Source organism: Perognathus longimembris, chromosome 17 (genome assembly GCF_023159225.1).
Source record: "Perognathus longimembris pacificus isolate PPM17 chromosome 17, ASM2315922v1, whole genome shotgun sequence".
Taxonomy (NCBI): Eukaryota; Metazoa; Chordata; class Mammalia; order Rodentia; family Heteromyidae; genus Perognathus; species Perognathus longimembris.
This window is the reverse complement of record NC_063177.1, coordinates 6560117-6830497: the sequence shown is the minus strand read 5'-3', so window position 1 is coordinate 6830497 and position 270381 is coordinate 6560117. Positions and strand designations below refer to the sequence as shown.

The 270381-nt window shown below is 47.5% G+C and overlaps 11 protein-coding genes across 15 annotated transcripts in view; 8 read left to right on the top strand and 3 right to left on the bottom strand.

Moving 5' to 3' along the window:
• The window catches only part of Sat2 (spermidine/spermine N1-acetyltransferase family member 2), a 1808-nt gene extending 664 nt beyond the window's left edge, over nucleotides 1-1144 (bottom strand). Inside the window, exons 1-6 of one of the 2 annotated variants that reach the window (XM_048366486.1) lie at nucleotides 973-1144; nucleotides 846-941; nucleotides 679-730; nucleotides 477-557; nucleotides 290-391; nucleotides 110-151 (exon numbers count right to left, since the gene is read on the bottom strand). In XM_048366486.1, coding sequence (XP_048222443.1) covers nucleotides 111-151; nucleotides 290-391; nucleotides 477-557; nucleotides 679-730; nucleotides 846-911 — 342 coding nt within the window. In that variant the 5' untranslated portion in view covers nucleotides 912-941; nucleotides 973-1144 and the 3' untranslated portion in view covers nucleotide 110. The other variant, XM_048366487.1, reaches the window with a different exon arrangement.
• Nucleotides 1145-3073: 1929 nt separating this feature from the next.
• Nucleotides 3074-8688, top strand: Shbg (sex hormone binding globulin). The gene is made up of 8 exons (XM_048366485.1): nucleotides 3074-3231; nucleotides 3392-3483; nucleotides 3876-4065; nucleotides 4938-5099; nucleotides 5287-5446; nucleotides 5551-5687; nucleotides 6272-6479; nucleotides 8453-8688. Exons 1-8 carry the CDS (start codon nucleotides 3118-3120, stop codon nucleotides 8599-8601), a joined length of 1212 nt encoding a protein of 403 aa, XP_048222442.1. The 5' UTR covers nucleotides 3074-3117; the 3' UTR covers nucleotides 8602-8688.
• Nucleotides 8689-25626: 16938 nt separating this feature from the next.
• Nucleotides 25627-31960, top strand: Atp1b2 (ATPase Na+/K+ transporting subunit beta 2). Its single transcript, XM_048366538.1, has 7 exons — nucleotides 25627-26314; nucleotides 28239-28367; nucleotides 28667-28771; nucleotides 28881-29086; nucleotides 29289-29345; nucleotides 30079-30177; nucleotides 30284-31960. The coding sequence occupies exons 1-7, from the start codon at nucleotides 26203-26205 to the stop codon at nucleotides 30446-30448; spliced, it is 873 nt and encodes a 290-aa protein (XP_048222495.1). The 5' UTR covers nucleotides 25627-26202; the 3' UTR covers nucleotides 30449-31960.
• A 7912-nt stretch (nucleotides 31961-39872) lies between these two features.
• On the bottom strand, nucleotides 39873-51626 carry Tp53 (tumor protein p53). The gene is made up of 11 exons (XM_048366174.1): nucleotides 51389-51626; nucleotides 46943-47046; nucleotides 46784-46805; nucleotides 46436-46696; nucleotides 44989-45172; nucleotides 44795-44907; nucleotides 44148-44257; nucleotides 43691-43833; nucleotides 43532-43608; nucleotides 41985-42091; nucleotides 39873-40777 (listed from the first exon to the last, which is right to left on the bottom strand). The coding sequence occupies exons 4-11, from the start codon at nucleotides 46673-46675 to the stop codon at nucleotides 40696-40698; spliced, it is 1056 nt and encodes a 351-aa protein (XP_048222131.1). The 5' UTR covers nucleotides 46676-46696; nucleotides 46784-46805; nucleotides 46943-47046; nucleotides 51389-51626; the 3' UTR covers nucleotides 39873-40695.
• A 1485-nt stretch (nucleotides 51627-53111) lies between these two features.
• Nucleotides 53112-72867, top strand: Wrap53 (WD repeat containing antisense to TP53). 2 transcript variants are annotated; one of them, XM_048365894.1, is made up of 10 exons: nucleotides 53112-53734; nucleotides 53851-53949; nucleotides 55366-55477; nucleotides 68879-68967; nucleotides 69428-69518; nucleotides 69622-69754; nucleotides 70616-70824; nucleotides 70985-71088; nucleotides 71232-71357; nucleotides 71465-72866. In XM_048365894.1, exons 1-10 carry the CDS (start codon nucleotides 53319-53321, stop codon nucleotides 71706-71708), a joined length of 1623 nt encoding a protein of 540 aa, XP_048221851.1. In that variant the 5' UTR covers nucleotides 53112-53318; the 3' UTR covers nucleotides 71709-72866. The 2 variants fall into 2 exon arrangements, with proteins under 2 accessions (XP_048221851.1, XP_048221852.1); XM_048365895.1 differs by lacking the exon at nucleotides 68879-68967 and having other exon boundaries at nucleotides 69396-69518; nucleotides 71465-72867.
• A 358-nt stretch (nucleotides 72868-73225) lies between these two features.
• Efnb3 (ephrin B3) lies at nucleotides 73226-79393 on the top strand. Its single transcript, XM_048365896.1, has 5 exons — nucleotides 73226-73856; nucleotides 76018-76310; nucleotides 76485-76577; nucleotides 76689-76793; nucleotides 77215-79393. Exons 1-5 carry the CDS (start codon nucleotides 73735-73737, stop codon nucleotides 77622-77624), a joined length of 1023 nt encoding a protein of 340 aa, XP_048221853.1. The 5' UTR covers nucleotides 73226-73734; the 3' UTR covers nucleotides 77625-79393.
• A 7491-nt stretch (nucleotides 79394-86884) lies between these two features.
• On the top strand, nucleotides 86885-215349 carry Dnah2 (dynein axonemal heavy chain 2). Of its 3 annotated transcripts, XM_048365884.1 has the most exons (88): nucleotides 86885-87003; nucleotides 90010-90189; nucleotides 96552-96604; nucleotides 99931-100101; nucleotides 111477-111705; nucleotides 115431-115541; nucleotides 115672-115910; nucleotides 117211-117402; nucleotides 118315-118472; nucleotides 119121-119208; nucleotides 119547-119752; nucleotides 120413-120542; nucleotides 120861-121043; nucleotides 122197-122411; nucleotides 134593-134739; nucleotides 136374-136530; nucleotides 136831-137070; nucleotides 137549-137737; nucleotides 138152-138299; nucleotides 139336-139528; nucleotides 142386-142586; nucleotides 142683-142839; nucleotides 144378-144552; nucleotides 145251-145414; nucleotides 146974-147135; nucleotides 147239-147342; nucleotides 150292-150448; nucleotides 150570-150652; nucleotides 150772-150952; nucleotides 151594-151732; nucleotides 152806-153023; nucleotides 153838-153939; nucleotides 154248-154373; nucleotides 154838-154948; nucleotides 155208-155396; nucleotides 156145-156248; nucleotides 156347-156536; nucleotides 157751-157931; nucleotides 159834-159961; nucleotides 160474-160626; nucleotides 160885-161010; nucleotides 163066-163284; nucleotides 164007-164124; nucleotides 164328-164464; nucleotides 165179-165316; nucleotides 165628-165786; nucleotides 168586-168738; nucleotides 168929-169020; nucleotides 169272-169470; nucleotides 169609-169833; nucleotides 170486-170590; nucleotides 172676-172864; nucleotides 173561-173646; nucleotides 173783-173913; nucleotides 174066-174215; nucleotides 174396-174563; nucleotides 175086-175246; nucleotides 175749-175888; nucleotides 179250-179382; nucleotides 179475-179614; nucleotides 181525-181735; nucleotides 181937-182053; nucleotides 182229-182370; nucleotides 184039-184208; nucleotides 184381-184497; nucleotides 192921-193085; nucleotides 193620-193745; nucleotides 194140-194288; nucleotides 194363-194429; nucleotides 194571-194721; nucleotides 194969-195117; nucleotides 195557-195690; nucleotides 195820-195964; nucleotides 196094-196293; nucleotides 198400-198526; nucleotides 202237-202423; nucleotides 202827-202975; nucleotides 203097-203280; nucleotides 203479-203669; nucleotides 210491-210682; nucleotides 210839-211023; nucleotides 211238-211466; nucleotides 211546-211697; nucleotides 211801-211915; nucleotides 214111-214287; nucleotides 214386-214460; nucleotides 214602-214752; nucleotides 214887-215349. In XM_048365884.1, exons 2-88 carry the CDS (start codon nucleotides 90024-90026, stop codon nucleotides 215039-215041), a joined length of 13521 nt encoding a protein of 4506 aa, XP_048221841.1. In that variant the 5' UTR covers nucleotides 86885-87003; nucleotides 90010-90023; the 3' UTR covers nucleotides 215042-215349. The 3 variants fall into 3 exon arrangements, with proteins under 3 accessions (XP_048221841.1, XP_048221842.1, XP_048221843.1); XM_048365885.1 differs by lacking the exons at nucleotides 86885-87003; nucleotides 90010-90189; nucleotides 96552-96604; nucleotides 111477-111705 and having other exon boundaries at nucleotides 99975-100101; XM_048365886.1 differs by lacking the exons at nucleotides 86885-87003; nucleotides 90010-90189; nucleotides 96552-96604; ... (6 more) ...; nucleotides 119121-119208; nucleotides 120413-120542 and having other exon boundaries at nucleotides 119658-119752.
• A 1258-nt stretch (nucleotides 215350-216607) lies between these two features.
• Nucleotides 216608-236924, top strand: Kdm6b (lysine demethylase 6B). Its single transcript, XM_048365889.1, has 25 exons — nucleotides 216608-218972; nucleotides 222655-222768; nucleotides 227529-227648; nucleotides 227924-228068; nucleotides 228162-228300; nucleotides 228490-228588; nucleotides 228688-228907; nucleotides 228998-229090; nucleotides 229172-229333; nucleotides 229419-229598; nucleotides 230597-230959; nucleotides 231036-231357; nucleotides 231403-233251; nucleotides 233334-233460; nucleotides 233590-233695; nucleotides 234424-234629; nucleotides 234727-234791; nucleotides 234876-234950; nucleotides 235040-235188; nucleotides 235311-235425; nucleotides 235518-235705; nucleotides 235811-235952; nucleotides 236261-236387; nucleotides 236483-236653; nucleotides 236750-236924. The coding sequence occupies exons 5-25, from the start codon at nucleotides 228167-228169 to the stop codon at nucleotides 236771-236773; spliced, it is 4917 nt and encodes a 1638-aa protein (XP_048221846.1). The 5' UTR covers nucleotides 216608-218972; nucleotides 222655-222768; nucleotides 227529-227648; nucleotides 227924-228068; nucleotides 228162-228166; the 3' UTR covers nucleotides 236774-236924.
• A 141-nt stretch (nucleotides 236925-237065) lies between these two features.
• Nucleotides 237066-239190, top strand: Tmem88 (transmembrane protein 88). The gene is made up of 2 exons (XM_048365892.1): nucleotides 237066-238437; nucleotides 238577-239190. Exons 1-2 carry the CDS (start codon nucleotides 238228-238230, stop codon nucleotides 238844-238846), a joined length of 480 nt encoding a protein of 159 aa, XP_048221849.1. The 5' UTR covers nucleotides 237066-238227; the 3' UTR covers nucleotides 238847-239190.
• Nucleotides 239191-239735: 545 nt separating this feature from the next.
• On the bottom strand, nucleotides 239736-240767 carry Naa38 (N-alpha-acetyltransferase 38, NatC auxiliary subunit). The gene is made up of 3 exons (XM_048365893.1): nucleotides 240441-240767; nucleotides 240067-240250; nucleotides 239736-239902 (listed from the first exon to the last, which is right to left on the bottom strand). The coding sequence occupies exons 1-3, from the start codon at nucleotides 240519-240521 to the stop codon at nucleotides 239790-239792; spliced, it is 378 nt and encodes a 125-aa protein (XP_048221850.1). The 5' UTR covers nucleotides 240522-240767; the 3' UTR covers nucleotides 239736-239789.
• A 24-nt stretch (nucleotides 240768-240791) lies between these two features.
• Nucleotides 240792-245099, top strand: LOC125365676 (cytochrome b5 domain-containing protein 1). The gene is made up of 4 exons (XM_048365891.1): nucleotides 240792-241291; nucleotides 241408-241484; nucleotides 241615-241833; nucleotides 242631-245099. Exons 1-4 carry the CDS (start codon nucleotides 241132-241134, stop codon nucleotides 242859-242861), a joined length of 687 nt encoding a protein of 228 aa, XP_048221848.1. The 5' UTR covers nucleotides 240792-241131; the 3' UTR covers nucleotides 242862-245099.
• The last annotated feature ends 25282 nt before the right edge of the window (nucleotides 245100-270381 follow it).

The window sequence follows — 270381 nt, the reverse complement described above, 5'->3', positions numbered from 1 at the left end:
GGTGCTGGGCAAGAAAAGGTTTGCTTACTCCTTCATTCACCCCTAAGGGGTTCTCCATATATTCTTATTTTTACAGAGCCTACTTTGTAGCTCCCACCTTGCTCCTTACCTCAGCCACTTTTTTTTATTATTTTGGTACCAATCTCTTGACCTGTTATGGGGAAAAAAAACAAAAAGAAATACTATTTGAAGGAAATCAAAAGAGGTCATAGGCTGATACGGGGGAAGGGGCTGGTGGTGGGTCTGTGGGCTGCTATGTCCACCCCAGCCTCTTCCCCCTGCCTTGTACCCCGATATTCTGGCATCACATAAACGTCTTCCAGATAAATGTTTCTTCCTGTCCATGTGCTGTAGATAAAGTAGTAAAGCCCATAACCCACCACACGGGGCCCTGAAAAAGAAACAAAGATAGGAGTAAGGCCACTGGGAATGAGGGTATAGGGATACCCCGCGGCTGCCCGAAGAGGTGCCCTTACCCTGTAAATCCCCAGGCGCTACAATCTCTGCCACCAGACAGTGATAGAAAGGATTCTCTCCAAAGCCATCTGCTCTCAGGGCTGCAGATCAGAGGCGTGACAAAAGCTCAGAGGAGAGCTGAGTGCAAGCCCAGGCCGGAGCTGCTGCCCAGGGAGCCGTCCCTCACTAGGTTCCCAGCCCCCATCAGGTTCCGAGCCCCACCTTCTTCGCTGATCTTCACCTGACCCGAGAGTTTCTCGTATTCGGCCAGTTCCTACAGCGTGGGTGGGCAGAGGCAAGGTTAGGCAGGAGCCCCCTCCCCGCTCCGGGGGCAGGGCCCGGGGCCCCCCACGTCCCCTCCCTGCCCTGGCCCCTTCTGGAACCATCACCCGAATCATAGTCAGGATATCTCCACAGTCGCCCTCCTCGGCCTCTCGGATCCGCAAGGAAGCCATCACGACTCCCCAAGTCAGGACCGAGGAAAGCAACCCCCACACTGTCCTGCAGGGCGGAGCAAAGGGCCGACAAATCAGGCTCCTAACAAGCTGGGAGGCAAGTGTAGAAAAGGTGCTACAGGTTCCCAGTTCCAAGCCGGCTGGACCGAGCTGGACGCGGGGCTCGGTCAAGGGGTCCTCACCCTTAGGGGAGCCTCGAAATTCCTCCCCAGCAGCGCACGCGCTCCAGCCAATCAGCTTGCAGAGCAGCCCCGCCCCCTGAAGCGCGGCCCCGCCCCCTGAAGCGCGGCCCCGCCCCCTGAAGCGCGGCCCCGCCCCCTGAAGCGCGGCCCCGCCCCCTGAAGCGCGGCCTGGTGATTGGGCCCAGCTCAGCCAAAGTTTTCTGTCCCCGCCTCCTCTGCTGGCTGTTAACCCCGGGCTCAAAAGTCACTTCCTGCTTTTTATTTTTTTAAATTTTGGCGGTCGTGGGGCTTGAACTCAGGGCTTGGGCGCTGTCCCTGAGCTCTTAAGCTCAAGGCAAGCACCCTACCACTTGGAGCCACTGCGGTTTTCTGGAGGTTAATTGGAGATCAAAAGTCTCACAGACTTTCCTGCCCAGGCTGGCTTTGAACTGCGATCTTCAGATCTCAGACTCCTGAATAGCTAGGGCGACAGGCGTGAGCCACAGGCACCTGGCTCACCTCCTGCTTCTTTACTTGCAGTATACTCTCTGCTTTAGCGTTCTTTTCCTTCATGCACCCATTCAAGGCAGCCCAGACCCTTGGGTGAGCCTCAGGACCTTAGCTGTATGTTTCGTACAGCACTCTGTTGGCGCTTGAACTCAGGGCCTAGAGTCTGTCCCTTGCTTTTTAGCTCAAAGCTAACACTCTCATCACTTGAGCCACACCACCACTATGGCTTTCTGTTTTTGGTGGTAAATTGTAGATTAGGGTTTCACAGACTTTGCTGCCAGGAGCTGGCTTCGAACCTACATCCTCACATCTCAGCCTTCTAAGTAGCTAAGATTAGAGTATGAGCCACTGGTGCCCGGCTAAAGGTGCATGCACTTTATGACTAAGCTAAGCCCTATGGTTACTGCTGTTCAGTGGTTCAACATGTTTCTACTTTTGAGAACATTTGTATTTTAAAATGGGTCAGGGAAAGGTACATTTCTCCTGGTTGAGTGTTAGGCCCCACTATAAATGGATAAGGAACATAACTGAGAATAGGAACAGATCCCTACTTTTTCTTTCTTTCTTTTCTTTTTTTTTTCCCCCTTTGAGACTGTGTTTTGGGGGAGCATCTGTCTTGCTATGCAGCCCAGGCTGACCTTGATCTTCCTGTGTTGACTTCTGGAATGCTGGGATTATAGGCAGATCTCTTCTTGAAGTATCCACTAAATCACACATAGAGACAATGCCCTTTTGTGAGGTAAGAGTCAGAAGCCCTGGGAAAACCGAGAGAGGAGTTCAGGTCAGATGCCATACTGGGCACTGTGCCCACTTCATCACAGTGAGCCCTCATTCACAGCAATCTCATAAAGAACAGATTCATCTTTTTTATTATCTTTTTTTGCCAATCCTGGGGCTTGAACTCAGGGCCTGGGCACTGTCCCTGAGCTTTTTTGCTCAAGGCTAACACTCTACCACTTGAGCCACAGTGCCACTTCCAGCCTTTTCTGTGTATGTGGTACTGAAGAAATGAAGGGCTTCATGCATGGTAGGCAAGCACTCTGCCACTAAGCTACACCCCCAACCCAAGAACAGGTTCTTTTCCTCATTTGACAGAGGACACTGAAGCCCAAAGGTGCAGTGACTTGTTCAAGGTCACTGTAAGCGCTTTGGATTCCATGTCTCCTTTCTAGCCCTAATGGAGGATGCTACTTGAGCAGGACGGGACTGTTTCCAGACCTCAACTCTGCCAAGGCAGCCCTCCCATGTGGGCAGAATGCTTGGAGGAGCCAGGCTAGGATCTACTGAAAGAGAGAAGATGAAATGGTCTCTTCTAGCTTAACAGTTTCTCAGCTGTTTGAGGGAAGGTAATGGAGGAACTCTGTCCCTCATTCCATTTGCTTTCAGAGGGACCACAGGGTCAGTGTCCCTGTCTCCCGCCCCCCTACTTTCCCCCGGAACAACCTTTAACCTTCCAACACCCATGCGCAAGGCTGCCTACCCCCACACATTCTTCTCCAGAGTTGTCTAAGCCTCAGCGTGGACTGCAGCTGACTATGGAGAACAGAAGCCCACTGGCCACCTTGCATCTGCTGCTGCTCCTGCTGCTGCCGCTGCTGCCACCTTGTACTCACCAGGAACAGGCCCTAGGATTTGTTCTCCCCACCCAGGTGCAAAAGGGGGATGGGTTCTCTGTCCACATATGTCTAAATGAGCTGCATTTTGGCTCAGTCCTCTCCCATTCTCTTCTCTTCTAGCTATGTAGCATGGCCTTTCTCTCTGTCTCTGACATGTCCATCAGCGACCTTATTTATTTTCTCTTTCTAACAGAGTGCTCAGAATCCTCCTGCTAGACATCTCAGCAATGGCCCAGGACAAAAGCCAGTTGCCGTTATGACATTTGACCTCACCAAGATCACTAAGTATGAGATTCACCTATCTTCTTGACCCAGATCTCCAGCCTACCTTGTCCCCATCGGCTCTTTCCTTCTCCCTATCTCTCTCTGTCCTTGCTCCTTGAGCCCTAACACCTCTAACTCTCAAAGTACACCGCTTTTTCTTTTCTTTTCTTTTCTGCTAGTCCTGGGCCTTGAACTCAGTGCCGGGGCACTGTCCCTGAGCTTCTTTTGCTCAAGGCTAGCACTGTACCACTTGAGCCGCAGCACCACTTATGGATTTTTCTGTGTATGTGGTACTAAGGAATTGAATCCAGAGCTTCATTCATGCTAGGCAAGCATTCTACTACTAATCCACATTCCCAGCCCCCAAAGTACACCTCTTATCTATAGTCTTTCTTTCCTCTGTATCCTTCCAGACCCTCCTCTTCCTTTGAGTTTCGAACATGGGATCCAGAAGGAGTGATTTTTTATGGGGACACCAACAGTGAGGATGACTGGTTCGTGCTGGGGCTTCGAGATGGCAGGCCTGAGATCCAGCTGCACAATGTCTGGGCCCAGCTGACGGTGGGGATTGGACTTCAGCTGAATGATGGGAGATGGCACCAGGTAAGTGAGCTTGGCTCCCATGGGGGGTGTCTTCAGCGGGTCTGAGAAAGGAGAGCAAATTATGGGCCTTTCTTTTGCCATTGTCATCTCATCTCAGTGACAAAACCCCCATGAAGTAGCTATTCTTTTTTTTCTTTTTCTTTTCCATTTGTACTATGGCTTGAACTCAGGGCCTGGACACCGTCCCTTAGTTTTTTTCCTCCCATAGCTAGTGCTCTACCACCTTAGCCACAGCTCCACTTCTGGCTTTTTGGTGGCTATTTATATCTAAGAGTCTCACAGACTTTCCTGCCTAGGCTGGCTTTGAACCACAATCCTCAGATCCCAGCCTCCTGAGCAGCTAGAAGTATGGGCATAAACCACTAGCACCTGGCTTATGCAACTATTTTTTATTTTTTATGGTCCTGGGCCTTGAGCTCAGTGCCTGAGCACTGTCCCTGAGCCTCTCTGTGCTCAAGGCTGGCACTCTATCACTTGAGTCATAGTGCCACTTCCAGCTTTTTCTATGTATGTGGTGCTGAGGAATCGAAACCAGGGCTTCATGTATAGAGGCAAGCATTTTACCACTAGGCCATATTCCCAGCCCACCTGTTCTGTTTATGTGGTACTGAGGAATTAGACTCAGGGCTTCATGCATGCTAGGCAAGCACTCTACCAAGAAGCCACATTCCCAGCCTATGCAGCCATTCTTCACTCTGTTTTGTTTTTTTCATATGGGAATCCTGAGGCTCAGTCAGTATATGAGTGACAAGGCCTAAGTGAGCCACGGATGCTAGCTATGTCTTAAAGTGTATGTTCTTCCAACGATACTAGGCTGCATTCCAGGACTGGGCTCAGAGGTCTCTGATCTTTCTGTTTCTCACCTCCTGCAGGTGGAAGTGAAGATCGACGGGGACTCCCTGCTGCTGTGGGTGGATGGGGAGGAGAAGCTGAGCCTGAGACAGGTCTCCGGGCCTCTGACCAACAAACCTCAGCCCATCATGAGAATTGCTTTGGGGGGGCTGCTCTTCCCCACATCCAAGCTTCGGTTGCCGGTAACTATACCACAGGGGCAGGAACTGAGACCAAGCAGGGGAATCTAAGTCCAGATTTTAGGGAGCGGGATGGGAGTTGTATGAAGGAAGTCAAATGATTGTATCTCAAAGGACAGTATACTGGAGCTGGGGTTCAGATGTCCTGATTCTGACAATGTATCCTTCTTCCTTCCTTCCACTCCTCTAGCTGGTCCCTGCCCTGGATGGCTGTGTACGCCATGACACTTGGCTGGGCATGGTAGCCCAGTCCTTAGTGTCTGTCCCTACTAGCCTAACAAACTGTGATGTGGAATTGCAACCTGGGCTGTTCTTCCCTCCAGGGACTCATGCAGAATTCTCTCTCCAAGGTAGACTTAGAGTCTCTTTCCACTTCCATAGCCAACTCTGCTTTCCTCTGTCTCCCTCCAATACTAGGGCCTTCTCTCCATGAAACCCCAGTCTTTCTCTACAGACATTCCTCAGCCTTATGAAGACCCCTGGACCTTCTCTCTGGACCTGGGATTTAAGCTGGCAGAAGGCTCAGGCCACCTCCTTGCTCTTGCAGCTCCAGAGAACTCTTCTTGGCTTAGTCTTCAGCTCCAAGATCAAGTAAAGGGAGGGAGTGGGGCATTGTGTGTATTCAGCAGATCCATGAAATCAAAGGGCATGCCAACATTTTACTATAGAAAGACTAATGAGGGGCTGGGAACACGGCCTAGTGGTAGAGTGCTTGCCTTGTGTGCATGAAGTCCTGGGTTTGATTCCTTAGTACCACATAGACAGAAAAAGCTGGAAGTGGCACTGTGGCTCAAGTGGTCGAGTGCTCGCTTTGAGCAAAAAGAAGCCAGGGACAGTGCTCAGGCCCTGAGTTCAAGCCCCAGGACTGGAAAGAAAGAAAGAAAGAAAGAAAGAAAGAAAGAAAGAAAGAAAGAAAGAAAGAGAGAGACAGGAAGGAAGACTAATGAGTGGTATTCAAATTGAGGCAGGAGGTCAAGGTCCTGTCTTAAAGCTGCCCACAGCAAGCAAATAGATTTTATGAAATTGCATAGAAGGGTATTGTTTCATGGAAGGTAAAATTAGGAAAATTGGGTAGAGGTGTGGGCTGTGAGACAGAATCAAGGCAGCTAGGAGTGGGGCCCTAAGCTCATTGTTTCCTCCTCTCTCCTGTCTTTCTCTTTCTCTACCCACTGCAGAAGGTGGTGCTGTCTTCCTGGGCAGGGCCTGGGTTGGCTCTGCCTCTGGTCTTGGGAATCCCACTTCAGCTGAAGCTGAATGTTTCCAGAGTGGTTCTGAGCCAGGGATCGAAATCAGAGGTCCTCTCCCTGCCTCCTTTGGAATTTGGCCTCTTCCCTAACCTCTGGGCCCAGCCTCAAGGTCGTCTCTTTCTGGGGGCTTTACCAGGTAAAAGAATGTGGTTTAGTGTTGTGTTGAAGGAGGGAACACATTTTGAGAGTAAGGCAACCTCTAGGAGAGAAGAAAAGGCGATGGTGACGGGATATAGTACTATAGGCAGACAGCTGATATGGTGTTTGCCTAGCATGTGCAAAGCCTTGGTTTTTTGTTTTTTTAAAGTACTGCTAGGCATACAGGAGCAATTCAAGAGGCTGAGATCTGAGGATCAAGGTTCAAAGTTCATGAAACATTTTTTTAAATTGTCCTGGGGCTTGAATTCAGGGCCTGGATGATGTCCCTGAGCTTCTTTTGCTCAAGGCTAGCACTCTACCACTTGAGCCACAGTGCCACTTCTGGCTTTTTGTGTTTATGTGGTACTGAGGAATCGAACTCAGGGCTTCATGTATGCTAGGCAAGCACTCTGCCACTAAGCCACATTCCCAGCCTCTTAGTGCCCAAGGCTAGCGCTCTGCCACTTGAGCCACAGCACCACTTCTGGCATTTTCTGAGTAGTTTATTAGAGATAAGAGTCCATGGCCTTTCCTGCCTGGGAAAGCCACTGGCCCCAGCTCCATGAAACTCTTATCTCTAGTCAACCACCAAAAAGCCCAAAGTAAAACTGGGTGCTGGGGGCTCATACCTGTAATCTTATCTACTCAGGAGGCTGAGATTTGAGGATGATGGTTCAAAGTCAGCCTGAGCAAGAAAGTCTATGAGGGCTGGGAATATGGCCTAGTGGCAAGAGTGCTTGCCTCTTATACATGAAGCCCTAGGTTCAATTCCTCACTACCACATATGTAGAAAACGGCCAGAAGTGGTACTGTGGCTCAAGTGGCAGAGTGCTAGCCTTGAGCAAAAAGAAGCCAAGGACAGTGCTGAGGCCAAGTTCATGGCCCAGGACTGTCCAGAGAGAGAGAGAGAGAGAGAGAGAGAGAGAGAGAGAGAGAGAGAGAGAGAGAGAGAGAGAGAGATAAGTTAATTGGAGATAAATAAGAGTCTCATACTTTCTTTTTTTTCTAATTTTTTTAATTTTAATTTTATTTTTTGGCCAGTCCTGGGCCATGAACTCAGTGCCTGAGCACTGTCCCTGGCTTCTTTTTGCTCAAGGCTAGCACTCTGCCACTTGAGCCACAGTGCCACTTCTGGCCATTTTCTATATATGTGGTGCTAAGGAATTGAACCTAGGGCTTCATGTATACACGGCAGGCACTCTTGCCACTAGGCTATATTCCCAGCCCTATTTATCTCTTATTTATCTCTAATTAACCAGAAAATCAGAAGTAGAGCTGTGGCTCAAAGAGCTAGAATACTAGCCTTGAGCAAGAAACCTCAGAGACAGCTCCCAAGTCCTGAGTTTAAGCCCCCAAACTGGCACATGCACACACACACACACACACACACACACACACACACACAATAATGTAAGATGCCAGCGGTATCTAGGAGAGAAAGAAAGGCCACAGGAAGAGAGGAGATATAGGACCATAGGCAGGCATGGATCAAGTGGTAATGTTTGTCTAGCATGTGCAAGCCCCTGTTTAAAAAGAACTACTGCCAGGTGCCAGTGGCTCATGCCTTTAATGTTAGTTTCTCAGGAGGCTGAGATCTGGACAGGAAAGTTCATGAAACTCTTTCCTCCAATTAACTAGTAAAAAGCTCAAAATGGAGGTGTGATCCAGGAGATAGAGTACCAGCCTGGAGTGAAAAAGCCAAGTGAGAACATGAGGTCCTGAGTTCAAGCCCCAGTGCTGGCACAAAAACAAAAAGTACTACAGACTATGAAAAGGAGAAAAATAGGGAAGATATATAGCTTAGGGATTCAGATTAGTGGTAGAGCAGTTGTCTAGCATGCTTGAGATCCCTAGCACTGCAGAAAAACAGCATCGGGTGAGGGGTTGGAGAAATTCAGGCTAGAGAATGAAAGTTTCTGGATCCAAGTCACTCTAATGCTCTAATGCCATCCCTCTGCTATGTCCCTCTAGGAGAAAACTCTTCTGCCTCCTTTTGCTTGGATGGCCTTTGGGCACAAGGACAGAGACTGGACATAGACCGGGCTCTGAGCAGAAGCCAGGACATCTGGGCTCACAGCTGCCCCCAGAGCCCAGGCAATGGCTCTGACACCTCCCATTAAACCCCCTTTCACTCATCTATTCAACAAATATTTACTGTGCACTGGCCATGGGCCAGGCAGTGTGTCAAACATTGAGATGTATTAAAGAGCAAAACAACCCTTGTGTCTACTTTCTTGGTGTTCACAAATTCCAATTATTCACAAAGGTGGATAATTGAAAATCACTATGAGAGGGGCTGGGGATATGGCCTAGTGGCAAGAGTACCTGCCTCGTATACATGAGGCCCTGGGTTCGATTCCCCAGCACCACATATACAGAAAACGGCCAGAAGTGGCGCTGTGGCTCAAGTGGCAGAGTGCTAGCCTTGAGCAAAAAGAAGCCAGGGACAGTGCTCAGGCCCTGAGTCCAAGGCCCAGGACTGGCCAAAAAAAAAAAAAAGAAAATCACTATGAGAAAGCAGTCAGAAAATTCTGAAAGGCCCAGGGTTGGTGACTCCCACCGGTAATCCTAGCTACTCAGGAAGCTAAGATCTGAGGACTGTGGTTCAAAGACAGCCCAAGCAAAAAAGTCTGTGAGAATCTTATCTCCAATTAACCACTCGAAAAGTGGAAGTGGAGCCATGGTTCAAAATGGTAGAGCATTAGCCTTGAGCACAAAAGCTCAATGACAGCCCTGAGTTCAAGTCCCATCACTGACAGAAAAGAAAAGAAAGTTATGAAAATGTGCTGTGTGCCAGTGGCTCATTCCTGTAATCCTAGCTACTCAGGAGGCTGAGATTTGAGGATCCCAGACCAGGCCAGGCAGGAGAGTCCACAAGATTCTTTTTTTTTTTTTTTGCCAGTCCTGAGGCTTGGACTCAGGGCCTGAGCACTGTCCCTGGCTTCCTTTTGCTCAAGGCTAGCACTCTGCCACTTGAGCCACAGTGCCACTTCTGGCCATTTTCTGTATATGTGGTGCTGAGGAATTGAACCCAGGGCTTCATGTATATGCGGCAAGCACTCTTACCACTAGGCCATATCCCCAGCCTGAGTCCACAAGATTCTTATCTTCAATTAACCAGCAAAAAGCTGAAAGTGAAGTTGTGGCTCAAGTGGTAGAACACCAGCCTTGAGTGAAAAAGCTCAGGGACAGCACCCAGTCCCCGAGTTCAAGCCCCAGTACCAGCACCAAAAAAAAAAAAAAAAAAAAGTTAAAATGTGGAGAGTAGGAGGTTGGGGTCCAAAGATGGCCTCCCTGAGGCTGTAGTAACTTAAACTGAGTCACAGCAAGAGAAAACACACACACACACACACACACACACACACACACACACACACACACACACACACACACACAGAGTTATGGGGTGCTTTCTGGAAGCCAGGAACCCCTCTTCTTTTCCAGCATCTACTCTAGCTTCCTGACTTTCATGTTAGAATGGAATTTTGTTGTCTGTCATACTGGTCGTTAGTATGGCCATTGCTACTCTGAAAAGGAGCAGCAGGGGGCGTGAGAGGGTCACAGAGAGACTGGGCAGGGGTTCTGGGAAGAGGTGGATGCAGGGAAAAAGAAAAAGGGTAGAGACTGTTGGGGAGGGGGAATGGGGGGTGAGTATAGTGCAAGGGTGGAGTGCTTGCCTAGCATGTGTGAGGGCCTTGAGCTCCATCCCCAGCACTAAAAATGAAAAAAAGGAAAGGAAAGAAAAAGGGAGGGGCTGAGGGAGAGAGTGGCCTCATCTCACCTCTGTCCTTGTTGCATTCCCAGACAAATTGGTCTCTACTCCATTAAACAAGAACTGGCTTGTGCTGGTCCCATTTGGGAAGAATAGGCATATTCAGGAAGAGCTCTGCTTTCAGAAAACATGGTGACCCACCCTTTAGCTGTCAAAGCTCTGGAGAATCCTGGTGCCCCTCACCCTCTTTGTGGAGCCCTCATGCATAAGCCCCATGTCCCCAGCTCCCAGCTCCTGGCCTTCAGCTGTCCCTGCCTGCCAGGGAGTGGGGAAGCCTCTGGGCTGAGGTCCCTAGCTCTCAAGCCCCAACCCTCTCCAAAACTTAACCCATCCCCAACTATCTCCCAACTCCATGGGAATCCCAGTGTCTCAACCTCCTAGTTATTTTCTTCTTCTCCCCCCGCCCCCACCACTTCCTTTTCTTCCTCCTTCTTCTCCCTCCTTGTTTGTACTGGGAATTGAATCTAGGGCCTCATGAAAATTCTCTTAACTCTTAAATGACATCTCTTAGCCATTTTGGTGTGTGTGTGTGTGTGTGTGTGTGTGTGTGTGTGTGTGTGTGCATGTGGATCCTGAGGCTTGAACTCAGGGCCTGAGCACTGTCCCTGAACTTCCTTTTGCTCAAGGCTAGCACTCCATCACTTGAGCCAGAGTTCCACTTCCAACTTTTTGAGTGCTTAATTGAAGATAAGAGTGTCACAAGCTTTCCTGTCCTGGCTGGCTTTGAATCTTCATCCTCACATCTAAGACTCCTGAACAGCTAGGATCCCAGGCCTGAGCTACCAACTCCCAGCTTTTGGTGTTTTTATATTATTTCTGAGTCAAAGTTTCAGGAACCTCTCTTCAGCTGCTCTTGATCTCTCACTTCTATTTCCATCTTCTCAGTAACTAGGATTACAGACTTGCACCACCACTTCCAGGCTACCTCTCAAGTTATTTTCTTTCTTTGTTTGTTTTTGTTTTGTTTGTTTGTTTTTCTGGTCCTGGGACTTGAACTCTGGGCCTGGGCTCTGTCCCTGAGCTTCTTTTGCTCAAGTCCAGCACTCTACCACTTGAGCCACAGCACAACGTCTGGCTCTTTTGAGTAGTTTATTGGTGATAATAGTCTCCTGCCCAGGCTACCTTTGAACTAGTATCCTAGATAGCCTCCTGAGTAGCTAGGATTACAGGCATGAGGCCCTGGTGCCTGGCTTTTTTTTTTTTTCCTTCCTTCTTTCCTTCCTTCCTTCCTTCCTTTCTTCCTCTCTCTCTCTCTCTCTCTCACTCTTTCTCTCTTTCTTTCTTTTTTGTTTTTTTAGGGCTTGAACTCAGGGCCTAGGCACTGTCCCTGAGGTTCTTTTGCTCAAGGCTTGCACTCTACCACTTAAGCCATAGCACCACTTTCAGCTTTTTGCATTTATGTGGTATTGAAGAATCAAATCCAGGGCTTTATGCATGCTAGGCACTAAGCCACATTCCCATCACACATACCCCCCACCCCCATTTTGTTTTTCGTGTGCCAGTACTGGGGCTTAAACTCAAGGCCCAATTCTCTCCCTTCAGCTGTCTTGATCACAGCTGGCACTCTACTATCTGAACCATACCTCCAGTCTGGCTTTTTGATGGTTAATTGGAGATAGAGCCTTGCATACCTACCTTTGAACCATGATTCTTAGATCTCAGTTTCCTGAGTAGCTATGATTACAGGCATGAGCCACCAGTGCCCAGATTTAACTGTCAGTATTTTACAAGGATCAGACCACTAGTTATCCAGGCAATAGGTATCATTCATTGGGTCTACTGTTACCTTCTATAGGGTCATCCACGACTTAAATGACCTTAATTGCAAAGAGGCCTTTGGGGTGAAAGAAACAAATTCCAAACCTGGCCTTGTACACCTCCTAATATTGACCCCGTAGACACTCTTGGCATCTCCAGTTGCTTCTACCCAGCCACCAGGGTTTGTGGGAGAGGCCTCAAGCTTGACCAAGGAGTCCAAACTCAACTCTGGTCCCTGTTGATGTCAACCTAGGCTACTTAAGTATGTTCATTCAACTGTCATTTATGAAGCACTACTGTTGAGCACTGGGGATGCATTGATGAACAGGACACACACAGTACCTGCTGTTATACATCTTACAATATGGAGGGAGAGGAAGCATACCATAAGGAAAATAAATATGCACCATTACTTTAGATAGTAGTTGGAGTTACAAAGGGAATAAAATCCTGTAGTATAAAAAGAGGAGGGGGCTGGGAATGTGGCTTAGTGGTAGAGTGCTTGCCTAGCATGCATGGAGCCCTGGGTTCTATTCTGGAAGTGGCGCTGTTGCTCAAGAGGTAGAGTGCTAGCCTTGAGCAAAAGAAACTCAGGGACAGAGCCCAGGCCCAGAGTTCAAGCCCCAGGACTGGCAAAAAAAGAAGAAGGAGGAGGAGGAAGAAGAGGAGGAAGAGGAGGAGACAAGGTGCTGATGGCTCACAACTATAAACCTAGCTACTCAGGAGGCTGAGATCTGAGGATCCCAGTTTGAAGCCAGCTAAGACAGATAAATCTGAGAGACTCTTATCTCCACATACATGAAGCCTCACATACATGAAGCCTTGGGTTCAATTCCTCAGAACCACACATATAGAAAAAAGCCAGAACTGGTGCTGTGGCTCCAGTGGTAGACTGCTAGCATTGAGAAAAAAAATAAGCCAGGGACAGTGATCAGGCCCTGAGTTCAAGCCCCAAGACTGGCAAAAAAAAAAACTGGACATGGAAGTTGTGGCTCAAATGTAGCTCCATCCACTTCCTCCTTGAGCACAAAAATGAAGCAAGAGTTCAAGGTCTTGGAGGTGGAGATGAGAGAGGATGAGAAGGACATTAGCCTGGAGGTCAGGTAATGGGGAAAGGCCTCTCTGGGGTAATGTCACTTGAGCAGATACCTAAATGATGGAAAGAAGCCATGTTGTGTGAGCGAGTCACAGGAAGTTAATGAGCCCAAATACACCTGGGCTCTCGCATGGGGTTGTTCTGAGTGGCAGCTTCCTGGTTTTGTGTCCCTAGAATCTCTCAGGGGTTGGTTTTTCTCTCTTCTCTCTACCCTGCCCTCTCTAGGACATTGTGCCCCAACCTTTCTTTCTCCAGCTTGCCCTAGATTCCACAATTCCTGATTACCATCCAGGGCTGTCTACACCCTTTCATTAAGACTGACTTGTCTCTGGTATAGACTTTGCCAATCCCCTACCAAGGGCACTGACAATGCCTGTCCAACATCCCCTGCCTTCCCCTACACCCCCCATAAAAACTTTACAGAGCTTGGCAGCACACCCTGCAGCCCCCAGGCCTGGCCTGCTCCTTCCCTCCCTCCTTCCCTCTAGTCTTCATGCCCCTGTCCTTACTCTCTTTCTTTCAACTAACATTTATTGGGTGTTGACAGTCTGCCAAGCACTGTGCTATCACAGAGACTCTAAGAATGAATGAGATTTGGTATTAGCCCTGGAGAATGGGGAGTCTTGAGAGACAGACATGTACAAAAGTTTTCATAGGGGTTGGAGGCATGGCTCAGTTGGTATAGAATGGTAGCCAATGAGCAAAACATCAGATACTGAATTTGAGTCCAGGGTTTGGACCTAAAAAAAGAAATAAAGAAAAAGAAGGGCTTTAATAGAGATAGCTATGAAATACTAAGGACTTGGTTGTTCTGCCAAGAATCATCAAGATGATTTATTAGATGTGTCAAGTTGAACCAATCCTTTTAATTCTCAGTTTTCCCATCTACAAAATAGGGACATTATTCTGCTCATAGGGTTGCTGTGAAGATTTAATGGGAGATTTCATTTCCAAAATAACCAAGAAAAAAGCCAGTCTGGAGGCGTGACTCAAGTGGTAGAGACAGCTGAGCATGCAAGCAGAACAAGCTTGATGCTCTGAGTTCAAGCCCCAGTGCCAGCAAAAAGGGTAATAAAGGTCTGCAAATGGATGGTAATGGTGGTTGCATACATATGAATATCCGTGATGACACTGAACCTTATTTTATTTTTTGTGTTGGTACTGGAGCTTGAACTCAGGACCCAGGTATGGCACCTTAGCTTTTTTGCTCAAGGCTGAATGAAGCTCTACCTCTTGAGCCAGAATTCCACTTTTGGTGGGTAATTTGAGATTTGAATCTCATGGGATTTCCTGCTTAAGCTAGCTTTGAACTGTTAGCCAAAGATTTTAGCCTCTTGAGTAGCTGGAATTACAGGCATGAGCTACTGGCTCCCAACTTTGTTCTACCTACCTACCTACCTATCCATCCATTCATCCATCCATGTATGTATATGTATGTATTATGGGACTGGGGATATGGCCTAGTGGCAAGAGTGCCTGCCTCATATACATGAGGCCCTGGGTTCCATTCCCCAGCACGACATATACAGAAAATGGCCAGAAGTGGTGCTGTGGCTCAAGTGGCAGAGTGCTAGCCTTGAGCAAAAAGAAGCCAGGGACAGTGCTCAGGCCCTGAGTCCAAGGCTTAGGACTAGCAAAAAAAAAAAAAAAAAGTATGTATTATGTATCTGTCTGTCTGTCTATCTGTCCGTCTATCCATCTATCTATCTCTCTATCTGTGCCAGTCCTGGGGCTTAAACTCAGGGCCTGGGCACTGTCCCTGAGCTTCTTTTGCTCAAGGCCAGTGCTCTACCATTTGAGCCACAGCGCCACTTCCAGCTCTGTTTATGTGGTACTGAGGAATCGAACCCAGAGCTTCATGCATGCTAGGCAAGCACTCTACTGCTAAGTCACATTCCCAGCCCCTTTTGTACTTTTTAATATTTTTTTTGGCCAGTCCAGGGCCTTGAAGTCAGGGCCTGAGCATTGTCACTGGCTTCTTTTTGCTCGAGGCTAGCACTATGCCACTTGAGCCACAGTGCCACTTCTGGCCATTTTCTATATATGTGGTGCTGAGGAATCAAACCCAGGGCTTCATGTGTACGAGGCAAGCACTCTTTCCACTAGGCCATATACCTAGCCTTGTTGTACTTATTTTTGTTTTTTGATTTTTTTTTTCAGTCCTAGGGCTTGAACTCAGGGCCTTCCTGGGCACTGTCCCTGAGGGGTTTTTTGCTCAAGGCTAGCACTCTACCACTTGTGCTACAACACCACTTCTGGCTTTTTCTCTTTATGTGGTACTGAGGAATCAAACCCAGAGCTTCACACATGCTAGGCAAGTATTCTACCACTAAGTCACATTCCCAACCCATTTTAATTGTTTTTAAAATATAATTTTATTGTTATTATTAAGGTATTGTACAGAGGAGTTGCCATTTCACAATTCAGATAATGCATACATTTTTCTTTTGGACAATGTCACCCCTTCCTTTACTTTCCCTGTTTCCTTCCCATCTCTGCCCAGAAGTTATATAGTTCATTTTTCCATATAGTATACGCTGAATACCATGATTGCAATGGTTCACCCTTTCTCCCTTTCTATGCCTCCCTTTGCCCCCTCTAAGAAGCAGAAAAAGAAAAACCACACACAAACACCGCTACCAACAACAACTTTATTTTTTAGCCAGTACTGGGGCTTGAGTTCAGGGCATTGTGTTCTTGCTTATATTTTCACTCAAGGCTGGTGCTCTACCACTTGAGCCATACTTCTACTTCTGCCACTGAGCTTACCAACAGTGAAGATGTTTTTTATGTTGCCTGCATTTTATAACTCAGATAAACAGAGTGCCTGCCTAGCATGCATGAGGCCCCAGATTCAATTGTTAGCACCAAAAAACAAAACAGAAAAAACAAACATGTTCCAGCACTGATGGTGCCCAAACTCTCAGCAGGACCCACAAAGAGTTTCATTATGCAGTCGAAAGACTGTCTTCCTCTTCCTCTGTCTCCTCCTCCCCCTTCCCTCCTGCTTTTCCTATTATTATTATTATTATTATTATTATTATTATTATTATTATTATTGCAGTGCTGATGCACTGGTATCCTTCTGGATCTCCCTTTCTTAGCTTATTTCCCCTTAAACTTGGATGAGACCTTTGGTTCAAGATTTCTTCCTACCCACCCATTCCCTCCTAAGCTTCAGAAAACACAAGGAAGGGAGTGACAGATATTGTACCCTTAGTCCATAATCCCTCCACAGTGCACCAAAGACATTCCCACTTTCTGTTCCAAATGAGCCTGGGGTACAGGGTAGAGGCTGAGCCAAGAAGCTGGAGGCTACCCCTAGGTGGTGTTTACCCAGCTGGGTGTGAGAGGGTCTCCTGGCTCCAGATGGAGGTTGGACCATTTCAGGGCTTCTCTCCTGCTGCTGCAGAGTAAACTGCTTCCCTGGGGTTTCCTGCAGAAGGAGCTAGCCCCTGTTAAAGTCTAATTCAGCAACCAAGCCTTACACTTGATATCTCTGTACGGGCTGCTTAGCTATGGAGACTGTATAAGTTGGAAGACAAAGGCATGCTTGCAAAAAGCTTAGAGTCTAGGACTAGGGATCAACTGGGTAAAGTGCTTGGCTCACATAAAGAAGACCTTAGATTTGATCCTCAGCCCTGCAGAAACAAAACAAACAAGCAAAAAACAAACAGATGACAGTTGAAAAGATAAAACATATAAAACAAATTTTTTTGTGTATGTGCACATACTGGGGCTTGAACTCAGTGTCTGGGCACTATCTTTTAGGTTTTTCGTTCAAGGATCACACTATTACTTTTGCCACAGCTCCGCTTTCAGCTTTTTGGTGGTTAACTGGAGATTCTCTCCAGTCTCAGCTGGCTTTGAACTGCAATCCTCAGATTTCAGCCACCTGCATAGCTAGGAATACAGGGGTGAGCCACTGGCCACTAGCCCCTTTTCTTTTATTCTCTTTTTCTTCTTTTTGGCAGTACTGAGGTTTGACCCCAGGGCCTCAGGCTTACTAGGCAGTTGCTCTACTGCTGAGCCATGCTTTCAGCCTTGCTTTGGTGCTGGTCCTGGGGGTTAAACTCAGGCCTGGGCTCTGTCCCTGAGCTTTTGTTGCTCAAGGGTAGCTCTCTACCACTTGAACCACAGCTCCACTTCTGTTTTTGGGTGGTTTTTTTATTTGTAGTTTATTGGAGATAAGAGTCACATGGACTTTCCTACCTGGGCTGGCTTTGAACAAAGATTCTTATTTTTTTTTTTGCCAGTTGGGGCTTTTGGACTCAGGGCCTGAGCACTGTCCCTGGCTTCTTTTTGCTCAAAGTTAGCACTCTGCCACTTGACCCACAGCGCAACTTCTGGCCATTTTCTGTATATCTTGTGCTGGGGAATTGAACCCAGGGCTTCATGTATGGGAGGCAAGCATTCTTGCCACTAGGCCACATCCCCAGCCCTGAACAACGATTCTTAGATCTCAGCCTCCTAAGTTGCTAGGATTACAGGCGTGAGCTATCAGCACCCAGCTTCAGTCCTTTTTTGTGCTGAATTTTTTTTTTTTTTGGCCAGTCCTGGGCCTTGGACTCAGGGCCTGAGCACTGTCCCTGGCTTCCTCCTGCTCAAGGCTAGCACTCTGCCACCTGAGCCACAGCGCCCCTTCTGGCCGTTTTCCATATATGTGGTGCTGGGGCATCGAACCAAGAGCTTCATGTGTAGGAGGCAAGCACTCTTGCCACTAGGTCATATTCCCAGCCTGTGCTGAATATTTTTGATATCGGCTTTGACTTTCTGCTCAGGTGCATGTCTAGACCTTAATCCTCTTATTTTAGGCTTACTCATCCTAGCAGGAATGATGCGCACACCCCACACCCAGCTATTGGTTGAGAAGGGGATCTTATATACAAGGCTGGTCTCAAACCATGACCTTCCAATCTTAGTCTCTTAAGTAGCTAGGTACCAGAATAAGTTCCTAACCCAATTGCTCAAGAGAAAAACTTGATGACAGCCTATATTCCTCTCTTCGTCTTATTCCTATTTTTCACTCTAGTCTACTTCTGAAATAGATCCTGATTCCACTCTTGTCTCCTCCTGCTACTCTGCTATCCTGATCAAGCCAGCCACATTTTTGGACTGCTTGTTGCAAAGGCCTCTTAAATGTTCTCATTTCCCAAGGTCCCAGCTTCCTACTATTGGTGGTAACAGGTACATGTTACCATGCCCAGCTGTTTCTGTTGAGATGGAAATCTCATGAATATGTTTTTTTCCCCCCCCCTGGTTGGCCTGGAACTTTAATCCTCCTGATCTCAGCTTCCTGAGTAGTTAGATGAACAGATGTACGTCACCTCACCAAGATACGGGTTTTATTTTTTATTTTATTTATTTTTACCAGTCCTGGGACTTGAATTCAGGGCCTGGGCACTGTCCCTGAGCTTCTTTTGCTCAAGGCTAGAAACTCTACCACTTGAGCCACAGCGCCTCTTCTGGCTTTTTCTGTGTGTGTGGTGCTGAGGAATTGAGCCCAGGGCTTCATGTATGCTAGACAAGCACTCTACCCCTGGGCCACATTTCCAAGTCCTTGGTTTTATTTTTGAGCCTAGGGTGGCCTTGCATTTGTAATCCTCCTGCCTCAGCCTCCCAAATGCCAAGTGCTAAGGTTGTAGTCACACACCATCACACTTTATTTCTTTTCTTTCCTTCCTACTTTTCCCTCCTTCCTTCCCTCCCTCCCTCCTTTCATTTTATTTATGTATTTATGTATGTATGTATTTATTTATTTATTTGGCCAGTCCTGGGCCTTGGACTCAGGGCCGAGCACTGTCCCTGGCTTCTTTTTGCTCAAGGCTAGCACTCTGACACTTGAGCCACAGCGCCACTTCTGGCCATTTTCTGTATATGTCGTGCTGGGGAATTGAACCCAGGGCTTCATGTATACGAGACAAGCACTTTTGCCACTAGGCCAGTTAGGATCATACTATTTTGCCCAGGCTTATCAAACTTCTGGGCTCAAATGATCCTCTTGCCTCATCTCCAGTGGGATTTCAGGTACATGTCATCACACCTAATTACTTCCATTAAATGTAGTCATTTCATCAGCTTAAAACCTTAGAATTACTTCTATTATATTTAGATTAAATTTTAACACTCAGCTGGATATGATGGCACAGACCTGTGATCCCAGCATGGGGAATATGGAAGCAATAGAATCACAAGTTTTGATTCCAGCCTAGGCCATGTAATGAGACTCTGTCTCATCATGTTGAATGAGATTGCTCAGCTTTTTCACTCATGGCTGATACTCTACCACTTGAGCCATGCCTCTAGTTCCACCTTTTTGCTGGCTAACTAGAGATAATAATCCCTCAGATTTGTTTTCCTGGGCTGGTCTTGAACATGGACCCTCAGAATTCAGCCTCTTGAGTAGCTAGTAGTATAGGTGTGAGTCATTGGTGACTGGCCTAATAAAAAATACTTGAAGAAAAATTCAGACTGGTCTGAGAATGTGGATTAGTAATAGTGTGCTTACCTAGCATGCATGAAACCCTGGGTTTGATTCCTTAGTACCACATAAACAGAAAAAGCTAAAAGTGGTAGAGTGCTAGCCTTGAGCAAAAGAAGCTCAGGGACAGTGTCCAGGCCCTGAGTTCAAACTCCAGGACTGACAAAAATAACTAACTAAATAAATAAATGAAAAGGGAAGAAGGTCTGGGAATGTGGCTTAGTGGTAGAGTGCTTGCCTGACATGCATGAAGCCCTGGGTTTGGTTCCTCAGTACCACATAAACAGTAAAAGCCATAAGTGGTGCTGAGGCTCAAGTGGTAGAGTGCTAGCCTTGAGCAAAAGAAGCTCAGGAACAGTACCCAGGTAGGCCTTGAGTTCAAGGCCCAGGAATAGCAAGAAAAAAAAAAAGAAGAAAAAAGAAAAATTCAGATTGCTCCTTTTGGTCTGAAAGAAACTGTAGAGTTGGACTCCTGCCTAGCCCTTCTTTTTCTTTTCTTTTCTTTTTTTCTGGTTGTTAGGTTTTGAACTCAAGATCTGGACACTGTTCCTGAACTCCCCACCCCACTGCACCCCCACCACTTTCTGGTGGTTAATTAGAGAGAGTTTCACTGACTTTCCTGCCTAGGCTGACTTCCAACCACAATAATCAGATCTCAGCCTCTTGAGTAGCTAGGATTACAGGCCTGAGCCACCAGTTCAAAGACCTTCTTTCATCTGTGAGTCCCACTCTTCCAGGGACATTCTTCCCCATTGGTCCCCATAGTTCCTTTTGATCATTTAGGTTACCTTCTGGGCTGGGAATGTGGCTTAGTGGTAGAGTGCTTGCCTAGCATGCATGAAGTCCTAGGTTCGATTCCTCAGCATCACATAAACAGAAAAAGCCGGAATGGCTCTGTGGCTCAAGTGGCAGAGTGCTAGCCCTGTGCAAAAGGAAGCCAGGGACAGTGCTCAGGCCTTGAGTTCAAGCCCCAGGACTGGCAAAAAATAAAATTAAAATAAAAAAGTTACCTTCTAATCCTAGCAACTTAGAAGGTGTGTGATTCAAAGCCAGCCCAGGCAGAAAAATACTCAAGGCTCTTATTTCTAAAATAGCTGGCAAAAATTTGGGCTAGAATGGTAGCTCAAGTAGTACAGCTCTACTTGCAAATTCAAGGCCTTGAGTTCAATCCTCCATACTGCCTAAAACTAACAAACCAAACCAAACAAAGAAACAACCACAGTTGGGCACTGGTAGCTCACACCTATAGTCCCAGCTACTCAGGAGACTGAAGCTCTGAGGATCTCAGTTCAAAACCAGCCTGGACAGAAAAGTCTGTCTCTTATTTCCAGTTAATCAACAAAAAGCCAGAAGTAAAGCTTTAGTGGAGCACCAGACTTGAATGAAAAAGCCAGGTGAAGCTAGGAGCTAGTGGCTCATGCCTAGAACCCTAGGTACTCAGGAAGCTGAGATCTGAGGATCACAGTGCAAAGCCAGCCTAGGCAGGAAAACTCATGAAACTCTTATCTCCAATTAACCGCCAAAAGCTGGAAGTGAAGCTGTGGCTCAAGTGGTATAGCCCTAGCCTTGAGCAAAAAAAAGCTCAAGGACAGCACCCAGTTCCTGAGTTTAAGTCCTAGGACATATATATCTCTCCATGAGTAAGTGTGGTGCTCTGAGTTCAAGCCCTATACGCACGCGCGCGCGCGCACACACACACACACACCCCACCCCCAAAACAAAACCAAAAATCTGCAAAATTATTTTCTTGGGGATAGCTCAAGTGATAGAGTACCTGCCTAACAAGTACAAGGCCCTGAGTTCAAACCACCAATACTGTAAAAAATAACAATAACAACATCCTTGGGGTGGGGATGTAGCTCAGTAGTAAAGTGCTTACCTAGTGAGAGCCATGGATTCAATCCCCAGCACCAAAAATATTCAACTCCTCACCAGATATGGTGATGTACAACTGTAATACCAGCTCTTGGGAGGCTGAGGTAGGAAGATGGAGCATTTGAGCCTAGACTGAACAATTTATGGAGACACTGTCTCCCTCCCTGCCTCAATTCTCTTGCTCCATATGTATATACACACATATATGCATATGTATATACATATGTGTGTGTGTGTGTGTGTGTGTGTGTGTGCAGCCATTAGTGGCTTACACCTGTAGTCCTAGCTACTGAAAAGGATGAAACATGAGGATCTTAATTTGAAAATAGTCTGGAGAGACAAAAGCAAGAGCCTCGGGCTGGGGATATAGCCTAGTGGCAAGAGTGCCTGCCTCATATACACGAGGCCCTAGGTTCGATTCCCCAGCACCACATATACAGAAAACGGCCAGAAGCGGCGCTGTGGCTCAAGTGGCAGAGTGCTAGCCTTGAGCGGGAAGAAGCCAGGGACAGTGCTCAGGCCCTGAGTCCAAGGCCCAGGACTGGCCAAAAAAATTAAATAAATAAATAAATACAACAAAAGCAAGAGCCTCTAATCTCCAACTAACCAGCAGAAAGCTAGAGCTCTTGGTGTGGCTCAAGTAGTAAAATGGCAGCTGTGAGAAGGCAAGTTCCTGAGTACTGGCACTGAAACTAAAGAAAAAGGGGATGGGTGAAAGCTCAGTACCAACCATGCCTGAGACCTGGAATTGAATACTCTATATTTCAAGTTATCTCCTTAGTAAGGTCATCTCTGACTAACCAGATATTCTCCAGTACATCACCACATTTTATTACAGTGCATAAAATAACTTATATTACTTGTTTATGTTTGTTCTCTGCTGGAATGAGACCCCGGGAGCACAGGAACCAGAATAGTGCCTGCTCTAGGCAAATGTTCATTAGATATGCATCAATAGGCTGGGTGCAGGTGGCTCACACCCGTAATCCTATCTACTTAGGCTGAGATCTGAGGGTCGAGGTTCAAAGCAGGAAAGTCTGAGAGACTCTTATCTCCAGTTAACCACCAGAAAACCTTTAGTGGTGCTGTTACTCAAAATAGTAGAGCACTAGCCTTGAGCTGAAGAGCTCAGGGACCACGCCTAGGCCCAGAGTTCAAGACCCACCACTGACTGAAAAAAAAAAAAAAGATATCCATTGATGGATGGAGGTTGAAGCTGGCCTCTGAAGGGTGGGAAATCTTCTGGGATGATGGAAAGAAATGGAGAGAGCATGAAGTCAGGGTGGGCTGGGAATGTGGCTAAGTGGTAGAATGCTGAAGCTCTGGCTGGGTTCAATTCCCCAGTACCACATAAACAGAAAAAGCCAGAAGTGGCGCTGTGGCTCAAGTAGTAGAGCGCTAGCCTTGAGCAAAAGAAGAGTGCCTAGGCCCTGGATTCAAGCCCCAGGACTGGCAAAAGGGAAAGTGAGGTTAGGGATATGTACCATGCATCTCAGGCATGTTGGCTCAGCTCCAGCAGAGAACTTGTTGGTTGGGGACACAAGCAACTTGCTGGTTGGGTATAGATTGTGAAGTATTGTACAGGATGTACTGAAGAATCAGGATTCCATGCTACTAGGTAACAGAGAAAGTTCAAGGCCTGGCCTTGGGCTGAGGCATGGCCTAATTAAAGATGTATTTTGAGAAAATGAATCCAGAGTTTACTGCAGAATAGAAGAAAGCAGGCCCGGATGCATAGTGTGCACTTCCTAGTTCAAAATGAAAAATTGTAGCTCCTTCCTCATAGGAAGACAGTATCATTAAATTCAGTAAAACACAAAATATTTTCCTTAGTCCCCTCAGTTCTCCTCTTGTGATGTTTTCTTTTTCTTTATTATTTGATGTTTAGATTGTGGTTACTGTTGTTGTTTTCGTTACTGAGGCTTGAACCCAGGACCTCTGAAATGCGAGGCAAGTGCTCTACCACTTGACTCATGCCTCTAGATTTAAAAATTAACATTTCCAAGAAGGGATGGAGGGAAAGAGAATAATGGTAGACGCATAATATTGAAACATATGGTACCTATGTAGAAAGATGACCTAAGGAAACATACTGAAATGTATTGGACAATAGGCAGTAAGGAGAAAGGGAAAAGAACAAGAAGTGGGGTTAATCTCACTAAATTGTAATAGATGCACATGTGAATTACCATAGTGAACCCCTTTGGTGCAATTAATATATATTAAAAATGGGAAAAAGAAAGAAATGATTGGAAAGTAATACAGACTATGTTGGAGGCATGAATGAGTGTGAATATGATTGAAGTAATTTATATGCAAGCATGAAAATAGAGCAATAAGACCTGTTGAAATTATTTTAGAAAGGGGAGAAGGGATGAGTTTGATAGGGTATATTGTATGGAGAATGGAAACATCACAATGGAACTGTCCCTTGAATATATACAGTATATCTTGATCAAACTCAGCCCCTCAAATACTCACCTTTCTCCTCCTCCTTTTCTTCTTTTTGTAGGTAATTTGAATTCAAGGCCTCTTGCTTGGCTTGCTTGCTTGGCACTCCACTACACCAGCTATTACTGTAGCCTGGCTTTGGGCGGTAATTTAGAGATGGAGTCTTAGACATTTTCTACCTGGGCTGGCTTTGAACTGCAGTCCTCAGATCTCAGCCTTCTGAGTAGATGGGATTTACAGGAATGAGCCACTGGAGTCCAGCTTCATCTTTATATAGATTATCTTTTTATATATGTATATTTACGTAGCTTTATATATAATAAATATCTTGAAACCAAAATAAATAAAAACATTTTTCTATCTTCAGTAAGGAAGGCAGGAAAATTTTGATTGTGGGGTCAAGGCCAGCTAGGTTTACTTAGGGAGATCATTGTGTGTGTGTGTGTGTGTGTGTGTGCGCGCGCGCGTGCAGCCAGTAGGACTTGAACTCCCAGCCTGGGCACTTCCCTGAGCTTTTTTGCTCAAGGTTAGCACTCTACCACTTTAAGCCACAATGCTACTTCTAGCTTTCTAGTGGTTAATTGGAGATAGGAGGAGCCACACTTACTTTCCTGCCCCTGGCTTCAAACTATGATCCTCAGATCTCAGCTTCCTTAGTATCTAGGATTACAGGCGTGATCCACTAGTGCCCAGCAGGGAGATCATCTTTAAAAGAAAGAAAGACAAAAGCAAGAATTTCAGGGCAGAAGAATCTCTTCTTGGGCTAGGAATGTGGCTTAGTGGTAGGATGCTTGCCTAGCATGCAGGCAGCCCTGAGTTCCATTCCTCAGAACCACATAAACAGAAAAGGCCAAAAGTGGTGCTGCGGTTCAAGTGGTAGAGTGCTAGCCTTGAGCAAAAAAGAAACTCAGGGACAGTGCTCAGACCCTGAGTTCAAGCCCCAGGACTGGCCAACACACACACACACACACACACACACACACTAGGGCTCGGGTCTTAGGATAATGCTGGGGGTTGGGAATGCGGTACGGGGAGAGTTTGCAGGGCGATGTTTAGGAAAGATGGGAAGATTTCTGTGCTGAGAGAACCAGGTGAGATGGACGCGGGCTGCAGGACTGGAGACCCTGTGCTTCCTGTAGTGGCTCTGAACATCTGTGTAACTTCCATCTCAACTGGCTCAGCATCCTGGGGCTCTTTTTTTTTTTTTGTCTCTAGCTCTTTCTGCTCCTTTCCTATTCTGCCGTTTGTACCAGAGCGGCTCTCTCAGCATCTCTGTCTTACTCTCTTACTAACCTCTTCCCGGGGTCCCCATCGTTCACTGTGTATGTATCATCTTCCCTTTTAGTCTCTGACTCTTAGAGGGGGAAATATTTTATCTTTTCCTCCCAGACACGCCCTCTGTCCCCTCCCCCACCGTCTCCAGTCCAGTACCTGGGGTGGGGGTAGGGAAGAGACGGCCGGGTTCCGGAGAGGCGGTGGCGGGGCTAATCGTCAGGATTCATTTGCATATGCATAAGATCGCCGGGCCCGGGAGGCGGGGCCTCTGGGGTGTGGCGGGGCTAATCGCTAGGCTTATTTGCATATGCATGAGGTTGCCTGGGCCGGCGCCCGGGGGGTGGGGCCTCTGGGGTGGGAACGGGGCGGGCACCCGAGAGTCTCGAGTATAAAGACCGCGCGCGGTGCCCGCGGGCCCTGCACTGCCGAGGAGCGGAGCCTCCGCCTGGGGACCCCTGCTCCCTACTGACCCTCCACGGCGCGTCCCCGCCCCAGCCCCCCGTGGCTGGGCTGCCGGTGGTCCGGTGGTCTCTGCTGGGCGAAGGAGCTCTGAGCAGCCACCTGCCGCGTTCCACAGCCTTTTTGCATCTCGGATTTCGGGACTGCTCCTTTCCCCCCCCCCTTTTCCCTGCTGCTTTGCACCCCGCTTTTTTTCTGCATTTGGCTCGCGTTTTGCAGTCATCTATTTTTGCGCCCCTTTTTGTTTTGCTTCTAGTCCGTTTGTGAGGTGAAGCTGCGTCCGCACCCCTTCCCCCTTATCCCCTGCTCTGACCACCTCCCCCTTTTCATCGCACTTGGGGGGGCTAGCATTGGCGCGCGCACCTCCAGTCGCACCGCCAGCACCCCGCAGCGCGTGGCCGTGTACCCCGGAATTCGCATACGGAGCGGGGTCCCCCTAGCTCCCGCTGCCCTCGCTCTCCGCGCGTTCGGGTACGCGGAGGGCTTCAGCGCGCAGCGCCGCCGCTTCCCCGCAGCCCCCCGCCTCGCCCCAGGATTCGGCCCGCGCCGCCAAGATGGTCATCCAGAAAGAGAAGAAGAGCTGCGGGCAGGTGGTTGAGGAGTGGAAGGAGTTCGTGTGGAACCCGAGGACGCACCAGTTCATGGGCCGCACCGGGACCAGCTGGGGTACGCGGGTTGGCGCGGGAAAGGCGGTGGGGAGGCTGCCTGGTGGTGCCGGGGGGGGTGGGGCGCAGGGTCCCGATGCAGGGGCCCCATCTCCTGCCGAGTCCCTGGCGTCCGGGCCCCTCCCCTGTCGGGCTTTGGGCTGGGAGGGGGCCGAATCGCTGGTCTAATCTCCAGGCTGGCCGCTGCGGAGGCGGAGAAAGTAGGTCACTGCCGCCTTCCCGCCCCCCGCGGAGCCCCCTCGGGCGGGGGGTCTCGGGCTCCGCGAGCGTCCGCGCCAAGGAGCTCCCGCTCCGCCTCTGGGCCTGTCCACTCCGCACTATCACCCCCTCCACCTCTGGAAAGGGCAACCGCCCTCCCTCCGGCTCCCACTAGCCAGCCAGCCGGGTCTATTTTTAGTTCGCGCCCACCCCCTGGACCCTGGGAACATTCATGAGAGGGCGGGTCCGAGGAAGGGGTCTGGGGGGGGGGGGGCTTCACAGAGGAAGTTGTTTGTCTGTATTCCACCATGGGGGGTTTGGAGCCTCCCGTGGCTGCTTTGTGGGTGGGGGCTGCTGGGGAAGGGTGTCACGGAGGTTTCCAGGCCGGGTGTTCTGATCAGATGTTGGCGAGGAGAGAGGAGTGGTCACTGTGGTGAGACGATACATCATCAGGCCGGGTGTGTCTTGGGACTCTGATGGCTTGGGGAACCTTCCCACCCTTATCATGGCGGGTGTAGAGAGACCTGTATGTGGCTGGGATCTGGTGACAGGGTGCAGGTGAGATGAGAGGTAGATTTCTTCCAAATAAGATTGTCACACTGGGGAGATGAAGCACTGGGGACACTGTGACACAACCGACAAGTTATCTGCACCAACCGGATGCAGATATCCTTCTAGGGACCCGTGAAGGGGGTCTAATGCAGTCCTTGTTCTCAGGGTCCTAGAAGCAGAAGCCCATCCTCTGCCTGATGAGGGATCTGAATGCTTGGAAGTCTGAGACATCATGGAAAAGTGTCCTGTGTCTACTAGTACTAGGGCTTGAACTCAGGGACTAGGTGCTCTCCCGTTTTTGCTCAAGGCTGGTGCTCTACTACTTGAACCACAGCTCTACTTCTGGCTTTTTAGTGATTAGTTGGAGATAAGAGTCTCATGAACTTTCCTGTCTGGGCTGGCTTGCACTGTGATCCTCAGAGCTCAGTCTCCTAAGTAGCTGGGACTACAAGCATGAGCCATGGGTGCCTGGCTAGAAAGTGTCTTCTGAGGTGGAAGGACTGACAGGCCAGGGTGTTGGGAAGGGAGGGTCCTTACTAGAAGCTGAGAGGCTGAATGGTGAGAGGGTGTGGAGAAAAGGCTGCAGGGAATTCTACCTTTGTTCCAGGCCTCTCAGGGTCCTGCATAGGAGTTGAGAACATGATGACCCTTGATGTTCTGACATCTGTCTGGGAGACTTCACAGCTAGTTTATAGTGCTAAGCCCCTCATTTTAGGAACTACCTTCAAGGTTTGGCTTCTTGCGGGGCACTAGAGAGTTCATATCTTGCCATTTGAGTATGAGGGTCCAGACTGCAGGGTGGTGAGATGGCTTTAAGCATGAGCACTGATGGAGGGCTCACAGATGTTGTGCTCTTTCAGGACCATGCATGGTTGAGAAGTTGGAAATGTAATTAGAGGCACGATGACAGTGGCCTATTCTTGGGGTTGTCCCAGCAACAAGAGTTTAGGTCTCTTGTGGCTTCACTGTGCCCTAGGAGTAGGAGGAGGCTGGGAGGCTGGGCTAGAAGCTGGACACGTGTGTTTGCAGCTTGTTTCCTTTGGCTCCCAGGGGAAGGTGCTGAGACATCCTGTAGCTGTGTGGCCTTACCCCAGTACAGAACTTTTGAGAGAGAAAGAGAGGTAAGCTCATGACAAGAGACTTAGAACTTGCTGACTGTGTTTCCTCCTCCATAGCCTTCATCCTCCTCTTCTACCTCGTCTTCTATGGCTTCCTCACAGCCATGTTTACCCTCACCATGTGGGTGATGCTGCAGACCGTCTCTGATCATACTCCCAAGTACCAGGACCGACTGGCCACCCCAGGTAAGTGATAAGGTTCCCCCTCCTTGCCACCGTACCTACCTTTGTGTCCCCCAGCCTTCAAAGGAACTCAGTTCTTTTCAGTTTGTTCTTAGATCTTTCTTCCCATGTCCTGAGAGCTGTGTGATCTAGGAAAATGGCAGATATGATGGAGATCACCGCTATAAAGCTGATCTCAGATCTTCACCCCATCCCTTACCTTGGTGTTCCCATAGCCATTTTTTCCCCCTCTATGCCTGGTCCTTTGTCTTAATAATTTTATTTACTTAAGCCCTTCCCACTCCTGCCCATGTCGGCTATAGGCCTGATGATTCGCCCTAAGACGGAGAACCTTGATGTCATTGTTAATGTCAGTGACACAGAAAGCTGGGATCAGCATGTTCAGAAGCTCAACAAGTTTTTGGAGCGTGAGTATTGGGGCTGGCTATATGTTAGTCCAGGACCTTGGGAAGCGGTGGACTGAGACCCCTGGAAATGGAACATCAGGCCCGTGACTCTCTCCCTCCCACTCCTTAGCTTACAACGACTCCATCCAAGCCCAAAAGAATGATGTCTGCCGCCCTGGGCGTTATTATGAACAGCCAGATAACGGGGTCCTCAACTATCCGAAACGTGCCTGCCAATTCAACCGGACCCAGCTGGGCAACTGCTCCGGCATCGGGGACCCCACTCACTATGGTTACAGCACTGGGCAGCCCTGTGTCTTCATCAAGATGAACCGGGTACCCATGACCTTGGTCCTCAGGGAAAGTGGAGGAGGGAGCTGGGGCCACCATCTGTTAACTATGTGTTCTTTCGCTGGGGTTAATGGCCATTAGAGAGATTTTTTTGGTTGTTTGAGAAGCTCAGCTCTGCAGTTGCAAGACTAGATGTCCATGATGGGACTTCTTTCCCAGCTCTCACATCCCTTCTTCCTCACTTCAGGTTATCAACTTCTATGCAGGAGCAAACCAGAGCATGAATGTTACCTGTGTTGGGAAGGTGAGTTTATAGGTCTTACCTACCTGCCCACATGTTTGTCTTTCATGTGATTTATCCATCTCTCCCTCTCTTTTTTGCTCCTAGAGGCCCCAACACTATAGGGACAAGGGGGTAAGAATGGGCTCTAATGTAGCTTGAATTCCACGGGGCTTCCAGCCCTCTAGCTTTTCTCTAGGATACAGAAGCCTGCTCTCCTGGAGAATAGACCCACCCAAAGCCCTGGCTTCTCCCCTTACATCTTCTACTCCTCCTGTGTCCCCTGATTCTCCACGTCACCTGCTCCCCCTCCCATCTCACCCTAGTACTCTTCAATCCCCTTTAGACATCTGGTAGCTGTTTGGTTAGTACCATCTACCATGAAGTTGTCTGCAAAACCCTACTTCCCACTCTGACCCCTAGAAATGTGCTGTCCTCCCCACTCACCCTCTTCCTCCTTCCTACGGAGCTCTTACTGTTTATCTATTCTCTCTTGGCTCTGCTCCAGAGACCGATTCCCAAGGATGGGGTAAGCACTTGGGGAGCTAGTAGAGTAAAAGGATTGTACTGTGATACTAGCATCCTTCAGAACTCCCTATCTTATGGAAGACATGCATATCTGCACACACATGCACACTACAGCTGAAGAGATTCCTATCACATTTGAGATTAGAATGGTTTGAGGGGTGAAGGAAGCACCTGAGTTCCTGGCTTGTCTAACATGCTCACTTTTCTATCTTCCTGCCCCCCTCCACAGCGAGATGAAGATGCTGAGAATCTCGGCCACTTTGTTATGTTCCCTGCTAATGGCAACATTGACCTCATGTACTTCCCTTACTACGGCAAGAAGTTCCACGTAAGTCCCACGGGAGGGGGATGATGGCTTCCTAGGAGCACAGTGGGCTTCTTGGGAAGGAGGTTGAGCTGCCCTTGGCCTAGATCCCTGCCCTCTTCTGGCCCAGGTGAACTACACACAGCCCCTGGTGGCTGTGAAGTTCCTGAATGTGACCCCCAACGTGGAGGTGAACGTGGAATGTCGCATAAATGCTGCCAACATTGCCACAGATGATGAGCGAGACAAGTTCGCCGGTCGTGTGGCCTTCAAACTCCGAATCAACAAAACCTGAGGCCCCTTCCTCCCACCCCCACCACTCTCCTGTGGATGCTTCTGGAATGTCCCTGACCCTGCCTGATCCTTCCCTCACCTGCCCTAAAGGTATTTTTTATAACAGAGCTATGACTTGTCTGCCTCACACTCTTCTCCTTGACTTCTCAACCCAGCCTGATGTGCACTGTGATCCCTGACTGCACCCATTTTCTGCCAGCTTCTCCCAGCCTTCTCCCAGCCAGAGACAGAAATGGGCAACCAAGATGGCCACAGAGGAGGGAATCTTTATAGTTCTGGTTGGTTTAGCTGCGAGAGGAATCTTTTTACATCTCCTCCCTGCACTTCTGCCAATCTTCTGAGACCTATAGAGAATGCCCACTTAGACACACACACACACACACACACACATACACACACACACACACACACACACACACACACACACACACACACACACGGTACCCACATTTGATTCCCTTCTCCCATCCCCAAGCTCCAGCCATTGTTTCTTTCTGTTATCCTTTCTCCTTTTTCCATCTCTACAGTCACTGTCTTGGTGACTTTGGCTTTTCTGGGTCCACCATCAGGGCTGTTCCCTATTCTCTCCTCTGAAAGGCAGCCATTTGTCATGTCACTGAGTACAAGATGGCTCTGTTGGTCTTTTCCCTCTTTCTTGGCACATCCTGCTTCTCCCCCTATGGTGACTCCATCAACTGGGAAATGAAGGATTAGAAGAGAAGTGTTGATTCTTCCAGAGAATTCTCTAGTGCCCCACATTCCAATTCCTTCCTGGTTCCTTCTGTCATCTGAATAGTCACTACTCTGAGAGGTGGGTTTGACTTTAGGTTGAATATGTACTTTGTTTGTCCAATGACTCCCTTCCCCCCACTTGCCTTCCGAGAATATCCTTCAAGTTCCACTTCCCAGGGAGCTCTGGGGGAGGGGCAGCCATCTTGGCTCCATCCCCAGTGGCCACCTTGGAAACGTCAGCTGGCTGGGGGACTAGTCCACCTCCTTCTCCTGAGCCCACATCGGTCCCCACCCTCCTCTCTCTGGCTTCTAGCAAGTTACTGACTGATCACTAACTCCTTCCCTTTCCTCTGCATGCCAGCCTGAATATTTCAAATCCCTTCCTCAGTCTAGCTTCTGAATTTCTTTGCTCCACTCCTTCAGACCCTTTTGCCTTTAAAAATAAATAAAATAATGCCCATAGAATGTCAAATGAGGGGCCTCCTGCTGTGAGTACTGTTTGGTTATAGAGGCATTTTTAACTCTTTTCCTCCACTTGTCTAACCATCCCCCTTTTCAATGCTGCAGCCTCCACACCCCACCCACGATGGACCCTCCCCTTTTTCCTCTCACTGGATCTGTGTCTCTTCCCTTTGGGCCCCCAGGTTTTCCTATACCCTCTTCTCTCCAGTGATCTCTTTCTCTACAGTTATTTAATGCCTGTGTCAGATCTACTGTAAAAAGAGGATAAAGTACAATAAAATGAGAGCAATTATATATATAAATATATATCATACACAGAGCCCTGTGTGCTAGTTGTTCCTTTCCGAGGATTTGGAAGAACCATGGGAAGTGAGTGTGGATTTGGGTGAATCCTGGGTTATCCAGGTTGGGGTGGGGGGGGTCTGTCCCTCAGTACCTACCTCTTCCTTCCAGTCCACGTATCCATCCTCTTCACCTCAACTGATTGAACATGCACTATCTTGAGATCACTCAGTACAGGAGAAGCAAGAAGCCACTGGGCGCTGTTGGCTTATACCTGTAACTCTAGATGCTCAGGGGCTGAGATCTGAGGATCAAGGTTCGAAGGCCACCCAGTCAGGAAAGTCTGTGAGATTCTTATCTCCAGTTATCTAGCAAAGAGTCCAGAAGTGAAGCTGTGGCACAATTGGTAGAGAGCTAGCTTTGAGTGAAAAAGCTAAGGGACAGCGCTTAGAACCTGAGTTGAAGCCTTAGCACTGGCACAAAAGAGGGAGCGAGGGAGAGGCATGGGGCCACTTACAAAGTGTTTGCGGTGTGCATTCCAGGCACCATGAGGACATTTATGAGAGAGGCATAATTCTGCTGGAGCTCCCCACTTTTAACAGGATGAACAAAGAACACAGGGGAAACTCATAAAGATAGGCGTCATGGAAGGAGAAGCTGGTGATGACAGAGTTCAGAGGCGTCATGGAAGGAGAAACTGGTGATGACAGAGTTCAGAACGGCTACACTTTCTTTTTTTGTTTGTTTTTTGCCAGTCCTGGGGCTTGAACTCAGGGCCTGAGCACTATCCCTGGCTTCTTTTTGCTCAGGGCTAGCACTCTGCCACTTGAGCCACAGCACCTTTTTCTATATATGTGGTGCTAAGGAATAGAACCCAGGGCTTCAGGTATGCTCAGAGGCAAGTGCTCTACCACTAGGCCATATTCCAGCCCCAGAATGGCTATACTTTCTATCAGAGGCTTCAGAAAAAGTAAGTCAGGCTGGGCTGTGGTGGCTCACACCTGTAATCCTAGCTACTTAGGAGGAAGCCAGCAAGAAATTCTGTGAGACTCTTTCCAATTAATCACCAAAAAGCTGGAAGTGGAGCTGTAGCTCAAGTGGTAGAGCACTAGCCTTGAGCAGAAAAGCACAGGGACAGTGCTCAAGGCCTGGGTTCAAGCCCCAGCACCAGCAGCCAATAAATAAATAAATAAATAAAGTTGTGTAGGGGACAGATCAGAGTTGAGTTTTAAAGGACAACAGAATGGTTTAAGAGAACATCTTCAAATGCTGACAGACAGGTTAGAAAAGTTATTCTAAAGCAATATTTTAAAAAACTGGGTATGTTAGTACATTCCTATAATCCCAACACGGGCTGGGAATATGGCCTAGTGGTAAAGTGCTCGCCTCATATACATGAAGTCTTGGGTTCAATTCCTCAGCATCACATAGAAAAAGCCGAAAAGGGTGCTGTGGCTCAAATGGTAGAGTGCTAGCCTTGAGCAAAAAGAAGCCAGGGACAGTGCTCAGGCCTTGAGTGCAAGGCCCAGGACTGGCAAAAAACAAACAAACTCAAAAACCCAAAAAACAAACAAACCAAAAACTATAATGCAGGCTGGGAATATGGCCTAGTGGCAAGAAAGCTTGCCTTATATACATGAAGCCCTGGGTTCGATTCCCCAGCACCACATATGTAGAAAACAGCCAGAAGTGGCGCTGTGGCTCAAGTGGTAGAGTGCTAGCCTTGAGCAAAAAGAAACCAGGGACAGTGCTCAGGCCCTGAGTCCAAGGCTCAGGACTGGCAATAAAACAAAAACAAACAAAACTATAACGCCAATACCTGCCAAGGCCGGAGAATCTGTGTTCAAGACCAAGCTGGATACAAGTGGAAGCTATGACTAAAAAGAAAAACATCAGATTTCAAAACAAGGAAACTGTAGGATCCTAATTTATGCAAAATACACAAGTATAGAAAATAAGGATGGGTGGATGTATATGTTTTTTGTGGCATGTGGGAGGGATGTGTTGATGGCTAATTTTTATTTGCTTTGGGGGAGTTAATTTTTGCTTTCTGTTTCTATCATGAGATAAGCTTATTATGTTCTTTGAAAAATAACTTACATATGCATATACAACTTTATAATAAGTTCCTAATAGGTGCATGCACACATACATCATCTTATAAATAAGGAAAGATGCTTGGCTTGGCGGATATTATACCAAAATTGGATCATACTGCACATGTTTGTGCATATTATTTTTTTTCACTTAAAATAACTTCCATGTGTCTTTTTCACTTGGTAGAAAGCTAATTCTTTTATTTCCTCTTTTTTTTTGTGTGTGTGCCTGTACTGGGGCTTGAACTCAGATCCTATGTGCAGTCCTTTAGCTTCTGCTGAAGGCTAGCACTCCTCCACTTTAAGCCACAGCTCCACTTCTGGTTTTCTGGTGGTTAATTGGAGATAAGAGTCTCATGCACTTTCCTGTTTGGGCTGACTTCAAACTGATCCTTAGCTCTCATTCAGCCTCTTGAGTAGCTAGGATTATAATCAGAGCCACTGGTACCCAGCTTGCTTATACAGTTTTAATGGTGGCATAATACTTTGTTTTCCTATTTTCACAAGGGCTTGGTACTTCTTTGTGAATTTGTTGGAACACATTGACAATTTCAGCATCATCTTTCTGAATAGCAGAACTTTCCTCAGCGATTGTTTCCCTCTTGACTTTTGCCACTAAACAGATTTATTTCCTCCCTCCTTCCCTTCCCTTCTTCCTTGTTTAGAAAGACAAAGCCTCTGTAACTTAGGCTTGTCTTGAACTTTGAGTCTTCTTGCTTCTACCTACCTAGTGCTGGGCTTAAAAGTATGTATCACCATGCTAGCAGTTTTTCCTTTCCTTTTTTAGAGTTGAGAATTCAATCTAGATCCTCAAACATGCGAGGCAAGCACTCTACCACTAAGCTATACCTGCAGTTTCAGTTTGTGATTTTCTTTTACCTTTCTTTCTCTTATTTTGTCAATCCTGGAACTCAGAGCTTGGATGCTATCCCTGAGCTTATTTGCTCAAGGTTAGTGCCCTACCACTTTGAGCCACAGCCCTTATGATTTTTGGTGGTTAGTTGGAGATACGAGTCTCACAGATTTATCTTCCCTGGCTGGCTTCAAACTGATCCTCAGATCTCAGCCTCCTCAGTAGCTAGGATTACAGGTGTGAACCTGTAGGTGTGCCCAGCTCATTTCCAGCTTTTTGCTTTGTGCGTATGTGTGTGTGTGTGTGTGTGTGAATTGGAGTTCTGCTTTTATATCTTATTTTCTTTTGCAGTTGTGCAAGATTCATTAATTAAATAAAAAACTTGTTTTAAAGCTGGGCACTGGTGGCTCACACCTACAATCCTAAGACTACTCAGAAGTGTGAGATTTTAAGCCAGCCAGGTAGGAAAGTTCATGAGACTCTTATCTTCAATTAACCACCAAAAAGCCAGAAATAGAGCTGTGGCTCAAGTGGTAGATCACTAGCCTTGAGAAAAAACAAAAACCAAAAACTAAGGGACAGTGCCGATGCCCTGAGTTCAAGCCCTAGGGCTAGCACAAAATAAACCAACAAAAACCCTATGATTTATTCCAATTGACTCACTGCCAACGTCGGCCTTATGATGTTTCCATATGCTTATGGTTACTTCTAGATTTGTTTCTTGCTTTGATTTGTCTATTGCAGGCCATAATGATCTGGTCCAGGAGTTTCTGATGTTTGATATCTGGCAAGCAAATACAAGCCTTGTCCATTTCCTTTTTCAAAACCCAGGGCTCTGCACATGCTAGATGATCTTCTTCCTCCTCCCCCTCCCCCTCCCCCTCCCCCTCCTCCTCTTCTTTTTCTTCTTTGTCTTTGTCTTCGTCGTCGTCTTCGTCTTCTTCGTCTTCTTCTTTTTTTGGTGCTAGTCCTGGGACTTGAACTTAGGGCCTAGGTGTTGTCTCTGAGTTTCTTTTGCTTAAGGTTAACACTCTACTGCATGAGCCGCAGCTCCACTAATGGCTTTTTTGGTGGATAATTGAAGGTAAGTCTCATAGACTTTCCTGCCTGGGCTGGCTTTGAACCTCAATCTTCAGATCCCAGCCTCCTGAGTAGCTAGGATTACAGGTGTGAGCCACCAGTGCCCAGCACCAGCCTCCATTCTTGAAAACAATGACAAGAAACAAAAAACAAGAAATAGCTATTCTTGGTCATTTATGACTTTGGCTAAGAGTATAGCCCAGTGGTAACTATTTTGGCTAGGAGTATAGCTCAGTGGTAAAGTGCATCCTTAGTATTTCTGAAGCCCTGGGTTTAATCCCCAGCATTCCACCTTACTTCCTCAAGGGGAAAAAAAAATTGTGCTGGTTCTGGGGCTTGAACTTAAGCCTGAATGCTCTTGCTTGGTTTTTCTACTCAAGATTCTACCACTTGAGCCACATTTCCATTTCTAGATTGCTGGTGAGTTGGAGATGAGAGCCTCATGGACTTTCCTGCCTTGGTTGATTATATATAGACAGTGAACCACTGGTGCCTAGTTTGGTTTTTGTTTGGCCATCCCTGGGGCTTGAATTTAGGCCCTGCCTGAGCACTGTCCCTGGCTTCTTTTTGCTCAAGGCTAGCACTCTACCTCTTGAGCCCCAGCACTACTTCTGACTTTTTCTGTTTGTGTGGTGCTGAGGAATCGAACCCAGGGCTTTGTGCATGCTAGGCGATCACTCTACCACTAAGCCACATTCCCAGCCCAGTGTTTTTGTTTTTTCTAAATCAGTGATTTTTCTCAGTCCTCTTGAATTTACTAAAACTGATGTTAGTTGCCACTCTGTATAGTTTTTATTTTAATTGAGTGTTTACTTAGGATAATGGTGACTTATTGGTATTCCATTACTAGTATAGTTACTGATTTAATTAAACTTCCCTCTTTTTTTTCTTAAAGGAATGGCTGCTGAAATTTAATCATTCCTTCCAGTATTTGTTGATAGGATCATATGATTTTCTCCTTTAATTTGTTAATATAATGAATAATGTTGATAGATTCTGCTATTAAACCAACTCTGTGCTCCTGGAAGAAACAGGAGCATAATTTATTAGCATATGTTCTTTTTTAAAAGATCCAGCAATGTATTTTGATATTCTAAAGATTTTATATCTCTATTTAAAATCAATTTATGGATTTAAAATATTGTCTTAAAGTAGCTATACAAAGGAATTTCTATTCAACAAATCAGTTTCTAAGTACAATGCAACTTTAGTCTCATGTCTTCCACCATTCCCTATCTCTCCCAATCCTATCCATACCCTCAAGTTACGTGAGTCCATTCTTGCATGTGTACACTGAATGTAATAACTGTATTTGCCTTCCCTTCCTCTCTCCATTCATCTTCTCACCTCCCCCTTACCCTTACCACACGTGTTCCAGCTTCCTGGTATTCATTTTGTTAGATGGTAAGTTGGTTGTTCAGAGGAGTTACACCATTAGAATCTCCCCCTGAGAGTTTCTAGATTACAATACAAGGCTTTAATATTAATGAAGCCAGCATCATTTTTTTGGCACCGAGGCTGGAACTCAAAGTCTCATATGTAGTAGGTTTGAACTTTACTGCTGAGCTGTCCATCTCAGCTCTCAGTATGATTTTATTATTTCATTTATTTGACATGAAAAGTTTTAAGTTGCAAGCCTGGATTACAGCCATGAAGAAATTTGGGGAATCTGATTCCAGCCTATTGTGGGATAGGGCTGAACAGAAGGCCCATCTGCCACAGATGACCAGTGCCTGGGAAAGCACCTGTGAATTCAGCTGACTACATGGGTGAAGTTGACTGAACAGAGCGAAAGAAGCCAGTAAGGTGGACCTGAGATGTTAGCAATTGATGGAAGGTCACACAGCTCACAGTAGAGTGGGCCCTCAAACCCAAGCCTTGATAGTCTGTCCAGTGACCTATCTACTCACAAAGGGATCAATGGTATGAGAAGGGATGTTTTCTGCAGTACAGCAGTAAAATAGCTAAGGAAATAGTCTAAGGAAATGGTGAAGGGAAAGGGGTGCTGGACCATAGTTCAAAAGGCACATTTTCAGCGAGACATCATGGTATATGATTGTAACTCTTGCATTTGGGAAGCTGAGATAGGAACACATTTGAGTCAAAAACAGCTTTTCTAGAAGTGGAGTTGTGGCTCAAGTGTTAGAGCACTCATCTTGAGTGAAAAAGCCAAGAGAGGGCACACAGCTCTGAGTTCAAGCCCCAGTACTGGCACACACAAAAGGTATGGGTGGCTCGCTCCTGTAATACCAACTACTCAGGAGGCTGAGATCTGAGGATCATAGTTCAAAGCCAGATCAGTCAGGAAAGTCCATGAGGCTCTTATCTTCAAGCTATGGCTCAAGTGGTAGCTCAAGTGCACTAGCCTTGAGCTAAAAAATATCAGGGACAGTGCCCAGGCCCTGAGTTCAAGCCTGAGGATGGATGCACACACATAAACACACACAGACACAGCAGGAAGGACAGCATAGCACCCAGGCCTTGAGTTCAAGCCCCAGGTATACATATACATCCCGAGTTCAAGCCTGAGGACTGGTGCATGCACATATGCACACACACACAAATCCAGCTTTTCATTTAGAATTTTGCAAGTGGTAATAGTCTTTTATGCCCACAATGCTAGTTACTTAAGAAGCTGAGATCTGAAGATCATGTTTCAAAGACAGCCTGGGCAGGAAAGTCCATGAAACTCTTATCTCCAATTAAATACTGAAAAAAACAAAAGTAGATGGGCTGGGAATGTGGCTTAGTGCATAAAGCCCTGGGTTTGATTCCTCAGCACCACATGTATAGAAAAAGCCAGAAGTGGCACTGTGGCTCAAGTGGCAGAGTGCTGGCCTTGAGCAAAAAGAAGCCAGGGACAGTGCTCAGGCCCTGAGTTCAAGCCCCAGGACTGGCAAAACAAACAATTAAGGGTCTGAGAAAGGTGGACAGAAGTCTCCTGGGAGAGCATTTGGTTATTCCTAATTGGCAAGAAAAATGTGGTTCTGAGTGCAAGGGTGGGGGTAGAGCTTTCTTGGCTTTCTGGGGTATGGAGGACAAGGGTAAGGGTCTCCTGCCACTTTTAAGCCTAGTTGGCAGGCTGAGGTCCCAAAGTTCCTGTGGATCTTAGTACTCCTGTCTCCCCCACAAGGGAGACAAGGCTAAGGCACATGTCCAGTGACAGGCCTTCCCTCCTGGCACTCGCTCAGGCGACAGCAGGCAATGGGAAGAGCCTGGCTCCAGCCCCCCTCCCTGGGAGCTGGCAGCACTGAGTAATAGGGTACGCAGGGGATGCTGGGCTCCCCAACCCCAAGTCTCCTTCCTATCCCAAGAAGTCCTTTCAAAGGTTTTTTCCCCCCTTTCCTTTTCTGGCAGTGTAAGCTTCAATTCATTCAACCTGGCATGAAGCCCAGGATGTGGGGATGCTGGGAAGGCCCCAACCCTTACCTTAGCTGCCCCCAGTTTCCTGGGACCCCAGCTGACAGGCCTGTCTTCATCCAGTAGTAGCACCCACCCCCTTCCCCTTGGGAGCTAGGTACCCAGCCCCTTAGCTGTGGAGCAGATGGCCACCTGAGAGAGGCTCAGGCTTGCTAAATCAGACATTTAAATCTCATAATCCTTGGAGAGAGGCTGCCCAGGGGACAGCAGCCCAACCCTAGAACAAGGGCAGGCAAGAACAGTGTGCCAGCCCTGGTGGGAGGGAGGAGGGACAGTTGGTTCCTGAGTTATGAATGGAGTCACCCCTCTCCCTTGTTGTCATGCAGTCCACAAACTGACCCAGTCCCCAAAGCCTTTGTGATTCTTCTGGATCGCGGGGAGCTGTCTGCTGGGGCCCCCACCCCCCTGCCCCCTTACTTATAGATTCAGGTGGCTTCCTCCCAACTTCACCTCCTGATTCATCCCTGCACCTGGGAAACCAGCAAGCCCGGGACAGCATCCATCCCTCAAAACGCACAGGTGGTAACCAAATTTTATTGTAAAATAAGAAACAAATATATAAAAAGGGAATATAAAAAGGGAGAAGGGGTGGGGGGATCACAAATGCAGATGTGCCTTGCAAGATGCAAAAGAAATTGACCCTGAGCATGTGGGTGGGTGGGGATTAAAATGGGTCTTGGATCCAGCAGACCCCACAGGAGCCCAAGATGGAATTCTCCAGCATGTGATATGGGGTGACATTTTCTGTTGTCAAAGTTCAACAGGAGACTGAGCAGCATTTGGCAGGGCTGGTGAAATCTTGGCAACGTCTTTCTCTTAAAAGTAGTTGCCTAGTCTTGGAAATTACCAGCCCATCCTTGAACTAGCACCTCTGAGGGGCCAAGCCCCAGTTACCAAGTGAAGGTAACTGGAGGTTCAAGGCCAGTCACATATTTTATGAATCCTCACAACAAAACCATGTGAGGTAGGCACGATGATCCATGTTTCATAGAAGGAGAAATTAAACTAACTTCAGTCAGCTCCTTTGTTAGTTCTATTGGAGAACTGGGCTACTGGTACCCTAACCCTTACATGCAAACATGTTCTTCTCTCTCAAATATTCCTCACAGCTAAAACCTTAAAAGCTAAGCTGGTGTATCCTAGCTCCCACTGCCAGCCCCCAGACACAAGTGCAGCGGGGTGCCAAGTCATGGCGAATGGCAGAGTTCTCAGTTCTGGGTATTTCTGAGGCACACCGATGCCAAGCAGGGAGGCAAGCACCTGAGTCCCAGGGAAGGCGAACAGGGGTAAGGGGCGGTTTCTGGGGTGAGGAGGCAGAGGATGTCAATCTGAGTCAGGCCCCTCTCTCTTGCATATCAGGTTTTTATGACGGGAGGTCGACTGCCCCTTCTTGGATTTTGGGTAGCTGTAGGGGAGACACAAAGAAGAAGACATGATGTGCTAGGAGTGAAACTGAGTCCTTCTCCTTGGTCAAGGCCTGGAAGGTTCTAAAGCTGCAACAAAGGGAATGTAAGTTAAGGTGGTTACGACCACCTGCAGATGGTGTTCACAGGACATGTGCAGTATCTGTGTGCATCACTTGATCTTTCCAATTTATTTATTTGCTTTTTTTTGGTTGTTGTGCTAGTACTGGGGCTTGAACTCAGGTCCTTGAGCTCTTACTTGGCTTTTTCGCTCAAGGCTGGTGTTCTACCACTTGAACTATACTTCTACTTCTGGGTTTTTGCTGGTTAATTGGAGATGAGAATCTCATGGACTTTTGTGCCTGGGCTAGCTTTGAACTGTAATCCTCACATCTCAGCTTCCTGAGTAGCTAGGATTACAAATGTGAGCCAGAGAGCCCTGATTCTTTCTTACTCCTTTTTTGTTTTGGTTTGTTGATTGATTGGTTGTGGGGCTTGATCTCTGGGCTTGAGTGCTGTCTCTGAGTTCTTCTGCTCAAGGCTAGCACTCTACCACTTTGAGTCACAGAGTCACTTCCCATTTTCTGGTGGTTAATTAGAGATAAGAGTTTCATGGAGGGCTGGAAATGTGGCCTAGTGGTAGAGTGTTTGTCTAGCATGCATGAAAGCCCTGGGCTCGATTCCTCAGCACCACATATACAGAAAAAGCTGGCAGTGGAGCTGTGGCAGCCCCGAGTTCAAGCCCCAGGATTGGCAATAAATAAATAAATAAATAAATAAATAAATAAATAAATAAAACAAAACAGAATAGAAGAGTTTCATGGACTTTCCTGCTTGGGCTGATTTTGAACCATGATCCTCAGATCTCAGCCTCTTGAGTAGCTAGGACTACAGGTGTGAGCAACCAGAGCCCTGATTCTTTCTTACTCCTTTCTATAAAATGAAGAAACTTGAGTCTCAGAGGAGTAATAAGGTCACACAGGACCCGTTAATACTTGGCAGGGCTGAGTAGCTTCAAATTCCAAAGTATCTACTCATCTCCAGGTTTGGGGATCTCAAGGCAGGGAAGTGGTTGTGAGATATGATTAGCAGAAGACTTAAGAACACTGAGTAGGGCTACCACCCAAAAGCATAGAAGGAAGGATTAGAAGAAGGGTTTCCATCCCAGGAAGGCAGGGGCAAGGCCGGAATCAGGCCCAGGTTACTCACCTAGAGTGAGCCTTGTTCTCCTCTGGTTCCTTTTCAGCCCGAGTATCTTGGAATTCAAAGGCCTCATTTATCATTCTGAGCATCTCATAGCGCTCACGCCCACGGATCTACAGCAAGCGTAGAGGGGGACAGAAGTATTGGGCAAAGTCACAAAGCCACTTTCATGCTCTCTTAAACAATTTTCTTCTCAAAAAAGTTGTTTAAGTAGGTGGATGGATGTTTCCAATTTAGTGACTTACGGATTGTCTGGCTTTACAATGGTTGTGAAGGCAATAGCAGAAAGCATGCATACATCGAATGTGGATCTTTTCCAGCTAGTGGTATGTGGTGACACTCTTGATGCTGGGCAGTGGCAGTGAGCTGCAGCCACACAACCACGAGGGGAACAAATGACATCCTACAGGGTACCATGCTGCTAATTGGGCTAGCTGTGTTCAGTAGATTAGATAGATCAAATCTATTAATTATTTTTGTGATGCTAGGAATCAAACTCAGGGCTTGGTGCATGTGAGGCAAGCCACTCTACCACTGAGCTACACCTCTAGCCCTTTTAATAAATAACTTTTTTTGGGGGGAGGGCAGGGAGTTAATTGGTTCTAGGGCTTGAACTGGGGGCATGGGCACTGTCCGTGAGCGTTTTTTTTTTTTTTTTTTTTTTTGCCCAAGGCTAATGCTCTACCACTTGAGACACACTTCTTGCTTTTTAGGAGTTAATTTGAGATAAAAGAGTCTCATGGACTTTCTTGTCTGGCTTTGAACGATGATCCTCAGATCTCAACCTCCTAAGTAGCTAGGATCACAGGTGTGAGCCACCAGCGCGCAGTTACACTTAAAAAAAAAAAAGTGCTGGGGCTTGAACTCAGGGCCTGAATCTCTTCTTTAGCTCTTTTACTCAAGGCTGGCGCTCTATCACTTGAGCCACATTTCCACTTCTAGCTTTTCTGCTCATCTGATTTGTGTGTCTGGACTGACTTTGAACTAGGATCCTCAGATCTCAGCCTCCTAAGAAGTAGTTGTACAGGTGTAAACCATCAACACCCAGCCCAAAATACACTTTCAACTTAGGATTTTCACTGAGATGTAAGCATCTTAAGTGGAGGAGCACCTGCATTCTGATATAGACTGATGTTCTTTTTTTCCTAGGGCTTGAACTTAGGGCCTGGGCACTGTCCCTGAGCTTCTTTTGCTCAAGGCTAGCACATTACCACTTGAGCCACAGTGGCACTTCCAGCCTTTCTGCTTATATGGTACTGAGGAATAGAACCCAGAGCTTCATGCATGGTAGGCAAGCACTCAACCACTAAGCCACACTGCCAGCCAGACTGATGTTCTTAAGCAAAATCATGAGCCATTGTTTCTTGAGGCATCAAGGCCTACTGATGGCTAATTCCAAAGGACATAGCATTGAATGTTAGACTTAAACTTTCAACCTGGTATTATGAACAGAGACATGAATTGAGGAAAAAAAAGTGGATATATCTTTTCTTCCCTTTTCCCATTCTACTTAGCAAATTTGCAAGAGACTATATGTGTCCCAAGTTTGGTACCTTAAGGGTGAAATATTCACCATCCAGTGATTTCTTCTTTGGCTGGGGAGAGGAGGAGCTAGTGTTGGTGGGCAGTACTGAGGAAGGAAAAGCAAGAAAGGTGAATTTGGGGCTGAATGGCACCTCCTTGTCCTTCCTCCTCTCCATTTACCAGCTTACCTCGCTTAGTGCTCCCAGTTGGAAGTGGAGGCTCAGAACAAGGCTCTGCTTTTCTGCGGAAATTTTCCTCCTCTGTGCGCCTGTCTCTTCCAGGACAGGCACAGATGCGCACCTCAAAGCTGTTCCGTCCCAGCACATTGCCACTACCCCGGATGAGGAGAGGAAATGGAGTTGGTGAGGAAGTTGGCCCTACCTGCCCTGTTCTATATAACCAGGGTCTACCTGCTTCTCACAGCCCTAGTTCTGTCTGGGGTCTAAATTCCAGCCCCAGAGACAAAGGAGAAGCCACAGTTAAGAGAACTCTCAAGCCAGAAAGGAAACAGCAGAGGAGATTCCACTTACCAGGGCGAGGTGAGCTAAGGAGGGGTGGTGGTGTGGTTAGGGTAGGGCCTGGGGAAAAGGGTCAGGCAGAGGCTGAGGAGTATGCGAGTGTGAGGGGTGGCACATAGCTCCCTACCTGGAATCTTCCAGTGTGATAATGGTAAGGATGGGCCGCCGGTTCATGCCCCCCATGCAGGAGCTGTTACACATGTAGTTGTAGTGGATAGTGGTGCAGTCAGAGCCAACCTGAGGGAAGACACAGGCCCCAGATGAAGCCTCTGGAAGCTTTAGTTTCTTTCCTTTTCTTTTTTTGGTTGGTCATGGGGGCTTGAATTCAGGGCCTGGGTGCTGTCCCTGAGCTTTTTCACTCAAGGCTAGTGCTCTAGCACTTTGAGCCACAGTGCTACTTCTAGTTTTCTGGTGGTTAATTAGAGTTAAGAGTCTCATGGACTTTCCTGCCCAACCTAGCTTCAAGCTGTGATCCTCAGACCTTAGCCTCCTGAGTAGCTAGGATTATAGGCGTGTAACACTGGCATCTGGCAGCTTTAGTTTCTGTAACTGTGGAGTGGAGCTAATCCACCATGTGCCCTGTATACTCCGCAGATTGTGGGGTGACGAGGAAGATGTAGGTGGGCCCTGGGATCCACCCCCAGTGTGCTTGTACACATGTGCGCACAAACACAAATACACACGGAACCAAACCCTTCACCTCCCACCTGGATGGCCATTGACAACCCCCCCTAGCAACCCTCTCTGTCCAGAGACCCAGGTATGCAATCAGACCTCAGGTGGTTCATAAGGCACCACTACACTGTGTCGGAACGTGTGGCTGTCAACCAGGTACTCGGCACACAAATTGCCTTCCACTCGGATAAGGTGCTGAGGAGGCGCTGGACCTACAAGCATCAATGACAGGTTAAGGGGCTGGGATATCTGGGGCAGCGGGCTCTGTCCCACCTGCCATCCCGAAGACTTACTATCATTATCAGAACAGCGCTCATGATGTGGGCAGCGCCTTACAACCTCTGTCATGTGTTGTGACTTCTTATAGATGGCCATGGCACGGACACGTGTTCCAGGAGGAGGGGTTGCGTCCACCCAGAGCTGCACTGGGCAGGTCTTGGCCAGCTGGCAGAAAAGCTTGTTGAGGGTCGGGGAGTACTGTGGGGGTTGGAAGGAGAGAGAATTGAAGGTCAGGGAAGCAGTTGACAAAAGAAGCAAGGAAAAGATAATGGGAGGGGAAAGTCAAGTGTCAGCAGCTCACATCTATAATCCTAGTTGCTCAGGAGGCCGAGATCAGAGGATCATTGTTTGAAGCCAGCCAGGGCAGGAAAGTCTATGAGATTCTCTTTTATCTCCAATTAACTACCAAAAATGGCACTAGCCTAGAACAAAGAAGCTCGGGGATAGAACCCAGACCCTGAGTTTAAACCCCAGGACTGGCAAAAAACAAAGAAAAAAAAATGGGAGGGGAGTTTTCCAATGAACAAAATTGCTGCTTGAGCACCTACTGGTACCAGGTACTGCACAGCAGCACATTGGGGGGGGGGGGGGGTGCGGATAGTGGCTATAAGTGATGGGGTTGGGCCCACATGCCAGAAGCTTTCTGTTTGTTTGAGACAGGGTCTTACTACATTATGTAGCCCAGCCCAGCCTGCACCTCACTGCGTAAGAAAGGCTGGGCTCAAACATAGTCCTCCTGCCTCTTCCTCTCAAATGTTGGCATTACATGTGGGCTTACCACCATAGTAGGCTATTTCTTTTTTTTTTTTTCTTCTTTTTTTTTTGAGATGAGGTCCCTACTATTGTCCAGGCTGGCCAGAAACTCCTAGACTCAAGTAGTCCTCCTGACTGGGTCTCTGGAATGCAAGTATGCGCCACCGAACCTGTCTTCAGCTTTTTCTCAAAGGCCAAGAAACAAGTATGAACCAGGCATTGGTAGCTCAGGCTTGTAATCCCAGCTACTGAGGAGGCTGAGATCAGAGCATCATGGTTCAAAGTCAACAGAAAAAATTCATGAGACTCTTACCTTTACTTAACTAGCAAAAAGCATAAGCAGAGGAGTGGCTCAAGTAGTAGAGTGCCAGCCTTGAGCTGAAAAGCCAAGTGAGAGTCTGAGGCTCTGAGTTAAAGCCCTAATACCAGACCCCCCCAAAAAAAAAGTGGGGGGTGGGGGAAGTTCTATCTCTAGTGGATGAAAGATGTTCAAAGGAAGCGAAGGATACAAGGGTTAATGTCTAAAGTTAGATGGAAAATTCAGTTTCAAGACAGAGGTAAAAGTCCACAAACAAAATGGGTAAGATGTAAATAAAAGGACAAGCCAAAGGATGGTGAAGAATCCCCAAGTTCTGGTCAGAAAGACCCAGGGGGAAATGGCCAGGCATGGAAAGGTCACCCAAAAGCCAGTTCCTCAGGGCGACTAACCGTGCATGTGACAGACTTGGCTGTGCCTGACTGCAGGAAGCCTAAGCGGAAGCCATAGTCGCCATGATAGGTTTTCTGGGAAGGGACAGAGGATGACAGGGGCCACGAGGTGGCTGGAGTGGGGGCTGCAAGTGCAGGGGCCACTGGGGCCAAGGCCTCGGGGACAGGGTCTGCAGATGTTTGCACAGCTTCCTCCTGATCTTCTAGCCACATTGCAACGTCTTCTGAGAAATCATTCATGGGAGGGGAGGGCGAGGCGGTCTGTGGATGGGAAGAAACAGTATTTAAGGCTGGCTTCCCAAGCTACCAAGCCACCACGTCCCTGGTCTCTTCCTGCCCAATTCTTACCAGAACTCTGTGTTCAGGAAGACTGAAAAAGAAGAGCATACAGTCAGTGTTACTGGTTTTTGCTTCTCATAGGCCTTAACTAACTGACAGGGGGCTGGGCCTGTCCTGCCAGGGAGGAGAGCTGACAGAAAGCTTGCCCTGGCCATGAGATCTACTCACAGTTTTCATAAATCTGAAAACGTCTCCTGACTCAGAGGGAGATCGATGTTGAGATCTGATGACAGCTCTTCCATGATAGTACCCAAGAAGGCAGTAGAGTTGCTCTGAGGAGAGAAGAGAGGGCTGAGTGAAACACATTGGGCACTGGATTGGTGAGCCTGGGACCCAACCTGTGGATCTGTGACAGATGGGAGGGACACAGCCACTTCTTGGGAGCAGGAAACTGAACAGCTCTTCCACTTTCAGGAGGGCAGCCCTGACTAACTTTCCAGCCACATACTTCTTTGAGGAAAAGATAACCACAAAATCCACTGGACACTGTCTTTCACCACATTCATGCAAGTTCACCTTCTAGGGAACACTGGTCAGTGATAGTGTGTGTGTGGTTTGTCCAGAGGTGGTGGCCCAAAGTGTCAACCCCACTCGGAGGGAGACAGCTCGCCTGTAATACTAGCTACTGAGCAGGATGAGATTTGAGGATCTCAGTTCTTGAGCTGTGGCTCAAGTTGTAGGGAAAACGCACAGGGACAGTGTCCAGGCCCTGAGTTCAAGCCCCAGGACCAGCATACACACACAAAAGAACAAAGTCACTTCTAACAACCCTTTTCAAAGTAAGACATCTCAGGACTGAGAATGTTGCTTAGTGGTAGAGTGCTTGCCTAGCATGCATGAAGCCCTAGTTTCGATTCCTCAGTACCACAGAAACAGAAAAAGTTGGAAGTGGCTCCAGTGGCAGAGTGCTAGCCTTGAGCAACAAAGAAGATCAGGGACAGTGACCAGGCCCAGAGTTCAAGCCCCAGAACTGGCAGAGAGAGAGACAGAGAGGGAGGTTTCCAATTAATCACCAAAAAAGCCGGGTGGAGCTGTGGCTCAAATGGTAGAGCACTAGCCTTAAGCACCAAAGCTCAAAAACAAAGACAAACAAAAAACCTCTATGACAGGTACTTCAAGAACACCAGAAAGCCAAGATACAAATATGTCAAGCTGAATAAAAGTTTAAGAAAACGTGTGTGGGAGGCAATACAGTAGCTGGAACTCCAAGAAGGAACATAACAATGGCTGCAGTAGTAGGCCCTCCAGGCCCACTGCTTTTAGTGGCTTATCTCATTTAATCCTCTAAGAAAGCCCATGAAGGTAAGTATAGTATTAGCAGTGAGTAACTGAAAGTTAAATGAATTTCAGTCATTTATCTAGGCTCTTAACATTTCTTGGAGGTGAACTTGGTTGACTCAAACTACTCCCAACGGAGGGCATGTGACAGAGTCTCTGAATTCAAGTCCCAATAGTGTATAGAGGATACACCACCACCAAGCCACAGTAACATAAACAACAAAACTACACCCAATCACTAAATACATGCTCTTAAGGGTTCACTGAATCCCCACTGAGAGAAAATCTTTTGGGATTGGGAATGTAGCTTAGTGGTAGAGTGTATGAGGTCATAGATCACCACCAAATCTTTTGGATAAAAGCTATTTAATCAAAGGAAAATTTCTGATTCTAGAGTGTAACAAAGCAGTGTCTGGTAAAACTTAAGAGGAATCACTAAAATCCATTGGTCAACACTTCAAAATTGTTTAGAAAAAATATTGGGTGAAAAACTTAATTTAAAAGTTTGGTGCCAGTGGCTCAACCTTGTAAGCCTAGCCATCTAAGAACTTGATATCCAGAGGGTAGTAGCTTGAAGCTAGCCTAGGCACAAGAGTTCCTAAGATTCTATCTCCAATTAAGCAACCAAAAGCCAGGCTGGCTGTGTTGGTAGATCTAGCTAACTCAGGAGGCTGAGATCTGAGGATCGTGGTTTGAAGCTAGCCTGGGCAGGAAAGTCTATGAGTCTATGAAAGTGTGTGTGTGTGTCAACACCCACACCAGGCCAGAAGTGTGAGCAAGCATATGGAGTAAGAGTAAGGCCATACCAAAAACTTCTGGAGGCAAAATTTATATATCGAAACTACAAATCTCTTGACAAATTTTGAAACAGACAAAGATACCTGGTTGATCCTTCCAGTAAAGGAGAAACAAAAAGATGAATTCCCTATATTGTGTTCTGTTCTGCAGTTCTATAGTTTTCTCTTTAGGTCTACTATCCATCACCAATTAATCCTTGAATTATGTGAGGTAGTGATCAAAGTTAATTCCCTCAGCCTGGGCAGGAAAGTCTGTGAGAGTCTTGTCTCCAATTAACCACCAAAAAACCCTAAGAGGAGCTGTGGCTTACGTGGTAGAACACTAGCCTTGAGGACTAAAACTCAGGGACAGCGCCCAGGCCATGAGTTCAAGTTCCAGGACTGACACAATTTTTTTTGGCCCATCCTGGGCTTGAACTCAGGGCTTAGGTGCTCTCCCTGATCTTGTTTGTGTTCAGGCTAGCTCTAGCACTTGGGCCACAGTGTTGCTTTGGGCTTTTTCTGAGGTAAAGAGTCGCACCCAGGGACTTTTCTGCCCTGGATGGCTTTGAACTTTGATCCTCAGATCTCAGCCTCCTCAGTAGCTAGGATTACAGGTAGCGCCTGGCCACATTTTTTTTTTTTTTGCCAGTCCTGGGGCTTGGACTCAGGGCCTGAGCACTGTCCCTGGTTTCTTTTTGCTCAAGGCTAGCACTCTACCACTTGAGCCACAGTGCCCCTTCTGGCTTTTCCTATACATGTGGTGCTGAGGAACTGAACCCAGGCTTCATGCATAGGAGGAGAGCACTCTACCCCATCCTTTCACATCTGGAAGAGGCTGAGGTTTTGACACTTGAATCCAGACAAGAGAATACATGGGCCAGTTACCTAGGAGAATTTATGTGCATATCAAGACAACCCTTGCTCATTGTGCACCTCTGGGCTTCCACAGCCCTTTGTGTAGTTCTAAATAAACATGCATTATTTATCCCTCCTTGGGAGTTTTATACTGTTTCGGTGTGGTCATGTAATAAAATTACGTGCAGCTATGTAATAAAACGCCAACGTTTCACCAGATGATCTATCGTTCATTTCGTTGATGAAAACTCAAAGGGCTAAGAGGAGACTTAAAAGTTCCCGACAGTGCTGTGTGTGGATAAAAACATTTAGAAAAAACCAAAAATAGGATGCACTTAGTGTGGGGTGCGACAAGTGCGGAAAGAAATGAGGAGGAAGAAGCAGGAGAGCCCGGTCCTAGGCGGGGCTCAGCCACCTCCCACTGGAAAGAACTGGTCTGGACTGGAGGGCCGCGCCGCGCCCCGCCGGGCACCCGTCCCCAAGGCCCGCCTCTTCCGCTTGCAGGACGTTCCGTCTACGTCCAGAAGGGGAATGGCTTAGCCCAAACCAGACACGAGGCAAACTATCTTCTAGAAACAAACAAACGGCATATGCCGTTGCACTCTTGATTTTGAGTTTGGTTCTCGAACGAGCCCATGTTCAAATTCACCAGCGCTTTGCCCCCCTCTCTCCCCTTTTCTCCCCCCCCCTCGACACACTCAATGGTAGCGTCCGCAAACAAGCCAGCAGACCGGGGGTGGGGGCGGGGTGGAGCACACCACTTCGAGGGGGAGGGATCGATGTTTGTATCAAAACATCGCTTCCTTGGCAAAAGCAACACTTCAAGTAGTCCAGAAAAGGAAACGGAAGAGGATAATAGCGCCCGCCACCCTCCGCCACGCAAGCAAGAGGAGCCAGGTTGAAATCGGTTTTCTGCCTTTTTGTACTCCCCTTCACTCGGGTGGATGTTGAGCTGCTCCAACAAAAGGAAACCGGAAACGCTACAGCAAGCGGCAGAAATGTAAATGTGCAGCCAAACAATAACAGGGCTGCCGGGGCTCCCGGATCCAGGCGGCACCGCGGGGTCTCGCGGGCAAACCTCTAGTTGAGCACTTCACACTAGTTTAGGTTGATAGTCTTTAGTTGGATTTTTTCCATCGAGTGGAGCTGGGAACCGGTTGGGAGGATCACTCCGGACAGGACAAAGGTCCGGAAGTCGTGGGACCTTAGTAGCAAGGGTTTTCCAGATCGCCCCCAATTATTTCGAAATGGAACCCGGGGTTTCACTGGGATCCCATGGCTCTAAAATCTCGACTCAGGAATTCCACAAGTCTTAGACTCCAGGCCTTTGTGCATGTTATTATAGGGGCTTCCGCCACCTAACACTAGGTAGACCGTGATTGTGATTGTGATCGTGTGCGTGCGTGCGTGTGTGTGCGAAATCCCTTAGGCCGGGTCAAGGTTCCCAAAAGCCCCAGTGCCTTGCCCGAGCGCTCAGTTATTAATCTGCCTTGTTCTAACCTCCCTACCACCGATACCCGAGCCTCCTAACATTGCGTTCTTATATATTTAACCCGCCAGCCACGCTTCCATTCCCCTCTGCACACACCCCACCGAAACTCGCTACGCCCCGGCTGCTCCACTCGAAACCCCAGAATTCTCCCGAGCTGCAAATCGAGAGTCCATGACTCAGACAGGACATCAGGCACAGTCAAGAGCTTACCTGGTCCTCAGGGGAGCTTGTCACCTTCCTAGGAAGCATGGCCCGAACCCGGATGCCAGGGCCCCCCAGAGCCCAGCAGCTACCTTGTATCCACAATGGTGCCTACAGACTTTTGAGGAGCTCAAAACTTTTAGCGCCAGTCTGAGCACATGGGAGGGGAAAGTCCCAATCCCAGCAACCCCCGCGAGGTTCCTGGCACAAAGCTGGAAAGTCGCCATGACAAGTAAGGGCAAGTCATTCGCCGCGGGCGGGGGCGAAAGGAATGGAGTTGGGGGAGGAGTTAGGATTATTGTTCTGGGGTGAGAAAGCCATCACTGTGAGCCAAAGCGGCGAGGGCAGAATTGGTGGAAACCATTTTGGAAGTCTTCTATTGAGAAGTATAATGGACGGGAGAAAGAAGGCTGCTGTGTTGATTCACCTTGGAATAAATTGCTCTTTCAGATATAGTTGCATAGTTTATTTTTTTTAGGTCCGAGACCCGGACTGAACTAGGCACCTGACACTTTCGCTACTGGCTAGCGCCTTATCAACTGAGCCACGCTCCCAACCCCCGTAGTTGCTTTTTGTCGATCGTGGGGCTTGAACTGCTAGCGCCTTATCAACTGAGCCACGCTCCCAACCCCCGTAGTTGCTTTTTGTCGATCGTGGGGCTTGAACTCTGGGTCTGGGCACTGTCCCTGAGCTCTTCAGCTCAAGGTTAGCACTCTGCTACTTTAAGCCACAGCACCACTTCCGGTTTTCTGGTGGTTAATTGGAGGTAAGAGTCTCACAGGACTTTCCTGCCTGGGCTGGCTTTGAACCGTGATCCTCAGACCTCAGCCTCCTGAGTAGCTAGGATTACAGGGGTGAGCCCCCAACCCCCATAGGTTTTCATCAGCGAACATGTTACCTTTTTGTTGTTGGTCATGTAACTTGAACTCAGGGCTCGGGCGCTGTCTCAGAGCTTTTCTTCTCTTGCCAAGGGTAGCGCTCTACCACATTGAGCCACAACTCTGCTTCCAGTTTTGTGGTGGTAAATTGGAGATGAGTCTCAGACTTTCCTGCCGGGGCTAGCTTTGAACCTCAGATCTCAGCCTCTTGAGCGAGCCACAAAGCACCCTAAAATGTCACCTTTCCTAAAGTCTAATATCTCCATCTAACTTGTTCCCGTAGGCGGCCCTTTATGTAATGATGCCTTGTTTAACTTTCTGCATAGTTTTTATTATCTGAGATTTGTTCTTTGCTTTCAGTGCACTGCAATGAAAACCCTATGCGTGTAGGGAACGTGTAAACTAAGTTTATTCATTGTCCTATTCCCCTATGCCTCAGCAATGATTAGTAAGAAATAAGAACTCGATAGAAAATGCTTATTCAATGAATCAAGAAAAAAGTCTGAGGAAGTGCGAAATCTGCACAAATCAAGCACCCTCTGCAGGAGAGGGAGAGTAGGTGCTTTAAGAATTACGGCAGAAGGGAAGGGGCGTGGCTCCAGTGGATTCCATCCCCAGTACTGAAAAATAAAATTACTTCGGAAGACTGTAGAGAGCGCTAGGGCGCCCTTCTCGCTAAGGCAGAGCGTTCGGACTACAACTCCCAGAGATCCTGTGAAGCCTGAGACTCATTTGGGAACTGACGTTCTCGTTCCTTCCTGCCCCGCCCCTCGGTGGGTTGCCCGTTAAGCCGATCCGGGATGGGGAAATCCAATCGGAAGATGACCCTAATTCTCGCGAGAGCAAGCGGAGCGTCGCTGCCCTAGGCGCTAAGCTTGGAGCGCGGTGCTTTCGGGATTCAGCTCTCCTCTCGGGGATCTTCTGCCTCCTCCCGGAAGAGGGGAGAAGGCGCAGGTGGGTCTCTGGTTCTGGGTCCCGATCCCTAGGAACTTTGAAACCTGCCTGGCGGGGGAAGAGGGCTGCTAGGCCGAGGCCTGTGTTTGCTGCGCTTCTTCTGCGGCATGAAGACGTCTGAGGAGCAACTCTTGGTTCCGGGCAGCCTCCCTTCAGACCCGTGTCCGGCGCCTCTCCCTCCCCAGGCATCCCTGAGGGATAAAAACACAGACCCCGAACGGACGCCACCTCCACCGCCACCGCCACCGCCACCGGATGGAGAGGAACAGCCTGAGCCGTCCACACATCCCGTGGCTGCCTTGGCCGAGCCTCAGGAGCTGCGAGAGGAGGACGCGGCTCCTCCCTCCACTCCCCCGCTCGCGGAGTTTGGTACCCTTCAAGTGTCGAGCAGTCGAATCGAGAAGCAGGAACTTTCTGAACATGCAAGCCTTCCTGAAGAAGAAACGGACGGGCTAGAGTTGGAAACTGAAGAAGCCATGGAAGTTGTGGCTGAGGAACCCACTCCAGACGATGAGGGAGACACGTAAGTGGCAAGTGGACTCGAATTTGAGAGTGGAAGTGTAACACAGACCTGATGCACCTAAGCCCATTTCCCCTTTGCTCTGGAGACCCAGGCATATTCCTTCATCTTCCTTCCAGCATTTGGAACTACAGCTTCTGCCAGCCACCTCGGTTTCTTAGTGGTTCCTGGTCTGAGTTCAGTGCCCAACCTGAGAACTTCTTGAAAGGATGTAAGTGGTAAGTAAGAACAATGGGGCGGGGAGTTTCACCTTAAACCGCCACAGAGGTCTGGCCAACTTTGGCGAGGCACGCCCGAAATCAATCCCAGTACTTAGGAACCTGAGGCCGGAGGATAGGAAGTTCAAGGGTCAGCCTTGGCCACATTATGAGATCCTCTTCCCCAAAAGGAAAACAACTTCCATGCCCCTTATCTGGAGAAGTAATCATCAGAGGTGGACAAAGGAATAAGAATTTCCATAAAGACTATGGTTAAGGGATTTTTCACTTCAGTACTGAGAACTGAACATAGATAGGGTCTCAACCATGCTAGATAAGGGCCAACCACTGAGCTACAGCCTCAGCCATTGTGTTCATGCCTCTCTCTCTCTCTGTCTCTTTCTCTCTCTGTGTGTGTGTGTGTGTGTGTGTACATGGGGGATTGAACTCAATACCTCATGTTCTTGCTTAGCTTTTTCTACCCAAGGCCGGCACTCCACCAGTTGAGCCAAATTTCCACTCTAGGCTTTTGCTGGTTAACTGAAGACTCTCAGATTTGTCTATCCAGACTGGTTTGTAACTGGGATCTTCAGGTCTTAGCTTCCAGAGTAGCTAGGATTAAAGGCATGAGCCACCAGTGCCCAGCTTTTTTACTTTATTTTTTAAAAAATTAATTTATTGTCAAAATGATGTACAGAGTTGTTGCAGTTCCATACGTAAGGCAGTGTGTACATTTCTTATCCAACTTGTTACCTCCTTCCTCATTTTTCACCCTACCTGCCCCCCCTTTCCCATTTCCCTCACCCACATGAGTTGTACAGTTGCACTTTATTTATTTTTGGTGTCAGTCCTGAGGCTTGAATTCAGAGTTTGGGCACTGTTCCTGAGCTTCTTTTGCTGAAGGCTAATGCTCTACCACTTGAGTCACAACTCCACTTGTGGCTTTTTGGTAGTTTATTGGACATAAGAGTCTTACAGACTTTCCTGCTTTATCTGGCTTTGAACCATGATCCTCAGATCTCAGCCTCCTAAGTAGGATAACAGATGTGAGCCACCAGCACCCAACTTTATTCCCCCCCCCTTTATTGTCAAAGTGAAGTACAGAGGGGTTACAGTTTCATATGTAAGGCAGTGAGTATATTTCTTGTTCAACTTGTTACCTCCTCCCTCATTTTTCCTGTGCCTCCCCCTCCCCCTTTCCCTCTCCAGGGTCTGGCTAAGTTGTTCAGGCTGGCCTTGAACTTTTGATTCTCCTGCCTCAGCTTCCCAAGTTGAAGGAGTTACAGGCATGCAGCACTGCGCTGGGTATTAGCTTGTTTTATAAGACTTTGTGTCTTCCCTCAAGAACTTAGGAGTGGGCCTCCCACAGAGACAGTCCTTGCCTACATTTGGAAGACAGAAGTCTATATATTTTCTAGTTCTTTGCTGTTTTTCTAGGGCTCCTGATGGTTCCTGCATCTTGACCAGTAGTGCTGATAACGTCCTACGGATTTACAACCTGCCTCCAGAGCTGTACCATGAGGAGAAACAGGTGGAATATGCAGAAATGGTAAGCGTGGGAGCTAACTCTGTCTCTTTGTCTCACATTGTGCATTTAAGTGTTTTGAGTAGATGGAGAGAATATCGTACACAGATTTTCTTTACCAACAGTACTGTTCTTTACTGTGAATTTCTACATGTAGTATTTTCTGCATTGGATTCTGAACTTTTAAAAAAGATGCCTTCCTTTTCTTTAGTCAGAAATGTGTTCTCTGTAGGAAACAAATTGTTGTTTATTTGTTTTTCTTCTTCTTCTTCTTCTTCTTTTTGCCAGTTCTGGGGTTTTGGTCTCAGGGCCTAAGCACTGTCCCTGCCTTCGTTTTGCTCAAATCTACCACTCTACTTCTTGTGCCACAGCGCCACTTCCGGCTTTTTCTGTTTATGTGGTGCTGGGAAATCGAACCCAGGGCTTCATGCATGATAGGCAAGCACTCTACTGCTAAGCCACATTCCCAGCCCCAAACTGTTGTTTCTTGTGGCAGTATTTATAGGTATTTATTGAGTGACTGCCAACATGACAGTCACTATGGTTAGTGCTAGGATGATAAATGAACAAGCGGGCTGGGAAGGTGGCTTAGCATGCATGAGGCCATGGGTTTGATTCCTCAGTACCACATACACAGAAAAAGCCAGAAGTGGCGCCGTGGCTCAAGTGGAAGAGTGCTAACCTTGAGCAAAAGAAGCTCAGGGACAGTGCGCTCAGACCCCGAGTTCAAGCCCCAGAACTGGCAAAAAAAAAAAAAAAAAAGAAAGAAAGAAAGAAAAAGGAACAAGCTGGGCTCTGGTGGCTTGTGCCTATAATTCTAGCTACTCAGGAGGCAGAGATCTGAGGATTTCAGTTCAGATCAGCCTGGGCAGAAAAGTCTGATAGACTCCATTTTCACAATGGTCCAGGAAAGGCCAGGTGGCTCACGTGTGTAGTCCTAGCTACTTAGGAGGCTGAGATTTGAGGATCCCAGTAGGAATCCAGAGCAGGCAGGAAAGTTGATAAGACTTTTTTTTTTTTTTCTTAAATCCTTATTAAGCAGAAGGGTTATGGTTACATAAATTAGGCAAAGAGTACATTTCATTTTGGACAAAGAGAACTTTTTCCCTTCCCTTCCTGTCTCCCAGTTTTTCCTTCTCATCCTACCCACAAGCTGTATAGTTGGAGACCCTTATTTCTAATGAAACATCCCCAAACTGAAAATGGAGCAATGGCTCAAGGTAGTAGAGTGCTAGTCTTGAGCAAAAAAAGCTCAGGGACAGCGCTCCAGGCCTCGAGTTTGAGCCCAACAACCAGCCCCCTCCCTCTAAAATAAAAAAGCCCAGCAAGCCTGGTTCTAGTGCCTCACACCTGTAATCCTAGCTACACAGGAAGCTGAGATCTTAGAATCATGGTTCGAAGCCAGCTTAGGCAGCAAAGTTCATGAGACTCTCATCTCCAATAAAGTACTCAGAAAAAAGCTGGAAGTGGTGCTGTGGCTCAAGTAGTAGAGCGCCAGCATTGAGCCTGAGAAGCTCAGGGACAGTGAGTGCCCAGGTTCTGAGTTCAAGCCCTAGGACCGGAACAAAAACAAAAACAAAAACAAAAAAACAACCAACAGAAAGCATGGCTGGAGGTATAGCTCAAGTGGTAGACCTTAGCAACCATTTTCCAAACAACAGTATTCTCAATAAATAAATAAAAAATTTAATGCTCTGAAGGAAAGAAACAGGATGATAAGAGACTAATTTAGAAGATCTCATTTTAAATAGAGAAGGAACCTCTGAAAAGGGGACCTTTGTAATGGATCATTCACATGGAAAGAGCCTTCTAGGAAGAGGCAATGGCATTACAAAGTTCCATATCTAGGATAATTTTGTATACAGTGATCCCTCACCTATCATGGGAGTTACATTCCAGAGACCCCTGTGATAGGTGAAAATCTGCAAAGTAGCAGTAAGTGAACTGCGATACTCTGCTATCTATTTTTTTTTTGGGGGGGGGTTCTCTGCAATGTAACTCCTGCAATAGATGAGGGATCACTACATTTAAAAAAAACAAACATGTGATACAGTGAAGCCACAATAAGTGAACCACAGTATAGCGAGGGATGACTGTATTTGCAGGACAGCAGGAATGCCATTGTGGAAGAAGATGGGGTAAGGATGGAGAAGTGACGCACAGCCACATCATGTGGAGTTAAGAAGCCATGGGAAAGAGGAGTTAATTGATGGTGGAGCAAGAGTGAAATCAGGGAGTCATGTTAGGAAGCATCAATCACAGGCCAGGAGAAAGATAATGGTGAGTTACATGAGGTGATTTGGGGAGAGACTGAGAAATGTAGATGGATTTGAAGCATATATATATATTTTTTTTTTATTAAAATTTTTTTTTTGCCAGTACTAGGAGCTGGACTCAGGCTCTGAGCACTCTCCCTGGCTTCATTTTGCTCAAGGCTAGCACTCTACTACTTGAGCCACAGCGTTCACTTCTGACTTTTTCTGTGTATGTGGTGCTGAGGAAACGAACCCAGGGCTTCATGCATGCTAGGCAAGCACTCTACCACTAGGCCACATTCCCAGTCCCAGAAGTATATTTTTTATAACTTGGAAATCCACTGCATGTAGAAGTGCAGGGACAGGAGTAATCAAGAGTGATGTTTAGGGCTGGAGATATGGCCTAGTGGCAAGAGCGCTTGCCTCGTATACATGAGGCCCTGGGTTCAATTCCCCAGCACCACATATACAGAAAATGGCCAGAAGTGGCGCTGTGGCTCAAGTGGCAGAGTGCTAGCCTTGAGCAAAAAGAAGCCAGGGACAGTGCTCAGGCCCTGAGTCCAAGCCCCAGGACTGGCCAAAAAAAAAAGAGTGATGTTTAGATGTTTGCATCTGGATAGTTGGGAAAAGAGTTTATACACAGGAAGAAACAGGTATAGGGCTGGGAATATGGCCTAGTGGCAAGAGTGCTTGCCTCACATACATGAAGCCCTGAGTTCGATTCCCCAGCACCACATATATAGAAAACGGGCAGAAGTGGCGCTGTGGCTCAAGTGGCAGAGTGCTAGCCTTGAGCAAAAAGAAGCCAGGGACAGTGCTCAGGTCCTGAGTCCAAGCCCAGGACTGGCAAAAAAAAAAAAAAAAAAAAAGAGAAACAGGTATAAACAGCTGGGTTGAGAATACATATGAGAAGAATTAGAGCTATAGATGACATGGCATGTTTTGAGGATGGATTCAGATTCAATAGAGGGTATAGATGGAGGAAGAGAAGGCACATGCAGGTCCTTGAGTTCACCAGCATCTAGGGTTAGGGTACAAGAGAAGTAACATTTGAATGCTGTCGAGACATGGAGTAAGGTGTGGGGGGTACTTAGAGAATGACCCAAAGGGTGACTTGGAGAAGAGCACTTTCAGAGGAACAGTAGAGGCAGATGCCATTAGAATGGGTAGAAGAAAATGTGGACAATTCATCTGAGGAGTTTTGCTGTGAAAGGAACTCAAGAACTGTGGCCAGAGGAAGTTTGGAGCCAAAGAAGAGTTGAATAGGTGCTTTTATGATGTCAGAAATAACCCGGCAGAGGGAGGAATTGATCCTTGTCTTAGTGTGTCTATTTTTTGTTGCCATCACAGACTATGTGAGGCAAAGTAATTCATAAAGAAGAGATTTATTTCTCAGTTCCAGAGACTGGAAAGTTCAAGACCAAGGGGCTGTATTTTACTGAGATGTGGCATAATCTGACAGAAGACCTCACATGGCAAGAGCATACCAACCTGGTATGTTCCCTTTTTTCTCCCTTGTGTGGAGGGGTGGGTGGAGGAGGGGAGTGTGTGGAGTTTGAACTCAGGGCCTTGTGCTCTTGCTTAGTAGCATTTTTGCTCAAAGCTGGTGCTCTTCTACCTGAACCACACTTCTACTTCTAGCTTTTGTTTCTTTTGCTGGTCTTGGGGCTTGAACTCATGTCCTGGGTGCTGTCCCTGAGCTTCTCAGGCTCAAGGCTAGTGCTCTGCCACTTGAGCCACAGCATCACTTCTGGCTCTTTCTGAATAGTTTATTGGAGATAAGAGTCTCACTGACTTTTCTTCCCCAGCTGGCTTTGAACTGTGATCCTCAGATCTCAGCCTCCTGAGTAGCTAGGGGTACAGGTGTAAGCCTTTGGTGCCCAGCTGGATTTTTTTTTTAAGGAGCTTATATAATAGGTGGTGCTAGGGATTGAACATAGGGCTTCTCCCATATTAGGCAAGGATTCTATTAATGAGAAAAAAGTCCCAATTATAGCTGAATTCTCATTGATCAAAGCTTGAACTCAGGGCCTGGTCACTGTCCCTGAGTTCCTTTTGCTCAAAGCTAGCACTTTACCACTTTGAGCCACAGTGCCACTTCTTTTAAGCTCAGGCTGGCATCAAATCGATCCCTCGGTCTCTGTCTCTCAAGTAGCTTAAGATTATACGCTTTAGTTTCTTGTATTAGAATATAAGCTTTACAAGGATGGGAAATTTTGTCTTATTTTATTCCTCCTTTGTCCTTAGTACCTAAAACAAATTCTGTTCCACTGAATGTGCTTAACAAAAACACTGAGCTAACTGGGCATGGAGGTAATACATGTGGTTCCACCTGAGAAAGCTTGAGCTACTAAGGATTGCTTGAGCCCAGGACTTTGAGGTTAGCCTAGGCAATACCCCCAAACATCACAAACACAAAAACAGCTGAAGGTGTACTTCAACAGTAGAATGGTTGTCTAGAATGGATCAGGATCAGAGTTCAATCCTTACCTCTCACCCCCCCAAAAACAAAAAAGCAATAATCAAATTGCTAAGAGAACAAATAGATTCATCTTCCATTCAACACCTGGGCTTATCTTACATATTTACTTCACATTTTCTTCTGTCGGCTTCTGCCATCTCATGCACAGTTTAGCCCTGGGCTGTCATCAACAAGACAACCCATCTCAATTTAGCTTCCAGTTACCATCTACAATCCATCTAGTTCACTTGCTCTGTTGCTTCTACCACTATAATTATTCAGCTTCATCAAAAACACATTTATAAGCCAGGTGCCAGGGGCTCAGGGCTGTCATCCTAGCTACTCAAGAGACTGAGATCTAGAGGATTTCAGTTTAAGACCAGTCTGGGCAGAAAAGTTCAGTAAAAAGGCAGTTTAGAGGTGTTACAGTGCTGAAGTGGTACAATGCAGCTGAGCAGTGTGAAGCCCTGAGTCCAAGTCCCAGTCCTGCCCCAAAAAAGAAAGAAAAATAAACTTTCCCTCCTCGCAAACCCCAACCTGACCATCCTCCTATGTGTGCATGCAACTAATGCCAAGACTACGGTTTTTACTGAACATGAACATCTGCCATCCATTGTGTAAGTACTTTTTTTTTTGCCTTGTCCTGGAGCTTGAACTCATGGCCTGACCACTGTCCCTGGCTTCTTTTTGCTCATAGCACTCTACCTCTTGAGCCACAGCACCACTTCTGGCTTTTTCTGTTTATGTGGTGCTGAGGAATCGAACACAGGGCTTCATGCATGCTAGGTAAGCACTCTACTGCTAAGCCACATTCCCAGCCCCCTGTTTAAGTACTTTTTACATTATTAATTCTTTTCATTGTCACAGCAATGCTATTACTGTCATCTTACAAACAAGAAAAAGTATTGATGCTGGACTTGCCAGGAAAGATGTATGAGCATACTAACTAGTCTGACAAAGTGGCTCAAGTGGTAGAGTGCCTGCCTAGCAACTAGTATGAGGACCTGAGTTCAAACCCCAGTACTGCCAAAAAGAATGGAGAAGGAGAAGAGAGGGAAGGGAGAGAGACAGAAAGATAGATAGAAGAAAGAAAAAGAGCAAAGTAAAAAACAAAACAGATTTGACAGATATCTCCAGGAAGAGGACTGGGAGTAAGTTCCAATTTTAAGAAGGATGGTAGAGGAAGACCTCACATTAAGGTGATATGTGAAAGAAATGAGGGATTGAACCGAAGTGACAGCTGGGAGAAGACTGCTGAGAGGACAGCAGGTTCACTGGTCCTGTGGAAGTGGACGCCACCAGGATTGGTAACAGGAAAATCTATAGGGAGCAAGATGGATACCAGGCAGGAAATTGTCAGGGAATGAAGAGGGTGACTTAAGGGGGTAGCTATGCTGATACCAAGAACTGCTAGGGGGCTGCGGTCTGAGGAAGTAACATTTGGAAATGATAATGAAGAGCAAGTGTTTACAGAGGAAGGAGTGAGTAAAATTAAAGCCTGAGTGGGTCACAGGGAATCAGGACCAGAAAAGTCCAGAGTGTGAATGGAGCATTCTGAGAAGGAGGGGGTTTTAGATATTTAAGTTTCAGAGGTCCCAAATTAAGGATTTGGGAAGCTGGGAAGAGTTGAGGTGTTATGGCAGATTGAAGATGTGTAGAGTAGTATATAGGTCAAGATGAATTGGGGACCTCTGAGTGGTAGAGTTATGAAGTTTTGTTTTGCTTTTGGCCAGTTCTGGAATTTGAACTCAGGACCTCAGGACCTTGCCTTTTTTTTTTTTATCACACAGGCTTGAACTCAGGGCCTGGGCTCTTTCCCTGAGCTCTTTTGCTCAAGGCTAGCGCTCTACACTTGAGCCACAGCACCACTTCTCATTTTCTGGTGGTTAATTGGAGATGAGAGTCTCATGGACTTTCCTGTCTGGGCTGGCTTTGAACCATGATCTTCAGATCTCAGCCTCCTGAGTAGCTAGCATTACAAGCATGAGCTACAGGCCCCTGGTTGTCCATGAGCTCTTTTGTGCTAGGCTAGCACTCTACCACTTTGAGCCACAGCACCACTTCCAGTTTTTGAGTGGTTAGATAAGTCAGATGAGGACTTTTCTGCCCCAGATGGCTTTGAACTACTATCCTCAGATCTCAGCCACCTGAGTAGCTAGGATTACTGGTAAGAGCCACCAGCACCTGGCCTTTACTTGATCAATCTTCCTTTCTATCTCTCTCTCTTTTTTTTTTTGGCCAGTCCTGGGGCTTGGACTCAGGGCCTAAGCACTGTCCCTAGCTTCTTTTTTTTGCTCAAGGCTAGCACTCTGCCACTTGAGCCACAGTGCCACTTCTGGCCGTTTTCTGTATATGTAGTGCTGGGGAATTGAACCCAGGGCCTCATGTATGCGAGGCAGGCACTCTTGCCACTAGGCCATATCCCAAGCCCCCTTCCTCCTTTCCTTTCCCTTTCCCTTTCCCTTTCCCTTTCCCTTTCCCTTTCTTCCTTCCTTCCTTCCTTCCTTCCTTCCTTCCTTCCTTCCTTCCTCCCTCCCTCCCTTCCTTCCTTCCTCCTTCTCTCTCCCCCCCCGCCCCCCCCAGTCTTGGGGCTTGAACTCAGGGCCTAGACACTATCCCTGAGCTCTTTTTGCTCAAGAGTAGAACTCCGCCACTTGAGCCATGGTTCTACTTCCAGATATTTTTGCTCGTTAATTGGAGATAAGAATCTCATGGACTTTCCTTCCTAGGATGGTTTCAAATCTCTATCCTCAGATCTCAGTCACCTGAATAACTAGAACTATAGATGTGAGCCACCTGCGCCCATCATTGGCTTTCTTACTTCTGACTGTCACTCTACCATTTGAGCCGTGGTTTCAGTTCAGCTTTTGGCTGGTTAATGGGAGATGGTGTCTCCCAACATTTTTGTCCAGGCTAGCTTGAAATCATTCTGCTCCAGGTTGCAGCCTCCTCAGTAGCTAGGGTTACAGATGTGAGCCACAGGTGCCTGGCTGAGTTGTGAATCTTTTTTTTTTGGCCAGTCCTGGGCCTTGGACTCAGGGCCTGAGCACTGTCCCTGGCTTCTTCCCGCTCAAGGCTAGCACTCTGCCACTTGAGCCACAGCGCCGCTTCTGGCCGTTTTTTCTGTATATGTGGTGCTGGGGAGTCGAACCTAGGGCCTCGTGTATCCGAGGCAGGCACTCTTGCCACTAGGCTATATCCCCAGCCCTGAGTTGTGAATCTTGATGACTTCCCAAAAGAAAGGTGCCAGCTGGGAATATGGCCTAGTGGTAGAGTGCTTGCCTAGCATATATGAAGCCCTCGGTTCTCCTCCACACCACATATATAGAAAAAGCCAGAAGGGACACTGTGGCTCAAGTGGTAGAGTGCTAGCCTTGAGCACAAAGAAGCCAGGGACAGTGCTCAGGCCCTGAGTTCAAGCCCCAGGACTGGCAAAAAAAAAAAGGTGCCTCTTGTGAGTGTTGTGGTCCTAAACACTTACTGAACATTCATTTCTTAGACTGGAGACTGCACATGTATGAGTTCTGAGGGAAGGCATATCGCGCTTGAATCCCTGGCTCCTGAACAGAAGCTGGTGGTATCTCAGTGTTAGGGACCCTGGTGCAGCGATCCTGAGAGAAGACAGAAACAGGTCATTTTCCATAGGAACAGGTAGAACAGACTTTGGAAATGGGGGAAGATAATAAATATTTTGGAAAAACTATAGTGTTAATAAAGGAAGGTACCATTACCTACCACCACACTCCAGAGTTAAGTCCTTGAATTTTTTTTTTATTCTTTCCAAAGCTCTGTCCAAGTACTGATGCTTTTTATGTGCTTGTAATCCTATAGGTGATATTTTTGTCTCCTGCTTTTTTGCCTTTGAACAATTATATCCTAAATGTTTTTCATGGTCATCTAGTCTTCATAGTTGTTGGGTTTAATGATGCATGATATTGCGTTGAGTGCTTTTGATAGTTTTTTTCTTTTTAACCTTTTCTCCCATTTGGATATTTGAATGTTTCCAGGATTGTTAATATAAATTATTCTTTAGACAGCAGAAGTGGTGGTATATGCCTGGAATCCTAGCCCTTTGGAGGCTGAGACAGGGGGTTTAAGGGTTTGCTGCCAGCTGGATTACTTGGTGAGATTGTATCTCAAAACAAAAGTAAAAAAAAATTCTTCATCTATTTTGAAAGAGGTTCTTTACCCCTACCCTCTCCTCCCTCCCTTCCCCTCTCCTCTGGAGGCATGGTTCAGATAATGAAAAAGCATGATTTCTGAGTTCAAATCCCAGTTGGGCCAAAAAAAAAATTCTAAACAATGTAGTGTGACAATGGTTTGCTTGGATTTTCCATTGTGTTAGGAATTATAAGTAACCTAGAGATGACTTAAAGTGTATGGGAGGGTACACAGATGTTCTGTGCAAATGCCACATCATACACAGGGAATTGTGGCACCTGCAGATGTTAGTATCGGTGGGTTAGGGTGGGAGGTCCTAGAATCACTACCTGTTGACACCGAGAGATTACTACTCTGTGAACTAGATCTTCTTCCCAGCATACTTTCCCAATTCCTCTTTTCCCTTCATGCGCGCCCCAGTCCTGGGTCTTGAATTCAGGGTCTAGGCATTGTCCCTGAGCTTCTTTTTGCTCAAGGATAGCTCTCTACCACGTGAGCCACAGTGCCATTTTCTGCTTTTTCTGAATAGTTTATTGGAAATAAGAGTCTCACAGACTTTGCTGTCTGGGCTGGCTTCCAACCACAATCCTCAGATCTCAGTCTCCTGAGTAGCTAAGATTACAGGAGTGAACCATTGGTGTTCGGCTCCCTTTTGTCTTTTCATAGAACTTTCTGGAGAACTTCTTAAACTTCTAACCTCTTCCCTAAATTCTCACACTACCATGTGGTACTTGTTGCCCACTAACCACCTCAGGGGTAGAATTTATATCCTCAGTGCTAGAGCCAGGCAGTCTTTCATCTCTTCACAATCTGAAAAGCTTTTTTTTTTTTTTTTTGTATGGATTTTGGAGCTTGAACTCAGGGCCTGTATGTTGTCCCTTACTTGCTCAAGGCTGGTGGCTCTACCACTTGAATTACAGCTCTACTTCAGGCATTTTACTGGTTAATTAGAGATAAGAGTCTCATGGACTTTCTTGTCTGCACTGGCTTCTAACTGAAATCCTTAGATTTCAGCCTTCTAGGTAGCTAGGATTACAGGTGTGAGCCTCTCACTCATTATATAGTCAAGGCTATCCTCAAATTTAAGATCCTTGTGCCTCTACTTTCTGGGATTACAGGCTGCACTGTCATGCCCAGCTGCAAAATCTTTTCCTTCAAGGATTTTGCTATTTAGTTCTCTGATCGAGGATGTTGGCACCTGTAGCCTGTGTCCCCCTCGTGTTACAGTTATATAGCCTCAGGTATTCATGCCAGAGCTTGAATTTCATTCTTTAAGCTTCTGTTTCCTAATCCCCTCTATCCAATTAATTACCAAATCTCATTAAGTCTACTTAATCTTTCTAATCCACCTACTTCTTTCTGCTCCACAGCTTTAATTCAAGGTCCTAATAGTTTGGACCTAATGTTACAGAAATGGATTTCTGTTTCCATTTGCACATGAAAACATTTACTGACTGTTGATGGTGCATTAGATATTAGGGAGATATGAATCTCCCCTTGTCATCTAGGGATGCTATAGGATGAGGGAATGGAGAACTGTGGAAACATTAAGCACAGGCACCTTGCTCATCATTCCACGGCCCTGAGAAAGAAGTATTTAAGTGCCCCGGAATGGTGAGGATTCAATGCAGAGGAATTATGGGGGATAGGAAAGAAGAGTGTTGCAGACCTGGAGACCAATCTTATGTGAAGGCCTGGGGTTGAGAGAGTGGTGAATAGGTACATTTTGGAGCCTGAGTCAAAATGGTGGGATGAGATAATTTGGGAGAAATTAGCAGAGATGAGCCTCAGAGAGCTCAGGAATGGGAGCCGTTTGTATGGAGACGCTGGGGTGGTTGTAACATTCTCAACAGGAATGTGACTGTTCAGAACTCCAAATTCCTAAGATTAAAAAAAAAATTCTTTGTCAGTCATGGGGCTTGAACTCTGGGACTGCACATTGTCCCTGAGCTCTTCAGCTCAATGCTAGTGTTCTACCACTTGAGCCAGAGTGCCACTTCTGGTTTTCTGGTGGTTGATTGGAGGTAAGAGTCTCATGGACTTTCCTGCCCTGAGATCCTCAGATCTCAGCCTCCTAAGTAGCTAGGAGTGTGGGGATGCAGAGAGTTCCAGAGTATAGAATAGAAATGCTGACAAGAAGGCAGTGGCCTGTAGTGAGATTTGGTAGGAGGGGGAATGATGGAAAGAGGGGAAACACCAAGGCATCTTGGAGGAGGAGTTGACAGATTGGTATTGGGTTGGGCCAGGAGTAGAGAGTAGTGGTAGTTAAGGTTTAAGGTACACATTCCAGACTTGAAAATGAGTGTGGGGCCAGGAGAGGTAGCAGGTGTTGGATCTGGGGTGTGTGTGTGTGTGTGTGTGTGTGTGTGTGTGTGTGTGTGTGTGTGTGTGTGTGTTTGCCAGTCCTGGGGCTTGAACTCAGAGCCTGAGCACTGTCCCTGGCTTCTTTTTTGCTCAAGGCTAGCACTCTATACCTCTTGAGCCACACTGCCACTTCTGGCTTTTTCTGTTTATGTGGTGCTGAGGAATGGAACCCAGGACTTTGTGCATGCTAGGCAAGCACTCTACCACTAGGCCACATTCCCAGCCCCCAGTTATTTATTTATTTTAATGAGTCTGAGGTGCCTGTGGGTTGTGTAAGTGGAGCTACCTAGACTTAGAGTGATGGGGTGGACACTGAATTTATGGCTGGGTGACACCACTCTGAAATAGCCAATGAAGGACAGGGGTCCAGACTAAAGGTTCTCCACATCATTAAGAAAAAAATAATCTCGTAGAAAAGTGGGCAAAAATTAGGAAAGTATATACATAAATGGCAAGTAAATTCAAAGAAAACCATGAAACCTTCACTTTCTAGCATGATGGAAATGACTCCTTTATGACATAACAAAATATTGTTTTACAGCCTTCAGACTGAGAATTAGAACTCTGGCAGTGTAGCTTAGTGGTTGAGCATTTGGCTTGCACACAATCACCATCAAAAAAAGAGACCAGGGCTGGGGATATAGCCTAGTGGCAAGAGTGCCTGCCTCGGATACACGAGGCCCTAGGTTCGATTCCCCAGCACCACATATACAGAAAACGGCCAGAAGTGGCGCTGTGGCTCAAGTGGCAGAGTGCTAGCCTTGAGCGGGAAGAAGCCAGGGACAGTGCTCAGGCCCTGAGTCCAAGGCCCAGGACTGGCCAAAAAAAAAAAAAAAAAAAAAGTCTTGGCAGTGCCCAAGAGGAGAAAAAATACCAGGTACTCCTTTTTTTTTTTTTTTTGGCTGCCACTGGGTGGGTAAAATTTAGAAATAAATTTGACATCAAGAACGTTAAATTGCACAATCTAGGTAATAATAAATGATGGCTTACTCAGCAGGAGAGGGCTAGATCAGGCTAGGTATATTCAAGAGCAGAGTTGTGTGCAGCTGTGCAAGGTATGAATTAGAGCAAAATGTGTCATTGTGATTTTCTCACTACAGAGAGATGTACACAATGTGGTTCTATTTTAAATTTAAAATTAAGCAATACAAGGATATATACTTTTTGTTGGTTGTGGGGCTTGAACTTAGAGCCTGAGCTTTTTTTTCTGAATGCTAGGGCACTCTATTATTTTGAACCACAGCTCCACAGCTCTGGTTTTTGGATGGTGATTTAGAGATAAGAATCTCACAGACTTTGCAGCCCAGGCTGGCTTCGAACCTTGACCCTCAGATGTCAGCCTCCTGAGTAGCTGGGATTACAGGAGTGAGCTATCAGTGCCCACCTATATTCTGTTTGTTCTGTATGAATATATTCCTAAAGAAATATATGTGAATTACAAACTCTTTTGTTCATTTTTCAGGCAAGCACTCCTTGAGATACACTCAGCTCTTTGGTGTGTATACGTATAAAAACACACCTGTATGGCTGGGAATATTGCTTAGCAGTAGAGCGCTTGCCTTGCATGCATGAAGCCCTAGGTTTGATTCCTCAGCAACACATAAACAGGCAAGCACTCTTTGCCACTAGGCCATATTCCCAGCCCAGCACCACACAAACAGAAAAAGCCAGAAGTGGTGCTGTGGCTCAAGTGATAGGGTATTAGCCTTGAATAAAAGAAGCCAGAAACAGTGCTCAGGCCCTGAGTCTAAGCCCCAGGACTGGCAACACACACACACACACACACACACACACACACATCTATACCTGTATTCACATGTATTTGTTGTAAAAGGGGAATTGTGATATTTCCATATATGCATACAGTGTACTCTGGTTATGTATTTTGTGTCACTACTAACTTCACCTAGGTTGGACTTGAACCCTCAATTCTCTTGCCTCATTTTCTGAGTAGCTGGGATTACAAGCATGCACTATCACACCCAGCTGTGAAAAGTGTGTGTGTGTGTGTGTGTGTGTGTGTCCTAAGGTTTTTTTTTTTTTCCTAAGGTTTGAACTCAAAGCCTAGGCACTGTTCTTGAGCTTGATGATGAGTTTCCCCCTCTGCCATAAAGCTTCTAAGGACATAAGCCTCTAATTTCCTTTCCCGGCTCGTGACAATGACATTCTCACACTTTTGTCCAGGCCCCTGTCCTTCGAATGACGGAGGGTGACACTATCTATGATTACTGCTGGTATTCTCTGATGTCCTCCGCCCAGCCAGACACCTCCTAGTAAGTAATGTCTTTTGCTACCACCCTCTCTTTCTCCAGTTTTTTTTTTCTTTCTTTCTTTTGTTGGTCATGGGGCTTGAACTCAGGACCTGACACTCTCCCTAAGCTCTTTTGCTCAAGGCTAGCACTCTACCACTTGAAGCCACAGCACTACTTCCAGTTTTCTGCTGGTTAATTGAAGATAAGAGCCTCACATATTTTTTCCTGCCTGGGCTGGTTTTGGACCTGATCCTCAGATCTCAGCCTCCTGAGTAGTTAGGATTATACAGGCGTGAGCCACTGATGCCCAGCTTCTTTCCCTAGTTTTGAGAGGACCTCTATTAAAACTTAGGCTGCGAGGGGTCTTGGGAGAAGAAAGGGGGTCATTGTGCTCTTCTGATGAGAGCCGAGAGGGCTGGTCAGTTGGCTTCCTCCCCTTCCTTTGATAGTACCAGGACCTCAGTGTCCATGTTTCTCTCAGTGTGGCCAGCAGCAGTCGGGAGAATCCAATCCATATCTGGGATGCATTCACTGGAGAGCTCCGAGCTTCCTTTCGTGCCTACAACCACCTGGTAACCACCTCCCAATCCAGCCCAGCACTGTTCCTAGCCCCGTTCTCCCTGGAGCAAAGGTGAAGCTTTGCAAGGCCCATTTCCAGCCTTTTCCTGCCCTTAGGATGAGCTGACAGCAGCCCATTCACTCTGCTTCTCCCCGGATGGCTCCCAGCTCTTCTGTGGCTTCAACAGGACTGTGCGGATTTTCTCCACATCCAGGCCTGGCCGAGACTGTGAGGTGCGGGCCACGTTTGGTAAGCATCTGTGCCTCCCAGGGAGGAGAAGCAGGGATATCACCCACAAGGGGCCTCCTGAGGGCCAGGGGCCAGTCTGCGGTTCTGTTTCATCCTCCCTGTAAACCTGGGAGGCAGGGTATACCTGTAGAGGAGAAAAAAGCAGGAACAAAATTTTCCCTGGTCAGCCAGTTGGCTAGAGAACCAAGTGGCTCCTAAACCCATACCCTGTCAAATATGTACCTTTTGGCTCCAATCTAATCTCTAGAAAATGTTTAATTGTTTTTTGTAGTGGTGGGGAGATCAAACAAACCCCCAAGGCCTTGGGTTAGACAAGTACTCTTTTTTTTTTTTCTTTTGTCAATTGTGGGGCTTGAACTCAGGGCCTGGGTGCTGTCCTCGAGTTCTTTCACTCAAGGCTAGGGCTCTATCACTTTCAGCTACAGTGCCACTTCCAGTTTTCTGGGGGTTAAGAGATTAGAGGCTCACAGACTTTCCTGCCGAGGCTGGCCTTGGAATCACAATCCTCAGATTTCAGCCTCCTGTGTAGCTAGGAGTATAGGCATGAGCCACTGGCGTCCAGCAGGCAAGCACTCACTACACTCTTCCTACTCCACTATGAAATTTGAGATGAAGCTGAGTCCATTTTCTATAGGCCTTCAGCTTTCTATCCCTACCAGGAAAACCTGGAATTTGAGAGCAAAGAGGGGACCGTGGGTGTTTTGGGGGGCTGTGAAGGGTCCTGGAAACATCAAAGGTCTTCATTGTGCTGTGGAAACAGGGTGGGATGTTGAGTCCCAAAATATTGGTGCTGAGGCAGGGACAGAGGTCTTTAACCAGATAATAATAGAGGCCATCATCCTTTTCTTGTTCCTTCTCCAGCAAAAAAGCAAGGCCAGAGTGGCATCATCTCCTGCATCGCCTTCAGCCCAGCCCAACCCCTTTATGCCTGTGGCTCCTACAGTTGTTCTCTGGGCCTGTATGCCCGGGAGGATGGCACCCGTCTAGCCTTGTTCAGAGGGCACCAAGGGGGCATCACTCACCTCTGCTTTCACCCTGATGGCAACCGCTTCTTCTCAGGAGCCCGGAAGGTGAGGATCACATGCTGAGAGCCCAGCTCAGGTGGGTGGGCTGTAGGGCGGGAGTGGGAATGTAGTTGCAAAGTGTTGGGGAATGCCAGGCTTGAAAGTGGTAGGGATATTGAGAGGGGGGGGGGCACACCCACTCTAGGCCCTGTTTCTGTGTCTTCAGGATGCTGAGCTGCTCTGCTGGGATCTCCGGCAGCCTGGCCACCCATTGTGGTCTTTGAATAGGGAGGTGACCACCAATCAGCGGATCTACTTTGATCTGGACCCGTGAGTGGTTGTTACCCTTTCTTGCCTAAGAACCTGCTGCCCCCAGGGATGTCAAAGTCCCCGTAGAGTCATAGCCTCTGGACATGAGGGATTTTTGCCCCAAAGGTGATGCCTGTCAGCCTCCCAGTCATCTGTTTCCCCAGGAGTGGGCAGTTCCTAGTGAGTGGCAGCACCAGCGGGGTCGTCTCTGTGTGGGACATCAGTGATTATGGGAAGCCCGAGCCTGTGCTGAGTTTTGTGCCCCAGCAAGACTGTACCAACGGAGTGAGGTCCTTCAGTTAACTTCTGGAGCTTGGGGTTGGGGCTGGAAGGTGTGCATTCTGGGGAGCAAGCATCCTGGTTCAGGGGCTGACAGACTGCCTGTCTCTCTCTCTAGCCTGCACCCTAGCCTGCCACTGCTGGCCACTGCTTCTGGTCAACGTGTGTTTCCTGAGCCCACCACCAGTGAGGATGAAGGAGAGCAGAAGTTGGACCTTCCCCTGCTCTCCCTGCGCCACAGTCACCTTGAGTGTCAGCTGCAGCTCTGGTGGTGTGGGAGAGGGCCAGATCTCAGCTGCCCTGATGATCAGGGACAGAAGGGACAAGGAGGGACAGAAGGCAGTAGGGATGAGCTTATATAAAAAGTTGTTTGTTTTTTTTTGTGGTACTCGAGTCTTTTTGTCTGTTTAGGGAGGCAAATGATGGTTGGGGGCTGGGTAGGAGGTTAGTGGGGGTCCCTTGTCCAGTTGTGATGGGGACTGGCATATTGTTCTTGAAACCAGGGGTTGAGAGGTGGGACCAGGCAAGAGCCAATGGGGTGGCTGGGATTGGTGTGAAGTCAAGTGAGTGGGGGGTGGGGCCTCATGCCATTGACTAGCTGGTTGCTAGGCAACTAGGTAAACTGAAGGGGGGGAAACCTGTTTGAAATTTCACTTCCAAGGTGGGCAGCAGGGGTCAGGGTGAGCAGGGCTGAACAAGAGTGGTATGAGCTCTGTGTCAGACTGTTGGGTGTGCCAGCGTGAGACTGTGAAGACAGTGACAGACGAGGCTTGCTCACTCCACACTATTTACCATCATCCAGCAGCAGAGGGACCATTATTCAACTCTGGGGAAGGGGTGTGGGAGCACTCCCATCCCCTCTCCTCCCCTGGACTCCCCCCTGAAGAAGGCAACCCAGTAGCCACAGTTAAAGACAAACATGTGCCAAAAAAATACAGCGATCACAGTCTGTCTCCTGTTGGATGCAGGACTAGGGCAAGAGGCTTACTCATTCCACAGCTGGGGCTGGGCTTGCTTCTCCATTTGTCTGCTTTTCCCTTGCCCCCCACACCTTGCCAAGAACCGTGAAGGGGGACTTTGAAGAGCTGCTGTCAGCAGGAGATGTGATGGGGACCTCACAATCAAAGGGAAGGGAAAAGCCTGTGGAGGTTTGAGCTGGAAGGAGAGGAATGTCGCCCCTGCTGGGAAGTGCTGAAAGCTTGTGTTCTTAGACCCCAAAAAGGCCACTCCTCCCTTTCCCTAGGATAATTGGAAACAGCCCTTCCGGCGGAGTGCGGCTTTAGGGTTGTAGGTACCCTGTTCTCACAAGCACTCAAGGCCCAAGTTGACTCCCTAGTCTGCCTTTCAGGTGACGCCCACTTATCAAATCAAGGGATCAGGCACGCAGGACCAGAGACACCCCCGGGAATTTAGGTTCAGCAACCTGGGGTTGGTGTACCAGTGACTTTATTCCAGACTCCCTGTGTGACCTTGGGCAGATGGCGGGCCCTCCCTGAGCCTCGGTTTCTCCATCACTACCGTGGGCTCTGTGACTCTGCCCCGTTCCCCCGCCCCCCGGGCTCGGCACAGGTAGACCTGCGGGTCCCCGAGCTGCGCCGGGGTGCCTGGCCCTCCCGGGGCGGAGGAGGCGGAGGCTGCGGAGCGAGGGGGTGGTGGGTTCCCCGGGGTGGAAAGGGTGAGAGCCTCTGGATTCGGGAGAGGAAGAGCCCAGCGGGTCGGGCGGGCGATCGGAGGCCGGAGGCGGACAGGCACACGCGCAGCCAGAGACGCACTGGGGGAGACAAAGGGGGCGCGGGAGACGACCGCGCCAGGCGGCGAGGCGGGGCGGCGGGCGGCGAGGCGAGGCGGGGCGGCGGGAGGTGCGGAGGTGAGTGAGATACGGGGGGCGTGGGCCCGGGATGCGGCCGCCCGCTCCGGCGCGGCTCCAGCTCCGGTTTTTCCCTCCGCCATCCTCTCCCCCTCCCCGCCTCTCCTTTAACTCCCCCCTCCTGGGCTCGGGACTGGTTTCCTCCCTTAGCCCGCTGCCCTCAATCCCGGCGAGGCTGGGGCTGCGGCTCGGCATCCCCCCTTCCTCGCGCCCGAGCCCCATGTCGCCCCCGTCCGGCCCCCGGCCCCCCCAGCCCCCTACTTAGGCTGGCGCACAAATCCCGGGGTGCTGGCGCGCGGGCCAGGGGCGCGCGGGGCGCCTGCCGACGGCCCCTGGAAGGGCTCTGAGCGCTCCAGAACCCCGGGCGCGGGCAGAGCGGGAAGCGGGTCCGCGTGGGAGTTGGGGGGGTACCAGCCACCCACTGGAGTGATCCGGCTCAGCAGCCAGAGGGGAGTCACCCTTGGGGGGGGTGAGCGACTTTGGGGGAGTTGGTGCCCCGCCCCCCAGGCCTTGGCGGGGTCATGGGGGGCCCCCACTCTGGGCCGGGGGACGTGCAAATCGGGGCCCTGCTGCTGCTGGGGTTTTTGGGATTGGTGTCTGGGCTCAGCCTGGAGCCTGTCTACTGGAACTCGGCGAATAAGAGGTGAGCGGCCTGGAGCTTGTGGGGGGGACCCCAGACGCTGTTGGGTAGGGGTAGGTGTGGAAGGTTTGGGGATGTGGGGCCTGGGTTCTCCGGGCAGGGAGGAGGCCTGCAGAGAGGGGGCTGGAGCCCTGACGTGGGGGTGACGGGTTACTATAGAGCAGTGATCTTGAGAGCCAGATTCCTGGGTCCCACATAGTGCAGGAAGTGGGTGGTGATGGCCATGTGTCAGGAGTTAGGAGACCCCAAAGGGGCAGATAGGAAAAGTTCACGGGCAGTAGGAGGGCAGCCGAGTGGTTACTGGATCTGTGGGAGACCTGTGTCATCGGCTCGGAGGGAGCCTGGTTAATGTCAGCTCTCACGAGAGCGCCGCTGAGTGAGTAGGTGCTGCTGAGGCGATGAGGGGAAAGGCTAGGTGCCTCTCTCCCAAAAGGGACTTGGTGTTGGAGATGGCAGGGCAAGGGCTCTGTTGGGGGGGGGGGGTAACTTTCCTTGACTTCACTATTTGTTTCCAGCCAGAGGGTGGGTGAATCGCTGGCTAAACAAGTTTGCAGCCAGAGCATATTCCTACCTTCCCGGCATGAAGACTTCTTTCTGGAAAAAGCCTCCTTCCTTCCCTCTTGCCTCTGGAGTCCTGAGGACTCTTGCTCCCTCTCCCCCCTCCCCCCCCCCCCCCCCCCCGCATCATCTTCCATTGGGGCCTCTGCCCCATGGCATGCTTGCTTTGCTCTGAACAGAGGCCAGGGGTCAAATGAAACTTCAAGCCTCACAGGGTAGGACAGGACCTTTGAGAGGTCATCTGGGTCCCTGGCCCCATGCAGCTCCTGTTCCCATTAGCAAGAGAGTTCTTGCATTTTGAAAACTTTCTCCCTTCTTCCCCTTCCTGAGGACGCTGGGGGAGGCCATGAAAAGGGGAGTGGGCTTCGTAGGTTAGCCGATTCTCTATCTTACTCATCACTCTGTTGCTTTCAGCTGTGCGGTCTAGGGTTTGCCACCTAACCTTTCTGAGTTTGTATCCTCAGTTCTTACAGGTGTTAACGAGGATTAGAGGTAAGATGTCCAGGGTATTATACACTCAGGACAATTGAGACAGACTTATTGTTCATTTTGCTTCTTAGTCACTCTCTTATATTCCGGTCCTGCATCCCTTTCTCCCTCCCACATCTCAGTGAGTGATAATCTCAGTGTCTTCTCTGTAGTCAGGCTCTCCCACCTGTCAACTCCTGGCTGGAGTTAGTATCAGGTGTGGCTAGATAGGCATGCCAGCCACACATAATATAGGCTTATTCCAACAGGGTTGGCATCCTAGGGCTTTTTAAAAAAAGATCAGGGGAGGGAGAGGGGGTTCTTTAGAAGTCTGGGAAGATACCTGGCAGCAGTCCCCTGGGATCCTGCCTCACGTATGAATGCACCCGGAGAATTGCAAGAATTGCAGCCGTAGCACTTTGAGGCAGTGCTCGATCCATGATTGTTCAGACCCACTGGCCAAGGAAATGCTGGTTGTGTCAACTACTTCTACTCCAGAGCAAGAAATCTGAGCCCCAGGGTGGGGGGACTGGCTGGCAAGTGACCTAGGCACGGTGGTCCCTACACCTTGGTTTCCCAAAGCTCCATTGATGGTCATTGCCAAACCAGGCATTTGTCTCACCTCTCTCATCACCGGGCTAACTTGGGACGCTGACCACCTTCTGCACCTTTCCCCCCATCCCTCCTGTCCCCATTGCCTCGAAATCCCTGAGATTTGGTAGGGGGAAGGGAGAAGGGGAGTCTGTACCCCTATGGTTGACTACCATGGAATAGTGAAATCACCTGGGAGGGGTGGGCTGTGTGGTTCCAGAGAGGCCAGCTCCTTGGTAACTGGCATCCTGTTGCCATGACAACGGCGCCCGTTGATGGAGCGGGAGATGGCAGTGTGCATGTGGTGAGGGCGGGCTGAAGAGTGCATTTGGGCACACCAAGGGGCAAGAGACCTCTGAGCCCGGGCTTCCTGCAGCTTCTGATGTGAGCGCCCAGAGCCCTTGGTGCCTGCGTTCACAGAACCGACTTTCCACCCAGACAAAGGCATTGGGCGGGAGCTGAGAACTGTTGTGGGTGAGGGAGGGGAAGCTCTGGGTACCACACCCCTGACATCTCTTCCTTGTTTCCTTTGCCCATTTCCCTATAGGTTCCAGGCAGAGGGTGGTTATGTGCTGTACCCTCAAATTGGAGACAGGCTAGACCTGCTCTGTCCCCGGGCCCGGCCTCCTGGCCCCCACTCCTCTCCTAACTATGAGTTCTACAAGCTGTACCTGGTAGGGGGTGCCCAAGGCCGCCGCTGTGAGGCACCCCCTGCCCCAAACCTCCTCCTTACCTGTGACCGGCCGGACCTGGATCTCCGCTTCACCATCAAATTCCAGGAGTACAGCCCTAATCTCTGGGGCCACGAGTTCCGCTCGCACCATGATTACTACATAATTGGTATTGCTGGGCTGGGGCAGGAGGGGCATTGTCTCTGGGATGCAGGGTGGGCACAGAGGGGACCACTGGAGTCCGAATGGAGACCTCCTGCTTCTCAGTGGGGCTCTTGTCAGGGTGTGGGGACAGGGTGTGGGCCTCACAATGCAGACTTCTCCCTCTACTCTTCTCTCCCAGCCACTTCGGATGGGACTCGGGAAGGCCTGGAAAGCTTGCAGGGAGGTGTGTGCCTAACCAGAGGCATGAAGGTGCTTCTCCGAGTGGGACAAAGTGAGTGGGGCGGAGGGAGGCACAGGCAGTGTGTCATGGTCAGGGGCCACAGCGAAGGCCAGTACGATCTGATCAGGAGCAGCTGTCTCAGCCCCTCTCTCTTGGGCCCAGGTCCCCGAGGAGGGACTCTCCCCCGAAAACCTGTGTCTGAAGTGCCCATGGAGAGAGACCAAGGGGCAGCCCACAGCCTGGACCCTGGGAAGGAAAGCATGCCAGGTAGGAACCAGGGAGCCGGTCCCTGCCTTCTCTGCTCTCAGACCCCAGCTGCCCTGCCTTCACCCGCTCCCTTTCCCTCTCCTGTTTTGGGGGCGGTGACACAGGAAAGAGGAGAAAAGAGGATGGGAGGGTGGGAAGGGAATGGGAGCCAAATGAGGAAAAGACTCAATTAGAACTAATTAGCCAAGTCAGTGCTTCAATCAGCGCTGTCAGAGAAGTGGGGAGGACGTGGCAGGGAGCTGCAGGCTGGACACCTGGATTCTGAGCTGGGCTTGGGAGGGGACATGGGGTCCCCAAGGGGCTGGGCACTGTTCGGGAAGACCATGGGGAACCCCCCCAAACCCCAGGGCTGGGTATCCAGATGTCCAGGTTGCTCCCTCAGCCCCTCCCCCTCTTTCCTCCTTCACCCCTTCCCTGCCAGGTGACCCCACCAGCAATGCAACCTCCAGGGGTGCTGAAGGCCCCCTGCCCCCTCCCAGCATGCCCGCAGTGGCTGGGGCAGCTGGAGGGCTGGCGCTACTCTTGCTGGGCGTGGCCGGGGCTGGGGGTGCCATGTGTTGGCGGAGACGGCGGGCCAAGCCTTCGGAGAGTCGCCACCCTGGTCCTGGCTCCTTTGGGAGGGGAGGGTCTTTGGGCCTGGGGGGCGGCGGGGGGATGGGACCTCGGGAGGCTGAGCCTGGGGAGCTAGGGATTGCTCTGCGGGGCAGTGGGGCTGCAGATCCTCCCTTCTGCCCCCACTATGAGAAGGTGAGTGGTGACTATGGGCACCCTGTGTACATCGTGCAGGATGGGCCCCCCCAGAGCCCTCCAAACATTTACTATAAGGTATGAGGGTTCTTCCCACCTGGCTCTCGTGAATCTGGCCCTCTTTGGGGGTGTGCCTCCAGTTTAATTCCTGGTGTGAGGTCACCTCTGGCATCTCTTGGGCCCCTCTGTCCCACCAACTCCTTTGTTCCTCCTGGCTGTTGCCCTTGTCTCAACTTTTAGGATCCCTTAAAACTTCCACTGTACCCTCTCTTGCTCTCCTGTTTGGCCGTGGGCACCCCTCTGTCTCTCTCCTATGGGGAGGGGGCACAGGCTCAGCCTCCTCTCTGACCATGGCCCAGCTCCCCTTGTCGCCCTCACCCACCCAGCATAGGGATGGGAACAGTCTGTCTTTTGGTTGACACCTCTGTCTTTTCTGCCTCTCACAGTTTTTCTCTTGTCTCTATCTCTTATTCTTTCTTTCTCTCTCCTGCTTCTAGGTCTGTTCTGTTCCTCTTCCCTAGCATCCCTAGCATCCTCCTCCTTACATCTCCCTTTGCCCTCTTGGCTTCTTAACCTGTGCCTCTCCCATCTCCTGGGTGGGGTGTCAAAGCATTTTCCCCCCTTAGCTGTTGGCCCCCCCTTCTGACTTTTCATATCAACCGCTCCCCTCAGTCCACCCAAAATGGGGGCCTTATAGGGAAGGCTGTGGCGCTCCACCCCAGCTCAGGGTATGGGCAGCAGGGCCTCCTTCTCTGCCCTGCCCCAGGCCTCTACGTACTTACTCCAGCCATTTGGGGTGGTTGGGTCATGACAGCTACCATGGGAAGAAGTGTCCTGTTTTATCCAGTGGCTGATAGCAAGATATGAACCAGTGGGGACATGATGGACTTGGCCTGATGCTGAATGGGCCACTTGGGACAGAAAGTGACTTGCTCCAGACAAGAAGTGACCAGGCCTGGACAGAAATGGCCTGAGAAGTGGCAGAAGCAGTGCAGCAGGAACTGGAAGTGCCTTCATCCAGGACAGGAAGTAGCACTTCTGAAACAGGAAGTGGTGTCTGGCTGGAACTCCAAGTGGCTTAGTCTGGGGATTTGGGAGGGGTGGGAAGTGGATGGTTCTTACCCTGTGGAGAAGGGGGACAGAACTTCCTGTTTCAGGAGGAAGCTGGAACTTAATGACTGTGAGAGAACAGAGGCGGACTGAACTTTCCTAGTATTCAGTGGCACTTCCCCCTAAATCTCCTTTCCCTTGTGACCTGTGTGATTTTAGGACAACTAAGATGACTGCCATTTGCTGTGGCACGCCCAGTTTGTCTTGTTCTTCCCTTCCTGTACCCCAGTATAATCTCTGTTGATCAACAGGACTACCCCCAAGAGCTCATGTCTTCTCCCCCAGTGACTACATGGCTGTCTTGTTCATCCTATTCTCCCTTCAAACTCAAACAGCTCCCTTCTTAGTGACCAAAATGGTGGCTTACCAACTGGTCTAGCTGACAGTGGTACTTTAGCAAGGGCCACTGTGTTTATAGTGACCAGCCTATACCTCTTCCTGCTCTCTAGTGCACAATCAGCTGTTGCCTCAGTTTCCTCCCAGCTCAGTTTTATTAGATCAAAGCTGCCCTTGGGCACCACATTGGCCACCTCAATCACCAGCCAAGATGGTTGCTTTCTCTACCAGAGACCAAATCATCTCTCTGGTGCTGTAGTTCCCAGCTCCTTCCGGGGAACAGGAAGTTGATATTGCCATGGGGGAGGTGGCGGGGTACAGCCGTCACCTCAATAGTTTTACTGTAAAAGGGAAATTTGAACAACAAAAACAAAAAAGAAATAAAAAAACTAAAAATGTTGATGAGAAGGCTGGAGAATGACTGCGCGTGGATCTGTGGTTAGAGAGGTTTTCAAACCCAGGGGTGGGTCACGCGAAAACATAGGGATGGGAAAGTGGGGGTTGGTTGGGATGGTGAGGAGGGGGCCGTGCATGGGGAGGGGATCGTGGACTAAGAGAGAAGGCTCAGGAAGGCAACCACCTGCATGGGAGGGTGAGGAACACACACAAGAGGGACTGACACTACACTCCGATGAGGATGTGTGGGGAGAATAAGAAACCAAAACACCTGGGAGAGGAAATGAGTTGAAATTAGGAAACAAAGTGGTGAAAACATGTCATGCTTAACATCTATTCCCTATCACCTTTCCTCAAGGCACCTCTAACTCGAATTTTGCTATTGGGGACACATAACAAGGATTTGAGTGGATCAGGAGAATTTAGGAAGGACTCAAGGGCCCAGGCGTCAAGTGCCTGTTTCCTGGCTGCCTTTTTACCCATTATCCAGGCTCTTCTCTCCACCAAAAGCCCAGGTGCCCAGCTCCCTAGACTCAACCCCATTCTCCAATCACAAAAGCAGCCGTCAGGAGCATCACTGGAGCGAGTCACTAGGGGTCACAACCTCTGCCCTTCCTGCCCCTCCCCTAACTTTAGGTGCCCTCCTGCTGTCTCCCATCTGCCTGGAGGTCAAGGGGTTCCCCTTCCCTTCCTCTCTCCCCTGTGACCCCTGCCCCCTCTCCCTGTCTCAGTAAGAGAAAGACCTGTGTCCTGAGAGGTGAAGGCACTGAAGGAGAGGAGTTGAAAACTGGGTGGCCAGGTAGGGGGCTGTCTGGAATTTACTTCTGCCTTCTAAGCCACACTGGAACTGCTGGAGGTGGGGAGGCTCAAGGGTGTGTGTGTGTGTGTGTGTGTGTGTGTGTGTGTGTGTGTGTGTAAGGGCTGGTCCCTGGCCCTTAGTGGGGGTTGGTTGTCTTGGCAACATCCCCTTCTCCACACAATGGGAAGCCCCCCTCAGTCTCCCGCGTGGATGGAGCCGACAGCCCCATCGCTGGCTATCAGCCTCAGGGACTTGGCAACCGTCACTATGGCAACAGAGAGCCCAGCAACAGGGCCCACTGAGAAAGGGAGGGGTCCAAGAATGGGGCAGGGCTGTATGTGTGAGGGGGCAAGGGAGCTGAGGGAGAGTGCCCCCAACATCTACATCTAGAGGTACAGGTGGGAAGACAAGAAGGCAAGATGAGTGGGGAAAGTCTCTGTGACAAACACCTCAATGAAGCAGCCACGACATCCTATCCTGCTGAGAGACAGGAAGACACCTGGGGACGGATGCACAGCTGGGGAGAGGAGCCAAGCAGCACACACTGCACAGTGCCCTGGGACACACCCCTCGGAGTGCTGGCATCCAGACTCCCTGCCAGCCACCTGACATGAACAACACCTCAGCTACAGCTTCTCCCATGTGCAGTGACTTGTGTGTTTGCAGCTATTTGAAGATGCTGGTGACTTTCACATAGAACAACACATGTCTAAGTACATAGACACACTACTGGGATAACAAATACAACAAAGAATGGAAGGAAAATATTCATCTGTCCAATCATTCAGTCACTCAACCTCATGTCTACTTTGGGGTAGGTTAATGTATCCCTGGCAGGTGTGGCAGAGCATCACTAATCTAGCACTTGAGAAGCTCAGTTTAGGAGTATTTTGAGTTTGAGGCTAAGCTGGGCTACACAGTGAGTTCAAGGCCAGCCCCAGCCACATTGCAAAACCCTGTCTTTAAAAAGAAAAAAAAGTCCCTGGTTTCACAAAGCAAATCTTTTATGAACCTCCACCAAATCTTGGTAGTGCTAGGTATCAAACCCAGAGCTTACATGCATATGATAGGCAATTGTTCTAACAATGAGCCACACCCCCCCCATCCCCAAAGTGCTTTTTTTTTTTTGTCTGTCCTGGGGCTTGAACTCAGGGCCTGGGCATTGTCCCTGAGCCACTTTGTGCTCAAGGCTATCACTCTACCACTTGAGCCACAGGGCCACTTCTGGCTTTTTCTGAGTGGGAATCTCATGGACTTTTCTGCCTGGGCTGGCTCTCAACTGTGATCCTCAGATCTCAGCCGCTGGAGTAGCTAGGATTATAGACACGAGCCACTGGTGCCTAGGCCTTAAGTCCATTTTTGATCAGGAATAGCATAATACAATTAATTACAGTGGTGGAAAAATGAATCATAGCACAGGAGTGGCTGGGTGGGATTTTTTTTTTTTTTATGTATGTGCTGGTTGGTTTTAGGGCTTAAAACTCAGGGCCTCCGCATTGTCCCTGAGCTTCAGTTTGTTCAAGGCTAGTGCTCTACTACTTGTGCCACAGTGCCACTTCCATCTTTTTCTGAGTAGTTTATTGGAGATAAGAGTCTCATAGATTTGGGCTCAGAATATGGCTTGGCTTGGTGGTGGAGTGCTTGCCTAGCATGCATGAAGCCTTGGATTCAATTCCTCAGCACCACGTAAACAGAAAAAGCTGCAAGTGGCACTGTGGCTCAAGTGGTAGAATGCTAGCCTTGAGCAAAAGAAGCTCAGGGACAGTGCCCAGGCCCTGAGTTCTAGCCTCAGGACTGGCCAAAAAAAAAAAGGTCTTATGGACTTTTCTGCCTGTGCTGTCTTCAAACCCAGATCCTTATATCTCTGCCTTCTCACTAGCTAGGATTACAGGTGTGAGCCACCACACCAGGATTGGAGTGGGAATTTTGAGAGGTTTAGATCAGTGAGTTACAAGGAAAGATCCTGTTTCAAAAAGAAAACAAAATAAAACGGCTGGTGGCTCATTCCTGTAATCCTACTTACTCAGGAGGCTGAAATCTGGAGGATTTCAGTTCAAGGCCAACCTGGACAGAAAAGGTCATATTGTACATATATGTAGAAATGTGACAATGAAATTTCCCTCTAAACAAAATGAAGAAAAATAAATCCTCTACTTCATCTCCAAAATAACCAGCAAAAAGCCGGGCTAGATGCATAGCTCAAGTGAATAGATTGCTATACAAAACTCAAAGTTCTGTGCTCAAACCCTACTACTCAAACAAACATAACCCAAATCCAGGGGCCAGTAGCTCATGCTTGCAGATCTCAGCCTCCTAAGTAGCCTAGCAGCTACTCCTAGCTACTCAGGAGGCTGAGATCTGAGGTTCATGGTTCAAAATGCCTAGCCAGGAAAGTCTGTGAGACTTATCTTCAATCAACCAGCATAAAGTTGCAAGTAGAGGTGTGGCTCAAGTGGTAGAGCGCTAGCCTTGAAGGAAAAAGCTAAATGAGAGAATGAGGCTGTTCAAGCCCCAATACTGGTGCTGGCATGCACCTTGGCAACCCTCTCCCCCCCAAACCACAGACCAAAAGGATGAAGAGTAATAACATTTCCCTTTGAACTAAGCAGGTACTATGGGGAAAGGTATAGTAGAGGCAGGATAGAGAATAGCAAGAAGGACCTCAAACCATACATACAATCTGGATGTGTCTGTCCTTTCCTAGTCCCAGCCTGTGGGGGAGTAAATTACTTAGGTTCTAGGATCCACTTTGAAATGGCTAATCTTACATGGACTTCCATTTTTCTTTCTTTGTTTCTTGTGTATCTGTGGAGTCCTTGTTTCTCTCAATTATGTTTTAAGTTTTGGGAGGGCAAGGATGATGCTCCAAGTTTAGGGGTGTTATGACACAAAGTCTAGCACAGGCAAGAAGAGTGGAACCTAGAGGTTTGGAGAACATGAATCTAACGCTGTCCTCCCACCCTACGGAAGAAGGAATTTTGGGGGCTGAGCTGCCGACAGAAGCGCACAGACTTTGACATTTTTTTCAAACAAAAGCAGCTGAAGAATACAAACAGTGTGTGTGTGTGTGTGTGTGTGTGTGTGTGTGTGTGTGTATGTTGGTACTGAGGCTTGCACTCAGACCTGGACCCTTAGCTTTTTTCACTCAAGGCTGACAACTTGAGCCATACCTGCACTTCTGGCTTTCTTGTGGTTAATTAGAGGTAAGAGTGTCATGGACTTGCCTCCCCTGGCTGTCTTTGAATAATGATCCTCAGATTTCAGCCTCCTGAGTAGCTAGGATTACAGGCATGAGCCACAGGCACCTGGTTATGTTGGGAGTTTTAAAGATAGGAGATAGGGTGAGGGTTTGCAGCAGCAATTTTTGATGGGGAGTGGTTGATATCCATCTGGAAAGTTAGTTAAAATGAAAGAAAAACAAAAGAAAAGAAAAAACCATGGAGCTTCTTAAAGTGCTATGTGAGTACCCACGGGCAAGTGGCTCCCCCTTCCTGGGTTCAAGGTGTGTAGCTGCTGGGAGAAGTTTGCAGGGTGGTTTGAAGGCAGGGGTTGGCTGACATGGGCTCAGAGCAGTGGGTAGGGGATGAAAAAAGGACTCAGGATGAATGGCTATGATGTTTGCATGATGGCAGGGCAAATGGAGTCCCAGAGGAAGCTCTGAGGGGACCAGGCCCCAGGTGCCCCCATTCCTATATGTAATCAAAGAGATCCATTTCTTGGTTCTCCCTCTTCTCTGTTACCTTTAGAGACTACAGCAAAAGCTCCCCCAATCGTATGACTGATGGAGTGTGTGTGCATGTGTGTGTGTGTGTGTGTGTGTGTGTGTGTGTGTGTGTGTGTGTGTGGTCTGAGCAGCTTCAGGGGGCAGCAGCTGGTGAGTGGGGAGGAATCTGTGTGCTCAGCAAACAGCAGCCACAGTGCCCAGGGGCAGCCTCCTCCCTCATCAATCAGGCCCAGCCAAATGTCCCTGAATTCCCACCACCCCAAGGGGACTGGGGCTGGGCCAGGGTCCCCAGGGGAGTGAGATGAGGATGGGTCAGGGAACTGGGGGTGGTACTTGGCTTCCTATCCTTGGCCTCTGTTCTCTTCTTTCTGGAAGCCCTCAGTTGTTCATGTCATGGAATTACTGTCATTGTGGGGACATCAACTACAAATCACCTGTGGGGGGCTGCTGGGGGTCAGGGGGTGGGGGAGAGAAGAGGGATGAGTCAGGGCTGTAGAGGAATCCACTCTGGTTCTCACGGGACCAGCTGGAGGCACAGTTAGGCAGGGAAGTTGCTGGCACAGAGGTTCTGTGCCCCCAAGCCTGCCTCTCATCGGATGGATTCTCTGGACAGCAAACTGAGACCTCACCCCCCCCCCCCGAATATCCTCTTTCTCCCTCCACCTCCTCCTAGCACCCAATCCTCAGTGCCTGCTTCCTACCATGAGCTAGAGGTCTAGCACCCCAGCTTACCCCAAATCTGCTCCTCACCACTGGAGACTGGGGCCTCTGACTCCTTCTCCCCCTCCTCAGCTCTTGCTCCCCTCAGGGACCCAGGCGTCCTGCCCACTCCCTTCACCATAACAACTATTCTTTTTTTTGGAGTTGCTTAAGAGTTTAATATCATTTCATTAAGTCAGTATGTTAAGGGAAAGTTGGGGGCACAAAGAGACCAGGGGTGGGCCAAAGACCAAGGTAGGGGGGAGAAGGGAAGAGCCCCCCCAACCCCCTTCTCCGTGGAGATGGCTCTGAGAAATCAAATATTGACAGCAAGAGAACAGAACTTATTAAATCTGGGACAGGGGTGTGCGCGTGGGGAGCTGTGGGAATGGCCGGATGCCTGGGTTCTGAGGGCGATGAACATTTGGGGAGGAGGGATGAGCCTGCAGCTGGGAGGATGTTCAAGGCTCCAGGGCCATAGCCTTGAGAGTACAAGTGTTCTGCCCCTTACCTTTGGGATGTGCTCAGTCTTGCCACCCTTGTTTCTCAGCTGTCCCCTAGAGTCCCTGGGGGCAAGCCCCCCCATCACAGCTGTTGCTGCCCCCTTTCCTCCCTTCCCCCTACCTCCACCTCTGTTGATGAGCTTCAGCAGTTTAATCGGATTGAGCAGTAATTAGCAAAGTGAGATGTTTGATTACCTATTTAGCATAATGTGGGGGGCTGGGATCCCTAGGCACAGCCATGGTTGATGGAGAAGTCAGGAAAGAAATGGGGTCTCTACAAAGTTCCTTTTCCTGAGGGATTCTCCAGCCTGCCTTTGAGGCTCCCCATCCCAAACCTTTCCTCAGATTTTCACTCCTTTGGGACTTCTTCTTGGGGGTTCTGATCAATCAATCAATCATACCCCTCTCTACCATCTGGTTAGAGGATCACCTATAAGTCCTATTTGGCCCTAGGTGTTATGAAGCTGGTTTGGGGGGTGTGCCTTCTCTTTCCTTCAATTGCTGCTCTCGGCAACAGGAATCTAGGCTGAGCAGGAGGCCACAAATCAGTCTAGAAACACACCTTAAGGATAATGACCGTGGAGGTAGTGAGGGCAAGGCAGGGAGCTGTCAATTTTAGAATTAAAAATGGTGTAGGTGGGATTGGTGAGATCAGGTGGGATTGGTGAGATCAGGGTGTGGATTAATTCACCTACCCAAAAGCAGTACCAGAGATTGCCAGGTGTGTGACAACCGGCCAGAAAAAAGGGGGCAAACGGAGTTGCCAGCTTCTCCCTTCATCCAGCGAAGAAAATGGCATCAATTTAGCTCCTCATGGAAATGTAATCAGAGGCTCGCTGCTGGCTTTGTCTTAATTAGGTACTATTGATGGAAGAGGGGAGGGGAGGGCCCCCGCTTCCTCCCGGTATTTCCCACGTCTCCCCCAAGCCTCTCCCGACCGCAGGTACAGCTCAGGCTTCCACGCGCCTCCCGGCCACCGCGGCCGCAGCGCCCCAAAGCCTACCCCGCCTCCACGCACCGCCCCCCCCTCCCCGCGCCTCGCGTCCACGGGACGCAGCCTTTGTTCCTATGGAGAGGGAAGCCCCGCCCCGGCCCGGTCCCCACCCCGGCCCGGTCACCTTCCCGGGGAGTCTCCGCCTCCTGCTCACCCTCCCTCCCCTCCCCTCCCCTCCCGAGGCTCACCCTCCTCTCCCCTCCCCCCACCATCCAGGCTTTTCGAAGCCAATCTTCGGATTCCCGAAACTCCAGTTCCGGGCTTCCCTCCCGCCCCGCCCCGCGGCCCCGCGGCCCAGACCCCAGTCCAGACGCAGTAGGGGGAGTCGAGCCGAAGGGCAGGGGTGCTCCAGCCCCGGTTTTTCTCCCGGACCCTGCTGCAGCCACGGCTGCCTGGAAATCCTGGAGCACCTTCTAGAAGACGAGCAAGTCCCGCCGTGGTCGGGACGCCGGGCGCCATCTACCGGAGCGGCCGGGCCGGAGCCGCACACCTGGGAGCCGGGGCCGGGCTGGGGTGCCCCGGTCCTTGGGACCGCGGCCCGCCCTACCCGCCCCACTTCCAGCCTAGTCCCTCGCGTCCACCCCCCTGCGCCTTCCGGGCCCCTCCCGCCACACGGAGTTACTTTTTTTCCTTGGGTCCCCCCCAACCCTTTCGTCCCGGGTCCACGCGGGGAGAACCTGCGCGGGGTGGGACAGCCGAGTGGGTGTTCGGCCACGGGCCTGCGCAGTGGCGGCGGGCTCCTCGGACCTGCCGCTCCCCCCCCCCCCCAAGCCCCCGCCCTGCCCGGGGTTGCCATAGCGACGCGTGCCGGCGTGGGGGCGCGGAGGGCCACGCAGGGCAACTTCTTAGTTGGTGTGGCTCAACGGTCGCCCACGAGAGGACAGGGTCGGCGTGGCTGTGAGGTGTGTGGGGGCAGAGGGAAGGAAGGAGGCTGGGCACGAGTGGCAGTCGTGTCAGCCTAGCAAGGGGTAGTGGCTGGGGAAGAGAAGGCGGCTGTGTGCGCGGGACGTGGGGTTGGAGGAGCAGGGGAGGAGAAGGGGCATTTAGGGGAGAGAGGAGCAGTTGTGGATGGAGAAGTGGGACAAGAGGAAGAAGAAGGAACACTTAGGGGTGCAATGAAGGAGAGGGGCCAGTTGTGTGGAAGAAGCCATTAACCTAGTCAACCGGTAGCCCTGAGGTGGGATCACAAGGGGCGTGAGTCCCCATGCCAGCGTCATGGCCAGTGCCCCCCAGGCTCCGGTCCACTCCACGGGCAGCCCTCAGGTGTTTCCCGCGGTGTGGGATCACAAGGGGCGGGAGGCCCCGTAGCCAGTATTCCCCAGGCTCCACTTTGACTTCCCCGGAGGCTGATGGAAGAAGCCGCCTTGCTGTAGTTGGTTTTATTGATTTGTTGGCCTAACAGAACGTTTTTCCTCGGAGCAAAGTACAAATCCTTCAAGTTTGAAATTCATAACCCATGATCAATGCCTGTGGCGGCCTGTTGGGAGGAGGAAGGAGAGCTACAGGTGGCTGTCAGGTTCACAGCTGAAGAAAGAAGGAATGCCTAGCAGCCCAACACCACCCTTGGGATTCTCAACAGCTGCCCACTTTCAGCCATCCTACCTTTCTGAGAGGCACCACTGGGCCTTCCTCATGCCCTTGTTTCCTTTTCCCATAACACAATTTGAAGTTTATGAATAGAGGACTGCTGTCCTTCAAGGCTTCCCAGTCTATTCTCAAAGCATTTGAAATCAAATATTCCTAACCTTCCTGGTCAGTTAACCCAGACTCAGTCAACAGCTAGGAAACCCCAGTGTACACAAAACCAGATTCCTGCTTCTTCATATCTTTTTTTTTCTTTTTGGTGTTGCTCAGATTTAAACTCAGGGCCTCATGCTGGCCTAGTAGCACTCTGTCACTTAAGCCACAACTCTACTCCATTTTGTTGTTCAGATTTTAGTGCAACCCTAACTCAGTGCCTTGATAGACATAGTCCCTTTTGAATTCAGATATTGAGTGGGACCTCCTCCTAGTATGATGTTTTCCTGAGGGTACTTACGCTCTGAGCTGGGTAAGTGAAGGTGTTTTTTCATTCAATTGGGAGGAAACAAGGTACCTAGAAAAATCACCTTTTTGTGTACCTTTTCTTACTTAGGGCCCTGTAGGGCAGAGTATCTAAAGGTTTGATTGATTATACTTTAGCTTGAAAGATTATTTTTCCTGCTTATCTTAAAATTTCCAAGCCACCTTTTCCCCCTTCTCTTCCTCCTGCTCCTCCTTTTTCATTTTCTGTCTTTTCTTTTTTCTTTTTTTTTTTTGCCAGTCGTGGAGCTTGAACTCAAGGCCTGAGCACTGCTCAAGGCTAGCACTCTACCTCTTGAGCCACAGCACCATTTCTGACTTTTTCCATATATGTGGTGCTGAGGAATTGAACCCAGGGCTTCATGTATATGAGGCAAGCACTCTACCACTAGGCCATATTCCCAACCCCATGCTCCTCCTTTTTCTTCATCTTCTTGTAGCACTGGGGTTTGAACTCAGGACTTAATGCATGCTAAAGGGAATCTCTACCACTTGAGCCATACCTCAAACCTGAAATAAAGTTCTTAAACCCCCATTAATGAGTATCTGTTAAGTTTTATTTCCATTTATCCCTAATGTCTTGAGGGACTGATTTTGATTTTTAAACCAATGTTTTGAAGAAAGTGGGATACCCTTGTGAAGAAAGTTAGGACTCCAAAACCCCTCTTTTGTTCTTTCTTCTCCTTTTCGTGCTTTTTTTTCTTTTTGTGTTGATATTGGGGCTTGAACTCAGGGTTTTGTGCTTTCACTTGGCTTTTTCACTCAGTGCTGGTCCTCTACCACTTGAGCCACATTTCCACTTCTGGCTTTTTGCTGGTTAATTGGAGGTAAGAATCTCACAGGCTTTTCTGCTTGGGTTGCTTTGAATCAAGCTCCTCAGACCTCAGCCTCCTGAGTAGCTAGGATTACAGGGGGGGCCACCAATGCCCAGCTCCCATATTTCTTTTCTTTTCTTTGTACTGGTACTATGGGCTGGAACTTAGGGTGTGGTTCTGGCTTTTTCTCTCAAGGTGGTGCTCTGGCTCTTGAGCCACAACTCCACTTCCTTAGATCTTAGTCTCCTGCATCTGGCTAACCTTTCTTTCCTTCCTTCCTTCCTTCCTTCCTTCCTTCCTTCCTTCCTTCCTTCCTTCCTTCCTTCCTTCCTTCCTGCCTGCCTGCCTGCCTGCCTGCCTGCATTCCTGCTTTCCTGGCTGCCTGCCTTCTTGTCTTCCTGCCTTCCTACCTTTCTGTCTTTGTCTTTCTATCTTTTTTGTTGGTCATGGGACTTGAATTTGGGCCTGGGCACTCTACAACTGTGAGCTACAGCTCCACTTCCCATTTTGGGGTAGTTAATTAGAGACAAGAGTCTCACAGACTTTTCCTGCCCAGAGTGGCTTTGAACTGTGATCCTCACATCTCAGCCTCCTGAGTAGCTAGGATTGCAGGTGTGAGCCACCACCACCCTTCCTCCCTCCCTTCCCTCCCTCCCTCCCCTCCCTCCCTCCCTCCCTCCCTCCCTCCCTCCCTCCCTCCCTCCCTTCCCTCCCTCCCTCCCTCCTTCCCTCCTTCCTTCCTTCCTTCCTTCCTTCCTTCCTTCCTTCCTTCCTTCCTTCCTTCCTTCCTTCCTTCCTTCCTTCCTCCTTTTCTCTTTCTTGTACTAGAAATCTAATATTCTGGCACTGAGCTACACCTCCAGCATGCAAAGGCCCTGATGAGTACAGGCCCCTAGTAGGGAGCAAGGAATAAGTACCCCTCCCCCCCAAAGGTAATTATAGTAGAAATCTCACTCAATTCTTGAATGCAAAAGGGACTCTGGGTTAGGAATGAGAGTTGGTAATGGACTCCTAACACCTATGTGCTTGCAGGTTTTGCCTACACAATGTCCAATAAACCTGAGAAGAAGCGGAAGCCTGGGGGCCGCCGGGGAGGTGCCCGGGGTGGCCGTGTGGGGCGAGTTGTTCAGCCCACACAGGCTAAGGCTTCTGAGAATGTCCTGCCAGTTGTTCAGGCAGAGGCAGAACCTGAGACCATCAAAGAGGAGCCTGGTGAGTACTCCATGGGGTAGAGGGGACTTAGAAATGGAAGGTGGGGGAATGGAGGGCTTGGAGGCAAAAGGGTCTTAGGGCAGGAAAGCTGGTTCTCTTGCTTTGGGGCAAGTAGGGACTACATGACACCCCAGCTGTGAGGGGTCAGCAGAACCTCAGTCCTACTGCTCTTTGTGTCTTCCTCCTGGCTAGCCTCATATTTATTCTGTCTTCTAATTTCCCACAGAGCATCTATCCTTTCTTTAGCCTCTTCCTCCTTATTTCAAGTGTTCTGCTTGTTCCCACCCCACCACAGAGGGTTTGATCTCTTCCTTTTTCCCATTTTCACCCTGGGTGGCAAAACAAATAATGTTTTTCTCCCATTAAGCTCATCACCATGGAGACTCAGCCTGCTTTGCCACCCTTTGAATCCTAAGCCCGGCTGATGCTTTCTACCATCTGTTGAAGGCTCCTGTATCTCCGCCCTCATTTTGGCAGGGACTTGGTAGACTGTGGAGGTTCAGGTTCAGGGTGACAGGAATAGAAATCTAGATAGAGGGAGTAAAGAATTTAAAGAGGCTGCCTCTTGTGGTTTTTGATCCTGGAGCCAGCAGGGTTGGAAGGTTTTATTTGGTTTTTATTTAGCCGTTGCTGTCAGGAGCTTTCCCTTTGCTCACTGGCCAGTATGGACAGTATAGCCTTTGATGTGGTCCTCCTTAACACTGCTAATGTCCTGTCAGGATGGAGAGAACTAGAATCTTCATTTTCCCCCCCCTCCATCTTTTTCCCCCCAGTAGTGGGGTTTGAACTTAGTGCTTCATGCTAGGCAAATGTCCTATACCCAGCCCCCTCCCCTCTTTTCTTTCAGTGTTGAGGACTGAATCCAGGGCCAGTGGTAGGCAAGTGATTCACTATTGAGCTACATCCCAAGATTGAATTTCCCTGTATTTATTTCCCAGTATTTATTATTCCCGGTGTGTTGTAGTATTTGAAATTGAGACCCAGGATCTGAGTGCACTATCAGCAAGTATTCTACCACTGAGCCTCATATAGCCCTAGCGCTGGAACCCCCTTTAATATATTATGTATATATATACATATATACATATATATTATATATATGAGATATGAGATGGGGGTCTTGCTATGTAGCATAGGATGGCTTTGATGTGTTTTTTTTCTCTCTTTTTTCTTTCCTTTTTTTTGGTCAATTCTAGGATTTGAACATGGCTTTGAGCTTGTTAGTCAGATGCTCCTAAAGCACAAGAACCCACTCAAAAATTTAAAAAATGGTACTGGAGTTTAAACTCAGGGCCTCCCACTTTTATTTATTTATTTTTTTTTTGGCCAGTCCTGGGCCTTGGACTCAGGGCCTGAGCACTGTCCCTGGCTTCTTCCCGCTCAAGGCTAGCACTCCGCCACTTGAGCCACAGCGCCGCTTCTGGCCGTTTTCTGTATATGTGGTGCTGGGGAATTGAACCTAGGGCCTCGTGTATCCGAGGCAGGCACTCTTGCCACTAGGCTATATCCCCAGCCCAAGCCTCCCACTTTTAGAAGCTCTGCTATTGAACCATGCCTCCTCCCAACCCCCATCCTTTTTTGCTTTAACTATATTTTGCCTGGGACTAGTCTCAGCTTGTGAACCTCCTATCTATGCCTCCTAGAGCTGGGATCACAGGTGTGTACCACCATAACAGGCCTGTTGGGCCTGGGCCCTGTCCCTGAGCTCTTTTGCTCAAGTCTAGAACTCTACCACTTTGAACCACAGAACTACTTCCCATTTTTGAGTGGTTAATTGGAGGTAAGAGTCCCCTGGGGGGACTCTGCTGCCCATGCTGGATACAAACCATAATTCTCAGCCTCCTGAGTAGCTAGGATTAGAGGCATAAGCCACTAGCACCCAGCTTCGGCCTGTCTTTTGAACTCAAGTCTCCAAAGTGTTGGGATTATGGAGGTGTGCCACAATACGCAGTGCTGAGATTATAGACATGTACCACCATGCCCAGCTTCCCTTTAACGTGTGTGTGTGTGTGTGTGTGTGTGTGTGTGTGTGTGTGTTTCCTGATCCTGGGGCTTGAACTGATGGCCTGGGAGCTGTCCCCCAGCTTCTTTTGCTCAAGTCCAACATTCTACCACTTAAGTGATAGCCCCATTTTGGATTTTTTTGTAATTTATAGGAGATAAGAGTCTTGTGGACCTTGCTGCCCAGGCTGGCTTCAAACTGTGCTGCTCATATGTCAGCCTCCTGAGTAGCTAGGATTACAGGTGTGAGCCACCACTGCCCAGCTTTCCCTTTAATATTAATGGCTAAGAAATGAAATGTGGAGAAAGATCCAGGGACAGAGAAACCTGCTTTAAGATCTATGGCCTTAGGAATCTGCAACACCATTTGAGTTCTTTTTCCTTTCTCTCTCTCTCTCTCTTTTTGCCAGCAGTGGAGCTTGAACTCAAGGTCAGATTGCTCTCCCTTAGCTTTTTCACTCAAGGCTGGCACTCTGTGGAGCCACAGCTCCACTCTCAGCTTTTAACTGGTTCATTGGAGATAAGAGTCTATACAATTTGTCTGCGCAGGCTGGCTTTGAACTGAGATCTTCAGATCTCAGCCTCTTGAGAGCCTCCTGGCTTCCTTTGAATTCTCAAGTGCTTAGTTGAAAGCAATTTAAAAATGACGGCTCCTAGAGGCTGGGTACATAGGGGAGTAGGGGAGGACGGAGAAAAAGAAGGGAGGTTTGGGGAATTCTCTGGAAGCAAAGGGAAAGCCCTTCAAAATGAAGGGCTCCAATGATGGCCTCCAAACACCAAGGAACCATACTTCCCCGTTTTCCCCTTCTTATTGTTTGATCTGGAACTTTTCAACTTCCCCAGTCACAGGTCCAGAAAAGTCTTGAGCCTTTAAGACTGCTCTGAATTTAAGATTAATCACTGAAATGTAATTGAGCAGGGACTGAGGTCTAGCCACTGGAAATTGAGGGCATATGACACTTTTTTTTTTGTGAAAGTTTGGGTGTGTAAGAATAGAAAATTTCTTCTTCTTTCCTCCTCCCCCTCTTCTTTTTTTTTCAAACCTGGGGGCCATGAACATTCAATACACTTATCCCACCTCTGAGCTGTACCCTCAGCCTTGATAGCCTTTTGAATTCTGTATTGATATCCTTTACTTCCTTCATTGCCCTTCAATTCCCATTAAAAGAATCCTAATCAGGTTCACAGTTCCATCTCTGTAATTCTCCAGAGCTCTTACAACTGCAAGTATTTCCCCCACAGGGTTTGGCATCTATACTTATTTGCTGATGAAATCTAACCTAAACTGACATGAAGGTATTTATGGTCTGTTCAACCTACTTAGTATAAATATTCCTTTTACTATAGAAATACTTATAATAGTAAAAGTTACGTTATTAAGTATTGTTCTAGAGCCTGCGTGGTTGGAGCTCAGGGATTCCATACCACGCTGTATCACATATTATACTGCAATTCCCTCCTCCTCCCTTTCTCTCCTTTTTCCTCCCCTCCTCCCTCTTCTTTTCTATTCTGTGATGGGGATTGAACCCGAGGCCTTGCTCATGCTACATATGCTTTTCCACTTAACTACACTCTGAACCACCTGCAGTACAAAATTCTGAAATATTCCTGGCATCAAGAGTCTTGGATGAAGGGGCTGGGGATATAGCCTAGTGGCAAGAGTGCCTGCCTCGGATACACGAGGCCCTAGGTTCGATTCCCCAGCACCACATATACAGAAAAAACGGCCAGAAGCGGTGCTGTGGCTCACGTGGCAGAGTGCTAGCCTTGAGCAAAAAGGAAGCCAGGGACAGTGCTCAGGCCCTGAGTCCAAGGCCCAGGACTGGCCAAAAAAAAAAAAAAAGAGTCTTGGATGAAGGGCTGAGAATATGGCCTAGTGGCAACAGTGCTTGCCTCGCATACATGAAGCCCTGAGTTCAATTCCCCAGCACCACATATATAGAAAATGGCCAGAAGTGGAGCTGTGGCTCAAGTGGCAGAGTGCTAGCCTTGAGCAAAAAGAAACCAGGGACAGTGCTCAGGCCCTGAGTTCAAGCCCCAGGACTGGCAAAAAAAGAAAAAAAGTCTTGGATGAGAGGCTGCAGACTATATTTCAGGGAGGATAGAAAAAGTATAGGAAGTCATGACAACAACAAATGAATACCTGTTTATCTCTTGGCTCTCCTGTCCTTCTCCAGAGGCCTGGTGCACATTGAGGCTTGCCGTTCCTAAGACTATTGTCTAATTTTTTTTTAAATTGTCAGTCGTGGGGCTTGAAGTAAGGGCCTAGGCACTGCCCCTGAGCTTTTTTTCACTCAAGGATAGCACTCTACTACTTTGAGCCATAGTTCCACTTCTGGTTATTTAGTGATAATTGGAGATGAGTCTCATGGACACCTGGTCTGGCTCTGAACCCGGATCCTCAGATCTCAGCTTCTTGAATAGCTAGGGTTATAAATGTGAACCACTAAAGCTCTACTAGTCTTTATTTTTGGTTAAAAAATTTAAGTAGTTCTACAAAGGGAGTTTCTATTTTCTTTTTAATTATTAAATTGAGAGAGAATTCACTTACTAAAAAAATTTACCCTTTAAAGCAAATAATTCACCATTTTTAAATTTTTATTTTTGCCAGTCCTGGGGCTTGAACTCAGGCCTGAGCATTGTCCCTGAGATGCTTTTGCTCAAGGCTAGCACTCTACCACTTGAGCCACAGTACCACTTCAACCTTTTTTTGTATATGTGGTACTGAGGACTCAAACCCAGGAACCCGGCTTCATGCATACTAGGCAAGCACTAGGCACTAGTGCTACTAGGCACTCTACCACTAGGCCATATTCCCAGCCCCACCATTTTTTGATATAGTCATAAAGTTGTACAACCACTAATACTATCTGATTTTAGATTATTTCATCTCTCCACAAAAGAAAGCCACTTCAAGCACCTTGACAAATTGACAATAGATAACATCTTAGTTGTATTAGAACTTTGGTGTTTTTTTTTTTAATTAATGAATTAACTAGTTTTTTTTTTGGTGCCAGTCCTGGGCCTTGTATGATATATATATATGACATATATATATATTTTTTGCTAAAGGTTAGTGCTCTATCACTTGAGTCACATCTCCACTTCTAGCTTTTTGTTGGCTAATTAGAAATTAGAGCCTATGAGACTCTAGTTGGCTTTGAATTGAGATCCTCAGATCAAAGCCTTCTGAATAGCTACTGCCCAGCTATTTTTTTTGGGGGGGGGGGCGTACTAGGAATGGAAGGTAGAGCTGTGTACATTTGGTGAGCACTTTTCCATTGAGCCGCCATCCCAGCTCAGAACCTTATTTCTAGCAGCTTCCCACCAGACTCCAGGAATCATTAATGTGCTTTTTTTTTTTTTTTAATGGATTTGCCTGTGTTGGATTTTTCTTTCTTTTTTGCCAGTCCTGGGGCTTGAACTCAGGGCCTGAGAACTGTCACTGGCTTCTTTTTGCTCAAGGCTAGCACTCTATCACTTGAGCCACAGCACCACTTCTGGCTTTTTCTATTTATGTGGTGCTGAGGAATCAAACCCAGGGCTTCATGTATACAAAGCAAGCACTCTTACCACTAGGCCATATTCCCAGCTCTCTCTCTTTCTTTTTTGTTGTGGGGCTTGAACTCAAGACCTGGGCACTGTCCCTGAGCTCTTTTGCTCAAGGCTAGCACTTTACCATTTTGAGCTGCACTGCTATTTCTGGTTTTCTGGTGGTTAATTGGAGATAAGAGTCATATGGACTTTTCTGCCTGGGCTGGCTTTGAACTGGGATTCTCAGAGCTTACCCTCCTGAGTGGCTAGGATTACAGGAGTGAGCCACTGGTGCCTGGCTGGATATTTCTTATTAGTGGAGTCACATAATGATTCTGCTGATGTACCTGTCTACTTTAGCTTATCATCTTTTCTAGTTTCATCTGTGTTGTAGCATGGACCATATCTTTATTCCTTTTTATGGTGAATAATATTCTATTGTGTATATCTCACATTTTGTTTATCCATTTATAGTGTTAATTCAAATAGTGTTAACAAACTTGGTGTTTCTTCTTCCCTCCCTCCCTCCTACCTTTCTCCCTCCTTTCCTTCCTCCCTTTCTTCCTTCCTTTCCAATGCTGAAATGGATCCCAGAGCCTTATGTATGCTAGGCAACCATTTTACCACTAAGTTATATCCCCAGCCTGCTTCTACTTTTGCATATTGTGATCAATGCTGCTGTGCAAGTTAGTAATATCTCCTTGCGTTCTGCTGTCAAGTCTTTGGGTACATACCTAGAAGTGGCATAATTGCTGGGCAATTATGGTGACTATGTTTAGCTTTCTAAGCAGTACCTTTTTTTCCTTTTGTACTTTTATTCTTTCCAGAGCCATTGTCAGAGGCCCTCATATCACAAGAAGAGGAGTCTCAGGTGAATGTGGTAAGCTTGGACTTTCTCTGATGCTCCTATTTCTAATAATTAATCAAAAGATGGGTGGTGGGAAGGGGCACAGGGAATTGTGTCTCTTTCTGCTACTTATTCTCCACTGGTAACTTGCTCACCACAAATCCAGTTCATGAGTGAAGGAAAAATGGATGTATACCTCGTTCCTCAAGTGAAGCACTAACCGGATTCTTATTTGTTTTTTTCTTTTCCAATCCTGGGGCTAGAACTCAGGGCTTGGGCACTGTCCTTGAGCTCCTTTTGCTCAAGGCTAGCACTCTACCTCTTGAGCCACAGCACCACTTCTGGCTTTTTCTGTGTATGTGGAACTGAGGAATCAAACCCAGGGCTTCATGCATGCTAGACAAGCACTCAACCACTAAGCCAAACTCCTGGCCCAACAAGTCTTTTATTTGATTTCTTTGTGTGCCCCAACCTGGATTATTCTTATGGATGGACATCTGAACAAGTTGAACACACTTAATTTTTGGTTACTAATTTGATGCCAGTACTTACACTCAGGGCCTCAGATTCTCACTGAGCTTCCTTGTTCATAGCTGAGCTATGTCTCCAGTTGGGCTTTTTGCTGTTTAGTTAGAGACTGAGTCTCAAAATTTTCCGCCTGGGTTGACTTTGAACCTCTATCCTTCTAGTCTCACCCTCTTGAGTAACTAGAATCATAGGCATAGGCCAGCAGCACCTGGTTGCACCTCTTTTTTTTTTTTTTTTGCTGGTCCTTGGGCTTGAACTCTAGGCCTGGGTGCTACCATGAGCTTTTGTGCTTAAAGCTGGTGCTGTACCTCTTGAGCCACAGCTTCACTTCCAGCTTTTTGGTGGTTAATTGGAGATAAGAGTCTCATGGACTTTCTTGCCCTGGCTAGCATCAAACCATGATCCTCCAATCTCAGCCTCCTGAGTAGTTTTACAGCTGTGAGCCACTAGCACACAGTGCACCTCTTGGTTTTTAAGGCAAAGTCTGAGCTAGCCTCCAACTTGAAATCCCTCTGCCTCCGCTCCCCAGTCTTGTTCTTTTTTGGTAGTACTGATATTTGAATACTTTACTTGATTTAAGCACATACAGAACACTCCCACGTTTGCATCTTCTCTTTTATGACTTTGCATATCTGTTTAATGCTTTTTAGTTTATTTATTTATTGGGCCTTTGGGGGTTTTCACATGAGGTCATGCGTATATTATACAGGAAAAATCTTAGATAATTGCCTATTAATTTTTTTTTGTTTTTGTTTTTTTGTTTTTTTGCCAGTCCTGGGGCTTGGACTCAGGTCCTGAGCACTGTCCCTGGCTTCTTTTTGCTCAAGGCTAGCACTCTGCCACTTGGGCCACAGCGCCACTTCTGGCCGTTTTCTGTATATGTGGTGCTAGGGAATCGAACCTAAGGCTTCATGTATATGAAGCAGGCACTCTTGCCACTAGGCCATATTCCCAGCCCAATTTTTTTTGAGACAGGATCTACTATGTTACACAGGCTGGTCTTGAACAAGGCCCTCCTGCTTTAGCCTCGGGAAGGCTGGGATTCACAAGCATGAATTGCAGTGTGGCTGGGGGTATGGCCTAGTGGCAAGAGTACTTGCCTTGTATACATGAAGACCTGGGTTCAATTCCTCAGCACCACATATACAGAAAACTGCCAGAAGTGGCGCTGTGGCTCAAGTGGCAGAGTGCTAGCCTTGAGCAAAGAGAAGCCAGGGACAGTGCTCAGGCCCTGAGTCCAAGGCCTAGGACTGGCCAAAAAAAAAAGAAAGAAAAAGGAAAAAGAAACGGATTAACAAGCATGAATTGCAACATTCAATTGCCTTGTAAATTTTCTTAATCTGGAACTTTGTGATTTCTTCTTGTTTTTCAGGAGCAGTGGGGGAAGGACAGAGTGACTTATTTGTTCATTTATTTACTTACTTATTTAGTGCTGGTATTGGGGCTTGAACTCAGGGACTGGATGCTATCCCTTAGTTTTTTTGCTCAATGCTGGAGCTCTATCACTTGAGCAACACCTTCACTTCTGGATTGTGTGTGTGTGTGTGTGTGTGTGTGTGTGTGTGTGTGTGTATCTTTAATGAAGATAAAGAGTCTCTTGGATATGTCTGCCCAGGCTAGCTTTGAACTGCAGTCCTGAGATCTCAGCCTTCTGAGTAGCTAGGATTGCAGGCATGAGCTACTGACACCTGGCTCTGAGTGATTTCTCAAGTTCACCAAGCTATATTTTCGTCTCATTATTTTCTTTATTTAGTAGTGATCTACAGGTTTATTTTTTCTAGTTATGATTTAATTTTCATGTAATTAATTACTTCTTTGTGTTTCTTAGTCTCTTACCCCCCTCCCTTTCTTCTTCCTCACTGCTTTGTTAATTGATTCTTTTGGTGTATGTTTGTTCTGATACTGGGGCTTGAACTCAGGACCTAGGTACTGTCCCTGAGCTTTTTCACTCACGGCTAGTGCCCTACCGCTTGAGCTCCATTTCCTGCATTTTGGTGGTTAGTTTGAGATAAGAGTCTCACAGACTTTCCTGCCCATACTAGCTTTGAACTGCAATCGGAAATCTCAGCCTCCTGAATAGCTAGGACTACAGGTATGAGACACCAGTACCTGGCTTCAATAGGCTTTTTTTTCTTGTTGGTTATGGGCCTTGAACTCAGGACCTGGGCAATGTTCCTGAGCTTTTTTTTGCTCAAAGCCAGTTCTCTACCACTTGAGCCAAAGCTCCATCTCCAGTTTTCAGGTGATTAATTGGAAATAAGAGTCTCACGGACTTTCCAGTGCAGGCTGACTTTGAACTGCAGTCCTTAGATCTCAGCCTTCTGAGTAGCTAGGATTACAGGCATGAGCCACCAGCTCTTGGCTTCCAATAGACTTTTATGCAACCTCTTATCTTTATTTCAGCTTCCCAAGGGGGCTGCTTCATGAGGAAATTGCTCTTGCACTCCTACCCCTTTTTCAGCTTGTTATCTTCTTGCTCTTAATTGCTTTGATCAGGTGAAGATCCTACACATTCCCTTAATTCACTTTTCTCTTTGGGTGCAGATTGCTTGAGAATGTATTTTTACAGCCAAGGGAAAAGTGCAATATTTTGGGATGATAGTAGCCTATTGTTTTCCTCTGTGACACATTCTGTTTTCACTTCCCGAGGCAGGAGAATCTATTGTCTCGGCTTTTCAAAAGCTTGAAACCTATCATTCAGTCATTCTCCCTTTCTCTTTCCCATGTGAATGTGTGTGGCTTCTCTCTTCTCCCACTCTGGCATGTGATGGTGGATGAGAAATTAGCTCATCCTAACAGCATTTGCTTTTGCCTCTATCTGCTCCCTGTAGAGGTTTCTCTTCCGGTCTCAAATGATGCTGACAGGAATGGCAAGATTCCCGTGGATGGAGGAGCACGATGCTATGCTGGAACACTTTGCAGAGGATCCCATGGAACCCATCCTCACTGTCTACATTGACCCCTATTTTGGGTTGAAGCTGGAACTGGGCATGCCTGTGCAGGTGGGTGAACTTTCTTCTAGGGAGGGAAGGTTCTGGGTGTATCTATCACACTGGAGTCTTACTTTCTTCAGTGCCCAAGGTCCAAAGAGCCCCCTGTATGTTGTTTGCTTTACCTGGAAGCAGAGGTACAAAGAAGGACGGGATAAAATTTGATTCAATTTAATATTTAATTCAAGCTAATATTGAGTCTTGAATTGAGAGCCTCAAGCTCTCTTCAGTTATCTTGCTCACTACTGGTGCTCTACCACTTGAGCCACACCTGCAGCCTGGCCTTTTGCTGCCTAATTAGAAATGGAGTTTTGTAGATTTTTCTGTCCAGGCTGACTTTGAGCCATTATCCTCTAGGTTTCTGTCTCCTGAGTAGCTAGGATAAATGGGTGAACCACTGGCACACAGCTAGCATTTTACTTTTGATAATCCTGTGTTAGTGGGGAAGGTAGACTTATAAACAAGTATTTAGCATATATATTTCTTACTATATTTGTGCACACGATTTTATTATGTATATATTATATATACACATGTGTATAAGTGTGTGTGTGCATATATGTATACTTTTTTTGGTAGTGCTGTTGGGGATGGACTCCAGGGCCTCATTCGGGCTGAATGTATTGAGCAACATACCCAGCCCTACAGTATACCTTGATGAATAAATAGGAAAAGCTTTATAAGGAGATTTGGGGGAATAACTAATAAAGCCAGTGGAATTGTGGAAAGCTTGATGGTGGAGGTGATGTTTGAGTTAGGGATGAGATTGGTAACCATAATTTTTATTAAGATAAAACTGTTTGATAGAGACATTTATTTATTCATGCCAATCCTGGGACTTAGACGTAGGGCCTTAGTGCAGCTCATTAGCTTTTTTTGTTCAAGGCTAGCATTCTACCACTAGAGCCATAACTCTACTTTCAGCTTATTATTACTTATTTCTTTTGTCAGTCGTGGGGCTTGAATTCTGGGCCTGGGTGCTGTCCTTGAGCTCTTCAGCTCAAGTCTAGCACTCCACCACTTTGAGCCACAGTGCCACTCTGGTTTTCTGGTGGTTAATTGGAGATAAGAGTCTCATGGACTTTCCTTCCCTGGTTGGCTTTGAGCTACAATCCTCAGATCTCAGCCTCCTGAGTAGCTAGGATTACAGGTGATCCAGTAGTGGCTGGCTAATTTATTATCCTTAAGCAATTGTACAAAGGAGTTTTAGCTGGGCACCAGTGGCTCATGCCCGTTTTCCAAGCTACTCAGGAGGTTGAGATCTGAGGATTACAGTTTGAAGCTAGCCTGAGCAGGAAAGTCCAGGAGTCCCTTATCTCCTATTTACCCACTAAGAAATCAGAAGAGCTCTGGTTCAGGTGGTAGAATGCCAGCCTTGAATGAAAAAGTTAAGGGATAGCACTCAGACCTTGAGTTCAAGCATCAGTACTGGTACACACAAAAAAGGGGATTTCAGTTCAACAGATCAGTTTATAAGTGCAATACATCTTTATCAATGTCATTCCTTCCATCATTCTCTCTCAACTTCCCCAAGTCCACTCAAACCTCACATTTTCACATATATTCATTGAATATAGTGACTGTATTCACTCACCCTTCCTGTCTCCATCCATCTATTCCCCCTCCACTTGACCTTCTCACCCTGACAACACATGGACAACACTTTATCTACAGGGAAAAGAAAAAAAGGAGTGGGAAATGATCCTGAGAAGGTGAACTGGCGTCGACTTGTGTGATATGCTAGGGAATTTGGCTTGTATCCCAGAAAGAGCTATTGAAGGCTTCATTTGGTCTGGGCAGATAACTATGTCAGCAATGTGAAGATATGTGAGAGAAGGGTAGACCTCGGGTAGGGAGTCAGTGAAAGATGTGTCGTAAAATGTTAGTGGTATGATCTGGATGGTGGGAGTACTGTGACTCATAAAATTCTTTCAACTTCTCTGTAAGCTTGAAATTAAACAAATTAAATATTGGAGAAAGGGCATTGCTTTGCTCTACTTGGCATCATATAAACAAAAATGGAAATGATTATGAAGTTCTGCATGACCCTGTGTAACTATGAAACAATTTATGATGCATTACATATTAAACAAAGGCAAGACAGGCCATGACTCTGTGTGTGCATGTGTGTATGTGTGTGCGCGTGCGTGCATGTGTGTGTGTGTACGTGTACGCCAGTACTGGGGCTTGAACTCATGGCCTAGTGTTCTTATATGTCTCTTTTACTCACGGATAAGTCTCTACTGTTTGAGTCACACTTTCACTTCAGGCTTTTTGCTGGTTACTTGGAGATAAGAGTCTCCTGGGTTTATCTGCCTGGGCTGGCTTCAAACCTCGATCGTCAGATTTCAGCCTCCTGAGTAGTTAGGATTGCAGACATGACCAAGCCATTTTTTTCCCCTGTGTACTGATTTTGTTTATTTGTTTTGTTTTGTCCTGGGGCTTGAACTCAGGGCCTGAGCACTGTCCCTGGCTTCATTTTGCTTAAGGCTAGCACTCTACCACTTGAGCCACAGTGCTACTTCCAGCTTTTTCTATGTATGTGGTGCTGGGGAATTGAACCCAGGCCATCATGTACGGGAGGCAAGCACTCTATCACTAGGCCATATTCCCAGCCCCTCCCTGTGTACTGATAACCATCAGCCACAAAACACAATGAGAAAAACATGGGCTGGGAATATGGCCTAGTGGTAAAGTGCTCGCCTCATATACATGAAGCCCTGGGTTCGATTCCCCAGCACCACATAGAAAACTGCCAGAAATGGCGCTGTGGCTCAAGTGGCAGAGTGCTAGCCTTGAGCAAAAAGAAGCCAGGGACAGTGCTCAGGCCCTGAGTCAATGCCCCAGGACTGGCAACAAAAACAAAACAAATAAACAATAAGAAAAACATTTCATTCATAAAAGAAAAAAAATTGGAAAACTATTCATATTTAAATATGAGTATTCTATATAAAATGGGATTTATATTTAAGAAAAGCACTTTTTTGCAGACCATACAATAATATTTAATTAAGTGGGGAGCCATGTGCTTTTTTTTTTTTTTGTCAGTTGAACTCTGAACTCTGGGCCTGGGCACTGTCCCTGAGCTCTTCACCTCAAGGCTAGCGTTCTACCACTTGAGCCACAGTGCCACTTCTGGTTTTCTGGTGTTTAATTGGAGATAAAAGTCTCAAGGACTTTCCTGCTGGGGCTGGCTTTGAACTGAGATTCTCAGATCTCATCCTTTTAAGTATCTAGGATTACATGTGTGAGCCACCAGTGCCCAGCAGCCATGTCCTGTTAATGAGTGGAAGTTTTATTTTTGTTTGTGCCAGTCTTGGGGCTTGAACTTAGAGTCTGGGGTACTGTCCCTGAGCTGTTTTTCTCAAAGCTAGCACTCCACCACTTTAGCCACAGCTCCACTTTGAGCTTTTTTGGTGGTTAATTAGAGGTAAGAGTCTTATGTGTTTTCTTGCCTAGGCTCACTTCAAAGTGCAACCTTGAGAACTCAGACTCCTGAGTAACTAGGATTACAAGCATGAGCCACAGTGCACCTTGCTTGGAAATCTTAATAGTATAAAGATATTTCGGGGCTGGAAATATCGCTTAGTGGCAAGAGTGCTCGCCTCGTATACATGAAGCCCTGGGTTTGATTCCTCAGCACTACATATAAAGAAAATGGCTAGAAGTGGCGATGTGGCTCAAGTGACAGAGTGCTAGCCTTGAACAAAAAGAAGTCAGGGACAGTGCGCAGGCCCTGAGTCCAAGGCCTAGGACTGACCAAAAAAAAAAAAAGATATTTCATAAAAAAAAAGATCTTTAGGGTTGGATGTGTGGTTCAATTGGTAGAGTGCTAAGCCATGAGCAAAAACTGCAGGTACTGAGTTTGAATCCCAGTCTCAGAAATACAAAAAAAGAAAAAAAGGATCTTTTTGGTTTGTTTGTTTGGTTTGAGATAGTGTTTTTCTACATTGCTCAGGCAGCCATGGAACTTGTGGATCCAAGTGATCCTCCTTTCTGAGTAGCTGAGACTGTTAGCATGTGCCTTGTAGATCATTTGTTGTTGTTGTTTATTTATTTATTTTTTTGGCCAGTCCTGGGCCTTGGACTCAGGGCCTGAGCACTGTCCCTGGTTTCCTTTTGCTCAAGGCTAGCACTCTGCCACTTGAGCCACAGCGCCACTTCTGGCTGTTTTCTGTATATGTGGTGCTGGGGAATCGAACCCAGGGCCTCATGTATATGAGGCAAGCTCTCTTGCCACTAGGCCATATCCCCAGCCCGCTTGTAGATCATTTGAATGCAGCTGCTATATGGTGTCCAAATGCTACATTCCCTATATTCATTGTAAGAGGATTTAAAAATGTATCCAGAAAAATGTGAAAAAAATGAAGATAATAAGAGGGAAAATAATGGAGATTTATGAATAGAAAAATATTTTCATAAACTATAGTAATTAAAACAGTTATACGAGTTCACGAATATACATAATAGTAGAGAAATGTAGAAAGCACAAAAATGGACATTATCAACAACAGTACAGAAACATAAGAAATACAGAAAATAGAAAATACAGAGAAAGATATGTAGGCATTTTCTTTAAAAATCTGTGGGGAATTAGCCAATGAATAGAATTGGGAAATATGGAACATGAAGTTTTTCAATTAAAGAGAATTCTTTTAGCCTGTCGAAGTTTCCAAATAGAATATAGACTTGCTTGTATTTTTCTGGTTAAGATGGCCAATTGGAACTTTATTAAAAAAAATTATTAGGCGTTGGGAATGTGGCTTAGTGATAGAGTGCTTGCCTAGCATGCAAATAGAAAAAGCCAGACATGGTACTGGGGCTCAAGTGGTAGAGTGCTAGCCTTGAGCAAAAGGAAGCCAGGAACAGTGCCCAGGCCCTGAGTTTAAGCCCCAGGACTGACCAAAAAAAAAAAATTATTACTCCCAGACCTGAAGATGTGTAGAATGATTACCTGGCAGGCATGAGTTTTGATTCCCAGCACCAAAAAAACAAGAAAACCAAAACCCCAAAAAACCAAAAATGAAAAATCTCTTGAGTACCTAACAAAATGAGCAAAATAATAAAGGCAGCAAAAATAAAATATACCAAAAAGGCTATGTACAACCTTTACAATAAACAAATAACTATAAACAATTTACCTTAATTAAAAAAATTCCTGATGAAAAAGTGTTTTTTGGTGGCTCATGCATGAGATCCTAGCTACTCTGGAGGCTGAGATTTGAGGATTGTGATTTGAAGCCAGCCTAGGGAAGAAAAATCTATGAGACTCTTATTTCCATTTAACTAGCAAAAGGCCAGAAATGGAGATATGGCACAAGTGATAGCACACCAGCCTTGAGTGAAAAAGCCAAGGATGAATACACATGTAATCAACAAACAAACAATAAATGTGTGAAAGCTTAAGTACCAAGTCTAGGTACCCCGTGTGTCCACTGGGAGGGTGTCCACTAACTAGGTGAAAGGGCACATGGAACATTCACAAAATTGAGAGAGACTGAGAGAGCATGCCTGAGTGTTTTAAGAAGGATTTGATGCTGTCTTAAATTAGTCTTAGCCACCTGCCCCTTCCTGCACACAAGCATCTTAGTCTAGAGAGAAGAGAATAAAATATCAAATATCCAATCTTTTCACTTGAATTCCAAGGAGCAAAATAAACTGTCTCTCACAGTGGGGCACCCAGAAGTCACCCACAGTATGTTAAAGCCAAAAGAATGAATTCATGGAGCTGCCCAAGCCTGAACAAAATGAGAAAAAATTGCATGGCAACCGCAAGCATATTATATTAAGGGGGGGAAAACACAACAACGAACAAAGCACATAAAGGAGGAGGGCATCACTGAATGAAGAGCAGGAAATTCCTCAAAACAGCTCCATGTTGTATAGTTACAACTCGATAAAAGGTGAGCACAAGATCAAAGGGAGAGCACAGAATTTAAAAAATGAAGAAAGCAGGAGGTTACAAAACTAGAGGGTGAGAAATAGAATAGCTATGGCTGAAAATCCTTCACCCACCCATGAGGAGCCTGAGGTAATAACAGCGCATGCCAAGGAAAAGGCCGAAGACATTAACGCAATTAGAGAGAAGCTAAAAAACTTGAAAGCCAGGCATAGATGATCTAGTGGAATATAGAACACCAACAAGTGACACAGAATATAAATTTAAAGATAAACTCCAAAGAATTTCCCTGAAATGCAAAAGAAATTGGGAATCAAAGGACACACTGTATTTCACAAAATTGTTTTAACATCAATATTCATTTTAGTTATGCCACTAAAATGGGAGGATTTGTACTAATTTACAGTGTGTGTTTGCGTGCGTGTGCACGCAGGTGTGCCCACCACTCTATCACTTTGAGCCACAGCTCCACAACTTTTTGGTGGTTAGGTGGAGTTGAGAGTCTCGCAGGCTTTCTTGTCCAGGCTGGCTTTGAACCACTATCCTCGGGTCTCAGCCTTCTGAGTAGCGAGAATTACAGGCATAAGCCACTGTCACCTGGCGTTTACTTATCTTAAAAAAAGATTTTAGGGGCTGGGAATATGGCCTAGTGGCAAGAGTGCTTGCCTCATATACATGAAGCCCTAGGTTTGATTCCTCAGCACCACATATATAAAGAAAATGGCCAGAAGTGGCGCTGTGGCTCAAGTGGTAGAGTGCTAGCCTTGAGCAAAAGGAAGCCAGGGACAGTGCTCAGGCCCTGAGTTCAAGGCCCAGGACTTGCAAAAAAAAAAAAAACAAAAAAAGATTTTAAATTAGCATATTAGTTATATAAGAGGGAATTTCATTTATGGCATTTCTGTATATTTGTACAGTATACCCATCAACCTCATATCCTTTGTCACCTTATTTATTTTTTTCTTTCTGTCAGTTGTGGAGCTTGAACTCTGGGCCTGGGCACTGTCCCTGAGCTCTTCAGCTCAAGGCTAGTTCTCTACCACTTGAGCCACAGTGCCACTTCCGGTTTTCTGGTGGTTAACTGGAGATAAGAGTCTCAGGGACTTTTCTGGTCTGGCTTTGAACTGCAATCCTCAGATCTCAGCCTCCTTAGTAGCTAGGATTACCGGTATGAGCCACCAGCTTCTGGCCCTCTGTCACTCTTATCCCCACTTCTTAAAACAATTTCAACTGGTCTCATTGTTCCATTTTTATATACATATAAAGTATTTCCACCATATTCACCCTCCTTTCACCTTCTCTATTTACTTTCCCCTGTTTGAGAATATTAAATCTTTGGGAACATCACTTTTGTAATATTCTACTAAGAATATTTAACCTTAATCTAATAATGAGGTAATGATCTAATAATCTGACAAATCTACTAGTGTTTTGTTTAGTTTTAGCCAATAGTGGGGCTTGACCTCAGGTCCTGAGCTCTCAGTTGACTTTTTCACTCAAGACTAGCACATTACCTCTTGAGCTATACCTACACTTGCATGGATCCAAATTGACTACTATTTTTGAGAACAACTGTCTTGGATTGTTAGAAATATCAAAGTTAGGGGCTGGGAATATAGCCTAGTGGCAAGAGTGCTTGCCTCATATACATGAAGCCCTGGGTTCAATTCCTCAGTACCACATATATAGAAAATGGCCAGAAGTGGCGCTGTAGCTCAAGTGGCAGAGTGCTAGCCTTGAGCAAAAAGAAGCCAGGGACAGTGCTCAGGCCCTGAGTTCAAGGCCCAGGACTGGCAAAAAAAAAAAAAAAAGAAAAAGAAAGAAATATCAAAGTTAGTCAGGTGCTGGTGGCTCACACCTATAATCCTAGCTAGTCAGGAGGCTGAGATCTGAGGATCTAAGTTTAAAGCCAGCCCAGGCAGAAAAGTCTGTGAGACTCTTATCTCCACTAAACTACCAAAAAAGCCAGAAGTGGTGGTAGTGTAGCTCAAGTGGTAGAGAGCTAGCCTTGAACAAAAAGAAGTTCAGAGACAGTGCTGCCCAGGCCCTGAGTTCAAGCCCCAGGACGACATTCCCCCCCCCCCCCCCCACCAAAAAAGCGGCAGAAATATCAAAGTTATGAATGAAAGAAAAGGATAGAGAATTGTTTGAAAGGAAAGGAGACTAAAGAGACATGGCCATTGATGGTCCTTGATCCAACTACAGATAGGAAACAAACCAGCTATCACTTACATAATTCAGGGCACTGGGAAAAGTTGAATTGTATAAAACATTAGGTTGAATCTTTTTTGCATATGATAATTATAGTTGTGGGTTTGTCAGAGATTATCCTGGATTTTAGTAGATATATGTGAAGTGTTTAAAGGTGTGGTATGTGAACACCTGCAGCTAACTCTTAACAGCTCAGCTAGAATGGAGAGAAAGCAAATACAGCAAAGTGCTGGCAATTAGTGTATTTGTTCATTGTGCTTTTATCTCAGTTTTCTGTGAGGTGGAGTTTCTTTTCAGAATGCAAAATAGGGAAAGTTGGGCCAGGAATAGCACTCAATGGGAGAGAACATGCTTTGCATATGTGAGGCCCTGAATTTGATCCCCAGCACCACTAAAAAAAAATGTTTTTGGGAGAAGAAGACTAGCAATCTTTTTTTTTTTTGGTGCTAGTCCTGGGGCTTGAACTCGGTCTGGGCACTGTCCCTGACTTCTTTTTGCTCAAGGCTAGCCCTCTACCACTTGAGTCACAGTGCTACCTGTGGCTTTTTTTGTATATGTGGTGCTGAGGAATTGAACTCAGGGCTTCATGCATGCAAGGCAAGCACTCTACCACTAGGTCACATTCCCAGCCTGAGACTAGTAATTTTTGTTGTTGGTTGTGGGGCTTGAGCTCAGGGCCTGGGTACTGTCCCTGAGCCTCTATGTGCTCAAGGCTAGTGTTCTACTACGTGAAACACAGCACCACTTCCAGCTTTTTTTGAGTAGTTTACTGGAGATAAGAGTCTCAGGGACTTTCTGGCCAAGGCTGGCTTCAAGCCATGATCCTCAGATCTCAGCCTCTTGAGTAGCTAGGATTAAAGGCATGAGCCCCCAGTACCTGTCCCTTATATCTATTTTAACTTCTTTTTATTCTATTAAATTAAAATACAATTAAATGTGATACTTCTAACTAAATCCAGAATGATTTATGGTTCTTGGATTTGAATTCAGAGCCTCTTACTTGCTAGTCTGTACCACCTGAACCATACTTTGTGCATGTGTGCGCCAGTGCTGGGGCTTGAACTCTGGGCCTGGGTGCTGTCTCTGAGTTCTTTTTCTCAAGGCTAGTGCTCTATCACTTGCACTACCACAGTGCACTTCCAGCTTTTTCTGAGTAGTTTATTGAGATAAAGAATCCCACGGATTTTCCTGCCCAGGCTGGCTACAAACCTGGCTCCTCTGGAGTAGACAGGATTGCAGGCATGTGCCATAATGCATAGCCCTGCAGGTTTACCTTCATGTGTGTATATTTTTCCTTTTTGTGGTGGTAGGGATGAAACACAGAACCTGTGCATGGTAGGCAGGTGCTGTAGCACTGAGCTACACCCTCAGCCCTTCAATATTATTTTAATTATTTATAATTAATGTATATCATTTTAATAAAATTAATAGCTGTTAAGTTTAAAAAAATGAATATAAGGGCTAGAGGAATGGCTCACATGGTAGACAGCTTGCCTAGTAATCAGAAGAACTTGGGTACAAACCCCACTACCACCTTAAATAAAGCTTTTTATTGACATAAAAAGTGAAAAAATGGATATAAAATGCCAAGCATTATTTCTGAATAGTAGGAAGATGGATAATTATTAATATCTTCTTTTTGTTTATTTTCAGTTTTTAAAATTAAATAAATTATCTGGTTGCTGGAGGCTCATGCCGGTAATTCTAGCTACATAGTGTGAGATCTGAGGATTGCAGTTCCAAGCCAGTTTGGGAAAGAAAGTCTGCAAGACTCTTATGTCTAATAAATTACTCAGAAAAAGCCAGAAATGGTGCTGTGGCTCAAATAGTAGAGCACTAGCCTTGAGCACAAAGAGATTCAGGGACAGTGCCCAGGCCCTGAGTTCAAGCCCTGGGAGTGGCAAAAGAAAAAATAATTATAAAGAGCAATAACACTGGTAAAAACTTTTCAAAGCGATGTATGTAGCTCAGTGGAAGAGTGTTTGTGTAGCCTGGGCGAAGCCCTTGGTTTCACCCTCAGCACCACAAAACAAACCAAAAATTCACACAAAATAAAACACTGAAACAACACTACCTGCTGAACTGATCTTAGGGTGGGAATGACATTTCTATGTATGTAGCAGTCACACCTTTAAATCTGAAATGATTAGAGGAAAGTAATGAAAGTGACACATTTCCAAGTATAAGCAACTACGTTTATCAAAAGATAAACGAAAATTGGATGGAGGGGAAAAACTAGGAGAGAGTGAGGGAAGGGGTGATATTGTCAAAAAAGAAGTGTATTCTTTACCTGACTTACAAAACTGTAACCCCTCTATACATCACCTTTACAATGAAAATATTGAATTAAAAATTGGAAAAAGCATATGCAATTGAAATAAAAAATTTGAGACAATTCATTTTGTCTCTTACTTCCAGTCGTCTTTTTTTGGAGGAAGGGGGGCTGGTTCTGGCGTTTGAACTCAGGACTCAGGACCTAGGTACTGTTCCTGAGCTGTGTGTGTGTGTGTGTGTGTGTGTGTGTGTGTGTGTGTGTGCTGGTCCTAGGCTTGAACTCAGGGCACTTAGTTTTCACCTCAGGCTATTGTTCTACCACTTGAGCCACAGCTCCACCTCTGGCTTTTTGGTGGTTAATTGGAAATAGAAATCTTACAGACTTTTCTGCCCAGGCTGGCTTCCAACCACGATCCTCAGATCTCAGCCTCCAGAGTAGCTGGGATTAGAGGTATGACCCACAAGTGCCTGGCTCCAATCCTCCTTATTTCTACTCTTCCCCTAGCTGAAATGCTTTATCTATTCTCTGGTGTCTTATTTATCTATTCACCTGACATTTCCTGAGGATTTCATATGTCCCTACCACTCTACTAGGCTCTGGAGCCAAGTTTGACAAAACAGAGAAAACTTAGTCTAATTGTACTGGTACTAGGGATTGAACTCAAGGCCTGGGCACTGTCCCTGACCTTTTTCTGCTCAAGGTTGGTGTTCTACCACTTAAGCCCCACTACCACTTCCAGCTTTTTGCTAGTAACTTGGAGATAAGAATCTCATGGACTTTCCTGCCAAGCTGACTTTGAACTTTGATCCTCAGATCACAGACTCTTGAGTAGCTAGGATTATAGATGTGAGCCACTGGCGCTGGTCCTTCTGACTTATTTAGAAAAGGAAAAGGAACAGGATGTACTAAGGGATGGTGACAAGGAACTATCATGATGGGAGCCTGATTTGGGGGGCATTATGGTGGAACCTGGACACTGAACTCTGATCTACTGTCATCACACAGACCCAGAATCAGCTTGTCTACTTCATTCGCCAAGAACCGGTTCCCATCACTCCTGAGAACTTCCGGTCAATAGTGCAGTTTGGGACAGTGCGGGGTCCCTACATCCCGGCCTTGCTCCGACTGCTCAGCGGTGTCTATGTCCCTCAGATCTTTGCAAATACAACCTGGCCTGAGAGCATTCGAAATCATTTTGCTTCACATCTGCACAGGTTCTTGGCTTGCCTGACAGGTGAGTGGGAAGTCCGGTGGGCAGTGCATCCTGCTCAGTAAAAGTGGAATGCCCCACTCACTCCTGTGATCCTAGCTACTCAAGAGGCTGAGATCTTGGGGGCTGGGGATATGGCCTAGTGGCAAGAGTGCCTGCCTCATATACATGAGGCCCTGGGTTCGATTCCCCAGCACCACATATACAGAAAATGGCCAGAAGTGGCGCTGTGGCTCAAGCGGCAGAGTGCTAGCCTTGAGCAAAAAGGAGCCAGGGACAGTGCTCAGGCCCTGAGTCCAAGCCCCAGGACTGGCAAAAAAAAAAAAAAAAAAAAAGAGGCTGAGATCTGAGGATCACAGTTCAAAGCCAGCCCTGGCAGGAAAGTCTGTGAGATTCTTTTTTTTTTTTTTTTTTTTTTTTTTTTGCCAGTCCTGGGACTCAGGGCCTGAGCACTGTCCCTGGCTTCTTTTTGCTCAAGGCTAGCACTCTGCCACCAGAGCCACAGCGCCCCTTCTGGCCGTTTTCCATATGTGTGGTGCTGGGGAATCGAACTGAGAGCTTCCTGTGTAGGAGGCAAGCGCTCTTGCCACTAGGCCATACTCTCAGCCTCTGTGAGATTCTTATATCCAATAGACTACTCAGAAAAATGGAAGTGGTGCTGTGACTCAAGTGGTCGAGCACTATCCTTGAGCATAAAGAGGCTCAGGGACAGTGCCTAGGTCCTGAGTTCAAGCCCCAGGACTGGCAAAAAAACAAAAGTGAAATGCCCCAAATGAGTGGACAAGGATGTAATATACTTTGTTTCGTTTATCTGCATGTTGCACACCAGGCCTCACACATGAGAAGGCCATGCTTAGCCAGAGTCTTGCCACTAGCCTTGTTATTAATACTCAGAACCAATACCTAAAAGAATCTTCTTTTTTTGCTTTTTGGTGTTAGTTACCAAACCCATGGAACAACAAAAAACAACAACAAACAATCTCCCAGAAAAAAAACAAACCAAAAAGAAAGGATATTATTGGATAATAAGTCAGTCTCAGGCTATACCATTTAGTTCAGTGTTACAGTGCTAGCCTAGCATGCCCAAGGCCCTAGGTTTGATCCACAGCACTACCAAAAACAGTTTCTGATAGATTATAATGATGGGAAAAAAAGAACATTGAATCGGAGTGACAGTGGCTTGTGCGTAAAATCCTAGCTACTCACCTGGTTGAGACCTGGAAGATCGAAGTTCAAAGTAAGCCTGGGTAGAAATGTCTTTGATATTCTATCTCCAATTACCTAGCAAATAGCTGGGCTGGAGGAATGGCTCAAGGGTGAGAATACCAGCTCTTAACAAGAAAGCTGTTTGCACATGAGGCTCTGAATTCAAGCCCTGGTACAGACATACATACATACAGACAGACAGACAGATACACACACACACACACACACACACACACACACACACACATGCTTCTAATCCAGATACAGCTTATTTTTTATAGAATTGTTTAGTCAGGTCTGCTCAAATACAGAACTGGAAATTTCTACACATGGTGTAAAGATAAATGTAGATAGTGAGGCATTAGGGACTTGCACATACTGTGAAAGTAGAGGGAATAGAACAGATCTTTGAAATTATATTTTATGATAATTTCTTATTATCCATCCATGAGGCTTCCCTCTTGTTTTCTGTCATATCTCCGATTTTTTTTTTTTTTGCAAGTCCTGGGGCTTGAACTCAGGGCCTGGGCACTGTCAATGAACTTTTTTTTTTCTTTTTTAATTAATTTATTGTCAAAGTGATATACAAGGGTTACAGTTTCATACATTAGGCAGTGAGTACATTTCTTATCAAGCTTATTACCTCTTCCCTCATTTTTCTCCCTCTTTCCCCTCTCCCCATTTCTCTCCACCCATGAGTTGTACTGTTGGTTTACAGCATATAGTTTTGTAAGTATTACTGCTGCATTGGTTCACCTTTTACCCATGTCTCTCTATTTTGATGTTCCCCTTCCCTTCCCTAGTCTCAATAAGGGTATATACCATACCCAGGGTACCTAAATCAGCATCAGTGACATCAGGGGTAAAATCCTGGGGAAGAAAGACAAAAGAAAATGGCATAATTTTACATGGTACATTGAAAATAACACCAATGTGAAACCACTTATTTTCATAACTTGGAGTTCATTTCACTTAGCATCATCTTACATGTTAATATGTACATAGCTATTGAGCTACTGTGATCTTCTGGTAAGACTATCCTAGATATGTATTAATTATTACCAATGAGGGAAATTATAGTCTATGTTTCTTTGGGTCTGGCTCACTTCACTAGTATGATTTTTTCCAAGTCCTTTCATTTCCTCATGAATGGAGCAATGTCATTCTTTCTGATAAAGGCATAGAATTCCATTGTGTATATGTACCACATTTTCTTTTTTTTTTTTTTTTTTTTTGCCAGTCCTGGGCCTTGGACTCAGGGCCTGAGCACTGTCCCTGGCTTCTTCTCACTCAAGGCTAGCACTCTGCCACTTGAGCCACAGTGCCGCTTCTGGCCGTTTTCTGTATATGTGGTGCTGGGGAATCGAACCTAGGGCCTCGTGTATCCGAGGCAGGCACTCTTGCCACTAGGCTATATCCCCAGCCCCTGCATTTTCTTGATCCATTCATCTACTGAGGGGCATCTGGTTAGGTTCCATATTTCTGAACTTTTTTTGCTCAAAGCTAGCACTCTACCACTTGAGCCACAGCATCACCTCTGGCCTTTTCTGTTTATGTGGTACTAAGGAATTGAACCTAGGGCTTCATGCATGTTAGCCAAGCACTCTACCACTAAGCCACATTCCTAGTCCCTCATATCTCCTTTTTTGGGAGGTCTGGGGGTGGGGGACAAGATCTTTGTGTGTAACTTGGGCTGGCCGTGAACTCTCAATCCTCCTGTCTTGACCTCTTGAGTGCTGGGATTATAGGCATGAGCCACTATGCCTAGTTTTCATTTGTCTTCTTGAAATCAAAGACGTACGAGCCATGGTTTTTCCTGACTCCTCTCCTGAAATATATTTATGTAATCTCTTAGTATCTGGGGGTGATTGGTTCTAGTTCCCCTCATCTACCCAAATCTGCAGATGCTCAAATCTTTTATATAAAATGGGGACACACATCTTTCCAATATCCTTATTTTTCCTTTTTTTCCCTATAGGGTCTTGCCATGTAGCCCTAGTTGGCCTTGAACTTAAGTTCCTTCTGCCTTATTTTCCTGAATACTTTATGTATAGACATGTACTACAATGCCCTGTTACATTCTAATACATACTGAATATAATGTAAATGCTGTGAGAATGGGTGTTATACTGTATTATTCAGGGCAGAAAAAAACAAAACAAAAAGTGTGTACATATTGAGTACAGATGCAGGTTTTCTTTATTTTGTGCCTGTACTAGGGCTTAAGCTCAGGACCTGGCATTGTCACTTGGCTTTTTTGCTTAAGGCTGGCACTCTACCACTTGAAGCACATCTCCATTTCCAGTTTGCTCGTGGTTAATTGGTGATAAGAGTCTCACAGACCTTTTTTACCCCAAGACTAGCTTTGAACCATGATCCTCAGAGTCTCATTCAGATGCAGATTTTACACATCTATGGATGTGCAACTCACAGACGCTGTATGATTCTGACTGTAATTCTGGGCCCCCACTATCCATCAACCATAATTGATACTGGGGCAGCAAAAAGTCAGCCTCTTTGAGCTTCAACGCTCCTTTCCTTAGACACCCGGCATAAGCTGGAAGGACACACCGTGCTCTACATCCCTGCAGAGGCCATGAACATGAAGCCGGAAGTGGTGGTCAAGGACAAAGAACTGGTGCAGCGGCTAGAGAGTGAGTAGCTGGCATGGTGGTGTCTGGTGGGGATCGCAGAGGGGGAAGAGGCTGTCCAGATGTGTGGCAGGAGGAGAGAGCAATTGGGGAGCGCGGCAAAGAAACTCGAGGTTTCACACTCCCCTTGCAGCTTCCATGATCCACTGGACTCGACAGATCAAGGAGGTGCTCAGTGCCCAGGAATCTGTGGAGACAGGAGAAAGTTTGGGTCCTTTGGAGGAGATTGAGTTCTGGCACAACCGATGCATGGACCTTTCCGGCATCAGCAAGCAGCTGGTGAAAGAGGGAGTGAAGCACATCGAGTCTATCCTGAACCTCGCCAAGTCATCCTACTTGGCGCCCTTTGTAAAAATGGCCCAGCAGATCCAGGTTTGCAAGTTGGATCAGTGCCTGGGGGCTTAGCAAAAAGGGGGCAATGGTTGGGATGATATGGAGGGAAGAGGAAGAGGAAGCCACCCAAATTCAACACATAGTCTGTTTTTGTTTTTTTTTTTTTTTTTTTGGCCAGTCCTGGGCCTTGGACTCAGGGCCTGAGCACTGTCCCTGGCTTCTTCCCACTCAAGGCTAGCACTCTGCCACTTGAGCCACAGCGCCGCTTCTGGCCGTTTTCTGTGTATGTGGTGCTGGGGAATCGAACCTAGGGCCTCGTGTATCCGAGGCAGGCACTCTTGCCACTAGGCTATAACCCCAGCCCCTCAACACATAGTCTGACCATGGTATTTGGACTGGGACTTGTGGGGAGACAGTAAAAGTAGTGGAACAAGGTCTCTAAGGAGCTTGTAGCTTAGGTAGGGAGACATCCAGTTAGTCAACAAAGAGGCATTGATTGTCCTCTTGTGACCAGCCCCTCCAATCCAGCTGAGAAAATAGGATTTATGTAAAAGAGGATTAAAAGATGGCATGAGAACCACAGATGAACCTGTGTGATTCAGTTGTGAGAGTTAAAACAAAATCAGGATAAGCTGATTACATTAGTGCTGAGTCCCATAGGGGATGATACAGAGATGGAAGACTTTTTTCCCAGGTAAAATTTTCCACCAGTATAAGGCATTGAGCTATAACTGGAGAAGTGTAAAGCCACCATTGAGAGCAGGGCAGTGCAGAGGGCGGTGTGGCACTGAGTGGCACTGTCTGGACAGAATAGGGGTGATGTACATACAGACAGTGGGTCAACAGCTATGGAGTATCTACTTTGTAGAATTCTGAATCCAGCTGGAGAAAATAGAAGAATGGTCACCGACATTCCTCTCTGGAAGGCTTTCATAGCCAGTAGAAGATGAGTACATGTTGCCAAGTACAAATGGGCCCTGAAATCTTTGTTGCTGGGTGTGGTTCATTGAAATGGCTTCCTAGTAACAATGAGGCAGGCTGGGGTTTAAGATGAATAATGCTTGCTCTAGTCTGGTGTCTATAATCGTAGCTACCTAAGAGACTGACACCTGAGGATGGAGGTTCCCAGCCAGCCTGGGCAGATGAATCTGAGAAATTCTTATCTCCAATGTGGAGGAGTCCATCAAGTGGTGCAGCCCCAGCTCCAAGGGAAAAAGCCAAGTGAGGGTGCAGGCCCTGAGTTCAAGCCCCAGGACTGATGCATGCGCATGCACATACAGTGCTTGTTCTCAATCAATTCTCTCCGGTAAATGTACACCTGGTTTTTCTTTACCACCAGGATGGCTCTCGCCAAGCACAGTCAAACCTGACCTTCCTGTCGATCTTGAAGGAGCCCTATCAGGAACTGGCTTTCATGCGGCCCAAGGATATCTCCAGCAAGCTCCCGAAGCTGATCAGTCTCATCCGTATCATCTGGGTCAACTCTCCCCATTACAACACTCGGGAGAGACTGACCTCACTCTTTCGAAAGGTGTGTAAATGAATGCTGAGAGCAAGCAGATGGGTGGCCAAGTCAACAGACCTCAACTTCCCTGGCAGATGTGTGTGGGAAGGCATTGAGGAATTCCGGTCAACCCAGGCAGATTGCTAAAGCCTTACACGTGCACCATCAGTTTTCATGGGCCTGGGTGGGACTTCTTTTTTTCAATGGAAATAGCTCAGGCAGGGAGAAGGGCTCAGGAGGCAGGAAGGACAGACTCCCAGGCTAAATTTCTGCAGTGGGGAGAAATCGGTCTAGGATGGAACATAGCTTGTAGGGAGCAAGACGTGATACGTTTCAACCAGAGGGATGACACCAAAGAGTTGGAGAGCCGAGCTTGCTGGATTAGGGTAACTGCAGGGCTGGGCTGAGGCAGAGCAAGAAAGAGTGTGTGCTGGGCATGGGTGGCTCATGCCTGCAATCCTAGCTACTTAGGAGGGCTGAGATCTGAGGATCCCGGTTCAAAGCCAGCCTGGGCAGGAATGTCCATGAGACACTTAGCTCCAATTAACTACCAGAAAATGGGAAGTGGTGTTGTGGTTCCAATGGTAGAGTGCTAGCCTTGAGTGAAAAAGCTCAGGACAGTGCCCAAGCTCTGAGTTCAAGCCCCAAGACAGACAAAAATAAGGATGAGAGGGGGAAAATGAGTGAGAACAAAGTAAGGGGTGACATTGACCGAGAACAATTGTACTCATAACCTGACTTATGGAATTGTGACCTCTCTGTACAACTACTTAATAATAATTTAAGAAAAAAAGCAGTGTATCTGGAACCCAGAGGGAGGAGGTCTCAAGAGACAGATCAAAGAGCAAGTGGCTAAGACTTGAGGCTTGGCTGGGGAAGTCAGAGAGGGGTGAGTGGAAAGAAGGCTGGGAATTGAGGCTGCTGGGCTCCTTTCTGCAGATGAGCAATGAGATCATCCGCTTGTGCTGCCATGCCATCTCCTTGGACCGAATCTTTGAGGGCTATGTCTCTTCCAGCAAGGAGGACCTGCAAGGCTGCATTTTCTGCTGTCAGGCTTGGAAAGATCACTACCTGGAGGCTGTGCAGATGCATACCCAGTATGATGGCTCAACCCTACAACCATATGCTCTGTTCTTGTCATTCCTGCAAAGGGAGGGGTTCTAATTTCTTTCTTATGTATGTGTGTGCACATGCTCATGCTCACTGATACTGGGACTGGACCTCAGGGCCTGGGCACTGTCCCTGAGCTTTCCTGCTCAAGGCTGTCATTCTACCACTTGGGTCACATATCCACTTCTGGCTTTTTGGTGGTTCCTTAGAGATAAGAGTGTCTGTCACAGGGGCTGGGAATGGCCTAGTGGTAGAGTGCTTGCCTTGTATGCATAAAGCCCTGGGTTTGATTCCTCAGCACCACATATATAGAAAAAGCTGGAAGTGGTGCTGTGGCTCAAGTGGTAGAGTGCTAGCCTGGAGCAAAAAGAAGCCAGGGACAGTGCTCAGGCCCTTAGTTCAAGCCCCAGGACTTGAAAACAAACAAACAAGAGTGTCACAGACTTTCCTGCCCAGATGGCATTGAACCACAATCCTCAAATCTCAGCCTCGAGAGTAGCTAAGATTACAGGTGTGAGCCATTGGTGCCTGGCTGGATCTTGTTTTCCAAATTAGCATCCATCTAGTTGTACATGAGCAGACCAATCCCCTTGTGTTCCTACGTTGGGATGCAGTCCATGTTTCTCCTAACACAGGTATTCCAGTCGGGGCTGGGTCCTAGACCAGACCAGCATATTTGCTCAAGTTGATGCCTTTGTACAGCGTTGCAAGGACCTTATTGAGGTGAGCAGATGGTTAAGGAGAGAAAATCAAGACAACAGCAGACTCTCCAGTGTCCCTCTAGGAGCCAAGCAAATGGAGATGAGGCTCTGATTAGGAAACTAAACAGCACTTACTGCTTGGCTCTTTCTACATAATTGTGTGCCCTCCCATCACCCCTTTCTTTTTGCCTGTTATCACTGCCCTAACATCTCATATATACAGCCAAAAGTCATCCTAGCATCTCATCTACATCTGGTTGGGTCTCCTTAGTTCCTAGACATTTGAAGTGAAATCAAAGAGTTGAGGACTCAAAAAGATCAGAAAGGAAAGGAGGACCCTCAAGATGGCTTCTTTTTTAGGTCTGTGACTGTCAGTACCATTTTGCCCGTTGGGAAGATGGCAAGCAAGGACCCCTTCCTTGCTTCTTTGGTGCCCAGGGGCCACAGATCACACGAAACTTGTTGGAAATTGAGGATATCTTTCACAAAAGTCTGAGCACACTGCGAGCTGTTCGAGGGGAAATCTTGGATGTCAAGAACACATTTTGGCATGAAGACTACAATAAGTAAGTGGATCACTTATTGGTTGGTCCAGGGCAGGCTGAGAAGGGAGAAGGAAGGCAAGAGTGGGAAAAGAGGCAGAATTTGCCAGAGATGGTAGAAAGGATGGGAAAATGAGAACTCTAGGGAGGGAGGTGGCTAGTCAGGCTCAGAGTTTACCTTTCAGGGTTGCTCAACTTCCAGGACACTGGGCAAATGATGCTATTGTGCTTCTTTTATGTTAATTAGTTAATTAATATTAATGATGACCTCAGACCCGCCTCTCCCCCCCATCTCCTAGCATTGCTTAGAGGGTGAAATGGACTCATGGATATAAAGCACTTAGTGCTGTGCCTGGCATGCTGGAGTTGTTTGCTTTTGTTTTTTTGCCAGTCCTGGGGACTGAACTCAGGGCCTGAGCACTCACTGTCCCTGGCTTCTTTTTGCTCAAGGCTAGCACTCTGCCACTTGAGCCACAGCGCCACTTCTGCCTTTTTCTATATATGTGGTGTTGAGGAATCGGACCCAGGGCTTCATGTATACGAGACGAGAACTTTACCACCAGGCCATATTCCTAGCTCCTATGCCTGGCATGCTGGAAGTATGGGAGCACAGAAGAGCTTGGGGGATGTACCGGGGAGCCCCTGAGGGCACCCACACTTCCACATACTTCTCTGATGGTGCAGATTCCGGGCTTCAGTCAAGGACCTGGAGGTGATGACTCAGAACTTGATCACCTCGGCCTTCGAGTTAGTTCGGGATGTGGAGCATGGGGTGCTCCTGCTGGACACCTTCCACAGGCTTGCAAACCGTGAGGTGCTGCCACCCACCCTGCCTGTGTGTGTGTGTGTGTGTGTGTGTGTGTGTGTCTCCGCTTTCCTTTAGTTTCTCAGCCTTTTAGATGCCATCCTGTCTGCATGTGTGTCCTTTGCCACATGTGGGATTGCCAGAACCTCTTCTCCCATCGTTCTCTCTGCTCCCCTGATTTCCATAACTCAGAGTATGGCTCACTCACACGCATGTGCATGCACACGTGCGTGTATGTGTGTGTATTTGTGTGTTTTCTCTGGGACAAATGTCTGAGGGAACCCACCTCTAGGAGGCATAGCATCCACTTGTCCTCCTGTTCCTTAGGCCATCAAACGGACATATGAGAAGAAGACAGTGGATCTCTACATGCTGTTCAATAGTGAACTGGCCCTTGTGAACCGTGAACTGAACAAGAAATTTCCACACTTGGAACCCTACATGGCTCAGTATTCCGGCTTGGCGCACTGGGTCCTCATCCTCCGGCGCCGCATTGACCGAGTCATGAATGTAGGTGCCTGGCCTCTGGCCTGCTCCAGGAGATGGCGGAAGACATCTTCGTGCTGCTGGGAGGGCAGGGGAGGGGCTAGGGAGTTGGATGAGGGGAGGGGCAGCTTCAGTTCATCTGTGGTTTGCAGAGGTGATGCAAGTGGCTAGTAGGAATTTCAGATGAAGGTAGAGAGGAGGGAGTTAGGCCAATGTAAAGCAGGACCTGTGGTGATCCAGAGACCTGGAGAGATGAGAAATATGTTTCTTTGGAAGGCGAAGTACAAAGAACGAAGGAGCTGGTGGCTCACACCTGTAATCCTAACTACTCAGAAGGCTGAGATCCAGAGGATCACAGTTGAAAGGCTGCCTGGGCTGGTACAGCTGATGAAACTCCCATTTCCGAAATAACCAGCAGAAAGCTGGGCTGGAGGGATGGCTCAAGTGGTAAAGTGCTAGCTGAGCAAGCAATGCCTTGAGCTCAAATCCTGAAAAAAAAAAGAAAAGAAGAAACACTTTTGGGAAACTAGAGTAAAAGCTGCTTGAAATACTGTCCTATTATCTAATTGGTTCTGGAGACTAAAGCAGGCTTCAATGACTGGGCTAAGACAGGAGTCCAAAGGGGTCCTTTGGCAAGGGTCCAATGTGTTCAACTCTGTATCTCAGTGAAGGATTTTCAATTTTTTTTTTTTTTGGCCAGTCCTGGGCCTTGGACTCAGGGCCTGAGCACTGTCCCTGGCTTCTTTTTGCTCAAGGCTAGCACTCTGCCACTTGAGCCACAGCGCCGCTTCTGGCCGTTTTCTGTATATGTGGTGCTGGGGAATCGAACCTAGGGCCTCGTGTATCCGAGGCAAGCACTCTTGCCACTAGGCTATATCCCCAGCCCGGATTTTCAATTTTTTTCCTCCCCACATTTTTCTTGCATTGATTCCACTTTTCTCTCTTCACTTTGACTCCTTTTCTCATTATGCCCTGGTGTTTTCCTTGATTTTTCTGAGTCAGCCTTCCTTTGAAGAGCTGTCAGAATCAGTCAGTTTCTATAGTGAGCCCACATGTGTTTCTGTGTGTGTGTGAGTGTGTGCGTGCATGCATGTGAGCTTGTGCATGTTGGAGGGTCTTGGGAGCTGGATCCTCTTGGAGGAATGTGTGAATAGGCTCCCCATCTGTTTCCCTTCAGTGCCTCTCTAGTGCCCATTTCCTGCCCCACATTGGGACTGGAGAGGAGAGCGTGCATACTTACCAGCAGATGGTTCAAGCCATTGATGAACTGGTTCGAAAAACCTTCCAAGAGTGGACAGCAACGCTGGACAAGGACTCCATTCGGCGGCTAGACACACCACTGTTAAGAATCAGCCAGGAGAAGCCCGGCATGCTGGATGTGAACTTTGACAAGTACACCCTGATTTCTTCTCTCTGTTCTTGGTGCCAGGCCTCTTCTCCAACTTGCTCACAAGTTTAACTCCCACCTTTAGGTTTCTCTAGCCATTCTGTCTGTCTCTCCTTGACACAGAATCTTGTTATGTAACTCAAGGTGGCCTTAAACTCATATTTTCCTCTTGGATGCTGGGATTATAGATATGCACTAAGATCCCAGCTACTGTCATTTGTAACTTTTAGTTAGGTGTGTGTGTGTGTGTGTGTGTGTGTGTGCGCGTGCGCACGTGCGTGCTGGTTCTGGGGCTGAAACTCAGGGTCTGCATGCTCTACCACTTTAGACACAGCTCTACATCTGGCTTTTTGTTGATTAATTGGAGATAAGAGTCAGATGCAGTGGCTCACTCCTGCAATCATAGCTACTCAGGAGGCTGATTTATGAGGATTGAGGTTCAAAGCCAGTTTGGGCAGAAAAGTCCATGAGACTCATCTCCAAAATCAACAAAAATCCAAAAGTGGAGCTAGGGCTCAAAGTGGTAGAGCACCAGCTTTGAGTGAAAAAGCTCAGGGACAATCCCAAGGCCTGAGTTTAAGCCCCAAGGTTACTGTGTGTGTGTATGCACATGTGTGTGTGCATGTACATGCATGTGTGCACGTGTGTGCATGCACACACACACACACACACACAGAAAAGCAAACAAGCTAAGTTGATGGAAACCAACCCACCACCAGTCTGTTAAACAGGCGATGGAGATGTTCTGCCACTAGATGGCCATGATGGTTCAGCTAAGTCAGCAAACCCTGAGATACAGCCTGGATGTTACTGAGGATTGATGGCTGACATCAAAACCATGCCCTCTCCTACAGCATTAGAATTATGTCTTTATGCTATAAATTTAAGAGATGCAACTAGTTTGTTAATTAATTTATTATAAAATACACAGTGAGGAGCCATCTGTGATGGCACATGCCACTCAGCTATACAGAATGTATAAACAGGAGGATTGTGGTCTAGGCTGTCCAGTCAAAATCATGAGACCCAATTTAAAAAAATAATTAAAGCAAAATCAAGAGCTAGGGTCGAGTTGGTAAACCTAGAGACCAGGCAGTGTGAGACCCTGAGGTCAAATCCTAGTACAGAGAGAGAGAGAGAGAGAGAGAGAGAGAGAGAGAGAGAGAGAGAGAGAGAGAGAGAGAGAGAGAGAGAGAGCGCAAGAGAGGGAGAGAGCAAGAGAGAAAGAGAGCAAGAGAGAGAGGGAGAGAGAGAGAGAGAGAGACAGGCCTATGTATTAGGAACTGAGGTGTAGATACCCCTTAAGGAGGCTAGGCTGTCATCCTATAAATCAACAGTTCTGGGTTCAGGGAAGAGCTTCCTGCTTACATCAGATGCTGAAGAGAAAAACGGAAGGAACAATGTAAGGCATCTGTCTGCAGAGATTAGGAATCTATTGGTAACAGTGTTTTTTTTTTTTTTCTTCTCCTAATCAGCAGGAAATAACTTCCTACTTGATTGCCTTTGGCTCTCTTATGTCATTAGCTAAATGCCCTGTCAGTGAGAGTTGCTTCCCACACCCGAGGCTGTTTTCCCAGCATTGCCTTTAGCCCATAAAGGATCTGTATTTGTTGAGAATGGTGGAGCAGGGCGTTGCCAGAGGGGTGTGTGGTAATGAGAACCAGATGAGGATGGCAGCCGAAAGTGGCCAACTAGGGGAGATGACGTACTATGCCTGAGAAAGGAAGAGAAAACCAAGATGGCACAATGTCAAGAGGGCAATGGCAGAGGCATTAGCGAGGGGGAGAGGGACACCAGAATCCACACACAGGAGGAAGCAGTGGAGAGTGCAGTGGGATGAAGGAGGAGGTGAAAAATTTGAGATAAGGCTTTGGTTATTGAGGAGTGTTGGAGACCAGCTCTAGTGAGGCTCATGATTTTGTAACCCATGGCTTGAAATAAGGACAAGAAGAACATGTAGAATATGTTTGGGTTTTTTTTTTTCTTTCGGTTATGGGGCATGAACTCGGGGCCTGGGTGCTGTCCCTGAGCTTTTGCACTCAAAGCTAGCACTCTACCATTTTGAGCCACAGCACCACTTCTGGTTTTGCAGTGGTTAATCGGAGATAAGAGTCTAATGGACTTGCCCAGGCTGGCTTTGAACCATGTTCCTCAGATCTCAGCCTCTTGAGTAGCTACCATTATAGGCATGAGCCACCCGTATCCAGCTAGAATATGTTTTATTCAAGAAGAATATAAATAATTAGTTCACAAATCAATGACAAAATTATGAAGAGAAAGAACACTAGCCCCATATGGAAGCTACACACACACACACACACACACACACACACACACACACACACACACACACACACCCCGAGGCTGGGGACCTAGATGGAATTAAAGGAGAAAAAAAGGAAAGAACCATGTACAAAATACCTCTTCCCATACCTCTCATCAGTGCAATGCAAAGTCTGACTCTGTGCTTGCCAGTGGAAAGAGCAGTGTCCATCTAGTTAGGACACTATCCATCTTTGTGGAACACTTTTTGCATAATCTTTACAGTAGAGCTTAATAAAGCATCTCTAAAAACATGACAGGGGTATGACTTAATTGGTACAGTGCCTGCCTCACGAGTACAAAGCCAGAGTTCAAACCCCAATTACTATTAAAAAAAAATCCCCCAAGCCCTACAGCCCTACAGCCAGCCCCCACAAACAATCATCCTCAAAACTGAACCAAGCCAAAAAAAAAAAGAGGCTTCTTTGGGCCACGTATCTATGGCATGGATTTATCTGAAATCCAATGCTTCTTCTAAGTAGAAAAGGTACCTGTTGTTCTTTGAGAATTGTTTTCCTAGAGAGTGATGTTATAAGATGCCTTACATTTTGTGGTTTTAAGATAAAACTACCTCAACCCCCAATTGAGTAAATCATGGATAAGAAGGGACATGGTCTTAGAGAAGGATTTGGAAAAGCCTGGGTTCACTAAACCTATAAAGAAACCCAAGGCATTCTTGGCTTTTAAAACTTAACCCTCCCCAGGAGTGCAGATAACATTATCAGTTTAGTCTTCTTGCTTAAGGTCTGGTTAAGAGCTTGATAGAAGCATACTTTTGAATGTCCTGATGAGCTTCAGAATCACCTGGCTCCTTAGTGCTGGGAATTCTCCAGTCCCTAATAGTATTTATTTTATCCCTCTGGGGGGTTGGCTATCCCACCTTATATCCCAAATATTTGAACTCTGAAAGTCCAGATTGGCTTTTACCACATTTTATGGCTACACCAGCTTTCCAGATTGCACTTACCACAAACATGTTCCAGATGCCACGGTTGAAAGAGCTGGGTTATCACCAGAGTGGAATTCCCCCAGAGCAGGGGAGGGAGTCTGGGGTCTCCCTCTTCTCCTTCACGAACCCCAGCCCCATTTAGCCTTCCACCCTGTGGCTGCTCATTGTGAGCTACCAGCAATGAGTCCAGCTGGTCTCACATTCTTGCCTATGTTACCTGAGCCTGTGTTTGAGATGCATTAGAGAATATTTTACAAAAGCAATTCCTCATATGGATTTTTAAAAAAGAAATTATATTTTTCAATATAGTAAAAATTTTGCATTTTATGGCAAAATTCTGTCAATGAATGATGTAAAAAACCATTATGAAAATGGTTCCTTATAGGAGTTTTTAGGTTAACTTCAGAAAGGTATTGTCTGATGGGGTCAGTTCACTGACAGATTCAAATGTATGAATTTAACCTTAAAGGGATTTTCAAAATTTATCAAGATATAAACATTTTTCAAAATTCTATCAAGATGGAAAAATTGAAATATATTGGTACATTGGTGGCTGGTATACTTACCTAGACAGGTTTGCTCTGGTATCTACCAGCTGAGACAAATGCAATACCTCCAGTTCAAACAGAATACTGTTATGCCTCTAGAAATGCCCCGTATATAGTCGAGCCCTCCAGCCTTTCCATCTGACTGTGTTGATATTATTATGATTCTGTTAATAGAAGAGCATTCTGAAGAACAGAGTAATTTTTTGTGTTTGTGTTCCATACTGGGGCTTGAAATCAGGGCCTGGGAACTGCCTTAGCTTTTTTGTTTTGTTTTTGTTGCCAGTCCTGGGGCGTGGACTCAGGGCCTGAGCACTGTCCCTGGCTTCTTTTTGCTTAAGGCTAGCACTTTACCTCTTGAGCCACAGCGCCACTTCTGTTTTTTTTCTATATATGTGGTGCTGAGGAATCGAACCCAGGGCTTCATGTATACCAGGCGAGCACTTTACCACTAGGTCATATTCCCAGCGTCTTAACTTTTTTGTAATTTTTTGTGTTTGTGTTCCATATGGGGGCTTGAAATCAGGGCCTGGGAACTGCCTTAGCTTTTTTTACTCAAGGCTAGAGCCACAGCTCCACTTCTGGCTTTTCTGGTTAATTTGAGATCAAGAGTCTCACAGACTTTCCTTCCTGGCTGACTGGGAGTCATAATCCTCAGATCTTAGCTTCCTAAGTAGCTGCAATTACAGGTCTGAGCCATAGCACCCACCTTCAATACTTCTAATTTTGAAAAATATCCCCTATTTTCAACTGGTATCTTATGATTTTATTCTTTCTATCTAGATCTTTGATCCATGTGTAATTTATCTTGGTCTAGAGAAAGTGATACAGAATAAACTTCTGTTTTGTATGTTTTTTTTCTTTCCTGATAGCTAGTTGATTTAATATAATTTATTTACTTTTTTGTGCTCTGGATCTAACCCAGGCTTTGTGCTTGCTGTCACTAAGCTATCCAAGCCACTTAATTTCATTTAGTGGATTGCTATTTTTTTTTTAAACATGCTTTTTTTTTTTTTTTGCCAGTCCTGGGGCTTGAACTCAGGGCCTGAGTACTGTCCCTGGCTTCTTTTTGCTCAAGGCTAGCACTCTGCCACTTGAGCCACAGCGCCACTTCTGGCCGTTTTCTATATACGTGGTGCTGGAGAATCAACCCAGGGCTTCATGTGTACGAGGCAAGCACTCTTGCCACTAGGCCATATCCCCAGGCTTGGATTGCTATTTTTATAGCAACAAATCCCCGACTGTGTCTGTCTGTTTTGGGATTCACTATTCTTGCCTAGTGTCTGATCTATTCATGTGCAGATATCAAACTTTTAATTATTGTCCTCATTCCTCTCCTTTTTTCAATTTTCTTGGCTATTTATAGTATTTATTTCCCATAAGAATTTTTGAGCCAATTTGTTTTATTACAAAAATAGTCTTGCTCCTAGTTTTATAGGAATAGATGTTGGGTTGAATTTGTAGGTTAACTTTAGAGGAATCCATATCTTTTTGATTTTGATTCTCTTCCCAAAATAGCACTTTCTGGGGCTGGGAATATGGCCTAGTGGTAGAGTGCTAATGTTGAGCAAAAAGAAGAAGAAGCAGAAGCAGCAGCAGCAGCCAGAGACAGTGCCCAGGCCCTTAGTTCAAGCCCCAGGACTGGCAAAATAAAAAATAAAAATTAAAAAAATAGCACTTTCCCTTTCAATTTAAATCTTGTTTTTGACATACAAGTAATTTTTTCCATATAGAAATAACTTCTGATATTTTATTTTTACTGTTTTAAATATTATTGGTCTCTTACCATGTGAGAATATCTAACTGGTTATAGGTAACATGTTAAAAGCTTTAACTTTTTCAAAATTTTAGTGGATAATATGAATTACCTAATAGTTAATGTTATTTTATTAAGTCATATACCTTGGATAAAATTCTAATAATAAACCTCCACTAATCAGAGCCTTTACTTAATTAGAGGGTATAAGAATCAGATAACTGAAGATAAATGTATGCTATTTCTTCTATTAAAAATAATTTTCCGGGCTGGGAATGTGGCCTAGTGGCAAGAGTGCTTGACTCGTATACATGAAGCCCTGGGTTTGATTCCCCAGCACCACAAATATAGAAAATGGCCAGAGGTGGCGCTGTGGCTCAGGTGGCAGAGTGCTAGCCTTGAGCAAAAAGAAGCCAGGGACACTACTCAGGCCCTGAGTTCAAGGCCCAGGACTGGCAAAAAAAAAAAAAAAAAAAAAAAAAAAAAAAAAAAAATTCCAACAAGATTAATGAAGCCAACATCAAATTTCCATTTCTCTTTTACAAATGAGTCAGCAGGACTAGCATTTACTAACCATAGCTCAAAGGTGTTGTCTTGAAGTCAGCATTGCTGGACACTGAGTGCTCAGGCCCCTGTCCTAGCTATTCAGGAAGCTGAGAACTGGAGAATGGAGGGTGAAAGGCCAGCCCAGGCAGAAAAATGGCACCATCTCCAATTAACTAGCAAAATGCTAGACTAGTTCAAGTAGTAGAGTGCCAGCCATGAGCAAGGAAGCCATTTCAGAGAGCTTTGAATTCAAAAGCTGATACCAAAAACAAAACATGAGTCCCCCCACACCCCAAAAAGGCACTAGGATCAGAAAGGATCTTTTTATTTATTTTTTGGGCTGTAATGATAGTCTAACTTTAGTCTCTTACTTGCTAGATTGGTATTCTTAGCGATTCAGCCATTCCTTCAGCCCTGATTTCTGCTCCTTATTTAAAAAATGATAATACAAAGGTATATAAATAATTTTAAATGGTGGAGCACTGGTGGCTCATCCCCAGCTATCAAGGAAACTGAAATCTGAAGATCGTGATTTAAAGCCAACCTGGGCAGGAAAGTCTGTGAGACTCTTATCTCCAATTAAATCACAGAAAAAAGCCAAAAGTTGGTCTGTGGCTCAAATAGTAGAGTGCTAGTCTTGAGTAAAAGAAATTCAGGAACAGTGCCCAGGCCCAGATTTCAAGCCTCAGGACCGGCAAAAACAAAAACAAACAACTAAACAAAATAAAGTAAAATAAAGATATAATACATGTACAATATTTCTTAATAGTAGCTGCGTTGAATTTAAATATAATATTCTTGTGTAGTTTATTTATTCTTGAGACAGTCTTGCTATGTAGTTCATACTTACCTTGAACTTTTTCTTTTGGTGCCAGTCAAACTCAGGCCTGGGCACTGTCCCTGGCTTACTTTGCTCAAGGCTAGCACTTGAACCTCAGCACCACTTCTGGCTTTTTCTATATATATGGTGCTGAGGAATCAAACCCAGGGCTTCATGTATATGAGGCAAGCACTTTACCACTAGACCATATTCTCAGCCCTGTCCCTTAACTTTTTTGCTCGAGACGTGCCATACCACCTGAGCCACAGCCCCACTCCTGGCTTTTTTTTTCTTTCTGGTGGTTAATTAGAGATAGTCTCAGGGTGCTGGGTGCTGGCGGCTCACATCTGTAATCCTAGCTCCTAGCTATTCAGGAGGCTGAGATCTGAGGATCACAGTTGGGAGCCAGCCTGGCCAGGAAAGTCTATGAGATTCTTATCTCTCATTAACTACCAAAAAGCCAGAAGTGGAGCTGAGGTTCAAGTGGTAGAGCACTGGCCTTGAGCAAAAGCTCAAGGGCAGCACCCAGGCTCTGAGTTCAACTGGTACCGCTCCCCAAAGAGTTTATTGTTCTATTTTCATACATGCAAACAAGTTGCTTTGACCATATTTATTCATCTGTCTTGATAGCCCTCTCCCTCCTGCTGATACCCACTTCCCTTAACAGAATTGGTGTCACTTTACTGTCATTCATCTTTCCATTTTTAGTAGTGAACATTAATTGCACCAAGAGGCTCCATTATGGTGTGTCAGATGTTTTGCTATTTATCTACCTATCTATTTATTTATATCTACCTATTGCCAGCTCTGGGGCTTGGGGTTCAGGGCCTGAGCATTGTCTCTGAGCTTCTTTTTGCTCGAGGTTAGCACTCTACCTCTTGAGCCACAATGCCACGTTGAGCTTTTTCTGTTTATGTGGTGCTGAGGAATTGAATCCAGGGCTTTATACATGCTAGGCAACTAGCACTCTTAACACTAAGCCACATTCCTAGCCCTCATTATTATTTTTATTGTGTTTAAGTTACTACAAATATTTCACAGTACACATTTTAACCTTCACAATGATGAAAATTATCATTCTACTCTACAAAGCTTAAGAACTCTAAGAACTTTAACAATAAAACCATTTCTTCCAATTCAGATGACATGTACATTTCTTTCTTTTTGTTTAGTAACATATGTTCCCTCTTTCTCATTCCTTCCTTCCTATCACCACCCTTGAGTTGCTTCATTCACTTTTATCAATGTCTGATGTAGCTGATGGGCCCCTCTGCTGTATTTTTTTTTTTTTTGCCTGCTTTCCACTCGTCCTGTGCCCTCCTCCCAGCTTCCCTCAGATGTGCAGGTGTATACCCCATATATGAATTAAGGAATATAGAGTCATCTAAAAAATAATAGGACATTTTCAGAAGAGGTCCTTTGTTTCCTTATCTTTGGGGTTTTAAGAGGTGCTTGGGTCTTACTATTTGGTGCTTTTCTCCTAAGGCTGTCCTCTTTTGTTCTCACTGTATTTTGGTATTTTGAGCCCTGTTTATTTGGTTATATCTCGTTGCATTTTAAATCTTAACACTGCATGTCATGGGGACCATACACCGGTTTGTCGCTCTGTTCTTAGCTTATCTCACTCAACACCATCAGCAAATGCCACTATTTTATCTTTTCTACTGGCAGTGTAAAATTCCATTGTATATAGGTACCACATTGTTTGGGATCCATTCCCCTGTAGTGGGCATCTGGGTTGTTTCCATATCTTGGCTATTGTGTACAGTGCTTGCTCATTATTTTTTGAGATAGGTTCTCACTTCCTGCCCAGGCACACATGTCTGGGCAAGGTTCAGTTAGGCTTTCAGTTGCTAGGAAAACAGGTACTCATCACTGCTTCCAGCTCTTAGTTAAGAAGGGGTCTCACAGACTTTTTCCTGCCCAGGCTGGCCTTGAGCCATAATCCCAACAATCTCAGCCTCCCAAGTGGCTAGGATTTCAGGCATGAGGTTCTGGTGCCTGGATTGAAGGGTTCTTTTGGGGTAAATTCTGTCTCTGTTTGAAAAAGGACAGTATCTTCTGAGGCAGTCTTTGTCCTGGCACCACAATCCTGAACATGTCCCCAGCCCAGTACACAGCCATTTTTTTTTTTTTTTGTCAGTCCTGGGGCTTGGATTCAGGGCCTGAGCACTGTCCCTGGCTTCTTTTTGCTCAAGGCTAGCACTCTGCCACTTGAGCCACAGCGCCACTTCTGGCCGTTTTCTGTATATGTGGTGCTGGGGAATTGAACCTAGGGCCTCATGTATACAAAGCAAGCACTCTTGCCACTAGGCCATATCCCCAGCCCCTACACAGCCATTTTGTTTATTGGCTTAAAATTAGGAGGCTGGAGACATGGTTCAGGTGAGTAGCTCCCTAGCAAGTGCAAGACCCTGAGTTTAAACCTAGTACCACTGCCCCCCCCCAAGTTTATCCACTGGCTCATGCCTCTAATTTTAGCTATTCAGGAGGTTGAGATCTGGGGATCACAGTTCAAAACCAGCCTGGCAGGAAAGTCCATGAGACTCTTATTCTCAATTAACTATTCTGAAAAAGTTGGAAATGAAGCTGTGGCTCAAGTGATAGAGTGCTAGCCTTGAGCAAAAGAAGCTCAGGGACTGGCACACACACACACACACACACAGAGGAAGAAGTTAATCCTTTTAAGAATGCTTTTCATATTTTTCTTATGAACCATCAGACACTAGGGACATCTTAAAATTTGCATGCTCAGTTTAACAAATAGTTTTTATAAAGCATATGTCCTTGGAACTGTCATCTAAGCCAATGATAGAGAATTTCCAGTAGCTCAGAAGTTACCCACCGATAATTATTTTCAGTTGAGTTGGTAATTGAGTGTTGGTTAAAATTGAAGTGATTTCATATAAAAATCATCTTCCAGCCTCTTCTGTAAGGGGACAAGAGGAAGAGTAGAGTGAGGGGCTCAGGAGGGCTGGAGGGTGCAAGTCTGGAGGGCTGTGTTACTTTCTCCGTATTGCTCAGAGGCCTCCTCAGGTTCAGTGAGGGGGTGGATTTTACCCTTGCTGGCATTTGTGTTAAAAGGATTTTACCTGAGAAAAGAGACAAGAGTGAGGAGTGTTGAAAGTCATTAAAATAAAAGGCCGTGGTGGAGAGGTAGCTCAGTGGAGGATGCCTATACTTATGAACATGTGTGAGATTCTGGATTTCATCCAGGCATTCATTAGTCAAAAAAGATAGCAAGTTCTGTAGAGGAGGGTATGGGGACAGGAATGGACTGAGAGACAGGGAGAGAAAGACCAGGCTCAGTGATCTGAAAGTTCCCCGAAGGTCAGAGAAACAGGTGGGTTGGGAGAACTTGAGCCCATGTGCTGGAGCTGTGGGCACAAAGCTGGACTAGGGCAGCCATGTCTGAGTGGTTCCTTCAGATGCCAGGAGCGTGAATGACTCCGGAGAGTGACAGGAGAGTGGCGGCTGCTGTGGGGAGGAGGGAAAAGCTGCTGAATGCACAGAAGCAAAGGACACTGAGGGTTGCACATGCAGTTTATAATGTTCTAGAACATCATTTAATAAGGGAAACAGAAACAAGTGAGATTTCTTTTTAACATTCAATCCAGAATTCCCAAGGTATTATCAATCCAACACATAACCAATATAATAAATTATAAACGAAATAGTTCAATTCTTTTTCCACATAAACGCCTCTCTGCCTTCTACCTCTGTCTTTTCTCTACCTTCTAAGGGATTTCTGTCAACTCTATCTTAGGGCCTTCTTTTGATTTTTAAATGTTTCTGCTCTCAGTTACAACTTCCAAGAGCTCTTTGAGTGCTCCTTTTTGTAGCATCCTGTTCTTGTCATATTAATGTCCTTTTGTGTCTTTCATCTAAAGCTTTTAAGTGACAGCTTGGTTTGTTTTTCTTATTTGGGTTGAGCAGGCCTGTTGTTTGTGTCTGTTTGGATCCTTGGTGCTGGAAAAGGCAGAGCTTGATGTGGTGGTGTTGTGTTTATATTTAAGGAAGGGAACTGGAAGCAAGCTGTAGTGTGTGTATATGGTGGGGGTATTGTCAACTGTGAACTTTACCACAGAGTCATATAGGCAACTATTTTTCAGGTGGGGGGAAGACTTCCAAGGTCATCAGCCTTAGACTTTTCTTCTTAATTTGGTCTGAAACCAGAGAGAACCTTCTGGATTTCATTCTGAGGGGTATTAGCCCCACTTATAGGGTGTAGATTTCATGTAGGAAAGAGGGTTGGGATCTTAATGTTCTGTATGGGGATGGTGGTGTTAAACTGCTTGGGGTCTCTGTCGAAAGGCTCTTCGTGTTCCTGTGTGCTGCCTTTGTTAGGCCGCAAACGTTCCACTCTGCTGATATGTGGGAAGGCTACTTGCTTGCTGAGTTAGGGAAGGGACAAAGGGGGAGCTGCTTCTTTTTCTTTTTCTTTTCTGCTGGTTCTGGGGCTTGAACTCAGAGTGATAACCCTTAGCTTTTTTTGCCCAAGGCTAGCATTCCACCCCTTTGAGCCACAGTTCCACTTCCAGTTTTCTGGTGGTTAATTGACGATAACAGTCTCATGGACTTTCCTGCCAGGCCCAGGCTGGGTTTGAACTGCAATCCTCAGATCTCAGCCTCCTGAGGAGCTAGGATTACATGCGAGAGCCAAGGACCCCCAGCTTCTACCTCCATTCTTTTCTTTTCTTTTTTTTGCCAGTTCTGGGACTTGGACTCAGGGCCTGAGCACTGTCTCTGGCTTCTTTTTGCTCAAGGCCAGCACTCTGCCACTTGAGCCACAGTGCCACTTCTGGCCTTTTCTATATATATGATGCTGAGGAATCGAACCCAGGTCTTCATGAATACAAAGCAAGCACTCTTGCCACTAGGCCATATTCCCAGCTCCTCTACCTCCTTTCTTATCTTTAAATTCCTTTGTTCTGGGCTGGGAATATGGCCTAGTGGTAGAGCACTCGCCTCGTATATATGAAGCCCTGGGTTTGATTCCCCAGCACCACATGTATAGAAAACGGCCAGAAGTGGCGCTGTGGCTCAAGTGGCAGAGTGCTAGCCTTGAGCAAAAAGAAGCCAGGGACAGTGCTCAGGCCCTGAGTTTAAGGCCCAGGACTGACAAAATAAAATAAAATAAAATAAAATTCCTGTGTTCTTTCAAGCCCTTAGGCCTTGGTTCCATGTTGGTTGAAATTGTCCACTTAAGCAGTTTCCCTAGATTTCTGATTTCTGATTTCTCTGGCAGGACGCTGCTATGTCTCTTTAGGGAGATAGACTACTGGGAGAGGCTGCTGTTTGAGACACCCCATTATGTGGTGAATGTAGCTGAGCGAGCAGAAGACCTGCGCATACTGCGGGAGAATCTGCTACTCGTGGCTCGAGACTACAATAGGTGGGCTCTTACCCTCACTGCAGACCCTGCACCATCACTTTCTCTCTCCCCTTTGTCTTACCTGCCCAGCAGTATTGTGCATATCTGACAGTTTCCATTTTCTTCATATCAAAGGAGCGTGCCTTTAATCCTAGCTACTCAGGAAGCTGAGATCTGAGGATCATTGTTCAAAGCCAGCCTGGCCAGGAAAGGCTGTGAAACTCTTATTTTCAATAAATCACTAAGAAGTGGAAGTGTGGCTAAAGTGGCAGAGTGCCAGCCTTGAGTGGAAAAAGTTGACAGCATCTAGGCCTTGATTTTGAGCTCTAGTACTGGCGTGCACATGTGCACACACATGCAAACGTACATGCACGCACATTTTCCCCATGCTTTCCTCTTTTTAAAAAAATTAAATTTTATTTTTGTTTTTGCCAGTCCTGGGGCTTGATCGCAGGCCCTGGGCACTGTCCCTGAGCTTCTTTTGCTCAAGGTTAGCACTCTACCACTTGAGCTAGAGCGCTACTGTCGGCCTTTTCTGTTTATATGGTACCAAGGAATTGAACCCAGGGCTTTGTGCATACTAGGCAAGCACTCTACCACTAAGCACATTTCCAGCCTTAAAAAATCTTTTAAAAAATTTATTTTTTTATTTTTTCTTTCTGGTCATGAGGCTTGAACTCAGGGCCTGGGCACTGTTCCTGGGCTCTTTCGCTCAAGGCTAGTGCGCTACCACTTTGAGCTACAGCTCCACTTCCAGGTTTTGAGTGGTTAATTGTAGTCTCATGGGGATTTCCTTCCCAGTCTGGCTTCAAAACATGATCCTCAGGTCTCAGCCTCTTGAGTGGCTATGATTACAGGTGTGAGCTACTAGTACCTGGCAGCTTTCATCTTTGGACCCTAAAATTACTTTTGTTTCTTGTAGCTGTAGGAGAGAGAGAGCAAAACAATAAGTCCTCTGTCACTCCACAGGGCACTTCTTTAGGAATAAACTGTGGTGGTAGAGTTATGGGCACAGAATGACATCAGATTCATTGAACTGAGACCACGTTGCCCCTATCCTAGCTCCATCACCTGTTCTCTGAACTTCTGGTCCCTAGCTCTGAAGTGAGGCTTTCTTCTGGGTTGGTAGGTACTGTGTTCATTCAGGCTATTATAACAAAATAACATAGCCTAGGTGGCTTATAAACAACAGAAATTTATTGCTCACAGTTCTGGAAGCTGGGAAGTCCAGGATTAAAATGCAGGCAGAGTCAGTGATGGGTGAGAGCCTATTTTTTCTTCCTTTTTTCCCTTCCTTCCTTCTTCCTTCCTTCCCCTCCCTCCCTCTGTCCCTACCTCCCCCCTCTCTTCCTTTCTCTCTCTTTCTTTTCTTTGTTTGTTTTTCTCTCTCTCTCTCTCTTTCCTACTTTCTTTGTGTCATTACTGGGCCTTGAACTCAGAGCCAGAGTGCTATCCTTTACTTAGCTTTTGCTCAAGGCTGGTGCTCTACCAGTTGAGCTACACCGCCACTTCTGGCTTTTTGCTGGCTTTGAACCTCGATCCTCAGACCTCGGCCTCCTGAGTAGCTAGGAGCCACAGTGCCTGGCTCGGTCAAGTTTCTTGATATGAAGTCTTCACTGCATGTCTTCACCAGCTTCCAATCTTTTTACCCACAGGATTATTGCCATGCTGTCCCCAGATGAGCAGGCCCTGTTCAAAGAGCGCATCCGGTTCCTAGATAAGAAGATCCACCCCGGACTCAAGAAGCTACACTGGGCCCTGAAGGGGGCCAGCGCCTACTTCATCACAGAGTGCCGTGTGCATGCCAGCAAGGTGGGCCTGGAGACCCTACAGGTCTGCAAGGCTGGCAGAAAGGCTGGCACATGGGGATGAACACCTGAATCTTGAGTGATGGGGGAGAGAGCTGAGAGTAGTCAAAAAAAATGAAAGTGTGCTTGGGATCTACCCCAGGACCTTGGGCATGGTGGGGAAGTGCTCTACTTCTTAGAGGAAGCGCTTTTTGCAGACATGAGCAATTCTAGCTAGATAATAAGTGGGAAAATAGAATGAGGCCCAGAGGGTCCCTTCCCAAGCCGGTGGCTACGAACCACTCATGTGTGGGTCTGACTACAGGTGCAGATGATTGTGAATGATTTCAAGGCCTCTACTCTAACCATTGGCTGGCGGGCCCAAGAGATATCAGAGACACTGCTGGTACAGATTACTGGTAAAAAGGTGTACAGGGACCTGGAATTTGAGGAAGCCCAAAAGGAACATCGAGCAGCAGTTCAGCAGAAACTGATGTACCTTCATGAGGATGTGGTGAACATCATGACCAACTCCTATGAAGTGTTTAAGAATGATGGCTTTGAGGTAGGGGTCTGTGAATGGGGTTTGTGGTTGGATAAAGCCTCACTTAAATCAAATCATTCCCTAATGCTTTTTTTTGTTTGTTTGTTTCTTGCCAATACTGAGGTTTAAACGCAGTCCCCGCCACCCCCAAAGCTAGCACTGTATTACTTCAGTGGCGAATTGGAAATAAATCTTAGGGACTTTGCCTAGGCTGGCTTCAAACAGTGATCCATCTCAGCCTTCTGAGTAGCTAGGATTATAGGCGTGAGCCACTAGTGTCCAGCTCCTCACCCTCTTTTTAATCACTGTGTTTCTCCCACATCCTGCTCTAGGTCTAGATTCCACCAACCTTCAACCTTTCAACCATCTTACTTCAGCCTTCAGACTCCTTTCTTTCCTTTGAACTGGTTCATTCCCTTTTCTGTCTCCTGGCTTCATTTCCCAGGTCCTGCCTGGGTTCCTGAGGGGCCCTTTTTCTCTGTCCACTTTTTCCCACCAGATTCAGCAGCAGTGGATGCTGTACATGATTCGGTTGGACCGCATGATGGAGGAGGCCCTGCGCCTGAACATAAAGTGGTCTCTGCTGGAACTGTCCAAGGCCATCAATGGGGACGGGAAGACCACACCAAACCCACTCTTTCGAGTCCTTGTCATTTTGAAGAGTGACACACAGGGTGGTGTGGCTCAGGTGGGGACCACATGGTGCCTTTGATACTCTAAGACTACCACCCCTTAGTCACTAGTTTCCCCCAAACTTGGTCTTCAGCATTGACTTTCTCCTATGGCCCCTTGGTCGGGTTCTTAGGTGTTCAGCCTCGCCATTTCTTTTTTTTTTTTTTTTTTGGCCAGTCCTGGGCCTTGAGGGCCTGAGCACTGTCCCTGGCTTCTTCCCGCTCAAGGCTAGCACTCTGCCACTTGAGCCACAGCGCCGCTTCTGGCCATTTTCTGTATATGTGGTGCTGGGGAATCGAACCTAGGGCCTCGTGTATCCGAGGCAGGCACTCTTGCCACTAGGCTATATCCCCAGCCCCAGCCTCGCCATTTCTGAGACTTGTTTCCTCCGTGGACTGAACTAAGGCCCTCTCCACTGTGCTTCCCACAGGTGGAATTCTCACCCAGTCTGCAGACTTTGGCAAATGTGGTCAATGACATTGGCAACCAGCTCTTTAATTCCATCTCTGTCTTCCACCACCTCCCTGATATCCTCATGAAGCGCAAGTTGCATCGGGAACCCATCTATGTAACTGTGGGTGAGTGGGCAGTGGTAGGGCATGCTGTGTGGAGCTTTCAGAAGAGTGGGGGAGGAGAGACAAAGACTATTTCCAGATACACTGGGCCAGTCCACTCCCTGGCTGGAGGGAAACAGTCAAGGGACTGGGTTGGGGATGGGAACAGAGAAAGGGATGGCAGTGACATTGGCTGACACATGCTCATGGAATTTGGAATTGGGGTAGATTAGTTTGAGACTGGATAAGTTTGAGACTGGAGCTGGGCCATACATGGTCTCGATCCTCACAGGAGGGACCTGTGACCCGGCTGGAAATGACACTAAGGATCAAACTTTTACTTTCTGCACCCTCTGTTTCCTTTCCTTTCCTCTCCAGTCCTTCCCTTCCCTTCTCTCTTCTCCCACCGCCCCACCCCAGTCCTTGAACTCAGGATCATATATTAATGTCTCTGCTAGACTGGACTATAATCTTACTTATGCTTCTTTCATAGCTGAGGTGACAGTCATGAGCCACCACGCCCAGATGTTATTTGTTTTTTTTTTTTTTGGTGGTTGTAGGGCTTGAACTCAGGGCTTGGGTGCTGTCCTTGAGCTCTTTTGCTCAAGGCTAGGTGGCACTCAACCAATTCGAGCTACGGCGCCACTTCTGGTTTTCTGGTGGTTAACTGGAGATAAGAATCTCATGGACTTTGCTGCCCAGGCTGGCTTTGAACTGAGATTCTCAGAGCTCAGCCTTCTGAATAGCTAGGATTACAGGCGTGAGCCACCAACACCTGGCTCATACCCATCTTTTTATTGGTTAAGATGAGATCTTGCAAATATTTTACCTGAGTTGACCTTCTCTGTGATCCTCTTGATCTCAGCCTTTGGATTAACTAGACATGAGCATGAGCCATCATGCCCAGCTACTTCCTCTGTTTTCCTATGCTGGTGACTGAGCAGTGTTTCTTCAGGAGACTGGGGTTCGAGTAGACATTCCAGGCAGTGCCCAGGAGCCAGGCTGGAGCTTGGCATGGGGTAGGTATCAGTGAGAAGTCATTTCTCTGGGTCTTTTGAAGAGCGAGATGAGGATATCAAGAAGATCCAGGCGCAGATCAGCAGCGGCATGACTAACAACGCAACCTTACTGCAGAACTACCTCAAGACCTGGGATATGTATCGGGAAATCTGGGAGATCAACAAAGACTCCTTCATTCGTCGCTACCAGCGCCTCAACCCTCCTGTCTCTTCCTTTGATGCTGACATTGCCCGGTGAGTAGAGGAAAGGTGAGGTGTGTGGGGAAGAGAAGGACTAGGCTGGGGCCCAGAGACTTGGGAAGGGAGCTGGGGCAGGGTATGTCTGCAGCCAGAGGAAAAGGAAGGCATTGGACTTTTGTTTCTCCAGTGTAGAGATCCAGGAAGAGTTAGACAAGATTTAAGGAGCTGTGGTTGTTTGGGGGAAGGGCATTAGGATAGGCAAAGAGGAAGACGTACTAGCAATCGGAAAGATGGAAAGAAGGTACACTTCATTCTAAGAAGGTAGGTTGGAGTTGAAGAAATTGTTTTTCCTTATGCTCTCACTTAACTTTTCTGAGCAAGGCCAGCTCTGTGCCACATAAACAATATCTCCATTTCTGGCCTTGTGCAGGTTAATTGGAGATAAATATGAATGCATTGGAGTTGTGTGCCAAGGCTGGCTCACAAACTCAATCTTCGGACCTCAGTTTCCTGAATAACTAGGATTACAGGTGTGACCACCAATGTCTGGCAGAAGATTCTTAAATTGTAATTTTGTTTTTGTTGGTCATGGACCTTGAACTCAGGGCCTAGGTACTATCCCAGAGCTTTCTCACTCAAGATTAGTGCTCTACCACTTTGAGCCACAGCTTCACTTCCAGTTTTCTGGAGGTTAGTTGTTGATAAGACTCTCACAAGCTCTCTTGCTCAGCCTGGCTTTGAACTGCAATCCTTAGATCTAAGTTTCCTGAGCTAAGGATTTCAGGCATGAGCCACCAGCTAGTGGCTCTAAATTGTAATCTTTTTTTGTGTGTGTGTCCCTGGTGTGTCCCTGGGTGCTGTCCCTGAGATTTTTTTTTCTTTCCAGAGCTGAGAACTAAACTCAGGGCCTTGCACTTGCCAAGCAAGTGCTCTTCCACTGAGCTGAAGCCCCAACCCCTAAATTGTAATCTTAACTGCCATCTTTTCTACGTCCCCTGGTCATTTGTTCATTTATTCATTCAACACAATGTCTTATAGGCCATGTAGAATTTAAAAGAAAGAAAGAAGCCAGGCTCTGGTGGTTCACACCTGTAATCCTAGCTACTTAGGGAGGCCTATATCTGAGGATCAACAATTGAAGCCATCCAAGGCTAGAAAGTTCATGAAACTCTTATCTCCAATTAAGCACCAAGCTTGAAGTAGTGCTGTGTCTCAGAGTGGTAGAGTATGAGCCTTGAGCAGTAAAGCTCAGGGACAGTACCCAGGCCCAGCAAGCCTCAGGACTGGGAGAGAGAGGGAGAGAGAGAGAGAGAGAGAGAGATAGAGAGAGAGAGAGAGAGAGAGAGAGAGAGAGAGAGAGGGAGAGAGAGGGAGGGAGAGAGAGAGAGAGAGAGAGAGAGAGAGAGAGAGAAAATAAACAGGTTCTTTTTTCCTCTGAGCAGCAGTAATGAGAAAGACAAAAGTTGGCAAAGGACGGGTAGTTATGGTGCCTTGGGAAAGCTTCTGCTATTGACTAACTGTGCAGTCTTTGGCAGGTTTCTTATATTCTTGGAGGTCTCCTTTCTGGTAAACTATTTTATACAACCTATCTTAGATCATTATGGAGTTATTAAATATACACAAGAGCACTTTGTAAACTGTAAAGAACTGTTACGTTTTCATGATCATATAAGAGTCGATGTTATGACTGAGGTATACAAGGTACCAGGACAATTCATTAGAAGGTGTGTTAGTCAATATTCTGTTACTGTAACAATATCTGAAACAGTCAATTTATAAAGAGAAAAGCGTTGTTTTGGAGGTTTTAGTCTGTGACTCGTTGGCAGCATTGTTCTGGGCTTTGGCAGCAAATTACAGTGGGTGCAAAGCCATGATTGTCATTGTTTATAGTGAAAGAGAGAGGAGGAGGCTGGGGCCCCAGAGCCCCCTGCAATGGGCAGCTTGGCAAAGACTGGAAGATCCTACTTAAAGCTTCCACCAGAAAAGAATAGCAGAGAGAAAACTTCTAGCCAGAGGCATCAGGAAAAGCTTCTAGAAGAGAGTGGTTTTTGGCAACATCTGCTAATTCAAAATAAAGCATAAGAATAGGAAAAGAAAATGCCCTTGGGGCTACACTTTCCAGAACAGGTTTTCAGCAAGCAGCAATGAGCTGAGGGGAGTAGCCTATTCTTAGCAACCTGGTGAGGCAGTTGATTATTATCACTATGTAACAGATGAGGAAACCCAGGTTTAACACAGTTGAAAGAACAACTTGAGCTGCCTATAGGTGTAGTTGTCCACACCTGTAGTCCCAGCTCATCAGGAGGCTGAGACAGGAGAATCACCTGAGCATAGGAATTTGTGGCCAGCCTGGGCAGCATAGTAAGATCCCATCTTGTAAAGGAAAGCAAAATGAAATAAAAACCAAAGCTCCTGCCTTTGGTCACAGAGGTAAGGAACAGCACAGTGTGACCCAACCCCAAACCATGCCAGAAAGCATGACTGCTATCTTGTCTTTTTTTTTTTTTTTTTGGCCAGTCCTGGGGCTTGACTCAGGGCCTGAGCACTGTCCCTGGCTTCTTTTTTGCTCAAGGCTAGAACTCTGCCACTTGAGCCACAGCGCCACTTCTGGCCATTTTCTTTATATGTGGTGCTGGGGAATCGAACCCAGGGCTTCATGTATACGAGGCAAGCACTCTTGCCAATAGGCCATATCCCCAGCCCCTGCTATCTTGTCTTGTAGCCAGCAGTTGTGACACAGATATGTGGGCTAGCTGTCAGGGATGGGTTGGTCCAGGAGACACCTGGGAATAGAAGGTGCTAGAGTTGCTGCACAAGTCTTGGAAGAAGGAAATGAGAACTTGAGTGTGCACTGGGTGGGGACCAAGTCTGAAGGATAAAACATCTTAGCAGGGATCTGGGGCTCTTGCAGCTACACAGAGGTGGCGAACAACGTGCAGAAGGAGGAGACGGTCCTTAACATTCAGTTTGTGCTGCTGGACTGTTCCAACCTCAAGTTCTCCCTGGTGCAACACTGCAATGAGTGGCAGAACAAGTTCACGACTCTGCTCAAGGAGATGGCAGCCAGGCACCTGCTGGAGCTGCACACCTACCTGAAGGAGAATGGAGAGAAGTAAGACTCAGTTGGGGGCAGTTGTGTGCAAGTGTGTGTGTGTGTGTGTGTGTGTGTGTATTTTTCACCTACAACACTGTCTTTGCTTGCCTTCAGAATCAGCCATCCTCCTCAGACGCTGGAAGAATTGGGGGTCAGTTTGCAACTCATGGATACCCTGCAGCATGATTTGCCCAACCTGGAGACCCAGATACCCCCCATCCACGAGCAATTTGCCATTCTGGAAAAGTATGAAGTGTCTGTTTCAGAAAGTGTAAGTTCTGGTAGTGTTGGACCCACTCCACTTGGGCCCATGCCAATGGCACTGGGTTGTGGGGGACTCTGATATTATTTGTGGACAGTGAGAAGAAGTGAGGGGGAGGAAATGCAAGTTTCTGAGGCCAATCATGGTAGTTCATGCCTGTAAGCCTAGCTACTCAGGAGGATTCGAGGACAGCCTGGGCTAAAAGACTTTCATCTCAATGAATAAGCAGGCATAGTGTGACATTCTCATAAATCCCAGCTACAGGAGCATCACAGTATGGGCACAGCCCTGGGCAATAAATGAAAACTAACTAAAGGATTAGGGAATAGGTCAAGTGGTAGAACAGCTGCCAGCAAATGCTTAAGTCCTGAGTTCATACTGTATTACTGCCAAGAAGGAGGACGAAGAAGGAAGGAGGAAGAAAAAGGAAGGAGGGACGAAAGAGAGAAAGAAGGAAGGAAAGAAGGAAGGAAGTAGAGCTGTGGTAGTGATAGTGATAGAGTACTAACCTTGAGCAAAAACAATTCAAAGACAGCAGCACCTAGGCTCTAAGTTCAAGCCCCAGGACTAGGAAGACAAAAAAGAAAAGAAAAAAGAAAAAGATTTTGAAGCCTCTGAGAACCAAAGTGATTCTTTTGCTTTTTTGCCACCCTTGGGACAGCACTGTCCCTGGCTTTTTTTTTTTTGCTCAAGGCTAGCACTCTGCCACTTGAGCCACAGCGCCACTTCTGGCTGTTTTCTATATATGTGGTGCTGAGGAATCGAACTTAGGGCTTCATGTATACAAGGCAAGCACTCTACCACTAGGCCATATTCCCAGCCCACCAAAGTGATTCTTTTAGGCCTGGCAGTTGTCAAGCACCTTCAGGCTTCTCCATGGACTCTAAAGGACCAGAAAAAAGTTCTTAGAGGCATGGTGGAGGTTGGGGGTGTAGCTCAGTAGTGGCATGTGTTAAGCCTTGGGTTCAATGTCCAGTCCTGGAAAAAAAGACAAAACAGCATTGGTGAGTGCCAGGCTCTGGTGGCTTATATGTGTTAACTTAGCCACCCGTGAGGCTGAGATGTGAGTGCTGTGGTTTGAAGCCAGTCAGCAGGAAAGTCCATGAAGCTTGTCTTTCTTTCTTTCTTTCTTCCTTCCTTCCTTTCTTTCTTTCTTTCTTTCTTTCTTTCTTTCTTTCTTTCTTTCTTTCTTTCTTTCTTTCTTCCTTCCTTCCTTCCTTCCTTTCTTCCTTTCTTTCTTTCTATCTCTCTTTCTTTCTTTCTTTCTTTCCTTCTTTGTGTCTGAAACAGGACTTGAACTCAGTACCTGACACTCTCACTTATTGGCTAGGACTTGACCAACTTACCCAAGCCTCCAACCTTTGTGAGGCTTTTACCTCCAACTAACCAGCAAAAAGCCAGAAGTGTTAGAGCACCAGCCTTGAGCAAAAAGCAAAGGGGTAGCATCCAGACTCTGAGTTCAAGTCCCAGTACTGGTACACACGTGTGTGTGCATGTGCATACACACGCCTGCTCACTGGTCCTCCTTCCCTCTCTGATGCCCCCAGGTCCTGGAGATGCTGGATAGTCTGAATGGAGAGTGGGTCACCTTCCAACAAACTCTCACGGACAGTGAACAAATGCTGAAGAAGCACAAGGAGAAATTCAAGACAGGCCTTATCCATTCTGCTGATGATTTCAAGAAGAAGGCACATAACCTTCTGGAAGACTTTGACCTAAAAGGTACTTTCTCCTTGTTCCATTTGTTTGTGATCCAGCATTTCAATCTCTACCCAGAAAATGGGGAAACAGATAAACAGAGGGAGGGCAGGGCTGGGAAGGGAAGGAGCTGTGGCTCTTGGGGCTCTGTTAGGGCCAAGTGCATTCATTGTCACAGACTTCTAGTTGGAAGATGCAATTCAGCTCCCATCTCCACTGTTCTCATACAGACATTTTTCATTCCACCTGCGCCTGGCTCTCCAGCCACATTTAGTAATTTTTGTTGTTGCTGTTGTTTAGTTTTTCTTTAAATTTCGATGCCCATACTGGGCCTTGAACTCAGGGACTCATGCTGAGCTCATTTGGCCTTTTTTTGTTCATGGCTAGTGCTCTATCATTTGAATCACATTTCCACTTCTGGCTTTTTGCTGGGTAATTGGAGATAAGAGACTCATGCCTGAGCTGGCTTTGAACCTCGATCCTCAGCCTCCTGAGTAGCTAAGATTATAGACATGAGCCACTGGCGCTGGCTACATTTAACAGTTTTTAGAAAGACTACCTATTGTTTCTCCATGCATTCTTCCCACCCTTTCCTTCTCCCTCTCTCTCATGTGAGGAGAGAAGTGAAATTCACCCATAAAGAGATAGGAAAGCCATGAGCATCCTTTCAAGGGATGGTGGACATGAGCCAGAAGCTGAGCTGCACCTTGAACTGCCCCCAGGGCCCTTCACCAGCAGCGTGGGTGCTTCGGCTGCCCTGGACCAGATCGCCCAGGTGCGGGCCATGCTGAACAGCATGCGGGAGGAAGAGAACAACCTTCGATCCAACCTGGGCATCTTCAAGATCGAGCAGCCGGCCTCCAAGGACCTTCAGAACCTCGAGAAGGTGATGTGCTGAGCTAGCCCTGCGGGAGCCAGGGATAAGGGCAGGCCCTGAGAAGTTGTTCTCTACAAACACAGCTGGGACCAGGCAGATGACTTCAGCAGAAGCTTTGTGTGGCTTTTTTTTTTTCTTTCAATTGAAGTAAAATCCCCATAGCAAGACTGACCTAGTGGCTTTTTTTTCTGTTGTAGGACTTGAACTCAGGGCCTGGGTTCTGAACCTGAGCTTTTTTTGTTTAAGGGTAGTGCACAACTTCTGGTTTTTGAAAAGTTAGAGATAAAAGTCTCATGTGGTCTTTCCTGCCAGGGATAGCTTCGAACCATGATCCTCAGATTTAGCCTCCTGAGTAGCTGGGATTACAGGTGTGAGCCACCATTGCCTGGCCTCAGTGACATTTAGATGATTCACAGTGTTATGTATCCATCATTCCTGTCCACTTCCAAATTATTTTCATGATTCCAGAAGGAGACCATGTACCCTTCAACAACTCACTCATCCTTTCCCTCAGCTCCTGTCAGTATGACTATGTCGCATGTTTATAAATACCAAATGCCTTATAAATGGAACCATTTATAATGGAACTATAAAACGTGTGCTCTTTCTTTCTCTTTCTCTGTCTCTTTCTGTCTCTGTCTCTCTGTCTCTGTCTCTCTCTGTCTCTCTCTGTCTCTCTCTCTCTCTCTCTCTCATCAGTACTAGGGCTTGAACTCAGGGCACCGTCCCTCAGCTTTTTTTTATTCTCAAGACTGGCACTCTGCCCTTTGAGCCACACCTCCACTTCCAGCTTTTTGGTGGTTAGAGTGGAACCTCATGGACTTTCTTGCCTGGGCTATCTTTTAACTTTGACCCTCAGAGACCAGCAGGAGCCACTGGCATCTGACATCTTCGGTCTCTTGCTTTTCCCATCCAACATAGTGTCTGCCAAGTTAGTCCATGAGCATAGATCCGTACTCCATTCCTTTTTATGGCTGAATAGTATTCCATTGTTTGTATTTATCACATGTTGGTCATCCATTTAGCCACAGGTGGATGGATGGGTTGTTTCTGTCTTTCAGCTGCAATGAGTTGTGCTGCTACGAACATGCATGTCCTTGTTACTTGTTTGCACACCTGTTTCCAATTCTCATGAATGTAAGCCTAGCAATAGAACTGCTGGGTCATATGGTAACTCTATATTAAGGTTTTGAGGCACTGCCAAGCTCTTTTCCACAGCAGCTGCCCCATTTTTATATTCCCACTAGCAATGTACAGGAGTTTCGATTTTCTCTCTGTACACTTGCCAACATTTATTTCCTTTTTGAAAAAAAAAAGTTTTTGGTTTTGGCCATTCTAGTGGGTGTGATCTCTCACTGAGATTTTAATTTGCATTTGCCTAATGACTAATGATATTGAGCATCTTTTCATGATCTTATCACTTGATGAGCCATACAGCAAGAGAGAGGTGGAAACTATGCTTGGAGGTGGGAGGTGGTGCCATTACCTGGAGTGACGTCAGAGATCCTGAGGGAGAAAGTGAGCAGGACCCCTTTATGCCAGGTCTTTCTGCTCTTGGTCACCCCTAGGAGCTTGATGCCCTCCAGCAAGTGTGGGAGATCACCCGGGACTGGGAGGAAAGCTGGAGCCAGTGGAAGACGGGCCGGTTCCTCACCCTGCAGACAGAGGCCATGGAGACCATGGCCCATGGCCTGTTTCGTCGCCTCACAAGACTTGCCAAAGAGTATAAGGTGTGTGGAGACAGGACAGGGGGGCTGGAGATGCACCTGCAGAGGAAGCAGGCCTGCAGGGGGCTGGCATTTTGCTCTTGTAATGGATCCCATCTTTGCTCAGGACCGAAATTGGGAAATTATTGAAACTACTCGCTCCAAAATAGAGCAATTTAAGAGGACCATGCCTCTCATCTCAGACCTGCGGAACCCTGCCCTGCGAGAGAGGTGAGCTGGCGCCTCTGCCCAGGCCACTGTTCTGCCCCATAGGCCTGCCATACTAGCTGGCTCCTTCTGTTCTTTCTTACACAGTGTCCAGAGCTTTCTCTTACTGCCATGCTCATATGTGCTTGTTTTATTATTCTCACTTTATTTTATTTTTTAAAATTAGAATATTTGTGGGCTGGGAATATAGTGTACTGGCAGAGTGCTTGCCTAGCATGCATGAAGCCCTGGGTTAGATTCCTTAGTACCACATAAATAGAAAGAGCTGGAAGTAGTGCTGTGGCTGAAGTGGTAGAGTGCTAGCCTTGAGCAAAAGAAGCTCAGGAGCAGAACCCAGGCTCTGAGTGCAAGCCCCAGGACTGGAACAAAAAATAGAATATTTATTTCTGTACTGACATTGAATTTGGTTTATGTTAGGCAAGTGTTAGATCCCCACATTTATTTTTTCTTTATTTTTAGTGCACTGGGGGTTAAATTCAGAGGCTGACAATTTCCAGATAGGTAGGTGTGTACTACTTTAGTGGTATCCCCTTTTGGGTTTTGCTGGCAATAGGGCTTGAAATGAGGGCTTTCCACTCTCTCACTCAGCTTTCTTGCTAACAGCTGGCCTTCTGCCCCTTGAGCCATGCCTATAGACTGACATTTTATTGATTAATTGGAGATAGAGCCTCAGGGACATTTTCCTTTCTTCCCAGATTGGCTTTGCATTGTAAGCCCCAGAGCTCAGTCTCCTGAGTAGTTAGGACTACAGGAGTGAGCCACTCTAGGACCTCATGCTCTTGCTTGGCATTTTTTTGCCCATGGCTGGTGCTTTACTAGAGTTATGGCTCTACCTCTATTTTACTTTAGTTGTTTTATGGTCTTAGTAATTCTGGGGTTGAGTTCAGGATCTTGCCTGTGTTAGGCAAGTGCTTGATCACTAGGCCATGCCTCTCTGGTTATTTTTGAGCTATGTTCTCCCTTCCTGCCTGTAAGTATGCCTGGACTGTGATTCATCTATTTTAGGCTTTCTTAGTAGCTGAGACAACAGGTGTGTGCCACAATGCCCAGTTTCCTTCTGTTGAGGTAGAGTCTTGGGAACCATGCTGCGTGGGCTCGCCTGGAATAGCAGCTTTCTTAATCTCAGTCTTCGAAGGAGCTAGAATTACAAGCATGAGCCACTGGTGTCTGGATGCTACAGATATTTTTGGAATAAGTTTTTGTATTTATGCCAAGATGGGCCTAGAACCTGCTTAGCCCAGGAAATCAACAAGATCAGGCTTGTATGCTCCAAGAGGTGTGGCACAGACCTGCTTTGTGCTGCCTATTTTGGTTAAGCCTATGTCTTTTGTCATACAATATGTTTTGTTTTGATATAGTCCAAGTTTTTGTTGTTTTTTTTCCTTTTCTTTTTTGCCTCACTTAAGAAAACCTTCCTAGTTAGGTGCTGTTGGCTCATGTCTGTAATCCTACTTACTCAGGAGACTGAGATTTGAGGATCAGGTTTGAAGCTAAGCCAGGAAGGAAATTCTATCTCCAATTAACCAGAAAAAGACAAAATAAAAGCTGTGGCTCAAGTGATAGAGTGCCAGCTTTGAGTGAAAAAAGCTAAGAGATATCATATAGTTTCTGGGTTTAAGCCCCAGTTAACCACCTCCCCCCCGCCCCCCACACAGAAGACCTTCTGTATTTTAAAGTTAAAAAAAAATTGGATATATACTCAGGAGGCTGAGGTCTGAGGATTGTGGTTCAAAGCCAGCCCAGGAAGGAAAGTCTGTGAGATCTGATCTCTAATTAATCACAAAAAAAGCTGGAAGTGGTGCTGTGGTAGTGGAGTGCTAGCCTTGAGCAAAATGGAGCTCAGGGACAATGCCCAAGTTGAGAGTTCAAGTTCCAGAACAGGCAAAAAATAATAAAATGAAATAAAAATAAAATGAAAATGAAAATGTTCTGCTCATTCTTTCTTCTAATAATATTGTGTGATTTTCAAATTTACTTCTAGAATTTATTATATGCTGGAGGAGGGAGTCTGAGCCACTAGGGACAGAATAAAATAAATAGCATTTCAATTTTGATCTAGCCATTTAGGAAAAAATAATTTTACTTCTCTCCCATTGCCTCTAGTGAAATTCTTTGGGTGAAGCTTCATCCCCAAGTGTGATGTGGTAAAGTCTAACCTAACATCTTTATCTAATTAAGTTATTCAGCCTCTCTAAACCTCAGTTTCCTTATCCAAAATTGGAATAATAATCCTTTGTAGAGTGGTTATGAGAATTCAATGCAGCATTTCTTGTACTTAGCCCGGCCCAGGTTCCACAGTTGACCTGCAATGCTGAGTGTTTTATGTGCACACCTGCCTAACTCCCTCTCCAGAGAATCAACTCCTACTGGGTGACATGTCAATCTTTGTATTCCCCACAGTGCCTAAGATTGCACCTGAGAGCCTATTTAGTCAAATCTGTTAGATCATGATAATAAATACCCAGAATCATGTCCCAGTGGGAGGATGCACAGGGAGTGATGTGTGTATGTGCCTATGGGTGTGTGTGTGTGTGTGTGTGTGTGTGTGTGTGTGCGCGCGCGCGCGCGCGCCAGTACTAGGGCTTGAACTCAAGGCCTTGTGCAATTGCTTAGATTTTTTTACTCTACCACTTGAGCTGTGCATCCACTTCTGGCTTTTTACTGGATAATTGGAGATAAGCCTCTTTCAGACTTTGCCTGAGCTGTCTTTGAACCAGAATCCTTAGATCTCAGCCTCCTTAGTATCTAGAGTTACAGGTGTGAGCAACTGGTACCTAGCTCATTATTTTGGGGTTGGGGATGACGTTGTAGGGAGAAAGTAATGGCTACACGCACACTAGGTCAATGTTTTACCACCTAAGCTGCACATCCCATTTCAGGGAGTGATGTTGACCATTTTTAGCAGGCTCCTGGCCTCCTGCTCACACATCCTATTCCTATTCCTGACTGTAGGCACTGGGACCAGGTCAGAGATGAGATCCAACGGGATTTTGACCAGGAGTCAGAAAGCTTTACTTTGGAGCAGATTGTAGAACTTGGGATGGATCAGCATGTGGAGAAAATTGGAGAGATCTCTGCCTCAGCAACCAAAGAATTGGCCATCGAGTTGGTATGATACTACCCTCATTCACCTTCTCTACTTCCTAAGCTTTCTGGAGCACAAACTTCTTGCTCTTCTTCCCCTTGGAGACTGGATTCCTCATCGCGCTGTCTCCCAATTTTCTTCACAGGGATTACAAAACATTTCCAAGACCTGGGAGGTGACTCAGCTAGACATAGTACCCTACAAGGATAAGGGCCATCACCGGCTCAGGTAGGGATGGGCCCCAAGTCCTTCTCCAGGAGAAGGGAGGTCATGGGTTCTGGGTTTCAGGGTGGGGACCAAAGTCTGGCAGTTGAGTATGGACTGCAACTTTGATCCCCTATTCCCAGAGGTACAGAAGAAGTGTTTCAGGCCCTGGAAGATAATCAGGTAGCTCTATCTACCATGAAGGCATCACGTTTTGTCAAGGCCTTCGAGAAGGAGGTGGACCATTGGGAACGTTGCCTCTCCCTCATCTTGGAAGTTATTGAGATGGTCCTCACAGTGCAGCGCCAGTGGATGTACCTAGAGGTGCCGGCCCCCCATCACTTCCTGCTTCTACTCCATTGTGTACTTAGGACACAATAGTGATTCTGTTGTCAACCTCATTTTCCCCACATTCCATTACAGTCAAGTTGTGTGTGTGTGTGTGTGTGTGTGTGTGTGTGTGTGTGTGTGTGTAGGTATGTATGTTTATGTATGGTACTGGGGCTTGACTCAGGGCTTTGTGCTCTTGTTTAGCTTTTTCATTCTAGCTAGTGCTCTCCAAGTTAGGCCACAGCACCACAGTTTGGGTTTTTGCTGGTTAACTGGCAACAAGAGTCTTTCTGACTTGTCTGCTGGGTTTTGAACCACGATCCTCAGATCTCAGCCTCCTGAGTAGCTAGGATTACAGGTGTGAGCCACCAGCAGCACCTAGTTTAATTGTTACCTCTCACAAGAAATTCCCTTTCTAACAATCCTTTGTTCTTCCTAGATTCTCATTCTATTTTCCCTCTTGGGTGCAATCATGACTTTTCACTGCTCCCTTCCTTCTAGAACTTGGGCATTCTGCCTGATGGTTTCTAGTGCTCTAGATTTTCTACTCAGTTGTCCTCCTTGGTCTAGGAGCAGGGAACAGAATGTGAAGAATATGTAAGAAAGTCTCTCACCCCTATTCTGTGGTCCCTCAGAATATCTTCATGGGAGAGGATATCCGCAAGCAGCTGCCCAATGAATCGGCCCTATTTGACCAGGTCAACAACAACTGGAAAAGCATCCTAGACCGGATGAGCAAGGACAACAATGCTCTCAGGAGCACCCACTACCCAGGTCAGAGTTCCACAGCCTTTTGTCCTTCCTGGTCCTGGGCTTGAAATCAGGACCTTGAGCTCTTGTTTGAACTTTTTTCTGCTCCAAGTTAGCACTGTACTACTTGAGCCACCACTTCCACATCTGGCTTTATTTGGTGGTTGATTGGAGATGTCTCATGGACTTTCCTGTCCAGGCTGGCTTTAGATCATAATCCTGAGATCTCAGCCTCCTGAATAACTAGGCTTACAGGTGTGAGCTACCAGCACCCAGCAGCCATTGCCTCTTTTAAGTGTGTGTGTGTTCTTGTTTGACTTTTTTTGCTCAAGGCTGGTGCTCTACCAGTTGAGCCACGCTTTCACTTCTAGCTGGTCAACTGGAAATAAGAGTCTCCCAAATTTGTCTACTCAGGATGGCTTTGAACAGAGATCCACAGATTTCAACCTCCTCAGTAGCTTAGAAGCTGTAGTTACAGGTGTGAGCTTCCAGTGCCTGGCAAGCTCTCCACCCACTTTAGGAGTGTTAGCACTTGAATTCAGGGACTTGAACTTGTTACACAGACAGTCTACGACTTGAACCACACACTCAACCATTTTTTTACTTTATTTTTTTTCAAGGAGGGTCTCACATTTGTGCCTAGGGCTGGCTTCAGACTATGATCCTCCTACATGTGCTTCCTGTGTAATCAAGATTATAGATGTGACTACTATACATGGGCTTCCCGATTGAGAAAAGGTCGCAATCCTCACTTCCCCAGCCTGGCAGAAAAGCCTGTGAGACTCTTATCTCCAAATAACCAGAAAAAAGCCAGAAGTGGAAGGTGTGGCTCAGGGTTACAGTGCCAGCTTTGAGTGAGAAAGCCGAAGGAGAGCATGAGGCCTGAGTTCACAAGCCCCAACACCATTACATACAGGCACAGACACAGACAGACAGACAGACAGACAGACACACACACACACACACACACACACACACACACACACACACTAAAAAAACAAAAACAAAAAACTGGCTAACTAGCTCTGGGGACTTCAGGTCTACTCAAGGCAATATTAAAGAGGCCATCAAATGACATGTACTCCTCATCTTCCCAGGACTCCTGGACACACTGATAGAAATGAATACAATTCTGGAAGACATTCAGAAGTCTCTGGATATGTATTTGGAGACCAAGCGCCATATTTTCCCCCGCTTCTACTTCTTGTCCAACGATGACCTGCTGGAAATTCTGGGCCAGTCCCGTAACCCTGAAGCTGTGCAGCCACACCTCAAAAAATGCTTTGACAACATCAAATTGCTCAGGATCCAGAAGGTCAATAGAGGTGTCCGTGATAGAATGGAGGGCAGGGAATGGAGGCACAGATACGATGAAAATGTTTAAGTGATATAAATGAATAATTCTAGATTCTAATGGGTGCTCCTGGCTCACACCTTGTAATCCTAGCTACTCAGGAGGCTGAGTCTTAGGATCTCAGTTGAAGCTAGCCTAGGCAGACAATTCAGACAAATTCCTATCTGCAATTAATCAGCAAAAAGCTGGAAGTGGAGGGGTGGCTCAAGTGGTAGAATTCCCGACTTGAGTGAAAAAGCCAAGTGAGAAAATGAAGCTGGAGTTAAAGCTCCCGTACCTGCACACACAATTCTTATTGTTGTTGTTAGTTGTGGGTCTTGAACTCAGGGCCTGAGCACTGTCCTTCAGCTTTTTCACTCAAGGCTAGTGCTCCACCACTTTGAGCCACAGCTGCACTTCCAGTTTTCTGGTGCTTAATTGGAGAAAAGAGTCATGGATTTTCCTGCTTACACTGGCTCTGAACTGTGCTCCTCAGATTTCAGCCTCCTGGATAGCTAGGTTTACAGGCATGACCCAACAGCACCTGACACAAAAATATTTCTAGATACTTACAGGATAGAACTTTTCAGAAATGGCAATATGGAGAGGAGAGAAGAAGAGGGGAGAGAGGAGAAAGGGGGAGGGGTGGAGAAGGGAGGAGAGGGAGGGAAAAAGAAGGAGTATGGGGGGAGGGGAGAGGAGAGGAAGAAATTACCCTTTAAAGATCCAAATACGATAGGTGAATATAAAAAAACAACAAGCAGGTAAGTGCATTAATAGCTTCTTTTTACTCCAGGTTGTGGGTCCCAGCAACAAATTGGAAGCTGTGGGAATGTTCTCAGGTGATGGCGAATATATTGATTTCCTCCACTCAGTACTTTTAGAAGGGCCTGTGGAGGTAAGTTGTGCAGAGGGCCTAAGAACCAAGCTGAGTTTTCTTCCTGTTAGAAAGCCAGCTTGACTCTATGAAGATAGAACATCACCAAAAAGGGATATTAATTGGGTTTTCAGTTGCTTTTTACACACCCACCCGCCATACCTGGCTATTGTAAACATCTGTCTTCTGCCTCCATTTCTTTTGGAGCCAACTGTGGCCTACCTCTTATTTTTCCCCTGGGTACTAAGTTCTGAAGTTCCATTTCCCAAGTACTTTGTCTTTGACTCTGACCTTGAGATTGAGTCATCTTATTCTTCACCTTCCTCCAGAACTGGTTGGGCGATGTGGAAAGGACCATGAGGATAACGCTGCGAGACCTTCTCCGGAACTGCCGCGTGGCACTTAAGAAGTTCCTCAACAAGAGGGACAAATGGGTGAAGGAATGGGCAGGGCAGGTGAGCTGAGACCAACACAGATGGGGAACAAGTTGGAATTAAGGGAATAGCAAGGAGAGTAAACCCTAGAGTAGCCAGGCACTGGTGATTCACACCTGTAATCCTAGCTACTCAGGAGGCTGAGATCTGAGGAGCATGGTTCAAAGCCAGCCTGGGCAGGAAAGTCTGTGAGACTCTCATTGCACAATTAACCACCAAAAAGCCAGAAGTGGAACTGTGGCTCAAGTGGTAGAGTACCAGCCATGAGTGAAAAAGCTAAAGGACACCACCCAGTTCCTGAGTTCAAGCCCTAGTACTGGCACACTAAAAAGTAAGGAAAAGGAAGGAAGGAAGGAGGGAAGGAAGGAAGGAAGGCAGGTAGGCAGACCTTAGAGTCTCACAAAATGGAAGTTTCTTGTCTCCTTTCTGGCACTGTGTGGGTGGTCAAGCATGGGGCTGGGGACCAGCTTGTGCCCCTGCTGCAGGTGGTAATCGCAGCCAGTCAGATCCAGTGGACAGCGGATGTGACCAAATGCCTGATGACAGCGAAGGAGCGGGCAGACAAGAAAATCCTCAAGGTCATGAAGAAAAAACAGGTGGGGAGCTCATCAAGTCTGAGACAGCCCTAGGGTTGACATTGGCGGGAGGAAGATGAACATTGGAGCCAGAGTTAGCAAGGAGTTGGTACCAAAGGGTCTGAATGAGGGTGCAAGGCTGGTGAGGTTTTCCTGTGCCACTACTGGGTGGAGGAATGATGGGTGAGATCAGCATGGGGTTAGGCTGGGATGAGGTGAGATTTGACTTTGGTGACATTGCCTCAGTTGCCCTGTCCTTCTCTCCCACTTCATACCACAGGTGTCCATACTAAACAAATATTCAGAAGCCATCAGAGGGAACTTGACCAAGATCATGAGGCTTAAAATTGTGGCTCTGGTGACAATAGAAATTCATGCCCGGGATGTATTGGAAAGGCTTTATAAGAGCGGCCTTATGGATGTCAACTCCTTTGACTGGCTCAGTCAACTTCGGTTCTACTGGGAGAAGGTGCCACGTGGACAGCTCTCTACTCTTCTACTCCCAAACTAGCCTTAAGGCTTCATTAAATTCAACCTTTTCCTTTATTTCCTTCCCTTCCCTTCCCTTCCCTTCCCTTCCCTTCCCTTCCCTTCCCTTCCCTTTCCTTCCTGTCCTTTCCTTTTCCTTTCCTTCTTTCATTTTCTGCTGGTACTAGAGACTTGAACTGAGAAAAAGGGCACTCTCCCTTAGCTTCATATCTCAGGATTGATATTCTACCACTTGAGCCACAGCTCCACTTCTAGGTTTTTGCTGGTTAATTGGAGATAAGAGTCTCATGGCTGTGTCTGTGCAAGTTGGCTGTGAGCTGTGATCCTTAGATCTCAGCCTCCTGAGTAATTAGGATTACAGGTGTGAACCACCATCATCAGGCTTTAAATTCAAAATTTCTAAATGCAATCAAACCTTAATCTAACCCTTGATCCTATTATAGTGTCCTACTTCAGTTCCTAACTCTGTCTCACATCCTAATTCAGGAATGAAAAAATTATGGGCAATGCTCCCTCTGGGCAACTCTCAACAGCAACTTAGTAAGAATTGTTGCCACAGCTCAGGGTAGGCACACATTGTAAAACCTCTTTCCATCGTGGCCACAAGCCATTCCCTCTTTCTAACTCTCAAATGGACTCCCTGTCTACCCACAATCCTTTGCTCTCTTTGAGCCTTCTTCCTCTTCCTAGAGTAAGTACCTCAGTCTCATTCTGCCTTGTTTCCCTAGGATTTTGATGACTGCATAATCCGCCAGACTAATACACAATTCCAGTATGGTTATGAGTACTTGGGGAACTCTGGCCGGCTGGTCATCACCCCACTGACAGATAGGTTTGCCCTTTGGGGATGAATAAGGTGGTTGGGGTGGGGGCTGCAGAGCCAATAGAGGCCTCTAGGAATCTGACCCAAGTCTTGTGCTCAATTCTCAGGTGTTACATGACACTGACCACTGCGCTGCACTTACATCGAGGGGGCTCCCCCAAAGGCCCAGCAGGCACTGGAAAGACGGAGACTGTTAAGGACCTGGGCAAGGGCCTGGGTATATATGTCATTGTGGTCAACTGCTCTGAGGGCCTGGACTATAAATCCATGGGTCGAATGTACTCAGGCCTGGCCCAGGTTAGTGTCCTTGGCATTCTGACCCAGGGGTTCCTTTTCATGCCTATGACTTCTAGAAAGGCAATTGAAAGGGCTGGGGATATGGCCTAGTGGCAAGAGTGCTTGCCTCGTATACATGAGGCCCTGGGTTCAATTCCCCAGCACCACATATACAGAAAACGGTGCTGTGGCTCAAGTGGCAGAGTGCTAGCCTTGAGCAAAAAGAAGCCAGGGACAGTGCTCAGGCCCTGAGTCCAAGCCCCAGGACTGGCCAAAAAAAAAAAAAAAGGCAATTGAAAGCCAAAATCTCACTCCGAGTTTTGGAGCTTATTCCATTGCATTACCTCAGATAATTCTTTCAATTGGGAAAGCCCCAAGCTTCACATTGCTTTTTTGCAAAATTAGAAGATTAGATAAGGATTAAATAAAGATCATGTACAGAAACTGCCTGGCACACAGGAATTACTCAGTGCACACAAATTTCTCTCCACTCTTTACAACTCATACCATTTCTAGCATGACCTCAGGCTGTCCTGTCTGATGGAATGCTCCAGTGAGAAGTTACAACAGGCCTGATGCTGGTGGCTCACACCTATAATCCTAGCCACTAAGAAGGTTGAGATCTGGGGATCTTGGTTCAAAGCCATCCTGGGCAGGAAAGGCTGTGAGACTCTTATCTCCACTTGAAAACCAGAAGTGGCGCTGTGGCTCAAAGTGGTAGAGCCCTAGTCTTGGGCAATAAAGCTCAGGGACAGCACGCAGGCCCTGAGTTTAAGCCCCATTACTGACAAAACAAAAATGAAGTTACAACAGGACTGGGTGCCAGTGGTTCATACCTGTGATCATAGTTACTTAGGAGGCTGAGATCTGAGGATCACAGTTTGAAACCAGTCTGGCAGAAAAGTCTATGAGATTCCAATAAACTACTCAGATTTCCAATAAACTACTCAGAAAAAAATGAATGTGACACTGTGGCTAAGTGGTAGATCACTAGCCTTGAGCAAAAGAAGCTCAGGGACAGTGTCCAGGCCCAGAGTTCAAGCCCCAGGACTGGTACACGCATACACACATGCACATGTGCATGCACATACACACACTCATAGAAACAACAGTACAAATCTGCTACCATATTTCAGAGGCCACCTTGCCCACCAAAAATATGTGAATCACATGTTCTGGCATCTTGGGGGCACCTCTCTTGCTCCCAGTGACTGACCCTCCCTACCTCCTCCCAGACTGGAGCCTGGGGCTGCTTTGATGAGTTTAACCGCATCAACATCGAGGTATTGTCAGTGGTAGCCCAGCAGATCCTGTCCATCCTGTCTGCCTTGGCTGCCAGCCTCCTCCGCTTCTATTTTGAAGGCTTTGAAATAAATCTGGTGTGGTCCTGTGGCATCTTCATTACCATGAATCCCGGTAGGTGGCTAGGAGTCAATGAAGCTTCTGGAAGGTTGGAAGAGCTGGTTATTCAGATCAGGCTGCTGTATCATCCTTTTCCACGTCTTTGTTTAAGCCAAGTGAGATGTGCTAGACAATGGTGTTAATCAGCTTTCTGTTGCTGTGAAAAGATACCTGTGAAAATTAACTTAAAGGAGGGAGGATTTATTTTTGCTCATGTTTTCAGAAGTTGTAGCTCATGATCACCTGGCTCCCTTGTTTTGGGGGCCTATGGAAGGAAGAGCATCATAGGGGGGAGCATGGAGATAAAACAGAGCTCGCTTTATGACATCTAGGAAGAAGAGAGAGACAAGGAAGGAGGCAGTGGGGGGGAGGGGTGTGGAGAGAGATACCAGGAGAAGGAAAAGAGGCATGCAAGGGACAAAATACAGCCTGCACACCCCGTGTGCCTAAGCCCCCCTCCTAAAGTATCCATGGCCTCCATAGCCCATTAAGCTAGGAACTCATCAATGGAGTAATCCATTGATAAAGAGCCCTCTTGACCCAATCACTTCCCAAAGGCCCCACCTCTGGGAACAGAACCTTGAATATATTAACCTTTGAGGATTATTTTGGACCCAAACTATGACCACAAAGAGTGAGAGAAGGATAACTTAGAGCTTAAACTCAGGGACTTGTGCTCTCACTTGACTTTTTTGATCAAGAATGGAGCTCTGACACTTGAGCCATCCCTCCACTTCTGGCTTTTTGCTAGAGGTCAGTCTCACTGACTTTCCTGCCTGTGCTGGCTTCAATTCACAATCCTCATATCTCAGCCCCTTTTTTTTTTTGCTAGTCCTGGGGCTTGGACTCAGGGCCTGGACACTGTCCCTGGCTTCCTTTTGCTCAAGGCTAGCACTGTCCCACTTGAGCCTAGCGCCACTTTTGGCTTTTTCCGTTTATGTAGTGCTGAGGAATGGAACCCAGGGCTTCACGCATGATAGGCAAGCACTCTACTGCTAAGCCACATTCACAGCCCTATCTCATCCTTTTGTATAGCTAGGATTGCAGGCATGAGCCACAAATACCTAGAAAGGGAGGCAATCTTAACTGTTCTCTCCAAAGGAGTCAATTATTGCTTAGTGTCTATTTCTAGCCCTAGTTTAAAGACTTACCTATCTTGTGCTATTGGGCCAGCTCCAAGAATTCTAGACTACCAGTCATACTTTTTTTTTTTAAACTTGTATGTGTTGATACTGGGGCTTGAACTCAGGTCCTGAGCACTGTCCCTTACCTTTTTCCATTCAAGGCTAACACTCAACCACTTGAGTGACAACTCCACTTGTAGCTTTTTGGTGGTTAATTGGAAATAAGGGTCTCACATACTTTCCTGATGGGGCTGGCTTTGAATTGCAATCCTCAGAAATAGCCAGCATTACTGAATAGCTAGGATCACAGGCATGAGCCACTAGCACCTGGCTACCTTCCATACCTTTTTGCAGAATGGGAGAATCACCTTAAAATTCGAGGCCTAAGATTGTCATTACCGCACCCTAGGAGCAGCTCTGGTGAAGGGTCTAGGAAAGAACAAGCATGGGAAAGATTTTGGTCCTGAAAAAAAAAATCAGGAAACAGCTGTGATTTCTATTAGGACTGATGTAAGCTATATATAGAATTTAGAGAGATGGGAAATCAGCAGCTCTGTGATTTCCGTTTGAAAAAGGCCATGCAGAAAATAAAGAAAGTACTAGAGAGCAAAGTAGAATGGGGAGCAAAGGGCTGAGATAAGAAAGGATGCAATCCTGCAGTTGGAGTTGGGGAGAAAATTAGGGATAGAGTGAGAGCTGGGCAAAATGAGATTGATTGGGAAGGGGGTTTGGGGAAGCAAGTCAAGAGAAGAAAATGAAGAGATGCTAAATAAAAAGCATTATTCTTTACTAGGCTATGCTGGCCGCACAGAGCTTCCTGAAAATCTGAAATCCATGTTCCGTCCGATTGCCATGGTGGTGCCTGATTCTGTCCTTATTGCAGAAATCATTTTGTTTGGGGAGGGATTTGGCAACTGCAAGGTATTTCAAGAATCCTTTTCTTATTATTTTATTTCTCTTCCAAAATCATTCCCTGGTCAGAAACTCCCCAGAGGCCTCACAGTCAGCTGTCCTACAAGGAGCTTAGGCTATTGTTGGTAGGAGTGGAAGCAGAAGAATTCATAGAAGGGAGGCCTTCCCTCTACAGTGTCAAAAACTTTCCTCTTTCCCAATTCTCAGCACAAGTCCCTGATCCAGGGCACTAGTAATTCATGCTTGTAATCCCAGCTACTCACAGGCTGAGATCCGAGGATCACAGTTTGAAGCCAGCCATGGCAGAAACACCTTCTTATCTTAAGTTAATAACCAGGAAGCTGCAAGTGAAGCTGTGGCTTAAGTGGTAGAGCACCAGCTTGGAGCAAAAAAAGCTAAGCAAGAGTGCAAGATCCTGAGTTCAACCCCTAGTGCCAGTACACACACACACACACACACACACACACACACACACACATTAGTGGAGAGCAGGGTCATTTTCCCTTCTGTTTGGTTTTCAGATCTTGGCTAAGAAGGTCTATACGCTCTACTCGCTTGCTGTGCAGCAGCTCTCCAGACAGGACCATTATGACTTTGGCCTCCGTGCCCTCACCTCCCTTCTTCGCTATGCTGGCAAGAAGCGCCGCCTGCAGCCAGATCTGGCAGATGAAGAGGTAGACCAGGCTCAAAGTCCTCAAACTGTAGCCTCTATTGTCTCTGTTCTTACGTGTCTTCACCAAAACATTCCAAATCTCTCACAAGACTTGGATTCCCTTCTTCATGCCTTGTCTCCTGTGTTGTCCAAGCACTACCTGTCCTATCACTGAGGACTAACTCTTGGCTCCTAACCTTGCACTCTTAGGGGAACAAGAGGACCCATAAATGCCAAGGGCCTGGTTCCTCAAGCTGGAGCTCCCATCCTTCCCATCTAGGTTCTGCTGCTCTCAATGAGAGACATGAATATCGCCAAGCTAACGTCAGTTGATGTGCCACTATTCAATGCCATCGTGCAAGACCTTTTCCCCAACATCGAGCTGCCCGTCATTGATTATGGCAAGGTATTTTTGCTGTCTGTTACCTTCCCTGACCTTATGTGTACATCCAGAAACAGGAAGTGTGGCACCCAGGCCTTGTTCTGCCATCTATGCCATCTATGTTATGCCATCTATGACTTTGAGCGAGACAGTTGACCACTCTTTTGGCTACCTTATATTATACTCCAATAGTCTACTCTCTGACCACAGTTCTCAACCTCCCAGCTATACCTGCTCAAAGATTTCCATGAAATAGTTCTCTCTGTCTCTGTCTCTGTCTCTCTGTCTCTCTCTCTCTCGTGCCAATCTTGAGGCTTGAACTCGGGGTCTAGACCTGTCTCAGAGTTGCTTAAGGCTAGCACTGAACCACAGCTTCACTTCCAGCTTTTCTGGGGATTAATTGGAGATAAGCGTTTCATAGGCTTTCCTGCCTATGATGGTTTCAATCCATGATCTTCAGATTTCAGACTCCTCCGTGAGTAGCTAGGATTACAGGCATGAGCCACTGGTCCCTGGCACTGCTGTGTAATTTTTAAATTTAGATTTTAATTTTAAAGAGTTCTAGGTTGTTAGTGCCCCCAGGTGACTGGAAGAAGCAAAGCAAATTATTTCTGGAGCAATGAAACATCCACTTATGCCTAAAAGAATTGCTACAGCAGAAAATAGACAAGTCATATGAAGAATCACAAAACAAGCTGGTGCTGGTGGATCATGCCTGTAATTCTACCTACTCAGGAAACTGAGATCAAGGTTTGAAGCCAGCCCAGGCAGAAAAACCTTTTCTCCAATTAGCACCAAAAATCCAGAGGTAAAGCTGTGGCTCAAGTGGCAGATCACCCGGTCTTGACGAAAAGGCTAAGGAAGAGTGTGGGGCCCCAAGTTCAAGCCCAGTACCAGTACACATACACACTTTACTTGATTTTTAAAAGCGTCATACTTTTTGTAACAGATTGGGATGGTGTAGTGCATTCTTGGTTATCAAAATATTCATGTAGCATTGAGATTTTTGAATTGTGAAGATTCCCAGTATGTATGATGTATTTTAAAATATAATTTTATTGTTATTACTAAGGTGTTATACAGAGGAGTTGCCATTCTGTGTGATCTTATTTAACTTAAAATGGATCATTGTGTGTCCACAATGAACCTAGAAGGACATGTCCAACTGAACAGCTTGTGGCTGTGATGACTTTGTTCTTTGCTTCTCTCCCCTTCCCATAATGAACACATTATCTTAAACATAATGGCTGTTAGCTGAACATGGTAGTTCATGCCTGTATTCCCAACTATTTGGGAGACAGGATTGGGAGGTAGGAGGAGGATTGTGGTTTGAAGCCAGCTTGGGCAGTTAGTGTGAAGCCTTATCTAAAAAACAAAATTAAAACAAAAGAACTTAGGGGGCATGTCTCAATGGTAGAGCAAAAGTGGAAATATCTGAATTTAAACCCTACTACTGTGGGGTGGGCAGGGTAGCTTTTTAAAAACCTGAAGGAAAAATGTGGCCCACTATTTTGGGACTGATCCATATGGGTCATGGTTCTATAAGCATTACTTTACTTTAAAACTCCAATGATGATTTTTTTAATTAGGGCTGGTGGTGAGTAGCACACTTGCCTAGCATGTGGGAGGTCCTGGGTTTGATCCCAAGCACGCACACACACACACACAAAAATTGGCTCTGGCTCTCTCACCAGATTGTAAGCTCTGCAGTAGGATAAAATGTATTTTGTTCCCAACTGTATCCCTAGCACAGTACTTACTTCATACTGTGAGGGCTTCATAAGTATTTATGGCTAATAATAGAAAAAGTGTCTAACACTACCTGTTAGACATTGTACATACGAAACTACTAAAGCACAGAGAAGTAACTAAGTGAAGATCACTTGGCTGGAAGCTGAATCCCAGACTGGGTGACTCCAGAACTGAGTAGCTCTGCACCTGGCTGGCTTCCAAGTGAATAAGCAGTTTCAAGTCCAAAAAGCTCTCGTGCTGTTTTTAGTGGCTTGAACAAACCATCCAGGTATTGAAGGGATGTTGAAAGTCCCGGAGGCCTCAGAGTCCTTTCTCTCTCACATTCAGCTACGGGAGACCATTGAGCAGGAGATTCTCAATATGGGCCTACAGATCACGCAGTTCACCCTCACCAAGGTCATCCAGTTGTATGAAACTAAGAACTCCCGCCACTCTACCATGATTGTTGGCTGCACAGGCAGCAGCAAGACTACCTCCTGGAGAATCCTGCAGGCTTCCCTCACCTCGCTGTGCCGTGCTGGAGACCCCAACTTCAACATTGTTAAAGTATGAAGTTGGAACACTGGAGTCACTGGCAGAGACAAGGGGCAGGAATAGTGGAGGTTGGGAGTCAGCAGTGGCCAGGTCCTGGCCCAAGGGAGATCTTGGAGAGATTGGGAGATGAGGTACAAATATAAGAACCTAAGAACAGGGCTGGATTGAAAGTGAGGTCTTAAGAAGGGAGCTGGTTGGGGCTGGGGATATGGCCTAGTGGCAAGAGAGCTTGCCTCGTATACATGAGGCCCTGGGTTCGATTCCCCAGCACCACATATACAGAAAACGGCCAGAAGTGGCGCTGTGGCTCAAGTGGCAGAGTGCTAGCCTTGAGCAAAAAGGAAACCAGGGACAGTGCTCAGGCCCTGAGTCCAAGGCCCAGGACTGGCCAAAAAAAAAAAAAAAAAGGAGCTGGTGGAGAGAGAGAGAGGTCTTGAGAGTTTGGTAGTGCAGTTTCTTAAAAAACAACAGAAAACCCTTCCCAGCTGGGTGCTAATGGCTCACACCTGTAATCCTAGCAACTCAGGAGGCTGAGATCTGAGGATTGTTGTTCAAAGTCCATGAAATGCTTATCTCTAATTAACCAGCAAAAAGCTGGAAGTGGAGCTGTGGTTCAAGTGGCAGAGCATCAGCCTTGAGCACAAAAGCTCAGGGGTGCCTAGGCCCTAAATTCAAGCCCTAGGACACCTGTGTGCATGCACACACACAAATCCATCCTGGTATCGTTTTTTCAGGAGTACCCCTTGAACCCTAAGGCACTGTCCCTAGGAGAACTGTATGGAGAATATGATCTGAACACTAATGAATGGACAGATGGCATCTTGTCCAGCGTCATGCGGGTGGCATGTGCAGGTATTCAGGGGATCATGGAGCTGGGGAGAATAGAAATTTGAATCTCGTAGAAGAACAGACAATCTTGGGACAGAAAGTTCTGATGTGGGAGAGAAATGCTGGGGGGTGGGAGGAGACAGAAGTACAAGGAAGCATGTGCTGAGGAGCTTGATTGAGGAGGGAAGGCAAGAGACCCTTGCCTTCTTTATTCACCTACTATTAAGATGAGAAACCAGATGAGAAATGGATCCTTTTTGATGGTCCCGTGGACACACTGTGGATTGAGAGTATGAACTCTGTCATGGATGACAACAAAGTGTTGACGCTGATCAATGGAGAACGCATTGCAATGCCTGAGCAGGTAGGGGTTGCCATGTGGCTGGCTACATCCTAGGATACTGCAGGACTCAGTGTGAAGATGATGAGGGGCTAGGAGGGAGAACAGAATCTGAAGAATAAGTTCTGTAGGAGAGAGCTGGGGAGGAAAATGCCTAGATTCAGGGAAGGTCTTGGTGGCTGTAGCAAAATACTTTGTCTGGGCTGGGGCTGGAGCTAGTGATAGAGTATTTGCCTACTGTGTGCCAGGCCCTGTGTTCCATCTGGAAGGAAAGATGGAAGGAAGGGAGGAAGGAAGGGAGGGAGGGAAGGAGGGAGGGAGGAAGGAAGGAAGGAAGGAAGGAAGGAAGGAAGGAAGGAAGGAAGGAATCTTTGCCTACTATGATTGCTGAGAAAAGAACTTTGTGTCTAGAAAGCACAGTATAGATTTAGTCCTTCCTTAGCCTTGTTTCCCCTGGCCTGTGTGGCCTGGTCTTTATTGTAGGTCTGGTATATGAGCCCATGAACTGTTTTCCTCTTCTACTATGGAAGTAAGATTGGTATTTTTCCCAAGGATAACCTTAAATACGTTCTAATTTCTTTTAGAAAATGCACCATTTTGGGAATGTCAGGTCTTTATTCTTGTTATAATTTACTTGATAGAGACATAGGTTGGGGCATGAGTTCTGGAGTGTTTTTATTACTGTGGACTGGTGGGGGAACAGAGGAAGACTGAATTCTAATAAAACTATATCCTTAGGTGTCACTCTTATTTGAAGTGGAGAACTTGGCAGTGGCCTCTCCAGCTACTGTCTCTCGCTGTGGCATGGTCTACACTGACTATGTGGACCTCGGCTGGAAGCCCTATGTTCAATCGTGGCTGGAGAAGAGGCCGAAGGTATGAAGGGAAGTGAGAGAGAATGATCAGAGCGGCCCATGGAACATTAAGAGTGAATAGTCTTGGACTGGGAATATGGCCTAGTGGTAAAGTGCTCGCCTTGTATATATGAAGCCCTGGGTTCGATTCCTCAGCACTACATATATAGAAAAAAGCCGAAAGTGGCGCTGTGGCTCAAGTGGTAGAATGCTAGCCTTGAGCAAAAAGAAACCAGGGACAGTGCTCAGGCCCTGAGTTCAAGCCCCAGGACTAGCAAAAAAAAACTCAAAACAAACAAAAAGAGTGAATAGTCTCTTCTTGTTCACTTCCAGGCTGAGGTGGAACCCCTTCAGCGCATGTTTGATAAGTTCATCAACAGGATTCTGGCCTTTAAGAAGGACAACTGCATCGAGCTGGTGCCTATCCCTGAGTACAGTGGCATCATCTCCCTCTGTAAGCTGTACTCAGTCCTGGCCACACCAGAGAATGGGGTAAGGGGCAGCCCTAGCCCAGGCAGGAGCAGAAACAAGGAGATCATGACATCCTGGGGACAACTTTAGTTTTAGTGCCAGATTTGAGTGGAACAGACACTACAATGGAAGGCCTCAGGATGACTGTGAATGCAAGGAGGTGTGTGTGTGTGTGTGTGTGTGTGTGTGTACTTGTGGCACATTTGCTGAACTTCACTGAAAGCCAGGACTAGAGACTTTAGAGACTCTACATTGAATATACCAAGGGCTGGGATGTAGCTAAATGGTAGAGCACTGGTAGATCCTCAACAACATGATAGATAGATAGATAGATAGATAGATAGATAGATAGATAGATACATACATACATACATACATAGATACATAGATACATAGATACATAGATATATAGATAGATTCATTCATTCATTCATTGAGTATAGACCATAGTTGAGTCTCATTGCTATAAATTCCCACCCATTTTCTGTGAGATAAGGGACAGTTCATTCAGCATCTCATTATCCTATCCTTTCACAAATATAACTATTATTATTTTGTTTATGTGTGACCCTTAGAAACCATTTCTATTGGAAGGAGCTGTCTGCTTACTCTGATGAGGGTTTCTAGAAAATTTCAGGTTAATTGATATTTAGGGAAACTTTAGTTTAGAATTTTGGAGGGAGAACCAAAATTTGATATTTTCTATGGAGATAAAAATTACTGCCTAGAAATGATTCATAGTATTTTTAAAGATGTTACCAGATGACTATTAATATATTATAAACACTAGATAAGATCTATAAAAGTTGGGTACCAGTGTGGCTCCTGCCAATAGTCCTAGCTTCTCAGGAGACTGAGACCTGAAGGATCACAGTTTGAGCCAGCCCTGGCAGAAAAGTTCAAGAGACCCCATCTCTAGATAACCAGAAAATAGCCAGGCTAGAGACATGGCTCAAATAGTAGAGACTCGAGAAAGAAGCCAATTGACAGCTCAAAACACCAAGTGCAAGTCCCAGAACCAACAAAAAAAATTTAAGGTATTCATTATGAGTTAATAACAGTTAAAATGGCTTTGTAAGGTGATGTGTGGGAAGGAGTGTCTAGTTAAGCTGGGAGGTGAAGGCTTCCTGGGAGCAGAAGGGGATGAATAGCCTTTGGGAAAATATAGGCACACTTGAGCTACCCAGACTAAGCAAGGGGCTGATGCTTGAAACTAGCAGGTAGGAGTGGCAGGGGTGACAGGGCAGTGGAGCAGCAAGCAGTATGGTGTTTCCAGACAGATGTTCTTCATCATAGCAGACACCCCAAGGAGAAGGCTTGACCATGATGATAGTGTATTGTGCTGGGGGTGAGCTGGAAGTACACAATAAGAATTCTGGCCTCACCAGGTGCTGGTGGCTCACACCTGTAATTCTAGCTATTCAGGAGGTTGAGATCTGAGGATCTGAGGAAGCTAGCCAGGGAAGGAATGTCTGTGAGACTCTTATTTTATTTATTTATTTTTGCCAGTCCTTGGGGGACTTGGACTTAGGGCCTGAGCACTGTCCCTAGCTTCTTTTTGCTGAAGGCTAATACTCTACCACTTGAGCCACAATGCCACTCCTGGCTGTGGTGCTGAGGAATTGAACCCAGGGCTTCATGCATGCAAGGCAAGCACTCTACCACTAAGCCACATTCCCAGCCCCCTGTGAGATTCTTATTTCCAATAAACTACACAGAAAAAGCCAGAAGTGTTGCTGTGGCTCAAGTGGTACAGTGCTAGCCTTGAGCACAAAGAGGCTTAGGGACAGCATCTAGGCCCTGATTTTAAGCCCCAGGCACTGGTAGCTCATACCTGTGATCCTAGCTATTCGGGAGGCTGAGATAGGAGGATCTTGGTTTGAAGTCAGCCCTGATAGACAAATATGGGAGACTTTTATCTCCAATTAACCAGACAAAAGCTGAAAGTGGAGGTATGGCTCAAGTGGTAGAGCACTAGTCTTGATGGAAAAGACTAATAAGCAAGAAATTTTTTCTCTTATTTTTTTTCCTAAGAGAAAAACCTAAACTAAATGAGGCCCTGAATTCACATCCTACTACTACTGGCACACAGGCACAGGCACACACATGCACACACACACACATGCACACACACACACACACACACACACACACACACACACACACTCTCTTCTGGATTATATATGGCAGACCATAGATTCTCAGCATACTTTCCGAGCTATATTTTGTGGATTTGAAGATTCTTCATACCAATGCCAGTATCCTGTATGTCATATTATCTGATGTTCTGAGCATCTTCACGCAGCACCTTATCGTCAGGTGCTTCCCACACTTGAGCCATGGCCATTTCCTGTGGTGGGCCAGGATGACAGGAGGGCACCAGGTGAACTGTTTTCTTCAGTGATGCCCCTGGAGCTGGCAGCCTCTGGTCGTGTACCTGCCTGAACTGCATCTGTCATGTGCCCCACTGAGTGGGGAGCTGAGATCATGAGCTCTCAATATGCTGACTCTGTTATTGAGTTGGTGTATTGTATTTTTATTTTATTAGGTATAGGGCCTGAACTCAGGGCCTGGGCACTATTCCTGAGCTATTTTGCTCACGGCTGGTGCTCTTCAATTTTGAGCCACAGCACCACTTCTAGCTTTTTGCTGGTTCATTGAATATAAGAATGTCAAGGACTTTTCCGCCCCAGCTGCCTTCAAACTGTGATTCTTAGGTCTCAGCCTCCTGAGTAGCTAGGATTCCAGGAGTGAGCCACCAGTACCCAGCTTAATCTCTCCATCTCTTATGGGCATTTCTTCTTCTCTTCTTCCCCTCAGGTGAACCCCGCGGATAGTGACAACTATAGCTCTATGGTAGAGATGATGTTCGTATTCAGCATGATCTGGTCTGTGTGTGGCTCTGTGGATGAGGATGGCCGCAAGAAGATCGACAGTTACCTCCGAGAAATTGAGGGTTCCTTTCCCAATAAGGTCAGAGCTTTCAAACTCCATTGTCCCATTTGTCCTATTTTCCAGGATATACAAGGCATGCCTGATCCTCAGACTCTTCCTGAGTTTCTGCCTTGCAACTTGGCTCTCTTCTTTCTTCCTGCTCCTCTGTGAGCCTTTTCTCGAGAGTTGGAGGGAGGTCTTGGTGACCTAACTTCTATGTTCTCCTTAGGACACAGTGTATGAGTATTATGTGAACCCCAAGATACGGACTTGGACATCATTTGAAGAGAAGCTGCCTAAGAGCTGGCGCTACCCTCCAAAGTGAGAGCAGATTCTGGGATGTGCTTAGGTCTGCAATTGGTAGATGTGGCAAGAATGATGGATCCCAGAGGAGAGATGACTTTTGATATGGGAAATGAGATCTCAGGGCAGGGTCCTTAAGGAGAACGTCCCATCTCCAGTCCCCACAAGAGTCAGAGATGATGGAAGATAAATCTAGGAGGGAGAATAAAGCAGGATTTAGAAAGGAGCTGGCCCACGATCCCTGAGACATGATCCTTTTCCTTCCCTAGCGCCCCCTTCTATAAGATTATGGTGCCCACCATCGACACTGTTCGCTACAACTACCTGGTGAGCACCTTGGTGGCTAATCAGAATCCTGTCCTGCTGGTGGGTCCTGTGGGGACTGGAAAGACCTCCATAGCCCAGAGTGTTCTACAGTCCTTGCCCTCCAGCCAGTGGTCGGTGCTTATTGTCAACATGTCTGCACAGGTGTGTGGGGCAGGGCTCAGGGCCAGGGACCCAGCTCCCAGAATGTTCCCTGCTTTCTGCTCTCCTTCAGAATCTTAGTGCCAAATTGACCCTCTTCTCTGACCATATATTTCTCTTGGTGGACCACCTCTTCCCCAGACCACATCCAACAATGTGCAGAGTATCATTGAGAGCAGAGTGGAGAAGCGAACCAAGGGTGTGTATGTGCCATTTGGGGGCAAAAGTATGATCACCTTTATGGATGACCTCAACATGCCAGCTAAGGACACATTTGGATCCCAGCCACCTCTGGAGCTGATCCGCCTTTGGATTGACTATGGCTTTTGGTATGATCGCTTGAAGCAGACCATCAAGCACATTCGAGTAAGCAACCTGAGATTTTGTTCTCAGACCCTGGGGCCCTGCTGTGATAGATAAAATCAATCCCACAGCCACTGAGACCTTGGGCTCCTATAATTCTAGATTCCTTCCATACAGAAATCCCTGCTTCTTCCTTATGACCTAGGCTCCTGGCTCCCAAGTTATTCAGCCCTATTATTAACTTTCCTTACCAGTGGCTTATGCCTGTCATCATAGCTACTTAAGAGGCCAAAACCTGGAGGACTGCAGTTCAACGCTAGCCCAGATAGAAAATGTCTGTGAGACTCCATCGCCAATCAAGCAGCAAAATACTGGACTGGAGGCACAATTCAAAGTGGTAGCACTCCAGCCATGGGCAAGAAAGATGAATGAGCACTGGAGGCCTGGTACTAGCACGCACACACACACACACACACACACACACACACACACACATTCTCATGATGAGCATGATGGTGCATGTCTATAATTCCAGGACATGGAAGCCGAAAGATTGTGAATTTGAGTCCAGAACAGGCAAAGGTAGTGGCATGGCCCTGTGTCAAAAACAAAAATAAAAACTATTACTGGTATGAGCTACTGATGCCGGGAACAGTATCCCTGTTTCTGTGCACCATCCTACTTGTCTCTGTCTCTTCCTGTCTTTGCTCTCTAGGACATGTTCCTGATGGCTGCCATGGGCCCCCTTGGAGGTGGACGGACTGCCATTTCCCCAAGGCTACAGAGTCGCTTCAACATTGTCAACATGACCTTTCCCACAGTGAGGCCATAGTGGGGGCTATGGGGTGGGGACTGGCAAACCCATATTTGTCCCAGAAAATGATAGGGCAGAGCAAGGAAGGGGTTAAGGGCCACTGAGCAGAGATGCATTCAGAGAGATGACACATGGGGGGTGAGGGGGGGCGGCAGGGGGGCGTAGCGGGCATCTGTGGAAGCCTTGCTGCCTTTGAACCCGGAGAGCATCAAGATGGAAGGGTGGCCTGCTGGCTCTGGAATGTGGAGCCTTGTGGTCGTAGTGGGTGGCCTGAGTGTGGGGCCTAAGTAGACTCAGGAAGGTAGATCCTGCTGAGCCAGGAGCCCACAGCAGTGCTAGGGGTAGGGTGAGGTGACACCATAAAGAACCCCAAACCTAGCTAGGTCCTAGTGGTTGATGCCCAGATTCCTAGCTGCTCAGGAGGCTGAACTCTGAAGATCTTGATTAGAAGTTAGCAGACAAATTGGTGAAACTAAAAAAACAAAGAAACCGCTTTCGGGAAGAACAGTGTTTAATATTCAATTCTATATGATGTATGTGTGTACATATAAAGACATTTATATACATATGTGCATATATTTTATAAATTATATGTAACATATTTGTATATTTACATATTAGACATGTAGTAATGTTATATGTAATATACATTCACATATTATACTTGTATATACTATAAATATATACATTTTATATGTAACAATATATAATTTATAAAAATATATTTCAAACTTGTAAATTATATATAATTATAATTTATAAATGAAACACATGCATACACACACACACACACACACACACATACACACACATATATTTTTCAAATCCTACTGCTCCAGCTTCCTGAACGCTGGGTTACAGGAGAGCACTACTATGTTTGGTCCTCAATGTAACATTAAAGAAAGCAAAAGCTGGGTACTTGTGGCTCATATCTGTAATCCTAGCTACTCAGGAGGCTGAGTTTGTGGTTCAAAGCCAGCCAGTCCATGTGACTCTTATCTCCAATTAACCACCAAAAAATTGGAAGTGGAGCTATAGCTCCAAGTAATAAAGTGCTTGAGAAAAAGCAAAAATCACTCAGGGACAGTGCCTGTGTCCTGAGTTTAAAACCCCATGACTGAAAAAAAAATAAATGTAAAACATTCATAATGAGGGCTGGGAATATGGCCTAGTGGCAAGAGCGCTTGCCTCCTACACATGAAGCTCTAAGTTCGATTCCCCAGCACCACATATATGGAAAATGGCCAGAAGGGGGCACTGTGGCTCAGGTGGCAGAGTGCTAGCCTTGAGCAAAAAGAAGCCAGGGACAGTGCTCAGGCCCTGAGTCCAAGGCCCAGGACTGGCCAAAAAAAAAAAAAAAACCATTCATAATGAACAAAATTTTAAAGATCAGTACCATGCTGTACTGAGCTACCATGCAGCAAAAGGATAAATTAATAATTCTGGCTCAGTCTTTATTTAGAATGTTTATATTTATTCATCATAGATATTTTATACACATTTTTATTTTTAAATATTGTATTAAGATATTACTCCGGGAGGAGGAAAAGGGGGAGGGAAGGCGGGGGATAAAAGAGGAAGGAGGTAACAAGTTGGATAAGAAATGTACTCACTGCCTTACACAAGAAACTGTAACCCCTCTGTACTTCACTTTGACAATAAAGAAAAAAATATTATTCTATTTTCTGGATGCTGGTGGCTCAGACCTATAATCCTAGCTACTCAAGACACTGAGATCTAAGGATTGTGATTCAAGCCAGCTCAGGCAGAAAAGTCTGTGAGACTTTTGTCTCCAATTAATCACCAAAAAAGTCAGAAGTGGAGATGTGGCTCAAGTGGTAGAACACCAACCTTGAGGGGAAACGCTAAGTACATGCCGTAGTATAGGCACACACACAAAAAAATTTTTTAAGGGTTGGAGTTGTGGCTCAAGAGATAGAAGGGCAGCAGTAAACAAAATATTTATTTGAATCTCTGGATTTTCTAATTTTGTTTTTTGGCATCCCCTTAAATTCGCTTGTGGGGCGAGTTCTGTCCTAGCCACAGCTACAAGGCTGGGACCTTGGAAATTGAGTCTGAACCTCCTTCTAGGAGTCCCAGATCATCCGCATATTTGGCACCATGATCAACCAGAAGCTTCAGGACTTTGAGGAGGAAGTGAAGCCCATTGGGAACGTGGTGACCGAGGCTACCTTAGATGTGTACAATACAGTGGTGCAGCGCTTCCTGCCTACACCCGCCAAGATCCACTACCTCTTCAACCTTCGAGATATCTCCAAGGTAAGCATTGGTCTCACTTCACCCTTTGGCCTGGCCTAGTCTCCTTGAAGGCATTTTTTTTCCTTCTCATCAAAATAAACCTTGCAGGGCTGGGGATATGGCCTAGTGGCAAGAGAGCTTGCCTCGTATACATGAGGCCCTGGGTTCGATTCCCCAGCACCACATATACAGAAAACGGCCAGAAGTGGAGCTGTGGCTCAAGTGGCAGAGTGCTAGCCTTGAGCAATAAGAAGCCAGGGACAGTGCTCAGGCCCTGAGTCCAAGGACCAGGACTGGCCAAAAAAAACAAAACAAACAAAAAATAAACCTTGCATGGTGCTGGTGGCTCATGCCTGTCATCCTAGCTACTCTTGAGGCTGAGATCTGAGGATCATGGTTTAAAGCCAGCCTGGGCTGAAAAGTCCCTGTGAGACTCTTATTTCTAGTTAACAAAAACCAGAAGTGGAGTTATGACTCAAAAGTGATAGAGCCTTGAGCAAAAAAGAGCTCAGGGACAGTGTCCACACCCTAAGTTCAAGCCCCATTACTCTCTCTTTCTCTCTCTCTCTCTCTCTCTCTCTCTCTCTCTCTCTCTCTCTCCATAGAAAATTCCATAGCAAGCCACAGTCCCAATATTTCCTGCCATGTACCCTGGCTTCACCGGTGAAATCCTGCAGATAATCCTTCCCTCTCTTTCCTGGGCTTCCTTCTTCCTAGGTGTTCCAGGGGATGCTAAGAGCCAATAAGAACTTCCATGACACCAAGTCCAGCATCACACGACTCTGGATTCATGAATGCTTCAGGTGAGGTATTTGTGCCCTGGCCAGGTTCCACTTTCCTCAGCCTTTCTCCCAATCCCTCCTTCTTCCCTGGCCCAACTTTTCTCCAGAACCGTTCTTCTCTTCAGTCCCAAATCTCAACACAACTCCTTTCCAACAGGGTCTTCTCGGACCGGCTGGTTGACTCTGTGGACATGGAAGCCTTTATGGGCATCATAAGTGACAAGCTTGGCACCTTCTTTGACCTCACATTTCATAATCTCTGTCCCAACAAACGTCCTCCTATTTTTGGTGAGCCAGGAGCTATGGGTGCTGTAGGCTTGAGACTTTTAGGAGGGTGGATTTAGAAGGACAGTCAGGGAATGATGCTGAGAACTCTAAGGGGAGTCTTAGTTGGGAATGATAGGCAGTGGAGACTCTGACACCCTCCTCCCATGATCCAGGGGACTTTTTGAAGGAGCCCAAGGTATATGAAGACCTGACCGATCTGACATTACTGAAGACAGTCATGGAGACAGCCTTAAATGAGTATAACATCTCCCCTTCTGTGGTACCAATGCAGCTGGTGCTCTTCCGGGAGGCCATTGAACACAGTGCGTGCTTGTTCCTCCCAGCCCTTCCCCCAATGCCTCCATCACAGCTTTTCCTTTCCAGCTAGCTATTCCCAAGCCAGGTTCCAGAGCTGTTTTCCTTTCTGGTCCTACAAACCCTGGTGGTGATGGGTGAAGCTTAAATACCAAATGGCCACCTATACCTATACCTCTTGCTCCTAGTCACACGGATTGTGCGGGTGATCGGGCAGCCTCGGGGCAACATGCTCTTGGTGGGCATTGGGGGCAGTGGACGCCAGAGTTTGGCCCGTTTGGCCTCATCCATTTGTGACTATGAAACCTTCCAGATTGAAGTCACCAAACACTACCGGAAGCAGGAGTTCCGAGATGGTATGGCTGGGTCTCTCTCTCTCTCTCTCTCTCTCTCTCTCTCTCTCTCCTCTCTCTCTCTCTCTCTCTCTCTCTCTCTCTCTCTCTCTCTCTCCCTCTCTCTCTCTCCCCCAGTCTTGGGACTGGAATTCAGGGCCTTGGCACTGTCCCTGAGCTGCTTTTACTCAAGGCTAGTCCTCTACTACTTGAGTCATAGCTCCACTTCCAGCTTTTTTGGTTTATGTGGTACTGAGGAATTGAGCCCAGGGCTTTATGCATGCTAGGCAGGCAGTCTACCAATAAGCCATATTCCCAGTCCATGGCTGGGTTTTTGAACAGGAGATACAGAATGGGGGCTCAGAGTTAAAGATGAGTTCCTGCCACGCCAAAAGAGAAGAGAGGGGAGTAGGGAGGGAGATGCCCCTGGCCTGTGGGGAGGGGCACAGGATGGTAATGTGGTTGTTTTGGGAGGAGATGGAGGGTGTTGAAGCTGAGAAGAGGAATGAAGGGCAGTAAGTCTGTTCCCCTCCCTCCTCTGGACAGATATTAAACGTCTGTATCGCCAGGCTGGGGTGGACCTCAGGACCACATCTTTCCTTTTTGTGGACACCCAAATTGCTGATGAATCCTTCTTGGAAGACATTAACAACATCCTCAGCTCTGGCGAGGTCCCCAATCTCTACAAAAGCGAGGAATTTGAGGAGGTACAGTTCCTCCCACACCGGCTCACTCTCCGTCGGGTCTTAGGCCTTTCTTTCTTTCTTTTTTTTTTTTTTTTTTTTTTTTGGCCAGTCCTGGGCCTTGGACTCAGGGCCTGAGCACTGTCCCTGGCTTCTTCCTGCTCAAGGCTAGCACTCTGCCACCAGAGCCACAGCACCCCTTCTGGCCGTTTTCCATATATGTGGTGCTGGGGAATCGAACCCAGAGCTTCATGTGTAGGAGGCAAGCACTCTTGCCACTAGGCCATATTCCCAGCCCCTCTTAGGGCTTTCTTATGAACCCCTAAAGAACCACCGATCTCAAATATGCTTGTGTACCATGCCATCTTCTACATGAAATGGCTGTTCTTTTTCAACCATCTTCCCTCCAGCCCACCTCCCCCCTCCTCTGGGCTGGGCTGCTTTAAACCCCATTCCAGCAGTCATCTCCCCTACTGATGCTACTATGGGAACGTCAGCCCACTGACACTGTGTGGCTTCTTTCCAGATCCAGACACAAATTATAGATCAGGCCCGGGAAGAACAGGTGTCCGAGTCCTCAGACAGCATCTTTGCTTACCTCATTGAGCGTGTGCGCAACAACCTGCATATTGTGCTCTGCCTCAGTCCAGTGGGGGATCCCTTCAGGTGACTCTCTTTTATCCTTTTTCTCCCTTGAGCATTCTCTTTTTCTTTGCCTTTTATGCCTTCTTGAAGGAGGCTTATCCATCTGGCTAGCTATCTCATTCCCTTTGCATAGACTTACCTTCCTTCAGGAAATCCCTGTAGCTGACTGACATGGTAGTCCTTTTATATGTCCTTCCTTCCTTCCTTCCTTCCTTCCTTCCTTCCTTCCTTCCTTCCTTCCTTCCTTCCCTCCTTCCTTCTTCCCTCCCTCCCTCCCGCCCTCCCTCCCTTCCTTCCTTCCTTCTCTTTCTCTCTCTTCCTTCCCTTCCTCCTTCTTCCTTTATCTTCCCTTCCTTCCTTTCCTTCCTCCTTCGTTCCTTCCTTCCCTCCTTCTTTCTCTTTTTCTCTTTTGTGGTACTGGGGTTTTAACTTTGGACCTTGAACTTGAGCAGGTGCTCTACCACTTGAGCCACACTCCCAACCTGCCTTGATTTTGTTTTTTACTTAGGGATTTCTTTTTGTAGTGTTTTGTTACTTCAAATTTTTAATTGTATAAAATCATACAACCTACAATTTCTCATTAAACCCATTTGAAAGTGCTGTTTATCTGTTGTTTTTTTTTTTGTTGTTGTTGTTTTGCCAGTCCTAGGGCTTGAACTTAGGGCCTGGGCACTGTTGCGAAGCTACTTTTGCTCAGGGCTAGCACTCTACCACTTGAGCGACAGCGCCACTTCCAGCTTTTTCTGTTTATACGGTACTGAGGAATCAAACCCAGGGCTTTGTGCATACTAGGTGAGCACTCTACCACTAAGCCACATTGCCAGCCTCTTATCTACATTTTGTTAACATTTTATTTATTTATTTATTTTTGCCAGTCCTGGGGCTTGACTCAGGGCCTGAGCACTGTCCCTGGCTTCTTTTTTGCTCAAGGCTAGCACTCTGCCACTTGAGCCACAGTGCCACTTCTGGCCTTTTCTATATATGTGGTGCTGAGGAATCGAACTCAGGGCTTCATGTATATGAGGCAAGCACTCTTGCCACTAGGCCATATTCCCAGCCCCCATCTACATTTTTATACAACAGATTTCTAGAACCTTTTTGTATTTCCAGACTGAAATAGTATCCATTAAACAGTAATTCTCCTTCCTCCTCCCCACAACCTCTGACAATCACCCATTCCACTTCCTTCTCTAAATTTGACTACTTTTCTCTGTGTGTATATGCCAGTATTAGGGCTTGAATTTAGGACCTGGGCACTGTCCCTTAGCTTTTTCATTCAAGCTTACTGTGCTACCATTTGATCTATGGCTCCACTTCTACCATTTTGGAGCTTAATTGGAGATAATAATTTCCAAATACTTTCATGCCTGGGCTGGCTTTGAACCACTATCAGATTTTAGCCTCCTGAATATCTAGGATTACAGGTGTTTACAGGTGTGTACACTGGCACCTAGATGAATATGAATACTGTTAATGTCACACAAGTAGAATTATGCAGTATTGTCTTTTTGTGACTTATTACTTCACTTATGTAATATCCTCAAGGTTCATCCATATTGTAGGAAGTGACACTCCTCTTCTTCCTCCTCCTCCTCCCCCCTCCTCCCCCTCTTCCTCTTCCTCTCTCCCTCCCTCCTCTTCCTCTTCCTCCTTCCCCTCCTCCTCCTTCTCTTCTTCTTTTCTTCTTGTTGTGTTTTAAACTCAAGGCCTCATGTTTGCTAAACAGATTTTCTAGTACTTAAACCATGCCCACAGTCCTAAGGATTTCTTTTTTAATACAAGCTGAATAAAATTGCATAGTATGTGTGTTATATTTTATTTTTTCATTCTTGGTATAGCTAGATTTTTCAAGGTACCAAAAAACTAGAAGAAGGGCAGAGCATCTGCATAAAGAGGCAGTTGAGTTATCTTTATTTATTTATTTATTTATTTATTTATTTAGTCAGTACAGGGGTGTACCAGGGTATACCAGCACCCAGGGTGTCAGAGCTCACTAGGCAGATGCTCTACCACTTGAATTATGCCCACACCCCTCTTTTGCTTTAGTTACTTTATAGGTAGGCTGTGGTGTTTTTGCTCTCAGATCACAATCCTCCTATCTGCAGTCTCCTGGTATAGAACACAGACATACTCCACTGGGTCTACCTTATTGATTGACATGGGTTCTTCTCATCATCTCTTCCTTTGCCTCCATAACCCTTTAGCTTTCCAAACCTCTTATTCCCAGCTTGATTTTGCTTTTAATAGTATGGCATATTATCTATTTACCATGTGCCAGATGCTATAGTAGGCATTGTCCATGCATTAGCTCATCAAATCCCCTACAATGCTGGTATCTATTGTTATTCTCCTTCTAGAGATAAGGAAACTGGCATTTGAAGAGGTAAGGTACTTGCCCCAAAGCCATACCTTGAAAATGAGGATTCAGATCTTTCTGATCCTAGACTCCCTTCTCTCCTTCCTTCCTTCCTTCCTTCCTTCCTTCCTTCCTTCCTTCCTTCCTTCCTTCCTTCTTTTTCTTTATATCTTTGTTTCTCTCTCTCTCTTTCTCTCTCTCCCTCTCTCTCTCTCTCTTTTTGGCAGTTGTGGGGCTTCAACTCAGGGGCCTGGGTGCTGTCCCTGAGCTGTTTTGTTCAAGGCTAGCATTCTATCACTTTGACCCACAGCTCTACTTCTGGTTTTCTGGTGGTTAATTGGTGACAAGAGTCTCATGGACCTTCCTACCTGGGTTGGCTTGAACCACAATCCTCAGATCTCAACCTCCTAAGTGGCTAGGATTACAGGTGTGAGCCACCAGTGCCCAGCTTGTTTTTCATTTTTCTTTTCTTTTCTTTTCCTTTTTCCTTCCTTCCTTCCTTCCTTCCTTCCTTCCTTCCTTCCTTCCTTCCTTCCTTCCTTCTTTCCTCCCTCCCTCCCTCCTTCCCTCCCTCTCTCCCTCCCTCTCTCCCTCCCTTCCTCCCTCCCTCCCTTCCTTCTCTTTGTACAGCACTGGGCTTGAACTTAGGGCCAGGTACTCCCAAGTCAGGTGCTGAATTGTTTTCCTTTCTGGTCCCACAAACCATTAGCTTTTTCACTCAAAGCTGGTACTTTACCACTTGAGCTATGGCTCTACTTCTGGCTTGTTACTGATTAATCAGAGGTAAGAGGCCTTTCAACTGTTCTGCTTGGGCTGGTTTGAACCACAGTCCTCAGATCTCAACTTCATGAGAAGCTAGACTCTGTTTCTAAATACGATTCTGAGCTACCTTTGGGGGGACTTGAATCTGGATGAGGAGGTAGGAAAAGGAGGATGAGGTCTTTAACTTTCTGGAAAGCAAAGTAGATGTATGTACTGAAGGCAGGAATATCTGACAATGCTTTACTCCTCAAAATGCCTTCTCAGGAACTGGATCCGCCAGTACCCAGCCTTGGTGAACTGCACAACTATCAACTGGTTCTCAGAGTGGCCCAGAGAGGCCCTGCTAGAGGTGGCAGAGAAGTACCTCGTGGGAGTGGACCTGGGGACACAGGAGAATGTGAGTCCCTCCTGCCCACCCCTCACACACACCTGCTCTCCTGGCCTGCTTTCTTCTTTATCTTGTCTCCCATTCTGTGTTGTTGTCCTTAGATCCACAGGAAGGTGGCCCAGATCTTTGTCACCATGCACTGGTCAGTGGCCCAGTATTCTCAGAAGATGCTGCTGGAACTTCGAAGATATAACTACGTCACACCCACCAACTACCTAGAGCTGGTTTCTGGATATAAGAAGTATGATGAAGGGCAGGGGACAGAAAGGGCCAGGGAGGTTTATCTTTTGGGGGTGGCAGTTGGTGAAAGGATGTCCTAGAAAATACTCAGGAACTAGACAAAGCAATGGGCCTAGGATGTTGGGACTAAGTTGGGATGGCAGAGATATAAAATAGTCCTAGTTCTGCTCTGGAGGTTATTGAGGGAGGGAGGGATGGAGCTTCTGGTGGGAGGGACCATCTCTAGAGCCCTCTGTCATGTTCCTAGACTCTAGTGCTTTCCAAACCTTCTCTGTTTTTGTTTTCTGGAATGTTGTGTCTTTTTCAGATCTTGATTCAACTGGGATGGTGCCATAATATACCTAGTTTTACTCATTTTTGCCTGAAATATCTCCTAGACTTACCAATCACATTTACAAACAAAAACACAATGTGTTTCTCTTCTCTCACATCAACCTAGTTCTTCACCCTAGATACCAGATGTGTGGGGATTTCCCCATACATTCTTCAGCAGACATTGAATATGAGTCCTGCAATTTAGCTCAATCTTGCCACAGTCTACCTAGATCTAGAGTCAGGTGTCGCAGGTTAAGGTCACATACAGATGGCTCCACCTCAGATGCCAGGCTCAAATCCCAGATCATTTTACTATGTTCTGGCCAGCCAGTTAAAAGTCAGGAGTCCTGTGCCATCTCCCAGGTTTGATTTCTTAAGCAGCTCACAGAACTCAGGGAAACAGTACTGCTGTCTGTCTGTCTGTCTGTCTATCTATCTATCTATCTATCTATCTATCTATCTATCTATCTATCTTATCTATCATACTGATACTGAAGTTTGAACCCAATACCTGTCCTTTTGCTTTTTTGCTTACAGCTGGTGCTCTACTACTTGAGTCATGGTTCTAATGGTTATTTGGAGGATAACTAAAGATAAAATTCTCACAGACTTTCCCACTTTTGCTAACTTTGACCCTTCGTCCCCAGATTTCAGACTTCTGAGTAGCTAAGATTACAAATGTGAGCCACTGGTTCCACAAAGGATATTTTAAAGAATACAGATAGACATAGAGTTAAGTTCCTAAAGGGTTCCAAACTCAGAAGCTTCTATTTCCCTGAAGCTGGGCCCTGCCTCATCCCAGCCCGTGGAGGTGCTCTTGTGTGTTCATAGATGCTTTGGGCTGGGCACTGGTGGCTCTGTGTAATCCTAACTACTCAAGAGGCTGAGGCTTTAGAATGGCTGTTCAAAACCAGTGCAGTAGAAAAGTCCATGAAACTTTTATGTCCAGTTAATCAGCAAAAAGCCAGAAGTGGAGGTGTGGCTCAATTGGGACAGTTCTAGGCTTATGAGAAAAAGCTGAGGGAGAATGCCCAGGCTCTGAGTTCAAGAACCAGTACCAACACACACATACACACACGCACACACAGACCCTTATACACCACTACCACCACTATCACTACCAACAGCAAACTGAGAGCCCTAGAAAAATCTAGGCTGGAGTAAGGTGACCCTCTGCTTCAGTGAGTTCTTATTTTCTGGGTCACTGCAGCCCACCTACCTGCTGCACAGAGGGGAGCTGGGGAAGGCTCTGAGGAAGCAATGTGAGAGAAGTAGTATTTAACAAGCAGATTTTAATATTAGTGTGTAGAATAAATCAAAGGGACAAAGAGACCAAATGAGGAGCTGTTGGCAATAATCCAAACAGAAAATGATTAAAAAACCTGACCAGAGCTGGAGGGTGGGTTTGGGGGGAGGTGTGTGTGTGTGTGTGTGTGTGTGTGTGTGTGTGTGTGTGTGCACGTGCATGCGCGCGTTGGAAGGATGGCAACAGAAATGGAGACAGGGGGAGCGACAGATGGAGAAGGAAGAGTAGGTAGGATACCCCTTCGTGGGACTCATCCACCCCTCATTCCTTTCTCCTACTCTTTCCCCCAGGCTGCTAGCAGAAAAACGGCAGGAGCTGCTGGACCAAGCCAATAAGCTTCGGACAGGGTTGTTTAAGATTGATGAGACCAGGGAGAAAGTGGAAGTGATGTCACTGGAGCTGGAGGATGCCAAGAAGAAGGTGGCTGAATTCCAGAAGCAGTGCGAGGAGTACCTGGTCATCATCGTTCAGCAGAAGCGGGAAGCAGATGAGCAGCAGAAGGTCATCTGTCCAGTCCCTTCTGTCCCACTTCCTGAGACCCCCAGGGAAAGGGCCACCAGGGCCTCCTCAGTGACTGCCTTGGGGGACACTGGCTCCACTTCTCAATTTTTCCTTCGCTTTCTCTTTCATCCTTCCACCAGCTCTTGTCGCCCTTACCTTGCCCAGGGCAAAGACAAAAACCTTGGCTCTCTTCATCCCTAGGCAGTCACAGCTCACAGTGAAAAGATTGCCGTTGAGGAAGTCAAGTGTCAACAGCTGGCAGACAATGCCCAGAAGGATCTAGAGGAAGCCTTGCCCGCCCTGGAAGAGGCCATGCGGGTAACAGGGGCACTGGGTACCAAGAGTGGGAAGGAGAGTGGCTTCCTTTGTCCTCAAAGTGTCTGGGAGAGTGTGAAGGAAAGACGATTCCTTGTTTAGCTCATGACCAGGAAGAGCCCATCTGATTACCTAAGTTGGCCTTGGCCCAGGCCCCAGAGTTAATCTCCTTTCCCAGGCCTTGGAGTCTCTGAACAAGAAGGATATAGGTGAGATCAAGTCCTATGGCCGGCCCCCAGCTCAAGTGGAGATAGTGATGCAAGCTGTCATGATTCTTCGGGGCAATGAACCCACATGGGCAGAGGCCAAGCGGCAGCTAGGTAAGCTGAGAGCCATGAGGTAAACAGTTTCCCTCAGCCAGTGTTTGTTGATGACTAGAGTGGACCAGTTAAGCTTGAATGAGGCACCCAAACTGACCCTTGACGTCACAGAGTCTAGGAGGGAAGAGAAGCTGTAAATATCAGGAGTTTTTGGTTGTAAGTAATAGAAAAAGGCTTTTTTGCTTTCTTTTCTGTACTGGTACTGGGGCTTGAAGGCACGGCCTGGATGCTATCCCTTCAATTTTTTTGCTCAAGGCTAGTGCTCTACCACTTCAGTCATAACTCTGGGTTTGGCTTTTTGCTTGTTAGAGATAAGAGTCTTGGGGCTGGGAATATGGCCTAGTGGCAAGAGCGCTTGCCTCCTACACATAAAGCACTCCGTTCGATTCCCCAGCACCACATATATGGAAAATGGCCAGAAGGGGCGCTGTGGCTAGGTGGCAGAGCGCTAGCCTTGAGCATGAAGAAGCCAGGGATGGTGCTCAGGCCCAGAGGCCGAGGCCCAGGACTGGCCAAAAAAAAAAAAAAAAAAAAAAAAAAAAAAGAGAGAAGAGTCTTACAGTCCTAACAGGACTGGCTTTGAGCCAGGATCCTCACATCTCAGCCTCCTCAGTAGATAGGACTATAGGTATGAACTCCCAAACTCCCGAAACCCAACTTGCTTTCTTTCTCTTTTTCCTTCCTCCCTCCTTTCCCCCTTCCCTTCCTTCTTTCCTTTTTCCCTCCCTCCCTTCCTCTCTCCCTCCCTTCCTCCCTCCCTCCCTCCTTCTTTCCCTCCCTCCCTCCTTCTCTCCCTCTCTTCTTTTTTTGAGACAATCTTACTATGCATCCCAAGCTGACCTCAAACTAACAATCTTCTTGCTTTACCTTCCAAGTGCTGAGATTGTATATACCACCATACCTGGATTGCTCTTTTTTGTGTGTGTGCTAGTCCTGAGGCTTGAACTCATGGCCTGGGCGCTGTCCCTGAGCCTCTTTGTGCTCAAGGCTAGTGCAATACCACTTGAGCCATAGCACCACTTCAGGCTTTTTTTGAGTAGTTTATTGGAGGTAAGAGTCTCACAGACTTTCCTGCCCAGGCTGGCTTCAAACTATGATCCTCAGATCTTAGCCTCTTGAGTAGTTAGGATTACAGGTGTGTAGCTAGGATTACTGGTGCCTAGTTTTGCTCATTTTATTATAAGCAAAAAACTGAAAATTGCCATAAAATGTAGCAATATATTGTAGGATCCAATGACAGAATGACTTTAGCTTTCCCCCCCACCCTACCCCCAAAGGGACAAGAATCAGAAACTAGGGAACAAGATTCTTTTCATTCTGCAGTCTTCTCTGGTTGGGTTTCCATGGTAGAATACAGTCTGCCAGTCACAGTTTGGGGGCCCCTGTCCTGGAAGAGTGTAATGCCCATAGGAGGGTGTGTAGGGTAGTTTGGCTGAGTGTGTAAGGGTAAATGAGTGTATAAGGGGCTGTAGAGGTCTCAGGGATTGAGAAGATTCTAGAGATGGGGCAAGGTTGGGGGTGGGGGGTATACTAGAGTTGAGGTCAGATAGCTTGGCCATGGGAACTGAACCAAGGAAAAACCATGGTTTTAAGCACTAGCAGCGAAGCTTAGACTAAGAGGCAAAGGACTTGGTCCTCTAGCTGAGGCTCCCAAATGTCATCCCACAGGGGAACAGAATTTCATCAAGTCCCTCATCTACTTTGATAAAGACAACATCTCAGATAAGGTGCTAAAGAAGATAGGAGCCTACTGTGCCCAGCCGGACTTCCAGCCCGACATCATTGGCCGAGTTTCCCTGGCCGCCAAGTCCCTGTGCATGTGGGTGCGGGCCATGGAGGTGGGTGCGGGCCATGGAGGTAGGTGGTGGCTGAGGTGGATAGGGGAAGTGAAGGCAGGCCTGAAAATGACTGCAGGGTGACAAACCCAGATGGGAAGGTGGTGGGTAAGTCCTGGTGGGTAAGCTAGTGGGTTAGTGGGCAGCCCCCATGGCCTGTCTTGTGTTCCCTCAGCTGTATGGACGGCTGTATAGGGTGGTGGAGCCCAAAAGGATTCGAATGAATGCTGCTCTGGCCCAACTGCAGGAGAAGCAAGCAGCCCTGGCTGAGGCCCAGGAAAAGCTGCGAGAGGTGAGCAACTCCCGTCTCTTCCCTAGGGCTCTCTCTCCCTCTGGTTTAGGGGAACCTTCATCAGCATCTATTTACCACATCTAATTCCAGTCACCATTCTCCTGCCCTGCATTCTTCTTCATTCTCCCTCCTACTCTGTGCCCTGTTAAGATTGGGCTGCCTCTGGCCCAGAAAGCTTAGGCCAGAGCAGAAGGTTGAAAAGGCTCAGCGGGCACTTGCCCCCAGGAACTCCTGACTCCCAGACTGGGAGTACATATCTCTCTACCTCTCTCTGGAAATTGGCTTTGGGATGGTAACTGCTGAAATCTGGGTAGCAAATTGGTCTTTGCCAAGAGGGTTGGTATCCCTGCGGTGGGCTGGATGGAACTGAAGAAGGGAGGGGGGCAGGGCTGTCCCAGTAGCCAAAGGGAGCCAATTACCATGAGCAAGCTCAGCATGCCACAAGGTGACTTCTTACAAGATATTTGCACAAACAACCCTCAGACCATACAAAATAGTCAGCTGCTATTATTGAACAAACTCAGAACCCTCCCATGTGCCCATCCATCCTCTCCCTCTCCCCCCACCCCTTCTTTCCTTCATACTGGTCCTAGGGCTTGAATTGAGGACCTGGACACTGTCCTTCAGTTTTGGGGATTCCCCTCCCCCAACTCAAAGCTCTACCACTTGAGCCACAGCTCCACTTCTAGCTTTTTGGTGGTTAATTGGAGATACGCATCTCATGAACTTTCCTGCCTGGGTTGGCTTAGAATCATAAACCTTAGATCTCAGTTTTCCCAGGAGCTAGGTTACAGGTGTGAGCCCAGGTGCCCAACTAGACATGCTTCTTGTTTCCAGTCAGTTGAACTTCTTTGTCCCCTAATTTTGTTGATGCTGTCTTTATACAGACAATTTAAATGACTATAATTATTATTACTATTATTAGAAGTACTAGGGTTTGAACTTAGGGCCTTAAATTTGCTAGGCAGGTACTCTGCCCTTGAGCCACGCTACTAGACCTTTTTGGTTTTAGTTGTTTTTCTCATAGGGTCTCACATTTTTTCCCCCCAAGGCTGGTCTCAAATCATGACTTCCCACCTAAGTAGCTAGGAGCACAGTCACACACCACCACTCCTGGCTACCAATGGAGGTGGGACTTGTTTACTTTTTGGCTTTCTGCTCATTCTGGTCTCTAACCAGTCCTCCTGATATCCACTTCCCAAATAGCTGGGATTACAGGCATTAGCCACCATGCCAAGCTAACATTATTGCAGAATTTAAATTGGTCATACAATTTTGAATTGTTTTCTTTGATACCAACTATGGAAACCATGCAGGTCCAGATCCAAGTTAACTTGGAATAGGCGCCCATGATTTGGTGAGATTGAGTGACAAGCAAAGGTCACTAGCTAGTTGCTGTCTGAGTTCCTGATTCTATGCCACACTGGCCATGGTATACTCCTGTCATTTCTACTGTAGCCATTTTTGTCTCTAGAGCTGCCCTTGATGCCTCTTTCAGTTCTGTCTGTGCAGAAACCCAAACATCCTGGGAGCTGGCTGCTTTCTTCATGTGCTTCTCCTTGTTCTGCATGTCCCATTGTCTGTGCCACCCCCAACCAACCAGGAAACTTTCACAATTTCTTTTTTTTTTTAATGGTATGGGGCCTTGAACTCAGGGCCTCACATTTTTGCTTTTTTTTTTTTTTCCACTCAAGGCTGGTGATCTAACCAGCTTTTTGCTAGTTCATTGGAGACAAGAATCTCAAGAACTTGTCTGCCCTGGCTGGCTTTGAACCTCTACGCATCTCAGCCTCCCAAGTAGCCAAAATTACAGGTATGAGCCACTGCACCCAGCAAGAGCTTTGCTTTTTTACTCTCACAGGGAGTAGTCACCAGTGAGGCAATCATCTGGAACAGTTTCTCACTCCAATGAATCATATCCTGGGGCAGGAATTAGGAACTGATCCCTTTATATGTGAAAAATTAGACTCTGGGAGTTCACTGCCAATGATTCATTCTTTGAGTGAACACTTACAGAGCAAGCGTATTAGATTTTCTTGGCGGAGAGCTCACATGAATTAGAAACCCCTTAATGGATGAAACAGATTAAGAGTAAACTGGAGCCAGCTGGTGGCTCACACCTGTAATCCTAGCTACTTAGGAGGCTGAGATCTGAGAATCGTAGTTCAAAGCCAGCCTGGATAGGAAAGTCTATGAGACTCATCTACAATAACCACCATAAAACCAGAAGTGGGCACTGTGGCTCAAGTGGTAGAGCACTAGCCTTGAGCTGAAGAGCTCAGGAACAGCACCCAGGCCCAGAGTTCAAGCCCCATGCCCAACAACAACAAAGAGTAAGCTAGGCATGCGTGGTTCATACCTGTAATCTTAGCTACTCAGGAGGCAGAGAACTGAGGACTGCAGTTTGAAACCAGCCCAGGCAGGAAAATCCTTGATACTCTTATCTTCTATTAATTAGCAAAAAGCCAGAAATGCAGCTGTGGCTCAATTGGTAGAGTGATAGCCTTGAGCAAAAAACTCAGGGATAGTGCCCTGGACTGGCATTAAAAAAGAAAAGCAGATAAGAGAGCCAAATGTTATGGCTCAAATCTATAGTTACAGCTACAGATATTGAGGAAGAGGATCATATGATTCCAAAGGTTAATTGCCAGCTTGGACAACAGGAAGACCTCTGTCTCAAAAACAAAACAAGAATATTAAGAATATGGGGGACCAGCACCTTCCCCTTGTTACTGATAAAGGCCAAATGCAATTTTTTTCTTTTTTGGTGCTGGTCATGGGGTTTGAACTCACTCAGGGATCAAGGTTAGTAGTGTCTTATCACTTGAGCCACAGCTCCACTTCCAGCTTTTTGGTGGTTAACTGGAGATAAAAGTCTTATGGAGGGCTGGGAATATGGCCTAGTGGCAAGAGTGCTTGCCTCGTATACATGAGGCCTGGCTTCGATTCCTCAGCACCACATATACAGAAAATGGCCAGAAGGGGCGCTGTGGCTCAAGTGGTAGAGTGGTAGCCTTGAGCAAAAAAGAAGCCAGGGACAGTGCTCAGGCCCTGAGTTCACGGCCTAGGACTGGCCCAAAAAAAAAATAAATAAATAAAAATAAAAAGTTTTATGGACATTCCTGCCCTGACTAGCTTCACACTGTGATCCTTAGATCTAGGCCTCTGAGTAGTTAGGATTATAGACACGAGCCACTGGTTCCAGGCTCCAAATGCATCTTGTAACAAAACCTCAGCACTGTACTGATGCAGACACTATCCCAGGCCATCAAATCAGAATTCCTGGAAGAATCTGAGAGTCAGCATTTAAAGAACTGCCCTGTTAGAGCCAGCTAGGTACAGGAAAGCAAGTCAGAGCCCAGAGCCCAGAGCCCAGAGCCCAGAGCCCAGAGCCCAGAGCCCAGAGCCCAGCTGTATTTCCAGCTTAGGAAGAAAAGTTCATGAGACTCTTATCTCCACCAAAAAGCCAGAAGTGGAGCTGTGGCTTAAGTGGCTTAAGTGAGTACCAAGTCTTGAGCAAATAAGCTGAGGCAGCTGAAGTCAGTGCCTAGGCCCTGACTTCAAGCCCTAAGACCAGTTCAGCCTGTAGGTGGCGTATTGGAATGAGCTTGAGTCAGAAGAATCTGGGTCAGGCTCCTTGGTGCTAAACATCTAAGCATCTTCTACAGGCATGATCATATCAACACTGCTTGTGAAATTTGACCTTTCTTCCAAGCCTCAAGACAATGCCTCTAGGCCTAGTTGTGGCTTCTGCATGTAAAGGTTATCAGCCTTCTTGACAACATGAAACTGAAAGTGTAGTTGAAAAGGTTGTGAGGTGGGTGGAGGACTTGGGAGGAAAAGATGGGTAATATTTTTTGTTTTGATGGGGCTCTCTTTTTTTTTTTTAATATGGTACTGGGAACTGAACTCAGTCTCAGACTTGCTGGGGAAGGGCTCTACAACCTGAGTCATACCCCAGTCCTTTGACTTGCTTGTTTTTCAGATAGGGTCTTGCACTTTTGCAGGGTTTAGTTAGCCTCAGACCCCGAATCTTTCTACCTCCACCTTCTGAGTAGCCGGGATGATAGAGATCTGCCACTATTCCCTGCAAACTGAGGTCTTCCTTTTAGTAGTTTTCTCTTTTACTTTTATGTGGTACTGGGTTTGAACTCAGGACTTCACACATGCAATGCAGGTGCTCTTCCATTTTTTCTTTTTCTTGTCAGTGTGGAGCTTGAACCCAGGGCCTGGGTGCTGTCCCTGAGCATTTTCACTCAAGGCTAGCATTCTACCACTTTGAGGCACAGCTCTACTTCCTTTTAAAAATTTCTCTTTTATTTTTCCTTCCTTCCTTTTTTCCTTCCTTCCTTCCTTCCTTCCTCCCTTCCTCCCTCCCTCCCTTCCTCCCTCCCTCCCTCCCTCCCTCCCTCCCTCCCTCCTCCCTCCCTCTCCCTCTCTCTCTCTCTTTCTCTCTCTCTCTCTCTCTCTCTCTCTCTCTCTCTCTCTCTCTCTCTCTCTCTCTCTCTCTCTCTCTCTCTCTCTCTCTCGGTGGCTCTGGGGCTTGAACTCAGGGCCTGTTTACTGTCCCTGAACTCTTTTGCTTAATTAAGGTTAGTGCTCTGGCACTTTGAGCATAGCTCAACTTCTGATTTTCTGGTGGTTAATTGGAGATCAAAGTCTCACAGACTTTCCTACCCAGGCTTCCTTCAAACTGGGATCCTTAGATCTCAGGCTCCAGAGTGGCTAGGATTACATGTGTGAGCCACTAGCACTGGCTTTTTTTCTTTTCTTTCTTTTTCTTTTTTGTTTGTGAGACAGGGCCTTGACTATTTTGCCCAGGCTAGCCTTGAACTATTCATCTTCATTTACCTCCTGGGTAAAACTAAGGTTTTAATATAGTGATAAAGCAACTAGGAGAAATATTAATAGATAGAAGAGGTTGTGGAGTGAAAGCATAAGGGAGTTAAAATCTTCATGTGGCATAGCACAAAGTCGTTAAGAATAATATAAAATTGATACACAAGAAAACAACATCAGCCAAGAGCTGGTGGATCATGCCTGTAATCTTAACTACTTAGGATACTGAGATCTGAAGATCAAGGTTGGAAACCAGACAAAATGTGAGACTCTTATCTTCAATTAACCAGCAAAAGGCTGGAAGTGGAGATATGGCTCATTTGGTAGAGCACCACTGAGCAAAATAGGCAAGCAAGAGTGCAAGTTCAATCCCCAGTATCAGCATGTGTGTACGCGTGCGCGCACGCGCGCGCACACACACACACACAAAGAAAAGAAAACACATAATAGGATATACTTGGATATGAACAGGATACTTCTAGTAAATTGAAGCCAGAATTCAAGATAGAGTTAAATACTAAGGCACCTCTAGAGAAGGGAATTAGGCAAGTGGAAGTTGGAACAGAGTTGAGAGGAAGACTTTCCATGACTTATGCCCTTGTGCCTTTTGAATTTTTAAATTCCTATTCAGAAAGTAAACAAAATTGAAAGAAAAAAGACATAGCAATGTGAAGATGTTTCTCGTGTCCATGGATCTTCATTAAAGCATGGTGAATAATAAAGTTGAAAAACACAAATGTGCATGCATAGGAGTTTTGTTGTATAAACTAAAGTTCACAGATAATTTGAAGGGATGGGTGGGGCTGGGAAAAATGGAAGAGAGCAATGGAAGGAATGACATTGACCAAGATGCACTGCACTTGTATACTGACATGTTAAATTGAAATCTCTTTGTACAATTACTTAAAGATCATGAAAAGGGGGTGTTTTTTTTTTTTTTTAAGTGCCGGTGGCTCATGCCTATAATCCTAGCTACTCAGGGAGGCTGAGATCTGAGGATTGTGGTCCAAAGCCAGCCAGGTAGGAAAGTCCATGAGATTCTTCTCTCCAATTAACCACCAGAAAACTGGAAGTGGCGTAGTGGCTCAAGTGGTAGAGCCCTAGCCTTGAGCTGCAGAGCTCGGGGACAGCGCCCAGGCCCTGAATTGAAGGGCCTAGCACACACACAAATTAAAAAAGAAAAAAAAAAGTTGGAGAATGTGGCTTAGTGGTAGAGTGCTTGCCTAGCATGCATGAAGCCCTGGGTTTGATTCCTTACTGCTCCATAAACAGAAGAAGCCAGAAGTGGTGCTGTGGCTCAAGTGCTAGTCTTGAGGAAAAGAAACTCAGGGACAGTGCCCAGGCCCTGAGTTCAAGCACCAGGACTGACAAAAAACAAAAACAAAAAACCTTCCCCCTACCCCACAAAGATAGCAACATTACACACTAAGTAATAAAATATAAAACTATCAAGTGGGCCAAATGTCATACCCAAAATAAGAGCACCCCTGTTCTGGGCTTCTGTTCACCCTGACCTCTGAAGTTTCCAACTGACCTTGTCCCTTCTCCAGTGGCACCCTCTCTCTTGAGATGTTAATGCTTCTTCTTCTTTTGGTCCGTTCTGGGGTTTGAGCTCAGGGCCTCATACTTGTTAGGCAGGAGCTGTAGTACTGAAGGTCCACTCCAGAAAATGCCAATGTCTTCTAACACTGCCACCAAGTCTGGACCCATAGGCCATCCTGACTTGTGAAGGTGTCACTGAATTTTTGCTTTGTCTTAGAGAGCATTTTTGGGAGAGCTTTTTACTCCATTCCCAGCATTCCAGCCCCAGTCCTCCCTGCTTACTCCATGCTAGGCACTGAGACAGCACCCATCCATCCTCATGCACAGCCACCCAGGCAAAGCTAGGGAAAGTTTGAGACTTAGCCAGTATCACTTATAAGGCAAAACTATTTCTCTTTATAGTAGTGGAGCTATTTCCAGGACTGCAGTGTGTGTGTGTGTGTGTGTGTGTGTGTGTGTGTGTGTGTGTGTGTGTGTGTGTGTTACTGGTTTGGGACCTGGGATTTGGCCCTTTTCCTCTATCTTCTCCTTTTTCCCTTCTGCCCCTTCTCTCTCTCCTCTTCTCTTTCTTGTGTTCTCTTTCTTCCTATCTCCCTCCCCTCCATGTCTCCAGGGCCTCTGTATATAAACCAAGGGGCCTCAAGCTCATGGTTCTCCTACTGAAATTACAGGTGTGTGCTACTATGCCCTGCTAAATCCTTGAATGGATTACCTCTTTTTCATTCTCATAGCTCTGAAGCTCATTTCTTTTTTTCTTTCTTTTTTCTTTTTGACCAGTCCTGGGGCTTGGACTCAGGGCCTAAGCACTGTCCCTGGCTTCTTTTTGCTCAAGAATAGCACTCTGGGCTGGGGATATGGCCTAGTGGCAAGAGTGCCTGCCTCGGATACACGAGGCCCTAGGTTCGATTCCCCAGCACCACATATACAGAAAACGGCCAGAAGCGGCGCTGTGGCTCAAGCGGCAGAGTGCTAGCCTTGAGCGGGAAGAAGCCAGGGACAGTGCTCAGGCCCTGAGTCCAAGGCCCAGGACTGGCAAAAAAAAAAAAAAGAATAGCACTCTGACACTTGAGCCACAGCACCACTTCTGGCCATTTTCTGTATATGTGGTGCTGGGGAATTGAACCCTGGGTTTCATGTATAGGAGGCAAGCACTCTTGCCACTAGGTCATATTCCCAGCCCTCTGGAGCTCATTTCTAGTTTTTCTTCCCCTCTGTCAGGTTCTGCCTCAGATATGATCCCTGGCATGGATTAGCAGTTGCTTGTGTATACAGTGAGACTCTCTTACGAACATTCATTTGGTTGTTTTTTGTTTTGTTTTATTTCCCCAGTGCTGGGGATCAAACCCAGAGCCTAGTGCATACCAGGCAATCTCTACCATTGAACCACATTCCATACCATTGAACTGGGTACCAAAACTCTTACATGTTCTTTGGGGTTTTTTTTGGTGCCAGTCCTGGGGCTTGAACTCAGGGCTTGAGCACTGTCCCTGAGCTTTTTTTGCTCAAGGCTAGTACTCTACTACTTGAGCCACAGCTCCACTTTCAGCTTTTTTGCTGATTAATTGGTGATGAGAATCTCATGGACTTTTCTGCCTAGGCTAGCTTTGAACCACAATCCTCAGATCTCAGCCTCCTGAGTAGCTAGACTTACAGGTGTGAGCCATTGGCAACTGGCGTGTGTGTGTGTGTGTGTGTGCGTGCGTGCGTGCGTGCGTGCGTGCGTGTGTGTGTGTGTGTGTGTGTGTGTGCTTCAAAAGGTCTCTGTCTTCTACCTGGCCTTGATTTCATAGCCAAGTAGTTTCTGAGCTCTGGAGAGAGGGCAGAGGAAAGAAATGAAAGGAAATTCATTTCATATATTTTATCTCATTTCCCATGACAATACTATAAAGTAAGTATTGTTCTTATTTCACATGTGAGGTAAACTGAGGCTCAAAGAAATAAATATACCCTAGGGCAATTAGCTACAAAGTGACAATGTGGTGATTGGAACCAGAACAATTCTGCCTTCAACCTTCTGTGCCCCATTCTCTGATCTTTCCCAGGTAGCAGAAAAACTGGAAATGCTAAAGAAACAGTATGATGAGAAGCTGGCCCAGAAAGAGGAGCTTCGTAAGAAGTCTGAAGAGATGGAACTGAAACTAGAGCGAGCTGGGATGCTGGTGTCTGGACTGGCGGGTGAGAAGGCCCGATGGGAGGAGACGGTGCAGGTGAGATGGGTTTGTAGCGCTGGCTTCCCTTTTGTTTAGCATACCTGGTCCAAGAAATCCATCCTCTTTCCATTGAGGGATGCTTAGGGAAAACAATGGCAGATGAATGCCCTTCCCTCCTCCTTCCCTCCTCCTCCCTCACATTTGGTGAGAATGAGGAAGGAAAGGATTTGGTCCACTGAGGGGTGGGGGTGGTGTCAGCTCCAGGGAGGAGGCATCTGGAAAGCATGCCAGGACTCTTGATACAGCCTATCTGCCCGATAGATGACAGACATGGACCATTTGTCTCAACCTTACTGAGCCTCTGGCTCCACGATAGACTAGGCCTTATCACCACAGTGTAAACACTGCTGTCAGGGACAGAAACCACTAAAGTAATTAGAACCAGGTTAGTATGTCCAGAGCACAAGGGTTTAGGAGAAAGAATCTCTTTGATTTAGACCAGTATCCAGAGACAGTATCTTCAAAAGTATTCCTAGTACTCCCCAAAGGGTTGAGGCCCCTGGCAGCTGACCTCCTTCCTGCTGTCCACAGGGCCTGGAGGAGGATCTGGGCTACCTGGTGGGTGACTGTCTGCTGGCAGCAGCCTTCCTGTCTTACATGGGACCTTTCCTCACCAACTATCGGGATGAGATTGTCAACCAAATCTGGATCCGAAAGGTGAGATGAAGCCTTACTCCAAGAAGTGAGCTCTGGGGCAAGACTTTAGGGGGTATTAAAGGATACTGGAGGAGGCCGAGATTTTAAAGAGGCTGAATATTAAAAGATACTCAGGAGGCTAAAATCTGAGAATCACGGTTTGAATCTAGACTGGGCAGACAAATCCATGAGACTCTTATTTCCAAATAACTAGCAAAAAGCCATAGTGGAGGTATGGCTCAAGAGCACCAGCCTTGAGAAAACAAAACAAGTGAGAAATGGAGGCCCTGAGTTCAAACCCTAGTACACACACACACACACACACACACACACACACACACACACACACACACACACACACACTGAGAAGGGGCTGCTAGACTCTTCACACTAACATTTGAGGTTCTTTTCTCAGATCTGGGAGCTTCAAGTTCCTTGCTCACCTCGCTTTGCCATTGATACCTTTCTGACCAATCCTACCAAAGTTCGAGACTGGAACATCCAGGGATTGCCCTCAGATGCTTTCTCCACGGAAAATGGCATCATAGTGACCCGGGGCAACAGGTGAGGAGACTGCAGGTAGTGAGAAGCAGAGGGAGAAGGGGACCCTATCTTCTGACTAATGCCTCCTTCTCCAGGTGGGCTCTCATGATTGATCCACAGGCCCAGGCCCTAAAATGGATTAAGAACATGGAAGGAGGCCAGGTATAAGGCTGGCCGACTGGGGGGTTACCTGAGTCGAATCTCCTATAAAGTGAATCTCTTCATGAGAAGAGATGAGGCCTTGACCATGGTGGCCCTGGGATGTTTGTCAGGGTTTCTTCCATCTTTCCTCTTGCTTGCTAGGGTCTCCGGATCATTGACTTGCAGATGATGGACTACCTTCGAGTTCTAGAAAAGGCCATCCAGTTCGGGTTTCCAGTGCTTCTCCAGAATGTGCAGGAATATCTGGACCCCTCTCTCAACCCTGTGCTCAACAAATCTGTGTCTCGAATTGGTCAGGGCTTGGATTTATAGTGGGGCTGGATTGTGGGACAGTCCTATGAGATTAGCTGGAATGAGACCCTGGGGTGGAAAGGGTGCCCTTTGGCTGTGTCCTGTCCTTGCCTGTCCTTCCATGCAGTTAGGCCTTGGCTAGTCCTTTAAGGGAGCTGAATGGATACCCCCGGATGCCACTGGGAAATGGGTCTGGTCATACTTGGCCATAAGGGACTCTTGCCTTTGATTAACTTTTGTGGATGTAGGTGGCCGGCTACTCATGCGCATTGGGGAAAAGGAAGTGGAATACAACCCCAACTTCCGTTTCTACATCACCACCAAGCTCTCGAACCCACACTACAGCCCAGAGACCTCAGCCAAGACCACCATTGTAAACTTTGCTGTTAAAGAGCAGGTGGGTAAAGGGCTGATGCCCTTAGCTAGGGTGAAGCAGGAAGAGCTGGAGTTTGGGGCGGGTGGGGGCAGGGGCGAGGGGAGCCTCAGAAAAAAAAGACTATGCTTAAATCAGGCAACAGTAGCTCACACCTGTAATTCTAGCTACTCAAGAAGCTGAGATCTGAGGATCATGGTTCAAAACCAGCCTGGGCAGGAAAGGCCATGAGACTCTCATCTCCAATTGACTGGCACAAGAGCTGGAACTGGAGCTGTGGCTCAAGTGGTAGAATGCTGGCCTTGAGCAAAATTGCTCAGAGACAGTGCCCAGGGGCCAGCACCAACAAACAAAAAGACAAGGCTTGAGTTATGTCAACAGATGATGAGAGTGTTAGGATGTCTAAAGATCTGGCTAGGTCAGTGGTTGCAGGAGTAAGTGCTCACCCTGAGTCTTGGCACAGGGCCTAGAGGCCCAGCTACTAGGCATTGTGGTTCGGAAGGAACGACCTGAGCTGGAGGAGCAGAAGGACTCTCTGGTCATCAATATTGCTGCTGGCAAAAGGAAGCTCAAGGAACTGGAGGACGAGATTCTCCGGTGAGACTGGGAGGCCACCACCCACCTTCCATAGCACTTCTGCCAGGTAGCACCCAGCACCCTACAAGCACAGCTTGGAGTCCTCTTTGCCCAGCCCTTTAACCTGTGTGCCCCTTGGCATCCCCCTAGCTTGCTGAACGAGGCCACGGGCTCCCTCCTGGATGATGTACAGCTGGTGAACACACTACAGACATCCAAGATCACTGCTAGTGAGGTGACAGAGCAGCTGGAGACCAGTGAGACCACAGAGATCAACATTGACCTGGCCAGAGAGGTGAGCTGTGCCCTCCAGCCCTGCCTCCCAGGTCCTTGAGTTGGCTGCTCTGAGTGTACTGGCTTAGGAACCCCTTCCTGCCCTGGGCCCCTCTGTGGTCTTCATATGGCTCCCCCCACGTCCCCACAGGCTTACCGCCCATGCGCCCAGAGGGCCTCAGTGCTGTTCTTTGTGCTCAATGACATGGGCCGCATCGACCCCATGTACCAGTTCTCACTGGATGCCTACATCAGCCTCTTTATCCTCAGCATCGACAAGAGCCATCGCAGCACCAAGCTGAAGGACCGCATTGACTATCTGAACGACTACCATACCTATGCGGTGTACAGGTCTGACGGCCCAGCCAAGGGGCTCACGGTTCTCTTCCAGCCACTTCCGGCACTGTACTCTCCCAGCCATCTTCCTGCTCCACTGCCCTCCTTTCCTTCCACCTACCTGGAAAGCTCACTCACCTACTCTCAAGGTTTAACTACCATCTGTTGGCTGAGGATTCTCGCTTTCATGTCTCTGAGTATATTGGACATGCACCTCTGTCTCCTTTTCTACTTGTTCTAATGCTAACGCCCACAGGAAGTATTGGGGTTCTTGTTAAAATATAGATCAAGAGCCAGGTTCTGGTGTCTCACATCTATAATCCCAGCTACTCAGGAGGCTGAGATCCAAGGATCGTGATTCCAAGCCAGCCTGAAAAAAAAGTCTATGAGACTCTTATCTCCAATTAACTACCAAAAAAAAAAAAAAAAAGGCCAAGAAAAGCCCAAACAAACAAACAAAAAAATTCCTTCCTCATCCCTCCTTCCACTGGCTACCACACCAGCCCTTAACTCGTCCTCTGTTTGTCCCCCTCCACCTGTCCTCCTCCAGCTGCCAATCAACATCAGCCTGGAAACACCTGATCCTGTCACTCCAGGTTAAACACTTCAGTGTCGCCATGTCTCTAGTGGCTCTGAAGCTGGGCCTTTGTGACCTGCCTCCACCCCCTCGGCCTCCTGCTTCCCCAAATCAGAGCAGCTGCCTGGGCAGCACGGCCTGCCCAGCCCGCCCAGCCCCAAGCCACTGCCAGTCCCACTCCTTGCCTTTGGCTGTGCACACTCCCTGGCCACGCCCACTTCTCTGCCTCTCCCATGCCTCCAGATAACCTGCTGCATCTCAGAAGCCTCCTCTGAACCCACTAGGCAAGGCGGGTGCCCCTGATGCCTCTGAGGAGGACTCACACCCACCTTATCCTTCTCATTCTCTGGGTCTGTCAGGCCCCCTACCTCATCCTTCCTCAAAGACAGACACAATTACTCATCTCCCTGTCTTTAGGAACTAGCAGTGTGCTTGGCTAGATTGTGTGTGTGTGTGTGTGTGTGTGTGTGTGTGTGTGTGTTTGCGTGCGTGCTGGCACCAGGGATTGAACTCAGAGCCTAGCTCTGTTGCTTTGCTTTTTCATTCAAGCCTGGCACTTTATTTTCATCTTTTTTTTTTTTTACCCATTTGGGATTTATTTTATTTTATTGTTTTTTAATGTTTTTTATTGTTATTCTAAAAGTGATGTACAGAAGGGTTACAGTTACATGAGTCAGGTCATGAGTGCATTTCTTTTTGGACCCGTCACCCTCATTCTCCCTCATTCTCTCCCAGTGTTTCCCTCCCCTCCTCACCCACAAGTTGTATAGTTCATTTTCCACATAGTGTCCCTCCATTTCTGCACCTTCTTTACCCTCCCAAAGACAAATAAATGAACAAACAAGACAAAAAGAAAAGAAAACAAAAGCAACAACAAAGGAAAAGCCTCTTATTTCCATTTCCTGGAGTTCATTTCAATAAACATTATCCTATATGATCAGATGCACATAGGCATTGCGCCTCTGTGTTCCTGTACTGAGAGCATCCTCCTTTGGTCTCCTGGTGTGTGAATGCCTAGTTGGAGATATGAGTCTCATGGACTTTTCTGTCTGGATTGGCTTTGAACTGTGGTCTTCAGATCTCAGCCTCCAGAGTAACTAGGATTATAGACATGAGCCACCAGTGCCCTGTCAATGTTTTGTTTCTTTTTTTTTGGCCAGTCCTGGGGCTTGGACTCAGGGCCTGAGCACTGTCCCTGGCTTCTTCTTGCTCAAGGCTAGCACTCTGCCACTTGAGTCACAGCGCCACTTCTGGCCATTTTCTGTATATGTGGTGCTGGGGAATCGAACCTAGGGCCTCATGTATACGAGGCAAGCACTCTTGCCACTAGGCCATATCCCCAGCCCCAATGTTTTGTTTCTTAATGGAACGAAATGCTAGTTAGGAGTGGACGGGGAAATTCACAAGGTCTGGGCCCTTGGCTGTTTTGTGGAGGTTTGGGTTAGATGCTGATGAAGCGTCTTCAGTGTAAGACTGAGTTTATAGGGTGGTCACTCAGCGAGCCCTCATGAATGGGTACTCTCCTCCCCACCCCCCCCTCCCAGGTACACCTGCCGGACTCTCTTTGAGCGCCACAAGCTGCTCTTCAGCTTTCATATGTGTGCCAAAATCCTGGAGACTTCTGGCAAGCTCAACATGGATGAGTACAACTTCTTTCTTCGTGGGGGTGTGGTGAGTTGGGCAGACACGTCCCGGCGCAGGTGGTGAGATGGGGGTGAGGTGAAGTGTGACAAGCCGGCAACAAGTGCACAGGTTTTCTGTGGCTGGGGGTGGGGGGTGACTTGTCATGCACCCCAGTTGCCTCTTATGTGTGACCCACTGGTGGGCATTGACCTTGCTGCTGCTGTGCCAACCTGAATTCCAATCACTGCCACAGCGTCTTCCCTGCGCACACCTCTACTCTTTCATCCCTCCCTTGTATGTGTTGGACAGAACCACCACTCCGCTAGACCAGCTTTTCTTCCCTTCTGACCCCGAGTTGCCCAGGCAGCTGAACAGGACTAGAGAAAACCACATCTTGGCTGACTGGACTCTCTTTAAATGGAGGGCCTAGGGCTACAGGCCTTGAGTGGACTCTTAAAGCTGCCCAACAGCCATGCTACAGTCTCTTTCCTCCCAGGCACTTCCTTTTCCACTTCATCTCCTATCTGGATGTGGTGTGTGTGTGTGTGTGTGTGAGAGAGAGAGAGAGAGAGAGACAGAGAGAGAGAAAGAGCATGAGTGCATGCACACATACGCACACACGCAACAGTCCTAGGGCTTGAACTCAGAGCCTGGGCACTGTCCCTGAGTTCCCCGCCCCTCCCCCCATGCTAGTACTCTGCCACTTAAGCTACAACTCTATTTCTAGCTGTTTTTTTCCCCCTTTGGTGGTTAATTGGAGATAAGAGTCTCATGGACTTTCCTGCCCAGGCTGACTTCAAACTGCGATCCTTAGATCTCAGCCTCCTGAATAGCTTGGATTATAGGCGTGAGACACTGCCACTGTACTTCTGATCTGGATTTTAATGTTCCAGTGCCCCTCCCCCAGCCCTCAATCTAGCAACCAGAGAGGGCTTTGTTGTTTTTTTTTTTTTAACATGAACGCCATTTTGGACAGGATTCTCCACACCCAATGTCACCTCCACTGCCCAAGCCCTGACTGTGTTCTAGTATTCTCCTCAAACTCCCTGGCATATCTTACTGGAGGACCTGTGGGACCAGATGTGCCCTGCCCAGGAAATTATACACTTAGCCTTCCCTCATGTCCTTCTAATCTCACTTCAAGGAGGCCACTTTTATTTTATCTTTGAATGGTTCTGAGGATGGAAGCCAAGCCTTGCCCACGTTAGTAAATGCTTTCCTAGCAAGATAACCTCCAGCCCTTCATCTCCTTATTTACTACTTCATAATACCTGCAGCACTCCCAGCCTCCCTCCCTCTCCTCAGTTTATTCTGTTTTAACATGGCATTGCCATCTTTAACCTACTGGATAATTCATTTATTTGTTATGCTTTTTTTTTTTTTGCCAGTCCTGGGCCTTGGACTCAGGGCCTGAGCACTGTCCCTGGCTTCTTCCCGCTCAAGGCTACCACTCTGCCACTTGAGCCACAGCGCCGCTTCTGGCCGTTTTCTGTATATGTGGTGCTGGGGAATCAAACCTAGGGCCTCGTGTATCCGAGGCAGGCACTCTTGCCACTAGGCCATATCCCCAGCCCCATTTGTTATGCTTTTAATAGTCTATAATCTGCCCATGGGTTCATAATTCCTACATTGGGAAATAAAATTTTCAAAGGCTTTTGATTTGTTCAGTGATGTATACCTACGAAAGCCAAGAACTGTGGCTCACACCTGTAATCCTAGCTACTCAGGAGGCTGAGATCTGAGAATCACAAGAAGCCAGCTTGGACAGAAAAGCCCATGGGAGTTTGATTTCAAATTAACCAGTAAATATACAGAAGTGGAAGTGTAGCTTAAGTAGTAGAATGTTGGGCTGGGGGTATGGCCTAGTGGCAAGAGTGCTTGTCTCGTATACATGAGGCCCTGGGCTCAATTCCCCAGCACCACATATACAGAAAACAGCCAGAAGTGGCACTGTGGCTCAAGTGGCAGAGTGCTAGCCTTGAGTAAAAAGAAGCCAGGGACAGTGCTCAGGCCCTGAGTCCAAGCCCCAGGACTGGCAAAAACAAAACAAAACAAAGTAGTAGAATGTTAACCTTGAGCAGGAAAACCAAGCAAGGGCAAAGGCTCATGAGTTCAAGCTTCAGTATCAGCGTACACACACACACTCACACACACACACACACACACACACACACACACACACACACACACAGTTAAAAAGCCCAGCATGCAGGGCTTGGAGTGTGGCTTAGTGGTAGAGTGCTTATCTACCATGCGTGAAACCCTGGGTTCGATTCCTTAGCATCACATAAACACAAAAAGCTGGAAGTGGCACTGTGGCTCAAGTGGTAGAGTGCTAGCATTGAGCAAAAAGAAGCCGGGGACAGTGCTCAGCCCTGAGTTCAAGCCCCCAGGACTGGCTAAAAAAAAAGTCCAAGTTACTTGGGAAGCTGAGTCAGAAGAATTAACTAAACCCAGGAGTTTGAGGCCAGCCTGGGTAGTATAACAAAACTGTGTCTCAAAAAAAATTTTGTTTTAATCCTGGGCATCAGTGGTTCCTGCTTGTAATTCTAACTACTCAAGAGGTTGAGATCTGAAGATTACTGTTGGAAGTCAGCACAGGCAAACAAATCTGAGAGATGCTCACCTCAAATTAGCTAGCAAAAAGCCAGAAGTGGAGGTTCAAGTGGTAGAATGTTAGCCATGAGTAGAAAAAGCCAAAAAAAAGTCTGGGGCCCTTTGTTCAAATCCCCCCCAAACTGGGGAAAAGTTAAAGAATTAATATGGGGTTAGGGGTGTGGCCTAGTGGTAGAGTGCTTGTCTTGAATGCATAAAGCCCTGGGTTCGATTCCTCAGCACCACATAAACAGAAAAGGCCAGAAGTGGCGCTGTGGCTCAAGTGGTAGAGTGCTAGCCTTGAGTAAACGACCCAGGACTGGCAAAAAAGAAGGTGAAGAATAAATATGGAGCCTCGTACCAGTGGCTCATGCCTGTGCTGAGATCTGAGGACCACAGTTTGAAGCCAGCAGGAACGTTTGTAGGACTCTTTATCTCCAATTAACAGCAAAAAAGTCCAGAGTATGCCAGCCTTAAGTGAAAAAGCAAAGGGATAGAGCCCAGGTCCTGAGTTCAGGCCACTGTACCAGTACACACACACACACACACACACACACACACACACACACACACACACACACACACACACACTCTGAACAGATTCCTCTGAAGAGTGAGGCAACCATTTCAAGTCAGAAGGTTTGGAGACATTACTGCCATAAAACCACCAGAGGGAGCCAGTTTCCTAAGCTTTCAACTGTACTAGCTAAGCAGTGTGCATTCCATTTATTGCCCAGTTAAAGGTAGATTTTCATCCATCTTGGATTCCTGTATTCATCTTTTCATTCATTTTATTTCATGCAAAGCCAATGCTGGCTTTCTTACTAGAAAGAAAGAGCTAGAGGGAGACGCGCGTGTGTGCGCACGCGCACACACACACACACACAGAACAAGAACACAAAAGAAGGTTGGAAAAAAAGGGGGAAATAACTTTAAAAGTATATGTAAAAATTTTAAGTAACAAATAGTATTTATGAATATTTGTGAGGTTTGGTGTGACATTCTAACACAATATATATACACTGTATAATGATCAGCTCAGGGTAATTAGTATAGCTATCAACTCAAATTTTTGTCATTTCATTGTGCTGGGAACATTCAAAATCACTCTTCTTTTGAGGAGTAGTTTCCATGAACCCTTTCTCCTCTCTCCTACCTACGAGGTCCTGGATCGGGAGGGCCAAATGGATAACCCATGCACTAGTTGGCTCGCAGATGCCTACTGGGACAATATCACAGAGCTGGACAAACTGACCAACTTCCATGGACTCATGAACTCCTTTGAGCAGTATCCTCGGGACTGGCTCCTGTGGTATACCAATGCTGCCCCTGAGAAAGCCATGCTGCCAGGTATACCCAGGCCAGGGGGTGCTCTCTGTCTCTCCTCTCCTTCATTCAGCCTGTTTGCCATTCTCTTTCCTCTTTTTTTTTTTTTTTTTTGCCAGTCCTGGATTTGGACTCAGGGCCTGAGCACTGTCTCTGGCTTCTTTTTGCTCAAGGCTAGCACTCTGCCACTTGAGCCACAGCGCCACTTCTGGCCATTTTCTATATATGTGGTGCTGGGGAATCGAACCCAGGGCTTCATGTATACAAGGTGAGCACTCTTGCCATAGGCCATATTCCCAGCCCTTCTCTTTCCTCTTTATCTCTCTGGACCTCCATGCCACTGCTGCCTCTCCTGCAGTGCCTCTCGGTTTAGAAAATTAGCTCTTCCAGGACTCCCTTTGCCTGTCACTGTCTCCCTCCTCCCCAGGTGAATGGGAAAACGCCTGCAATGAAATGCAGCGGATGCTGATTGTCCGCTCCCTGCGCCAGGACCGGGTGGCATTCTGCGTCACTTCGTTCATTGTCTCCAACCTTGGCTCCCGCTTTATTGAGCCTCCCGTGTTGAACATGAAATTGGTCAGTGGCTTTGCCCCTTGCCTCTCCACCCCTGACCTCCCTGCCGCCCACACCTTTTGGCTCTCCCTCCGTGCTTAGGCTCTGTGGCTTTCTGAGGCTGAGGCCATTCTTCTGCTTCCAGGTGATGGAAGATTCCACCCCGCGATCTCCACTTGTATTCATCTTGTCTCCGGGTGTGGACCCCACCAGTGCCTTGCTCCAGCTGGCAGAGCACACAGGCATGGCCCAGCGCTTCCACGCCCTCTCCCTGGGCCAGGGCCAGGCTCCCATTGCTGCGCGGCTCCTCCGAGACGGTGTGCAGCATGGTCAGTGTTCTCACTTTTCCATCCTCAGCCCTAGTCCTCCTCCCCAGAACCTCCAACCTTAACCACACCATTGTGACTGCAGCTCCCAAGAGTGGTGGGCCTGAGTGAGGGACACCAGCCCTAAGCCACCAGATGGAATGCGTGGGCAGGGACGAGGTGTAGTGACTGAGTCTCCATGACCTCCCTGTCTCCTCACAGGACATTGGGTGTTCCTGGCAAATTGCCACCTGTCACTGTCTTGGATGCCTAATCTGGACAAGCTGGTAGAACAGCTGCAGGTGGAGGACCCTCACCCTTCCTTCCGCCTCTGGCTCAGCTCTAGCCCCCATCCAGACTTCCCTATCTCCATCTTGCAGGCCAGCATCAAGATGACCACAGAACCACCAAAGGTACAGATGGCTGTAGAAAGCTGGCATCAACGGTGCCATTTCGTCTACCTTTGCTCAGGCTAGCATCAGAGAGGGTCTAGCCTGAATACCACTATTTTGTTCAGTTTTGTTGTTCTCTAAAAACATTCCACATTCAGGCTGGGAATATGGTGTAGTGGTAAGGTGCTTGCTTCATATACATAAAGCCCTGGGTTCAATTCCTCAGCACCACATAGATAGAAAGGGCCAGAAGTGGCACTGTGGCTCAAGTGGCAGAGTGCTAGCCTTGAGTAAAAAGAAGCCAGGGACAGTTGCTTTGGCCCTGAGTTCAAGGCCCAGGACTTGCAAAAAACAAAAGAAAACAGATTTCACATTCCTCTGATTATACAAAATATATTAATCAAAATGAACTCTAGGAAATGGAAATGAGAGTTTTTTCTTTGAAAAAATTCCACGTCCTTTTTTCTTTGTGTGGGACTCTTAGAATGTTTGTTTTAGTGATTATAAATCTAACATTTCTTTAGTGATTATTATATGCCAAACACTGTTCTAAGTTCTTTATGTTTATTAATTGATTTACTTTTTTTTTTTTGCCAGTCCTGGGCTTTGAACTCAGGGCCTGAGCACTGTCCCTGGCTTCTTTTTGCTCAAGAATAGCACTCTGCAGTTTGAGCCACAGTGCCACTTCTGGCCGTTTTCTGTATTTGTGTGCTGGGAAATTGAACCCAGGGCTTCATGTATACAAGGCAAGCACTCTTGCCACTAGGCCATATCCCCAGCCCCTGGGAGTAACAATTCTTACCTAATGTGTGTGTATGTAAATCAATTAATAGGGGCTGGGAATATGGCCTAGTGGCAAGAGTGCTTGCCTTGTATACATGAGGCCCTGGGTTCAATTCCCCAGCACCACATATACAGAAAACGGCCAGAAGTGGCGCTGTGGCTTAAGTGGCAGAGTGCTAGCCTTGAGCGAGAAGAAGCCAGGGACAGTGCTCAGGCCCTGAGTCCAAGCCCCAGGACTGGACAAAAAAAAAAAAAAAAAAAAAGAATTGTTACTCCCATTTTAAAGCTAAAATGGCACAAAAAGGGCAAATAAATATTCAAGAACCAGAATTTGGGGTATTGAATTTCTAAATTCACCACCCTCCCAATATTTCCTTACAGTCTCTTCCTAAAATCACACTGCAGAGCCTTATTCCTCTTCCTTCCCTCCTAACATATACTCTCTCCTTTTTCTTTTAACTGTTTTTTTTTTCTTTTGGTGTTTTCTTTCTTGGAACTGGGGATCAAACCCATGATATTGCACTTTCTAGGCAAGTGCTTTGCCACTGAGCTACATACCAGCCTGCACACTCTTTCTGCTTCTTTCTTTTTTTTCCTTCTGTTATGGGGCTTGAACTAAGGGCCTCAAGCTCTTCCTCTGCTTTTTCTCTAAAAATTGGTATTCTACCACTTGGGCCATACTTCCACTTCTGGCTTTTTCCTGGTTATTAGGAGAAGAGTCCTAAAGATTTGCCTATCCAGGCTGTCTCTGAACTTCAATCCTTACATCTCAGCCTCCTCAGTAGTTAGGATTATAGGCATGCACCATCAATGCTCAGATAGTTTGGTAGCTTTGTGTGTGTAGGGAGTGGAGATGTCCTGGGGCTTGAACTCTGGGTCTGGGAGCTGTCCCTGAGCTGCTTTTTCTCAAGGTGAGCACTTTACCACTTGAACCACAGCACCACTTCTGACTTTTGGGGGGTAGTTTATTGGAGATAAGCATCTCATGGACTTTCCTGCCCAGGCTGACTTCAAACCATGATCCTCAGATCTCAGCCTCCTGAGTAGCTAGGATTACAGGTGTGAGCCACTGGTGCTTGGCTACTCCTGTCTTTTGACATCACTTATATTCTGTATTTCCTTCTGTTCTTTGTACATGGTTATATCTCAAGACCTTGGTCCTTGACCTCCAACATTTCTCTTTGTTCGTTTATTCTTTTCAGAAATGTATGGAAATACTATCTTTTAGATTACTCTAATTCCCATCCTCATCTCTGACTCCAGTCCGAAGGCCAGTTCCAATGCTGAATTGCCACCTGATGACCAAGCCCTTCCTGGAACCCTAGTGCCAGAAGTCCCACACTTCTATTTGCGCTAGTACTGGAGCTTGAACTCAGGGCTTCAAGCTCTCACTTGACTTTTTCACTTAAGGCTGCCACTCTACCACTGGAGCCACACCTCCACTTCCATCTTTTTTCTCGTGAACTAGAGATATGAGTCTCTCAGATTTGTCTGCCTCGGCTGGCTTTGAACCTTCATCTCAGACTCTCAGTCTCTTGAGTAACTGGTATTATGAATGTGAACCACCAGCGCCAAGCTTAGTTTAATATCCTTCCTTCCTTTCTTTCATCTTTTTTTCTCCCTTCCTTTTGTTCCATCATTCATTTTGTCAGTACTGGGGTTTGTAGTCAGGGTCTCACACTTGCTAAACAAGCACTCTACCACTGGAGCCACACCTCTAGCTCTCAGCTTAATGCTTTTGTTTTGGCCAGTCCTGGGGCTTGAACTCTGGGCCTGGGCACTGTCACTGAGCTTTTGCACAAGGCTAGCACTGTGCCACTTGATCCATAGTGCTACTTCCAGCTTTTTCTGTGATTAATTGAAGATAAGAGTCTCACAGACTTTCCTGCCTGGGCTGGCTTCTAACTGTGACCCTTAGATCTCAGCCTCCTGAGTAGCTAGGATCACAGGCATGAGCCACTGATGCCCAGCTAGTTTAATGTATTTTTGTCACAAACTTACAGGAACAGCAGAGAAGTAAAACAACATCACAGACATTGTTCTTACATATAGGACAACTCACATAGGAAAGTATAGTAAGGATGGAGTGGGGGGTCAACTGGTAGAGCCTTTGCCTAGTAAGTGTGAAGTCCTGAGTTCAAACCCCAGTACCACTAACAAAACAAAACAAAAAAGTACTATGAACACCATTTAGTTGCTGTGATTCTTTTAAACATATATTTACAAAGAGAAATTTCATTGCAATATTTCCAGGCATGTATATAATGTATTCCAATCAATCTTCTTCCCATCACTCTTCCTTATTCACCCCCCCCCCCCTTCTCATACGAATTCATCAGATTTCACTCTGCTATTTTCTTTCTTTTTTTTTTTTTTGGCCAGTCCTGAGGCTTGGACTCAAGGCCTGAGCACAGTCCCTGGCTTCTTTTTGCTCAAGGCTAGCACTCTGCCACTTGAGCCACAGTGCCACTTCTGGCCATTTTCTGTATATGTGGTGCTGGGGAATTGAACCCAGGGCTTCATGTATACGAGGCAAGCGCTCTTGCCACGAGGCCATATCCCCAGCCCCCACTCTGCTATTTTCATACTTATAGACAATCTCATTCAATCATATTCATCCTCTTTCACCCTCCTTAGCCAGCCCCCTCTTTCCAACAGAGGCTGGGTGGGACATAAATTCTTAATTTTTATGAGACTGAATTTAGCTTTATTTTAATTTAAATTTTATTTTTAATAGTTCTTGCTCCTATCTTATTCAAGAAAGCCTTGGTCTTTTCCAAGGTTATAAAATTACTCTCCTATACTTGTCTTATAGACTTTCATGTTTAGGTTTTTAGTTGTTTGGAATTTATTTTTGTGTTATGAGGCATAGATGTGATTTCATTGTGTGTGTGTGTGTGTGTGTGTGTGTGTGTGTATGTGATGCTGATGATCTAACAGAGGGCCTTGCACATACTAGACAAAGGCTGTGCCCAAAATCACATACTCAACCCTACATTTTTGTTTTTGCCTTGTTTTTCCCAGATAGGTGACCATTTCCTCTAGAACCTTTTATTGAATAACTCCTTCTGAGCACAAATGCCTACTCAAGGTCTGGGAGCATGGTTGAAATGGTAGTGGTCTGACTAGAAAGTTTGAGGACCTGACTTCAAACACTAGCACTATCCAAGAAAAAAAAAGAAAAAGAAAGGAAGGAAGGAAGGAAGGAAGGAAGGAAGGAAGGAAGGAAGGAAGGAAGGAAGGAAGGAAGGAAGGAAGGAAGAAGGAAGGAAGGAAGGAAGGAAGGAAGGAAGGAAGGAAGGAAGGAAGGAAGGAAGGAAGGAAGGAAGAAGGAAGAAAGATTGAAAACAAAGAAAGGAAACTCGGAAATACTTGTGGTATCAGAAGAATCCCAGTTCAAGTTTTGTCAACTTAGGCAAAAAGTTCCTAAGACCCTATCTCAATTAATAATTTGGCGCAGTGCATCTCTCATCCCAGCTACACAATTTAGAGAATCATGGCTCCAAGCCAAACTAGGCCAAAAAGTTCTTGAGACTCTATCTCAATGGGAAAGGCTGGGCATGTTGGCACATGCCTGTCATTGACACCTATGAAGGAAGCATAAATAGAATTGTGGCCCAAGTCAGCCTAGACAGAGTGAGACCTTCTCAAAAGTAATCAGAGCAGCTGGGTACTCGTGGCTTGCATCTATAATCCTAGCTACTCAGGAGTCTGGGATCTGAGGACTGCAGTTCAAAGCCAGCCAGGGCAGAAAAGTCCATGAGACTCTTATCTCCAATAAACTACTCAGAAAAAGCTGGGAGTGGTGCTATGGCTCAAGTGGTATTGCACTAGCCTTGAGCACAGAAAGGCTCAGGGACAGAGCCAAGGTGCCTAAGTTCAAGCCACCAGGACCAGCAAAAAAAAAAAAAGGCAGCGCAAGCTGGACACTGGTGGCTCATGCCTAGTTACTCATAATCCTAGCTACTGAGGAGGCTGAGATCTGAGAATCTCCATTGAAGGCCAGGCAGAAAAGTCTGAGAACTCTATCTTCAATTAACCAGAAAAAAAAAAAAGCTGGATTGGACTGGAGGTGTGGCTCAAGTGATCAACCAACTGTGAGCAAAAGAACTGAGCAAATGCAAGGCCTTGTGTTTAGGCTTTGGCACCAGGGGGATAAAAGGCCAAATAAAAAGGGATAAGGAGTGTGACTTGGATAATAGAACATCTGCCTAGCCACTATAAAGCCCTGAGTTCACAGCTGAACATGATGAAGACAAAGAAGAAGAGCCTGGTCAGCCTTTAATCCCACTTCCATACATGCATAAGTTTCTGGCCCCTTTATTCTGTTCATTGATCAAGATGTTCATAATCTTAATTACTTAATAGGTGGTAAGGCAAATCCTCTTATTTTATTCTTCAAGCTATCCTTGGTCCTTTATTTTCCAGTATAAATTCCTTAATTAGCTTGACAACTTCCACAAAACAGATTCCATTGATCAACTTGGAAGGAAACTTGACAATAAATCTCTCAATCCACAAATATAGCATTTTTCAACATTTATTTCTTCAGGAACATTTTGTAATTTGCTCCACATATATTTATGCATTTTCATTAGATTTATTATGTTATTGTGCATATTTTGACAATATTACAAATGGCATTTTAAAAATTACATTTTATTTTTGAAGCTGTGTCCAATATTCATTTTTGTGTGTGCCAATACTGGGACTTGAACTCAGGCCCTCACCTTACATACTCATTTGGCTTATTTCGCTCTACCTATCACATGAGCCACATCTCCTCTTCCCCTTTTGTTTTTATTTTTTGCTGAGTAATTGGAGATAAGAGTCTCATGGACTTTTCTGCCTGGGCTAATTTTGACCTAAATTCTCACATCTCAGCCCCCTGAGTAGCTATGAGCCATCAGCACCCATCATATCCAATATTCTTACTTCAATTTTTTCTCTTTATTCTGGTCTTAGGGCTTACACTGAGTTGTTCCCGAGCTTTTTTGCTCAAGGCTAGTGCTCTACCACCTGAACCACAGCTCCATTTCCAGCTCTTTGTTGGTTGATTGAAGACAGGATTCTCATGGACTTTCCTGCTTGAGCTAGCTTCAAACTGTAATCTTCAGATCTCAGTCTCCTGAGAAGCTAGGACTGATTACAGATGTGAGCCACTAACCAACCTTACTTCAAGTTTCTCATTATTCTGTCCTGCTAGTCATAGATAACATACTTTCAGGAGGAGCTGGGGATGTATCTCAATGGTAGATTCTGTGCTTAGCATGCAAGAGTACCTGAGTGCAATCCTCAACACCAAAAACACCCTCTCATGCACACTGTTTTAACCTATCAACTGTCCTACACAGAGTGGCTCCATGACACCTGGTAATGACTCAGACTGCCATTCCTCTTAGAGGGTGGTGCTGGGGGCTCCTTCCTCCACCTCTCTCTTATTTCTCTTCTGTACCCTTATTCTTTCTATTTCTTCTCCAGGAAGCCAAGATCTTCCTCTCTAGTCATATCCTCCAAATCTCAACTTATGGAAGCCTGATAAAACCAATTACAAGAATGTTTTTCATTGATGATATACTAACGGATTTTTAAATCTATAATGAACTTTCACTTTTGGAGGGGGGGGGGGAGTCCTGAGATTTGAACTCTGGGACTAAGCTCTGTCCCTGAGCTTTTCTGCTCAAGGCTAGTGCTCTACTACTTTCAACCACAGCGCCACTTCAGCTTTTTTCTCAGAAAAGTTCATTGGGACTTTGAGTCTCATGGACTTTCCTGCCTGGGCTGGCTTTGACCATGAGCCTCAGATCTCAGCCTTCTGAGTAGCTAGAATTACAGGGGGTGAGCCTCCAGTGCCTGGCTTGTGAATTAAATTATTTTTAAGGTATGCAGCCTTATAAATGAGTGCCTATCTTAGCATGCAGCTGAGGGGCTAGACTTCAGCCATCATTCCCTCCTCCATCCAGTGCCTTTGTCAATAACCTCCACAATGGTACAGGGGTGCAAGTAGTGGAGCTGAACATGATTCCTTTCATCTCATCTTTGCCTTTCACTGTCCCCAGGGCTTAAAAGCCAACATGACACGCCTGTACCAACTGATGACAGAACCACAGTTCACCCGGTGCATCAGACCTGCCAAATATAAGAAGCTGCTGTTTGCACTCTGCTTTTTCCATTCTGTGTTACTTGAACGCAAAAAGTTTCTGCAGCTTGGCTGGAACATTATCTATGACTTCAACGATTCTGACTTTGAGGTTAGTGCTAATCCCTCAGCCCAGCCTTCCCTCCTTCCTTCCCTCTAGCCCCCATGTAGGAACAGCAGCTGATAGGAAACCTGTGTTAAAACTCGGAAGGGGTGCCTTCCCCATAACTGTGTGGGGGCTGGGCGCTTGGGTTTGGACCACGCACAGGTGTCAGAGAGCCTGCTGAGACTCTACCTGGATGACTATGAGGAGACCCCCTGGGATGCACTCAAGTACCTCATTGCTGGCGTCAACTATGGTGGCCACGTGACAGATGACTGGGACCGGCGTCTGCTCACCACCTATATCAATGACTATTTCTGTGAGCAGGCTCTGACAACAACTTTCTACCGGTGAGGGCTTTCTACTGGTGACACTGAGCAGGGGGGCCAACAGTCCAGGTGGCAGGATTGGGGCTTGGGGGGAAGTGACTGAGGATAGAATGTGAGTTTGAGAGAAGACAGATGGGAGTGGAGGGTTGGGAGGACAAATGGGAGGGGCATAGGGACCTGGGTCATTGAGGCCCATGTGCTGGAATGTGCTGACACTTAGGCTGTGGTTCTTCAGGTTGTCTGTTTTGGAGACTTATTTCATTCCCAAAGATGGGAGCCTGGCCTCTTACAAGGAGTACATCAGCTTGTTGCCTGGCATGGATCCCCCTGAGGCCTTTGGCCAGCACCCCAATGCTGATGTAGCTTCCCAGATTACTGAGGCACGAACCCTCTTTGAGACTCTGCTTTCTCTGCAACCCCAGATTACACCCACCAGGGCCGGCAGCCAGAGCAGAGAGGAGAAGGTGGGAGCCAAGGGGTCCCTGGGCGGGGGAGGGAAGTGCTGAGGAGGGGCGGGCCACACTCAGGGCTCTAGCCCCCCAGGTCCTTGAGTTGGCTGCTGATGTAAAGCAGAAGATTCCAGAGATGATCGACTATGAAGGGACGCAAAAGCTGCTCGCTCTGGACCCGTCCCCCCTCAATGTGGTCCTTCTGCAGGAGATCCAGAGATATAACAAGCTGATGGAGACCATCCTGTAAGATGGAGTGGGTACTGCAGAAAATGGAAGGGGGCAGAGGCAGGCCCTTCACCCTTGGCCAGTGCCATTTCTAATATTCTACCCACCTCGTTCTACTTAGGACCTCACTGACAGACCTAGAGAAAGGTATCCAGGGTCTCATTGTCATGTCAACAAGCCTGGAAGAGATTTTCAATTGCATCTTTGATGCCCACGTTCCTCCACTCTGGGGAAAGGCAAGATTCCATCACTCTATTCTTCCAGTGTTGAATACAGAGCTTCCTTCTCTCACCTCTGACTTCGTCTTCTGGCTCTAAGGGGCATATAAGAATGTGCAGGGGTCTGGGTTTGTGTGTGCTAAAACTGAGCTTTGAAATCAGGACCTGGGTAGTGGTCTTTAGCTTTTTCATTCAAGACTGGCACTCTACTATTTGAGCCACAGCTCTACCTCCAGCTTTTTTGTGGACCATTGGAGATAAAAGTTTCATGGACTTTCTGGCCAGAATTTCCTGCCGAAGCTGGCATCAAATCTTGATCCTCAGATTTCAGCCTCCTGAATAGCTGAATTACAGGTGTGAGCCACTCACACCTAGCAAGATCTTGGCTTTGAATCCAGCCAGGTTCAAGATTGAAATCTGGCTCTGCCATACACTAGTCATCTCTGCACAAATTACTAACTTATAGATGTATTCAAGGCAAATTGATAACCTCCAAAGGATGTTTCAAAGATTTCACTACTGTACATTGCATAGTAGGGGCTTCATTAATGATGCTTAGTTTTTTAAGTCAAGGATCCCTAATCTAAAAACGTTAAACACTCTTTAAGGTCTCACTTATTTACCTTTTGCTGTACTGTTTTTAACTCAGGATCTCGTGTTTCCTAGATACTTTACCACTTGAGCCATGCCCCATGTCCTTTTGCTCTAAGGGTTTTGTTGTTGTTGTTGTTTGTTTCATTTTGCCAGTCTTGGGGCTTGGACTCAGGGCCTGAGCACTGTCCTTGGCTTCTTTATGCTGAAGGCTAGCACTCTAACTCTTAAGCCACAGCACCACTTGTGGTTTTTAATGTTTATGTGGTGCTGAGGAATCAAACCCAGGGCTTCATGCATGCTAGGCAAGCACTCTACCGCTAAGCCACATTCCCAGCCCTCTAATTGTTTTTGATATAGGACTCCTACTAACTTTGCTCATTCTGGCATCAAACCTTGATAGCTGGGATTATAGCAGTCAACTATCATGCCTGACTTGAAACATTTTTTTTGTATTCTTGTACTGGAACTTAAACTTGGGACCTCAACCTCAGCTTTCTTGCTTATTGCACTACCACTTGAGTCACACTTCCAGTCCAGCATCTTACTGGTTAATTGGAGATGGAGTCTCTCAGACTTTTTCTGTCCAGGCTGGCTTGGCATATTGCTTCTCCAGCTCTCAGCCTCCTGAGTAGTAGTATAGGCATGAGCTACAGGCACAGAGCTGAAACTTTATCAGTACTGATTAGCTGCTTATATAAGGCGGCTTCCAGTGTGACATTTCCACTTGTGTATACAATTTATCCTGATAAATGTCTTGAAACTTTTTGAGTGCAACATGAACATCAAAAAGCTTCAGATTTTGGATTTTTGGATTATGGATCCTCAACAAAGTATATGTATCAAACTGTATGTTAATCATCCAAAATTCCAAGAAACTCTGACTTTGGAACACTTCTAGCCCTGAGTATTTCTCATAAAGGATACTTGCCCTGTACTGGTGTCATTAATAAGTAGCTGCCATTTTATGCTTCTTTCCTGAGAGTTGGCTTCTTTTGTGTGTGTGTGTGTGTGTGTGTGTGTGTGTGTGTGTGTGTGTGTGTGTGTGTTTTGCCAGGTCCTGGGGCTTGGGATTCATGGCCTGAGCACTGTCCCTGGCTTCTCTTTGCTCAAGGCTAGCACTCTACCACTTGAGCCACAGCGCCACTTCTGGCCTTTTCTATATTCATGGTGCTGAGGAATCGAACCCAGGGCTTCAAGCACACGAGGCAAGCACTCTACTACTAAGCCACATTCCCAGCCCCTACACTACTTTTAATTTTCTTTAAAAATTATTATTATAAAGGTGATGTACAGGGCCTGGGACTATGGCCTAGTGGTAGAATGCTTGTCTCGTATACATGAGGCCCTGGGTTCAATTCCCCAGCACCACATATACAGAAAACGGCCAGAAGTGGCGCTGTGGCTCAAGTGGCAGAGTGCTAGCCTTGAGCAAAGAGAAGCCAGGGGTAGTGCTCAGGCCCTTAGTTCAAGCCCCAAGATTGACAAAAAAAAAAAAGGTGATGTACAGAAGGGTTACAGTTATCTACTAACACCACTTCTCACAGCTGTTTCAAGTGTTGAAGATAAGGGTGTAAATGCCAGGTGGAATGAATGGACCCATGCCCTGCCTCCTCCCCCAGGCATATCCATCACAAAAGCCACTGGCTTCGTGGACTCGTGACTTGGCTCTTCGTGTGGAGCAGTTTGAACTATGGGCTAGTCGTGCTAGGCCTCCTGTGCTTTTCTGGCTGTCTGGATTTACCTTTCCCACTGGTTTCCTCACGGCTGTGCTGCAATCGTCGGCTCGCCAAAATAATGTGAGCACCATTATGGGATGTGAAGGAGAGGGCATACTATGAATGGATATTTCCTCTCCTCTCTGGGCACCTCTTTCATTGTCACCTTTGACTCTTAGATTTCAGTGGACAGCCTCTCCTGGGAGTTTATCGTTTCCACTGTGGATGACAGCAACTTAGTGTATCCACCCAAGGTGGGAGGCACATGAGCTTGGGCTTTGGTAAAAGATTGGTGGAGTGTGGAGGGAGCAAAAGTGGGAAAGAACTGGGGAGGAAGGAATGGCCAGGAGTGCTGTAGACTTAAGATCACCAAACCTGCACTCATCTCTCCCCAGGATGGTGTGTGGGTTCGAGGCCTATACTTGGAGGGTGCTGGCTGGGACTGGAAGAACTCCTGCTTGGTGGAGGCAGAACCCATGCAGTTGGTCTGCCTCATGCCCACAATCCACTTCCGTCCTGCAGAGAGCCGCAAGAAGAGTGCCAAGGGTAGGGCAGCTCTCCCAGCCCTGCCTGCCCCTCTTATTTTGGATCCTAACTCATCTTTGGTTCCAGTCCTCAGTTGCTCCCAACTGGCTCTCCAGGGTCTCCAGGGTCTGATTTCTTTCCTTTACTTTCCCCAGGCATGTACTCCTGTCCCTGCTATTACTATCCCAACCGAGCAGGCACCTCGGATCGAGCCTCCTTTGTCATCGGCATAGACCTTCGATCAGGGGCCATGACATCTGATCACTGGATCAAGAGGGGCACTGCTCTACTTATGAGCCTGGACAACTGAGGAGGCTTCCTCTTCTTGCCTTCTTTTGGGAGTGTTGAGGACTCAAGACTGTTAATGAAATCCTACTAAGGCTGGACCTTAATCGGGCTTTAACCTTGGCTGAATCTGAATCTGAATCTGGCGGGTGATGGGGTCCTGGAGATACCTAGTACTGTGAAGTATAAAGGTGGGAGAGTTGTACTGGAGCTCAGAGCAGTAAAGCATTTGTGACCCTAAACTCTAAATCTCAATGGAATGGTGGTAATTACGTGGGGGAGGAAGCCTGGACCTTTCTTAGAATACTGGTGAGCTACTACCCCAAGAGAAACTAGAGAGAAAGTGAGGGTAGGAGAAAGACAGAGACATGGAGACTAGAGAAAAAAAAGAAAAGGGGCTGGGGATATGGCCTAGTGGCAAGAGTGCTTGCCTCATATACATGAGGCCCTGGGTTCAATTCCCCAGCACCACATATACAGAAACGCGCTGTGGCTCAAGTGGCAGAGTGCTAGCCTTGAGCAAAAAGAAGCCAGGGATAGTGCTCAGGCCCTGAGTCCAAGCCCCAGGACTGACAAAAAGAAAAAAAAGAAAAGTTCTGCGGCCTCCAGAGGAAAGGAGGCGTGGCCTTGAACCGAAGGGCAGGGACAGTGGGGCATAAAGGTGTGGCTAAGTCTCAGGGCGGGCTTACCTTGGAAGAGAGCGGGATCCGAATGGAATAGGAGTTTGTCAGCGGTCGAGGATGGATCCCACGCGCCCCACCCCGAACCCCGCCCGGTGCCCCGCCCGGCCTCCGAGTTGGGCGCCCACCGCCGGTGGCGGGCGGAGCCTGGAAGCGGGACTCGGCTCCGGGCGGGGCGGGGCCGCGGAGGGGGCGGGGCGGGGAGCAGCAGGGGTGCCAGTGTTTGTGTTGGAAAATCCAACTGCGCCACGGGGCGGAGCGGCCCCCCCAACCCCAGCCTGGGAGAGGGGGGGCCCGCTGGACCCCCAGGAGACCCTGGGGAGCCTGAATACCTGGGACTCCCAGAACCAGGTAACGGGCCGCCGCAAGGGCGTTTGAGAAGAGGGAAACCATCCCTGCGCAGGGGGAAGGGACGTCCGAGTGGCCGGAGGGACAGGAGATGGGCTGGGGATAGCCGCTCGGGTCTCGGAAAAGGCTCTAGGGAGAAAACCAGGGCGTGGAGCATCCGTGTACCCCAAAAGAGAGTTAGAGTGGAAGATCAGGTTTCCAGCTAGAGGTTCCAGAGGTCTAGAGGGGCCCGAAAGGACTCCCAGTCTCCCGTGTGTTGACATTTCCCTCCCCAACACGAGGGCGGGGCGCAGTGATCCTAATTGAAGGGCCGATTTAAATAAAGGGCAGTTTGCAGACAGGGTCAGTGCCATGATCTACTGGGGTCAGATGTGGCCGGACCAAGGTGTGCCTTTCTCTACTCCTCGGGCCACTGAAGAGTCTCACTCCAGTTGACAGCGAGGGGTGTAGCCTCGGCCTTCCCATAAGGAGCCCCGAGAGCCCCGGCATAGCCTTTCCCCCTCACCCCCCTCTATTCCACCTTTCTCGCGACCTCGCCCTGCTCTGGTCCCCCTCCGCCGGTTCGGGTTGGGGCCCTCAAGGGCGCTGAACCTTTCCTGCGTTGCCACGAGATGGCGAGGATGAGACGCGTGCATGCTCGGAGCCGAGGGGCGCGCGGGTGGGGAACGTGGCGGTGACCACAGTTAAAGCCCCCGCCCCGGCCTGGCGGAAAGGTGGCCTGGTGCCCCCATTTGGCTTCCTGTCATCCTGACCCACTCACAGGAACTTGGGGGCTGGAGGGCGAAAGGCACCGCGTGGGGAGGCGACGAGGGTCCCGCCTGGGGGGCGGGAGTACGCGGGTGAGTTACTAAGCAACGCGGATCGGCTTCCTGTCAGCTGCGGCTTGCGGTTGGGTCTTGGGGGGCGGGGAGGAGAAGCTGGGGACTGCGGGGAAAGTTGAGAACAGAAAGCCTAGTTCCCGGACACAAGAACCTTTAGAGGAAGGCAGGGAGGGAGCGACCTGAGGCTCCGCGGAAATGGACTCCGAGGTGGTCTGTGGGGGAGGCGGAACCCGGGGCGGCGCTCCACACAGCCCGTCGCACCTCCCGCGGGTTGCTTGCCCTGTTGCCAGAGTAACAGCCAGGCCGCACTCGGTAGTTAGATTCTCGAACTCCATCTGCCCAATCGGCGGCAACGGACGTTACTGACGTCAGAGCCATGGCAACCAATAGGAAGAGGGCATTTTAGGGTGACGGGAAGAGGGGGGCGGGAGGCGGAGGGAGGGAGGCGGTGGCTGCCAGGATCCGCACGTGCACTCCCACACGCTCGCTTGCGCCCCTCCCACCTCCGCACGCGCCCCTTGCGCCTGCGCTGCGAGTCGGGCGCGTTCAGTCCCCGACGCAGCGATCTGTGAACTAGCGTGGCTCACGGCCGCGTCCCACATCCCCAGAGGGCCCAAGCCTAAGGATCTGTCTCCACTCTTTATATAGCCAGCAGTCGATTGGGGCTGGGCCTCAAGTGGGAGGGCCAGCTACCTGTTCCCGCCGCCCTCTCCACAGGCGCCCTCTCCACTCGCTCCCAGGTGAGCTGGGCGGAGCTGCGGCTTCCGGTCCCGCGAGCTCAGCGAATGCCCTCCCGGCTCCAGGTTTAGGTTGCTTCCCCTAGACAAAGGGAGGGCTACCGGCGCCCTTCCCGAGCCCGCACCCGCCGGGGCCCAGCCTCAGAGGGTGGCGGGGGGGGGGGGGGAAAGCCCTGGGTGACCCAGGTGCCTCCCCCCAGTGCGGTCACACCCATTCGCCCGAACCCCTGCTTCGACGTGTACCGAGACCCTCCCGTCCCCAAAGTTCCCTCCTCCGTCGCTCTGGCGCTCCTCGCACCCCCTGGCTTCTTTTGGGCTATCTGTCCCCGTCTCCACTCGTCCTTCTCTTTCTCCGAGTTATATAACTCTTCCTTCACGGCGTGTCCTGATTTCAACTCCACAGACTCCGCCCTGTAACAGCGCGGGAGGGGCGGGAGAGTTGGGGACCCAGACAGATTCCGGCTGGCGGCCAGCGGGGACACGGGGGGACCCCGCCGATAGACGGATCCCCGCGGGGCCCGAGGCCCTGTCCCCCACGCCCTGTCAGAGATCTCGCCCAGGAAAGAGAAGGCCAAGTATCACTGAAGGGCGTGTCGGGAATCCCGACCGAAAAGTGGGTTGGGAGGTCAGGGCTGGAGGCAGGAAGTGGCCGACCAGAAGCTTGAGTCCTACTGGGGCTAAAAGAGAAAAAGGCCGGACGCCCGGGTTTCCTTTTAGGTCTTCTTTTCGAGTTCCCAGAATCCCCAAGGCGACGCCTCGGAAGCTCAGCCCGCGGCCCCGTGGCCCCCGCGGGAGTCAAAGGTCCGTGTTAAGGGTGGCCGGGGATGATGTCACCAGTGCACGTGCCCCGGGATGGTTGCCAGGCAATGAGGCCTACCCCCTTCCATTCCCTCCCACCCCTGCCCCGAGTCCCGGTCCAGTCCCGCGCCGGCTCTTTCCTGTCGCCCTTCCCTGGGTCTCAGCGTCCTGCAGGTGGGAAACCCCGGACTGGAGTTCGTGAGGGGGAGGGGCGCCGTGCCGTGTGGCTGAAAGACTTTGCCCCTTGGCTGGGCTGGGAGAACCCTGGGTCACTTTCCCCTAGATTGGCACCGAAGAGCTTCCCCTCCAACCTCCTCCTCCCTGGGCTTCCAGAAATCTTTTTACTTTCTCACCTGCTGCCTAGCCTAGTGTCATATTGCCCCTTCTCCATCTTGAGTTGAAGTGGGAGTGGTTGCCACCAGACAGCTGCCCCCGAAAAGAGTTGTGTGTGTGAGAGTGGATACACAGCAGCTCATGTCCGTTTAGCCAGTGACTTACTCCCCTCCCCAAACTGAAGACAAGGGTCAAGAAACTGTATTAAGCTGAAAAGTCAAGGTTTTCATTCTGTATAGGTAGGTGGATCAATTTCTGGCTTTGCCGACTTGGGGGAGAGAGACAGTGATAGCTATGGCTGTCCTCAGCGAGTTAGGTCCTGGAGTTAGAGCTTGTGCCTTAGAGTTTAGGCTGTCCGGCCAGACCTGGATTCTAATCCCAGTTTGCCATTCAGTGGCTTGGGATTCTGAAAGGTCAGAGCCTCTTAGAGCCTAATATTCTGAGAAATTTTAATATTCATACCTACCTTCAAGGTAAATGGGAGGGGAAAAGTAAGATAATTTATGTAAATCCCTTAGCACAGTGCCTGGTAGAGAATGAACATTTGAATGAATGCATGTTATTAAATAATCCTTGCTAAATGACACTATAATTTTTTTTACTATAGTCAGTAGGCCTGGTCCAGATGAGCTATGACCTTAGGAGTTGGTTAGGGAGGAGTGGAGAGTTTGTGTTAATTTGGGGTGGTGGTGGGGATTAGTTTGGACTGCTTTGTGCATGTTATTGGATGAGGATTTTAGTCAGATTTGTATTGGCTTTCTTTAGTATTATTTCCCTCCTCTTGGAGATGAAAGAGCTACGACTATCCCTTTGGCTGTGAAAATAATCGTGTTGAGGTTTGTGATTTTGAAGCAAGACCCCAGTTCCCTTCTATGTTGTTCTCCGGAGCCTTTCATTTGGCAGAGGGACGGAATAGTTTCCCAGGAATAGTTTCCCAGGCGGGGACCAGGCTAGGATAAGGGGTGTGTAAAAGATTGGGGTGGGTGGGTGGAGAGAGAAGGGGGCTGGAGGAGAGGGTAGTTAAAGGAAGAGACCGGAAGGGAGGAGGAGGGAGCCTGCTGGTGGGGAGGGAGGGAGGGGAGGAGGAGGAGGTGGAGGAGGAGGAGGAGGAGGAGGAGGAGGGAGGGAGGGGGTTGGGGAGAGCCTGCTACAGTTCTTTGTTTGACTCCGGGACTCAGGGACGGGGAGGAGGAGGGAGGGTGGCTGAGGCTGCAAGCGCCGGGGCAGGCCCAGGAGGCAGAGGAGGGACCGTCTCCCCCGCCCCCCCAGCCCCCACTCCCCCCCCTGCTGCTTTCCCCCCTCCCTACCCGGACTCTGGGGGCACCGCCGGGGGACAGACACCCAGCAGGTAACCCCAGCCTGGCTTTCCCTCCCCCTTCTGAATTTCCTCCATACCCTCCCGGATGACCCCTTTCCGCTTTTCTGTCTCCCCGGTTTCCCGGCCTTGCCTTTTTCCTTAGTCCTTCCTTGTTCCCTCTCCCCCAGTCAGGCTTGTCGCCCGCTGGCTGTGCCAACCGCTGCCTCCTGCAGCCAAACTCCTTTTCCCTAACCCCACAGCCTGTGCACCCCTGGTCTGCCCAAGGCACCTTTGGGGCGCCGACCTGCTCTTTCTCCGGGATCTTCTTTACCTTCTGACCTGTCCCCTGGGGTTTTGAGGGAGGTGGGAGTCCCTGTCCTTTCCTGTTCCCCCCCAGAACCCCCCAACACCTGGCCCCCCTTCTCCTAGCCTTCTCTAGGGGTGGGGAGAGAGCCGGAATTTGGGGGGCCCTCTGGAGGGGCAGAGGGCTGTGTGTCGCTGTGGAAAGGGGCTGTGAGTGTGGGTGGGGAGAGGGAGTGGGCTAGGTAAGAGACCTGCTTCCTCTCTGTGGTCCCTTTAAATGGCCCTCACAATTGGGGGACTCCTGGGGAGAGGCCAGCCGGCTGCCTGGGGGGCTGGGCCCTTAGTTTGTCCACACCATCGGGGTGGCAATGATTTAAAGGGACAGCCTCCGCGTGGCCGCTGCCACCGCGTGCAGGCAGGAGGGGGAGCCGGCAGGCTATGTCTGGGAAGGCTGGGCTGGTGAATAGGGCATTTGAGGCTGAAGCGGAGTGTGTTGCCAGGCACGCTGGGCTGGTACAGTGCTGGGGCTGGGAAGGTGCCGGGCAGAGTGACAGCCTTCCTGGGGCTGGGACTGGGCTTGCTTCAGGCCTCCACCCTTGGGTCCTTTGACTTCTTGCCAACAATCCTTGAGTCCACACGGTGGAGTCTGCCGGCCATCAGGTGGGGGCCACCAGCAGACCTGCAGGTCATCCGTCTGACATGGGCATTTTAGAGCTGGCTCTTCAGCTTCCCCTTTTGTTGTTTGGGTCTGTGCACACGAAAGCCCCAGCTCCTCCCCTCTCCTCCCAACTCCCCCTCCCCAACCACATACCCCCCTTCCGCCTTACACAGGCGCATGCACACACACACACACACACACACACACACACACACACACACACACCAGCTGTTGGACAGATGAATTACAGCCTTCTGCTTGGGGCCAGGCTGGTGAGGGATTAAAGCCATGGGGTTGGCCCTTTAAATGGCTGTTGGCCCCTCCCCCACCCTGGAGGCCAGACACCCCTCACTTACCCCTCTGATCCCCTTGACTGCCCCACACAGGTACACTTGGTTGATTTTAAAGCCAGCCCTTTCCCCTCTCCCTAGGCTAGGCCCTCTCCAGCCCCCACCCCCTAGCTATCACACCAATGCTATCCACTGTAGCTTAAGCTTCTCTGTCCTGGAGGGTTCAGCCTCCAGCACCTTTCTAGGCAGGAGGGCCTCACTGGTCTGGCCTTTCAGCCTACAGCTGACCACTAACCTGGTCAGGTGAAGGGCCTTGCTTGGGTCAGAAATAACACCTCCCTGGGGGCAGTGTCATCAGCAACTACAGAAGCTTGCAGCACATTGCATCATGGAGGCTGGGGGCCTGAGGCCTGAACCTCTGGGGCTGGGGGAAAGATGGAAGATAGAAGGCCAGGGAATGGAGAGATTAGCGTGGGAGCCCAGGTGTCTGACTCTGTAGGGGCTGAGAACTGGGACCAGGATTCCAGTTCTGGAAACGGAAAGCATAGGTCCCTAAGGAATGAGCTTGAGGTCAGGGTCGACGCAGGCCTGGCTTCTAGATGGACACTTAATTCCTGGGTGTTCAGATACATAGCTCTTTGTCTCTGTGTGTGAGGAGGGAAGGGAATGGGCCTCTGTCAACCTCCTTTGGCCACCCAGAGGAAGGAGGTGATGGGGAAACAGGATATAGCATTGGGGGTGGAATGGAGAGGGTCTTGCAGCAGAGGCCACTTCCAGGCTCAGGTCCAGAGTCATAGTTCTTGTAGAGGAGGAAGGCTTCTCCCGTTGGGCCCGTTCATCTAGTCTGGCCACCTGTGCTGCTAGCCCAGACCTGCCTGCATCCGCCTAGGGGAAGGGGAGGGGGCAGAGTCCAAGGGGTGGGGTTGACTGTCTGGTGTCTTGATAAGGTTGGAGTGGAACCTCTGGGTTTGAGGAAGCCAAGCTGAAGAAGGCCTAAGGCCTGAATACCCTGGGGCCAGGAGTGAGGCTAGTTTGGGTATGGATGGGAGGGGTGGAGGGCTTGAGGGGTGCTAGAAGCTACCCTGGTATGAGGGAGTTTTAGCAGGAGGATCCAGTCAGAACAGGGATCATGGGTTGGCCTCCAAGTAGACTTAGATGCCATAGCATACCCTTCACCACCTGGTCCAGGCTGTCTCTGGAGGGGAAGGAAGCCTAGAGGACCACTTTGAAAATGGCTTGTTCTGGTTGCTATAGAAACTGATTCTATCTCATTTGACCACTATGTTTCTCTTCAATAAGGAGAAAGGGAGGGAACACAGGGAAATCTTCCAGCCTGGGAGACCCCTACCTCTAACTCTCTTTTATTCTTTCAGGTTCCCCCCAGACATCATGGCAGCCCTATAGCACTACACACCTCACAGTGGTCTGCTGCACCCCACTGTTGGGGCACTGGTTCTGATGAGACTGGGCACACCAAACTCCATTTGGTAAGTCTAGTTCTCAAATGATCCCTTCCTCCAAAGCCTAACTCTGTACCTCGTTGGAAAATTCTTGGTATGAGATGAATTATGCCCTTCAGAATGGTCCAGTCTTCTGAGTTTCCTCCATCATGAAGTGGTTGAGTGGTTCAATACTTCCTCTTGGATTATGGAGCCCCCCATCTCCAATAAATGGTTGAGCCCTGTACCTCACCAGTTTCTCTCTGATCACCAAAAAAAAAAAAAATCATCTATCCCACACTCTCAGTGTTATAATTCATTGGCTGATTTAGTAATGCTATGGGCTTTATAAGATGAAAGTAGATGTAAGATTCTCTGGAGGAATTTCTTCTTGGGAGGGGGAGTGCTTTGCTTCTTTAAGAATGTTGAATAGCTTGGTTTATGAAGGGTGTTTGGAAATTAATGTGGGGAGATACTAGAGATCATTACCACAGCAGCTCACTGTTGCCATGGTAATCTTAGCATCTCACCTTTCCTCCTAGATCCCTTTCTGACCCACTCTCTCCTTATGTACTATAGCTTTTGTTTTACACTCCCCAGTATTCCTCTTCTGCCTCCCTCCATCTTTATACTAATTTTGTACCTGAGGCCCTACTACATTCCCCTTTCTACCATACTTTTAGTATGGAGGAAAGAAAGGCATCATCTTTAAGCTAGGGACTTAAGTTCTGTGCACGTGTGTATGTGTGTGTGCGTGTGTGTGTCCCCATTACTCACTGAGTTTGACTGGGAGTTTTCTATGTATTTCTCACTGTTTGGTAGGATGGTTTGCACATTGGGGTGCCTCTGTGGATTTGTGTTGAATGTGTTAACTAAATGAGCTTCATCGCCAAGAAACCTACAGCTTCTGCTACACAGCCTCCTGCCCACACCTCAATAGAGTCCATGAGACAATTTGTATGGTAACAGAGGGTAGAGCAGAGTGGAAGGCTGCTTAGGAGATAGGAAGGCTTCAAGGATAAAATTGAGTAGGACAGAGGTGGTATAGAAGAGTGGGAATGTGGCTCTGGAAATAAGCCTAGCTGTTCCCCTTACTTGCAGAAAATGTCCTTGGTGGGTTACCTAACCTCCCCGAGCCTCAATTTCCTCATCTGCAAAATGAGGTAATCAAAGTACTTCCTATATCAGTTTTTAAGGAAGAGTAAAAAAAAAAAAGTAACATGTTTGCAAAGTACCTAGTGTCTGATAAAATATTCACTAAATGCTAGCAATTGTCATAATGGGAGCATCAGGGAACTGTGCAGATAAGCAAAGATGTTGAGGAATGGGACAGAACTTGATTTGCAGGCAGAGAGACCGTCTAATTGACTAAACTGAGAAATCACTGATCCAACAAAACATCAGGATTGAGGGAATGAGGAGAAGAGTCATCGGGGTCAGGTGGTTCCAGTGTTTCTGACTTTGTTCAAGAACATGAAGGCAAACACAGGAGGGCATGTGCAGAGACACACGTGATCACCCCAGTGATGCAGAGGCAGATCCAGACAAAAGACCGAGACAAGAGCCAGGCAGACACACAGACAGACAGCCCCGCAGAATTATGGAGACAGGGATAATGACAGGAACGCCTTAGACGCAGGCTCTGAGGGAGACGAGATGAGCCGATACGCAGGTGCACACGGTGTGGAGCGAGACACCGGGACCCACACACAGCCGACCTTGTCAGGCTGACTGGTGAACACAGGGCCCAGTCAGAAGCAGACACAAGGCCACAGTGACACTTAGCGGGCTGCGGCCGGCACTGTCACTACCCGGTGGGGGCCGGAGGGGGCTGGGGAAGGGAATCCCGGGCGGGCAGGCGGCCTGCCCGGCGGCTGAGTCACAGTCCCAGCCGGGGGCCCTCCCTCCGCCGCCCCCTCTCCCAGGTAAGAAGCGAGCCAGTGACTCCTCGCTTTTGCCCGGCAGGAGGGGGACCGGCGCCCGGCCTGCGCGGCGTGTGTTCAAACCGCCGGCCCCGGGCAGCCCCAACCCCCTGCGGCTGAGTCCCGGCTAGGCCGTCCAGCGCGCGCGCACAGTAGGCCTCTTCCCACGCGCCGGCGAGGGTGCTGGGCTCGGGCTCCTCGGCCCCTAGCCCAGGGAGAGTAGGTGTGATTGATGGAGGGGGTCTTTCTAGGGGCTCAGGGAGAAGGCGGATGGGGGGGCCACGGAGGGAGGGGACCCAGCGACGGCGGCGACGGCCGGAGTCCCGGAGTCCAGAGCCCGGATGGAGGGGGCGGAGCCGGGCTTTGCCGGGAGTGCCCGGATGGGGAGGGCGTGGCCTCGGCGGGAGCGGAATTAACCCCTTCTGAGCGGTTGGGTCTCAGGATTGTGGGTCGGGTTCGGAGACACTGGGATAGCTGCCCCAGAAATGGGTCGGCCCCACAGCCTGCCCCTGGCCGCGTGTGTCTCCCTCCATTCTGTCCTCGAGGCGTCTGTGGGTGTCTGTCCTTATGCCCGTCCGTGGTGGTCCCCTCCCCTGGGTTAGTATGGATACCGGGAGTCGGGGCGGGTATTCCTGCCCCTAGCGAGAGTGGAGGTGAGAGTGGACCGGCGGCGGGCGGCGGCGGCGGCGCAGGTGTGACCGCGGCGGGGCCGCCCCGGGTGGGGAGGGCCGTGCTGGGAGTCGGGAAGGGAAATTCCGCGGGACGGCGGCGAGCCGTGTGTGGGCTGAGGAGTTGTGTCTGCCACTGACTCTGTCTGTGAGAGTCGAGGGAGGCGGGGGCTGAGTCAGTGGGAACAAGGGGAGGTTTTCTGGGTGACTCATTCACCCCCACCTCCCAAGCCTGAATCAGACCCTGAGGAGGCTTTGTTCGTGGGGCGAGTAGAGGACTCAGGCGCTTGCTCCCTGGTGGGGATGGGGATTCGAGATGGCTGGCGAGAGTGAATCGTTTAGTATACAGGAAGTTGTGTCCTGGAGCGCTCGGTGTTCCTGAGTGCGGGGGGTGGGGGTGGGGGGCGGGTTAAGATAAAGGTTGAAGATCAGAGGGCTGGACGGACGGAACTTGAAGCTCGCTAGTTTAGGGAAAGCTGAGTCAGTTCCCCGTGGGAAAGGGGAAATGGCAGAAGGGAAGTGTCATCATAGCAGAAGGGGAAGCTGCATTTCCTGGTAACTGGCAGTGCCCAGGACACACTTCCTTAGCTGGGTTCTACTTTTCTTACATCTGGTGGGTGCCCTGGGAACCTCTTTGCCCCTCTCTGCTCCCTAGATCCCGCAGGATTTGGTGCTGGGACAGCCAGCCTGAGAGCTCTGCCTGACCACAGCTAAGGGCTGTACTGGCCCCAGCGGCTGGTAACCGTGTGGCAGGTGTGGAGAGTTCTGACAGTTCTCCACGTGAACCGCGGAGGGGTCGGCGGGAGAGCCCACCTGACCTCGGGGGAGTGGCACGCCGGGACCTGGGGGGCCCCAGCGCTTTCATACAGACACCGGTTCCTTGCAGGAGGGTCGGCTTGTGTTCACCAGAAACTCTTCTTCTGCCCTTGTGGGCTGGGTGGAAAATTTCCCCCTAACTCAGGCATTTTCGCGAAGGCAAACTTTCCTGCCGCCCCCAGCCCCACGCCGCGCGCTCTCCCCCGGCTTCCTGCCTGGCACACGCTCCAGCTGGAGCCCGGGCCCCGCCCCGCGGCTTTGTACTCTAGTCTCCCGCTGCTCTTTGTACTCTAGCCCTAAACGTTCGGATCCCGGGATTAGAGCCCTACCTGCCGGGATGGGCTGGGGGGCGTGCGGGGGTAGTAGGCGTGGGGACGTCCTGGGCTCTGGGGCTAAAGGGAGGGCGCCCCGGAGAGGAGAGCTAGCACCCACTGGGAAAAGGCGTGGGGTTGAGTGGTGTGTGTGTAGGCATGAAGGAGGAAGTGAAACGGGTTCTGGGTTCTTTAAGGGAGTAGGCGGCGAGAGTGGGACAAGGGTGATGTCACTGCCTGTTGGGCTCCGCCTTCCCTCCCGAAGGACCCCCCCCCCCACCACACACAGACACTTACACACCGCTTCCGCTGCGCAAGTAGCCACGTCACGGGCAACCCCCGAAATCCCCCCTCCCCTGGGGGGCGGGGGCCACGTGGGCCGTGGGGAACCGCGTGGCCCCAGCAGGAAAAGGGCATAGAGGATACGGGAGCCACGCGAGAGGGGCCACTGGGGACCACGGCGCACAACTTCTTAGAAGTTGGTGGACTACGGGGGAAGAAGGGCTGGTTTAGAGGGTCGGTGGGTATTGAAGATCAGAGAGCCCGGGGAAGTGGAGGAGTTGGTTTGGGAATGGGGACGTGACCGTGGTTTGGGACCGGTTAGGCTTTGGAGGTGGACCACGTAGCGGCCACCGACCTGGTTTGGGTGTACGTTTGGTCCCTGGAGTTGCTGTGGGACCTAGGCAATGTTTAAGGGGGCCCAGGGTGGAGAGGGGTCAGTCATTAGGTGAGGTGAAGTGAGGAAGAGAGCTGTGTCTTCTCTGCATCTATCTGCCTCCTGTCGGTCCTGCGTTGTTCTGGCAAGGGATGGGACTTGAGCGGTCTGGCCAGGACCACTGGCGGTTCTGTGGGCGCGTGGGGACAGCCAGCCAAGTGTGCGATTCATCACTCTCACGGGTCTTGATCCGGCAGACCGTGCTTACCACTCTGGGCCGCTCGACCAGACGGACCCGAGGTGGGGACCCTAAGTGGGAGCTGCGGGGTCACATCGGGGTCACCCCTAGGCGAGAGCTCGTCTGACCGGCTCCACTGCCCCTCCTCCCAAGGCCTCTGCCTGCTGGGCTAACCTTGTTCCTATTGGTTCGGGCTAGGCTGTTACTGAGGCGGAGACACGGGTGATGATTGGCTTTCTGGGGAGAGAGGAAGTCCTGTGATTGGCCAGATCTCTGGAGCTCGCTGACGCAGTGAGGGGACGCTCCCACGGAGGCCAGGTAAGCGCTGCCGCGGCCTTATGGGTCTGTGCCCAGGGCTCCAGACTAGAAACCTGTCATCCATATCCCAGCCCCGCTCACAGTACCCCCTGTTCTGTACCAGCTCCTGCCACTGTACTGGTCTGGGCCTCTTGGGGCTCCTTAGACCAGTGGGCCTCCCCTCTGACTTTTTAGTACAAATGACAGGCCTTATGGGAGCTACCATCACCTCTGCTGAGTCTCTAGGCCCTGTCTCTGCTGGTGACTCATGGCACTCCTTTTTCTTCTCTCTGTAGAATTGGCTGTGAAAGGCTAAGGGCGGCCATCTGGGGACAGTGGGCATATACTTGTTAGAGCAGCTGGAGCGGGACCATCATCCCAGAGAGCTGGGGCAGGGGGCTGTGCCCGATCTCCAGGGCTCCTGGGGCCACTGCTGACCTGGTAAGAGGAAAATGGAGGCTGGGTTGGCTGAGTGTACATGGCCACTCTGGTTCTGTCCCCCAGTAAGAGCATAATTTCTCATCCCTGACTTAGGCTGAATGCATCGGGCAGTAGACCCTCCAGGGGCCCGCGCTGCACGGGAAGCCTTTGCCCTTGGGGGCTTGAGCTGTGCTGGGGCTTGGAGCTCCTGCCCACCCCATCCTCCTCGTAGCGCATGGCTGCCTGGAAGCAGGTGAGAAATTGGGCCAGGCACCTATCTTCGCATCTTCTGTTCTCCTCTGTCTGTGCCATTCTCCATAGGTTTGGGCCATTCCCTAGGCTTCAGGAGCATCTTCATCTGCTTTTATTATTCCTTTAGTTTTTTTCTAGGGGGCAGGACTTTTCCTTCTTGCTGTACATAACAGATTCCTTCTCTCTCCAGATGTTCAGCCAGCATTGGGCAACACCCGCTCCCTGCCCCTTTACCCCCTTCACATGGCAGTAGCTCTGGGCACCCTAACAAACCATATTATGTTCCAGGGTAAGTGGGGGGGGGGGCGGTTCACAGACTTGGGGGTAATAGGTAAAACAGGCTCTTGAGAGAGTTCCCCCAAGTCTGACCATTCCAACCCCTCTATAGGGTGCCCACCCCAAGACCCCTCCATGGGAAGCTGGAATCTCTACATGGCTGTGTGCAGGCACTGCTCCGGGAGCCGGCCCAGCCAGGGCTGTGGGAACAGCTTGGGCAGCTGTATGAGTCAGAGCATGACAGCGAGGAGGCCATACGCTGCTATCACAGTGCTCTTCGATATGGAGGAAGCTTTGCTGAACTTGGGCCCCGCATTGGCAGACTGCAGCAGGTAGGATGAGGCAAAATATAGAGAGGCTAAGACTGTGCTTTCTGGCCCAGGGCTCCCCAACTATGCCTTCATCTGCCTTTTGATCCCTAGGCCCAGCTCTGGAACTTTCATGCTGGCTCCTGCCAGCACCGAGCCAAGGTTCTGCCCCCGCTGGAGCAGGTGTGGAACTTGCTACACCTTGAGGTGAGGAGGGGGCCAAGTGAGGTAGGGAAGAGAGCTGGGCTAGGCCTGTGCCCATCCTCTTCTCTCCTTCTTTGTCCTCAGCACAAGAGAAACTATGGGGCTAAGCGAGGGGGTCCCCCAGTGAAGCGAGCTGCTGAACCCCCAGTGGTACAACCTATGCCCCCTGCAGCACTCTCAGGCCCCTCAGGGGAGGAGGGCCTCAGTCCTGGAGGCAAGCGCAGGAGAGGCTGCAGCTCTGAACAGGTATGGATAGAGGAGGGACAGCAGGTAGAGAGAGGATGCTTGTCTGGGACAAGGAATGAGGTTTTCACACCTTTGTCTCTTCTAGACTGGCCTTCCCCCAGGGCTGCCACTCCCTCCACCACCATTACCACCACCACCACCACCACCCCTGCCTGGCTTGGCTACCAGCCCCCAATTTCAGTTGACCAAGCCAGGACTGTGGAATAGTCTGCATGGAGATGCCTGGGGCCCTGAGCGCAAGGGTTCAGCACCCCCAGAGCGCCAGGTGAGCCACTATCTATAGTATGTTGCCTTTTGTTATTTTTGTTGCTGCTGGTACTGAGTTTGAACTCAGGGACTGGGTGCTGTCCCTTAGCTTTTTTTGCTCAAGGCTGATGTTCTACCACTTGAGCCACAGCTCCACTTGTGTCTTTTTGGTGGTTAAATGAAGATGAGTGTCTCATAGGTTTTCCTGCCCAGACTAGCTTTACAACTCCTCAGATCTCAGCCTCCTCTGGCTAGATAGGATTTCAGGAGTGGGCCACTGGTGCCTAGCACTGCCTTTAATTTTTTATTTGCTTATTTTGGCAGTCCTGGAGTTTGAACTCAGGTCCTCATATTGACTACTCCACCACTTGAGCACCCATCTTTATGTTGGCTGTTTTTGAGATAGAATCTTGTTTTTTATGCCTGTATTGGCCTGGACTTCTATTTGTTTCCCCTATAGATGACTGGTATATGCTGCCTTGATGCATGCCCAACAATTCATTGGATGAGACACAGTCTCGAAGCCTTTATATACAAAGTTGGCTTTGAACCTGTCTTAGTGTTTTAAGTAGCTAGGATTACAGACTAGAGCCACTGTGCCCCAGAACTTTTTACTGTTTTGAGAAAGGGTTTCACTAACCAAACTCTGCCTGAGCTGGCTTTAAGCTCTAGATCTCCTGCCTTGGGCTCTTGAGCTGGGATTACGGGCATGCACCACAATGTCTGGCCTGTCAACTTTTTTTTTTTTTTTTTTTTTTCCAGACCTGGGGCTTGGACTCAGGCCCTGAGCACTGTCCCTGGCTTCTTTTTGCTCAAGGCTAGCACTCTGCCACTTGAGCCACAGCGCCACTTCTGGCTCTTTCTATATATGTGGTGCTGAGTAATGGAGCACAGGGCTTCACCTATACAAGGCAAGCACTCTTGCCACTAGGCCATATTCCCAGCCCTGTCTGTCAACTTTTAAATGAGCTCTGCGCCTACTGTTTTTCACCTAGTGTCCTCTTTTAATTCCCATAGGAACAGCGGCACCCGCTGCCTCACCCGTATCCATACCCCGCTCCAGCTTACACCGCGCACACCCCTAGCCACCGGCTGGTCCCAGCCGCTCCGCCAGGCCTGGGCCCCCGCCCCCCAGGAGCAGAGAGCCATGGCTGCCTGCCTACCACCCGTCCCCCCGGAAGTGACCTTAGAGAGAGCAGAGTTCAGAGGTCGCGGATGGACCCCAGTGTTTCACCAGCAGCAACGACCACCTGCGTGCCTTATGCCCCTTCCCGGCCCCCCGGCCTCCCCGGCGGTACCACCACCAGCAGCAGCAGTAGCAGCAGCAGCAGCAGCAGCAGCAGCACCGGTCTCCGGGGCATGGAGCCGAGCCCAGGCATTGTGAGTGATGTCCTTGAGTGGAGGCTGATCTGAACATCCAGAGCAGCACTCTCACTACTTCCTTTCTCTCTCGCAGCCTGGCGCTGACCATTACCAAACTCCTGCACTGGAGGTCTCTCCTCACCAGGGCCGCCTGGGGCCCTTGGCACCTAGCAGTCGGAAACCATTCTTGGGGGCTCCTGCTGCCACTCCCCACCTGCCCCTGCCACCTGGGCCCCCGTCATCCCCTCCACCCCCCTGCCCTCGCCTCTTACGCCCACCCCCACCCCCTTCCTGGATGAAGGGCGCGTCCTGCCGGGCAGCGCGAGAAGATGGAGAGATCTTAGAGGAGCTCTTCTTTGGGGCTGAAGGACCCTCGCGTCCTCCTCCTCCTCCTCCTCCCCCTCCTCCTCCTCCCCCTCCTCCTCCCCCTCCTCCTCCCCCTCCTCCTCCTCCTCCCCCTCCCCCACCCCTTCCCCACCGTGAGGGCTTCTTGGGGCCTCCGGCTCCCCGCTTTTCTGTGGGCACTCAGGATTCGCACACCCCTCCCACTCCCCCAGCCACCAGCAGTAGCAGCAGCAGCAATGGCAGCCACAGCAGTAGTCCCACTGGGCCTGTGCCCTTCCCCCCACCTCCCTATCTAGCCAGAAGTATGGACCCCCTTCCGCCGCCACCGAGCCCCACACTGAGCCCCCAAGACCCACCTCTCCCACCTCTGACCCTTGCCCTTCCCCCAGCACCTCCCTCCTCTTGCCACCAAAATACCTCAGGAAGTTTCAGGCACTCGGAGAGCCCCCAGCCCAGGGTCTCCTTCCCAAAGACCCCCGAGGTGGGGCCGGGGCCACCCCCAGGCTCCCTGAGTAAAGCCCCCCAGCCTGTGCCGCCTGGGGTTGGGGAGCTGCCTGCCCGAGGCTCTCGACTCTTTGATTTTCCCCCAACCCCACTGGAGGACCAGTTTGAGGAGCCAGCTGAATTTAAGATCCTTCCCGATGGGCTGGCAAACATCATGAAGATGCTGGACGAGTCTATTCGCAAGGAGGAAGAACAGCAGCAGCAGGAGGCAGGAGTGGCCCCCCCGCCCCCGCCGCCGCTGAAGGAGCCCTTCGCTTCTCTGCAGTCCCCATTCCCCAGCGACACCCCAACCACCGCCGCAGCCACCACCCAGGAAGAGGAGAAGAAGCCACCACCAGCCCTGCCGCCGCCACCGCCTCTAGCCAAGTTCCCCCCAGCGCTGCAGCCGCCGCCGCCCCCGCCCCCCGCCAGCTCGGCCAGCCTGCTCAAGTCCTTGGCCTCCGTGCTGGAGGGACAAAAGTACTGTTACCGGGGGTCTGGAGCCGCCGTCCCCGCCCGGCCTGGGTCCGGGCCCGCGCCCACCACTCAGTATTCCCCCGGCCCCCCATCAGGTGCTACCACCCCGCCACTCACTTCAGCCGCCCCCAGCGCCCAGGGCTCCCCGCAGCCCGGGGCCTCTTCATCTCAGTTCTCTACCTCAGGCGGGCCCTGGGCCCCGCAGCTCAGGGCGGGCGAAGAGCCAGCCCCCGGCCCCTCCGCCCCCGGCCCGCCGTCCCCGCCGCCGCCCCCGCCGCCCCCCGCCCGCTCCGAGTCTGAGGTGCTAGAGGAGATCAGCCGAGCTTGTGAGACCCTGGTGGAGCGGGTGGGCAGGGGCACCGTGGACCCCGTGGACCCGGTGGATCCGGCCGACCCGGCGGACAGCGGGACAGAACGCCTGCTGCCTTCTTCTGCCCTGGCCAAGGAGGAGGGCGGCGGGGCGGCGGGGCCGGGCGGCAGCAAGCGGCGGCAGAAGGAGCAGCAGAAGGAACACCGGCGGCACCGGCGCGTTTGCAAGGACGGTGTGGGCCGCAGGCCGCGCGAGGGCCGGGCCAAGGCCAAGACCAAGGCCCCCAAGGAAAAGAGCCGAAGGGTGCTGGGGAACTTGGACCTGCAGAGTGAGGAGATCCAGGGGCGCGAGAAGGCCCGGCCTGATGTCGGGGGGACCTCCAAGGTCAAACAACCCTCAGCTCCAGCCCCCACATCGGCTCCTGCGACTCCTGCCCAGCCTGCTCCCCCGTCAGCCCCTGTGCCTGGGAAGAAGGCTCGAGAAGAGGCCCCAGGGCCCCCGGGCGTCAGCAGGGCTGACATGCTGAAGCTGCGCTCACTTAGTGAGGGGCCCCCAAAGGAGCTGAAGATCCGCCTCATTAAGGTGGAGAGTGGCGACAAGGAGACCTTCATCGCCTCGGAGGTGGAGGAGCGGCGGCTGCGCATGGCAGACCTCACCATTAGCCACTGTGCTGCCGATGTTGTGCGTGCCAGCAAGTGAGTGGGGGCTGGCACACCCGAGGTAGAGGCTCCTCCCCCGGGCGTCAGTGTGTGTTCTCATCCCACTGTCCTCCTGTAGGAATGCCAAGGTGAAAGGAAAGTTTCGAGAGTCCTACCTTTCCCCTGCTCAGTCTGTGAAACCGAAGATCAACACTGAGGAGAAGCTGCCCAGGGAGAAACTTAACCCTCCAACACCCAGCATCTATGTATGTGGGCCGTATGTCCTCAAAACCTCCCTTCCAGAAGGGTCCTGGGCAGGGCAGGGTGGGGTGCTGGGCAGCGTGGTCTTGCCTGGAACAGGGCTCTGAGCACAGCCTCTGCTGGTCACCTCTTAGCTGGAGAGTAAACGAGATGCCTTCTCACCAGTGCTGCTGCAGTTCTGTACAGACCCTCGGAATCCTATCACTGTCATCCGGGGCCTGGCAGGCTCCCTAAGGCTCAGTGAGTATGGAGGGCTTTAAAGATCTGGGGTCCGGGCCCCTCTGAGAACCCCTGCACTTGAAGACCTGGGATAGTGGTGGTAACAAACTCATGTAGTCCTGCAGAGGCCATGTTTGAGGAATGTTCCAGGTGTTGGGGCAGCTGGCTTAGGGCTTTTCTCTCTTCAGTCTTGTTGGCCCCTAGCAGTGGGCAGATAGGAAGGAGATGTATTTCAGGGCCTGATGAGAGTCGTTTCTTGTTTGGTGATGAAGGATGAAAAGAATACAATTTTTAGATAGTCTCCAAGTCCCACAGATTGGGCTTTTCCCTTTTTTCATTTTCCAAAATTTAAAACAGTACCAATCTATGAGAAACTATGTAAAAATATGAAGGTCAGTCTTTTGTTTCCTTTATACCCATATATGCTCCTGTCTGAGTCACTTGAAGCACATTCCAGTCTGTGTCTTGAACCATAACTTAAAGGTGTCTTTCACTGGGTTCCTACTGTGTGCCAGGTGTGTGTATAAGGCCACATCCATACCTGAACCTGATTGAAGGAATGGGGCCTGGAGTAGCTGGGGCGAACCCAGAGAGCGCCTGCCTTCTCAGCCTCCCATGGGGCTGCTGTTCTTGCCCCTTTGCCTGGGTAGAGTTCTGCCACGCCTGTGGTTCAGTAGGAACGGGAATGGTGAGTTTGGGTCCTCATCCCTGGCTTTTTCCTCAACCCTCTTTCTGGCCCTCCATTGCAGACCTAGGCCTCTTCTCTACCAAGACGCTGGTGGAGGCAAGTGGGGAGCACACTGTGGAGGTGCGCACCCAGGTGCAACAGCCCTCGGACGAGAACTGGGACTTGACTGGCACCCGACAGATCTGGCCCTGTGAGAGCTCCCGTTCCCATACCACCATTGCCAAGTATGCGCAGTACCAGGCCTCATCCTTCCAGGAGTCACTGCAGGTGAGGGCCAGCAGTGGGTGGAGGTGGTTGCTGGGATCCTGTTGCAGGAAAGGCTCCTGGAAGTCACTGACTTAGGCCTGCCTACCCCTCTGAGCAGGAGGAGAAGGAGAGTGAGGATGAGGAGTCAGAGGAGCCAGACAGCACCACAGGAACCCCTCCTAGGTACAGTACAAGTAAAATTGTGTCCCTCTTGTTTGACTCATCTCTTCTCTTTGCTCTCTACCAACCTGTCTGCTTTTACTTTAGCAGCAGTGCGCCAGACCCAAAGAACCATCACATCATCAAGTTTGGCACCAACATCGACCTGTCTGATGCCAAGCGGTCAGTGGGGGTGGGGCAGCAAGGTCAGGACAGGAGCTTCGCTGGACACTCATTCGGGATATCCTCTAACTTTGGTTGTCTGTCCGCAGATGGAAGCCCCAACTCCAGGAGCTGCTGAAACTGCCTGCCTTCATGCGGGTCACTTCCACCGGCAATATGCTCAGCCATGTAGGCCATACTATCCTGGGCATGAACACTGTCCAGCTATACATGAAGGTCCCTGGCAGCAGAACGCCAGGTGTGCACTAGAGCCTGCACACCCTGTGGGGTGGGGTGTGGGAGGCGGGGCACAGGGCTGAGTTGTCATGGAACAGGAATTCATGGCAGGCCTACCGTGAGGTTATCTGTCTCCCTCTACAGGCCACCAAGAGAACAACAACTTTTGCTCAGTCAACATCAATATTGGCCCTGGGGACTGTGAATGGTTTGCTGTGCACGAGCACTACTGGGAGACCATCAGCGCCTTCTGCGATCGGTACACATGGCCCCCTCACTAGCCACCTCACTTCGTAATGTTCCTGGTCCCCAAGGTTCCTACCTGACCCTACTATGACTGCCCACCCGCAGGCATGGTGTGGACTACTTAACTGGTTCCTGGTGGCCAATTCTGGATGACCTCTACGCTTCCAATATCCCTGTGTACCGCTTTGTGCAGCGCCCTGGAGATCTGGTGTGGATTAATGCGGGGACTGTGCACTGGGTGCAGGCCACTGGCTGGTGCAACAACATTGCTTGGAACGTCGGGCCCCTCACCGGTGAGAGGGTGGGACTCAGCCCCAGGCAGCCAGCGGTGGGATGAGGGGGTGATCCCCAGGGGCCGGAGACAGGTGGCTCCTCTGGTGACTCCTTGTGACCTGCAGCCTATCAGTACCAGCTGGCCCTGGAGCGGTATGAGTGGAACGAGGTGAAGAATGTCAAATCCATCGTGCCCATGATTCATGTGTCCTGGAACGTGGCTCGAACCGTCAAAATCAGCGACCCCGACCTGTTCAAGATGATCAAGTGAGGACTCTGGTGGAAGCCCACCTCCTAATGCATTCACTGCCTTGCTCTGACTATCCCTGTCCTCTGGGGGCCTTTTATTTTCCAGTGATCTAAATAGGAACCAAACAAAGCACTTGAAATGTCAACCTAGCATACCCAGGACAGGACGTGTAACCCAAACTTGAAAAGGGAGTGATGGGGGTGGGGCAGGGGAGGAGGAGAGGAGCCAACACTGGGAAGGTTAGCTGAAAAAGAAGTTCTGCCTCCAGCCCCACCCTGCTGGCAGCTTTTCCCACACACTCACCCCCAACCCCCTACCCCCACAGGTTCTGTCTCCTGCAGTCCATGAAGCATTGTCAGGTGCAGCGGGAGAGCCTGGTTCGGGCAGGGAAGAAAATCGCTTACCAGGGCCGCGTCAAGGATGAGCCTGCCTACTATTGCAACGAGTGCGACGTGAGTACGCTCTAGTCCCAGCTCGGCCCCCTGCCCGAGTGCGGCCCAGCCTGCCCGCCTGTAACCGCGGCCCCCTCTCGCCCCCTTCTGGCCAGGTGGAGGTGTTCAACATCCTGTTCGTGACCAGTGAGAACGGCAGCCGCAACACGTACCTGGTGCACTGCGAGGGCTGCGCGCGGCGTCGCAGCGCGGGGCTGCAGGGCGTGGTGGTGCTGGAGCAGTACCGCACGGAGGAGCTGGCGCAGGCCTACGACGCCTTCACCCTGGTGAGGGGCCCCGGGCTCCGCGGGGCAGGGGCACTGCGCCTGGGGTGCCCGGGCCCGCGGCCCTAACCCGCAGCCCTAACCAGCTCTCTCCCGCAGGCCCCGGCCAGCTCGTCGCGATGAGAGCGGATGCCCCGCCCGCCCTCCCGCGTCGGGCGCCGCGGGGCCACCAGCACACGCCTGGGCTGGACCTGGGTCCGCCTCGGGCTGGGAAGGGCCGCCGGCCCCTCCACCGTATTGGCAGCTCCCCTCACCTAATTTATTAAGAATTTTTAAAAACAAATATGAGGAAAAAAAAAAAGGGAGACGGGGAGGGGGCTGGCAGCCCCTCGCCCACCAGCGCCTCCCCTCACCGACTTTGGCCTTTCTAGCAAGAGACACAAGGACCAGGCTCCGGCGGCGCGGGGCCGATACGGGTTCCCCGGCCTGCGCCCCCCGCGCCCCCCCCCCCCCCGCGCCCGCCCGCGTGTACATAGACTCCGGCAGCCGAGGTTTTCATGAGATTCTATGGGCTTCACCCTCCCCGGAACCGCCTCGTTTTTTTAATTTTCAATGCTAGCTGTGATCCCTGTACATGTCTGTTTATTCACTTGGTTATGATTTGTATTTTTGTTCCTTTTTTGATTTTTAATTTATAACAGTCCCACTCACCTCTATTTATTCATTTTTTGGGAAAACCTGACCTCCCGCACTCCCAAGCCATCCCGCCCGCCCCTCCGGGGGACTCGTGCGCCCCAGCGTGTGTCCGGGCTCGGCCCCCTCCGCCAGTCTCGGCCGGCCCCGGCCTGCGCCCCGCCGGGCTCTCATGGTGCTCAAACCCGCTCCCCTCCCTCACGCCCTGCACTTTCGGACCAGGCCCCCGACTCCCACCCGACCCGACCCCGCCTGAGGGTGAGCGACTCCTGTACTGTAGGGGAAGAAGTGGGAACTGAAATGGTATTTTGTAAAAAATAAATAAAATAAAAAAATTTAAAGTTTAAAACAAAGAACTATGAGGAAAAAGAAGCCCCTCCTCCCCAGCCCCAGCCAATGTTACAAACCGGACTTTCATCCCCATTTCCCTCCCTGCTCCTGCCCGGCTTTAAGAAAAAAAATCCAACTACCCGGGAGCTGACTTTCTCGGGGCTTCATTTCCAGTTTCTTGGTTCTCTTCTCCCTGCTGGGGTTGCGGAGGGGTGGGGGTGACAGTCCCGCCCCTGCGCACTGCACTGTCTCTCTGCCCCAGGGGCAGAGGGGTCTTCCCAACCCTACCCCAATTTTCGGTGATTTTTGTGTGAGAATATTAATATTAAAAAATAAAAGAAAACAATCCTGTTTTGCTAATGTGCTGGTGATGGCTGGGCCCAGTACCGGGAGGAGGGCCTCCCGGCGTGATTGATGGGGATGGGCTGCAGACCCCAGTGGGAGCCCCCCGGAGGCGCCTGTGGAATGTCGGGAGCTCCGGGCTATTCCTGGGGTGGGGGGGCCTAGTCCTGGAGCTGCATTCCAGGATAAGGGCGGTGGGGAGGCCAGGCCGGGGGAGGGGCAGGAAGGAGGACTATAAGGGCTGTGGCCTGGGCGGCACAGTCAGCCAGGCCATGGCGGACGCCTCCGGAGCGCAGAGACCTGTCCTCGGTGGTGGCCCCGAGCCCCGGGATCCCCTAGACTGCTGGGCTTGCGCCGTCCTAGTAACAGCACAGAACCTGCTGGTGGCTGCCTTCAATCTTCTCCTGCTGGTAATAGTGCTGGGGACCATCTTGCTACCTGCTGTCACCATGCTGGGCTTCGGCTTCCTCTGCCACTCCCAGGTGAGCATGCGCCCCAGGACACGCGCTGGGGCGATGGGGTCTGGGGGCCACAACTGCTCCCTACCCGGGCTCTTTCCACCCCCCTGCGGCGTGGCCCTGCTCCCAGCTCGGTCTTAGTCTGATGCCTCTTTCCCCACAGTTCCTGCGCTCCCAGGCACCCCCTTGCACCGCGCACCTTCGGGACCCGGGCTTCACAGCCCTGCTGGTCACCGGGTTCCTGCTCCTCGTGCCGCTCCTGGTGCTTGCCTTGGCCAGCTACCGCCGCCTCTGCCTGCGCCTTCGCCTGGCCGACTGCCTGGTACCCTACAGCCGAGCCCTCTACAGGCGGCGGCGCGCCCCACAGCCGCGGCTGGGCCGGGCCTTACCAGGGTCCCAAGCCCTTCCCATACCAGGAAAGGTCTGGGTCTGAGGAGGGACGAACCCTGTCGGCTAGGTCCTGGTTGGCCTGAGGACTTGAAACTCTTGAGATTCTCTGCCGTTGCCACCGCCCGTGCCCATGCCAGGTCTTCAGAATCCCTTTGGCAAGCAACAGTATCTGTGGACCCAATGCTGGTGAAGATTCCCACGCCCCAGGAAAACCTACTTTACTCTCTGGGAATCTGGACCACCTGGGCTGGCCCCTGCACATCTTCCTCCCCCCTCTCTTAACGTGAGGACAACAACGGAATTTGTGTCTTCCTTTTCGGGTGCAGCTCTAGTATTTATGGAGCTGAGCAGACAGATCACACATTAATAAAGAACTTATAAGCCGAATGTATTCTGTGAACAGAAGGGTGGCACAAATACCATCTCCCCCTTCGTGCTCAGGAGCAGGAAATGAGTTCCTGAGACTGCAAACCAGAGCATCCTGCAGCCTCCAGGCTTTCCCTTATCGCATTAGTCTGTTCTTCCTGGTCAGACCCGAGTTCTGTCCCTGACCCCTAAGTCACCTCCCCATCAATAGCGGGGAAGGAACCTTTCCTGCTCACCCTGGCTCCCCTAGGGGACCAGGAGTCTGTTCTTTGACCTCAACTTAGAGGAACTCGGTGTTGCCAGGCCGGGGTGGGAAACAATAGGCCTTCCTGAGCAGGATGACACCCCCTCCCTCCACAACTCTGAAGGGGCAGCGTGGGAGGGAAGATGCAGGGGTCCACCCTAGGACAAACCCGTCTTGCAACTCAGTCTGTTTCCCATTCCCCACCTTCGAACTTGGGGGAAGCTTGGCACTTCGGGACAGTAGCCAAGGGAAAGAGGGTTGAGAAGGTCTTCACTTCGAATACAGATGTTATCTATGACCTGGCATGAGATCTACACAGAGATAGGCTGCTTCAGTTACATATTTAATGAAGTCTGAAAGACATGCACGATCAGGGTCAGAGATACGGAGGCCCCGCTAGGCTCTCCCTTTGCACCTCAATAGAAACGATGTGGTGTCCTGGTACCATGGCCAGGCCTAGTACACGGGGTTCCCCCGCAGAGAATGAATCTGGAAAGAAGGGTCAGAGCATGAGGGAGACAGGTCAGCGTCGGTCCCCGCCCCTTCTGACCCACCAAAATAAGCCCCGGAAAACAAGGGGTGCAGTCAGGCTCGGGAGGGGAAATGCCTAGCGTGCACGTTCCCAGGTGGGCGTGCATTCCTCGGGCACTGACCCGACGGCTTGAGGAACTCCTGTGCAGAGCCCAGGATGACATTGCAGTCGCGGTCCGTGCAGAGGAAGCAGCCGACCAGTGTCCGCCCATCCGTCATGCGAATGCGCATAGTCTTGTTGAGCAGCGCCTCGAGTTGCTGCCGGGCACGCGCGGCCGGCGAGTCGTCGCGCTCTCCGTCCGAATCCTGCGGAGGCGGGACACGTTCTCGGGTGGCGCGGGACCGGCGGCCGCCCTCCCGCCGAACCACAGTTCCCGGCAGCCCGCGGGGGCAATCACGCAAAGCCCGGAGGCTGCCGGGAGCTGCAGTTCCCCTTCTGTCCTCCCATCTTGCTGCCCCACTTCCCCTGGATCCCGGAACCCAAGCCCGCGCTAACCCCAGCGCTGGAGTTGCTTTGTCGCCGACTGCAACAGCCGTTCTCCTCTCGTAGCAGCATGGTGGGCCCAGCTCCAGCCATGTGCCCCTCGGGACTCCTCGAGGCCCTTCAACTTGCTAAGGACCTGTCGGGACCGGCGGTCTGAGTTCTCGCGAGCGCTCTCAGTCTTTCCTTTCGCGAGATCACTCCTCCTCCGAGACTCCTCGGCAACTGCAGAGATCTCGCGAGCTCCTACTTCAGCGTTGCGACCTAGACCTATTACGCCTGATGTCATAAGTTATCGCGAGTTTACCTGAGATTGCTTACACGTCTTTTAGGAACCCACCAATTTAGCGGAACTGTCTTCCTCACCTTTTCCGCCTTGGCAGTTAAATTGCCCTAAATACCGCGTGTAGCCTGGGCCCCAAATTATATCGGAGCGGGTTCGCTTTCTCCCAGAACGAACTCGGATCACTCGCTGTTTAGGTGCCCGAGGCCGGAATCGGACTACATTTCCCGTCATCACGAGCGGCCCAAGCCCCGCCTCCCCGGGCAAGTTTCGTCTGAGCGGACGGTGGCCAGAGAGGGACAATCGTTTCCATGTCACCGGGCAAACGCTCAGCTCCCGGCAGAGCTTGTGTAGTAAAGAGTGTGCCGAGTGCGGTGAAGCGAGGAGGCAGCCGAGAGAGCCAGGACCGGCACAGCACTAGCCATGAGGCGCCGGGGCCTAGTGGCTGGACCAAACTTTGAGTATTTCCAGCGTCGCTTTTTCACGCCGGCGGAGGTAGCTGAACATAACCAGTCCGACGACCTTTGGGTATCTTACCTGGGTTATGTGTACAACCTAACGCCGCTAGCAGAGGAGTTCAAGGGTAAGGGCCACGGCGTGTGTGTGTGTGTGTGTGTGTGTGTGTGTGTGTGCGCGCGCGCGCGCGTCCCGGTTCGGGGGTGGCTGGCACTGATTGCTGCTGCTGCTGCTCCTTGCCAGGGAACCTGCTGCTGAAACCCATCGTGGAAGTTGCAGGCCAGGACATCAGCCACTGGTTTGATCCAACGACCAAAGACGTAAGTTGCGTTAGACCCGGGGCCGGGGAAGGGGCGCTGGGAGCAGGCCTGGGTCGGAAATGTGGGCAATAGCAGAACGCGTTTCCTCGGTGACGGTTCGGACACCCTCCTCCCAAACCCTGCTTTAAAGATCCGAAAGCACATCGATCCGCTGACGGGTTGTCTGAAGTACCGCACCCCTCGGGGCCGCTTCGTGCACGTCCCGCCGCAGCTGCCCCGTTCCGACTGGGCCAATGATTTCGGAAAACCCTGGTGGAAGAGGACTGATTACCAGGTGGGGCGGCTGTCCCCCAAAACCCGGACCATCCGCATAATCAACACGCTCACGTCGCAGGAGCACACCCTGGAGGTGAGATCTGGTGCCTCTGGATGGGTTAGACCACAGCAAATCAACAAAAATTTTCTCTACAGTTAGGAGCTGTATTTTCTCCCCTTTTTACAGTGCAGTGACTGGGGAGAGCAGTGTTTCCAGGTCCTTAGGGTTGGGAATTCTAGTAGAGCCCAGAGAGCCCCTCATAAGCCCAGGTCAGCATCTCAGTGATGGTGATCCTTGGGAGCTTCTACGTGCTGTTTTGGATAGCAATTCGACTCCTTTTTTTTTTTTTGCCAGTCCTGTGCCTTGGGCTCAGGGCCTGAGCACTGTCCCTGGCTTCTTCCTGCTCGAGGCTAGCACTCTGCCACCTGAGCCACAGCGCCCCTTCTGGCCGTTTTCCATATACGTGGTGCTGGGGAATCGAACCGAGAGCTTCCTGTGTAGGAGGCAAGCACTCTTGCCACTAGGCCATATTCCCAGCCCAGCAATTCGACTCTTTTAAGTCATTTCAAGACTGAAGTGAGGAGACAGCTACTGGCTGTGCAGTCTTCATTGTATCCTGGTGCTTCAGCTTTACTTCTGGGACTGTAGAGTGCCTGAAGCTGCTATATAGGTAGAAGGAGACACAGCTCTCATATTTTTTTTTAATCTGTATTTTTTTTTGTCTTTTCTTTTTTGCTACTGGGGATCAAACCCAGGACATTGCACTTGCTAGGCAAGCACTTTGCCACTGAGCTACATCCCAGCCCCAGCTCTCATATCTTAAGCTACTGGTCTTCTGTATGTGTGTTCCATCCAGAATTCTAGAGGTGAGGTACTTCTGTGTTCTTCAGGTGGGGGCTCTGGAGTCAATGTGGGAAATACTACACCGCTATCTCCCCTATAATGCACATGCTGCCAGCTATACGTGGAAATATGACGGGAAGATCCTGATCATGGATCGTACCCTGGAAGAGAATGGGATCGAGGATGAGGAGGAAGAATTTGATCTTCTCAATATGGATGGTACACTCCATACACCCGCAATACTGCTCTACTTCAATGATGATCTCACAGAGCTATAGGAAAGGAGATGTATGCTCATGTAGACTCAAGACATATTTTGAGTTTGCGTTTTTTTATGTTTGGAGGTAAAGGGGGGTGGGGGGTAATGGGTGCCTGGACCCAGAACTCCATTCCTCTCTGGGAACTGGCCTTTGGTTCCCATGTTCTTCTGAAGTATTAAGGATTGTATTTGCTAGCTCCTTTATGATTTGCTTTGTGAAAATTAGGGAGAAACCTAGAAGTGAATTAATTGATAGTTAGGAATGATATGAGGAGACTGCATCTTGGATTAGGGATATGTAGAGGAAGAGTCAATGGAGTTCAGACATAATCTTTTTGATGGAAAAACAAAGAGATGCACAAGGATGGGGAATAGAACATCTTTGGCAATGTAGGAAATGGGATGGCTGTAGGAGTGTAGGACTTCAAAAGACAGGAGGAGGAAACTATTGTTATTGGTCATATAAAACTGATTTATCTCCCTTCTAGAAGAGAATTTAGAAGCTGAAATTCAAGAGAAAGGAAGTGAATAGTTTCCAGACAACTCAGGCCAGATATGCTGAGAGTTATCTGATAATTCAGGATAGATATGCTGGGAGTTTTAAGTACCCTCTTTATTACAACTACCCCTCAAAGCAAATACTATTAACAGTTTTTTCAGATAAGTCTTTTGAAACCTCATTACAGGAGGACAAAGGCACAGCAATTAGTAATCATAAGAGCCAGATGCAAATCCAAATCATTCCAATGCTGAAGACCATGTGTTCATTTTAGTGTAAACCAACTGTGTCTAACATCCAGCTAACATCTGTCAGAACTTGTTCTGAGAACAAGTATTCACAATGCAGGTTTGTCATAGGCTTGTTGCACAATGGGAAATGGTAGACTCACTGTGAAGTCAATAGTTATTGTGTTAGGAGGGAGTTTAGTTAGCATTGTACTCCAGGGTCAAAGTGGAAGCAAGGGAAGGCAAAGTGGCAGCCAAGCAATAGCTATCGATGTTGCTTCCTTGTTAATCCCACAGCAAGATTTCCCCACTGACTTCTTTGAGACAGAGTTGAATATTTACTGACTCCAAGAAAAACTAGAGTGGGAAAAAGGTCTATGATTTGGTATATACTTTTAACCTTAGAAGGGGAAGGCAATTGAGATAACCAGCAGGTGAGCCTCCTAGAAGCAGCAGGCAAAGATAAAGCAGGGAGGGCTTAGAGCATCTTCCTGGTCAGGGTTCCAGACCCCAGCACAGGGGAAGATGTTATCCTTGAGCCTCTATGTGGCCTGCATAGGAGTTTTCTGAGGGTCTGACTATTGGAAGCATGAACCAAGGTAGGGATATCCTTCCTTCAGCAGCTTCTGAATTCATGGTGGCTTTCCATCTCATCCCATGGAATTCAGGGATTCATGAATTATATGGATCAAACAGTTTAGTCAGCTCATCAGTGCCTTTCTGTATACCTAGTTTGTCCAACTAAAACTAAAACCCTGTACAATTTGAGAACCAAAACTATTATTGTTCTCCTACCAGCCTCAGAGCCTACTGTAACTTTGGGATGTGCTCATTCTGCCCATCTGTCCAAACTTGTCCCCTTTCCAGAATCTACTTTAGAACTTCTTGCCCAAATCATATCCATTTCCTCTCATACCCAGACACCTACAAGTAGGTTCTAAATAGCTTTGTAATCCACCTTCTTTTCTCCAAGTAACTATCACTTGTCTAGACTGCTGAGGAAACTCCTATCCTGGCCTTCCATTTCTGCTTCTTCCTCCACACACTACTAGCAGAATGATTTCTAGGAAGCAAATCTAAAACTCTTCCTTTCCTGTCTCAAATTCTTCAGTAGCTTCTACTTGTTTTTGGACTAAAACCCTAATTTCAAAGACCTTGCATATGTCATTTCATCACATTCCTCTTTTCCTGTGCTCCAGTCATTCTGGCTGGCTTTCAAATTGTGAGTTCATTCTTGCCTCAGAATCTTCACAAATTCTCTTTCTGATCACCATTTTCTTCCTCCCACTTTCCACCTAGCTAATCCTAAGCGTTTCTTTGTTCCTCAAACTTTTCTGATTTCTTGGCATAGTCCAAGATTATCTTAACACTATGCATTTTGCAGTGTTCTAATCACTACTGTAACTGTACAGATTTTACTGGTCAGCTGAATGCTAGATTGTAAGTTCATGAAGGTAGATATATCACTGCTATATTCCTACTGCAGGGCACATAGTTGCAGCTCAATAAATTTTGATTGAATGAATTCTGATTTCAGGGTATTCATCTGTCTGCACTAACTAGTAGGTGGGATGTTGTTATGCTCGGGAAGGTAAAGTGGAGTCAAGAAATAGGATATGTGGCTCCTGTACCCACAGGTTTCTCTTGCTTCCCCATAGATCCAACCATCAAAATTAAGTTTCTTCCTCTTACCAGAGAAGCCTGGAGACAATCCATCTGTCCTTTCCCTGTATGGCCACCAGGTGGCGGTAATGATCTATAGTCAGGGATAGGGACTGGAGGTGGGACTGCCCGCAAATTCAAGGAAGTTAGCATTAGATTTATTCATCTTTTAACTTTAAATTCCCATATGGTTTCAGTTTGAAAAATAACTAAGCATAGGTTGAATAAGGGTCCTTATTACAGATAGAGCAACATAGAGCTGGGGACGTGATGTGGTTGAGAGAGTGCTTAAATCCCCAGCACTATAAACAATCAAAGAAAACTACATGAGAAACAGGTATGATGGGGGTGAAGGACTGACACATCATAAAATCTTAAGATAACTGAGTGTATTCATTTGTTAATACGTATTTTTTTGGTAGAAAGCTTTCTTCTAGGCACTGCCTTGTTACTGAAATATCCAAAAGTGGGTATTTGCAGAAATATGTAATTAATGGCTCCACCTACGACCTACTTTTGTGGTTACTGATCTCTTTAGTATTGGAAGGAGGTAGGATAGAGGATGGAATGTTGAAAGCTGCCTGTCCTCAGCAAACCACAGCAGCTTCAGACTCAATTGGCAAATGTTTCCTACAAGCTGTAGTTCCTACACACATACATCACTGGGGGTAATAAAGAAATATATGTTTATTGTAAGAAGCCTGTCCATTTATTGAGACATACCATACACACATGAAAAAAATGAAAACAGGTATAACAAAGGACTAAATTATAGGATAGAGAAAGCTTCCAACATCAGGGCAAGTCACTTGGACATTCTGAATGTTTCTATATATTCTCTCTTGGTATCTATTTTATTTTGAAGGAAAATAGTGGTTTTCATCAGATTCTCAAAATAGCCCAAATACCTTCCTATGCAATAGTATTCACACTTACACAAAAATAACAATAACCCAGAGTTTCAAAAGGAAAGTGACAGTCCTAGGATTCCTGATATCTGTTTCAATGGTCCTGATATCTGTTTCAACCTCTGTCCAGCCTGCTGGGTTCTCATGGCAGAAAATCCTAAAGCTTTAACCCTTGGGGCTAAATTAATGAGTCTGAAATGTTTTACTACTGTCTCAATTTTTATCTGTATGTTGTGCCTTCGGGCTGAGTGAAGGAATGCCTGGCTCATTTAAGCTTGGGACTTTAGACGACACAACTAAGTTATAACTATGAATATTATAACTGTATAACACTCAGGACAGCTGAGTTAGGAGCAAGCACATGATGTGTTGATACTGGAGAACAGCTTATGATACATCAGTAACAGCACATGGTTTAGTTGCCAGAAAAGTTTGAAACCTGAATAATACATATCTAGGAAGTGAAAATTTATGTTTTCAAAATACAAATAGATATGCAGCCAAAGTACAGGCTATGAGAAACACTTAGAAAAGAAAAGCTGATATATGGATAAGTGAAGTGAGAACACTGACGTTGGGATGGGAGTGAATAAGAAAAAGATGAGGAACAGAGCAATATAGACTGTTGGAATCTACGTTTACTAGGAATAGTTCTGCTACTGCCTTTTTATTTTTTTCATTGGGTTTGAAATCAGGGCCTGGGCACTGTCGCTGAGCCTTTTTACTCAGGACTAGTGCTCTACCACTTTGAGCACAGTTCTACTTCTAGTTTTCTGGTGATTCATTGGAGATAAGAGTACAGACTTTCCTGCCTGGGCTGGCTTTGAGCCTGGATCCTCAGATCTCAGCCTGCTGAATAGCTAGGACTATAGGTGTGAGCCACCAGCACTCAGTTGCTGCTGCCTTTTAGGAACTTGTATTTAGTGATGACTCAACTACCTGGCATCAGCCATCTGACTACATCATCCCTGCATGGTGCCTGGCATAGAGTGGCAATAAATTAATGCTAGTTTCAGGAATGGATGGTACACATAAATTCCACTATGAAATCTCAAACTCAAGAGTCAGAGATTCAGATAATATAGTATCTCTTGCTACCTGACTGCTGCTCCTACTTGAAAAGATCTGGACTATAATATCCAGCAAAAATATTTCCCAGACATTTGTAACAGATCTCTGACTTAGTTTCATTAATAGGAGATTAATTATGTGATACTCCCTTACTCCAAGGGGAGTCTGGGACAATGAGTATTTTATATGACAACCCAAACAAAAGCAGGGACTATTGATAAGGAAGGAGGATGGATACTGGGTAAGAGTCAGTAACATCTTCCACAAGTAGTGTGAAAATGCTATACATTAATTTAAAAGGTTAATATGCACTTTGTGTGAGGACTGTTACAGGTACAATCGAGCAAACAAGGTTCCTGTCTTATTGGAGCTTATACTGATAGTATATTATCAAGTAGATATTATTTGAGATAGGCCTAAAATCATACTTCATATGTATTTTATACATTAAATACACATTTTAATATATTTCCCTTTATTAAATCAATTCTCAATGAAAGTAAAAAGGTAGAATTTTTATTTATACTAACAAAAGAACATTGAAGCACAAAAATGTTAACTGGGGGGCTGGGGATATAGCCTAGTGGCAAGAGTGCCTGCCTCGGATACACGAGGCCCTAGGTTCGATTCCCCAGCACCACATATACAGAAAACGGCCAGAAGCGGCGCTGTGGCTCAAGTGGCAGAGTGCTAGCCTTAAGCGGGAAGAAGCCAGGGACAGTGCTCAGGCCCTGAGTCCAAGGCCCAGGACTGGCCAAAAAAAAAGTTAACTGGCTTAGTTATATTCCTAAGTAGCATAGCTGGGCTCTGAATCAAGGTAGAGCCCATGCACCCAACCATTCGTTATACCATCTCACTGCATGGCAAACATGGGATTCTATTCCAGTTATCTACTGCAGCGTAACAAGCCATTTCAAAATGGAGTGGCTCATGTCTGTAATCTTAGCTACTCAGAAGGCTGAAATCTGAGGACTGTGATTCAAAGCCAGCCCAGGAAGGAAAATCCATGAGACTCTTATCTCTAATAAGCTACTCAGAAAAAGCTGGAAGTGGAGCTGTGGCTCAGTGGTAGAATACTAGCTTTGAGCAAGAAGCTCAGAAACAGCACCCAGGGCCCTGAGTTCAAGTCCCAATACACACACAGAAACCCAAGTGACTTGAGATAACAACCACTATCACTAATTCTGTTAATAAACCTGAAATTTGAGCAGGGTTCAATGGGGAATGCTAATTTCTGCTCTAAAAATTGTGAACTGGGGGATGAATGGATTGTGGAGATCTGGAAAGTCCACTTTTTTTTTGGTGGGGTGAGGTTCTGGGACCTGTGCATGACAGGCAAGTACTGTATTACTGAGTTACAGTCCCATCCCTGAGGATCCACTTTGGAGAAGGCGCAGTCATAAGGGTAGAAGCGTGATGCTGGCTACCAGCTCTGCCTGTGGCCTCCGCACAGGACAACCTGGACTTCTACTGCATGGTAACTGGGCTCCTAAAGAGAGCCTCTAAAAACAACCAGTGGAGAAATAGATCCTATCACCTAGCCTCAATTTCAAAGGGAAGGGACCTCACTTCATAGTGAGGAAAGTGTCAAAGTTATACTATAAAAACAGTATGGCCATTTTTGGAAAACTACATTACAGATGCATTAGAAGCTGAAGGAGGATGATTACCTCACCCCATCTAGGAAAGGATGGAAAGGTGGTTCTGAAGGTCTTTTTAGAGGAGTTAAGGTTTTGATGTTTGTGCTAGGCCTTTCTTGAAAACCTAACTGGGATTTTTGCCTTGTGGTTCATTTATTCATCCTAAGTTCACCAAAATGATACTTTGCTCCATCAGGCACAGTCAGACTCTGTGGATTTAATAAATAAGACATAGATTCTGCCCTAAGGAGCCTTAGAGTTTAATAAGGGATTCAGAGAAGTTGGGGAGCCTCTTAATTTGTCATCCTGCTTCCACTTACAAGGGGGAGTTTTTCAGATTCTCTGTTTAAAGACTTCCTATTTCTCTCAAGATTAAGCAGTATATGGCAGTTTGTCTCTCTGGGTTCTGTTTGTCTCCACATTGGCTTTTCAGTTTCTGAAACTCCCCCAAGCTCCTTCCTGTGAGAGGCTTCTTCACATGCAGTTCCTCTGCAGGAAATACCCACCGTCCTCATCTGGCCAGCTCCTGGAGAAGTTGCTTAATTAAATGACACTTTCTCAAAGTCTTCTCTGATCCTTCCGATTTTATCAAGTCATTTGTCAACTGCTTTCAGGATGATCTGGCACATCTTAACTGTAATTATTTAGTGAAAAAGTTTACCATTCACCTTCCTCCCTACTTAGATCCTGAGAACAACAGAGAGCTTATCTCTCACTTTGCACTAAATAGCACCTAACCCTATGCCCAGAAAAGAGCTTGTCACTAAATACCCCTGAAATGAGCAAATAAGTAGTAAGTGCTGCAAGAGAGCTATGAAATGACTCAGGAACACACAGCAGGAGCACCCAACCTTTCCTGGGAGGGGAGGGGAGGCTCAGGAAGGCTTTCTGGGGAAGTATCATCTAAAGCTGAGGCTTAAAGAACAAAGGAGTGAACCACATGAAGAAGTGGGAGAGGATAGGGACTGATAGAGGACAGAATGCTTCCGGGATAGGACAAGCGGCACACATGCTTAAGCACAAACATGTTAGGAAGTGTGAGAGCTCAAAATCAGAAGGAAGTACAACATGGAATGACCAGATCAGGTCATAAGACCTGTAAATCAGGTTGTTTCCACTCTGCTTAAAACAAATTTTTTTTTTTTTTTTTTTTTTTTTTTTTTTGCCAGTCCTGGGACCTGGGCTCAGGGCCTGAGCACTGTCCCTGGCTTCTTTTTGCTCAAGGCTAGCACTCTGCCACTTGAACCACAGCGCCACTTCTGGCCATTTTCTGTATATGTGGTGCTGAGGAATCGAACCCAGGGCCTCATGTATACGAGGCAAGCACTCTTGCCACTAGGCCATATTCCCAGCCCCCAAAACAAAAATTTTTTAAGGAAGGTGGTGGTACTGGGGTTTGAACTCAGAGCCTTGAGCTAGGCTTCCAGATTCAGACAGGATCTCTTGCTTTTTACTGAGGGCTGACTTCAGACCTCAATCCTCCTACCTCTGTCTCCCTCAGAGCTAGAGCTCCAAGTATGAACCCTCATATCCAGCTTGTTTTTTGAGATAGGGTGATCATATCCTTTATTTTGCCTAGTTTGGGCCTCAAACCCCCCAATACTCCTAACTCAGTTTCCTGCTGTTGTTTTAAGTTGATATATAATTCACATATAAAGGGGCTGGGAATATGGCCTAGTGGCAAGAGTGCTTGCCTCCTATACATGAAGCCCTAGGTTTGATTCCTCAGCACCACATATATAGAAAAGGCCAGAGGTGGCACTGTGGCCCAAGTAGTAGAGTGCTAGCCTTGAGCAAAAAGAAGCCAGGGATAGTGCTCAGGCCCTGAGTTTAAGGCCCAGGACTGGCAAAAAAAAAAAAAAAAAAAATTAAAAAAAATTCACATATAAAAATCACATCTTTAAATTGTGCAAATTTAGGGTTAATGGTTTTGTGGGGGGAAGGGCATGATCAGATCTGAATTTTAAAAATGATTACAGTGTTAAGAAAGAATGGAAGACGGGCTGGGGATATAGCCTAGTGGCAAGAGTGCCTGCCTCGGATACACGAGGCCCTAGGTTCGATTCCCCAGCACCACATATACAGAAAACGGCCAGAAGCGGCGCTGTGGCTCAAGTGGCAGAGTGCTAGCCTTGAGCGGGAAGAAGCCAGGGACAGTGCTCAGGCCCTGAGTCCAAGGCCCAGGACTGGCCAAAAAAAAAAAAAAGAAAGAAAGAAAGAAAGAATGGAAGGGAGGGAGTCTGATTGCACAGCAATGAAGAAATGAAGGTAGCTGGGACAAAGGTAGTAGTGGGATCACAGAAAGTGAACTAATGACACAATAATTTACTAGGCAGAGGTTAGAAGGGAGGGAAGTACCAGGATGACACTCAAGTGCCTGGCTTTTGTGGCTAGGAGTATAGTAAACCTAGTAAAAGAAAAGTGAAATGCTGGAAAAGAAAGATAATTTTTAGTTAGCTGCATGAGATAATTTGGGGCCTGCAGGTACACAAGTATAGATCTTATTTGGTATACAGAACCAGACAGCTCTGAATTCAAGTTTGAGCTGTGAGGATTAGTGGCAGATAGTAATTGTTGCCAAAGTGAAGGATAAGAGTACGTGGAGAAAGAACTGTGATCTATACAGAGGATCTAAGAGGAACAATAACTGAGAGCGGGGAGGAAAAGGAGACTCACCAGCAAAGTCTAGAGGAGAGGAAAACGGTGCCATGGATGCCAAAGAGAGTACTTGAGAAAAGGGAGGATACACAAAATGTTAGGGGGAAAAATCTAGCTGTAGAAGAGAGGAGTGTTCTGGATTTCTAATAATACATAAAACTTACCTTCCTATTAATTCTTCAGCCACAAACTAGGATAATAGAAGATGATATTAAGGACAAGGGGCATAACCTAGGACATGGCCACCCTAAGTAGAACCTTTTTATGATGTTGTTGGGAGGAAAACATAAGATTATATGAAAAAAATGCTCAGCATTATAAAGGGTCCTTGGAAAAGGCAATCAAAAATTTTAAGTTTTCCTTCCTATTCCTTGAGCTGGTCACTCTTTTTTTGCTTTGTTTTAAACTGGTCCTGGGGCTTGAACTCAGGGCCTGGGCACTGTCCCTGAGCCTCTTTGTGCTTAAGGCTAGCATTCTACCGCTTAAGCCACATTACCACTTCTAGCTTTTTCTGAGTAGTTTATTAGAGATAAGAGGCTCACAAACTTTCTTGCCTGGGCTGGCTCTGAACTACAATCTAGTATCCGGCTGCAAGTTACTTTTTAGTAATAAGTGTGTCTCTTGGACCAGTCTGGTGGAATGGTAGTCTATGTAGTAAGTGCAAGGCCCTGAGTTCAAACCCCAGTACACATATAAAAAAGTTTCCCTTAGAAATAGTTGAAATTTGGCAATATTTGGCATCCAGATATCTCTATCATGACTAGAAAATTAGTAGATCATATCTGAAATTAACACTTGGTTTCCAACCAATTATCACCTGTGCCTCCTCAAGAATAATTGAGTGAAATACAATTTGTTTCTTGTCATGCCAGAGTTGTGTTTGGAAGGAAAGCAAGAAATGGAGCTAGCTGGGTGCTGGTGGCTCAGACTTGTAATCCTAGCTACTCAGGAGGCTGAGATTTGAGGATCATGGTTTAAAGCTAGCCGAGTCAGGAAAGTCTATGAGACCTTTATCTCCAATTAACCACCAAAAAAATCTGAAGTGTAGCTGTAGCTTGTGGTAGAGTGCCAGCCTTGAGCAAAAGCACTCAGAGCCGCAGGAGGCTCACGCCTATAATCCTACTCAGGAGGCTGAGATCTGAGGATCATGGTTTGAAGCCAGCCTCGGCAGGAAAGTCTGTGAAGCTCTTTTTTTATTTTTTGGGGGGGGGGCAGCCCTGGGCCTTGGACTCAGGACCTGAGCACTGTCCCTGGCTTCTTTTTGCTCAAGACTAGCACTCTGCCACTTGAGCCACAGTGCCACTTCTGGCCATTTTCTATATATGTGGTGCTGGGGAATCGAACCTAGGGCTTCATGTATACAAGGCAAGCACTCTTGCCACTAGGCCATATTCCCAGCCCTATCTGTGAAGCTCTTATCTTCAATATAATACTCAGAAAAGGTCAGAAGTGGTGCTGTGGTTCAAGTGGTAGGCACTAGCCTCGAGCAAAAGGTCACGGACAGTGCCCAGGCACAGAGTTCAAGTCCTAGAGCCAGCACAAAAAAATTTTAAAAGAAAAAAAAAAGAAGAGAGAAAAAGAAAAAAGAAATGGAGCTAAAAGAGGACTATTAGAAGAGTAACTGAAGTTAGCTCCTTGATCCTTCAGTTTAAGGTGCTATTCAAACCCAGGTCATGAATCCTCGGTTTGCAATCATCTTAAGTGAATCTTTCTGAAGTCAGAGGTGACTAAATAGTATATTCGATTGTTTACAATAGCTAGCAATTATCTAGTGTCTTACTATAGCCAGTGCTTTATGTAAGTGAGCTCATTTAATCATTGTTACAGCCCCATGAGGTAGGCTGGTTTATGGATAAGGGAAATGAACATGAGATTGGAGCAGCTTTCCCCTTGTCAAAGTTAGTAAGTGGCAGTGCTTGGCTACCTTCTGGCTAAGGCTCAACTTCTGGGCTACTTAGCAAGGCAGTCTCCAAAAAAAAAAGAAAAATAAGTAAAACATAAAATATGGAAAGAAAAGAAAATAAAAAAGAAACAAAAGCAAGCTCCAACTCTTAATGAACAGAGTAGGTAATTTGCTTATTAGCTCTGGGATACATTTAGAAAGTTACATAGTTTTGGGATATGTAATCTTTAAAATTAGTTAAATGGAATATACAGATTGCATCTGATTTCAAATTAAATGAACAATTCTCCTGTACAGGAAGACAGATAATAAAAGAGCTTCAAACACATGGAGGAGCTGGAGGAAGCCAGCTGGGGCTAGCACTTACTGTAAGCGGAAAGATACTGACCACTGGGAAAGGCGTCGGGGCAATTCTGTGGGGACAATATGCTTCCCAAGGACCTGAAGCAAGGCATTTCTATCTTTTTTTTTTTGCCAGTCCTGGGCCTTGGACTCAGGGCCTGAGCACTGTCCCTGGCTTCTCTTTTCTCAAGGCTAGCACTCTGCCACTTGAGCCACAGTGCCACTTCTGGCCGTTTTCTATATATGTGGTGCTGGGGAATCGAACCCAGGGCTTCATGTATATGAGGCAAGCACTCTTGCCACTAGGCCATATTCCCAGCCCAGCAAGGCATTTCTAGATAACCAAGACAGAAAATTGTCTTAAATGTTTGGTGCAAGTGTTTGAGATTTTTAGATGGTTTTGGGTTTTTGGCATATCTGCATATAACATGATCTGAGTCTAAACATGAAATTATGTTTCATATATATGCCTTTTAATCTAAAGGTAATTTTATACATTTTTAGAGTACCTACATTTTGGCTATGGCCTGTAACATAGGAGGTCAGTCATAGAATTTTCTATTTGGGGCATTATATCAATACTCAAAAAGCCAATTTGGATGAACAGATTTGGGATGCTCAGCCTGTATTACATTGCTTTTTTGGGAATGGGCAGTACTGGTGCTTGAACTCAGAGGCTTGTGCTCTTGCTTGGCTTTTTCCCACTTGAGGCTGGTACTTTACATGAGCCATATGTCTACTTTCAGCTTTTTGCTGGTTAGTTGTAGTGAAGAATCTTTAGGCCTTGTCTGCCTGAGATGGCTTTGAAGCAAGAACTTTGACTCTTAGCCTCCTGAGTAGTTAAGATTACAGGTGTGAAAGACTAGCATCCAGCTTGTATTAAATTGTTAAAAAGCAATGCTAGAAGAGGAAAACAACGTGTGTGTGTGCGTGCGCGCGTGCGAGTGCTCACAAGTACTGGGCCTGAACTCAGGGCCCAGTGTGGACCTCAGGCTGGCTTTTAACCTCAGTCCTCAGATCTCAGTCTCCTAAGTAGCTAGGATTACAAGTGTGAGAATTGGATTTGTCATTTTGTGGAGGGCTAGTCAGTTTCTATCACACCAGTCAATCAATGCAGATCTAGAAATAAAAAACAAAACAAAACCAGCCAGGCATAATAGTGTCAAACTATAATCACAGACACTCAAGAGGTGAAAGCATGAGGATCTAGAGTCAAGGCCAGCCCAGGTAAAGTTAGTAAGACCTCTTTCAAAAAAAATAAAAACCCAAGGGCTGGAAATATAGTTCAAGTGGTAGAGCACTTGAGCAGGAGGGTTCAGTGCCCAGGACTGAAAAACCAAATAAAGAAAAATCAGAAGGCAAAGACAATTTTGGTTTTCCTTATTAAACTATATTCTTACTCAATGGGAGAGCAAGGGAAATGATTTAGCTAAAGCTGCAATAGGTATATTAGCAAACTAGGTAAAATCCTTTAATTGAAAGATGTATTACAGCATGTGGGGTCACCACTAGATAATGCAAGTGCAGAGAAAATTATGCCTTTTTTTGGTACTTGCACTTGACTTGCTTACTCAGCTGGAGTTCTACCCCTTGAACCATGCCCCAGCATATGGCACCTTAATTTTTCAGTTACCATGTCCTCTGATTTTCTTCTTTCCTTCAGGTCCATGAGTTTGGGTATATATGCTTGCTCTACCTCCCCATAGCTTGGGCCTTGGACGGTATTTATTGTTTTCTTAAGATACTAGGGATGAAATCCAGGACCTTGAATAAACTAGAAAAGCTCTCTAGTTGTTGTCCTTGGACAAGATATTTAATCTCCTTTTAACTCTGCTTCCTTATCTATAAAATAAAGGTTAAAATAGCTACTGCTTTATGAAATTAGTAGAAGGAATGAGTTAAGTGAGTACTTACTTACGATAGTTCCTGGCCACAAAGTAAAAGTAGAAAACCTCAGTTTAAGCAGACACATTTAACTATCCTTTCCTCCTATCCTCAGAACTTAAGTTAACCACTTCACTTGGGATCTTGCTCTCTCATTCCTGCTTCCTATCTCCTGTAATTAAAAACAACAGTACTTTTTTTTTGGTCAGTCACTAGGCTTGAACTCAGGGCCTAGGTGCTGTCCCTGAGCTTTTTGCTCACTTCCTGTGGCTCACTTTGAGCCACAGCTTCACTTCTAGTTCTTAGGTGGTTAAATGAAGATACAAGTCTCATGGACTTTCCTTCCCCAGGTTGATTCTCAGATCTCAGCCTCCTGAGTAGCTAGGATTACAGGCTTGAGCCACCAGTGCCCAGCAAGGTTTATTTGAATCTAGGGAAAGGGAATTTGAGGGAGGTTTGAAAAAGATATCATAGAGAACCATGACTCACAAAAGTAGCTGAATGTGAAAGGGCTCTCAGAGCAGGGACACTAGTTTGAAACGTCATGGTGTTCCTTTTGCAGTGCTTTGCAAGATGAGTATAAACAGACAGTCAAAGGTTGGAAGTTTGCAAGAAGGAAAATGGGAAAGAGGGCACATAGGCATTAGCAAAAGAGTGACTGAAATAAGAGACCATGGGATCTAAGTTCAGCAGGAAAGGAGTGAGAACATAGGAGAGCTGATTATAAGAAAATTAGATGTTAAGGAAATGGTGTGTCTCACAGGTTCAAAAACAGTGGGATGTAAGTAAACGAGAGAGCTATAAAGATACAAAATTGGGACTAGAGTGGGGGACTTAAATTGAGTCTTTCAGAAGATGTAGACTCAGAGATGGAGAATACAGAAATGGGAAAGAGAAAAGTCCTGGAAATCAGGCCGTGAAGGAACTTAGAAATCTGAATGATGAGTGGATTATTTTCAGGGATCCTGAGGTGAACTAAGATAATGGCAGTGCTAAGACAGGAAACAATTTTCAATGAATGAGGGAAACGACTAGGAGGTAATTAGTTGACAGTAGGGAGAGATGTTAAAAAACATACAGTAAGTCAGGCATAGGTGGCTCATGCCTTGTAGTCCTAGCTCCTCAGAAAGCTGAGATCTGAGAATCACAGTTTGAAGCCAGCCTAGGCAAGAAGGTCCTCAGGACTCTTATTGCCCATTAACCAGCAAAATATTATAAATAGAGCTGTGGCTTAAGTGGTAGAACACTAGCCTTGAGTGAAAAAGCTAAAGGACAGTACCAAAGCTCTGAGTTAAAGATATAAGATCAGCATGGGGTGGGGCGGGGGGAACATACAGCAAGACTTCAGGGGTCTTCAACAGGTGTTTTTTCTACTTATCTTTGGGAGCCAACTTCAAATGAAAGCTTCATATGAAAGCTCTTTAGTGATATCCCCCCACTTCTACCTAAGGAGACCTTAGGTATTCTCTGAATACTCAGACTTTGCAGTCTATAGCAATAATCAGTCACATATTGATAGTTACATGTTTATGTCTGATTTCAAAATGTATCTTTCACCAGGTGTGGTGGTACTTACTTGTAATCTTATGAAGTTGAGTCAGAAGGATCACAAAGTTTAAGGCTAACCTAGGCTACACAGTTAGACTCCCCCCCCCCCTTTCTTTAGTTGGTAGTGGGGCTTGAACTCTGGGCCCAGGCGAGCTCTTCAGTTCAAGGCTAGCATTCTACCACTTTGAACCACAGTGCCACTGCTGGTTTTCTGGTGGTTAACTGGACATAAGAGTCTCAGGGACTTTCCTGTCCTGGGCTGGCTTTGAACCAACATCCTCAGATCTTAGATTTCTGAGTAGCTAGGATTACAGGTGTGAACCTGGGCCATATAATGAGACTCCATCTAAAAATAAAATAAAATGTCTCCTCCCTCTACCTAGCCAATCTCAAGTTGCTTCAAGATATGTACATGAAAATGTAAGTTCCTCTTCCCAATGGAACTACTGTTGTATCTAGTATCCTATGGGATACTCACATATTATTTTCTTCATCAATAGTATTATGTGATACATGTTCTTCCATATCTCTTTTTTCCCCCTCATATTTAACTTGGTCTTTTTTTCTTTTGGTGGCGATAAGAATTGAATCCAGGTTTCTACACCTACTGTGCAAGCACTCTACCACTTGAGCTCCACTTCTACTTCAGCCTTTTGTTATTTGGAGATAAGAGCCTCCAGGATTTATTTCTCCAGGCAGGCTCCAAACCCCAGTTCTCTGATCTTAGCCTCCTAAGTAGCTGGGATTATAGGTATGATTCATCAGTGCCTAGCTTACTTTGTTTGTTGGTGGTACTAGGGACATGAAGCTTGCTAGGCAGGCACTCTACCACTTGAGCCACATCCCAGCTCCTTAATTAGTTTTTAAAGTGGAACCTCAGGATTTCATGCTCTTGCTTAGCTTTATTGCTAGCACTCTACCACTTGAGCCACGTTTCCACTTCTGGCTTTTTTTTTTTTTTTGCCAGTCCTGCGCCTTGAACTCAGGGCCTGAGCACCATCCCTGGCTTCTTTTTGCTCAAGGATAGCACTCTGCCACTTGAGCCACAGCACCACTTCTGGCCGTTTTCTGTATATGTGGTGCTGGGGAATTGAACCCAGGGCTTCATGTATGAGGCAAGCTTTCTTGCCACCAGGCCATATTCCTAGCCCCTCACTTCTGGCTTTTTACTAGTCAATGGGAGATAAGAGTCTCATGGACTTTCCTCCCTGAGCTGCCTTCAAATAAAAACCTCAGATCTCATCCTCCTGTGTAGCTGGAGTTATAGGCATGAAACACTGGTGCCTGGCATGATTACTTTAAAGAAAAATTATAGAATCTCATATTTATTCCCAGGCTGCAATTCTCCTGTTTATGCATCCCATGCAGTGATGATAATAAAACATATACCTTCAGATCTAGCTTCTTATTATTGGTTGAAATGGAGTCCCCTCAAACTTCCTGCCTAAGCTGGTCTTGAACTGCAATTCTTCCACCCTCTGCCTCCCAAGTAGCTAGGAAAGGCATGAGACACAGCTCCTCCTCCCTCTCTCCCTCTTCTTCCTCCTCCTCTTTTTTTTTTTTTTTTTTTTGTCTTACAGGGGTTTGCTAGTGCTTGCTAGGACAGTACTCTACCACTAAACCCTTTCCTGTTTTCTTTTCTTTTCTGTGTGTGTGTGTGTGTGTGTGTGTGTGTGTGTGTGTGTGTGTGTGTGTGCTTGCCTGGGCCTGTCTGTCCTGGGTCTTGAACTAGGGGCCTGGGAGCTGTCCCTGAGCTTTTTTTTTTTTTTTTTTTCTCAAGGCTGGCACTTTACCACTTGACCCACAGCTCTACTTCGGGCTCTTTTTTTTTTTGGGGGGGGGTTGTTAATTGAAGATAAGTGCCTCATGGACTTTCCTGACCAGACTGGTTTCAAACTACAATTCTCAGAGCTCAGCCTCCTGAATACATAAAATTACAGATGTGAGCCTCTGAACCTGTTATTTTTGAGATAGGGTATCAATTCCTGTCAATATGTGTACTTGTACCATGATCCTCCTATTTTATGATTCCTGCAGTAGCTAGGATAACAGGCTCACACCACTGTGCCAGGCAACTGTCTAAAAAGGAGGTCTCTCAAACTTCTCTGCCAGGCTGGCCTCAAACTGATACCAGCTTCCCAACTAGGTGGGATTACAAGTGTGAGTCATCATCATTCAACTGGAAAATACTTTCTCATAAAAATTCAGAATCACCAGGTACTGATGGCTCATACCTGTAATCCTAGCTACTCACCAGGCTGAGATTTGAGGATCAAGTTTTAAGCCAGCTCAGGCAGAAAAGTCTTTGAGACACTTATCTCCAGTTAACCAATAAAAAGGCTAGAAGCAGAGCTGTGGCTCAAGTGATGGAGCACTAGCTTTGAGCAAAAAAAGCCCAGGGACAGTACCCAGGCCCTGAGTTCAAGCCCCTGGACTGGCGCACACACACACACACACACACACACACACACACACAAAATCAGAATAAGGAAGTGAAAAATCTTCAGTATGTGTACCTCCAAAATTTTATAAGGCAATTATATAAAATATGTGTATAAAATGTGTTGTTTTTAATTTCATTAAATAAATACATGATACTGGGCTGGGAATATGGCCTCGTGGCAAGAGTGCTTGCCTCATACACATGAAGCTCTGGGTTTGATTCTCCAGCACCACATATATAGAAAACGGCCAGAAGTGGCGCTGTGGCTCAAGTGGCAGAGTGCTGTCCTTGAGCAAAAAGAAGCCAGGGACATTGCTCAGGCCCTGAGTCTAAGGCCCAGGTCTGGAAAAAAGAAATACATGATACTATAATATATAATGTTTTGTGGACTTTTTTTCCATTTAACCATGTATTAAAAAAAGAAAACCTTTGGGGCTGGGAATATGGCCTAGTGGTAGAGTGCTTGCCTCGAATACGTGAAGCCCTGGGTTCGATTTCTCAGTACCACTTATATAGAAAAAGCCAGAAGTGGCGCAGTGGCGCTGTGGGTCAAGTGGTAGTGTGCTAGCCTTGAGCAAAAAGAAGCCAGGGACAGTGCTCAGGTCCTGAGTCTAAGCCCCAGAACAGGCAAAAAAGGAAAAGAAAACCTTACCATGTCTATGAATATAGATATAACTTATTTTTTCTTAATTGCTGTATAGTTTACTTAACTAATTCCTTACCTCTTGGAGATTTAGGGTATTTCCAAGTTTTTTTCTATGATCCTGTAGTGAATATCATCTACACAATTGTGACTACTCAAAAACAGATAGTAAAAAGTGGAACTCAAGAGCTGGAAGTGTGTCTCAAGTGGTTGAGTGGCTGCCTAGCAGGGAAAGGGGCCCTGAGTTTAAACTTTAGTACCACCAGAGAGAGACAGACGGAGAACATAAGTTTAGAAGTGTAGTTAATTCAGTTAAGTTGGCATGTGCCAGTTATATTGTATAACTATTACAGTTAAAATTCCTATATGTGAATTTTGATTTTGGTTCCTTTAAAACACTTAGACATCCCATTGACTTGGACATCAAATATTATAAGTAGAAAGAACTTCAGACTGGAACTGATAGGTCAAGTTCTGGTTCTATTCCTAAGTACCAACTTGATCTTCAACATTCCTTTCAAAATCTAGTTCCTAGTTTCTGGATCTGTAAAACTAGAGTAAATATTATTCCCTAAAGTGTGGTATACCTAGAACATCAGTAGAATGCAGGGTCAATTTTTATTTTAATAGCTATTTGTATTTTTAAATAAATTAGGGAAATATATCAAATCAAGAATGTATAGATATTTCTAGTAATATAAATTTTTTGTAATTTTTTTTGTAAAGTCTGTCATGGGGGCTTGAAATCAGGGCCTGGGCACCATCTCTGAACTCTGTTTGCTCAAGGCTAGTGCTCTACCACTTTGAGCCACAGCACCACTTCCAGTTTTCTGGTGGTTAATTGGAGATAAGAGTCTTACAGAGGCGGGGGCACCAATGGCGCACACCTGAAATCCTAGCTACTCTGGAGGCTGAGATCTGAGGATTGAGGGTAAAAGCCAGCCCAGGCAGGAAAGTTCATGAAGTGTTGTGGCTCAAAGTGGTAGAGCACTAGCCTTGAGATGAAGAGCTCAGGGACAGCTCTTGGGCCCAGACCGACTTTAAAAAAAAAAAAAGAGTCTCATGGACTTTCCTGCCTAGGCTGGCTCTGAACTGTGATCCTCAGATCTCAGCCTCCTGAGTAGCTAGGACTGAGCTAGCATGAGCCATCAATGCCTGGCTAAAATTTACTTTTAAAGAACATCCACTTATGCTGGGTACTAGTGACTCACACTTACAATCCTAGCTATTTAGGAAGCTGAGATCTAAAGATTGAAGATCAAAGTCAGTTCTGAGCTCAAGGAGATTTAAAGAAAAAGCTCAGAGAGATAGTCTACATTGAATTAACCAGAAAGATAGATTAGAGGCATGGCTCAAGTAGTAAAGAGCTAGCCATGAGCAAAAAGGACAAATGAGAACATGAGGCCCTGAATTCAAGCCCCAGAACTAACACAAAATGGAACAGAATTAATTTAAGTTTAAAAAGGTCAATGGATTAAAAATAATATGCATATATACATATATTATAGATATTATGTAGGTATGACAAATTATGATATATAAAATACTAAAGTTTCCTCCTTTCAGAAATCAAGTGGAGGTAAAAATGGTAGAAACTTGACTTTTAGGGCTGGGAATATGGCCTAGTGGCAAGAGTGCTTGTCTTGTATACGTGAAGCTCTGGGTTCGATTCCTCAGCACCATATATATAGAAAAGGCCAGAAGTGGCGCTGTGGCTCAGGTGGTAGAGTGCTAGCCTTAAGCCAGGGATAGTGCTTAGGTCCTGAGTCCAAGCGCCAGGACTGGCCAAAAAAGAAAGAGAGGAAGGAAGGAAAGAAGGAAGGAAGGAAGTTTACTTTTAAATTCCAATGACCAATAAAAAAATTAAAAGAAAGCAGGGTGCTGTTGGCTTCTGCCTATAAAACTAGCTTCTTAGGAGATCTGAGGACTGTGGTTCAAAGCCAGCTGGCAGACAAATCTGAGAGACTTATCTCCAACTAATCAACAAAAAGTTAGAACTGGGGGCATGGCTCAAATGGTAGAGCCCCAACTGTGAGTGAAAGAACCAAGCAACAGCAAGGTGCCAGTGTTGACTCAAACCTGCAACCTAGCTGCTCAGGGGGATGAGATGAGGGTTCAAAACTAGCCAGTCCAGAAAAGTCTATGAGACTCCATCTCCAAAATAACCAGGAAAAACAAGAGCTGGAGGCATGGCTCAAATGGGTAGGGTGTCAGCCAAGCAAATATGAGGCATGGCCCTAAGTTCAAATTCTAGTACCAGCAAAAACAACAATGACGATGACCAGAAACCTTATAAACTCATCACTATTACTTCATAAAAAGATACTAAAAGCTAGGCGCTGGTGGATCATGCCTATACTCCATGCTACTCAGGAGGCTGAAATCTGAAGATCCTGGTTTGAAGCCAGCCCAGAGGAAGTCTATGAGGCTTTTATCTCCAAACCACCAAAAAGCCAGAAGTAGAGCTGTGGCTAAAGTGGCAGAATGCTGGTCTTAAGAAAAAAGCTCAGCGGGGCTGGGGATATAGCCTAGTGGCAAGAGTGCCTGCCTCGGATACACGAGGCCCTAGGTTCGATTCCCCAGCACCACATATACAGAAAACGGCCAGAAGTGGCGCTGTGGCTCAAGTGGCAGAGTGCTAGCCTTGAGCGGGAAGAAGCCAGGGACAGTGCTCAGGCCCTGAGTTCAAGGCCCAGGACTGGCCAAAAAAAAAAAAAAGAAAAGAAAAAAGAATAAAGCTCAGAGATAGTGCCCAGGCCCTTAGGTCAAGTCCCAAGAGGTACACACATACAAAAACAAAGATGCTAAAAATATCTTAGAATTATAAAACAATATATGTACTTTGAAAAAAAGTCATTATATAGTAGGGATAAAATACTTTTCTTGCTCTTTCTATAAAATCTATTCATTGACATTCTTCCATATAAATCAAACTCATTTTTACATAGGATATATGTGTGTGTATGTGTTGGTTCTGGGGCTTTAACTCAGGGCCTGGATGCTATCTCTGAACTTTCTTGCTCAGGGATAGGACTCTTAACACTTGAGCCACAGCTCCACTTCCAGCCTTTTGGTGTCTAGAAAAGAATAAGAGTCTCAGGCTTCCCTGCCCAGGCCAGTTTCGAAGTACAATCCTCAGATCTCAGCTTCCTGAGTAGTTAAGTTATAAGTTTGAGCCAACTGTAATATATTTTTAATATAAATGTTATAGTGTAACATAAATACATTTATAAATATGAATATTTATATATTTAACTGTACCCATATAATGCATAATACATAACAATATAAGCATGTACACATGTATTTATTACCTTTAGTATACTGTATATGTTTATCCTATATCAAATAAGTATGAGAAATATATAATCTCAGAACGATAGACTTTTCCAGGAAATGGCAAATAGCAATTGTAATTAGCCAATGATTTAGATGACCTCTCATCACTAACACTTCGCGGGAAAGTCTAGAGTATCCTGAGCACCTGTATATATACTTTTCATTACTTTTTCTAACTTACATGTTTCAAAAGACACTTAGGAATGTCCTTAATATACCTTAAGTGAAATGTCAAATTGAACCTACATGTTACATGAGCACATGTCTGTGCTCTCTCATTCATTTTCACTTGTTCCCTGCAACGGGGACTTATTCTTTACACAGACTTGAGGTATTCTTAATATTATAAACATAAATATGATACTTATGCATATGCTGTTTTTTCCCTGGGAAAGGGTTTATAACTTTCTATTATACAAAATGGGCACTTGTGGAACACATCCAATCCCAGCTACTCAGGAGGCTGAGATCTGAGGATTGAATTCAAAGCCAGCCAGGGAAGGAAAGTCCATGACACTCATCTCCAATTAACCACTAGAAAAACCGGAAGAGGTGCTGCAGCTCAAAGTGGTAGAGCAGTAGCCTTGAATGAAAGAGCTCAGAGACAGTGACCAGGCCCTGAGTTCAAGCACCACAACTAACAACAACAACAACAAAAGATAGTTAAGACAAGTGTCTTAATTTTGCTTGAATCCTGGCAATGTTTTTCCTAGTTTTTTCTTTGTGGTTGGGCCCATATAATATCTGATTTGCACTTGATAGCTTCATTCATGAGCTCCTTGTTTTCACCTTATCAGTCTTATATAATTTTTAAAAAAATCTGTGCTTTACCAATTAATTTTGTGTGGGGGGAAGGAGGAGTTGGAATGGCTAATATGTGTTGATTTGTTTATGAATTTGCATGTATGTATGTATATAATGCCAGTCCTAAAGCTTGAATTCAGGACCCAGGCTCTGCCAACTAGTCTTTACAGGAGAGTTTTTAATCTTTTTTATTTTTGGAAGTACAGAAAGAAAAGAAAAAAAGCAGAGAGTGATGCTACACTGAAACTAACAGGCAGGAAGACAGAGAGCTAGAGACAGTGAGACACACAGACATAAATAAAAGGCCCAAGGACAGACACAATTGACAGGCAAAAGATATACAGAAACCTGGAAACACAAATGGAAAGACACAAAACTGAGCAGACAGATAAAAAAAGATGGCACAATAATAGAAAGACTGGCAGAGAGAAAAAGGAGAATAACTGACAAGCTGGCAAGATCATCAAGAAAAACACAGAAGTAAACAGAGGAGCAGACAGAAGGCAGATAAAGGAAGAAACAATAAGGTAAGAAGGAAGACAAAATGATAATAGTGTTTTATATAACTAATGCCTTATATAAAGTGCTATCACATACATTATTGCAGGCAAACAGGGAGAATCCAGCAGACAGATGGGGTGATGAAGAGATACAGGCCAATCAGACAGAAGAGAGAGGAGGTGGCCAATCAGAAAGAGAGGCTAGAATGGAGACCAAGACAGAGGAAAGATAGAATCAAGAAAAAAGAAGTGAGAGAGGGAAAGAGGAGAGACACAGAGATAGAGGCTCAAACAGTTAAATTCAGGAATACAGGCAGTAAAAAAAAAAAAAGCAGAAATAAGAGAACAATGCATTGTGTGGAAGAGTTTTATCATCTTTCTCAAAGAGACCTGATCAGGAGCTTAGTCTTAGTCTCCCCCAAGGCATTATGTCTCTAAGATGGCACGGGAGAGGAGTGAGAAGGAAGGACGAAAGGGAAAAGTTTTAATAAGGAACAAAGCCTTTTAGATTAGGAGGCAGCCAAATGTCTTGGACAAGTCTAAGTTAAAAACCTAAAAGGATCCAGATTCATATGCCTTTACAGAATTTATGTAGAGCTAGGCACCATGGCTTATGCTCGGGAGATTGTGACAGGAAGATTGTGGATTTGAAGCCAGCCTGGGCTACCTAGTGAAACTTCAAAAACAAAAAACACAGACTAAGTGGGAAAGGCAGAGAAGCCTCTGTCTATTCCCTGTGCTTTTACATGTAAGCACAGCTTTCATGCATATCTGCTTACATGCCTATGTATTTATTAAGTACTATGTATACTTACTGACTATATGTTTCCATCTATATGTTAATTTTCAATACTTCCAATTCTTTCATGTCTTTTCTCAATTCATATGTTTCATTGATGAAGAGGACAATAAGAACCTGCCATCATCTAGATAATTTGCCATGTGATGGAAGAAAAGAGCAAGCATTGCCTTAGTATTCCTTCAATAGTGACAGTAAAAACATGTAACCATTAATCAGTCAATCAAAAAAGACAAGTGTAAGCCAGGTGCTGGTGACTCATACCTGTAATTCTAGCTACTCAGGAGGCTGAGATTTAAGGATCACAGTTCAAAGCCAGCTGGGGTAGGAAAGTCTGTGAGACTTTTGTCTCCAATTAACCACCAGAAAACTGGAGATGCAGTGGCTAAAAGTGATAAAATGCTAGCCTCGTGCAAAAAAAAAAAAAAAAAAAAAAAAAGCTCAGGGACAGTGCCCAGGCCCTGAGTTCAAGCCCCATAACCAACAACAACAAAAAAAAAAAGAGAAGTGCAGGCTGGGCACTGGTGGCTCATGACTATAATCCTAGCTACTAAGGAGGCTGAGAGCTAGCCTGGGTAGAAATTACTTTGAGACTCTTATCTCCAATTAACCACTAAAAAGCTGGAAGTAAAGGCTGAAGGTGTTGCTCAATGGTTAGAGCAGTAGTCCTGGGGGGGGGGGGGGGGAAGCCCAGGGTAGTACCATACCCAGGGCTTGTTTCTCTGGACTGGCACCAAAAAAAAAAAAAAAAAGAATCAGACCAGAAGCAAGATGTGGCAAGCCTAGCAAAATTAGGAAGGAAAACTTGGTAGCTGGCAGAAAGAATGCCCAACAAACTTGAGAGAGAGGTATCAAGGAGCACAGCAAAAAAAAGGGTGTGTGTGTGTGTGTGAGGGTGTGTGTGTCTGTGTGATTCTCTGGAGAAGTATCCAAGAATATGAAATAGTGGCTGCCTCTAGGGAGAGGAATTCCTAGACTTGAGGGAGAAGGATAGGTGGGAGGTTTACTTTTCACAGAATATAGATTTTGTACTTAAAAAACATATACTATGTATATGTCTACTCAAAAGTTGACTGGTGAAAAAACCAAAACAAAATAAGGAAGAAAAACAAATAGAGATGTGGACAGCAAGACACTGCCAAGCAGACAGCATAAAGGCAGGAAAAGAGCGAGAGACTGGGAGGATGGCAAAAAGACTGAGGGTGGGCAGACTCTCTGAGGAAACAAGATAATAGGAAGAAGAGGAGACAGCTGAAATGGAGAAAGCAGGGTAGGGGACATGGTGTGAAGGCAGGTGAGATTTTATGACAAGGGGGTTGCTGACAGGCCTGGGGAGAAAGACCATTGATGGATGTTGATAGAAAGGAAGCCAAAAGAGAGAAAGTTGATTCATAGGAAGAGTAGGGATAGTGGCATGAAACATTAAGCAAGAAGGGTAGACAAGCAAGAAAGCAGACCCAAAGGGAGGCAAGGAAAATGGATGAACTTAACTGAAGCAAGAAGGAAGAACAAGTAGAAGGGCAAGATAACAGGATAACAATTATGGGATCTATGGCAGGGCCTGGAAGGTAGACAAACCAAGAGATGCAAGCTAAAAACTTGATAGAGACAGGCAGGCGGGGAGACAGATGGCTAGAGAGAGAGTGATGGGCAAACAGCCAGAGAAACAGACAGACAACCAGAGAAAAAGAGGCTGCCAGCCAGTTAGGGAGTAGACACACAGGCAGGCAGACACCATAACAGGAGCAAGCAGGTACAGAGGCAGGCAGAAACAAGGACAGAAGATAAATGAAGAGGTCAGTAGGGGGAAAACAGGGCAGGAGCAAGTGCAGACAGGCAGAGGGGGAGATGGACAAGGAGAGAGAATCAGGCAAATTAACAAATCCATAAAGTGTACTTGAGAGAAGGAGAGAATAATGAATCTTCAAAGGGCTACCTTTAGCAACCCACACCTACAGATCATGACACATGGGGCAGGCGGGTGGGCAGGCAGGCAGGCAGAGGTGCTCAGTGGCACAGAGGGAGAAGGCACAGGGCAGAGACCTCATCCATATGACATGCAGTGTGGCCTTCACATATGTGGAGACACTCTTCCCAGACTCAGTAAGATACACACACACATGCCCAGACACACGAGAAAAGAGTTACACTCACATACTAGAAGTAAACAGAAACAGTGACGGAACTTGGATGTGATGGGACCTGAGAGTCAAAAGAGATGAGTAAGAAGACTGAATCCGTGAAAAATACAGACAGAACGAGAGAGCTCCAAATTCAGAAAAGAGACAGACTATTGCAGAGACAGAGCGAGCAGGAACTAAATGTAATGGGAGAGGAAGTTCAACTCAGTATAGGAATGATAAGGGAGAAGAGATGAGAACTCTACAAGTCATGTTTAAAACACAAAAACAGGTACAGGTGGCTCATGGCTATAATCCTAGATATGCTCAGGAGGCTGAGATCTGAGGATTGTGGTATCTCCAATTAACCAGAAAAAAGCCAGAAGTGGAGGTGTCAACCTTGAGAGAAAAAGCCAAGTGAGAGCTCAGGCCCTGTTCAAGCCCCAGTAACAGTGCATATGCACACCCATGTACACACACAAGGAAACCATGTAGATACAGTGCATGTGTGTGTGTGTGAATGGTTTGGCTTTTTATAAACAAAAATATGGGGGCTGGGGATATGGCCTAGTGGCAAGAGTGCTTGCCTCGTATACATGAGGCCTTGGGTTCAATTCCCCAGCACCACATATACAGAAAACGGCCAGAAGTGGCGCTGTGGCTCAAGTGGCAGAGTGCTAGCCTTGAGCAAAAAGAAGCCAGGGACAGTGCTCAGGCCCTGAGTCCAGTCCCCAGGACTGGTCAAAAAAAAACAAAACAAAACAAAATTAAATTAAACTTGGGCTGGGGATATGGCCTAGTGGAAAGAGTGCTTGCCTCGTATACATGAGGCTCTGGGTTCGATTCCCCAGTACCACATATACAGAAAATGGCCAGAAGTGGCGCTGTGGCTCAAGTGGCAGAGTGCTAGCCTTGAGCAAGAAGAAGCCAGGGACAGTGGCTTAGGCCCTGAGTCCAAGCCCCAGGACTGGCCAAAAAAAAAAAATGTATATTTGTATTTGTTCCTTTATCAATAGCACTTTCTGGCTGCAGCCTACCTGCACTGTAGAAGCTGGGAGGCAAGCAGTTAGAAAGAAATGGCCCAAGAGAGCGATGATTCCACATACTTTGAAGCAAAGGAAAGGGCGAAGAAAGATCAAAAGAATAGGAGGAAACTAGAATAAAAAAAGGGTGAGGAACAAAAAAGGGTAGAACTGTGCTATTCACCCTCTTTCGTTTGCTCCCTTGGTAAGTTTTATTTTATGTGTAGATCTCTCTGATCAAGTCTATGCATGAGAAAGATACTTAGGGACTCCTTTTCAGCTGCCCATCTGACCCGGGATACCACTTTAAGATAAACACTGGTGGACAGATGGAAACCATGGGCTAGCAGTTAGATAAAAACACCTGAATGTAATCCCTACCTCTTTCCTTTTCTCAGTTCCAGTTAACTTTTCTCTTTCCGGTTACTGTAGTTTCTTCTACTTTATCAGTGTTGAAGATCATGGAAGAAGGGAAAAACACTGAAACAGGAGAAAAGAAAAAATATTTATCCTAAAAATTTGTTCTGTTTACCCCCAAATTAATTTCTCAAGTCAGATAAATTTTACATGAAAGCAATTGGGGGAGAGGAAGGAGAGGAAGCCGAAAGAATGAAAATAAAATGTACAATTATAAATCACTGAGGAGGCTGGGCAAAGGGGAGAATCAAACATGGACTCCTTTGAAAAAACACCTCAATCATCATATCTATTCATATCTCTTCCCCAAAAGTCAGTAGCATTTGTCACTTTTTTTAAAGAAAGGAAAAAAAAACGCTTGTACCACTTCTCATTTAAAAGATACGTACACAATTAAATGCGTTATGACTTCAATGAGATATGTAGAAACACAGTTATATATAAACATATATTTCATCTTTTTTCTTTTCAATGCCTGAAGGGGAAAAAAAACCCTTCACATCAGACCACTCCCTTCTGAAGTATTCAAAAAAAAAAAAAAGCTTTTCTTTAGAGGAAGGAGGGGGAGGAAGAGACTAGTAAAGAAAAGAAAAAAAATACAATCTAGTGGGACTAGTATCTAACTAGTTAACCTTTAACAATTTATGCTGATGTCAGACTGAGCATGAGTACTGATTAATGCCCCCCCAAATATTTTTATAAGGGGGGGAGTTAGTCACAGCAGCCATTTTTGTTTTATGCAGAAATCGTTCACCCCCCCAACACATCCATACACACACTTCAGTACACAAGGAAAATATCTCTATTAATCTGTGCACTAATCAGTTATGAAAAAAGGGAGAAATTTGTGGGTTTCTGGGTAGAGGCTTGTTGATGGGGTGTAACAGGGAGGAGAAGGAGGGGGTGAAAAATGAAATATTAAGCCAGCCATCTTGTTTTAAAAGGGGATTTTCCCCCCTTTCTTATGGAGGGGGTGGCGTTGCTGAAGGGGGGGTTGTTTTAAAAATAATTTCAAGGCGGCCATCTTAGTGCCTCAGCTCTGAGAAATATTTCTCAGCGCCCCCCTCACAATTTAAATACATCTGAAGCAATGGAGAGGGGGGGCAGAGA

Coding starts and splice junctions, on each gene's coding strand:
- Shbg (XM_048366485.1), top strand. CDS start 3,118: ATGGAGAACAGAAGCCCACTGGCCACCTTGCATCTGCTGCTGCTCCTG. Junction 5,447..5,550: donor TGCAGAATTCTCTCTCCAAG/GTAGACTTAGAG, acceptor CTTTCTCTACAG/ACATTCCTCAGCCTTATGAA. Junction 6,480..8,452: donor CTTTCTGGGGGCTTTACCAG/GTAAAAGAATGT, acceptor ATGTCCCTCTAG/GAGAAAACTCTTCTGCCTCC.
- Atp1b2 (XM_048366538.1), top strand. CDS start 26,203: ATGGTCATCCAGAAAGAGAAGAAGAGCTGCGGGCAGGTGGTTGAGGAG. Junction 26,315..28,238: donor CCGCACCGGGACCAGCTGGG/GTACGCGGGTTG, acceptor CCTCCTCCATAG/CCTTCATCCTCCTCTTCTAC. Junction 30,178..30,283: donor ACTACGGCAAGAAGTTCCAC/GTAAGTCCCACG, acceptor CTTCTGGCCCAG/GTGAACTACACACAGCCCCT.
- Dnah2 (XM_048365884.1), top strand. CDS start 90,024: ATGTCCAATAAACCTGAGAAGAAGCGGAAGCCTGGGGGCCGCCGGGGA. Junction 115,911..117,210: donor AAATGGCCCAGCAGATCCAG/GTTTGCAAGTTG, acceptor CTTTACCACCAG/GATGGCTCTCGCCAAGCACA. Junction 211,698..211,800: donor AAGCTGATGGAGACCATCCT/GTAAGATGGAGT, acceptor CGTTCTACTTAG/GACCTCACTGACAGACCTAG.
- Tmem88 (XM_048365892.1), top strand. CDS start 238,228: ATGGCGGACGCCTCCGGAGCGCAGAGACCTGTCCTCGGTGGTGGCCCC. Junction 238,438..238,576: donor GCTTCCTCTGCCACTCCCAG/GTGAGCATGCGC, acceptor CTTTCCCCACAG/TTCCTGCGCTCCCAGGCACC.
- Naa38 (XM_048365893.1), bottom strand. CDS start 240,521: ATGGCTGGAGCTGGGCCCACCATGCTGCTACGAGAGGAGAACGGCTGT. Junction 240,251..240,440: donor AAAGCAACTCCAGCGCTGGG/GTTAGCGCGGGC, acceptor CCGCCTCCGCAG/GATTCGGACGGAGAGCGCGA. Junction 239,903..240,066: donor GGAGTTCCTCAAGCCGTCGG/GTCAGTGCCCGA, acceptor CCTTCTTTCCAG/ATTCATTCTCTGCGGGGGAA.
- Kdm6b (XM_048365889.1), top strand. CDS start 228,167: ATGCATCGGGCAGTAGACCCTCCAGGGGCCCGCGCTGCACGGGAAGCC. Junction 229,334..229,418: donor GAGGCTGCAGCTCTGAACAG/GTATGGATAGAG, acceptor TGTCTCTTCTAG/ACTGGCCTTCCCCCAGGGCT. Junction 233,461..233,589: donor CTCCAACACCCAGCATCTAT/GTATGTGGGCCG, acceptor GTCACCTCTTAG/CTGGAGAGTAAACGAGATGC.
- Wrap53 (XM_048365894.1), top strand. CDS start 53,319: ATGAAGACGTCTGAGGAGCAACTCTTGGTTCCGGGCAGCCTCCCTTCA. Junction 53,950..55,365: donor TTCTTGAAAGGATGTAAGTG/GTAAGTAAGAAC, acceptor CTGTTTTTCTAG/GGCTCCTGATGGTTCCTGCA. Junction 71,358..71,464: donor GACTGTACCAACGGAGTGAG/GTCCTTCAGTTA, acceptor CTCTCTCTCTAG/CCTGCACCCTAGCCTGCCAC.
- LOC125365676 (XM_048365891.1), top strand. CDS start 241,132: ATGAGGCGCCGGGGCCTAGTGGCTGGACCAAACTTTGAGTATTTCCAG. Junction 241,485..241,614: donor TTGATCCAACGACCAAAGAC/GTAAGTTGCGTT, acceptor CCTGCTTTAAAG/ATCCGAAAGCACATCGATCC. Junction 241,834..242,630: donor CGCAGGAGCACACCCTGGAG/GTGAGATCTGGT, acceptor TGTGTTCTTCAG/GTGGGGGCTCTGGAGTCAAT.
- Tp53 (XM_048366174.1), bottom strand. CDS start 46,675: ATGAATGATTTCTCAGAAGACGTTGCAATGTGGCTAGAAGATCAGGAG. Junction 44,258..44,794: donor TGCCTTATGAACCACCTGAG/GTCTGATTGCAT, acceptor GTCTTCCCTCAG/GTTGGCTCTGACTGCACCAC. Junction 42,092..43,531: donor GTGAATATTTCACCCTTAAG/GTACCAAACTTG, acceptor CGCTTGCTGTAG/ATCCGTGGGCGTGAGCGCTA.
- Efnb3 (XM_048365896.1), top strand. CDS start 73,735: ATGGGGGGCCCCCACTCTGGGCCGGGGGACGTGCAAATCGGGGCCCTG. Junction 76,311..76,484: donor CCATGATTACTACATAATTG/GTATTGCTGGGC, acceptor CTTCTCTCCCAG/CCACTTCGGATGGGACTCGG. Junction 76,578..76,688: donor GCTTCTCCGAGTGGGACAAA/GTGAGTGGGGCG, acceptor TCTTGGGCCCAG/GTCCCCGAGGAGGGACTCTC.